General features: G+C 43.0%; 8 protein-coding genes across 13 annotated transcripts; 7 read left to right on the forward strand and 1 right to left on the reverse strand.

Moving 5' to 3' along the window:
• Positions 1-1,945: 1,945 nt before the first annotated feature.
• On the forward strand, positions 1,946-8,769 carry LOC115129009 (tumor necrosis factor receptor superfamily member 11B-like). Its single transcript, XM_029659149.2, has 4 exons — positions 1,946-2,053; positions 2,187-2,568; positions 6,205-6,387; positions 6,487-8,769. The coding sequence occupies exons 1-4, from the start codon at positions 2,048-2,050 to the stop codon at positions 6,816-6,818; spliced, it is 903 nt and encodes a 300-aa protein (XP_029515009.1). The 5' UTR covers positions 1,946-2,047; the 3' UTR covers positions 6,819-8,769.
• A 21,613-nt stretch (positions 8,770-30,382) lies between these two features.
• Positions 30,383-66,824, forward strand: LOC115128418 (F-actin-uncapping protein LRRC16A). The gene is given in 39 exon segments (XM_029658249.2): positions 30,383-30,736; positions 34,332-34,429; positions 37,964-38,014; positions 43,710-43,769; positions 43,865-43,986; positions 45,004-45,101; positions 45,210-45,280; positions 45,544-45,617; positions 45,730-45,805; positions 46,404-46,492; positions 47,281-47,375; positions 47,591-47,677; positions 47,755-47,858; positions 48,136-48,213; positions 48,623-48,699; positions 48,857-48,961; positions 50,776-50,845; positions 52,686-52,767; positions 52,860-52,959; positions 54,479-54,533; positions 54,639-54,811; positions 54,928-54,996; positions 55,105-55,198; positions 55,353-55,451; positions 56,796-56,924; positions 57,382-57,516; positions 57,895-58,070; positions 58,582-58,669; positions 58,850-59,002; positions 59,120-59,186; positions 59,334-59,524; positions 59,673-59,791; positions 63,664-64,054; positions 64,476-64,518; positions 64,817-64,963; positions 65,134-65,250; positions 65,577-65,729; positions 66,068-66,210; positions 66,212-66,824. Coding segments are annotated over 39 exon segments (4,254 nt in total). The 5' UTR covers positions 30,383-30,696; the 3' UTR covers positions 66,347-66,824.
• Positions 66,825-68,510: 1,686 nt separating this feature from the next.
• Positions 68,511-77,777, forward strand: LOC115129010 (secretagogin-like). Its single transcript, XM_029659150.2, has 11 exons — positions 68,511-68,705; positions 68,887-68,957; positions 69,242-69,334; positions 69,849-69,938; positions 70,092-70,148; positions 73,574-73,651; positions 74,658-74,713; positions 74,817-74,862; positions 75,017-75,076; positions 76,124-76,192; positions 76,685-77,777. The coding sequence occupies exons 1-11, from the start codon at positions 68,636-68,638 to the stop codon at positions 76,811-76,813; spliced, it is 819 nt and encodes a 272-aa protein (XP_029515010.1). The 5' UTR covers positions 68,511-68,635; the 3' UTR covers positions 76,814-77,777.
• Positions 77,778-95,127: 17,350 nt separating this feature from the next.
• Positions 95,128-145,013, forward strand: LOC115128420 (protein MTSS 1). Its single transcript, XM_065017750.1, has 16 exons — positions 95,128-95,606; positions 100,673-100,734; positions 103,037-103,110; positions 125,998-126,082; positions 126,341-126,432; positions 127,068-127,142; positions 127,679-127,693; positions 132,153-132,307; positions 133,090-133,197; positions 133,383-133,480; positions 134,002-134,212; positions 135,273-135,401; positions 135,769-136,020; positions 136,395-136,550; positions 137,764-137,920; positions 142,236-145,013. Exons 1-16 carry the CDS (start codon positions 95,535-95,537, stop codon positions 142,871-142,873), a joined length of 2,379 nt encoding a protein of 792 aa, XP_064873822.1. The 5' UTR covers positions 95,128-95,534; the 3' UTR covers positions 142,874-145,013.
• A 123-nt stretch (positions 145,014-145,136) lies between these two features.
• ndufb9 (NADH:ubiquinone oxidoreductase subunit B9) lies at positions 145,137-148,664 on the reverse strand. Its single transcript, XM_029658258.2, has 4 exons — positions 148,527-148,664; positions 148,003-148,195; positions 146,158-146,271; positions 145,137-145,531 (listed from the first exon to the last, which is right to left on the reverse strand). The coding sequence occupies exons 1-4, from the start codon at positions 148,613-148,615 to the stop codon at positions 145,400-145,402; spliced, it is 528 nt and encodes a 175-aa protein (XP_029514118.1). The 5' UTR covers positions 148,616-148,664; the 3' UTR covers positions 145,137-145,399.
• A 371-nt stretch (positions 148,665-149,035) lies between these two features.
• tatdn1 (TatD DNase domain containing 1) lies at positions 149,036-152,196 on the forward strand. 2 transcript variants are annotated; one of them, XM_065017748.1, is made up of 12 exons: positions 149,036-149,056; positions 149,475-149,540; positions 149,746-149,795; positions 150,070-150,133; positions 150,245-150,388; positions 150,541-150,583; positions 150,716-150,801; positions 150,893-150,933; positions 151,062-151,138; positions 151,243-151,313; positions 151,419-151,545; positions 151,768-152,196. In XM_065017748.1, exons 2-12 carry the CDS (start codon positions 149,501-149,503, stop codon positions 151,868-151,870), a joined length of 846 nt encoding a protein of 281 aa, XP_064873820.1. In that variant the 5' UTR covers positions 149,036-149,056; positions 149,475-149,500; the 3' UTR covers positions 151,871-152,196. The 2 variants fall into 2 exon arrangements, with proteins under 2 accessions (XP_064873820.1, XP_064873821.1); XM_065017749.1 differs by lacking the exon at positions 149,036-149,056 and adding an exon at positions 149,264-149,369.
• Positions 152,197-153,705: 1,509 nt separating this feature from the next.
• Positions 153,706-158,492, forward strand: rnf139 (ring finger protein 139). 3 transcript variants are annotated; one of them, XM_029658260.2, is made up of 3 exons: positions 153,706-154,121; positions 155,671-157,380; positions 157,747-158,492. In XM_029658260.2, the coding sequence occupies exons 1-3, from the start codon at positions 153,959-153,961 to the stop codon at positions 157,779-157,781; spliced, it is 1,908 nt and encodes a 635-aa protein (XP_029514120.2). In that variant the 5' UTR covers positions 153,706-153,958; the 3' UTR covers positions 157,782-158,492. The 3 variants fall into 3 exon arrangements, with proteins under 3 accessions (XP_029514120.2, XP_029514119.2, XP_029514121.1); XM_029658259.2 differs by having other exon boundaries at positions 153,709-154,121; positions 155,671-158,492; XM_029658261.2 differs by lacking the exon at positions 153,706-154,121 and adding an exon at positions 154,139-154,564 and having other exon boundaries at positions 155,671-158,492.
• A 5,393-nt stretch (positions 158,493-163,885) lies between these two features.
• On the forward strand, positions 163,886-187,267 carry tmem65 (transmembrane protein 65). Of its 3 annotated transcripts, XM_029658263.2 has the most exons (9): positions 163,886-164,597; positions 164,890-165,127; positions 173,783-173,857; positions 177,783-177,827; positions 179,715-179,782; positions 180,252-180,306; positions 182,761-182,803; positions 184,258-184,363; positions 184,593-187,267. In XM_029658263.2, exons 1-9 carry the CDS (start codon positions 164,577-164,579, stop codon positions 184,710-184,712), a joined length of 771 nt encoding a protein of 256 aa, XP_029514123.1. In that variant the 5' UTR covers positions 163,886-164,576; the 3' UTR covers positions 184,713-187,267. The 3 variants fall into 3 exon arrangements, with proteins under 3 accessions (XP_029514123.1, XP_029514122.1, XP_029514125.1); XM_029658262.2 differs by having other exon boundaries at positions 163,892-165,127; XM_029658265.2 differs by lacking the exon at positions 173,783-173,857 and having other exon boundaries at positions 163,913-165,127.
• Positions 187,268-208,157: the final 20,890 nt, after the last annotated feature.

The raw sequence follows: 208,157 nt of genomic DNA on the forward strand, positions 1-208,157 counted from the left end.
AAATCCTCTTCAGAAGTATCGGTTGACAAAATAGACAACCCGCAAAGAGGGCGACAAACAAATCATAAAGTCCTCAGATCTTTACAGGAGAGTCCCCTTCTAGCAGCAGAGGAGAATAGCAGGGTTAGCGGCCACAGACTGCTGGTCTCTCTGAGTAGGCGCGGGTTGTAGAGGACAGAGGTACCTGATCACACGTAGCATCTGATGAAGAGGCAGATTACGACAGGACGGGACAAGGGTGAAGCAAACGAGAATCTGACAAAGACAGAAGCAGAAACAGAGAGAGAAATAGAGACCTAATCAGAGGGAAAAAAGGGAACAGGTGGGAGAGAGTAAATGAGGTAGTTAGAGGAGATGAGGAACAGCTGGGGGAAGGAAAGGGAGAGAAGGTAACCTAATACGACCAGCAGGGGGAAACGAAGTGAAGAGAAAGAACAGGAACAAGACATAACATGACAATACATGACATGCTGGTTAAGTGTGCCTTGAATTATAAATAAATCAGACAGTCTCACCAGCAAAGCAACCCCACACCATCACACCTCCTCCTCCATGCTTCACGGTGGGAACCACACATGCGGAGATCATCCGTTCACCTACTCTGCGTCTCACAAAGACACAGCGGTTGGAACCAAACATCTACAATTTGGACTCATCAGACAAAAGGACAGATTTCCACCAGTCTTAATGTCCATTGCTTGTGTTTCTTGGCCCAAGCAAGTATGTTCTTCTTATTGGTGTCCTTTAGTAGTGGTTTCTTTGCAGCAATTCAACCATGGAGGCCTGATTCACGCAGTCTCCTCTGAACCGTTGATGTTGAGATGTCTGTTACTTGAACTCTGTGAAGCATTCATTTGGACTGCAATCTGAGGTGCAGTTAACACTAACGAACTTATCCTCTGCAGCAGAGGTAACTCTGGGTCTTCCTTTCCTGTGGCGGTCCTCATGAGAGCCAGTTTCATCTTTCATCTTCATTCTGTAAACCACCCCTACCTTGTCACAACACAACTGATTGGCTCAAACACATTAATAAGGAAAGAAATTCCACAAATTAAATGCATTCCAGGTGAATACCTCATGAAGCTGGTTGAGAGAATGCCAAGAGTGTGCAAAGCTAATATCAAGACAAAGGGTGCCTACTTCGAAGAATCTCAAATATAACATGTATTTTGATTTCTTTAACACTTTTTTGCTTACTACATGATTCCATATGTGCTATTTCATATTTGCATATAATGTCTTCATTATTGTTCTACAATGTAGAAAATAGTAAAAATAAAGAAACCCCCAAAATGAGTAGGTGTGTCCAAACTTTTGACTGGTACTGTATGTCTTTCAGGTTTGGTAAGTACAAAAAATTACAACAAAACTAATTTAAAAAACAAACTGTAATCAGTTACATTACCAGCTAAAATATTGCAATCAGATTAAAGATACTTTTGAAAAACTAGAGTAATCACAGGGTGTTACTGAGTCTGGGTAATCCAAAAGTTACTTTACTGATTACAGTTTTGGACAGGTAACTAGTAACTAACATATTACATGTAGAAAGTAACCTCACCAAACCCAGTTTCTAGGCTAATAGCAAATATGCATCAGGAAGCAGGAATATGTTCTTTGGAATTTCCTTTCCTATGGGTTCCTGGTATCTTATAGTGAGATTTCCTCCAATGAATAGACTAACGAGAACCAGAAACAGTCTTTCCTATCAGTGCAATTATTGCATGATTCCATGAATAGCCTACCTACCATCTCGTATGGTTCCTGCTTTAGGATACACGCTGGATGTGTCATCTCAATTGGAAATGACCTTTACATTTTTACATTTCGCTTCAGCGTTACAGATCGAACAGAACCCAAAAATAGCTTACTCATACCCACGTCAACACGTTTAATTGTTAAGTAAAATAGGCTCCGTTAAAATCAACCGCAGTGACGCCCACGCTCAATGCGCTTGAAGGCGCGCGCTTAAATAGCCGGACTCGTTTCTGGACCAAAGAAAGAAAGCATCCTTTTGAATCCAAGGAGAACTGCATTAGCCTACACAATGATGGTATGTGGAAACATATGTTTAGCCTGTATTGAAAACGGTGTTTTTAGTTCATTTCAATTATCTGAATATGAAATTGTGAACCGAATGCTTTATAAACAAACTGAATGACAACCTGCCTGTTCTTTCTTCACAGCTCATTTTTACGGTGATTCTAGTCAGTGCTGATGCCAGTATGGCACTTCACGCCCAAACTTTCAAAAAAGATGATCCGTACTCCGGTCGTTCGTTAGTGTGTGATCGCTGTCCACCTGGAACGTACCTCCGTGCGCCCTGCAGTGCCACCCGAAAGAGCGACTGTGCGAAATGTCCCAAAGGGGCATACACAGAATTTTGGAACCACATCTCCATGTGCCTGCGCTGCAGCATGTGCGCTGAGAACCAAGTCGTCAAGCAGGAGTGTTCTCCATCCAACAACTGCAAGTGCGAGTGCAAGGAGGGTTACTACTTCAACAAGAGATACGAAGCATGCATCAAACATAAAGAATGCCCCCCTGGGTATGGAGCGAATGCTACAGGTATGACTAAAATTGAGCCAGTTATACGCACGGAAAAAATAATAGGCCTACGAGAAATGACTGTTTACACTTAAATCTGTGATGATAACAAAGTGTTTTAATCATAATAGTTTACAGTCTATAGTTCCATATGCATACATTGAATGTGCATATGTCTCAGTATATGCTGACTGTGTTTGTTTGGATTGTAAAAAAGGGACAAATGTAATTTGATATCAATACCAAATTTGCAAATGAATGCGAATTTAAGGAATAGTTCAATTATTTTACAGTGCATTCGGGAAGTATTCAGACCCCTTGACTTTTTACATATTTTGTTAAGTTACAGCATTATTCTAAAATTGATTATAGTTTTTTTCTTCTTCTCATCAATCAACACACAATACCCCATAATGACAAAGCAGAAACAGGTTTAGACATTTAAAAAAAAAAATGGAAAAAAATATCACATTTACATAAGTGTTCTGACCCTTTAATCAGTACTTTGTTGAAACACCTTTGGCAGCTATTACAGCCTTGAGTCTTCTTGGGTAAGACGCTACAAGCTTGGCACACCTGTATTTGGAGTTTCTCCCATTCTTCTCTGCAGATCCTCTCAAGCTCTGTCAGGTTGGATGGGGAGCGTTGCTGCACAGCTATTTTCAGGTCTCTCCAGAGATATTTAATCAGGTTCAAGTCTTGTCCCGAAGCCACTCCTGCATTGTCTTGGCTATGTGCTTAGGGTCGTTGGAAGGTGAACCTTCGCCCCAGTCTGAGGTCCTGAGCAGGTTTTCATCAAGGATCTCTCTGTACATTGCTCCATTCAGCTTTCCCTCGATCCTGAGTAGTGACCAGGTCTCTGCTGCTGAAAAACATCACCCCAGCATGATGCTGCCACCACCATGCTTCACCGTAGGGATGGTGCCAGGTTTCCTCCAGACATGACACTTGGCATTCAGGTCAGAGTTCAATCTTGGTTTCATCAGATCAGAGAATCTGGTTTCTCATGGTCTGAGTGTCCTTTAGGTGCCTTGTGTCAAACTCCAAGCGGGCTGTCATGCGTCTTTCACTGAAGAGTGGCTTCCGTCTGGCCATTATACCATAAAGGCCTGATTGGTGGAGTGCTGCAGAGATGGTTGTCCTTATGGAAGGTTCTCCCATCTCCACAGAGGAACTCTGGAGCTCTGTCAGAGTGGCCATCGGGTTCTTGGTCACCTCCCCGACCAAGGCCCTTCTCCCCCGATTGCTCAGTTAGGCCTGTCGGCCAGCTCGAGGAAGAGTGTTGGTGGTTCCAAACTTATTCCATTTAAGAATTATGGTGGCCACTGTGTTTTTGGGGACCTTCAATGCTGCAGAAATGTTTTGGTACCCTTCCCCAGATCTGTGCCTCGACACAATCCTGTCTCTGAGCTCTACGGACAATTCCTTCGGCCCCATGGCTTGGTTTTTGCTCTGACATTCACTGTCAACTGTGGGACCTTATATAGACAGGTGTTTTCCTTTCCAAATCATGTCCAATCAATGGAATTTACCACAGGTGGATTCCAATCAAGTTGTAGAAACAGGATGCACCTGAGTTCAATTTCAAGTGTCATAGCAAAGGGTCTGAATACTTATGTAAATAAGGCATTTATTTTTTTATTTTTAATACATTTGCAAACATTTTTAAAAACCTGTTTTCGCTTTGTCATCATGGGGTAGGTATAGTGGGGCAAAAAAGTATTTAGTCAGCCACCAATTGTGCAAGTTCTCCCACTTAAAAAGATGAGAGGCCTGTAATTTTCATCATAGGTACACTTCAACTATGACAGACAAAATGAGGGGAAAAAATCCCCCAAAAATCGCATTGTAGGATTTTTTAATGAATTTATTTGCAAATTATGGTGGAAAATAAGTATTTGGTCACCTACAAACAAGCAAGATTTCTGCCCCTCACAGACCTGTAACTTCTTCTTTAAGAGGCTCCGCTGTCCTCCACTCGTTACCTGTATTAATGGATCCTGTTTGAACTTGTTATCAGTATAAAAGACACCTGTCCACAACCTCAAACAGTCACACGCCAAACTCCACTATGGCCAAGACCAAAGAGCTGTCAAAGGACACCAGAAACAAAATTGTAGACCTGCACCAGGCTGGGAAGACTGAAATCTGCAATAGGTAAGCAGCTTGGTTTGAAGAAATCAACTCTGGGAGCAATTATTAGGAAATGGACGACATACAAGACCACTGATCTCCCTCGACCTGGGGCTCCACGCAAGATCTCACCCCGTGGGGTCAAAATGATCACAAGAACGGTGAGCAAAAATCCCAGAACCACACGGGGGGACCTAGTGAATGACCTGCAGAGAGCTGGGACCAAAGTAACAAAGCCTACCATCAGTAACACACTACGCCGCCAGGGACTCAAATCCTGCAGTGCCAGACGTGTCCCCCTGCTTAAGCCAGTACATGTCCAGGCCCGTCTGAAGTTTGCTAGAGAGCATTTGGATTATCCAGAAGAAGATTGGGAGAATGTCATATGGTCAGATGAAACCGAAATATAACTTTTTGGTAAAAACTCAACTCGTCAATTTTTGGAGGACAAAGAATGCTGAGTTGCATCCAAAGAACACCATACCTACTGTGAAGCATGGGGGTGGACACATCATGCTTTGGGGCTGTTTTTCTGCAAAGGGACCAGGACGACTGATCCGTGTAAAGGAAAGAATGAATGGGGCCATGTATTGTGAGATTTTGAGTGAAAACCTCCTTCCATCAGCAAGGGCATTGATGATGAAACGTGGCTGGGTCTTTCAGCATGACAATGATCCCAAACACACTGCCCGGGCAACGAAGGAGTGGCTTCGTAATTATCCAGATCTCAACCCCATAGAAAATCTTTGGAGGGAGTTGAAAGTCCATGTTAACCAGCAACAGCCCCAAAACATCACTGCTCTAGAGGAGATCTGCATGGAGGAATGGGACAATATACCAGCAACAGTGTGTGAAAACCTTGTGAAGACTTACAGAAAACGTTTGACCTCTGTCATTGCCAACAAAGAGTATATAACAAAGTATTGAGATAAACTTTTATTATTGACCAAATACTTATTTTCCACCATAATTTGCAAATAAATTCATTAAAAATCCTACAATGTGATTTTCTGGATTTTCCAGATTTTTTCTTCTTCTGGATTTTCCAGTGTACCTATGATGAAAATTACAGGCCTCTCATCTTTTTAAGTGGGAGAACTTGCACAATTGGTGGCTGACTAAATACTTTTTTGCCCCACTGTATGTGTGTAGATTGATGAGGAAAATGTTTTATTTAATCAATTTTAGAATAAGGTTGTAACGTAACAAAATGTGGAAAAAGTCAAGGGGTCTGAATTCTTCCCAAATGCACTGTATGTACATATGTTGCATTAGCATTATAGCAGTCTATGGACAAGTAGTGAGTGCAAAACACACTTCGGGTTTATTAAACTAGCCACGGCAAACAATTAGCAAATATTAGCAATGTTTTATCAATTCTCCATGCAAATCAATCCCCCCCGTTTAGCATGTATCAAATGCCATAACCAAATCAAATCTTAAATGGATTGTGTTCCTCAATGAATTGCTTTAAAATAATGTTGAGATAAATATTGTGGCATACACATCAAAACATTTCCTCAGGTACACCCCAACAAGATACAGAATGTGTGCAGTGTCAACCCAGATTCTACTCTAACGTTTCCTCGGCAAAAGCAATCTGTGTTGCCCACTCAAACTGCGAAGCTGGTGGACTGCGCGTGGTGCTGAAGGGCAGGGGCTGGCACGATACACTGTGTGCATCATGTGAGGACCTCAAAACTCGTGGTAAAACACATTATGAATAACATTGTTTATCATGAAAGACTCATCATTTGTGGCCTCAATTGAGTTTAAGTTTCTCAACCATGTTTTTTTTTTCTTCAGATGGAGCTGAATATCTACAGGAAATCCTTCCTGCGTTCTTCATTCAACTTCACCAGAAGATGGGCATTCAGAGAATACGTCGGTTAGCGATGAGGCTGCCGCAAGAGGGAGGCAAGAAACCGCTCCGAGGAACAGTCATGAAACTTTCTAGGAGGGGTCTTAACGACTTTATGAAAAGTTGGGACCAAGGTGCAGGGAAAGACCAAGTTAGGAAACTTCCGGAGATGTTGAGGAAGACAGGGGCCCGCAATGCAGCAGACAAACTAGAGCTTAAACTGAAATATATAGACCAACAATTCAAACTCTGTGAAGGGTTAGTTGAAGTAGCCTAAAATGGGTAAAGTAGCCTCTCATCCCCATCTTCTTAATAACATATCTTGACAGCAAAAAGTAATTCAGTTCAACAGTTGTCCATTTTAGGTTCATATAGGGTACGTGGGCTATGCAGTCTAGCCCAGGGTTCCCCAATATGTGGCCGTGATTTTATTTGGCCTCCCAAGTCTTCTGAGCAAAAAAAGTAATAAATAAAAGTAAAAATACTTGAAAAATTATGATAATTATCATAAATCTATATATGTACACTACCGTTCAAAAAAGTTTGGGTTCACTTAGAAATGTCCTTGTTTTGGAAAGAAAAGCACATTTTTCGTCCATTAAAATAACATAAAATTGATCAGAAATACAGTGTAGACATTATTAATGACTATTGTAACTGGAAACGGCAGATTTTTTTATGGAATATATACATAGGCGTACAGAGGCCCATTATCAGCAACCATCACTGCTGTGTTCCAATGGCATGTGTTAGTTAATCCAAGTTTAATTTTAAAAGGCTAATTGAGCATTAGAAAACCCTTTTGAAATTTTGTTAGCACAACTGAAAACGGTTGTTCTGATTAAATAAGTAATAAAACTGGCCTTCTTTAGAGTAGTTGAGTTTCTGGAGCATCAGCAATTGTGAGTTTGATTACAGGCTCAAAATGGCCAGAAACAAATAACTTTCTTCAGAAACTCATCAGTCTATTCTTGTTCTGAGAAATTAAGGCTATTCCATGTGGGAAATTGCCATGAAACCTAAGATCTTGTGCAATGCTGTGTACTACTCCCTTCACAGAACAGCGCAAACTGGCCCTAACCAGAATAGAAAGAGGAGTGGGAGGCCCCGGTGCACAACTGAGCAAGAGGACAAGTACATTAGCGTGTCTAGTTTGAGAAACAGACGCCTCACAGATCCTCAACTGGCAGCTTCATAAAATAGTACCCGCAAAACACCAGTCTCAACGTCAACAGTGAAGAGAAGACTCTGGGATGCTGGCCTTCTAGGCAGAGTTGCAAAGAAAAAGCCATATCTCAGACTGGCCAATAAAAAGAAAAGATTAAGTTGGGCAAAAGAACATAGACACTGGACAGAGGAATTCTGCCTAGAAGGCCAGCATCCCAGAGTCGCCTCTTCACTCTTCCCAGAAGAGTGGAGACTGTTATAGCAGCAAAAGGGGGACCAACTCCATATTAATGCCCATGATTTTGGAATTAGATGTTCAACAAGCAGGTGTCGACATACACTACATGACCAAAAGTATGTTCCCAAGTATTCATATGCATAAATAGAGGCCTGTGAGATCATATCCCAATGTAAATCAAGGTTTGAAAGTATTCTGTTTTTGTCAAATACTATATCTGTTTGGGATTCTTGTGGTCAATTTGCAGTTTACAAATGATTTCTAACATTCCTTACCCCAGCATACTGGGGACTATCCGGCAGATTAACAAACAAAAAAAGGAGCACTCTGTTTCTGCGTAAATCCGATAGATTTATTGATGGAAAAAAACAGCCTTTTCGTTTAAACTGGGCTGAAGCGCATTTGGGTATACCTTTATTTCATTATTTATATCTAACTGGGGACTCCTGATCTAGACCTATTGTTCATTGATTGTTTTACTTAAAAGTAGCATGTTTCTACTGACCTCTGTGGCAGCCAATGGTTACACATTCAAACACACACATGGCGTTATGCACACGTTTGGTGCATGTTTTGTGATTTTGTTGCATTTTAAGAAAGATAAAAAAAAAAAAACTTTATAGATATAGAAAATTCAATTGTTGCAGAATGAAAATGTGTATTTAACTTCTAATATATGGATTGTTACATAATATTTAAATGAAATATACTACATTCTAATAGTATAGCATGAAGTCCTGAAATGCTTTTTGCAATAAAGGTTATTCTTGCTTAAACGTCCTTTTCATGTAATTGTTCATGTGAGACCCAAGCACTTTTGTCTACTCTTACATAAACATCTCTCTACACTTCAAAGTAGCTCATTTATTTTTATACATGACATAGATACACTTTACAGTACAAGTTTCTGATCTGCTAGTGTCATTTCTCATGGAGTCTTACTCTTGGAATGTGTAGTCAATTCAACATACTCAAATGGATTGTGAAGAGTTGAAATTATTATTTCAGCTGAAGGTTTTCAATTGAATAACTCTGGCATTGACATGAAAGCGCAGTGCTTTCTCCACTCAAATAACATAAACTCTCCATTTACACAAACAATCCGCAATCAAATAATCCAGTCAATTACCCAAACCGTTAATACAGTATTATCTAGGTTATCACTTCTTCCTCAGCTACAGACAATTACATCGAGCTATAGGCTTTTAGAGGTTAGCTTCTTCTGAATGTTCCTGTTTTAAAGAACTGCTCCTCCATGTTCTTCACCGAGTGCACAGTGACCACCTAGCAAATAAATACTCAACACAGTGTTGTAGTATTTGCTTAGTCATCACCTGTTCATCAGGTATCTTTCCGTTGTATCAGGCTTCATCACGACCACTTTTTGTGTGATAGACCACATACAGTACATACCAATCCTTTTAAGGTAGTACACCACATGTTCACCAGTCATGACCACCATCATCACTGACAGTACACAATGTTATCCATGTTACAGACTTATATTTGGCCATATCAGTGTTGCTGACTGATAGTGCTTGACAACATTCTTTTCTTATGAGCGATTAGGGAGTGTGCATCACGCAGGTACTGTATCACAACACCGGCCTTTATTTAAGGTAGTAGGCCTGCACATGCCGTCTCATGCACATGTACACACAGAACAAAACAATGAGGCCTTTTTATGGGTAGAAGGAAAAAGGAAATAGTGAAGCTCCTATTTCCTTTTTCCTTCTACCCATAAAAAGGCCTCATTGCTTTGCTCTGTGTGTACATGTGCATGAGACGGCATGTGCAGGCCTACTACCTTAAATAAAGGCCGGTGAACAGTGAAACTGGATTATCCACTGCTGAGAAGTGGCAAAGAGGCTAAAGTGTTCATTAAATATAATAAAACAAGAGCATCTGTGGACCTGGAGCAGGAACTCAAATATTATTTTAGAAGCTCCGGTCACGCACATTTCCTAGAAGTTCCGGATGGATATTGTCATTTATCGGCGTAGTAACAAACCTCCACCTCATAACCCATGCGACCCCAAACTGTTCCCAACCCTCTTGTTCGCTTGTTTTAAAGCTAATTCACTGCAATTCTACACATTTTACCATGGGGCAGAGAAAACATTGCAGTTGTATAGCTAATTTGCTGCAATTCTACACATTTTGCCATGTCTTATGTGTGTTCATATGATACTTGAGTGACCTAACAAAATCAAATGTGGGCCCCCTGGGATTGAGGACCCTGGCCATGATAACTACAAGATTTAAATAGCTGGTTAGCCTAACTAACATGGCCTAGTGATCAACTGGAAATGTCTGACCGGTTATAAATAGCTCTCTATAAATACACTGCTCAAAAAAATAAAGGGAACACTTAAACAACACAATGTAACTCCAAGTCAATCACACTTCTGTGAAATCAAACTGTCCACTTAGGAAGCAACACTGATTGACAATACATTTCACATGTTGTTTTGCAAATGGAATAGACAACAGGTGGAAATTATAGGCAATTAGCAAGACACCCCTAATAAAGGAGTGGTTCTGCAGGTGGGGACCACAGACCACTTCTCAGTTCCTATGCTTCCTGGCTGATGTTTTGGTCACTTTTGAATGCTGGCGGTGCTTTCAATCTAGTGGTAGCATGAGACGGAGTCTACAACCCACACAAGTGGCTCAGGTAGTGCAGCTCATCCAGGATGGTACATCAATGCGAGCTGTGGCAAGAAGGTTTGCTGTGTCTGTCAGCGTAGTGTCCAGAGCATGGAGGCGCTACCAGGAGACAGGCCAGTACATCAGGAGACGTGGAGGAGGCCGTAGAAGGGCAACAACCCAGCAGCAGGACCGCTACCTCCGCCTTTGTGCAAGGAGGAGCAGGAGGAGCACTGCCAGAGCCCTGCAAAATGACCTCCAGCAGGCCACAAATGTGCATGTGTCTGCTCAAACGGTCAGAAACAGACTCAATGAGGGTGGTATGAGGGCCCGACGTCCACAGGTGGGGGTTGTGCTTACAGCCCAACACCGTGCAGGACGTTTTTCATTTGCCAGAGAACACCAAGATTGGCAAATTCGCCACTGGCGCCCTGTGCTCTTCACAGATGAAAGCAGGTTCACACTGAGCACGTGACAGACGTGACAGTCTGGAGACGCCGTGGAGAACGTTCTGCTGCCTGCAACATCCTCCAGCATGACCGGTTTGGCGGTGGGTCAGTCATGGTGTGGGGTGGTATTTCTTTGGGGGGCCGCACAGCCCTCCATGTGCTCGCCAGAGGTAGCCTGACTGCCATTAGGTACCGAGATGAGATCCTCAGACCCCTTGTGAGACCATATGCTGGTGCGGTTGGCCCTGGGTTCCTCCTAATGCAAGGCAATGCTAGACCTCATGTGGCTGGAGTGTGTCAGCAGTTCCTGCAAGAGGAAAGCATTGATGCTATGGACTGGCCCGCCCGTTCCCCAGACCTCAATCCAATTGAGCACATCTGGGACATCATGTCTCGCTCCATGCATTAGTCCAGGTCTGGGAGGAGATCCCTCAGGAGACCATCCGCCACCTCATCAGGAGCATGCCCAGGCGTTGTAGGGAGGTCATACAGGCACGTGGAGGCCACACACACTACTGAGCCTCATTTTGACTTGTTTTAAGGACATTATATCAAAGTTGGATCAGCCTGTAGTGTGATTTTCCACTTTAATTTTGAGTGTGACTCCAAATCCAGACCTCCATGGGTTGATACATTTGATTTCCATTGATCGTTTTTGTGTGATTTTGTTGTCAGCACATTCAACTATGTAAAGAAAAAAGTATTTAATAAGAATATTTCATTCATTCAGATCTAGGATGTGTTATTTTAGTGTTCCCTTTATTTCTTTGAGCAGTGTATATTTCTCAAGTCTCTCCTCTTCCCAGAGGACTGAGCCCTAGGACCTTGCCTCAGGACTATCTGCCCTGATGACTCCTGGCTGTCCACTGCTGATCCAGTTTCTGCTGTTTTGCCTGTGGCTATAGAACCCTGACCTGCTACCTTGTCCAGGACCTGCTGTTCGACACTCTCTCTCCCTCTCTCTTCCTCCCTCCCCGTCTCTCTCTCTACCGCACCTGCTGTCTTCACCTCCGAATGCTCAGTTATGAAAAGTCAAGTGACATTTACTCCTGAGGTGCAGACCTGTTGCACCACTGTGATTATTATTTGACCCTGCTGGTCATCTATGAATCTTTGAACATCTTAAAAGAACGATCTGGCCTCAACAGCCATGTACTCATATAATCTCCACCTGGCAAAGCCAGAAGAGGACTGGGCTCCCCTCAGAGCCTGGTTCCTCTCTAGGTTTCTTCCTAGGTTCCCCGTTCGGAGTCCAGAGCCGTTCAATGGTCCGCCTGTTGAGTATGACTGACATGGAGATTAGAGAGGCGGATCAGTAGCCAGAAGGTTCAAGCCTGGTAATTGGAGGGCTTCTGGTCTCTGCTCCCAAATACCATTCACCTAAGTTCTTATAACGTCTCAAATACCCTCTAGGCCATTTTCATAGCTCTGGAGGGCCGATGACACTCATTCTATAGTCAATACGTCCATGAAGTCCCTTAACCAAATGTCCATGCTGAAGCACTACGGTTTACGCACTTTCCAGTATTGTCCATTTTACTGGAAGAATACTTTCCAAATGCACTGTAAGTGTAGTGTATCATGCAAAGTGTTCTATTTTGCACTTCGTTTACATTGCTATTACATAGCCTAGCGCAGTTCTGTTTTATCAGTTCTGTGCTGTTCTATTTCTGAAAACAGACACCGCATGAAGCCAACCATGCATTTGTTTAGTAAATATATGATGCAGATGCTTTTACTATACGTACAGAGACAGTACAGTACAACATGAATGCTGCTGACACAAAAGCTTTTTACCTGAATGGGGTTGTCTGGTTTCTCAACCTGATCTCATGAGACCAGGCTGGGTTTTCCCAGAGCATACCCGACAGGCCATTCAGTCTATGCAAATTACTTCGCAAAAGTGAATTTGACTAGAGGTGCATGCTGAATAGAAACCACCCTAATAAACAAAACATTTTACCAATGTACACCAGAAATGTGATCTAAATATATTAACTCACCTGCTGCCCATAAAAAGCACAAACCATACCCTTCTACACAAATAGAAGGTTTTGCCTGGCTTTGATTACTTAGAAATTATCATTCTATGAAACCATAGAAAAAACTCTGTGCTTGTATCATCTTTTCCTAATGAGTTTCTCAATTTCTTTTTTGTGTTGAAAAACCCAAAATGGTTTGAATAGGCAACTTACACACAGCTCTGACACACACTTACCCCACCAGACATGCCACCAGGGGTCTTATCACAGTCCCCAAATCCAGAACAAATTCAAGAAAGCGTACAGTATTATATTTTTTTACAACTGCGACCTGGCCAAGATAAAGCAAAGCAGTGCGACACAAACAACAACACAGAGTTACACATAGAATAGACAAACATACAGTCAATAATACAATAGAGAAAGTATATACAGTGTGTGCAAATGAGTTAGGATAAGGGGGGTGAGGCAATAAATAGGCCAGAGTGGCAAAATTATTACAGTATGGCAAATTAAACACTGGGGTGATAGATGTGCAGAAGATGAGTGTGCAAGTAGCAGTACTGGGATGCAATGGAGCAAAATAAATAATATGGTGATATGGTGATGAGGTAGTTGGATGGGCTATTTACAGATTGGCTATGTACAGGTGCAATGATCTGTGAGCTGGTGCTTAAACCTAGTGAGGGAGATATGAGTCTCCAGCTTCCGTGATTTTTGCAGTTCTTTCCAGTCATTGGCAACAAGAGAACTGAAAGGAAAGGCAGCCGAAGGAGGAATTGGCTTTGGGGGTGACCAGTGAAATATTCCTGCGGGTGGGTGCTGCTATGGTGACCAGTGAGCTGAGATAATGTGGGGCTTTACCTAGCAAAGACTTATAGATGACCTGGAGCCAGTGGGTTTGGCGATGGATATGAAGCGAGGGCCAGCAAACGAGAGCATACTGGTCGCAGTGGTGGGTAGTATATGGGGCTTTGGTGACAAAATGGATGACAATGTGATAGACTGCATCCAATTTGTTGAGTACAGTGTTGGAGGCTATTTTGTAAATGACATCGCCAAAGTCAAGGATCGGTAGGATGGTCAGTTTTACTGCATGAGAGAAGTATGTTTGGCAGCATGAGTGAAGGATGCTTTGTTGCGAAATGGGAAGCCGATTCTAGATTTAATTTTGGATTGGAGATGCTTATGTGAGTCTGGAAGGAGAGTTTACAGTCTTACCAGACACCTAGGTATTTGTAGTTGTCCACATATTCAGAACCGTCCAGAGTTGTCATGCCGGACGGGTGGGTAGGTGTGTGCATCGATCGGTTGAAGAGCATGCATTTAGTTTTGCTTGCATTTAAGGCCATGGAAGGAGAGTTGTATGGCATTGAAGCTCATCTGGAAGTTAGTTAACACAGTGTACAAAGAAGGGCCAGAGGTATACAGAATGGTGTCGTCTGCGTAGAGGTGGATCAGAGAATCACCAGCAGCAAGAGCAACATCATTGATGTATACAGAGAATTGAATCTTCGGACTGCCAGAGATCCGGACAACAGGCCCTCCGATTTGACACACTGAACTCTATCAGAGAAGTAGTTGGTGTGCCAGGCGAGGCCATCATTTGAGAAACCAAGGCTGTTGAGTCTGCCGATAAGAATGTGGTGATTGACAGAGTCGAAAGCCTTAGCCAGGTCGATGAATACGGCTGCACAGTATTGTCTCTTATCGATGGCAGTTATGACATTATTTAGGACCTTGAGCATGGCTGAGGTGCACCCATGACCAGCTCGGAAACCCGATTGCATAGTGGAGAAGATACGGTGGGATTCAAAATGGTGATCTGTTTGTTAACTTTGGAAGACCTTAGAAAGGCAGGGTAGGATAGATATAAGTCTGTAGCAATTTGGGTCTAGAGTGTCTCCCCCTTTTAAGAGGGGGATGACCGCGGCAGCTTTCCAATTGTGGGGATCTCAGACGATACGAAAGAGAGGTTGTTCAAGCTAGTAATAGGGGTTGCAACAATTTCGGCGGATCATTTTAGGAAGAGAGGGTCCAGATTGTCTGCTGATTTGCAGGGGTCCAGATTTTGCAGCTCTTTCAGAACATCAGCTATCTGGATTTGGGTGAAGGAGAAATGGGGAGGCTTGGGCATGGTGAGGAAAGCACTTTGAAAGAATAACCAGGCATCCTCTACTGACGGAATGAGGTCAATATCCTTCCAGGATACACAGGCCAGGTCGATTAGAAAGACCTGCTCGCTGAAGTGTTTTAGGGAGCGTTTGACAATGATGAGGGGTGGTCGCTTGACCGCAGACCCATTACGGACGCAGGCAATGAGGCAGTGATCGCAGAGATCCTGGTTGAAGACAGCAGAGGTGTATTTGGAGGGCAGGTTGGTTAGGATGATATCTATGGAGGTGCCTGTGTTTACGGATTTGGGGTTGTACTGGGTGGGTTCATTGATCATTTGTGTGAGATTGAGAGCATCAAGCTTAGATTGTAGGATGGCCGGGGTGTTAAGCATGTCCCAGTTTAGGTCACCTAACTGCACTGAAGCTAAAGTTCTGAAGATAGATGGGGGGAAATCAATTTGCATATGGTGTCCAGGGCACAGCTGGGGGCAGAAGGTGGTCTATATCAAGCGCAACGGTAAGACACTTGTTTCTGGAGAGGTGGATTTTTAAAAGTAGAAGCTCAAATTGTGTGGGCACAGACCTGGATAATAAGACAGAACTCTGCAGGCTATCCCAACAGTAGATTGCAACTCCGCCCCCTTTGGTAGTTCTATCTAGTCTGAAAATGTTATAGTTAGGGATGGAAATTTCAGGGGTTTTGGTGGTCTTCCTAAGCCAGGGTTCAGACACGGCTAGGACATCCGGGTTGGCAGAGTGTGCTAGGGCAGTGAATAAAACAAACGTAGGGAGGAGGCTTCTAATGTAACATGCATGAAACCAAGGCTTTTACGGTTACAGAAGTCAACAAATGAGAGCGCCTGGGGAATGGGAGTGGAGCTCGGCTTTGCAGGGCCTGGATTAACCTCCACATCACCAGAGGAACAGAGGCGGAGTAGGATAAGGGTATGGCTAAAGGCTAAAATACCTGGCCGTCTAGTACGTTCAGAACAGAGAGTAAAAGGAGCAGATATCTGGGCACGGTAGAATAGATTCAAGGCATAATGTACAGACAAAACGTATGGTAGGATGTGAATACAGTGGGGGTAAACCTGTGCATAGAGCGACGATGAAAGAGATATTGTCTCTAGAAATATAATTTAAACCAGGTGATGTGTGGAAGGTGGAACTAAAGGGTTAGCTAAGGGCTAGAGGCTCTACAGTGAAATAAGGCAATAATTACTAACCAAAACAGCAATGGACAAGGCATATTGACGTTAGGGAGAGGCATGCATAGCCGAGTGATCATAGGAGTCCAGTGAGTGGCATCAGGCAGCAAGCGGGCCGGGGCTAACAAGCTAGCAGAAGGGCCTTTGATGGACGTTGCGACGGAAGAAAGTCTGTTGTAGCCCCCTCGTGCTGTTACATCGGCAGACGGATCAGCAGGGCTCCGTGTGGTAAACCAGGCCAATTGGCAAAATAGGTATAGTGGCCAAAGAATTTGTCCTATGGGCCTCTTAAGCTAACAGTCCGATGTGCTCTAGACAGCTAGTTGGCCGTGGCTATCAGGCTAGCAGGTGGGCATTCAGGGGACGTCGCGATGGAGGAGCCAGTTGGGGGGAAAAAACCCTTGGGCGGAATTATGTCGGTAGTCCAGCCGTGATGGGTTGGCTGGGGTCCAGGCCAATTAGCAAAATAGGTATTGTAGCCCAAGGAGTGGCTGATGGGCCTAGCAGATGGGCCTAGCAATGGCTAACTGACTACTTTTGATGGGGGTTCCGGTTCTTAAGTATAAAATTAGAAGATCCGTACCACATTGGGTGAGGCGGGTTGCAGGAGAGTATTTTCAGTCCGTAGATGGAAAGTGATATTGAAATATATACGGAAAAACAATATTTACACGGGACAGGACAAGACAAAACACACGTCCGACTGCTACCCCATCTTGGTTATATAGAGCCATTATTGTATGGAACTCCATTCCATCTAATTTTGCTCAAATAAACAGCAAACCTGGTTTCAAAAAACAGATAAACATAACGCCTCTCCCCTATTTGACCAAGATAGTGTGTGTGTGTGTATGCATTGATATGTAGGCTATGTGTGCCTTTTAAAAAGAATGTATGTAGTTCTGTCCTTAAGCTGTTCTTTTCTATTAATGTTCTGTATTATGTCATGTTTCATGTTTTGTGTGGACCCCAGGAAGAGTAGCAGCTACTTTTACAACAGCTAATGGGGATCCTAATAAAATACCAAATTAGAAGCTATTGTACTGAACAGAATAATGTTGAAACAAAGTTTTATTCTGCATGCGAAGTGATTGTCACATCAACATCTGATACTGCAATCTGGTGGTCAATGACCTTTGAGAAATTCAAGACCACCTAGCAGGAAATTGAGTAACTCAGTCGTGTCTAGTACTTCAGTCTTGTGTATTGTGCCAATTTGAATAAAAAAATTATGTGGGCAAAAATTACCCCACCTGATTTGACTGTTGCGTATGCTTATGTTAATGCAATTCACCCAACCAAAGCCCTAGAGATATATGGCTCTGGATCCATAAACTATTACATCACATTACAAACATATTGTACATCAAGGAGAGGTGGACTCATATTCATACATAATAATTAACATTTTCCAGTGAAACGTTTGAACACACCTACTCATTCAAGGTTTTTTCTTTATTTTTACTATTTCCTACATTGCAGAATAATAGTGAATACTTAAACTATGAAATAACACATATGGAATCATGTAGTAATCAAACAAGTATTAAACAAATCAAAATATATTTTATATTTGAGATTCTTCAAAGTAGCCACCCTTTGACTTAATGACAGTTTTGAACACTCTTGGCATTCTCTCAACCAGCTTCATGAGGAATGCTTTTCCAACAGCCTTGATGGAGTTCCCACATATGCTGAGCACTTGTTGGTTGCTTTTCCTTCACTCTGCGGTCCAACTCATCCCAAACCATCTCAAATGGGTTGAGGTTGGGTGATTATGAAGGCCAGGTCATCTGATGCAGTACTGCATCACTCTCCTTGGTCAAATAGCCCTTACACAGCCTGAAGGTGTGTTGGGTCATTGTCCTGTTCAAAAACAAATGATAGTGGGACTAAGGGCAAACCAGATGGAATGGCGTATTGCTGCAGAATGCTGTGGTAGACATACTGGTTAAGCACCCCCCACACCATCACATGCGGATATCATCCGTTCACCTACTTGGCGTCTCACAAAGACACGGCGGTTGGAACCAAAAATATCAATATCATCAGACCAAAAGACAGATTTCCACCGGTCAAATGATCATTGCTCGTGTTTCTTGGGCCAAGCAAGTCTGTTCTTCTTATTGGTTTCCTTTAGTAGTGGTTTCTTTGCAGCAATTGAAGGCTTGTCGGTTACTTGAACTCTGTGAAGAATTTATTTGGGCTGCTATGTCTGAGGCTGGTAACTCTAATGAACTTACCCTCTGCAGCAGAGGTAACTCTGCAGCAGAAGTAACAGAGGTAACTCTGTCTTCCTTTCTTGTGGCGGTCCTCATGAGAGCCAGTTTCATCAAACTTTAAAAGTTCTTGAAATGTTCTGGATTGACTGACCTTCATGTCTTAAATTAATGATGGACTGTAGTTTCTCTTTGCTTATTTGAGCTGCTCTTGCCATAATATGGACTTGGTCTTTTAGCAAATAGGGCTATTATCTGTATACTACCCCTACCTTGTCACAACACAACTGGTTGGCTCAAATGCATTAAAAAAGGAAAGAAATTCCACAAATGAACTTCTAATGAGGCTCACCTGTTAATTAAAATGCATACCAGGTGACTACCTCATGAAGCTGGTTGAAAGAATGCCTAGTTGTGTGCAAGGCTGTCATCAAGGAAAAGGGTGGTTACTTTGAAGAATCTCAAATATATTTAGATTTGTTTAACACTTTTTTTGGTTACTACATGATTACATTGTTTTGATGTCTTCACTACGTTTCTACAATGTATGTGGCAGGGTCTACAGTCAATCACGGATTACAAAAAGAAAACCATCCCCGTCGCTGACATCGACGTCTTGCTCCCAGACAAATGTAAACAACTTCTTTGCTCGCTTTGAGGACAATGCAGTGCCACTGACACGGCCCGCTACCAAAGCCTGTGGGATCTCCTTCATCGTGTCCAAAGTGAGCAAAACATTTAAACGTGTTTACGCTTGCAAGGCTGCTGGCCCAGACGGCATCCCTAGCCGCGTCCTCAGAGGATGCGCAGAGCTGGCTGGTGTATTTAAAGACATATTCAATCAATCCCTATCTGTCTGCTGTGCCCACATGCTTCAAGATGGCCACCATTTTTCCTGTTCCCAAGAAAGCTAAGGTAACTGAACTAAATGACTATCGCCCTGTACTACTCACTTCTGCCATCATGAAGTGCTTTGAGAGACTAGTCAAGGATCATAGCACCTCCACCCTACCGGATACCCTAGACCCACTCCAATTTGCTTACCGCCCCAATAGGTCCACAGACGACACAATCACCGTCACACTGCACACTGCCCTATCCCATCTGGACAAGAGGAATACCTATGTAAGAATGCTGTTCATTGACTACAGCTCAGCATTCAACACCATAGCACCCTCCAAACTCGTTATTAAGCTTGAGACCCTGGGTGGAAAGGAAAGGTAAGTTCCTCGGCGTAGAGATCACGGACAAACTGAAATGGCCCACCCACACAGACAGTGTGGTAAAGAAGGCGCAACAGCGCCTCTTCAACCTCAGGAGGCTGAAGAAATGTGTCTTGTCACCGAAAACACACAAACTGTTACAGATGCACAATCGAGAGCATCCTATCGGGCTGTATCAAATCAAATCAAATTTATTTATATAGCCCTTCATACATCAGCTGATATCTCAAAGTGCTGTACAGAAACCCAGCCTAAAACCCCAAACAGCAAGCAATGCAGGTGTAGAAGCACGGTGGCTAGGAAAAACTCCCTAGAAAGACCAAAACCTAGGAAGAAACCTAGAGAGGAACCAGGCTATGTGGGGTGGCCAGTCCTCTTCTGGCTGTGCCGGGTGGAGATTATAACAGAACATGGCCAAGATGTTCAAATGTTCATAAATGACCAGCATGGTCGAATAATAATAAGGCAGAACAGTTGAAACTGGAGCAGCAGCACAGTCAGGTGGACTGGGGACAGCAAGGAGTCATCATGTCAGGTAGTCCTGGGGCACGGTTCTAGGGCTCAGGTCCTCCGAGAGAGAGAAAGAAAGAGAGAATTAGAGAGAGCATATGTGGGGTGGCCAGTCCTCTTCTGGCTGTGCCGGGTGGAGATTATAACAGAACATGGCCAAGATGTTCAAATGTTCATAAATGACCAGTATGGTCGAATAATAATAAGGCAGAACAGTTGAAACTGGAGCAGCAGCATGGCCAGGTGGACTGGGGACAGCAAGGATTCATCATGTCAGGTAGTCCTGGGGCATGGTCCTAGGGCTCAGGTCCTCCGAGAGAGAGAAAGAAAGAGAGAAGGAGAGAATTAGAGAACGCACACTTAGATTCACACAGGACACCGAATAGGACAGGAGAAGTACTCCAGATATAACAAACTGACCCTAGCCCCCCGACACATAAACTACTGCAGCATAAATACTGGAGGCTGAGACAGGAGGGGTCAGGAGACACTGTGGCCCCATCCGAGGACACCCCCGGACAGGGCCAAACAGGAAGGATATATCACCGCGTGGTATGGCAACTGCACAACCCACAACGGCAAGGCTCTCCAGAGGGTAGTGGGGGCATCACAGGGGGCAAACTACCTGCCCTCCAGGACACCTACACCACCCAATGCCACAGGAAGGCCAAAAAGATCATCAAGGACAACAACCCCCCGAGCCACTGCCTGTTCACCCCGCTATCATCCAGAAGGCGAGGTCAGTACAGGTGCATCAAAGCTGGGGCCGAGAGACTGAAAAACAGCCATCACTAACAGAGTGGTTGCTGCCAACATAGACTCAAATCTCTTGCCACTTTAATAAATGGATTTAATAAAAAGGTATCACTAGTCACTTTAAATAACTCCACTTTAATAATGTCTACATATCCTACATTCTCATCTGTATACACTGTACCATCTACTGCATCTTGCCTATTTTATTTTTATTTCACCTTTATTTAACCAGGTAGGCTAGTTGAGAACAAGTTCTCATTTGCAACTGCGGCCTGGCCAACACAGAATAAACAAACAAACAATCATACAGTAGAAAATAAAAAGTCTATATACAGCATGTGTGCAAATGAGGAAGGATAAGGGAGGTGAGGCAATAAATAGGCCATGGTGGCGAAGTAATTACAATATAGCAATTAAACACTGGAATGGTAGATGTGCAGAAGATGAATGTGCAAGTAGAGATACTGGGGTGCAAAAGAGCAAGATAAATAAATAAATACAGTATGGGGATGAGGTAGTTGGATGGGCTATTTACAGGTGCAGTGATCTGTGAGCTGCTCTGACAGCTGGTGCTTAAAGCTAGTGAGGAAGATGTGAGTCTCCAGCTTCAGTGATTTTTGCAGTTCGTTCCAGTCATTGGCAGCAGAGAACTGGAAGGAGAGGCGGCCAAAGGAAGAATTGGCTTTGGGGGTGACCAGTGAGATATACCTGCTGGAGCGCGTGCTACAGGTGGGTGCGTGCTACAGGTGGGTGCTGCTACAAGTCTCTGCTAGCTAAAGCTCCGCCTTGTCTCAGCTCACTGGTCACCATAGCAGCACCCACCTGTAGCACACGCTCCAGCAGGTATATCTCACTGGTCACCCCCAAAGCTAATTCTTCCTTTGGCCGCCTCTCCTTCCAGTTCTCTGCTGCCAATGACTGGAACATCTCCAATCCTGGAGCCAGTGGGTTTGGCGACGAGTATGAAGCGAGGGCCAACCAACGAGAGCGTACAGGTCGCAGTGGTGGGTAGTATATGGGGCTTTGGTGACAAAATGGATAGCACTGTGATAGACTGCATCCAATTTGTTGAGTACAGTGTTGGAGGCTATTTTGTAAATGACATCGCCAAAGTCAAGGATCGGTAGGATGGTCAGTTTTACGAGGGTATGTTTGGAAGCATGAGTGAAGGATGCTTTGTTGTGAAATAGGGAGCCGATTCTAGATTTAATTTTGGATTGGAGATGTTTAATGTGAGTCTGGAAGGAGAGTTTACAGTCTAACCAGACACCTAGGAATGTGTAGTTGTCCACGTCAGAACCATCCAGAGTAGTGATGCTGGGCGGGTGCAGGCAACAATCGGTTGAAGAGCATGCATTTAGTTTTACTTGCATTTAAGGCCATGGAAGGAGAGTTGTATGGCATTGAAGCTCGTCTGGAGGTTAGTTAACACAGTGTCCACAGAAGGGCCAGAGGTATACAGAAATATGTTGTCTGTGTAGAGGTGGATCAAAGAATCACCAGCAGCAAGAGGGACATCATTGATGTATACAGAGAAGAGTGTCAGCCCGAGAATTGAACCCTGTGGCACCCCCATAGTTGGTGAATCAGGCGAAGCAATCATTTGAGAAACCAAGGCTGTTGAGTCTGCCGATTAGAATGTTGTGATTGACAGATTCGAAAGCCTTAGCCAGTTCGATAAATACGGCTGCACAGTATTGTCTCTTATCAATGGCGGTTATGATATCGTTTAGGACCTTGAGCGTGGCTGAGGTGCACCTGACCAGCTCGGAAACCAGATTGCATAGCGGAGAAGGTACGGTGAGATTCGAAATGGTCGGTAATCTGTTTGTTAACTTGGCGTTCGAAGACCTTAGAAAGGCAGGGTAGGATAGATATAGGTCTGTAGCAGTTTGGGTCTCGAGTGTCTCTCCCTTTGAAGATGGGGATGACCGCGGCAGCTTTCTATGGGAATCTCAGACGATACGAAAGGGAAGTTAACAAGGCTAGTAATAGGGATTGCAACAATTTCGGCAGATCATTTTAGAAAGAGAGGGTCCAGATTGTCTAGCCCGGCTGATTTGTAGGGGTTCGGATTTTGCAGCTCTTTCAGAACATCAGCTATCTGGATTTGGGTGAAGGAGAACTGGGGAAGGCTTGGGCGAGTTGCTGTGGGGGGGTAGAGGGCTGTTGATCGGGGTAGGGGTATCCAGGTGGAAAGTATGGCCAGCCGTAGAAAAATGCTTATTGAAATTATCAATTATAGTGGATTTATCGGTGGTGACAGTGTTTCCTAGCCTCAGTGCAGTGGGCAGCTGGGAAGAGGTGTTCTTATTCTCCATGATCAAGGTCTGAATACTTTCCGAATGCACTGTATGTCATCATGGACCTGAGCAATGTACTTGGGTCAAGGGCTAGGCCAACTTGGTCACTTTAGTTCAACACAAACTTACCCATTGAAAAAGTTATAGAACATTGTATCTTAACCAGCAACTTATGCCAGATGAAATACCATTGTAATGACTGTTGATTTTGGTGGCCTGCAAAGCACATTTTTGGGAAAAAAGCCCTGGATACCTTCACTTCTACGCAGCTGAATCCAACCACTATCTGCTCCAGAGTTTCTCATTAAGTTCTCATTAAATCCAAAGACCAGGAAAAGTAATGAGGCCAATGATCTTAATAATATCCTGCCTGTTTGGCCCTGTCCGGGGGTATCATCGGATGGGGCCACAATGTCTCCTCACCCCTCCTGTCTCAGCCTCCAGTATTTATGCTGTAGTAGTTTATGGGTCGGGGGCTAGGCTCAGTCTGTTATATCTGGAGTATTTCTCCTGTCTTACCCGGTGTCCTGTGTGAATTTAAGCATGCTCTCTCTAATTCTCTCTTTCTTTCTTTCTCTCTCTTGGAGGACCTGAGCCCTAGGACCATGCCTCAGGACTACCTGGCATGATGACTCATTGCTGTCCCCAGTCCACCTGGCCATGCTGCTGCATCAATGTCATCCCAGACCTGCTGTTTTCAACTCTCTAGAGACAGCAGGAGCGGTAGAGATACTCTCAATGATCGGCTATGAAAAGCCAACTGACATTTACTCCTGAGGTGCTGACTTGTTGCACCCTCAACAACTACTGTGATTATTATTATTTGACCATGCTAGTCATTTATGAACATTTGAACATCTTGGCCATGTTCTGTTATAATCTCCACCCGGCACAGCCAGAAGAGGACTGGCCACCCCTCATAGCCTGGTTCCTCTCTAGGTTTCCTCCTAGGTTTTGGCCTTTCTAGGGAGTTTTTCCTAGCCACTGTGCTTCTACACCTGCATTGCTTGCGGTTTGGGGTTTTAGGCTGGGTTCCTGTACAGCACTTTGATATATCAGCTGATGTAAGAAGGGCTATATAAATACATTTGATAATAATGAAGAGACTACAAAGACAATTGCAAATTCACTGTAATTTGAACCACATAGGCTTTCTGTCATCAATTTCATCATGGGTGTAAATCATTGCACCAGAAAGTAGCCAGAATGGGACCCACTGTGTCATATCCCTAAATTACTTTAGGGGATGACCAGGAAATGGACTGCCGTGCAATTTGATTATCTTCAAACTTATAAGGATACATTGCTTTATTGTGGCGACAAAATGAACAACAACCAAATGACCTGTTTGAGTGTGTTAATGTAAGACGGTCACAACAAGGGGTGAAAATAGTCAAAAGTGGTTCAAAGGCAGGAAGAGCTTGAGTGTCCCAACAAAGGTTGGGTTTTGTTCCAGAACAATTGCTTCCTCTCTCCCTTCTGACCTTGTTCACTCTCCTTTAGTAGGTTGATGTCGAACTACAGTATGTTGAATTTCCAAGACAGAAATCGATGGAATTATTTTTATTTTATGAATAAAAGAATGACCGTGTACTAAACTATATATTGTTGGTATATCAGATTCTACTGGCAATTCTCACATAGTAACTTCATTTGAAATGCCTTTTACATTTGTATCACAAACCATTTAATATTCATTTATTTAACATAAAAAAATATTCATATTAATATCTCAAATGTACCCTTTTAGATTTGTCTTATTTTTAGACTTTGTTTGCAACAATATACTCTCCAAACACATCCCATTTCTAGAGTGGGCTCTCTGGTACTTTTAACGATGTGAGCCATTTTCAGGTATAGGTAGGTTACTTTCTAATTGTAATCCATTACAGTTACTAGTTGCCTGTTCAAAATTGTAATCAGTAACGTACCTTTTGGATGACCCAAACTCAGTAACATTATCTGATTACATTCAGTTACTTTTAGATTACTTCCCCCTTAAGAGGCATTAGAAGAAGACAAAACTGTATGTTACTAATTGAATTACATCTATTGCAGGATAAATCAATGTCAAAGTTTACATAGCTAGCCATATATGGATATTAAATGTTATTTTATTAGTTGGTTATGTAGGCTTCTTCTAAGCCATCACTTTCTACTACATTATATATTTACATTAAAAACCAGTCTATCAGAATTACAGTCAATCCAGTAAATGTTATACCCCTTGATCTTCAAGAATAGGACTTGGAAATATGGAAGTATAGACTTGGCAAATTGTTTTACCTGCTCATAACCACAAAATAAAGGACTTATTAGCCAGCCCTACTCTGTTGTTTATGATTTTGTTGTCATGTTGTCAAATGCTGCGCTCATGGAATGGCATGCTTTGAGCACTACTGAAAAGTGCTCTTTACATGTGAAAAATGAATTCCATATGCCGCATTTGCTATAGGCCTATTGTTTAAATTTTGTTGGTGACACTTTGATATTTTGAGGGCTGTTTGAAGTGCAAATCCACAGATGAAACAATAACAAAATGGTTTCCCTGCTGCTGTTTTGGTAAAAAGCTGAGGGATGGGTGGGGAGAAATGTAACCACTCTCAGATTAATAGGCATAACTATGGATCCAAGGACTGACCATCCCAAATGATTGTTTTAACCATGTTATGAGGCTATACCGAGTTTGTTTACATGTACAATGTTTACAAACATTGGACAAAAACAAGCTTATATTTTGGGTTCTCATGGAGTGTGACAGTTGAACTAAGCTCATCAGGCATTTATTTACACACACACACACACACACACACACACAGTTGAAGTCGGAAGTTTGCATACACCTTAGCCAAATACATTTAATCTCAGTTTTTCACAATCTCTGACATTTAATCCGAGTAGAAATACACTGTGTTAGGTCAGTTAGGATCACCACTTTATTTAAAGAATGTGAAATGTCAGAATAATAGTAGAGAGAATGATTTATTTCAGCTTTTATTTCTTTCAACACATTCCCAGTGGGTCAGAAGTTTACATACACTCAATTAGTATTTGGTAGCATTGCCTTTAAATGGTTTAACTTGGGTCAAACGTTTCGGGTAGCCTTCCACAACCTTCCCACAATAAGTTGGGTGAATTTTGGCCCATTCCTCTTGACAGAGATGGTGTAACTGAGTGAGGTTGTAGGCCTCCTTGCTCACACACGCTTTTTCAGTTCTGCCCACAAATTTTCGATAGGTCAGGGCTTTGTGATGGCCACTCCAATACCTTGCCTTTGTTGTCCTTAAGCCATTTTGCCACAACTTTGGAAGTATGCTTGGGGTCATTGTCCATTTGGAAGACCCATTTGCAACCAAGCTTTAACTTCCTGACTGATATCTTGAGAGGTTGCTTCAATATATCCACATCATTTTCATTCCTCATGATGCCATCTATTTTGTGAAGGGCACCAGTCACTCCTGCAGCATAGCACCCCCACAACATGATGCTGCCACCCCGTGCTTTATGGTTGGGATGGTGTTCTTCGGCTTGCAAGCCTCCCCATTTTTCCTCCAAACATAACGATGGTCATTATGGCCAAGCAGTTCTATTTTTGTTTCATCAGACCAGTGGACATTGCTCCAAAAAGTACGATCTTTGTCCCCATGTGCAGTTGCAAATCGTAGTCTGGCTTTTTTATGGCGGTTTTGGATCAGTGGCTTCTTCCTCTTCTTGGGTATGACGCCAAGCGGCCTTTCAGGTTATGTTGACATAGGACTCGTTTTACTGTGGATATAGACACTTAAGTATCCGTTTCCTCCAGCATCTTCACAGGGTCCTTTGCGGTTGTTCTGGGATTGATGACTCCAACCTATGTGTATGTAAACTTCCGACTTCAACTGTACATACATATACACATATATATAATTTATAAGCACAAAAATGGATGTAGCAACTACAGATTGCCCCATTAAGTCTATCAAAAGTGTGAGTTTGAGCATGTGTCAATTAGGCCTATGGATTAATTTATCTTATCAGCATGAATTAGATTGAGCAATAAAAGCCCCACTTTTATTAATTAAGCTCACTACGCAGCTGTTGCCAGAGCAATGATTGATAGCCATTTTAAACGTCTTGAATTCAACCATTATTGGGTTCAAATACACATTTAGATTTGTGAACAGCCATCCACAACAACCACAGTCTGTAAGGCGCAAATAGCAAAATGAGAGAGCAACAGTGTGATTCACATCAATGCGCTATGTAGATAACAATAATAAGTGATATCTGTATTGCCGTAGACTAAACCACTGCTGTCATCCTTATCTCCAAGAGTTTATTCAAGTTGGATAATATTTGGCTGCCGACAGCAGTCGCCCCATTGGAAGACATAGCTTGGACTGTAGCCTACAAAAGCCTATTCCTGCTCTTTTCCCGCGATTGATCGAACACATTTGGTGTGTCATCATAGTGGTCTCTGACTTATGGTCAGACTCGCTCAGGTGTAACAAACTTAAATGTGCACCTTTTTTCAATGCTGATTTGAATGTCATTGATAAAACATAGACGTGTCAGAGATTATTTTTCGCAAACCTACTTTCTGAATTTAAAAGTAATCAAGTTTTTCAAAAGTATCTGTAATCTGATTACAATATTTTTGCTGGTAACGTAACGGGTTACAGTTACCGGTTTTTGTTATCCCTTACATGTAACGTATTACATGTAATCCATTACTCCCCAACCCTGGTCATTGTATTCACAGCCCTCCTTTAGGATTGCACATTCAGCAAATGACCAGCAGAGGGAGTTCCCTTTGAATCCATTTTCAGATTTACTGTGTTGGTGGTGCCCATAAAACAAATCATACCTTCAGAATTAGCAGAGCCCACTCTGGAAATGTGATGTACTTGTAGAGTATATTGGTCCAAACAATATGTCTTAAAATTAACACAATCAAAAAGGGTACTTTTGAGATATTCATATATTTTGTGAATATGAAGAATGTTATTTCAGAATCAAGACATACTCCATATTTTAGAGCACACTGTGACTAGAAGGAGTAAAATTACATCAAGATGTCAGTATCACGTATGGTTAACAGATTATAGGGTTTTACAGGAAGCATGTATAGGTCTACCCCCCCCCCCCTTCAAAAAAGTGTTATTCGTCACACGCTTCGTAAACAACAGTTGTAGACTAACAGTTAAATGTTTACTTATGGGCCCTTCCCAACAATGTAGAGAGAAAAATAATATACAAAAATAACCAAGAATAAATACAGAATGAGAAACGATAACTTGGCTATATACACAGGGTACCAGAACCAAGTTGATGTGCAGGGGTATGAGGTAATTGAGGTAGATGCTGTATGTACATATACTGTAGGTAGGGGTAAAGTGACTAGGCAACAGGATAGATAATAAACAGAATCAGCAGCGTATGTGATAAGTCAAGAGTTGTGCAAAAAGGGTAATTGCAGATAGCCTGGGTAGCTAATTGGTTAACTGTTTAACTAACTATTTAGCAGTCTTATAGCTTGGGGTAGAAGCTGTTCAGTGTCCTATTGGTTCCAGACTTGGTGCATCGTTACCGCTTGCCGTGCAGTAGCAAAGAGAACAGTCTATGACTTAGGTGGCTGGAGCCTTCCTTTGACACTGCCTGGTATAGAGGTCCTGGATAGCAGGGAGCTTGGCCTCAGTGATGCACTGGGCCGTACGCACTACCCTCTGTAGGGCCTTGCGGTCAGATGCCAAGCAGTTACCATACCAAGCGCTGATGCAGCCAGTCAAGATGCTCTCAATGGTGCAGCTCTAGAACGTTGAGGATCTGAGGGCCCATGACAAATCATTTCAGCCTCCTGAGGAGAAAGACACATTGTCGTGCCTTCTTCCCGACTGCGTTGGTGTGTGTGGAGTGGACCATGTTAATACCTTAGTGATGTGGACACCGAGGAACTTGAAACTCTCGACCCGCTCCCCCTACAGCCCCGTCGATATTGTTGGGTGCGTCCTCAGCCCTCTGTTTCTTGCAGTCCACAATCAACTCCTTTGTCTTGCTGACGTTGAGGGAGTGGTTGTTGTCCTAGCACAACACTGCCAGGTCATTGACCTCCTCCCTATAGTCTGTATCATCGCTGTCTGTGATCAGGCCTACCACTGTTGTGTCGTCAGCAAACTTAATGATGGTGTTGGAGTCGTGCGCGGCCACACAGTCGTGGGTGAACAAGGAGTACAGGAGGGGACTAAGCATGCAGCCCTGAGAGGCCCCTGTGTTGAGGGTCAGCGTTCATCATGATTTCCATTTTAAGAAATTGTGATACAAATGTAAAAAGCATGTCAAACTTCCTTCCTCCAAATTAAGTTTCTATGTGAGAATTGCCAGAACAATCTGAGATTTCAAACATATTTTCCGGCTACCGTGGCATGGAATCCCCCAAGGACTTTGGAAGTGTAGTTACTAATTGTTTATGTAAAAATGCCGCTTGAATGTTTGTTGCATGGTTATATATAATATTCATAATTTTTAAAAATCTAATAAAAACAAACAAATCCATAGGTAACAATATGCTTTTGCTCATGGGTGTGGGAAGGTGTGTCACTTTCTATTCAATGTATTCTATACACTTTCTATTCCATTTCTGTCCATTTTGGACCCGTTTTGGCTCAAAAGCACTCCAAGAGGCAAACATTGTGTATAGCCTGCAACTTTAGCTTACAACTTCGAAGTTGTATTTAAATGTCGGCTGCATGTGACAGGGTGTCCTATATTGTGTTTTGAACATTATTACCGACGTAATAACTAAACGTAATACAACATTAATGGAAGTTGTTGAAGTAGTAATCCGCTGTTGTATTAATTAACCTACTGTAACAATTTAACTGTACTTGTGGTTGCCTACTCTTGAGTGGTCCTTTACCTGCACAGTAACACAGATGTTGTATAATGCCACCAGGTGTCACATGTTTCTTACTTGACTTCGTTGAGTAGCCTACCTTTTTTTGAGGGAGAGAGTGATCATTGACGAGTTGACTGAAGGTATGTGCTTCTTTCTGCAACAGACTCGCAGAGCAGGCTAGTCCTTGGCATTTAAAAACGGTGTCTTTTTTTCCTGCAACAGACTCGCAAAGTGGGCTAGTTTTAGCATTTAAAAATGGTTTATTCGTTCATTTCAGAGCTTGAGCTCCAAGACTGTTGAGATGCGTCGATAAAGGTACATTGCTCTGACGCACTCGAGGATGAATGGAGAAAGTAGAACTTGGACTAGGTTACTCGTCGCTGGGTTACATTTTAATCCATGTCTTTAGTCTTTGTTGTTGTGCCTTTTTAACTCTACACAACTCTCCTAATTCTTAAACATGACTGAAGAAAATACGGATTTTCCTAACGAGTTGCTGGGTAAGAAACGTTTTAACAGTAATGTTATTTATTTTGGCTAAAATGACTACTTTTGCATTGGAATTGTTCATTTCAAATTGATTAATGACTATTGGAAAAACGTGTCAACTGTTTCTCAAATGTGAGGTGCACCTGATAGAGTGGAGTAGTCATAATACCCATAAAACCTAGCGGTCAAACAGGGAAATGTGTTTCAGTATGATATGTTAGATAAAGGAATCGTTCCAATCGTTTATCCACTATGAATTTTTCCCACAGGGGATTTTCGAAGCACTTACAATAAGGGTTGTGTAGGCTTACCCTGGTGTGACATTTTCATAACCATGTAAATCTCTCTCAGGCAAGGTGACTTTTATCAATATATTCAGCTTGATTTACTCTGATTCGAAAATGCTAATTAGCATCAAAGTAGACATGCAAAACTACAAATAGCTGCAAGCTCCTGCAGATCTTCTCTAACTGACACCTTTGCTAACAGGTATTGTGTTAATTTAAAAGATAGTTCATAGAATTGTCCATTCAAATAAATGTAATTAATTACTACACTGAACAAAAATATAAACGCAACATGTAAATTGTTGGTTCCATGTTTCATGAGTTGAAAATTAAAGTTCCCAGAAATATTCCATATTCACAAAGCTTATTTCTCTCAAATATTGTGCACAGATTTGTTTTCGTCCCTGTTAGTGAGCATTTCTCCTTTGCCAGGATAATCTATCCACCTCAAAAGTGTGATATATATCAAGAAGCTGATTAAACAGCATGGTCATTACACAGGTGCACCTCGTGCTGGGGACAAAAGGCCACTCTAAAATGTGCAGTTTTGTCACACAACACAGATGTCTCAAGTTTTGAGGAAGTGTGCAATTGGCATATTGACTGCAGGAATGTCCACCAGAGCTCTTGCCAGAGCATTTATTGTTCAATTCTCTACCATAAGCTGCCTCCAACGTCGTTTTAGAGCATTTGGCAGTACATCCAACCGGCCTCACAACCGCAGACCACATGTGTGGCATCATGTGGGCGAACAGTTTGCCGATGTCAAAGTTTTGAACAGAGTGCGATTACAGCCTTGAGTCTTCTTGGGTATGACACTACAAGCTTGGCACATCTGTATTTGGAGAGTTTCTCTCTTTCTTCTCTGCAAATCTTTTCAAGCTCTGTTAGGTTGGATTGGGAGTGTCGCTGCACAGCTATTTTCAGGTCTCTAGAGATGTTCGATCGGGTTGAAGTCAGGGCTCTGGCTGGGCCACTCAAGGACATTCAGAGACTTGTCCCAAAGCCACTCCTGCATTGTCTTTGCTATGTGCCTAGGGTCCTTGTCTTGTTGGAAGGTGAACCTTCGCCCCAGTCTGAGGTCCTGAGCACTCTGGAGCAGGTTTTCATCATCTGTACTTTGCTCCGTTCATCCTACCCTCAATCCTGACTAGTGTCCCAGTCCCTTCCACTGAAAAACATCCCCACAGCATGATGCTGCCACCACCCTGCTTCACCGTAGGGATGGTGCCTGGTTTCCTCCAGACATGACGCTTGGCATTCAGGCCAAAGAGTTCAATCTTGGTTTCATCAGACCAGAGAATCTGGTTCTGAGTCCTTTAGGTGCATTTTGGCAAACTCCAAGCGGGCTGTCGTGCCTTTTACTGAAGAGTGGCTTCCGTCTGGCCACTCCACCATAAACACCTGATTGGTGGAGTGCTGGAGCTCTGTCAGAGTGAACATTGGGTTCTTGGTCACTTCCCTCACCAAGGCCCTTCTCCCACGATTGCTCAGTTTTGGCTGGACGGCCAGCTCCAGGAAGAGTCTTGGTGGTTCCAAACTTCTTCCATTTAAGCATGACGGAGGCCACTGTGTTCTTGGGGACCTTCAATGATGCAGAAATGTTTGGGTACCTTGTCTCTGAGCTCTATAGATAATCCCTTCAACCTCATGGCTTGGCTTTTGCTCTGACATGCACTGTGGGACCTCACAGCATATACTGTAGACAGATGTGTTCCTTTTCAAATTAAGTCCAATCTGTTGAATTTACCACAGGTGGACAATTTGCCAAAATGTATTAAAACAAATGTTTTTTACTTTGTCATTAGGGGGTATTGTGTGTCGATTGATGAGGACTTATAATTTTTTAAATCCATTTTAGAATAATGTAACAAAATGTGGGGAAAAGGAAGGCGTCTGAATACTTTCCAAATGATAAGTCACCTTGTAGAGAAATTTAAAAGGTTATCAAAACATCACACCAGGGTAAGTCTACACAAAACAAAATCCCCTATAGGAAAAACGAATGGTGGAATCACCATTGAAACCATTTCTGTGTTTGACCGCTAGGGTTTATGGGTATAATGACTCGTACTCTATACCCACATACTTCTGTACACAAAGTTTGGGAGAAGAACTGGAAGCGTGTCTTGCTGAATTCCCTCAGAATGTGATGACAACCAATGGGATGACAACCAATGCTGTGTTCAAACCAACTCGGAACTTAGAAATGTTCAACTTCTGTGTGTTAATGACAACTGGGTAAAAACGAGCTCCTACTGGGGGAAAATTGTTTTGAACGGTCATCCAATTCGGAATTCTAACTCGGGCCTCTTTCTTGAGCCCTGACTTTCCGAGCTGAAAATCACTGACGTCATGATTTGAGAGTTCCCAGTCGTCTTGAATGCACCAACTCAATGGGCCTCCTCTAGGATAGACCAGTGTGTGGATGGACCATTGTCATATTATGTAATACCCAGGACATGCAGTACAACGAGCTTAAACAGACGTGTTCATTTTTTTCATCGCAGTTCTTTCAAAATGTAGCATTTTTGTTTTGAGAATGTACACTGATAAATTTATGGAACCACCACAAAAAAGATAACTGCAACAAACTGTTTTCAGACATCATTATTTCAGAGAACTGTGGATACATAAATACATGTTGTTCAAAGCAGTCTGGGACATATTTGGAAATCTCCCGCTGTAAATGTTTTGATCAGTTGTCCAGAGAGTGGAGAGATCCAGATTGATCTCAAGAGTTCGCCCCACTCTTGCCAGGATTCCATGAAAAACAAGACTACATAAATTAGAAGTGACTCACCCAAACAGACCGGCCTCCCTCTTAATATAAATTTGACAAGTCAGGAAAACTGTAAGAGTCCGGAAGCTGACAAAAACTGTGTTTTGCATGAAATTAAGCAATAATATTACACTGACTGCTATTAGATGGGAGAAAAAGTGCACCGATGTTGAATTACAAACCACCCTGACACTGCCATATGGCCAGGGGGAAACCCACTGCCTATGGAATGTGTGGTATTTTGAATACTAATGAGGATTCTGAGTGTGGTGGTTACAAAGCTGACATTAGGTCCACACTTGATGCAACAACTGTTTGAAGAACACCCCAAAGCAGGCTAAATGTATCCCAAGTTGGGTTGTTTTCCTATCAAAATAGAATTTCAGCAAATGTTCTTATTCTGTTTTTCATTATGTCCCAGGCCAGGCATACATGGGTTATGTTTTGAATTGTAAAGGCCTCCAAGCCCTGCACATGCACTAGATGAAACGATAGCATACTCGTATCAGTGCTAATCTTCCCAATTGTTCCTCCTAGAGAGTGTAAGAGATGCCGTGGGAGGGAAGATCAAGCTCACCCTGAAGAAGAGGGTGCAACTGGAGGTCAAAGGTGACAAACTGGAGAACCGAGTCCTGGTAAGATATCAGGATTGCTTTCTTGGCACTCATATAATTGGTTTCTCATTGTGCAGTTCCCTAAATGTAGCCTTAAATGTGCAGACACAACACAACCCTTTTATTTAGGAGAAAATCAACTTGTCATTCCGAGCACCCCAGTGTTTGTCATTTTCCTCATTCTCTCAAGGTTCACATGCTTCTCAGCAAAACCTTGTTTCTGTGCCTCATTCTCATAACAGGAAGCCTGCAGTCGACTGGGTTGACAATAGAACGTTTGAAACACAGCCTCACCACTTTCTGTCTACTTGACAGACTGAAATGTATTGACTTCCTGAAACAATTTGTTGTCTGCTGAGTAATATTCGTGTTGCTTTGTATGCAGAGTAATAGATCTTGATTGTTGAATGTTATATTGTAACATTTAAAATGTGACCCTCCGCAACTGTCTTAATTTTGTTAGCAGCCTCAGATCCCCTTCAAAAGGTAGCCAAAACGTATTGGGTTTCAATTGGAATATCAGTTGCCTCCAATCAAATCTATTTTTGGAGGATCAAGGAAGACCAGAGACATTTTCCAAACAAACTTCTTTATACGGTGTTGCTTCTTCTTTAACCCTGAGCCCTGAGCTGTGTTTATTAGGCATTGAATGGAAGAGACAGACTGAAACGGGGAGGGACTAACTGGACTTGTCCAATAATAATAATAATAATAACATCTTTTGCTGTGTGCCTTTCAAGATACTCAAGGACACTTGCATAAGAAACACTCTTTTTAATTTTCCGTTGTAAAACGTTTTCCATGGCATGGCCGAATTAACACAGCCCTGTATACAGAGGCTATTCAGTCTTACCTCATACTCGGCAACTTCATCATCCTTTACCCTTTGCTCTAAGCCCTGGGCCAGCAAAGACATGAAAAGCCTCAGACCCAACTTTCAAAAGACATTTGAGCACTCAGTCTCGGTGTATTATTGTGTAAGAGGAAGAACAATGGATAAGGTTGTGTAGGAGTAGGCCTACTATTGGATATGGGCCGATCTTGTTTCATGTAACTGCATGTCTCTAAACCCCCTATGTGTGTGCGTGTGCAGCTGACTAGCTTAGGAAGATACTCTGAATTACCTACAGTATGGATTTTCTAGTTCATAAAAAGATCATTGTTGACACATAATTTAATGAAGATCTAATTGACCCGTTACTTTAAATACCTGTCCTTAACTCATGAAATGGTACACATTTTTCCACATCACATTTGAAAACATGTCATTTTCAGAAAAGTTGTCCTTCCTTAGAGTTCCGCATGAAATGGACACACTAGGTTCTGGGGCCCTATTGGACACACTGTAGATTCTGGGCCCCTGTTGGACACACTGTAGATTCTGGGCCCCTGTTGAACACACTGTAGATTCTGGGCCCCTATTGGACACACTGTAGGTTCTGAGCCCCTATTGGACACACTGTAGGTTCTGGGCCCCTATTGGACACACTGTAGGTTCTGGGCCCCTATTGGACACGCTGTGGGTTCTGGGGCCCTATTGGACACGCTGTGGGTTCTGGGGCCCTATTGGACACGCTGTGGGTTCTGGGGCCCTATTGGACACGCTGTGGGTTCTGGGGCCCTATTGGACACGCTGTGGGTTCTGGGGCCCTATTGGACACGCTGTGGGTTCTGGAGCCCTGTTGGACACGCTGTGGGCTCTGGGGCCCTGTTGGACACGCTGTGGGCTCTGGAGCCCTGTTGGACACGCTGTGGGCTCTGGGGCCCTGTTGGACATGCTGTGGGCTCTGGGGCCCCTATTGTCTTTGTAAAGTTCCACAATTTGGTGGTATTTATGTTCACTCTCTCCATTGTCTCCTTTCTTGACTTGACAGAACACTTCCCACAGGGCACTGACTGAGAGCATCAGACACTGATAAATACAGCCCACCACATTGGCACATTCCTAGGCCTATATTAATCGACCAAACTCCGTTGTCAAATTTGGTTAAGCAGTCTTTATCCGTAAGACACAATGGATAAGTGGGCTTTACCTGTAGGAACTATTGTGTGTGTGTGTGTGTGTGTGAACATACAATACCCCTTCCCCTCTTTACACCTGAAATACTATCAAATGCAGGAACAGATTCTCCAGAGCAGAGAGGGGTGGGGTCTCCTGTCTCACACCCAGCCATTGGTTGACGCTCATATTTGGCCTTGGAGTGACCTCACTCCAAAAAAAACACATACCACCAAAAAAACCATACTCACCATGGTACTTTTACATGTCTCTTTTTACATAGAAATTAGTTAGCTACTACTGTGCGATTACAATTGCGTTTGCACCTGTCTTTGAAAATAGAAAGGTTTAAAACACATAAATGAAAGCAAAGACGTTAAACAATATTCATAACACAATTTCACTGCAAACCTCTAAACCTTTGCTCCACATGTTATATATATTTTATTTAACTAGGCAAGTTAGTTAAGAACAAATGCTTATTTACAATGACTGCTTACCCCGTCCAAACCTGAACGACGCTGGGCCAATTGTGCGCCGTCCTATGGGACTCCCAGTCACGGCCGGATGTGGTACAGCCTGGATTCGAACCAGGGACTGTAGTGACGCATCTTGCACTGAGATTCAGTGCCTTGCCTTAGACCGCTGCGCCACTTGGGAGGATATTCATGTTCCTTCCATACCAATAACAGCTGCAAACCGCTGGTGGAACGGATTAGTAACTTTGTCAAGTTTGATTTGGGCCCAAACAAACCTACACTGAACAAAAATATAAACGCAACATGTAAAGTGTTGGTCCCATATTTCATGACCTGAAATAAAAGATCCCAGAAATGTTCCATATGCACAAATTTCTCAAGTGTTCTGCACAAATTTGTTTACATCCCTGTTAGTGAGCATTTCTCCTTTGCCAAGATTATCCATCAACCTGACAGGTGTGGCATATCAAGAAGTTGATTAAACAGCATGATCATTACACAGGTGCACCTTGTGCTGAGGACAATAAAAGGCCACTCTAAAATGTGCCATATTTTATCTCACAACACAATGCCACAATTTACTCAAGTTTGAAGGGAGTGTGCAACTGGCATGCCTGACTGCAGGAATGTCCAACAGAGCTGTTGCCACAACCTACCATAAGCTGCCTCCATCGTTGTTTTTGAGAATTTGGCAGTACATGCAAACGGCCTAACAACCGCAGACCACGTGTATCAGCGGCTGCCCAGGACCTCCACATCTGGCTTCTTTACCTGTGGGATCGTCTGAGGGGTGCAGAGGACTATTTCTGTCTGTAATAAAGCCCTTTTGTGGGGAAAAACACATTCTGATTGGTTGGGCCTGGCTCCCCCACGCATGGCTGCTCCCTTGCCCAGTCATGTGAAATTCATAGATTAGACCCTAATGAATTTATTTAAATTGACTGCTTTCCTTCTATGAACTGTAACTCAGTAAAATCTTTGAAAAAGTTTGTTATTGAGTTTATATTTTTGTTCAGTATACAGAGTACAGTTGTTGACTTCCGTTATGTCTCTCTGATCTGTCGCTCTCCTCTACAGGCTTTGGCATCCCATCGGGGCTTTCTGCTTACTGCGAGGGTCCCCACCAAGGTAAGAAGTGAGAGTGAGTACACGCACATGAGACACTGTTTGTGTGTGTACATGTTTGTGTGTGCTAGTGTGTATCTTGATCTTCCTATGAATCAAATGTACTACATATACAAAAGTATGTGGAAAACCTTTCAAACTAGTGGATTCGGCTATTTCAGCAACAACCGTTGCTGACAGGTGTATATAATCGAGCACACAGCCATGCAATCTCCATAGACAAACATTGACAGTAGAATGGCCTCACTGAAGAGCTCAGTGACTTTCAACGTGGCACTGTCGTAGGATGTCACCTTTCCAACAAGTCCGTTTGTCAAATGTCTGCCCTGCTAGAGCTGCCCCGGTCAACTGTAAGTGCTGTTATTGTGAGGTGGAAACGTCTAGGTGCAACAATGGCTAAGCCGCGAAGTGGTAGGCCACACAAGCTCACAGAACGTGACCGCTGAGTGCTGAAGCGCGTCGACCTTAAAAATGGTCTATCCTTAGTTGCAACACTCGCTACCAAGTTCCAAACTGCCTCTGGAAGCAACGTCAGCACAATAACTGTTTCTTCGGGAGCTTCATGAAATGAGTTTCCATGGCTGAGCAGCCGCAAACAAGCCTAAGATCACCATGCGCAATGCCAAGCATCGGCTGAATCTGGGTTTGGCGGATGCAAGGCGAAATCTACGTGCCTCAATGTATAGAGCCAACTGTAGACTTTGGTGGAAAAGGAATAGTTGTTTGCGGCTGTTTTTTTATGGTTCGGGCTAGGCCCCTTAGTTCAAGTGAAGGGAAATCTTAGCTCTACACAGTGGGGCCTCCCGAGTCGCTCAGTGGTCTAAGGCAGTGCTAGCTGTGCCACTAGAGATTCTGGGTTCGAGTCCAAGCTCTGTTGCAGCTGTCCGTAACTAGAAACCCATGGGGAGGCACACAATTGGCCCAGCGTCGTCCGGGTTAGGGGAGGGTTTGGTCGGCAGGGATGTCCTTGTCCCATCACTCACTATCAACTCCTGTGGCGGGCAGGGCGCAGTGCACGCTGACACGGTCACCAAGTGCACAGTGTTTCCTCCGACACATTGGTGCGGCTGGCTTCCGGGTTAAGTGGGTATTGTGTCAAGAAGCAGTGCGGCATGGTTGGGTTGTGTTTCGGAGGACGCATGGCTCTCGACCTTCGTCTCTCCTGAGTCCGTACAGGAGTTGCAGCAATGAGACAAGACTGTAACTACCACTTGGATACCACGAAATTGGGGAGAAAAGTAACAAAAATGTATAATAAACTCTACAGCGTACAATGACATTCTAGATTATTCTGTGCTTCCAACTTTGTGGCAACAGTTTGGGGAAGGGCCTTTCCTGTTTCAGCATGATAATGCCCCCGTGCACAAAGCAAGATCGGTGTGGAAGAACTTGACTGACCTGCACAGAATCCTGACCTCAACCCCATCAAACACCTTTGGGATGAATTGGAAAGTCAGGTCAGGTCTAATCGCCCAACATCAATACCACACCTCACAAATGCTCTTGTGGCTGAACGGAAGCAAGTCCACCCAGCAATGTTCCAACATCTAGTGGAAAGCCTTCCCAGAAGAGGGGGGATTTTGGAATGAGATTAGTTAACCAGTGTACTGCATGTTGCTACATTTGTTAATACTAATATTACTAAAGGACAATTAAGTTATTGTGAAGTTGAAATCACTGCAATCACTGTTACTCCCTTTTTATGTGCGGTCTAATAATGCAATGATGACCTACAGGGAATTCACTCCATTACAACACATAGAAAGTAGAGGTTTGAGTGAGTGGGATGACTTCTGTCTGGATGTATTGAGGAAACTTAATTAGACTGACTGTCTTCCTACTGCCCCCAGTCATCCCAGATGGTCCTCCCTGGGAATGTTTGGTTAGTCAATCTCTGGGCATGCCCCAGCTTGTTTATGAGGACCTCTTCTGGAATTCTTTCCGGTAGAGTGGCTGGCCCAAGGAGCAAGTCACAGCAGATCTTTCGCTCTCCTATTTCTGTTTTACTTTTTTGACTCTCTCACTCTCAAGGTTTAGGTTTTTCAGAAATTATTGACTGTTTTTCTTTCCTTCAGGCTGTGTGTTCACAGCTGCATTGTGGGTAGAAATATCAAATGTCATGGCACCTGCTCACTTGTTTCTGGGCGGTAATGTACTGGTAAATGAATACCAGTAACTGCAACTATTTCACTGCAGTCTTTGGACTGCGCATTTTATGAATGGGGTGATTTCAGAAAGTATTCACACCCCTTGACTTTTTCCCGCATTTTGTTGTTGTCATTGTTTTGTCTACGATCTACGCAAAATGTCAAAGTGGAAGAAAAATTTGAACATTTGTAAAACATTTAGGAAAAATAAAACACTAATAGGGCTCTCGAGTGGTGCAGTGGTCTAAGGCACTGCATCTCAGTGCAAGAGGTGTCACTACAGTCCCTGATTCGAATCCAGGCTGTATCACATCCGGCCATGATTGGGGGTCCCATAGGGTGGCGCACAATTGGCCCAGCGTCGTCCAGGTTTGGCCAGGGTAGGCTGCCATTGTAAATAAGAATTTGTTCTTAACTGACTTGCCTATTGCCTAGTTAAAAAAATAATATATATATATATATATATATATATATACGTGTGTATCTTGGGTTAGGATCACCACTTGATTTTTAGAATGCGAAATGTCAGAATAATAGTGGAGAGTGATTTATTTCAGCTGTTATTTCTTTCATCACATTCCCAGTGGGACAGAAGTTTACATACACTCAATTAGTATTTGGTCAAACGTTTCGGGTAGCCTTCCACAAGCTTCCCACAATAAGCTGGGTGAATTTTGGCCCATTCCTCCTGACAGAGCTGGTGTAACTGAGTCAGGTTTGTAGGCCTCCTTGCTCACACATGCTTTTTCAGTTCTGCCTACAAATGTTCTATAGGATTGAGGTCAGGACTTTGTGATGGCCATTCCAATACCGTCTAATTTGTTGTCCTTAAGCCATTTTACCACAACATTGGAAGTATGCTTAGGGTCATTGTCCATTTGGAAGACCCATTTGCGACCAAGCTTTAACTTCCTGACTGATGTCTTCAGATATCGCTTCAAAATATCCACAATTTTCCTGCCTCATGATGTAATCTATTTTGTGAAGTGCACCAGTCTCTCCTGCAGCATAGCACCCCCACAACATGATGGTGCCACCCCGTGCTTCACGGTTGGGATGGTGTTTTTCGGCTTGCAAGCCTCCCCCCTTTTTCCTCCAAACATAACGGTGGTCATTATGGCCAAAGAGTTCTATTTTTGTTTCATCAGCCCAAATGACATTTCTCCAAAAAGTACGATCTTTGTCCCCATGTGCAGTTGCAAACCGTAGTCTGGCTTTTTTATGGCGGTTTTGGAGCAGTGGCTTCTTCCTTTCTGAGCGGCCTTTCAGGTTATGTAGGACTCGTTTTACTGTGGATATAGATACGTTTGTACCCGTTTCCTCCAGCATCTTCACAAGGTCCTTGGTTGTTGTTCTGGGGTTGATTTGCACTTTTCGCATCAAAGTACGTTCATCTCTAGGAGACAGAACGCGTCTCCTTCCTGAGCAGTATGACGGCTACGTGGTCCCATGGTGTTTATACTTTGTACTATTGCTTGTACAGATGAACATGGTACCTTCAGGCATTTGGAAATTGCTCCCAAGGATGAACCAGACTTGTGGAGGTCTAAAAAAAGTTTTCTGAGGTCTTGGCTGATGTCTTTTGATTTTCTTATTTATTTATTTATTTATTTATGTGTGTGTGTGTAATATATATATATATATATTCAACCCCCTGAGTCAATACATGTTAGAATCACCTTTGGCAGTGATTACAGGTAAGTGTCTAATAGCTATGCATACCAGGATTGTGCAATATTTGCACATTATTCTTTAAAAAAATATTCAAGCTCTATCAAGTTGGTTGTTGATCATTGCTAGACAGCCATTTTCAAGTCTTGCCATAGATTTTCAAGCTGATTTTTAAGTCAACTGTAACTAGACCACTCAGGAACATTCAATGATATCTTGGTTAGCAGAACTGTGTTTTAGGTTATTGTCCTGTTGAAAGGTGAATTTGTCTCCCAGTGTTTGTTGGAAAACAGACTGAACCAGATTTTTCAATTGAATTTTGCCTGTGCTTAGCTCTTCGGTTAATTTTTATCATGAACTCCCTAGTTCTTGGCGATGACAAACATACTCATAACATGATGCAGCAATCACCATTCTTGAAAATACTGCCTGAAAAGTGGTACTCGGAGATGTGTTGGATTTGCCCCAAACATAACGCTTTCTATTCAGGACATAAAGTAAATTTCTTTGCCACATTTTTTGTAGTCTTACTTTAGTGCCTTTTTGCAAACAGGATGCATGTTTTGAAATCTTTTTATTCTGTACAGGCTTTTTTCTTTTTACTCAATTAGTTTAGCATTGTGGAGTAACTACAATTGACAGTGTTGTTGATCCATCCTCAGTTTTCTCCTATCACAGCCATTCAACTCTGTAACTGTTTTAAAGTCATCATTGGCCTCATGGTGAAATCCCTGACCATGCTCAAAGGGATATTCAATGCCTGCTTTTTAAAATGTTTCCCCATCTACCAATAGGTGCCCTTCTTTGCGAGGCATTGGAAAAACTCCCTGGTCTTTGTGGTTGAATCTGTGTTTGAAATTCACTGCTCGACTGATGGACCTTGCAGATAGTTATACGTGTGGGGTACAGAGATGAGGCAGTCGTACAAAAATCATGTTAAACACAGTCCATGCAACTTACGTGACTTCTTATGCAAATGTCTACTCCTGAACTTATGTAGGCTTGCCCTAACAATTCCCCTTTGACATTATGAGCTGTGTCGGCCAGAGATGACACATCGAAATGTAATATATTTTAAATTCAGGCTGTAACACAACAAAATGTGGAAAATTTAAAGGGGTGTGTGAATACTTTCTGAAGGTAGTGTACTTCTTCAATTGCTTGTCATTAAAACCCCATGCACTTAAAGAGAAGTTACAGTATTTTCAGAGCCCAAAACTATGTTATTTCCTCTTTCTGCTGGATTTTAGTGTTACACTCGTAACCTCTGGAAAGGTAAAACGCTGAGGGGATTTTTCTAACACTAAGCTACACGCTTATTTCAAGTGAAACACTTAATCATAAAGCATTCCTTCAGGCTAAAGTGTTACCATTATTGTTCCTGTATACTGTAGTCAATGTAAGAGAAAGTGTTTTTAGATTATTCTACACTCTGGTCTGTGTAAGACAGAGGCTCAGTTTTTCCTGGGAGTAAATGTTGCCCGTGGAGTTCTGGGTGCCGAGCGAAGACAATGGAGGGATTCAACAGCTGGAGGGGGAGGTTTTCTCTTTAACCTTGGGACCTTTGGCGTCGGGTTGATAGCAGCTCTGGATTAGTTTGACCTCCTTACCCTCTCTCCCTTGTCATCCTGCCAGCTGTGTATGTGTTTTTGTGTTGGGTTATTTTTGGGGGTTTGTCCATCTATTGCAGGGCTTGTTTGGGATTTTGTGTTATAGCTGTGAAAGACAAAGTGTCCATGTGTGTCTCTTTAAAAACATTTTTTTTATCAGTATGTTTTCCAACACGTTCAGATTTGTATTAGAAGATGTCCACCGTCTTATGATTCAATACCTTTTCTATTTCTGGTATCGTGCAGATATTTTTTTGTGTGTCGTTTCAGATTGAACAGACCTTCAATTACCTGGATATACAAGGTATCACTAGTAACAAGCCCACTCAGGTAAGATAGTCCTGGCTTTAAACATGAAACAACCTCTGTTCAAGCCAAACATGTTACAGAACGTGTCAGTTGTCACTGTGTTGCGCCCCCTACAGTTGTTGTTGGAGTATGACCGAGGCCAGCTGTCCCTGAAGCTTGGCTCTGTGGAGGACGTGGATGAGGTGGTGGCCCACATTGGGACCTGTCTACACAGGATCTATCCAGGCCTGTCCCCAGTGTAGGTTCCCTCTGTCCCTCTCTCTTTGTTAATGGTAGCTAGTGAACTTCCATACATTGCAGTGTTCTGTACACTTGACCTTATTTTAGCCCCCATAAAATGTAATATTTCCAGGTATTTTAAAAATGGCGGAGCGGGAAACGAAAGCTACTGAGTGATAGTGAAAGGGGAAGATATGTCGTGTGGGGAAACGGCTTTTTCACACGATTTGTCCAACTTATCACTTCTAAAATGTAAATAAAACACTATAAAGAGTTTATATAATGTCTCATTACTACATCCCTCTTTGAAGGTTTGTGCCGAATTTGAATAGGGGTTTTAGGGGGGGCGCTAAAGTTGTCTTCACAAGTAAACCGCTGCTGTCACGGCTTTTGAGAGTCCCAATGGCTCGCAATGATGGCGCGAGAAATGTAACTATTGATTGAATGAACTATTGATGAACTCCCGAGTAATTAACTTTACTCTCACCATCGATCATTTCTTGTTTTTAATCGGCGTGAGAAGCGCTACCCCTGGTGGAAAGAGGTTGTACGGCAACGATCTAACGTACCGCATCAGAGGGGTCAAGTTTTTTTTTCTTCATGTTTTCTCGAATACTATTAGTCCATTACCATGTCAATCAACGTTTGAATAGAAACGTAGTTCATGCCCCGGATTTTGATGCCAACACGGTCGCTACAGTCTCATTTAGTTTTCGTTGCAGCCTCGTTTGAATGCCTCTGTTACGCAAAATGTGTACGGAACAGTATTAGTTACCAGTACTTTATTTATTGTCAGTTCTTTAATCGTTCACTCATCCACGCACATGTATTAGTGACTGACTCGTTCACTCACTTGTGTACTCATTCACTTACTTGTGTACTCATTCACTTGTTCAGTCGGTCACTCCCTCTCACTTTGCTCATGTCCGACATGATAAAGTGACAGCGTGTGCTTTGTCCTCTGGGCTGACACGATAGTGGCCGAAGATGACCTGGTAAAGTGACAGTTTGTGGTGTGTCCCCTGCACTGTGAAAGGAAGGCGATGAAGAAGTTGACCCTGATGCCTCCTGAGAGGACGGCCGCCCTACAGTCTCTCTGGGAGGACCAGGCCACCACAGACCTAGGCCCATGTGGTGACGTTACAATAAAGAGCATATTACACACACAAAAAAAACACATAACAGAAATCCCATCGATAACATAGTTGACTTTCTGTCTTCATCTCTCTCATTCTCTCGTAGGTGGTTTCTCCCATATGTACTGGTGTCTCTGTGACCAGCTGGGTCTGCCGTTCAGAGAGGAGGTGCAGTGGGTTAGTATATACAAATGTAGTCTCCTTCCATTTCAGTTAATATTGCTAAATTGATTATAGTGTAGCAGGGGTCGTTCATAGAGCTACAGTAGCTTGAATTTCCTTTCGTGTAGACCGGAATCTTTAGCTCAGATGCCTAACATGGTCTTTCTTGAAATATGTTGACCCGGATTCACATCATGCCGGTTACTTTAGCTATATCAGCTCTACTTTTGCCATTGTTTGAATCATTCCAACCTTGGGTTCTCCATCTTTCCCAACAGGATGTGGACACAATCTATCAAACCCAGGACACCAGAGAACTGAACCTGCAGGATTTCGTACATCTTGAGAACAGGTACCTTCACTTTTCCTTTTTTCACAGTTGCCATATTTCCAAATTGTGTGAACAATCGTGTCTTTATACCCTTCTGTTTTTGATAAGCCAATGCTATTGACTTCTCCTCCAGAGATTTGGTGGCCATCATTCTGGTCCTGGAATATAACCAATGGTTCACCAAGCTCTCCACAAAGGACTACAAACTGGTACATTTCATTCTGAACCATACTGGTGACACATTTTATGTTACACTTGTGAAGGGAAGTAATATTTGTAATCTTACAGTTCAACTGAGATAAATGAATTGGAGAAGCATGCATGCCACTCGTGGAGAAAGGTGGATGAGTTAGATGAAAAGTGTAGGAACTTAAAACCTGTACTGTGGGTATAATGCCTTGAAACAATTCTTTATTAAATAACTTTCACTGTGCTCCAGGAGTGACCGAACACTCTTTGTAAAGGGCACACTGGCCGCAGCAGGAAGAGGACAGCTGTGTGTTTGTATAAAGGAGTGTGTGTTCTGGTGGTGGCAGGGAGAGCGGAGGCATGAGGATGAGATGTCAACAAGTGCTTTATTAGTCAGGGGTGATGTATTATAATAACAGGGATGGTGTGACTGCTGCTGATACTTAGTCGTGTGTGTGTGTGTGTGTGTGTGTGTGTGTGTGTGTGTGTGTACATGTGGCATGTGTCCGTGTGTGTTTATGCATTTACAGGTTTTACTTTTTTTGTACAGTAAGTTATGCATCTGTGTTTACACAAGCCTGAGCTTGCTGCTTTTCACACTAAAGTGTTTGCTTGCAGTCCACAGATGTGTGTGAACAAATTCTGCGAGTTGTGGCCCGCTCTAGTCGATTAGAGGAGATGGTTTTAGAGAATGCAGGTCTCAGAAGGTGAGCACTAAGCACTGGTAATAGGTTAGACTGGCTTTATCTTATCCACCACACACACACACAGATGAGGGTGCACACACACACACACACACACACACATACAGTTTCATAATGAATTATGCTCTCAACCGCAGCCACATTCCATACATGCTGTCCAGTGTGAAATTAAGGGGGCAAGCTCGCGTGGTAGTTAAACACATGACTCTGACTATTATCAGAAATGCACTTCCTGTTGAAAAAAATATATATACCAAAACGCGCTTCAGCTCAGCCCAATTTGAAAAAGGGTGCATCAGGTGCTCAACTGAGGGACCCCAAAACATTCCTTACCCCAGGATACTTCAACTGGTGACTATTCGGCAGAGTAAAGAAAAAGGAGTACTCTGTTGTTGCGTAAATCTGATTGATTTATTGATGGGCCTAACAAGGCTTTCAATAGGCTCTGAGGGAGGGGATTCATGCTGAAATGTAAGCCTATTTGTTTGTCCTGTCAATAAATCAACCAAATGTATTTATAAATCCCTTCTTACATCAGCTGTACAGAAACCCAGCCTAAAACCCCAAACAGCAAGCAATGCAGGTGTAGAAGCATGGTGTCTAGGAAAAACTCCCTAGAAAGGCCAGAACCTAGGAAGAAACCTAGAGAGGAAACAGGCTTATCGGATTTATGCAGCAACAAAGTGATCCTTTTTCTTTACTCTGCCGAATAGTTACCAGTTGGAGTATCCTGCGGTAAGGAATGTTTTTGGGATTATTGAGAGCTGTGTCTTTTCTTGATATTTTCACAGTGATTTCGCACAGAAGTTAGCCAACGCTCTGACTTGCAACCCTGCCTCTGTACTTCACACCCTCAACCTCACAAACAACTCCCTGGAGGACAAGGGTACAACAAACTCCCTGTTTTGAAAAATATATATTTAAAGATATTCTGTGATATTCAATGATACAGGATACTGCACTAATCTAGAATTCTAGCTTCTAGTATTCTGTCTTACATTGGCATGGATTGTATCAATGGCAAAATGTGTGTCTCAAAGCTTCAAGTTCATGGGAGGTTATAAGTTTGTTCATAAGTTTGTGATGCATTTTATTTTCTAGGTATATCTGCTCTCAGTGCACAGCTAGCCAAACTCCCAATGGGTCTCAAGCATTTGAACCTCTCAAAGACCTCCATATCACAAAAAGGTATTGTAAATTCATGACCAATTTACTTGCCATGCGTGATGTCACTTCCTCTGAACTTCCTGTGTTTGTGTGGTTAGGGGTTAACAGTCTTGCCCAGGCGCTGAGTGCCAACCCTGCTGTCCCCACTACCCTCACACACCTGGACCTCTGTGGGAACTCACTCCGAGGAGACGACCTCCCAGTATGTACCTCTTCTGGTAAAAGTTGCTAAGCACAGATCTAGGATCAGCTAACCCTCCACAAAGCTTAACCTTAATCAAGGGAGGGAGTTGCTGTATTGGCAGCAACATCAAACTCTTACACATTCTGTCCTGCCTTTCATATATGTTTCACACAGGCCACAGAAATAGTGTGAAGTAGGATTTGAAATATTAACTGAAATCCGTAGACCTAATTCCCCCTTCATTGTACTCTGTGTTTTCTGTTGTTCTCCATAATTCCGCTGACTCTTTTCACAGAATCTGTACAATTTCCTGGGTCAACCTAACAGTCTAGCAACTCTGGACCTGTCCAACAGCGACTGCTGTCTGGACCAAGTGAGTGAACCCTCATCCAATCCGAAGACAAATTCACACTGCTATCGCTAGGAATTGATTGGACTTTAACCCTCTTGATGGGCACATTATACAGCTATTCTTAGCCTTACCAATAACTAGATTAGTATAATTGTAATAATATGCAATGAAAGTGAACATGTCATGTCTGGACATCATGTGAGCACTGTTTTATGAGTTGCATACCGTCTGCTTTTGATATCACTATTATTCAATTGGGAAATAACATTTGAATTAGCTTTTTATACAGTTATATTTGTGGAGCTTGTCGTTATAGTTGTTGCTACGCAAATGGCCAGTCCCCTTTCATAAGATATTGTCTGTAGCTCTCTAGACTGAGATGTCACTTGGCTGGCCTATGTTATTCAGATGCTCAACTCCTGTCTTCAAGGTCTGCACTGCACTTCTACGAGGCTCTCTCAAGCACCTCTCAGTGCTCAACATGTCTAAGAGCGTTTTCTCTCACAGGTGATCCATACAGCGACCAAAATCACTTGCTTATGCTCAATAGTTGCTGTTGATTTCTATGTCTGTGTGTCATGTCCCGCTCAAGGTATCTGCGTGAGAACGCCTGATAACTCCAGAAGGCATAACCAAAGTGCTGGTATTCTTTTAAAACCCACAGGAGATGTAAAGATGTGCCGCATTCCTTCAAGCAGTTCTTTGGCACTGCCTTGGCTCTGAGCAGTGTCAACCTGTCTGGAACCAAGCTCCCCCTGGAGGCGCTCAAGTGAGCTTGCAGTCTACTCCATCTGTGGCATTTGTTCCAATTTAACTGTATTAAAACCTAGAATGAAAAGATGATATGGAAAACTGGAGAATATTCCTGTAGAAAATGTGCAGTGCCAATCCAAAGTTTGCACATACCGACTAGTTCCAGGGTTTGTCTTTATTTGTACTATTTTCTCAATTGTAGAATAAGAGTAAATGCATCGATACTATGAAATAAGACATATGGAATCATGTAGTAACCAAAGAAATGTAAAACAAATCAAAATATATTTTATATGAGATTCTTCAAAGTAGCCACCCTTTGCCTTGATGACAGCTTTGCACCCTCTTGGCATTCTCTCGACCGGCTTTATAAGGTAGTCACCCTGAAATGCATTTCAATTAGCAGGTGTGCCTTGTTAGGGGTGGTATACAGAAGATAACCCTATTTGGTAAAAGACCAAGTCCGTATTATGGCAAGAACAGCTCAAGTAAGCGAAGAGAAACGACAGTCCATCATTACTTTTAAGACACGAAGGTCAGTCAATACGGAACATTTCAAGAACTTTGAAAGTTTCTTCAAGTGCAGTCACAAAAACCATCAAGCGCTATGATGAAACTGGCTTTCATGAGGACTGCCACAGGAATGGATGACCCAGAGTTCTCTGCTGCAGAGGATAAGTTTATTAGAGTTACCAGCCTCAGAAATTGCAGCCCAAATTAATGCTTCACAGAGATCAAGTAACATACAAATCTCCAACAGACTGTTCAGAGGAGCAATTCGACCATAAAGGCCTGCTTCACAGAAAGAAACCACTAATAAAGGACACCAATAAGAAGAAGAGGGTCAAGAAACTTGGGCCAAGAAACACGAGCAATGGATGGTAAGCTGGTAGAAATCTGTCCTTTGGTCTGATGAGTCCAAATTTGAGGTTTTTGGTTACAACCGTCGTGTCTCTGTAAGACTCATAGTAGACGAATGGATGATCTCCGCATGTGTGGGTCCCACCGTGAAGAATGGAGGAGGCGGCGTGGGGGTGCTTTGCTGGTGACACTGATTTATTTAGAATTCAAGGCACACTTAACCAGCATGGCTACCACAGCATTCTGAAGCGATACACCATCCCATCTGGTTTTCACTTAGTGGGACTATTATTTGTTTTTCAACAGGACAATGACCCAACACACCACCAGGCTGTGTAAGGGCTATTTGACCAAGATGGAGAGTGATGGAGTGCCCCATAAGATGACCTGGCCTCCACAATCACCCAACCTCAACCCAACTGAGATGGTTTGGGATGAGTTGGACCGCAGAGTGAAGGAAAAGCAGCCAACAAGTGCTCAGCAACTCCTTCAAGACTGTTGGAAAAGCATTCCAGGTGAAGCTGGTTGAGAGAATGCCAGGAGTGTGCAAAGCTGTCATCAAGGCAAAGGGTGGCTACTTTGAAGAATCTAAAATATAAAACACATTTTGATTTGTTAAACACTTTTCTTTGGTTATTTCATTGTTTTGATGTCTTCACTATTCTACAATTGTAGAAAATAGTAAAAATAAAGAAAAACCCTTGAATGAGTAAGTGTGTCTAAACTTCACACTGGTACTGTACATATCTATAAATGGTGAAGTATATTTTAGACAGGATGTCATAGTCCAGTTTATTTGGGGCTTAATTTTAAAAATATAAATTAAGTAGTTATAGAAACATTGCTTTCTTGTTCACAGTATATTTAAGTAATCTAACCACACCAACTCTTTACTGCCTGCGTACTTCAGTCTGCTTTGTTCATTTCACTGAATAGAAAATAATCTTTAATGACTGTCTTTCGCCTCAGGGCACTTTTACTAGGTCTTGGCTGCAATCCTAATCTAAGTGAAGTTTCACTGGATCTCAGCAGCTGTGAGGTAAGAGACTGAACTACTGCCTAGATCCTGGCACACTTACCTGAATCTCTGAGGGAGAAATTTAAAGGGGAAGTCTACAGTCGTGGCCAAAGGTTTTGAGAATGACACAAATATGAATTTCCACAAAGTTTGCTGCTTCAGTGTCTAGATATTTTTGTCAGATAATACTATGGAATACTGAATTATAATTACAAGCATTTCATAAGTGTCAAAGGCTTTTTGACAATTACATGAAGTTGATGCAGAGAGTCAATATTTGCAGTGTTGATCCTTCTTTTTCAAGACCTCTGCAATCCGCCCTGGCATGCTGTCAGTTAACTTCTGGGCCACATCCTGACTGATGGCAGGCCAATCTTGCATAATCAATGCTTGGAGTTTGTCAGAATTTGTGGGTTTTTGTTTGTCCACCTGCCTCTTGAGGATTTACCACAAGTTACCAATGGGATTAAGGTCTGGGGAGTTTCCTGGCCATGGACCCAAAATATCGATGTTTTGTTCCAGAGCCACTTAGTTATCACTTTTGCCTTATGGTAAGGTGCTCCATTATGCTGGAAAGGGCATTGTTCGTCACCAAACTGTACCTGGATGGTTGGGAAAAGTTGCTCTCGGAGGATGTGTTGGTACCATTCTTTATTCATGGCTGTGTTCTTAGGCAAAATTGTGAGTGCGCCCACTCCCTTGGCTGAGAAGCAACCCCACACATGAATGGTCTCAGGATGCTTTACTGTTGGCATGACACAGGACTGATGGTAGAGCTCACCTTGTCTTCTCCGGACAAGCTTTTCTCCGGATGCCCCAAACAATTGGAAAGGGGATTCATCAGAGAAAATAACTTTATCCCAGTCCTCAGCAGTCCAATGCCTGTACCTTTTGCAGAATATCAATCTGTCCCTGATGTTTTTCCAGGAGAGAAGTGGCTTCTTTGCTGCCCTTCTTGACACCAGGCCATCCTCCAAAAATCTTCACCACACTGTACGTGCAGATGCACTCACACCTGCCTGCTGCCATTCCTGAGCAAGCTCTGTACTGGTGGTGCCCCGATACCGCAGCTGAATAAACTTTCAGAGATGGTCCTGGCGCTTGCTGGACTTTCTTGGGCGCCCTGAAGCCTTCTTCACAACAATTGAACCACTCTCCTTGAAGTTCTTGATGATCCGATAAATGGTTGATTTAGATGCAATCTTACTGGCAGCAATATCCTTGCCTGTGAAGCCCTTTTTGTGCAAAGCAATGATGACGGCACTTTTTCCTTGCGGTAACCATGGCTGACAGAGGAAGAACAATGATTCCAAGCACCACCCTCCTTTTGAAACTTCCAGTCTGTTATTCGAACTCAATCAGCATGACACAGTGATCTCCAGCCTTGTCCTCGTCAACACTCACACCTGTGTTAACGAGAGAATCACTGACATGATGTTAGCTGGTCCTTTTGTGGCAGGGCTGAAATGTTTTTTGGGGGGGATTCAGTTCATTTGCATGGCAGAGGGACTTTACAATTAATTGCAATTTATCTGATCACTCTTCATAGCATTCTGGAGTATATGCAAATTGCCATAATACAAACTGAGGCAGCAGATTTTGTGAAAATTAATATTTGTGTCATTCTCAACTTTTGGCCATGACTATACTCTGAAATAAAATTCTAAAATAAGATTTCTTGACACCCCTTTATTATTTGGGTAGATGTTCTGAATATACTTATTTGAATTACTTAGCTTTACTTATGTACCCTGAATGGCAATCAAATAAATCACAAAAATACATGTATGGATATTATCCTGGATTGCAATTGCTATCCTTTCTCTATATGTTTTGTTTTTATTTCTCTCTTTTACTTCAGCTAAGATCTGGAGGTGCTCAGATTCTGGAGGGCTGCATAGCTGAGATTCCCAACATCTCCAGCCTGGACATCTCAGACAACGGTGAGGCCCGAGTAGACACTGTTTTTACAGTGATTTTGAACATTGTATACCTTGATTTTGACTTGATGTTGTGTTTTATATTTTATGCTCAGGTTTGGATTCAGACCTGACCACTCTCTTGGTGTGGCTGGCCAAAAATCGCTCCATCCGCCACCTCTCACTGGGCAAGAACTTCAATAACATCAAGTCCAAGTACGGGACTTACTTACCGTGTGTCGTGTCTTTGGCTATGCCGGATTAAGTGATATGACATGCTATTCTGTAAAATAATTTCTCCGTAATTAATATTACCTGATTGAGATAATCATGTAAATGTAATTAACTAGAGAGTCGGGCACCACAAAATAATATTTATAGAGCTGTTATCTTCCGAATAAACTCTTAAAGACCTAGTAATATTTGACATCAATAGCAGTCAATATCAATTGTCATCTTAATTCAGTCTCATCTGAAAGTTGTAAATTCTTGGTTATCTGCACGAACCCTGGCTAACAAGTTAAATCAGCAATACAAAATTGGGTTTAATTATTTATTTACTAAATACCTAACTAATCACACAGAATTACACATCATTAAATCATAACTTGATTACAAATTACGTCATAAAGGAAAACATCCCTAGCGGGCGGAACAGATATGACAGCATGTTACACAAAAGAAAAGGGACTGGGTTTGAGTGAAAGAGCGGGAAGACTGAGGAACAAAGGCGAAGCTGTGCTATCGTAAATACAGTATCTTATGCATTCTAAATTACCGCCCATTTGGAAAAGGAAAATGCAATAAATATTTACTCTGAGCTGCGCTTCGGTAGGTTCGTGGTAGATGGAAGGCCGTGTTGCCAACCGAGTCCTTTGAAGAATGTCTCTGGTGGTCAATTGGATACGTTGTAGTAACGTCGTTGTGTGATAAACGGGATACTCTGTCTGTTCCTTCCTAACCCTCGTTTGTATCTGCTGTTGCTAACTCAACGGCTAGGAGGTATCACTTCTGTAGTGAATAAGAGTTCAAAGTTCATACCATTCGCAACCAAGCTCACACTGATGTTGGCTTGTTCTGTAGTTATCTGAACCATTCTGACATAGGACCGTCGTCCTCACATCATCGGAACAGAAAGTTATATTGTCGTCAAGGGCTTATATAGGAAGGGAGAGGAGTGTGTGTTTGAAAAGTTTTATAGCCCATGTCCCTTCACAGGGGCGGGCCACTGATTGAGCAGCCCTATCTTATGAAAACCCACATCTCACATTTTAGAAGCTAAAATCACATTTCATCCCATCACAAATAATTTCATATTCAAACATTTAAGTTGAACAACAATTCCATGTGAATCCGATAACTCTGTGTAGACTTTCCACTGTAGAGTTTGTCATCTGATCATTGATGAGAATGTCTCAGATGACAACCGAACTGACATCATATTCATTAAGTACCACCGCATATGTTCCATTGGTCGGATTACCAGAATATAGTTCATTTCCCCGAACCTTCTGATGTTCCCAGAATCTCTGTTAATCAAGGGTTTTGCAAATGTAACATCAGTAGGGTAGAGAGAGGAAAAAGGGGGAAAGAGGTATTTATGACTTTCATAAACCTACCCCCCAGGCCAACGTCATGACACTTGTAATTAGAAAAAATGTAAATGAACCATATCCTCATGTTTGTATCCTTCTCTCTGTCTGGAATGTAATGAAGTTTGCACGTCTTTCCACAGAAATTTGTCTCAAGTCTTGGACAACCTGGTGCACATGATACAGGAGGAGGAATCGGTGAGTCAGCTGTTACGGTGACACTTAGCCATAACAGCTTAGCATAAACACAATGTGTCTAAACCATTCATTACCATTTGTTCAACGAACCTGTTTTTCACGTAGCCCCTGACGTCCATCTCCCTGGCCGACTCCAAGCTCAAGGGGGATCTGTCCATCGTACTGAATGCACTGGGCAGCAACGCCAGCCTGACCCGGGTGGACATCAGCGGCAACGGCATGGGAGACATGGGGGCCAAGATGCTGGCCAAGGCCCTGCAGATCAACACCAAGCTCAGGTAAGAGGTCAAGGCTCAAGAAGAGGCCCACTAGGTTCAACTGCTCATGTTTCAATATTGTTTTAATATTGATTCTACTGTGTTCTATTGCTCTTTATTGTCATGCGTTTGTACAGGACGGTTATGTGGGACAAAAACAATGTCAGCCTACAAGGCCTCCAGGATGTGGCATCTGCTTTAGAAAAGTATGTATCTGTGTGTGTCACAATTCATTCTATTCATACTCTTCTTCACATGGATATTTTGGTTAGGATATGTGAGTAGGCATATACTTAGCCACATGTCTCTTTCAGGAACCAGACCATCCGCTTCATGCCTATCCCCATCATCGATGCTGCCCAGGCACTCAAGGCCAGCCCTGAGAAAACAGAGGATGCCCTACTAAAGGTCAAAGTTCACATTTGGCTGCATGGTAGATATTAACTGATGACAGAATTGAGATCAATTCTCACTGATAACAATGCATCGATAGCAGGGTTGAATGCAAAAAACGTCACATTTCCTGTATAAACGTTGACTTTTTTTAAATCAATCTCTACAGATGGAGCGGTATCTACTAAGGAACCACGAGACTCGAAAATACCTCCAAGAGCAAGCTTACCGTCTCCAGCAAGGCATTGTCACGACCACCACACAACAGGTGACCCGTCTGTTTAAATGTTTGACCTGTAACTTTCATTTTCATGTATCGGCACTTGTTTGGATAAATGTTAGTAGTACCTTGAGTTTCCCCTGGGGAAGTGAAAGTTACATACAGTGTCTTCGGAAAGTATTCAGACCCCTTGACTTTTTCCACATTGTGTGACGTTACTGCCTCATTCTAAAATTGATTAAATAGTTTCCCCCCCCCCCCTCATCAATGTACACACAATACCCCGTAATGACAAAGCAAAAACAGAAATATCACATTTACATAAGTATTCAGACCCTTTACTCAGTACTTTGTTGAAGCGCCTTTGGCAGTGATTACAGCATAGAGTCTTCGTAGGTATAACGCTACAAGCTTGGCACACCTGTATTTGGGGAGTTTTTCCCCATTCTTCTCTGCAGAGCTCTGTCCGGTTGGATGGGGAGGGTTGCGGCACAGCTATTTTCAGGTCTCTCCAGAGATGTTTGATCGGGTTCAAGTCCGGGCTTTGGCTGGGTCACTCAAGGATCTCTCTGTACTTTGCTCCGTTCATCTTTGCCTTGATCCAGACTAGTTTCCCAGTCCCTGCCACTGGAAAACATCCCCACAGCATTATGCTGTCACCACCATGCTTCACCATAGGGATGGTGCCAGGTTTCCTCCAGACGTGACTCTTGGCATTCAGGCCAAAGAGTTCAATCTTAGTTTCATCAAACCAAAGAATCTTGTTTCTCATGGTCTGAGAGTCTTAAGGTGCCTTTTGGCAAACTCCATGCGGGCTGTCATGTGCCTTACTGATGAGTGGCTTCCGTCTGGCAACTCTACCCAAAGGCCTGATTGGTGGAGTACAGCAGAGATGGTTGTCCTTCTGGAAGGCCATCTCCACAGAGGAATTCTGGAGCTCTGTCAGAGTGACCATCATGTTCTTGATCACCTCCCTGACCAAAGTACCCTTCCACCGATCTGATCATCTCAAGCATGATCAATGGAAACAGGATGCACATGAGCTCAATTTCGAGTCTCATAGCAAAGGGGCTGAATACTTATGTAAAGAAAGTATTTCAGTATTTTAAATACATTTGCAAAAATTCTAAACATGTTTTTGAGTTGTCATTAATAGGTATTGTGTGTAGATTTCTGACATTTTTTATTTCAATTAATCCATTTTAGAATAAGGCTGTTATGTAACAAAATGTGGAAAAAGTCAAGGGCTCTGAATATTTTCCGGAGGCACTGTACCACATCTTTTAAGTGTTGAATGACCATAAACCATTACATGACCTCTCCCATTGAATGATGAACGACCGCTCAATGTCTTCTGATGACCTCTGACCCCTCCTGCCTTCTGCTGCTCAGATGATGGACAGGATCTGTGTAAAGGTGCAGGACCACCTAAACTCCCTGCGGTATACGGAGACCGCTGTCGTCCAGGAGGACATGAAGGTGGCCAAGAACCTCATGAAGGACGCCAGGAACTCCAAAAGAGTGAGCTGAGAACCAGACATATTGTTCTCATAGAACCGCTAGAACAAATTAACATAAAGATAGATTGTGGATGTCAAACTATGTGCTAGGGAGACAAAAAGTGATCAACATTAACCTCAAATTCTACATGGGACTTCCTGGTTAAATAACATTTTGAATAACATTAATGCAGAAAGGGAGAACCTCCAACTCAAATGGTTAGGTTTTGGCCTTTCTAGGGCGTTTTTCCTAGCCACCGTGCTTCTACACCTGCATTGCTTGCTGTTTGGGGTTTTAGGCTGGGTTTCTGTACAGCACTTTGAGATATCAGCTGATGTATGAAGGGCTATATAAATAAATTAGAATTGAAGTTAAATGAGAAAAGAGCACAGTCTAATCTTTTCTCCAATTTTTTTTCCTCTTCCCTTTTTTCTCTTTCTCTGTCTGTCCACCTTCCATACCCTGCTCCTCTATCTAGCTACTGCCCAACCTGTACCACCTGAGGGGATCTCTTGGTGGCATGGGCGGCCCCCCTGACATGGGCGGCCCCATTCAGGACAAGCTGGAGTCCATGGCTGGAGAGATGGCCAGGGTCATGGATGAGCAGCTACAGGTACACAACAGTCAACACAGCAGTAAATGCATGATGTATTTACCGTATTTTAACAGTATTTTTTTTTAACCAGATATGTTTAATGTTGATGTTACTCTGTGAATTACAGTGTCTAGTGTTTCTCAACTCCAGTCCTTGAAGTTGGATGTTTTTGTTTTCATCCCGCACAGGCACACATGATTAAACTGATCATGAACTTGATGATTATTCATTGAGTAGTTGAATCCGGTGTGCTTGGCCTTGAACAAAACTGTGCAAGTTGAAAAAAAACTGCCATAGTCCTTTCAGCAACTGTAAATTTGAATAACAGCAAGACAAAATAAGAAGCTAGTGCAATGCTCTTGCCTACCCCTCTTTCTCTCGCTCTCTTTGGTCCAGACGTTGTTACAATCTATGGTTGACACCGCTGAGGGCCTCTGTCCCCACGTGATGAAGAGGAGCAACCTGCACCAGGAGCTGATGAAGGCCAGTGCAGGCAGGATGTCTGTCCCCCATAACTTCATCACCACCACACTACTGGAGCAGTCAGGAGTCGACATCATCAACAAGATCAGGTAATCACCGCATGGGCCTGGTCAAGCCTGGCTTGGTCAAGATAGCTAGCTGACGTTCTCCTCCAGAGTGACTTACAACAAGTGCATTCAACTAAGGAAAGGAAAACGACGACAAAACAAAAGTATCTCCAAAAACAAAGTTCAAAGATTCATGCTGGTCCAATGGGTGTCCTGCGGATCCCGGACTTCGCATTGCCTGCTTTGTGCCTGTCACAAGTGACCTTCAACAGTAGGGCTGGGCTGGATTGGAGGAGCACTTTTGAGACCTAATCAGTCAATTATTTCAAATACAGACGTTATCAGTTGATCATGTGAATTCAAACTGAATCGTTCATTGTGATCTGCACTGTGTATGATGTCCTAGTGAAATAATTGATTAGGATTAGGTCACATAGCAGCTGAGGCTAACTTCACTCTCAGAAAACTGCTGTAACATATATATGCAGCCCGGTCTACAGTTCAGATAGTAGAGCGGTAGTCTCTGGCTCATGTTCTCCTCTCTGTCACACAGTGAAGTGAAGCTCAGTGTGGCGTCCTTCCTCTCAGACCGTATCGTGGATGAGATCTTGGAATCTCTGTCCCGTTCCCAAAACACTCTGGTCAGTACTGTATACTACAACAGACTCTTTCACTCTGTATTTCTCTTTCACACACACAATAATGCATTTTTGCTTCAATTGCTTGTAATGCTGATTTAGAGCACTTCTGCACCACATAAAAAACAAATACTGGTGAAGGAACACTGCCACTATATGCCTTTTCCTCCCTTCCCACACCAGGCAGAACACCTGACCAGGAAAGCGCAGCCTCTTCTCCACCAGGACTCAAAAGAGACAGAGGTGCTGGATGAGACGGTCCTCCAGCCTGAGGCCCAGACCCAGGAGCAGAGGCAGCAGCCTGCTGAGAGTCTGGAGGAGATGGACACCTGTGTGGTAACTAAGACTAGTCCCTTATGCTATTAGGGTTTGGGTTTGTGATCCTGATCTGCTGTACTGAAGCATGACTCACTGGCTGACTGTTTTTCTCTTGACTGTATTTGTGACCTGCAGATGACACCCAAGTCCAAGAGGAAGAGCATTCTCTGCAGGATGCTGCGGCCTGTCTCTGTGGCGTTTGGTGAGTTGATGTTCTACATCCCGGGTACCGTAGATCTGGTCAAATAGATTTAAACTACAATACAGTAGTAATGTAGTATTTCAGCCTCTCGGAATGAGAGGGGTTTTGGTTTTACCTCGTCTATTGATCGTTGTTCTTGTCCGTCAGAAATGGAGTTTGACTTGGACAAGGCCCTGGAAGAAGTGCCTATACACGAGGAAGACTCGCCCCCTCCTCCCCTATCGGACAAGATGCCGACATACTTTGGCGAGCTGCCCACTATGGAGGCCCGGAAGCTAGAGCACCACACCAAGCTCCGCCCCAAACCAAAAAAGAGGACTAAGCCTAGCCGAGCACCAGTAAGGCCTTCCACCTGCCCTCTCTCCTATTCCCCATTTATTTCTTCCACTCTCTTTCTGCCTTCTTTCTCTATTTCTACGTCTAGCTACTATACTCTGATATTGAGTATGTCTTGACGTAGGCCTACATATTTTTTGGTGTTCTCAGCGGGATTCAATCTGCACCTCTCCACCACCAGAAGAAGTGGAGCAGAACGGCCTGCTGGGAAAAGTGGATGAGGGTGTTGATGAATTCTTTTACAAGAAAATCACCCAACTTAGTTTTAAGTGAGTCCTAATTCCTTTTATGGTGAACTCTTTCCAAAAAGTAAATGGAATTACTTGACGTTTAGAATAATTGACTCTAGTTTCCACAAGATTTAAATCACAAGCATGCAGCAGTAAGCTATGTGTAACTACCTACATGTAAATGCCAAAATAAAGGGAACACCAACATAGTGTCTTTTAATAGGGTGTTGGGCCACCACGTCCCACCAGAAGAGCTTCAGTGTGCATTGGCATAGATTCTACAAGTGTTTCAAATCAAATTTGATTTGTCACATGCACAGAATACAACAAGTGTAGACTTTACCGTGAAATGCTTACTTACATGCCCTTAACCAACAGTGCAGTTCAAGAATAAGAAAATATTTATCTAGTAGACTAAAATATAAAGTAATTATAAAAGTAACACAATAACAAGGCTATATACAGGGGGCACTGGTACCGAGTCAGTGTGCGGGGTACAGGCTAGTTGAGGTAATCTGTACATGTAGGTGGGGGCGAAGTGACTAGGCATAAGTAACAAACAGCGAGTGTACAAAATTGTCCGGTGGCGATTTTATGAATTGTTAAGTAGTCTTCTAGCTTAGGGGTAGACGCTGTTGAGGAGCCTTTTGGTCCAAGACTTGGTGCTCCGGTACCGCTTGCCGTGCGGTAGCAAAGAAAACAGCCTATAACTTGGGTGACTGGAGTCTCTGACAACTTTATGGGCTTTCCCCTGACACCGCCTATTATATAGGTCATGGATGGCAGGAAGATTGGCCCCAGTGATGTATTGGGCCGTTCGCACTACCCTGTGTAGCGCCTTACGGTAAGATGCCGAGCAGTTGCCATACCAGGCGGTGATGCAACCTGTCAGGATACTCTCGATGGTGCAGCTGTATAACCTTTTGAGGATCTGGGGACCCATGCTAAATATTTTACAGTCTCCCGAGGGGGAAAGGTTTGGTCGAGCCCTCTTCATGACTGTCTTGGTATGTTTGGACCATGATAGTTTGTTAGTGATATGGACACCAAGGAACTTAACTCTCAACCCGCTCCACTACAGCCCCGTCGATGTTAATGGGGGCCTATTCGGCCCGCCATTTCCTGTAGTCCATGATCAGCTCCTTAGTCTTGCTCACATTCGGGGAGAGGTCGTTGTCCTGGCACCACACTGCCAGTTCTCTGACCTCCTTCCTATAGGCCGTCTCATCGTTGTCGGTGATCAGGCCTACCACTGTTGTGTTTTCAGCAAACTTAATAATGGCGTTGGAGTCGTGTTTGGCCACACAGTCGTGGCTGAACAGGGAATACAGGAGGGGACTAAGTACACACCCCTGAGGGGCCCCAGTGTTAAGGATCAGCGTGGCAGACGTGTTGTTGCCTACTCTTACCACCTGGGGGCGGCCCGTCAGGAAGTCCAGGATCCAGTTGCAGAGGGAGGTGTTTAGTCCCAAAGTCCTTAGCTTAGTGATGAGCTTTGTGGGCACTATGTTGTTGAATGCTGAGCTGTAGTCAATGAACAGCATTCTCACGTATGTATTCCTTTTGTCCAGGTGAGAAAGGGCAGTGTGGAGTGTGACTGAGATTGCGTCATCTGTGGATCTGTTGGGGCGGTATGCGAATTGGAGTGGGTTTAGGGTGTCTGGGAGGATGCTGTTGAAATGAGACATGACCAGCCTTTCAAAGCACTTCATGGCTACCGACGTGAGTGCCACGGGGCGGTAATGATTTAGGCAAGTTACCTTCACTTCCTTGAGCACAGAGACTATGCTGGTCTGCTTGAAACATGTAGGTGTTACAGACTTTTTCAGGGAGCCGTTGAAAATGTCAGTGAAGATACTTGACAGTTGGTCCATGCGTGCTTTGAGTACGTGTCCTGGTAATCCGTCTAGCCCAGCGGCTTTGTGAATGTTGACCTGTTTAAAGTTTTTTTTTCACATCAGCTACCGAGAGCGTTATCACACAGTCATCCAGACCAGCTGGTGCTCTCGTGCATGCTTCGGTGTTGCTTGCCTCAAAGCAAGCATAAAAGGCATTTAGCTCGTCTGGTAGGCTCACATCACTGGGCAGCTCCCGTCTGGGTTTCCCTTTGTAGTCCGTAATAGTTTAAGCTCTGCCATATCCGACGAGCGTCAGAGCCGGTGTAGTAGGATTCAATCTTAATCCTGTATTGACGCTTTGCTTGCTTGATGGTTCATCTGAGGGCAGAGCAGGATTTCTAATAACCGTCCGGATTAGTCTCCCGCTCCTTGAAAGCGTCAGCTCTAGCCTTTAGCTCAATGCGGATGTTGCCTGTAATCCATGGCTTCTGGTTGGGATATGAATTTGTTCTTAACTGATCTTGCCTAGTAAAATAAAGGTAATTTTTTTTAATTTTTTTTTTAATTTTTTTTTAAATGTACGTACAGTCACTGTGGGGACGACGGCATGGGATATGGGGCGGCAGGGTAGCCTAGTGGTTAGAGCGTTGGACTAGTAACCGGAAGGTTGCAAGTTCAAACCCCCGAGCTGACAAGGTACAAATCTGTCGTTCTGCCCCTGAACAGGCAGTTAACCCACTGTTCCTAGGCCGTCATTAAAAATAAGAATTTGTTCTTAAACTGATCTTGCCTAGTAAAATAAAGGTAAAAAAAAATATATAAAAAAAATGTACGTACAGTCACTGTGGGGACGACGTCATCGAAGCACTTATTAATGAAGCCGATCACTGAGGTGGTGTATTCCTTAATGCCATTAGATGAATCCCAGAACATATTCTAGTCTGTGCTAGCAAAACAGTCCTGTAGTGTAGCATCCGCATCATCTGACCACTTCCGTATTGAGCGAGTCACTGGTACATCCTGCTTTAGTTTTTGCTTGTAAGCAGGAATCAGGAGGATATATAGAGAGCTTTGTATGCATCTCTGTGTGTGGAGTATGGTGTGGAGTGGTCTTTTTTCCCTGGTTGCACATGTGGCATGCAGGTAAAAATTTGGTGAAACTGGTTTAAGTTTGCTCTCATTAAAGTCCCCAGCCACTAGGAGCGCCGCTTCTGGGTGAGAATATTCTTCTTTTCTTATGGCCTTATAGAGTTGGTTGAGAGCGGTCTTAGTGACAGCTTCGCTTTGTGGTGGTAAATAGACGGCTACGAATAATACAGATGAGAACCCTCTTGGTAGATAGTGCGGTCTATATCTTATTATAAGGTACTCTACCTCAGGTGAGCAATACCTCGAGACTTCTTTAATATTAGACATTGCGCACCAGCTGTTATTGACAAAAAGACACACATCCCCACCCACCCCTCGTCTTACCAGAGGTAGCATCTCTGGTCTGCCGGTGCATGGAAAATCCTGCTAGCTCTATATTGTCCGTGTCTTCATTCAGCCACGTCTCGGTTAAACATAAGATGTCAGTTTTTAAAGTCCATTTGGTAGGATAATCTTGATCGCAGGTTTGGAACGCCACTGGAGTGAGGCGACACCATTCTTACGAGAAATTCCATAATTTGGTGTTTTGTTGGTGGTGCAAAACCCGTTCTCAGGCACCGGTCCAGAATCTCCCATAAGTGTTTAATTGGGTTGAAATCTGCTGCCGCAGACACGCACACATGCACACACCCTTTAAACCCCATATGCTCCTTTGAGGTCCCTCTTTCAAAGTCACTGAGATCTCTTCTTCTAACCATGGTAGCCAAAAATAATGGGCAATTGGGCCCTAAGCATGTTGGGATAATAATTGCTTAATTAACTAAGGAACCACACCTGTATGAAAGCATCTGCTTTCAAAATACTTTGTATCCCTAATTTAGTCAAGTGTTCCCTTTTATTTGGGCAGTTACATGTACCTTTATTTACGTATTTAGAAGTTGTGAGTGTGTACTGTACAGCAAAATCATTCTCTAACATTTCCAGACGACCCACCCTGAGGGGCTCCTCCAACATCCAGGAGGGTTCGGAGAAGAAACGGGAATCCAGGAAAAGCGGCTTCCTTAACCTCATCAAGTCTCGCACCTCCAAGTCCGAGAAGAGCCATGGAGCAGCCGCCATCACCACCCCGGCTTCTGCGACCGTCAGCACTGTAACCGAGGAGCCCCTATCCCCCAAGGCTCCGTTGCGGGACCACTCGGAAATCTCCCCTGACCGCTCAGAAAAGCCACCAACTCATGAACCCACTACGGAACAGCACTCGGAGAGTGACAGTAAGGGGGGTCCTCATGGTGGCTGGCACTTTGGGGTCCCCGTAATGGGCATGGACCTCCTGGCGGAGATGAGGAAAATGCATGAGAAAATGGCCTCCCATAAGGTGGGTAAACTGACCATTTTTTGCTGCTTTTGACAGCTAAATCTATGAGCCAGTAGAACCCCCTAGCATCACTGAACTACTGAATAATTACTTTCTTACAGGGTAACACACAACCTCCTCTGAAAAAGTTTATTTTAAAGTTGAATGTACACTGTATTTGCGGTCTTCAACCTTCGATCTGCCAATCATTTGGAAGGCTATAGATCATCGTGAGTGGATAACTGTGTGAAGGTGTTGCCCTATAGTGGCTCTGTATGGAACATCCATGTCTCTGCATGGTTCAGACTATTGAATACGGTCATGCACGAGTGCCCTCATAGAGCCATGCAGCGGAAAACACAATGGTGCCTATAAAAGCAGGTTTAGGACGAACTGAAGACATTGTCCATACTGAAAAGATGTTTGTTTGTTCTTTTGACAGTCTGACTCCTCTTCCTCTTCAGACAAGGCAGATGGTAAACAAGGTGAGTTGGCCTCTATATCCCAATCAGATAATTAGATGTTTTATTCCATTTGGTGATATTTAATCTTTATGTACTCAAAGATAGATTATTATGCCACAACGTCTGTCTCACTGTTCATCTTGCCACCTGCCATGTGGTACAATAAAATGAACAAAATGTTGAATTACATTACAGTGCTAGGTAACACTTTGTTCAGACAGTCCCTTGTAAAAGCTCTATGAACCATCCACACGTTTGCTGTGCATTCTGTTTCTAAGAAGTGTCCGATATGGGTCTTCTTTGTTATGGCTCTCTGTAGGAAAGCCAGTGAGTCAAACATCGTCGATATCGCCAAAGTCTAAGCCCACCAGTGTTACACCCAGACCCCCAGCACCCCCGGGCACCAAGCCCCACCTGGGACCACACAGTTTGGGACTTCTGAGCCCTCGCAGCAGCCACAGCCCAGGTAGGCATATGAATAAGTATACTTTACTGATAGTGATATGGAGATGAAAAATAAGGCCATCAGAATCAAAAATGGATCAAGAAGAAGAGGACTTTGTTTATTGTGATTTTTGTCTTAATTTGTCCTGTTGTCTGTAACCACTCTTTATTTGTTAATGAATTCACCCTCAGGTGACACCCCTGACTCCCCTCTTGGAAACGTATCCCCAAAAGGACCTCTGCCCGCCCCTCGCCTGAAGAGGGCGCCGTCAGACTGTGAGCGGGAGGGGGAGACTAGCCCCATTAATGGTAGGTTTATGTATCTATTACCCATGTACCCTCCACCCAGAAGAACTGTCTTAGGAACAGCTCACGACAGTCCAAAATGTTGATATTGAGAGTAGAGGAATAATCAAAGCTATTTTGCTTCACGTAAAGACAAAGGCATGCATTTCAATTAACTGAGAACATAGTATGCTATACAAATTGTCACTGTGTGAGTTTGGAAGAATTGAAGCATAAAAGCATCTTTCACCCTCAGTATGAAAATGGATCCACTGTAAGTCCCTCTGGATAAAAGTGTCTGCTAAATTACTAAAATGTGAAATGTAATGTAATCTCTCTCTGTCTGTCAGTTGAACTCACAGGAGACTCTAGCCCATTTGACTTAGACCATGAGACGGACAGGTCTGTTATTGGCGGGAGACAGTGGTCCTCCCTGAAGAGTTCCACTTCTGTGGGACAGGAAGTAGAGGGTCGAGAGCGCACCAAGTCCCTCCCTGCATCTGGTTAGACCAATTACCTTCTCTACTTCAGGTCTTAATTTTTTTTTAAAGACATGTACAGTGTTGAGGTGTAGTTTTGCATCTAGCAACAACCAATTGCAGTAATGTAAGTTTTGGCAGGTCCAATTGTGGCCGTACCTTTTGAATAACATGCAATTCTCAGTAATAGTAGTTGTATGGGTTTCTCCAGGAGCTCTTGTTGTTGGTTTTAGTACTCACACAACTGTGACGTTGTGTTTGTAGTCTCAGTAGTTATGGTTGTAGGCTACCAGTTGTAGCTTCCTCGTTGTTTAGTACCATATCAGCTAACACACCGCTGTCTTGTGTCACTGTCCTTGCAGAGAGACCTTCGTCCATGGTGGACGCTGCCCACTGCCAAAGCCCTGGAGTGTTTGATAAAGACGACAGCACGGAGGAAGACTTCCCTCCTCCCCCTGACATGGACCAAAGACAGGACCTTATGCCTGACAACATGGAGGAGGAAGAGGACACCATCAATGACATCGTCCCAGTGTAGAGAGAAAAGATACAAAGTTTCTCCATACTTTCCTCAGTGTTCCATGGGGTGTCCAAGTGCACACTTCTGGAGAATTGTGGAGAATCGTAATGCAGACACATAGCAAAGAACAAAAAAAGCTTATGGACAAAACCTTGCTAATATCTTAGTCTTAACAAAGACCGTTGATTGGCTTATTCAATCAACCAATAAGCAGTTGTGTTCCTATGTCTAATGTGCATGTAATGTATATTTGTCAATATCTATTAACACACTGAAAGAGATATATGGATGTGTTGACAAATATGTATGGGATTTACATTGTACCATGGGCAAATTGATCAAGTAAACCTTATTAATGATAGGCATAATAACTTTGATTTATCATGATTTATATGAAATACATTTGAGGGGCTTGGTGATGGTTTCCATATAGTGTTAGTTTTATTGGCTATATTGATTTATGCTAAAAATACACAAACATTGTTTTCAGTTTTTTTTTACAATTCATGCATTGTAACAAAATCCTTTACATGTAACATCAAGTTGTCAATAATCCTGTATTTGTATATTTGTAACAATAAAAAATATTTCTACTGGTATACTGCCATGTATGATCTATTTTGCCTTCATATAGACCTACTTCATAAAAGGTATGTGTTTTGCATAGGCTTACCTTTGCGTGACATTTTGTTAACCGTGCAAATCTCTCGGGTCAAAATAACATTATCAATATATTCGCCTGTAATTACCCCCCCCCCCAAAAAACGAAATTCTACCTAGCTAGCTCCCTTAGCATTTTTTTTTATACCCTCCCCTGGAATTTGTACTAGCAAACTAGCTAACCTTAAGTCTCTGTCGATCAGAAGCAAGGATGGTTTTGCGCTATGTACCGGATTGTAACTACTACTCCGATAAACATTTATAGATTTGGCCTACTACATGATACTCACATTTTCCCTATGAGGTTGCTACAACCTAGCCTATGAATGAAAGTTTACAACGTAGGTGTACACAGGTCGATAGAAATATTTGAGGTGACACATTCAATACCGCCTTGCACACTGCCTGATCTAGGGTGTAATCATTAGTCCAACAGTTGCAAACCAGAGTTTCTATTGGGCAAATTCAGGTATGTTATCCCAGTTTTGTTCCATTTACTTCCGTTTAAGAAACTTTTTCAACAGAATCGGCAGAATGAATACACCCCTGATCACACACAAACAGTTCACTTTCAAAGCCACATACAAACAGCTCGTTGTATTCCTTCTCATCTCTACACGCTCTCCTCCTCTCACCTTTCCCTTCGATTGTGGATTTAAATGCAAAACCCATCAGCTGTATGTGACCAGGTGAAAAAAACGCTCCAAACCATATAACCGCTACACACAGCCTACATCCTTGTCACCATATTAACGAAAGTATCATCATAGCTAATAGAACTAACGCGTTAGTAAACCAGCTACAATCATGCAGTACAGGGTACAGTCAGCAAGCAGTTTAGCATCTATACCGGCAGACCCGGTGGCAATAAATTAGTAAAACCAAAAGCTTACCTTGACTTGGAAGAGTTCCAGTGTTGGATAGTCATAGCCAGCTAGCTAACATATAATCCCTCTATTTGAGCCGGGTGTTTGAGTAGGCTATACTAGCTAGCTGCATTCTCTCTCTCTCTGTTGCTCCTATTTCATTTTTTAAAGAAATTAATTTGTTCAAAACTGTTCAATTATTGTCTTTCTCTTTGCATCGCCCACTCACCACATTTTATGCACTGCAGTCCTAGTGAGCTGTAGTTTATCCTTTCAGTACTAGACTAATTCTGTAATCCTTTGATTGGGTGGACAACATGTCAGTTCATGTTGCAAGAGCTCTGATAGGTTAGAGGATGTGCTCTGGAAGTTGTCATAATACCTGTGTTAAGTCTATTAAAGAATGTGAGAACCATGAACCTCTTAGATTTTGTAATGAAGTTAATGTACCTAGAGGAGGACGGAAGCTAGCTGTTCTCCGGCTACAACATGGTGCTACCCTACAGAGTGCTATTGAGGCTACTGTAGACCTTCATTACAATACAGTGTGTTTTAATAAATTATTTGGTGACGTGAATATATTTTGTATAGTTTTATCTAAAAATGATAACTTTTTAAATGTTTATCCATTTTAATTTTTTATGAAATTAACTGAGGAGGATGGTCCTCCCCTTCCTCCTCTGAGGAGCCTTCACTGTTGCACACCTACTTGAGCATCGTAGTCAAGTTGGTCTCCCTTGTTTGCGTTTGGTGGAGTTTAAACTGAACTACAGGGAAGGAAACATCATCAGTCTCTGCGAGAAATAGACTTATACATACGGATAAAACTCTCTTTTCACAACTAACATTTTGGATTCACGCTGGTGCATTGGGCACGCGTCACCATGGACAGCGCTTTTGACAACCTGGATGCTACAGGCTTCCTACACATATGGCAACATTTCGATGTTGATAGTAAGATCTTACTCTTGAATAGTTATAACTATGTTGCCTTTTGATTGCTATTCATATTAATCTGTGTTAGTTTATCAGGCAATGCTTTCATCGAAATTCAGACTGAACTTTGCACCATGTCTTGAAGATAAAACAATACGGCCATTTTTTTATTTTATGTTATGCATTTGTTTGATTATAGATAATGGTTATATTGAAGGAAAGGAGTTGGACGACTTTTTCAGACACATGATGAAAAAACTTGGGATGAGTGTAAGTAGGCTACTATTCCTTTACCCCCTCCAAAAAATACTACAGTAGGCTTAGGTAAGTAACATTCTAGAATCTTCTAATCAGACCTACTTTGCTGACCTTTGTTGACGGCATTCAACCGGTGTCAAAATTAGATAACCTCTCTGAATCCAATCATTAGTCACGTTTTGTCTTTCATTGGAATGGAATTCATTCCCGAAAGGGATTTTGCACAGGTAACACTGAATGAAATATGCAAATAAGTGTAACGAATATGTTCAAAAGTCACTGTGTTGTTCCTAAAGGATGAAATAACGGATGACAAAGTTGGAAGAATGAAAGAAAGGTTCATGTCAGCTTATGACACCACAGCTGATGGTCGCCTGCAAATCCAAGAGGTGTGTTTACTTGTATTTCCTCAAACCTCCTTTATTTGTCTATATAGTGCATTTAGTATTAAGTATACTTAGAACCCTGCAGGTGTGTTTGTGTCAGAGAGAGAGAGAGAGAGAGAGAAACTGATCAAACAACAAGTGGTAATTGGATTGTAATCAAAATGCCCTAACAACACCTGTGTGTGAAGCAACCTTGAAATTACATAATTGCTCTGTCATTTGCATCATGTTATTGCCTTGCTTCATCTAACAGCATGCAATGAATTAGAATGAGTTTATGTCGAAAATGTAATTGAATTGCATCTCATTTCATCTTTCACATTTAGTTTTCTAAATGTTATGTTGACAGAGAAGTAAATGCCCCTTGAAGCTGAATGGACATGTACCACCTTAATTCTATCAATTTGTAGGAAGAAAATACACAAGATTTAGTTTGACAAAACATTTCCCATCTGTGACCGAATAATGCCTGCCTGTGAATGTTGATAACTTATTTGATTGAACATAAATGTTCCAGTTGGCCACCATGATGCTACCGGAGGAGGAGAACTTCCTACTACTGTTCCACAGAGAGACGCCATTGGACAACAGTGTGGAGTTCATGAGGGTAAGGTCAAAGATCACATATGAAGTGTTTCGGTCCAAAAACCTTCAACGTAAATGCACTAAAAATACAACCTATTATTGGTTGGGTAGTGTGTCCTGTATTCTCTAGAACACTTTCATCAAAACTAAATCTGCCTCTCACTCCCCCCCACAGATCTGGAGAAACTATGACACTGACAGCAGTGGATACATATCAGCTATAGAACTCAAGGTACAGTTGAAGAATGCCCTTCTTCTAATTTCCATGCGTTCAGTGAGACCCTTGCCATGGCCCTCTCAGAGACATTGTCTTAGCTAGTTGTTGTCCACTTTCTAAGTAAACATCAATGAGTGGCCAGTTGTTCATGTTTACACAGTTGCTCTAGGTCTATGTTGACACGTGTTGCTTTAAGGTCTTTCAGAAGGATGCCCCCTGTCCTCTTATGTGGACAAGGCAATAGAGTCGGGCCAATATACGATTCAATCGAATATCGTGATATTTGACATTGACAATATATTGTGATGTGCAAGACTAATCTATTTGAACTTTTCTAATCAAAACAGTGCAGTTTTATCAATTAGTTTATATCAATATGTTGAAAATAAAGTCTAAATGAATGAACTTATTGTTCGCCACGCTAAGGTTATTTCATTAGAATGTGACCATAATATAGTAAATAAGCACAAATACTGCACAGTCTGGAATAATCTAGCAATTATCGACGCAAAACCATTATATTGGATACCGCGATATTTGGAGTAGCATATCGTAGAAGAGCTCTCCCCAAATATTGCACCAACCCCACAAGGCAAGGCACAAGTACTTTTCTTAGAATTTCCAAACAAACACATGGTTTATAATCCACAGTACATTTTCTGAAGAGTAAAATGGACAGGATGTACATACAGTACATGATACTATTTGTGAACACTTTGATTCAGAATAACAGACAAAAGTGTGTCTGCAGATCCGACTTCTCTGGACCCCTCTTCCCGACAGCTAAAGGTCAGAAGCTTCTACGCATTGCAGGATTCTCTACTTTACGCATAGTCTCCACTCTGCTCGTTTAATAAAGTTAGATCAAAGCTGAATCAATGTCTGCAAAATCACGTAATGATAGTCTTCTACATAACAGAACTGAATATAATAGCATAGTATAACATTACTGCAAGTTTTTTTTTTAAACACCACCTAATTTCATGAGATTTGTGTGAATCGTCACATTTTTCTCTCGTGTGGCCAAAACTCAACAGTGTACGACACTAGTCAAAACATGTGTTTTGATTTAAACTAAACACAGGTATGCTACATTTGTACGTGAAGTAGAGGTAAAGAAACACTTGAGCAGAATGTTATTCAAATCTTCAGCTCTGGGGACAAGGGTTCCAGGGGGCAGGACGGGGCGGTTACCTACGGGTTTGCAACTTCTGACTTTTTAAATTTTGTATCTATTTATCCTTTATTTGACCAGGGGACGTCAAGTTGAGAAACCACCTTTTTTCACATGAGACCAAGGCCATGTTTACCAAGCGTCTCAGACTAGTAGGACTACTTACAGTATCCATGATCGGTTTTCTTTTAGATTATAATGAATGAATCCTAGATCAGGATACTATACAGTTGAAATCGGAAGTTTACATACACCTTAGCCAAATACATTTAAACTCAGTTTTTCACAATTCCTGACATTTAATCCTAGGTCAGTTAGGATCATCTCTTTATTTTAGGAATGTGAATTGTCAGAATAATAGCAGAGAGAATCTTTTATTTCAGCTTTTATTTCATCACATTCCCAGTGGGTCAGAAGTTACACTCAATTAGTATTTGGTAGCATTGCCTTTAAATTGTTTAACTTGGGTCAAACGTTTCGGGTAGCCTTCCACAAGCTTCCCACAATAAGTTGGTGAATTTTGGCCCATTCCTCTTGACAGAGCTGGTGTAACTGAGACGGGTTTGTAGGCCTCCTTGCCTGCACACGTTTTTTCAGTTCTGCTTACAAATGTTCTATAGGATTGAGGTCAGGGCTTTGTGATGGCCACTCCAATACCTAGACTTTGTTGTGCTTAAGCCATTTTGCCACAACTTTGGAAGTATGATTGGGGTCATTGTCCATTTGGAAGAACCATTTGCGACCAAGCTTTATCTTCCTGACTGATGTCTTGAGATGTTGCTTTAATATATCCACATCATTTTCCTTCCTCATTAGCTATCTATTTTGTGAAGTGCACCAGTCCCACCTGCAGCAAAGCACCCCCAAAACATGATGCTGCCACCCCCGTGCGTCACGGTTGGGATGGTGTTCTTCGGCTTGCAAGGCTCCCCCTTTTTCCTCCAAACATAACGGTGGTCATTATGGCCAAACTGTTATATTTTTGTTTCATCAGACCAGAGGACATTTCTCCAAAAAGTACATTATTTTTCCCCATGTGCAGTTGCAAACCGTAGACTGGCTTTTATATGGCGGTTTTGAAGCAGTGGCTTCTTCCTTGCTGAGGGGCCTTTCAGGTTATGTCGATATAGGACTTGATTTACTGTGGATATTGTAACGTTTGTCATCGGAAGGAGACCAAGGTGCAGCATGGTAAGTGTTCATGATACTTTAATTACTCAAATCACCAAACAAAAAAAGAACGAATGTCACGTTCTGCAGGCTTCACAGCGCTAACAAAAAACAAGATCCCACAAACACCAAAAGGGGAATGACAAGTTATGTGTGATCCCCAATCAAAGACCATGATAAACAGCTGCCTCTGATTGGGAACCACTCGGCAAAAAACTAAGAAATAGAAAACATAGAAATAAACTATAATGCCCACCCTAGTCACACCCTGGCCTAACCAAAATAGAGAATTAAAGCCTCTATGGCCAGGGTGTGACAGATAGATATTTTTGTACCCGTTTCCTCCATCATCTTCACAAGGTCCTTTGCTGTTGTTCTGGGATTGACTTGCTATTTTGTCACCAAAGTACGTTTATCTCTAGGAGACAGAATGAGTCTCCTTCCTAAGCGGTATGATGGCTGCGTGGTCCCATGGTGTTTATACTTGCGCACTATTTTTTGTACAGACGAATTTGTACCTTCGGGCATTTGGAAATTGCTCCCAAGGACGAACCAGACTTGTGGAGGTCTACAATTATTTTTCTGAGGTCTTGACAGATTTCTTCTGATTTTCCCATGGTGTCAAGCAAAGAGGCACTGAGTTTGAAGGTAGGCCTTGAAATACATCCACAGACACACCTCCAATTGACTCAAATTATGTCAATTAGCCTATCAGAAGCTTCTAAAGCCATGACATCATTATCTGGAATTTTACAAGCTGTTTAAAGGCAGAGTCAACTTAGTGTGTGAGTAAACTTCTGACCCATTGGAAGTGATACAGGGAATTATAAGTGAAATCATTTGTAAACAATTGTTGGAAAAATTACTTGTGTCTTGCACAAAGGAGATGTCCTGACCGACTTGCCAAAACTATAGTTTGTTAACAAGAAATTTGTGGAGTAGTTGAAAAATGAGTTTTAATAACTCCAACCTAAGTGTATGTAAACTTCTGACTTCAACTGTACCTATCCTAGATCAGCACTTCTACTCCGAGACACTTGATAAATATGGGCCCAGCTCATCTCATCGGCTGTCTTCCTCTGTGTCCTCCTAACAGGGTTTCCTGCAGGACCTGTTCCTCCAGCACAAAAATACCATATCCCCCAACAAACTGGAGGAGTACACCAACACCATGGTAACAACAAGCCCCAGCTCCTTTACTCTGTGCCTCAATCTGAGGACTCTGAACTGTTGTCTCTCAAATGAGTATATGCTACCTTGTTCAATGGGCAATTAAATTTGGATGTAAAACTGATTTTGTAATTTAATTTGATCTCCTCTAAAATAATGATTGGTAGAGAGCTATACACTGAGTGTACAAAACATTAGGAACATAGACTGACCAGGTGAATGCAGCTGAAAGCAATGGTCCCTTATTGATGTCACCTGTTAAATCCACTTCAATCGGTGTAGAGAAAGGGGAGGAGACAGGTTAAAGAAGGATTTTTATGCTTTGAGACGTTGCGTATGTGTACCATTTTTAAAGGGTGAACGGGCAAGGCAAAAATATTTAAGTGCCTTTGAACAGGGTATGGTAGTAGGTAGGTATGGTAGTAGTAGCCAGGCGAACCAGTTTGTGTCAAGAACTGCAACGCTGCTGTGTTTTTCACGCTCAGCAGTTTCCTGCGTGTACCAAGAATGCTCCACCACCCAAAGGACATCTAGCCAACTTGACACAACTGTGTGAAGCAGTGGAATCAACATGGGCCAGCTTTGGACAGCCTTGTAGAGTCCATGCCCCAATGAATTGAGGCTGTTCTGAGGGCAAAAAGGGGATGCAAACTCAATATTAGGAAGGTGTTCCTAATATTTTGTACACTCGGGGTACATTGTAATGCTACTATACCATTCAGTGTAGATGAGTGCACTAAATTAGTTATTTCTCATTGAAGTATGTCATTGGCTGTAATAGTCTTGCCTATGAATTCCCTCAATAGTATTAGTAATTGGATGGTACTAGACTGTGCTGGAGGGTGATCAGCTCTTTCAGTACTGTTGTCTCCAAATAAAATAATCACCAAGTAAAATTCTGGGTGTGTAAATGTACCTGGCGAAGAAAGGTGATTCTGATTCTAATGTTTCTGTGCTTTAACAAAATGGCTAATGAATCTGATGCTTTGTTATGTTTATTTTCCCAACAGATGGAGATGTTTGACAAAAACAACGATGGCAGGCTGGATTTGAATGAACTAGCCAGGTACTAATTATCAAGCAATTGTATTCCCCACATTGCTTGGTGGCTCTTACTGTGTGTCTAATTGTTTGTGAGTCACGGAGCCAAACTGTTTTCCTTCTCCCAGAATCTTAGCTCTAAAAGAGAACTTCTTGCTGAAGTTTGACATGAATGTAAGTATAAAAATGTTTGATGAATTTCACTGATAACTTTCAGTCAGATAAGACGTTGTCAATTCACACTCCATCTTCAATTACCTACTGTCGTCCTCATTGGCTTGAATTAGAGGAACTAAATTGTGGGTGTTGTGGTACCACTCTGTTTCAGGCGTGCAGTCAAGAGGACCGGAAGAGGGACTTTGAGAAGATATTTGCTCACTATGATGTGGTAAGTCATTATACAGTACGTTTAGCCACAACATAATTGCCTTCAACTTCAATTGGAATTGTATGGTTCATTGTGATAAGCATATTTCATTCAATTACAATGCTGCTTATAATGACTTGTGATTTTACTGATGCTTCATTGGCCTTAATTATAAAATATAATATCAGTATAAATGAGAGAGAATACACAGCTGGATTGAAAGTGGATCAGTACAGTGGCATAGGCACGGGTGGACTTGGGTGCCCACCCACTCAGATTGAGCAACATTTTTTTTTTTAAATCTTATCTTTTTACCTAAACATGCAAACACCATCACATAGAATTCATAGCAAGCACTGCACTGGGTTAGTCAGAGTTGATTTAAATATAACAGAATAGATGACCTGGAATGACATTCACGCTCACGGGAGGGGTTGCCAAAAACAACTAACTGAAAGCCACACCCCCAATAACCCATGAATATTACTGAATTGAGGCATAATATGTCACTGTGCTTGTGTGGATACATGCACCATGGCACTGCCTGTTTCATTTGGTCATTTGGCAAACAAGACAGCTCATGTATTGCCTTATTCACAGTCAACACATGCTAGATTTTCTCTCAGCCTTTTGGCAAAATATGTAGAATAGCATGAGATGAGCTATAAAAGTGCACATTTTCCCCTCTGCCCCATGGAAAAATGTGTATAATTGCAGGAAATTACCTTTTAAAACAGAGCCTCATGGCAAAATGTGTAGAATAGCATGAAATTAGCTATACATTTCTGCAGGTCCACCCACCAACGAATTCCTGGCTACACCACTGGATCAGTACTAAGATGTATTCACAGTACTTAATGAAGTGGTGGTCCTGTTGCAGTGCCATGCTCCTCTGTGCTTTGTGATTGTGGATGTGTGATGTAGTACATTGTCCCATTAAAAAAAATATATTAAAAAAATCTGAATTCTAAGCAGAATTTATATGCTGTCCTCTTTATAATCTCCCAAGGCACACCAGGTGGTAGATTTCATTGCTCTTTCTGAAGTCAGCCGTTTTGTTGTTTACAGAGTAAGATGGGTGCTTTGGAGGGTCCGGAGGTGGACGGCTTTGTCAAAGACATGATGGAACTGGTGAAAGTAAAAAATGTTTTTTGCTATATAATTTTTTCTTTTTAAGGGAGGGGGGGGGGTGAGAAGGATTACTTTAGGATAGGATAAAGTAATCCTTCTCACCCCCCCCCTCCCTTAAAATATTTAGATGCACTATTGTAAAGTGGCTGTTCCACTGGATGTCTTAAGGTGAACGCACCAATTTGTAAGTCGCTCTGGATAAGAGCGTCTGCTAAATGACTTAAATGTAATGTAAATGTATATCCTATTCTACAAAAGTAGTTATATAAACGTATTATGTATTAACTAAGATATCTGATGCTGTTATATTGATTCTGCATTATTGTAAGTTAAGGTCTCCCACTTCTGACACCATGTTACTTTCTATTTATATGTGTGAAGCAACGAGAATTGAGTCAAGTTAACAGTGGGTCCAACTGTATTAGACTGTGAAGGGTTTGAACTGTGATTGATCTTGAACTAATGGTTTGAATATGCTTTCTTTTATACCCAACACAGCCTATCATTAGTGGAACAGACCTGGACAAGTTCCGCAAGCTGCTCCTGGGTCACTGTGACATGAACGGTGATGGAAAGATCCAGAAGAATGAACTGGCACTGTGCCTCGGCCTGAAATACTCCAGTTAATAGTCCTCCACGGGAAGAATGACAGACATTTTCATTGCCCTAGTTAGCACCACAGGCTAACCGCTAACTCACTGATAGCATGTCGCAATGCCATAGCTAATACCTTTTGGGCAACCCAAGAGCATTGCATGATGGCTGGTTGAAAGGAAGTTGTTGCATAGAGTAGACCCATTGGGGAATTGGTTTTGTGATCCTTCATTTTGTTTGACTGTATCTGTTTTGATGACAATTATGATTAGCTTTGAGAGTGTTGTGTGTGTGATCCATGCACGTTGCATATGCCTATAACTTGCAGACATGTAGTGGTGATGTAAGTGTTTTGGGACGGAAGTTGTATTGGGATATTTGTGGGATGTATGTTGACTTTATTACCATGATGGCTGCATTTACTTTTCAGAACTGTGCTGTTTTTGATGTGCAAGAAAATATGATGAAAATAACTGTCAATATGGTTTGACATTTCACCTCCTAGTTTAAATGGTATTGGTAGACAACATGTCATGAAATACAGTGTATGATATGAACCACAATCTCTGTGTCCCTGGGCATCTGCATGTTTCTCCATTCTGTAAGAACAGTCTGCAATCATAAGCACATACAGCTCTGTTAATGAACAAACTATTTATACAACCATAACTCAATTAGTAGTACATGTCTGGTGTATACCCATTGAATCAGAGCAGACAATGCTGTGAGCCTTGGGCACAAAGGAAATATTGACCCGCAGCCGTGATGATGGCCGGGCTTCCATTCTCCATGAACTCAGTCCTTTCGTGCAATAATGGATTTTCACAGAGTTTCATTGCTTTAATGCTTGGTAACCAGATCATTTCAAAAGCACAACACACAAAATGCTATGGAAACTGATTGAACAGCAACTCCAAGAACCCATTAAAGAGCTATACAAAGCAAACATGGTCGGTAGTAAGTAGACCAGTATGGCTTTAAAAGCTTTTCATGAGTTCATTGGGCACTGTGTTATTCTGTGAAACCATAGTACACTGTTATTTGTGTCTAGTTGTAGGCTGATGTCATTGCTAAAAGCCCCACCAGATGCCTGCCTGATTATGGCAAGTGAAGTGTCTCTAACTTAACAGCCGCTCACCAGCAGGACAATTACAGAGGACTGCGGTCAAGAAAATAATTAGTGTGCCACTTTCTGTGCCCTCTAAAATTCCCAACCACAGTATGTATTTTTTGGCTCTTAATTCAGTAGGAATACATTAGTCATGGTACTCAACAATACATGTATTTAGTCTCTTGTCTTCAATCAGTGCTTGTCCTGAGTGAAGTTGAAGCTTTCGAGGCACTTAAAAGAAAAATGCCAAAAAATAGTTATCGGTCATAGAGATACTTCCTCCTAAAATATATAAATCAAGGTACAAAGACTGCTATTTAACTAGTCAGTTACCTGGCCTTGCCATTGTTAGAGAAGAGGCCAGCAATTGAGAAAAAAAAATCCAGTTCAGATATTTGAGATGTATTCATTCATTACCTCCTGGTTAATCACATTGTGGTTATGCCCTGTTCTTAAGGTGACCCATAGCGGTTTGGCATGTACGACCAAAGATTGAAACCTGAAAGTATCATGTCACAACCCATTCCTTGGATGGATCTTCCACCACGTTGCTAGACAAGATGTTAATAGATTGGAATGGGTGGAATGTAATCAATGGAATTGAGCAAACACGTACTGTACAACCAAAAGTTGTGTTCATAATTGTTTTTCCACACTAGAAAAATTAACACACAACTTTAATTTGCATGCGCTTGATACTGTTCTATTCATTCCATTCCAGCCATTACAATGAGCCCGTCCTCCCTGTTGTGCCCTCCAGCCTCAGTCGGTCCATTCTCTCTCCCCCGTTGTGCCCTCTAGCCTCAGTCAGTCCATTCTCTCTCCCCCGTTGCGTCCTCCAGCCTCAGTCAGTCCATTCTCTCTCCCCTGTTGCGCCCTCTAGCCTCAGTCAGTCCATTCTCTCTCCCCCGTTGTGCCCTCTAGCCTCAGTCAGTCCATTCTCTCTCCCCCGTTGCGCACTCTAGCCTCAGTCAGTCCATTCTCTCTCCCCCGTTGCGCCCTCCAGCCTCAGTCAGTCCATTCTCTCTCCCCCGTTGCGCCCTCCAGCCTCAGTCAGTCCATTCTCTCTCCCCCGTTGCGCCCTCTAGCCTCAGTCAGTCCATTCTCTCTCCCCCGTTGCGCCCTCTAGCCTCAGTCAGTCCATTGTCTCTCCCCCGTGGCGCCCTCCAGCTCAGTCAGTCCATTCTCTCTCCCCAGTTGTCATTACAGGTGATTTCCCCATACAGCCACCTGATTCCTGTTATTTCCTCCAGCCCATCCGGCACTGAGGGTAATGACACTGTGTGCTCCCTCTCCCGGTCCCTCCCCTTCAGACTAAGCCATTCTCCAATGTATCGGAAGCCTGTGCCAACACAAATCAGCCATAGAGGAAATTAAGACTGCCTCCAATCAAGGTGTCTGTATCAAGGGATGATGGGAGGATTATTGGGAAAGATTTGGAGTTGAGAGGAAAGAGGGGGATGCCAAAAGAGGGTTGCTGGTTGCAGGCTCTGCAGCTGAGCCACAGAAGACACAGAGTTGGTGGGGTCTGATGGCTAAATTAAAGACTAAGGAATACTCGCTGATAGCCTATAGCCTGGAGCTAATAATGTGTCCTTAGGTTCTCTGGGGTTCATAATCAAACCCCTCCTTGACACATGATTGTGGACCTCTTGCCAGGCTCCTGTTTATATGTGAAGATACTCCAAAATGATTCAAACCTGTCCAATAAGAAGTGTTTCATGTGGCAAAACATTTTTGCTACAGTGTGGATTAATAAACAGAACCAGGTGAGTCCAGGTGAAAGCTATGACCCCTTATTGATGTCACTTGTTAGATCCACTTCAATTAGTGTAGAGGAAAGGGAGGGGGCAGGTTAAAGAAGGATTTGTAAGCCTTGAAAGAATTGAGACATGGATTGTGTGTGTGTGCCATTCAGAAGGTGAATTGGCAAGATAAAAATATTTAAGTGCCTTTGAATTGGGTATGGTAGTAGGTGCCAGGCGCACCAGTTTGTGTCAAGAACTGCAACGCTGCTGAGTGTTTCATGCTCAGCAGTTTTCCATGTGTATTAAGAATGGTCCACCGCCCATAGGATATCCAGCCACTTGACACAACTGTGGGAAGCATAAAATCAAATTGTATTGGTCACATACACGTGTTCAGCAGATGTTATTGCGAGTGTAGTGAAAGTCTTGTACATCTAATCCCGGCAGTGCAGCAATATCTAAGTAATATCTAACAATTTCACAACAAATACCTAATACACACAAATCTAAGTAAAGGAATGGAATTAAGAATATATAAATATTTGGACAAGCAATGTCAGAACGGCATAGACTAAGATACAGTAGATAGTATAGAATACAGTGTATACATATGAAATGAGTAATGCAAGATATGTAAACATTATTAAAGTGACTAGTGTTCAGTTTATTAAAGTGGCCAATGATTTCAAGTCTGTGTATGTACCATCTTGTCATACCAAGATGGCATAGCAGTCAGACGTCCTTTGTCCTCGTCTTGTTGTGTCCCGTGTATATATATATTTACATTTTTCTTCGCATATCTTTTATATATTTTCTTTTCCAAAACCTCAACTTCAAAACTCTCTCCTGCAACCCGCCTCACCAATTATTATTATTATTTTTTTTTAAGTATTATTTACCTCAAATCTGAAATCCACAATAGAAGCTAGCCAGAAGCTAACCAAAAGCTAGCCAGAAGCTAACGTTAGTATTCAGCTAACCACAGTTTGTGCTCATCAGCTATCCTTTAGCTCGAAAAGCTATCGCCAGTTTTGTACAACGTGACTCAGACCAGAACATACCGGACCTATTTTTCTCCCCATATCTCCGGATTTCAACCGCAAGCTCTGGACATTTACACCTGGATCTCGCAGCTAGCTAGCTGCTATCCGTGTGACATTTGGCTTACGTCGTTCCCGGAGCAAACATCAATTATTCCGGAGCTAGCCAGCTGAAGAGTTCCATCAGCCACTCCTGGGCTACATGATTGTAGCCCAGGAGTGGCTGATGGAACTCTTCAGCTGTTTTACTGCCGATGCGGAGCCCCACCGGGCCTTCACGACTGGACTACCGACGTAATCTGCCCGAGGGAGTTATCCAACTGGCCCCTCCGTTGTGACATTTCCTGAACGCCCATCTGCGGCCCGCTAATCGCTAGCTGTCTTATCGGCTGCTATCTGAATAGGTCTGTTGGACAATTTTTCTTGGGTCACTATAACTATATCTATTTTGCCAATTGGATTGATCCCCTCTACCACGAGGAACCCCACTAATCTACCGACGGAAACGCACGAGGTGGCTAAAAACAGACCTCCATCCTATGCTAGCTTGCTACCGATGGCCCGACTGGCTGTCTGAATCGCCGTGACCCCAACCAACCTAACTACTCACTGGACCCTTATGATCACACGACTAAGCATGCCTCTCCTTAATGGCAATATGCCTTGTCCATTGCTGTTCTGGTTAGTGTTAATTGGCTTATTTCACTGTAGAGCCTCTAGCCCTGCTCATTATACCTTATCCAACCTTTCAGTTCCACCACCCACACATGCGATGACATCACCTGGTTTCAATGATGTTTCTAGAGACAATATCTCTCTCATCATCACTCAATACCTAGGTTTACCTCCACTGTATTCACATCCTACCATACCTTTGTCTGTACATTATACCTTGAAGCTATTTTATCGCCCCCAGAAACCTCCTTTTACTCTCTGTTCCGGACGTTCTAGACGACCAATTCTCATAGCTTTTAGCCATACCCTTATCCTACTCCTCCTCTGTTCCTCTGGTGATGTAGAGATGAATACAGGCCCTGCAGTGCCTAGCTCCACCCCTATTCCCCAGGGGCTCTCTTTTGATGACTTCTGTAACCGTAATAGCCTTGGTTTCATGCATGTTTACATTAGAAGCCTCCACCCTAAGTTTGTTTTATTCACTGCTTTAGCACACTCTGCCGACCCGGATGTTCTAGCCGTGTCTGAATCCTGGCTTAGGAAAAATTCTGAAATCTTCATCCCTAACTAACTACATCATTTTCAGACAAGATAGAATGGCCAAAGGGGCGGTGTTGCAATCTACTGCAAAGATAGCCTGCAGAGTTCTGTCCTACGTTCCAGGTCTGTACCCAAACTATTTGAACTTCTACTTTTAAAAATTAAAAAATTAAAAAATCTAACGAAAACAAGTCTCTCACCGTTGCTGCATGCTATAGACCACCCTCTGCCCCCAGCTGTGCTCTGGACACCATATGTGAACTGATTTCCCCCCATCTATCTTCAGAGCTTGTGCTGCTAGGCGACCAAAACTGGAACATGCTTAACACCCCAGCCATCCTACAATCTAAGCTTGATGCCCTCAATCTCACACAAATGATCATGGTTAGAGTGTTGGACTAGTAACCGGAAGGTTGCAAGTTCAAATCCCGAGCTGAAAAGGTACAAATCTGTTGTTCTGCCCCTGAACAGGCAGTTAACCCACTGTTCCTAGGCCGTCATTGAAAATAAGAATTTGTTCTTAACTGACTTGCCAAGTTAAATAAAGGTAAAAATAAAAAAGCCGTAAACACGGGCATCCTCATAGATATCATCCTAACCAATTTGCCCTCTAAATACACCTCTGCTGTTTTCAACCAAGATCTCAGCAATCACTGCCTCATTGCCTGCATCCGTAATGGGTCAGCGGTCAAACGACCTCCACTCATCACTGTCAAACGCTCCCTGAAACATTTCAGCGAGCAGGCCTTTCTAATCGACCTGGCCGGTGTATCCTGGAAGGATATTGATCTCATCCCGTCAGTAGAGGATGCCTGGTTATTTTTTTTAAATGCCTTCATCACCATCTTAAAAAAGCATGCCCCATTCAAGAAATGTAGAACCAGGAACAGATATAGCCCTTGGTTCTCTCCAGACCTGACTGCCCTTGACCAACACAAAAACATCCTATGGCGTTCTGCATTAGCATCGAACAGCCCCCGTGATATGCAACTTTTCAGGGAAGCTAGAAACCAATATACACAGGCAGTTAGAAAAGCCAAGGCTAGCTTTTTCAAGCAGAAATTTGCTTCCTGCAACACAAACTCATAAAGGTTCTGGGACACTGTAAAGCCCATGGAGAAAATAGAACACCTCCTCCCAGCTGCCCACTGCACTGAGGCTAGGAAACACTGTCACCACCGATAAATCCATTTTAATTGAGATTTTCAATAAGCATTTTTCTACAACACTGCACCCCCCATATCAACTCGCGCAAGCCTTCCCCATTTCTCCTTCCTCCAAATCCAGTCAGCTGATGTTCTGAAAAAGCTGCAAAATCTGGACCCCTACAAATCAGCCGGGCTAGACAATCTGGACCCTTTCTTTCTCAAATTATCTGCCAAAATTGTTGCAACCCCTATTACTAGCCTGTTCAACCTCTCTTTCGTGTAGTTTCAGATTCCCAAATATTGGAAAGCAGCTGGGGTCATCCCCCTCTTCAAAGGGGGTGACATTCTTGACCCAAACTGCTACAGACATATCTATCCTACCCTGCCAAGTCAACACACAGATTACCGACCATTTCGAATCCCACCATACCTTCTCCGCTATGCAATCTGGTTTCACAGCTGGTCATGGGTGCACCTCAGCCACGCTCAAGGTACTAAACGATATCTTAACTGCCATCGATAAGAAACAATACTGTGCAGCCGTATTCATTGACCTGACCAAGGCTTTCCACTCTGTCAATCACCACATCCTCATCGGCAGACTCGATAGCCTTGGTTTCTCAAATGATTGCCTCGCCTGGTTCACCAACTACTTCTCTGATAGTGTTCAGTGTGTCAAATCGGACGGACTGTTGTCCGGGCCTCTGGCAGTCTCTATGGGGGTGCCACAGGGTTCAATTCTTGGACTGACTCTCTTCTCTGTATACATCAATGATGTCGCTCTTGCTGCTGGTGAGTCTCTGATCCACCTCTACGCAGACGACACCAGTCTGTATACTTCTGGCCCTTCTTTGGACACTGTGTTAACAACCCTCCAGACGAGCTTCAATGCCATACAACTCTCCTTCCGTGGCCTCCAATTGCTCTTAAATACAAGTAAAACTAAATGCATGCTCTTCAACCGATCGCTGACTGCACCTGCCCGCCCGTCCAACATCACTACTCTGGACGGTTCTGACTTAGAATATGTGGACAACTACAAATACCTAGGTGTCTGGTTAGACTGTAAACTCTCCTTCCAGACTCACATCAAACATCTACAATCCAAAGTTAAATCTAGAATTGGCTTCCTATTTCGCAACAAAGCATCCTTCATTCATGCTGCCAAACATACCCTCGTAAAACTGACCATCCTACCGATCTTCGACTTCGGCGATGTCATTTACAAAATATGCTCCAATACCCTACTCAATAAATTGGATGCAGTCTATCACAGTGCCATCCGTTTTGTCACCAAAGCCCCATATACTACCCACCACTGCGACCTGTACGCTCTCGTTGGCTGGCCCTCGCTTCATACTCGTTGCCAAACCCACTGGCTCCAGGTCATCTACAAGACCCTGCTAGGTAAAGTCCCCCCTTATCTCAGCTCGCTGGTCACCATAGCAGCACCCACCTGTAGCACGCGTTCCAGCAGGTATGTCTCTCTGGTCACCCCCAAAACCAATTCTTCCTTTGGCCGCCTCTCGTTCAAGTTCTCTGCTGCCAATGACTGGAACGAACTACAAAAATCTATGAAACTGGAAACACTTATCTCCCTCACTAGCTTTAAGCACCAGCTGTCAGAGCAGCTCACAGATTACTGCACCTGTACATAGCCCATCTATAATTTAGCCCAAACAACTACCTCTTCCCCTACTGTATTTATTTATTTATTTTGCTCCTTTGCACCCCATTATTTCTATTTCTACTTTGCACATTCTTCTACTGCAAATCTACCATTCCAGTGTTTTACTTGCTATATTGTATTTACTTTGCCACCATGGCCTTTTTTTGCCTTTACCTCCCTTATCTCACCTAATTTGCTCACATTGTATATAGACACATTTTTGTACTGTATTATTGATTGTATGTTTGTTTTACTCCATGTGTAACTCTGTGTTGTTGTATGTGTCGAACTGCTTTGCTTTATCTTGGCCAGGTCGCAATTGTAAATGAGAACTTGTTCTCAACTTGCCTACCTGGTTAAATAAAGGTGAAATTAAAATAAAATTAAAATGTAGGCAGTAGCCTCTCTGCTAGTAATGGCTATTTAACAGTCTGATGGCCTTAAGATAGAAGCTGTTTTTCAGTCTCTCTGTTCCAGCTTTGATGCACCTGTACTAAACTCGCCTTCTGGATGATAGTGGGGTGAACAGGCAGTGGCTCGGGTGGTAGTTGTCCTTGATGGTCTTTTTGGACTTCCTGTGACATCAGGTGCTGTAGGTGTCCTGGAGGGCAGGTAGTTTGCCCCCGGTGATGCGTTGTGCAGACCGCACCACCCTCTGGAGAGCCCTGTGGTTGTGGGTGGTGCAGTTGCCGTACCAGGTGGTGATACAGCCCGACAGGATGCTCTCAATTGTGCATCTGTAAAGATTTGTGAGGGTTTTAGGTGACAAGTCAAATTTATTCAGCCTCCTGAGGTTGAAGAGGCGCTGTTGTGCCTTCTTCTCCACACTGTCTGTGTGGGTGGACCATTTCAATTTGTGCGTGATATGTACGCCTGAGGAACTTAAAACGTTCCACCTTCTCCACTGCTGTCCCGTTGATGTGGATAGGGGGGTGCTCCCTCTGCTTTTTCCTGAAGTCCACGATTATCTCCTTCGTTTTGTTCACGTTGAGTGAGAGGTTATTTTCCTGACACCACACTCCGAGAGCCCTCACCTCCTCACTGTAGGCTGTCTCGTCATTGTTGGTAACCATGCCTACTACTGTTGTGTCATCTGCAAACTTGATGATTGAGGTGGAGGCGTACAGGACCACACAGTCATGGGTGAACAGGGAGTACAGGAGGGGGTTGAGCACACACGCTTGTGGGGCCCCATTGTTGAGGATCAGCGAAGTGGAGATGTTGTTTCCTAGTTTCACCACCTGGGGGCAGCCCGGCAGGAAGTCCAGGACCCAATTGCACAGGGCGGAGTTCAGACCCAGGTCCTCAAGCTTAATGATGAGCTTGGAAGGTACTATGGTGTTGAATGCTGAGCTATCGTCAATGAACAGCATTCCTACATAGGTATTCCTCTTGTCCAGATGGGATAGGGCAGTGTGCAATGTGATGGCGATTGCATCGTCTGGGGACGAATGTTAAATGTTATCACACCTGGCTTGATGATATGAAACATGCTACATCCAGTAAGAAATTCAACGTGTTATTTTCCAGGCACAGAACTTGACTGCAAATATCAGAATATCCATCAGGCCTTGAGGCTAAGATGCCGTAAATAGCCGACTACTAGGTAGAGATTGTGAGGTGTTCCACGAGTGTTAATTTGATTGAAAAACATATTCCTGAGGGAATTGGTTATATACTTTTCTTATTCAGTTGCATTTTCCAAATGTCTGATTTCTGATCTCTCAGCCGCAATGTGTTTTAATGGTCAATATTGCATGCCTGATTTATTGTGAGGAAAATAAAGTATCTCTTGTAGCCTATGCCATTTTTGCGGTCATGTGAGGACCTCTTGTGGTAGTCTGTAGTACAGTACAATTAGTACCTTCCCTCATTCATAACCAATTAGAACCACAATCCTAACCCTAAACTTAACCCTAGCTTCATGTCCACATCCCAGTTCAACCCTAACCCTAGCATCAACCACAACCCTACCCCTAACACTAGCTTCATGTCCACATCCCAGTTCAACCCTAACATCAACCACAACCCTACCCCTAGCTTCATGTCCACATCCCAGTTCAACCCTAACATCAACCACAACCCTACCCCTAACCCTAGCTTCATGTCCACATCCCAGTTCAACCCTAACATCAACCACAACCCTACCCCTAACCCTAGCTTCATGTCCACATCCCAGTTCAACCCTAACCCTCAACCACAACCCTAACCCTAACCTTAGCTTCATGTCCACATTCCGGTTCAACCCTAACCCTAACCTTAGCTTCATGTCCACATTCCGGTTCAACCCTAACCCTCAACCACAACCCCAACCTTAACCTTGGTTTATTCTACTTTATTTTGGTTTATCCTACTTTATTCTACATTGTATCCTACTTTTCTCTTTGGGCCTGTAAGGTGCTAAAGCTCAGCTCTACCTGGCTCTCCCTTTGGAACTTGGTGCAGGAGGTCAACTCTGGGTAGCTCTGGGTAGCTCTGGCTCAGTTACATCAGTTCAGTGAAAACCTTTCTGGGGACTTAAGCTTATTCTTATTTTGTTATGGAAACATGGCACTCTCCGCTCCTTAGCACACATGCACTCACTCAAGCACACGCATACACTCCTCCGCGCATCCACTCACACACACACACTCATCCACCCATCCAACCACCCACCCACACACACACACACACACACACACATATACATTTATGCTACACACACATCACAACTCTACCAGACTCTTAGTGTTATTGCAAAATAGAGCACAATTTAAACACTTGCCCCCCAATCCACCCTTCCCCAAAACAAGTGTCAATATTGGACAATAAATTGTGCCTTTTTGTATTGTACGTATGCTAAAATGTTTTTTAGATTCTATTGAGCCATTTACTTTATGTTCGTATTGTTGCTGCATTGTCGAGGATGATCCATTTCGTTGGACAATACATTGGTGCGTGTATAAGATGTGTACCCTCCACATACAGTACGACTAATTAAACTTGAAACTTGATGGCGATAGTGTCAGTAAAATAACCACTAGGTGGCCATAGCTGCATTGGTTACACAGTACAGTACATTTCAACATAAATAGGATAATGAAAACTTTGCCCATCTTGGCTTACCACTGTAAGGGGTAATGAGGCCTGGTTCAGCTTTGTGTCAATTTACTATGATAAAGTATTACGGCTAGAAAGGAGATGGAATTATATTTATTGACATTTCCTAAAGATTGGAAAGCTGCCGCCGTCACCCCCCTCTTCAAAGGGGGTGACACTCTAGACCCAAACTGTTACAGACTTATATCCATCCTGCCCTGCCTTTCTAAAGTCTTCAAAAGGCAAGTTAACAAACAGATCACTGACCATTTTGAATCCCACTGTACCTTCTCCGCTGTGCAATACGGTTTCCGAGCTGGTCACAGGTGCACCTCAGCCACGCTCAAGGTACTAAACAATATAATTACCGCCATTGATTAGAGACAATACTGTGCAGCCGTCTTCATCGACCTGGCCAAGGCTTTTGACTCTGTCAATCACCGTATTCCTATTGGCAGACTCAACAGCCTTGGTTTCTCGAATGACTGCCTCGCCTGGTTCACCAACTACTTCTCAGATAGAGTTCAGTGTGTCACATTGGAGGGCCTGTTGTCCGGACCTCTGGCAGTCTCCATGGGGGTGCCATAGGGTTCAATTCTCGGGCTGAATATTTTCTCTGTATATATCAATGATGTCGCTCTTGCTGCTGGTGATTCTCTGATCCACCTCTACGCAGACGACACCATTCTGTATACTTCTGGCCCTTCTTTGGACACTGTGTGAACTAACCTCCAAACGAGCTTCAATGCCATACAACACTCCTTCAATGGCCTCCAACTGCTCTTAAACGCTAGTAAAACTAAATGCATGCTCTTCAACCGATCGCTGCCCGCACCCGCACCAGCCCGCCCAACTAGCATCACTACTCTGGATGGTTTTGACTTAGAATATGTGGACATCTACAAATGCCTAGATGTCTGGCTAGACTGTAAACTCTCCTTCCAGACTCATAATAAACATCTCCAATCCAAAATTAAATCTAGAATCGGCTTCCTATTACGCAACAAAGCCTCCTTCACTCACATTGCCAAACATACACTTGTAAAGCTGACTATCCTACCGATCCTCGACTTTGGCGATATCATTTACAAAATATCCTACAACACTCTACTCAGCAAACTGGATGCAGTCTATCACAGTGCCATTTTGTCACCAAAGTCCCATATACCACCCACCACTGCGACCTGTACGCTCTCGCACATCATCATCCTCACATCTATCACTCCAGTGTTCATTTGCTAAATTGTAATTACTTCGCTACTATGGCCTATTTATTGCCTTACCTTCTTACTCCATTTGCACACACTGTATATAGATTTTTCTATTGTGTTCTTGACTGTACTTTTGTTTTTCTGTCACACTGCTTTGCTTTATCTTGGCCAGGTCACAGTTGTATTCAAGGTCGCATTCAACTCATTCAGGGCTTGATGATTAGTTGACCAGTTGAATCAGGTGTGCTTGTCCAGGGTTACAATATAAAGGTGTACTGTTGGGGTTACTCAAGGACCATGTTTGGGAAACACTGCCCTGACCTGTAGCTATCCCTTCTCAAATGTTCCTCTTGATCTGCTCATCATCTTGTACTTGTTATACTCCCTCTAAAATCTCACAAGAATAACATGCATTAATACCATTGTTTCATAGGCTTCACATTACTTAGGTTACAGTATTACAAGTATAAGTGATCACATGTAGAAAAAAAAGGAGGAAGGGAAGCGCTGCTAAGGTACAAAATAGTAGGATTTGATAGACAGAAGGTGCTCTTTGGTAAAAGGGGTAAATTGGTCATCAAAAAGAAAGGAGGACCAAGGCACTCTTCATATAATTAATTAAAATGCCTTTATTTGTATGGCATGTTCAATGGAAACAATGTTTAAACATTCCGATGGGTTTCGGCTGCATGGTCTTCGACAGGGAGTAAATAAGTGATTGCATATTTCAAATGAGCCTACTAGTTTTACAAATTAGGTTGCTGACAATGGCTAGAGGTTTATGGCTGTTTGACAGAGTTGTCGCTGGTTGAATCACAATACACATTGTTGTTGGACATGATGTAGGCCAGGGTTCCCTGGTTTCTGAGCAATTTATAGATATATATATATATAAATAAGACAGTTGGAAAAGCATTTCAGGTGAAGCTGGTTGAGAGAATGACAAGCGTGTGCAAAGCTGTCATCAAGGTAAAGGGTGGCTACTTTGAAGAATCTCAAATATATTATATTTTGTTTAACACTTTTTTGGTTACTGTCACGCCCTGACCTTAGATAACTTTAATTTCTCTATTTTGGTTAGGTCAGGGTGTGACTAGGGTAGGTAGTCTAGTTTTTTCATTTCTATGTTGGCCTGGTATGGTTCCCAATCAGAGGCAGCTGTCTATCATTGTCTCTGATTGGGGATCATATTTAGGCAGCTTTTTCCCACCTGTTGTTTGTGGGATCTTGATTATGTATTGTTGCTTTTTAGCCCTACAAAGCTGTACGTTTAGTTTGTTACTCTTTCTTGTTTTGTGCCGGTTATCATGAATAAAAATGATTAACCTACCCCACTCTGCATCTTGGTCCGACCATCCTTGCAACAACGATCATTACAGTTAATACATGATTTCATGTGTGTTATTTTATAGTTTTGAAGTCTTCACTATTATTCTACAATGTAGAAAATAGTACAAATAAAGAAAAAACCTTGAATGAGTAGGTGTGTTCAAACGTTTGACTGGTACTGTGTATATACAGTGCCTTGCAAAAGTATTCATCGAGTTTGGCGTTTTTCCTATTTTGTTGCAATACAAGCTGTAATTTAAATGGATTTTTATTTGGATGTAATGTAATGGACATACCCAAAACAGTTTAAATTGGTGAAGTGAAATGGAAAAAAATAACTTGTTTCAAACTATTCTGGAAAATAAAAAACGGAAAGTGGTGTGTGCATATATATACTATGTAGCCACTAAATAAGATCTGGTGCAACCAATTACCTTCAGAAGTCACATAATTAGTTAAATTAAGTCCACCTGTGTGCAATTTCAGTGTCACATGATCTGTCACATGATCTCAGTATATATACACCTGTTCTGAAAGACCCCAGAGTCTGCAACACCGCTAAGCAAGGGGCACAACTAAGCAAGTGGCACCATGAAGACCAAGGAGCTCTCCAAACAGGTCAGGGACAAAGTTGTGGAGAAGTACAGATGGTTGGGTTATAAAAAAAATATCAGAAACTTTGAACATCCCACGGAACACCATTAAATCCATTATGGCACCACAACAAACCTGCCAAGAGAGGGCCACCCACCAAAACTCACGGACCAGGCAATGAGGGCATTAATCAGAGAGGCCAAAGATAACCGGGAAGAAGCTGCAAAGCTCCACAGCGGAGATTGGATTATCTGTCCATAGGACCACTTTAAGCCGTACACTCCACAGAGCTGGGCTTTACGGAAGAGTGGCCAGAAAAAAAGCCATTGCTCAAATAACAAAATAAGCAAACAAGTTTGGTGTTTGCCAAAAGGCATGTGGGAGACTGCCAAGGGGCATGTGGGAGACTCCCCAAACATATGGAGGAGGTACTCTGGTTTGATGAGACTAAAATTGAGATTTTAGGCCATCAAGGAAAATGCTATTTCTGGTGCAAACTCAACACCTCTCATCACCCCGAGAACACCATCCCCACAGTGAAGCATGGTGGTGACAGCATCATGCTGTGGGGATGTTTTTCATCGGCAGGGACTGGGAAACTGGTCAGAATTGAAGGAATGATGGATGGCACTAAATACAGGGAAATTATTGAGGGAAACCTTTTTCAGTCTTCCAGAGATTTGAGACTGGGAAAGAGGTTCACCTTCCAGCAGGACAATGACCCTAAGCATACTGCTGAAGCAACACTCGAATAGTTTAAGGGTAAACATGTCTTGGAATGGCCTAGTCAAAGCCCAGACCTCAATCCAATTGAGAATCTGTGACATGACTTATAGATTGCAGAACCCCTCCAACTTGAAGGAGCTGGAGCAGTTTTGCCTTGAAGAATGGGCAAAAATCCCAGTGGATAGATGTGCCAAGCTTATAGAGATATACCCCAAGAGGCTTGTGGCTGAAATTGCTGCAAAAGGTGGCTCTACAAAGTATTGACTTTGGGGGGTGAATAGTAATGCACGCTCAAGTTCTGTTTTTTTGTCTTATTTCTTGTTTGTTACACAAAAAAAAATGTGCATCTTCAAAGTGGTAGGCATGTTGTGTAAATCAAATGATACAAACCCCCCAAAAAATTCATTTTAATTCCAGGTTGTAAAGCAACAAAATAGGAAAAATGCCAAGGGGGTTGAATACTTTCACAAGCCACTGTAAATACAGTGCATTCAGACAAGATTCAGACACACATTTTGTTACGTTACAGCCTTATTCTAAAATGGATTAAATAGATTTTTTCCCTCATAAATCTACACACAATACCCCATAATAACAAAGCAAAAACAGGTTTGGAGAAATTTTTGCAAATGTATTAAATATAATAAACTGAAATAATACATTTACATAAGTATTCAGACCCTTTACTCAACACTTTGTTGAAGTACCTTTGGCAGCAATTACAGCCTCGAGTCTTCTTGGGTATGATTCTACAAGCTTGGCACACCTGTATTTGGGGAGTTTCTCCCATTCTTCTCTGCAGATCCTCTCAAGCTCTGTCAGGTTGGATGGGGAGCGTCGCTGCACAGCTATTTTCAGGTCTTTCCAGAGATGTTCGATCGGATATAAGTCTGTGCTCTAGCTGGGTCACTCAAGGACATTCAGAGACTTGTCCCGAAGCCACTCCTGCGTTGTCTTGGCTGTGTGCTTTGGGTCGTTGTCCTGTTGGAAGGTGAACCTTCACCCCAGTCTGAGGTCCTGAGCGCTCTGGAGCAGGTTTTCATCAAGGATGTGCTTTGTTCTGTTTATCTGTCCCCTCAATCCTGACTAGTCTGCCAGTCCCTGCCTCTGAAAAACATCCCCACAGCATGATGCTGCCACCATCATGCTTCACCGTAGGGATTGTGCCAGGTTTCCTCCAGACGTGACACTTGGCTTTCAGGTCAAAGAGTTCAATCTTGGTTTCGTCAGACCAGAGAATCTTGTTTCTCATGGCCTGAGAGTCCTTTAGGTGCTTTTTAGCAAACTCCTAGTGGGCTGTCATGTGCCTTTTACTGAGAGCTGCGGAGAATGTTGTCCTTCTGGAAGGTTCTCCAATCTCCACAGAGGAATGCTTGAGCTCTGTCAGAGTGGCCATCAGGTTTTTGGTCACCTCCCTGACCAAGGCCCTTCTCCCCCGATTGCTCAGTTTTGCCGGGCAGCCAGCTCTAGGAATAGTCTTGGTGGTTCCAAACTTCTTCCATTTAAGAATGATGGAGGCCACTGTGTTCTTAGGGACCTTCAATGTAAGTAAGGGACCTTACTCTGACATGCACTGTCAACTGTGGGACCTTATATAGACAGGTGTGAGTGCCTTTCTGTCCAATCATTTCTGGCAAATCATGTCCAATCAATTGAATTTACCACAGGTGGACTCCAAGTTGTAAAAACATCTTAAGTACAATCAATGGTAACAGGATGCACCTGAGCTCAATTTCGAGTCTCATAGCAAAGGGTCTGAATACTTACACTACCATTCAAAAGTTTGGGGTCACTTAGAAATGTCCTTGTTTTTGAAAGAAAAGCTATTTTTTTGTCCATTAAAATAACATCAAATTGATCAGAAATTGAGTGTAGACATTGTTAATGTTGTAAATGACTATTGTAGCTGGAAACGGCAGATTTGTGATGGAATATCTACATAGGTGTACAGAGGCCCACTATCAGCAACCATCACTCCTGTGTTCTAATGGCACATTGTGTTAGCTAATCCAAGTTTATAATTTTAAAAGGCTAATTGATTATTAGTGTCACGTTCGTTGTAAGGATCGGACCAAGGCGAGGTGAGTAGAGTTCCACATAATTTTAATAAATTGAAACTCACTGAACAAAACAAACAAATGAATCGTGAAGCTACTGATGTGCACTAAGGCAATACATAGACAAGATCCCACAACAGAAAGTGGGAAAAAGGGCTGTCTAAGTATGATTCCCAATCAGAGACAACGATAGACAGCTGCCTCTGATTGGGAACCACACTCGGCCACAAACAAAGAAATAGACAACATAGAATGTACACAACATAGACTGTACAAAACTAGAGTAGCCACCCTAGTCACACCCTGACCTAACCAAAACATATAGAAAAACAGAGATATCTAAGGTCAGGGCGTGACAATTTGAAAACCCAATTATGTTAGCACAACTGAAAACTGTTGTGCTAATTAAAGAAGCCACAAATCTGGCCTTCTTTAGAATAGTTGTGTATCTGGAGCATAGCATTTGTGGGTTCAATACAGGCTCAAAATGACTAGAAACAAAGACTTTCTTCTGAAACTCGTCAGTCTATTCTTGTTCTGAGAAATTAAGGCTATTCCATGCGAGAAATTGCCAAGAAACTGAAGATCTCTTACAACGCTGTGTACTACTCCCTTCACAGAACAGCGCAAACTGGCCCTAACCAGAATAGAAAGAGGAGTGGGAGGCCCCAGTGCACAACTGAGCAAGAGGAGAGGCGACTCCGGGATGCTGGCCTTCTAGGCAGAGTTGCAAAGAAAAAGCCATATTTCAGACTGGCCAATAAAAAGAAAAGATTAAGATGGGCAAAAGAAAACAGGCACTGGATGGAGGACCTCTGCCTAGAAGGACAGCATCCCGGAGTCGCCTCTTCACTGTTGAGACTGGTGTTTTGCGGGTACTATTTAATGAAGCTGCCAGTTGAGGACTTGTGAGGCGTCTGTTTCTCAAACTGGACATGCTAATGTACTTGTCCTCTTGCTCAGTTGTGCACCGGGGCCTCCCACTCTTCTTTCTATTCTGGATAGAGCCAGTTTGCGCTGCTCTGTGAAGGGAGTAGTACACAGCGCTGTACAAGATCTTCAGTATCTTGGCAATTTCTCGCATGGAATAGCTTTCCCACTCATAATATAGAGAGATATGTGATAGTATACAAATGTAAGCAAGATTTGGAATTATTATGTTTTAGTCAAATAATATGTATGTTTGGGCTTCTTGTAGTCAATTTGCAGTCGATAAATGATGTGAAATCTAAATATCACATGACATCTAAGGATTAGGTCTACAGTATAAAATGTGATATAAAAAAGTTTCGTTTTTTCCAAACCCTTTGTAATGTATTATGATCCATGCACCACGATGCATAGAAGTAGGCCTACAGTATCCTTGTACTAGCCTCAAAAGGAGGGGCGACGCGGACGCGCGCTCAAGGTTTGCATGCTGGCGCGCGTGGGTAAAACACTTGCAGTTCGCATGTCAGCTGTGGCAAGAAACTTCATTAAACCTCGACTATGCCGTGATAGTACTCGAATTGTTTTCGTTTTTTGTCACACGTTTTTAAACAAGTGGTATTTCCTCTAGGATGTCCTATTTGTATTCTTCTTTCAGTATGGTCTTAAACGCAAAAACATGGAATGTATATCTGTGTGGAAACTAACGTGGGGTTTAAATCTCACGGCTGTTTTGCTTTCCATCGTTCGGGAGTGCTGCCTACAGGATACTGCAGCAAGTCTTTGAAAGGATATTTGCCCTTAAAATATACTTTACTATTGAGTTTCTTTTTTCAGTCAGTTTTGGAGGACAGAATACACATTTTTACTGCAGTTTTGGCAAGATAATACATTGCTGAAAATGGAGACTGTCATTGAAAGAGAATGCAGTGCGCTCGGAGGACTTTTTCAAACAGTGATAGGCGACATGAAGGTAACACTTCGGGGACTCATGTATTCATTGTTTATCTTAATATTTATTTAGGTTCCGTAGGTGTATTATCTTCATTTTAATTTTTTAATAGAATAATACGTTTTATTGATATGGCAGTACGTGCCCTTGTATGTTTATACCTAATCGATGTGACATTGACTGTGATAGATAAAGGGCATGCAATTATATTTGATTTTGCAGAATACGATAAAAAAATTAAGAGTGGCTGGTAGGCAAATTATTGTGTACAGCCTAGGCTACTAAATTGCGCTCACGGAGGGACTGCCTATAATCGAGATACGCACGGTGGGTGTGTTCTGATTCGTTGACAACAAACGGATGCATATAAAAGGCTAAATGATCCAGGATATGGATTACAATAGAATGTTCTAAAACCACGTCAATCAAGTATCAGTAAATGCATGTCCTGAAGGTTTCCCCTTGACTTTTGTTCTGAGGAGAGCAATAAAATGTGTCACTGTTGAGATGTGAAACTCCTTTAGGCTACGCATCTGTTTTTATTTTGCTTTTATCTTACACTCAACAGTTGGAAATGAAAGAAATGCTATTTTTGCACAATGTCATCTCCGAAGGAAGCATGACAATGTGTATTTTCTATGCTTAGCCTAACAAGCAGAGAGAGAAAATAATAGAAAATATCATTGTCGCACGCTCCAGTCTGCCCGAAAGTGTTGGCGCGCCTATTCTTACACGTTCCCACCTGTTCCTCTGACAACTGAATGCATTACCCCCCCATATTACAACCTACTATGTGTTGTGATAATTGCGTTGTTTGTCATTTCATATGCCTTGCGACCGTGATATATAGGCGTAAAGGGTCGAGACAATAAGAGGACACAGTGGAAGTATAAATTCAACCACACCTTTGTTTTATCACAAAACCAGATAACAACCTATTTCCATTGAAGTCCACAAAGCATATTGCATGTACAGTAACAGACAGTTGTTACATGACCTACAGCATGGTCAAGCAAGTTAATGTTTCCAACTTCAATATTTCAACATCATCAAATCACCTCTGCTTAGTCTAATACAGTGACAACTAAAAGATACCAAAAACAATTTAGTGCAATCAACGTAAGCTAAATATGTGGCTCGCCATGGTTCTGATTTGTGCTCGTGCAAGTAGAAAAACATGTCGACTCACCCTACTTGTAGAGAAACGCCAACGCCATCCTCCTCTCTTGACGAAACGGTCTATCACTGTCATACAGTACACATTTTTATTTTTTTGTTGTCCTAGGCTACCTAGCTAAAATGCTTACTCGCTAGCGTAGTTAACATTAGCCTTCTACATCTAGCTACTTATTGAACTTCCATCCTCTCAGGCCAGGGGCACAACAATGTATGTATGGTTGGATCAGAATCGCCTTTATAATCATTGGCCAGTACTGGAGAATTAAGTAAAACTACAAGTCCAAATCTCCAGCCATGGCTTATGTAGGAAAGGAACAATTTTAGCCACCAGAGGACAACAACACAACGAAATGCAACAATTAAAGTTTTCGGTCAAATATTCTGTCAAGGGAGGCCGATGCTTGCTGGCTTTCCTTGCCTTCAATGCTACCGGCGGCAACAAACAGACAGCGTAAGATAGAGGGCCTGCACATACCGAGGGGCTCTGTTTCGTGCTTTCTCCGGTGAAATACATTCAGCCTTTTGCAAATTGTAGGAAAATTATGAAACACAGAGAGGCGAAAGATTAAAAAAAATATATATGGTCAGTTGTTTGAGGAAGCCAGGCTTCCTTTGGCATCCATGAATACAGCCACTAGTGGTGGATAAACATTTGATGTAGGAGAATAGAGATTGAGATTCCAAACAAATGAAAACCACGATGTCCATGATCTGGTTTGAGAAACTTTTGCAAAGCCATGTGATCAACTCTGCTTAACTATAAACTATTTCAGAGAAATGGGCAACTTCTGTATATTCTGATGAAGACAAATGCTTTCCAGTGGTCTAACATTAGGCAGAAATATGTTAATTGATGATAGCCTTCTACAGCCATTTCAGACAGGTTTCACTAGACCTGTGTAATAAACCATTTTCGTAGGTGGAGGGCTTTTCCAAAGGGCACCAGGAATTACACTCTGGTCTGCTGGCGGATGTGTACATGTGTGGGTGGGGATTTTCTATGTGTGCCTATATTTGCTCGCCAATGTTTGTGCTTAAATTGAATCAGCATGCTGGATGGTGTGTGTGTGTGTGTGTTAATACATCATTCATTTAGATACTGTTCACACATCCCTTATTGTCTAAGCAGACATATTACCATTCATCTGTTTAACTGGAACCAATCCTACATGCCTTTCCTGAGCTCCAAGCGTTCTTTAAACTGCGTATAAATACTGCAGTATGAATGACAAAGATATCATGGAATTTAGTGGTAATTGAATCATTTCAGAATTGGTTCTATAGAGGTGTACTTTTAGGTTTTATTTGTGAGTTGTGCTACTTAGTGGATCTGTTTTCTGGATACATTAAGCCTAGTCCTGAAATAAAACACAGGCTACTCAATGGAGAGTCTAGGACTATTTTTAGTCTAGGCCTGATACTGTATGTGTCTGGGAAACCGGCCCATAATGCTTTATTCTCTATTACCCCTTCAAATGTATACGTGTTTGAGCACCATTACATTATTAATCTGTTGGCTCGAGGTTGAAGGTAATGCTATCGAGGGCATTGGATGTAGGCCTACTTTGGTTTATTAATAAGTATTTATATTAAATCAGAGTGGATCATCACTCTGGCTAAAATAATCCTCTCACTGGGGGGTTGGGGTGAAATTACTAGATGAACCATAGAACTGAAATGAATGGAAAAGATAACCAGATACAAAGCAGAGCTCTAGGGTTTATGACCATACATTGATGGATCCTTGCGAAGTCTTGTTGAGCATAGAGCCACGTTCTTTTGACCCATTTTCATTTCTGAGATGAGCATCATGCGTTAGAATTGCCTGAGTCAAAGCCTGATCTTTTTCTTTGCCTGATTCAATACATTTTAAATGATCTGCATTTATTCAGTCACTGCATTGAATTTAAAATGCCGTTTGCGATGCTAAAATGATGATCTCTCGGTAGGAAATCGACGCACAGAAGCCATATAAGTGAGTGGCGTGGTGAATTCAAGCAGTGCATATTTCATGTAATTCCTCGCCCAGCGACGTAAAGGATGGGTGCCAGGGAGATGGAAGTGCAGCGTCACTGCCTCGATCGTGTTGTCACGGTAACCAATGTGGAGGGCTAGTGCCGTGGATGAACAAAAGGATGCCTGAGAGAGGCACTGAGAGACGGCAGACTTCACATGTATTCCTCCTCTCAGGGGAGTGCGGCTAGGGCACTAATCAATCACTCAAGACACATCACCTTGACAACGACAAGTCTGACAGTGTGCTATCTGGTTAACCCCACCGCCCCGTAATGTGATTGTTCGGCCCCATTATCAACTCATGGCTGTGATCCATTGCTATCACAGTAAAAAGGCTTACGGTGTATATTTTCTACGGTGTTTTCTATGTTCAAAACAATGGGGTTGTGGGTGGTTATTTGAATTGAGTAGTCTATTCAGAGAGTGAATTGAAATGCACATCTTGTATCTCAAATACACCATGTTCATGTATTATTACATATTTACTCAGAGTGGAGGAAGTTGAGCTGGAATTGAATTGACCCACCTAAGTAGTTTAACCCCTGTCTGTCTTCCTGTGCAGGTCTCCTCATCAGTCGTGGATAAACTTATTCACTTTTACACACACCACACACACACACCACTAAGAAGACACTTGCGTTTGTCCACTCAGCGAGCATGTCACCCCCAGCTAGAGGCCGTTCCCTGTTGACTTCCACGGTCTCTTGCCTTCCAGCTGTGGTGAGGCCTTGTTAGCTTCACCCAGACTGCTCTGGTGACAGATGTTTACTGCATGGCCCCCAGACCATAGCTGGCTATCTACCACTCTGGCCTTTCACCACCACAGCCCTGAATTTAGACATTAGAAGCCTGGGAGGGGAGGACAAGGTGTTTCAACCAGAGGCCAACATGTCATTAGACAGGCAGGCTAACCTACAGTCACCTGCTTCTAAGACGAGTGTCAGTCCTATATGGTACATTTCAGGTCCCGTGTGGCTCAGTTGGCAAGAGCATGGCGCTTGCAATGCCAGGGTTGTGGGTTTGATTCCCACGGTGGACCAGTAAGAACATGTATGCGCTCTGGATAAGAGCGTCTGCTAAAAATGACTCAAATGTAAATACAAATATTTCGGGAGGCAGGTAGCCTAGTGGTTAAGAGCACTGGGACAATAACTGAAAGGTTGCTGGTTTGAATCCATGAACCGACTGGGTGAAAAATCTGTCAATGTGCCTTTGAGCAAGGCACTTAATCGTAACTGCTCTGGATGAGTGTCAAAAATGTACATTTGACAAAAATGTACATTTGCAATGTTCTTGCACTTCATACTGAATAAGCCTTCAAGGTCTCAGCACTAACAACAAAGGCAACACTCAATCGATGGGATTCCTATGATGTTTGAAGTCTATTTAAGCAATAAGGCCCAGGGGGTGTGTGGTATATGACCAATATACCACGGTTAAGGGCTCTTCTTAAGCACGACGCAATGCATAGTGCCTACCACAACCCCCCCGAGGTGCCTTATTACTATTATAAACTGATTACCAACCAAATTGGTATATGGTCTGATACACCACGGCTTTCAGTCAAGGGCTTGAACCACTCTGTTTATAGTCCACTTTTTAGAACTCTTCGGTTTAGTGTAGTTCAACTTCAGTCATGGTAGCCTACATTCTCAACAAGTATTTGATCCTAACTGTATCCATATTGCCTGTGGGCTATTGTTTTACATACACTGAAAGTGAGAGCAGGGTCTACAATCTCAGTATGGGTCTATGGATTTACTTTATTGATCTCTCCCATTGTTGCTCTTGTATATGTGAGATTTTTCAGACATGAGCTTGCGGACATGTTGCATTAGAAATGTTTTTGTGTGTTCTCCTCGTCCTCACATGTTTCTCTTTTATGTCCTCAGAGCAGTTACCCAGTGTGGGATGACTTCATCAGCAAGGCCGGGAAGCTACAATCACAGCTCAGGTAAACAAACAAACAAAGCAAAACAACACAACAAAGAAACATGGGACTTACTGCCCATCTCTACACACACACACACACACACACACACACACACACACACACACACACACACACACACACACACACACACACACACACACAGGCACACTGCATTTACCCAACCTCATAGAAACAAAAGCAAAAAATCCTTCTTCTTCAAATGTTCCTTGTTATCTGTCTAGAATTTCACACACACACTGCCCTAGGTCTGGTGAGCGTGTTTCTGGATCACAGTTGCACACAGTCACAGCTGAAGGTCATGAGGGAAGGAAGAAAATGAAAAAAAGGGAAAAACTTAATGAACCTTTCATCAACTGAGATTAACGATCAAATCATAAAGTCATTATCTCAGCGTGGTGGATCAGCGCAGCGCGCCAGACGCTTTTATTTCAGGCCAAGGGTTACACCGGGTTAACCCGCTGAAAAACATCTCTACTTCCTTGTCCCGCTGAGGTTTGTGGAGGAAAAGGGTTCCTTAGAAATCCTGCCACTGATGTGACGGAAGCCAGCTGGAAATGTCCTCCTAGCCTCTTGGCCTTTTTCTCATTCAACAAGTCGTCTTGCATCCATAGCTCTATAGTCTCGCCTTTTACTCTCCGCAGGGAAAGCGAAACATGCTAACATTACAAACAGCACATGCATTTTTATATTTTTATATTTTTGCAGCTCTTTCTCACTACATGGTAAATGGTGTGTCTACAATAGCATGTTGTGTGAAGCAAATTCGTTTTTTTTTTTTTTTTTGCATCTGTGTACAGCACTGTGCATGTACGTGCTTACGTGACACACACCTCTGTAATCTAGAACAGTAGCAGTGGCACGGTGCACCAACTACATGCTATAAGGAGGGAGTTCCGGAGTGCCAAAGGGCAGAGACACATAACCTCTGCAGTGCCAATTGTGTGCGACCTAGTCCGGGTGTTTTCCAAACACCATTTTAAAGGAGAATTTAGCTTTTTAAAATGGCATGTTATAGAAGGGTCCAGACCCTTCTTTTTTTTTTGCGATTTCCTCATCCTCATTGTGCAGCTCTGGAAAAAAACATGAATTAATGCTCCGAAAACAGCCAAGTAAGTCCTTTTAGAGCCCCCATACTGCACAACGAGGATGAGGAAGTGAATTGCTGGTTGGGGTAAGTGAAATTGTTATAAAAAAAAGTGTCTGGACCCTTCTACAACTAGCCATTTACATCCAAAATAAAAATGGGGTATAAAACGGCCAGATTCTCCTTTTAAATATCTCATCTGAATTTAGAGTAGACATGCCCACTCTTTAAGAAACCATGTTCTGCTTTAAATAATGAAGAATGCGTGCATCCACTTAGCCTTGTGTTTTTCTGAGCTCAAATGAATAGTCGTTACTTCATTAAGAATGAGAGAAAAGCAACCCTTTGGATTGCACATTGTACAACAGACTACCATCATGCAGCATGTGGCTCAGTTGAATTCCCTATCCTGAAATGATTTATGACATCAAATTGGTTGATGATACCTTGCCTACCTACTGACTTCAATTTCAGCTCAGTTTCTTGTCAACAAAGGTCAGTCTCTACTTTATACAATTTCAGGGAGGGCTGGAACAGACAATTTAGTAATGGATTTGTTTCTCTGGCTGCATGGTAATCTTAAAATGCAGAAATGCAAGAGCATAGAGGTAAAAAAAAAAAAAAGCCTCAACAATAATCCAGATTAAATCTACCGTGACCCCTTTATCCATAGTTTTGTACCCCCATGCAGTGTGGTTGCTTATGGTTACCACCTAAGGGGGTTTGAAATTGTGTAAATACGGGGATGGTTGAAGGTTAACATCTTCATATAGTTAGATGGTGAATACTCATGAAAGGTAATGCAAAAAAAAAATAGGAATCTAGTTGGATGCAACCCCAGTCTTTCCCCAAATCCAATTTCCATGTGGGGTGCAAAGGCCCCTAAAGCAACATCCATCACCCATCCGGGCCCTCTGGCATCAAATTGTCAATTGAAACCAATAGAAGCCTATAACATGTTTAGGGGGGGGGCGCATTAGAGCTAGATGGAGGGACCCACCCCACGTATACAATTGTAGGGTAAACACTGACCCAACCTTGACCAGACTACTAACTCTGTCCACCCCTTTCCCAAAGCATATGGTGCTACTGGAAAAGTGATTCAAACCATGGTGATTATGGGTGTTGTATGGTTGTAGGCCGATGTTGTACATACTGTATGTTCTGCTGCCAATAATAATCAGAATGGTGACCAGCTGTGTCTTTCTCATCTCCCAGGACGACAGTTGTCGCGGTAGCCGCCTTCCTGGACGCTTTTCAGAAAGTGGCTGATCTGGCAACCGGCAGCAGAGGTAAGCAGATGTACCTCATAGTCGGGGGGCTATGAAGTGTGTGTGTGTGTGTGTGTGTGTGTGTGTGTGTGTGTGTGTGGTTTGGAGGACAAATGGCAGTGGAGTATTGTGGGGCCTGGTCGTGATGCTAAGGACACATATTGACAGAGGAAATCATGTTTTCTCCTGGTTGCTGTTGTGGTCTTTCATGTTCAAATACATGGATAAGACTTGTCATAATCATGTAGAATGATTTACAAAGACCCACATTGTAATAATGTATGTGCCCCTCTTTAGCCAGCTCTCTGCTTAACCTTTCATTTGGACTTCAAAGAGCCACTAATAGTCATGCTCAGTCACCCTCCTGTTAACCTCTAACCTATAACCTGCCTTTCTGGCAGACACTTGAGCACTGAGCTGTCCACCTCATTGATGGATGCATGTACAGTATGTTCATGTCTTGGAAACTATGTTTTCCTCATACCCACTATAATACACTATGATAGTGTTTTCGTCAACATAACTGGAGCTGCCTTGTTATTTCTGAAGGCATGACACTACCTAACTGACGATGTGGGGAATATTTTTGCCATACACACTTTTATGTGGTAATAGTGAGTGTATTACATTTATGTAATGCTATATGAATGTTTTTCTGAAGGCGTAGTCTCCCTCGCCCTCAACAATCGGAACTGTCAATCTAATGCAACGTCATGCTTCCATCAGCAGGATTTGTGGTCCTAATGTTGTTGACAGAGTGGTTGTGAGATGCAAGAAGAGTGGGTTTGTGGTCAGGTCGGGGTTGGTCTGTCTTCCCACTACAGAGCGCTGTCATGGCCACTGACTGTCACGGTGACAGAGCGAGCCACGACCAGGCAGTCACTCTTCGCTTGGCTAATTTAAGGGTTAGTAGGTCAGTGGAGCTTTTTTCATTTAATGTGAGGGATGTCACATCTTAAAGAACTGTCATGTTCCATCAAACACTTTTTAAAAAGTGTTTCAAGTGTTAACATGAGAATATGGTTCAAGAACACGGTCACACCATCCTGGGCGGTTGAACCGTGGTTGTGGTCGCACCTGTGACGGTGCAGCTTTACTTTTGTCTCCAAATGAATACCACGGCAGTGGACAGAGTGAAGTGAGAATTGGTGACCTCCTTTTCCTCTCCTCTCCTTCTTTTCTCCCTCCTTTCTAATATGTAGGCTACTACCCACAATGATTTCCAAAGTTTTATGACATAACAAAGGAAGCCCATAGGGCCTTTAATTATCAATATGTAAAATGTAAGCAAAAACAATCGGCATTTAAAAAAAATCTCCCTTGGCTTTCGTTATAAAACCCCTCTGATTCTTCAGTAATATTTTTTCCATTTTTCAATACCTCAGTAATGACATATTGTAATGCCACATGTTTTTATTCAATCCAGTAATGGCTATTGAATCTGGCTGCCATAGGTTCAGTTCAATCATTACGTAAGCTACATAACCCTATTTATACATTTCCGCATATTCATATCCTCTGCTGTAAATGATTGCAGCTAGACAATCAGACGCTCACAACTCAAAGGCCACAGTGGGAGGCCTTTCAACACAAAGGATGAAAGGTCAACATTTGACAATACCTTTTCAACCGTGTAGGTGTACGGGAATATCAACCCAACACAGTGGAAATAGCCACCAGTGCTAAATAAAAGCATTTTCTTATGCTGAGCACCGCAATCCAGTTTGTCTATGTCATTTCTTTCAATACCAGTTTTTGAATAGGCTATTATATAATATGGTCGAGGACAGCGATTCTCAACTGGTAGGTCGTGAGGTTTTGAATGGGTATCTTGAGTTTTTAAAAACTACTTAAACCAGGTAGAAAGTGTGTTGACATTTCAGTGTGCTTACATTTTTTTATAATTTAATCTCTGAACACTATTTCTTCAATCCCAGTATTTTCAATGTAAAGTTTAGGGGGGCGACGCACAATTGGCCTAGCATCGTCCGGGTTAGGGAGGGGTTGGCCGGTAGGGATATCCTTGTCTCATCGCGCACCAGCGACTCCTGTGGCGGGCCGGGCGCAGTGCGCGCTAACCAAGGTTGCCAGGTGCACAGTGTTTCCTCCGACACATTGGTGCGGCTGGCTTCCTGGTTGGATGCGCGCTGTGTTAAGAAGCAGTGCGGCTTGGTTGGGTTGTGTATCGGAGGACGCATGACTTTCAACCTTCGTCTCTCCCGAGCCCGTACGGGAGTTGTAGCGATGAGACAAGATAGTAGCTTCTAAAACAATTGGATACCACAAAATTTGGGGAGAAAACGGGGGGAAATTCCAACAACAAAAAAAAGTTTTCCAGATTGTATTTTGCCGATTGTTTTTCGTAATGCTAGTATTGCGTCGCAACTGAGACAACCTGGTTCAATTTGGGTCCCGAGGCAAAACCAGTTGAGAACCACAGGCCAAGGAGAGGAGGTTGACAAATGAGATTGTCTGCCACAGTGTATGTATGTTTACAGATGTTTTTGTTGTACGATAGGACCGTCTTTTCTCCATGTCAACATACATTGTCATATAGACATGAAAACGTCATTATGGAAGGTTCCGCAGTTAGCTACACTGCACCATGATGAGCCATTGGCTGTTTTTGTGTGCTAGTCCCTAGACTGGGGAGATTGACTGAGTGTAGGGAGGCCCATTTCTCAATCTAAAGTGGAGTACACCGAAAATAGCAGTGCTTTGCCCTCTTTTCATTCTTCCCTTTCATTACTCGGTCTGACTGTCTGGGTGTGGTGTGAGGCAGCCCGTATGATGACCATGTAAGGTCAGGGCCCAGCACAACGTCCAGTCACGGTTTTGTTTATGCGACACACAAGGCCGCTAAGGTTTGTTTCTATTGTGCCCTTTGTTTGTGCCTTGTCTTTTGTTCCAATGCGTGTTGCATACAGTATTATCCACTTACGCAATCGCACAGCCTTTTGAGGAACCTCAAGGTTTCTAAAGGACAGGCCTACAATTGTCAGTGCACCTCCCAGATTGTTTGAACTAAGACAGCCACACTACTCCAGTCCGCACCCCTGTCCTTTACCGTTGATCCAGGATAAACAGTCCTTCAATAGGCTACGCTAACCCCCCCCCCACCTCATTTTCATATTTATCTGCGTCTCAAAGAGGCCTTCTCGAACGGATGGCCATAAGTGCTTGGCTCCTGTCCTGTCCTTCCACACAGCAACTAGTCACAGCCAGACCGGTGCTCATGGCAACAAGTATGGAAATCAGGAGGGCTGGTCCCGCCTCTGGAGCCATGCTGTAGGAGTCCTTAGCACCTCAACGGTGGGAGACGGAATAAACAATAGAAGGTAGACCATTGTGAAGAGCCGTGTGTGAAGACACCTGACATAGGACTTTGTTCATGTTGATGCACCCTTGTTCAGTGTGATGGGAGTTTGATTTCAATTTCCAATGGATATGAACATAGGTACAGTCTCAATGAGGTTTGCTTGCATCGGATCATGTGAGCAGCCCTTTGTGTTAATTAATGGCCATTTGGCACTCAACTCTACGGCTACATGCATCATAGAACTAGAAATTACAGAACAGTCATCACTGTAAACACATGTTTGCTACACTCACATTGAAGTCTCAGTTTGTATGCAACAAGCATTCAACAGCTAAATCCGGCCTACTTCCTCTGACACAGCACTGTTAAGGTCTTTATATGAAAACTAGGAGACGCAGTCATTCTGTCTGCTCTATTTCTACATCCAGCACCTATTTGCTATGTATTGTGTGGCTGTGGTTGCCATGGCGCCCCACTGCCAGGAAGGATTCCTTTTTTTAAGAGCTCGGGGTGTTGTGGCAGATGTCAGCAACCCTTCTGTGTTGCCTTTGAGAGAATTAGATCCTGCAGGTAAAAAGGGTAAGCCTGGTCCCAGATCTGTTTGTGCTGCCTTGCCAGCTCACTCACGTGACGATGAGTATAGGAGTTGTCAAGACAGCACAAATACAGTGGCGTAGTGGAGTTTCGCGGGGCCCCCCACAAGGTCCGAGCAAGGCCCCCCCGTGGGGCAGATAGAAAAATGTGCAGTACTATAGCTTATCTTATGCTACAGTATTTGACACGTTTTGCCATGAGGCTTGAAAGGAAGTGTTGCTGTTTTAGAGGTTAGGGATTCTTGAAGGATGGGACAATCTAAACTTTTTTCCCCCAGAAATATTTGTCTTACTATTAACCCAAAAAGGTACCTATATTTTGATAGACCAAAGTATCAGCCATCAAACCATGTAAAGGAACAACCTTCTATTGATTTATTTTTCATAAAATGTAACTAACTGGATTTTTGTCAACTTCGTCAGTCACCATGAAAGGCATTTCATTTTTACAATTATTGTCCAACAAGTGTTTAAAGGCATTTGATTATTCAAATAAAAAATACAAATCACCAAACGTCTTTTTGTTTTATTTTATAGCACTATTAAAAGCTCCAGGGCTAATTAGATTTAGAACATGAAACAAAATCTATAAAGCAAACATTATCCATTAGGTCCAGCACAGCAAATTGTTTAAGCATATGCAGATCTGTGATTATAATATTTTTTCAGAATATGAAAAAAAAATGTTTTGACTCCATCAGTGACGCAGTTGACAAGCTCTGATGTAGTTGACAACATATACTCACAACATACATTTTTGCCTCTAAAAGCTCAAGTTCAATACAAACATCTGTAAAATATGGAAAATGATTCATTTGAAAATCACCAATAAAAACACAACCATTTTATCAGATCTTTCAGCACTCTGACGGAGTTGATGTCAGACAAAAATCTGACGGAGTTGATGTTTTACAGAGTTGACAAACATTTTGTTTTTCATCAGTTGCTTTAGGACTATAAAAAATGAATTAAATGTAACATATTTGAACCAAAACTCATATTCTATCAGGCAGAAGGAGTTGACAGTTTATGGTTGTGATCGTGGTGATTCCAATATTGTTTGTTTAAATCTATCAAAATTGGAGAACTTTACAGACTATGAGTGGTCTTGTTGCACTACATGTAATGAGGACATGAATAAGGGGTCCTTATGGTATAGCTGTCCCTGCTCATTCCTGATTCATTTAGGATTTTAGACAAATCTGACGTAGTTGACCAAATCTCCAAAAACATCTTTTAGGAATGACAGTTTTGAAATACATATTCTTTAAAGTCACAAAGCACTATTGCAAGAAACTACCATAAGATAATTGAGTTAATATCCATTATTGACCCACTATATATATATATATATATATATATATAGCTTTTTTGGGAGTTTGAAAATGGGATCCTTTGCGCCAGACAAGGACATTTCCAGACATTGAGCCGACATTAATAATATTGAAAGTATTTTGAAATTTTCCATAATAAAATTCCCTTAAATGTCAATTTTCTAATGTAACAAAATCCATTATTTTCAACTAGAAAAATAATTGTCCCTGCTAGACAAGGATTGTCCCGACTTTCAAGAATCTTTGAGGTAATCTCCTGCTATTCTAGCATTGGGGGCCCCCAAAGCTCGAGGGCCCCCGTCTTGCGGGGGCTGCAAGGGTGTGTGTGCTACGCCAGTGCACAAACAGATCCAGGACCAGGGTAAGAAAGAACCTGAATGTAGGTGACAGAGGTGAAAGGGTTTGGAGAATTACTAAGATATACTGTAAGGTCAAGCGGTATGGAGAAATGACTGGTGCATCAGGACTAGCATTAACGTCACATGCAGTGGTTCAGATTGGAGGGACTGGAGGTCTACCTTCTTAGGTTTAGAGACAACCGTTAAAAATGGTCCTTGGAAAAACAAGTCTGTCTGAGAATATGTCAATTAGAAAATGTGAATATCCACATATGCTACTTGAAGATTGTAAAATGTACTACAACGTACATAAAACTTTACTTCAGATGATATGTAGTTATTAGGTAGATCAATTGGTGGCCCACGGTTTCAAAACCGGTCCACGAGCCGATTTGATGTGGCCGGCCAAGGCCTTTTTGTTTATGTGGGCAAATCACTAGAGGATGCACAGTGAGTGGTCCCCATACAGACAGAAGGACAGGCATGCCATTCAGGGGGGAAAGCCTCAGTGCCATCAACTGTACAGATGGACTCCTTTGGCAGCTTCTGCTTTTATGATCTCATCTCTGCAAAAGGGAGAAATCATATTTACTGCATTGCGCAAGACAGGGCATTTTTATCATTTCAAGGGATTTTCAGTGCTACTTTTCACACTAACGGGGTAGATTTGTGGAATTGTTTTTGTTAGGTTCTTGGATATCAGTGCAAACTAGCAAATCACATTTTGTGGATGAATTCAATTTGTGGGTTTCTTTTGCTGAATCTAGCTAGCAGTGGTGGAAAAGTATCCAATTGTCATACTTTAAACATAAGGTACCATAATAGAAAATGACTCAAGTAAAAGTGAAAGTCACCCAGTAAAATCCCACTTGAGTAAAAGTCTAAGTATTTGGTTTTAAATACACTTAAGTATCAAAAGTAAATGTAATTGCAATTATATACTTTAGTATCAAAAGTATAAATCATTTCAAATTCCTTATATTAAGCTAAACAGAAGGCACCATTTTCTTGTTTTTTTAAATTTCCTGATAGCCAGGGGCACACTCCAACACTCAGACATAATTTACAGATAGCCAGGGGCACGCTCCAACACTCAGACATAATTTACACATAGCCAGGGGCACGCTCCAACACTCAGACATAATTTACACATAGCCAGGGGCACACTCCAACACTCAGACATAATTTACAGATAGCCAGGGGCACGCTCCAACACTCAGACATAATTTACAGATAGCCAGGGGCACGCTCCAACACTCAGACATAATTTACAGATAGCCAGGGGCACACTCCAACACTCAGACATAATTTACAGATAGCCAGGGGCACGCTCCAACACTCAGACATCATTTACAAATGAAGCATGTGTTTAGTGAGTCCTCCAGATCAAAGGCCGTAGGAATGACCAGGGATGTTCTCCTGATAAGTGAATTAGACCATTGTCATTTCCTGCTAAGCATTCAAAATGTAACGAGTACTTTTGGGTGTCAAGTACATAATTTCCTTCAGGAATGTAGTGAAGTTGTAGTAAAACCCTAACCCAACAAAAACGACTTAAGTAGTATTTTCAAGTATTTTTACTTAAGTACTTCATACCACTGATAGCTGGGCCTGTTAGACAGAGACTTGCCTGGTACTTTGGCCACTGTCCAATTTTATCAACAGCCAATGCCGACGAACCAGCAGCACCCTCAAAGTAAACCTCCCCATAGTCCCTGCAGTCTCTTTTTCTAAACCCACAAACTATGCCTGAAACCTTTTTAGCTTTAATCCTAGGCGTTGCACTCGACCTACAAGTCCATTCTCCCTGCAGTTAACTGAAAAGTATTTTCATGGCGATGGTGTGGCCAGGTCTCTTCCTGTTGCGTGCCTAAACAGCCCTATAGTGTCATGGCTGGCTCGTTCCCCCCTGAACCCATGTCCAATAAGGTACTCTGGGAAATACGAGACCGCTATGTGTCTACTCTACTCTCAACTCGGTGGCTACGTTCCAACAATCTCACATATCCTCCTAACTTTGTCTCCTCGCCTTCAGCGCCGCTGTTCTGAAAGGACTTGTTCCAAACAATCTCAAATATCCTCCTTCCGTCATCTCCTCTCATTCACACCTACTGATCTGAAAGGACTTGATGGGTGAAAGCATCAAGGCAAAATCATATTCCATGCATTCACATGTCGGAGGCCACAAAGGAAAGGAGATGAGGAAGTTGTGTGTGTGTGTGTGTGTGTGTGTGGTCTGGCAGAGTTAATAGGTCACCGATCCCCACCTGTCCCTCTCCATATAGATTCTACTGGCATTAATTGATTGTGTAATAGTACAATTACAAGCGGGCTGACATGGTATGCAGCATAGCAACAGCCGGCGGAGTTCCTGACGTCACTGTGCACTTGATCCACTGTCGGTGTGTTTTTGGAGGAGAGGGAGCATGCTCTGCCTCTCTAGATGCATACATGAAAAGCCTCCCGTAGATTCAGTGCTCTGCGTACGACGTAATTTACACGGTTGGCTGGGCTAGTCGAAGGAGGGGTGGTAGTGGAGATCTGAGACATAAAGGACAAGTCTTCTCAGACTGCCTGTGATGTTAGAAGTGGCCATCGGTAGCCTATATGAAGGACCGGAGTGTTGACATAAACCCATAGCTTGTGGCACCATAATAACTGTAAGAGATGGGTATAACACTGTCTTTCTCTCTCTCTCATCCATCCATGCATTTAGTCGAATCCAGTTATCATTCAATACCCTCAATTGAGACCCCCCTCCCCCTAAACATTTTGCTATCTAATTCCCTTGCAAGCAGTGTGTGATTTTTGGTAGCTGGCGGACAACGCGCAATATGTGTAACGAAACAGCGGCTGTCATTTTGTCTTTGTAACCAAGCCGATAGTGAAAATAGCTGAACACCTCAACTATTCAACGTTGCCCTGTCTCCTGTAGCGTGTATGACCATGTTCTCCCCCAGCTGACTGTACAGCCAGAGGACATGTTTGAATTATTGACTAAGATCACCCAGCAGGTGAGTCTGTTCTTTCATGTGCTTCACAACGCCCAACCCCCACCCTTTTAATTAGTTATGAGGCCCTGCTCGTCTCCGCTCGTTAGCATGAATCAAACAGCATAATTTACCGCCCGTTCGTCTGTTGATAACTACTTTATTGAGGGTAATTGTACTTACTATGACTGTGATATGTGGTTGTCTCACCTAGCTGTCTCTAAATGACTAGAATGTAAATGCTACAATGCTAGTCTGTTATCGAGGACCAGTATGGCCCAGTACCTGTAGCCACAATGGAGTAGATGGTAGAAGCTGGTGATAGAACTGGTCCAGGGTCAGATATTATATTTAGGTTCCTAATGTTTGAGGTTAAGGTTGGGGGTAGGGGGATCTGATCCTTTATCTGTGGTTATAGCTTTTATGGGGAGCTCCGTATCATGGTAATGAAAGAGGGAAGTTCTCCCAGTGCAATAACAATACAAGCCCTCACAATCGCCATTGGCACCTGCCATGAAATATGCAGCCCACATTATGAGATACTACTACTTGTTTATACACGATTGTTCATTGTCTAAAGCATGTCGTCACACAAAGTGGCAGTCTACAGGTGGAGTCCTATCGTGACACAGCCCACAGAGAGGTGAGCTGCCAGAGGATCCTAAGGGAAAGCTTAGTGGTCACCAGGGGAGCAGCGCATTTTGTAAAGGTTGAACAGGTATTCAATAATTCACAGTCATGTCATGCTGCAAGACTGACTCACAAAGACTCGCAAAGCACAAGTGGTCTGATGTTGAATGTAAAGGTCCAAACAAAGTTGACAGTAGGTCACTGATCTCTTGATTGACTCTGTTTCACCACCTTTTTTGCTGTAACATGTTGTCATCGAACGTGAAATGGATGCACTGCTATCCAATGAACATTGTGCTTGGGTGGTGTGTAAAAGAGAGAGGCTACCCTCTTCTACCTCAGAAACCATTATGTTCTATTTATAATTATATATATATTTTATTCTTTTTTAAATATATTTTTTTTAAATGTAACCTTTATTTAACTAGACAAGTCAGTTAAGAACAAATTCTTATTTACATTGACGGCCTATAATATGTGGGATTCAAATCCCATTGGGACTGTTGACAGTAAACTCAGTACAGTGTTTGTGTTAACTCTCACGGTCTACCATTTCCTTGAAATGCACTGTTGTTGTCTCACATTAGCCGAAATGCACAATGGGCCTAGAACAATGCTTCATAGTATTTTAAAATGAGAGTACCTCAGGAAGGGACACAGTTACTGTATGGGAGGGGGGTAGGGTTGTCTGACTACCTTTTCTCAGTGCTTTGTTGCACACCACAGTACATAATAATTCAACCATTTACTGCTTTTGTGGTATTTTGGCGCACAAACAGCACATACCTCATCCGACACAATTTCCACCAACAGCACCACTCACATGTTGCTAACCTTCAGGCAGCTAGCTAGAGAGATCATGATTCTAGTGGCCAGGGACTTTAATGCAGGGAAACTCAAATCTATTTTACCTCATTTCTACCAGCATGTTAAATGTGCAACCAGAGGGAAAACAACTCTAGACCACCTTTACTCCACACACAGTGACATGTACAAAGCTCTCCTTCGCCCTCCATTTGGCAAATCTGACCATAATTGTATCCTCCTGATTCCAGCTTACAAGCAAAAACTAAAGCAGAAAGCACCAGTGACTCGGTCAATAAGAAAGTTGTCAGATGAAGCAGATGCTAAGCTACAGGACTGTTTTGCTAGCACAGAATGGAATATGTTCCGGGATTCTTTAGATGGCATTGAGGACTACACCACATCAGTCACTGGCTTCATCAATAAGTGCATTGATGACATTGTCCCCACCGTGACCGTACGTACCACAACCAGAAGCCATAGATTACAGGCAACATCCGAACTGAGCTAAAGGGTAGAGCTGCTGCTTTCAAGGAGTGGGACTCTAACCCGGAAGCTTATAAGAAATCCCGCTATTCCTTCCAACGAACCATCAAAAAAGCGAACACTAAGCACTAACCTGCCTAAATGACTACAGACCCGTAGCACTCACGTCTGTAGCCATGAAGTGCTTTCAAAGGCTGGTATTGACTCACATCAACACCATTATCTCAGAAACCCTAGACCCCGTCCAATTTGCATACCGCCCCAACAGATCCACAAATGATGCAATCTCTATTGCACTCCACACAGCCTTTTCCCACCTGGACAAAAAAAAGAATCTATGTGAGAATGCTATTCATTGACTACAGCTCAGCGTTCAACACCATAGTGCCCTCAAAGCTCATCACTAATCTAAGGATCCTGGGACTAAACACCTCCCTCTGCAACTGGATCTTGGACTTCCTGACGGGACGCCCCCCAGGTGGTAAGGGTAGGTAACAACACATCCGCCACACTGATCCTCAACACGGGGGCCCCTCAGGGGTGCGTGCTCAGTCCCCTCCTGTACTCCCTGTTCACTCATGACTGCATGGCCAGGCACAACTCCAACACCATCATTAAATTTGCCGATGACACAACAGTGGTAGGCCTGATCATCATCAACGATGAGACAGCCTATAGGGAGGAGGTCAGAGACCTAGCTGTATTGTGCCAGGACAACAACCTTTCCCTCAACGTGATCAAGACAAAGGAGATGATTGTGGACTACAGGAAAAGGAGGACCGACCACGCCCCCTTTCTCATCGACGGGGCTGCAGTGGAGCAGGTTGAGTGCTTCAAGTTCCTTGGTGTGGACATCACCAACAAACTATCATGGTCCAAACACACTAAGACAGTCGTGAAGAGGCCACGACAAAGACTATTCCCCTCAGGAGACTGAAAAGATGTGGCATCGGTCCTCAGTTCCTCAAAACGTTCTACAGCTGCACCATCGAGAGCATTCTGACTGGTTGCATCACTGCCTGGTATGGCAACTGCTCGGCCTCCGACCGCAAGGCACTACAGAGGGTAGTTTGTGTGGCCAAGCTTCCTGCCATCCAGAACCTCAATACCAGACAGTGTCAGAGGAAGGTCCTAAAAATTGGCAAAGACTCCAGCCACCCTAGTCATGGACTGTTCTCTCTGCAACCGCACGGCAAGCGAGCGGTACTGGATCGCCAAGTCTCGGTCCAAAAGGCTTCTTAACAGCTTCTAACCCCAAGCCATAAGACTCCTGAACAGCTAATCAAATGGCTACCCGGACCCCTCTTTTACGCTGCTTCTACTCTCTATTTTCTATGCATAGTCACTTTTTGATTCTATGGATACTGCAGATTGCCCTAAATCCAAGATATACTAGATAGCTATACTAGATGCTATCGGCAGATCAAAGCCATAGGTTTGGCAGTGGAGGCCCAAACAGAGAGTGAAGCGGTGCCCAAAGCCAGCTCTGTGTGGTAAACATTACGCAACGGTAATATGTATCACGGTGTAAACCTAGGCCTCCCAGACAGTTTTGCGTATGTGTGTGTGTGTGTTGTGGAAAATTCGATCCAAAGACTAAGGCAGAGATTATTGAATGATATAATAGACAAATCTTTAGTTAGAAGCAGCTACAAGGGAGATCTATCTCTGATTTCACAGGGAACAACTCAAATAATATATGGTTACATGCCTCTTTATACTGTATAGTGGGAGGTGATAGTACAATCATATTGTTTACACAACAGTTCTTTCAATACAAGCAACAGCCTCGGAACACAATGTCCTTGTGTTAGGGTGCAGACATACTAGGAGTCTATGAAAGGCATAGTCCCAACACAGAACGTATCTGTCTGGGTACTGGGAATTCAGAAAATCAGTTGAGTAACTTTTTTTTTTCTATAAATAAAATACAATTTTATTTTTCACATGCTTCGTGAACACCAGGTGTAGACTAACGAGGGGGATTCTTGTTTTCGGGCCCTCCCCAACAATGCAGAGAAATAGAAAATAAAGAATGAATAGAAAAGTAAAACGCGTAATAATAAATAAATACACAATGAGAAACGATAGCTTGGCTAATATGTGATATTCCCACCTATTCTCAATACAACACATGGAACTTTATTTTATTATTAGATTTTTTTTTAAATATAAAAAAACATACAATCTACTTGCAGTGAAGCCGCTCAACATCGACATCACATGCAGTCACCTAACAGACTCCATCCAGAGTGACCCACAGAAGTCACTTTGTGTGCATATCTTATTTGATGGGACGACACGCAGGGAAAACATGGTACAGTACAGTGCCTTCGGAAAGTATTCAGACCCCTTGACTTTTTCAACCAAAAGAATGAGGTTACAGCCTTATTCAAAAATGTATTAAATAGATGTTTTCCATCATCTACACACAATACCCCATAATGACAAAGCAAACACTTATTTTAGAAATGTTTGCTAATTTATTTTTAATTTTTTTATTTTTTATATGACATTTACATAATTATTCAGACCCTTTACTCAGTACTTTGTTGAAGAACCTTTGACAGCGATTACAGCCTCGAGTCTTCTTGGGTATGACTCAACAAGCTTGGCACACCTGTATTTGGGGAGTTTCTCCCATTCTCTGCAGATCCCCTCAGGCTCTGTCAGGTTGGATGGGAAGCGTTGCTGCACAGCTATTTTCAGGTCTCTCCAAAGATGTTCGATCGGGTTCAAGTCCGGGCTCTGGCTGGGCCACTCAAGGACATTCAGAGACTTGACCCAATGCCACTCCTGCATTGTCTTGGCTGTGTGCTTAGGGTCGTTGTCCTGTTGGAAGGTGAACCTTCGCCCCAGTCTGAGGTCCTGAGCACTCTGGAGCAGGTTTTCATCAAGGATTTCTCTGTACTTTGCTGCGTTCATCTTTGCCTCCATCCTAACTAGTCTCCCAGTCCGACCAGCTGAAAAACATCTCCACAGTATAATGCTGCCACCACCATGCTTCGCCGTAGGGATGGTGCCAGGTTTCCTCCAGATCTAACGCTTGGCATTCAAGCCAAAGAGTTCAATCTTGGTTTCTTCAGACTAGAGAATCTTGTTTCTCATGGTATGCGAGTCTTTAGGTGCCTCTTGGCAAACTCCAAGCGGGCTGTCATGTGTCTTTTACTGAGGAGTAGCTTCCATCTGGCCACTCTACCATAAAGGCCTAATTTGGTGGAGGGCTGCAGAGATGGTTGTCCTTCTGGAAGGTTCTCCCATCTCCACAGAGGAACTCTAGAGCCCTTTCAGAGTGACCATCGGGTTCTTGGTCACCTCCCTGACCAAGGCCCTTCTCCCCAGATTGCTCAGTTTGGCTGGGTGGTCAGCTCTAGGAAGAGTCTTGGTGGTTCCAATTTTCTTACATTTACGAATGATGTAGGCCACTGTGTTCTTGGGGACTTTCAATGCTGCAGAAATGTGTTCTGTCTCGGAGCTCTACGGACAATTCCTTCGACCTCATGGCTTGGTTTTTAATCTGACATGCACTGTCAATTGTGTGACCTTACATAGGTAGATGTGCCTTTCCAAATCATGTCCAATCAATTGATTTTACCACAGGTGGACTCCAGTCAAGTTGTATAAACATCTCAAGGATGATCAATGGAAACAGGATGCACCTGACCTCAATTTCAAGTCTCATAGCAATGGGTCTCATAGCAATGGGTCTCATAGCGAAGCGTTTTTTTTTCTTCAAAAAATGTCTAAACACTTATTTTTGCGTTGTCATTATGGGGTATGCGTGTATATTGGTTAGGACTTTTTTTGTTCATCCATTTTAGAATAAGGCTGTAAAGACATAACAAAATGTGGAAAAAGTCAAGGGGTCTGAATACTTTCCGAACGCACTGTATATTGCTTTAGGAATGCTGCAGTAGGGTGAATTGGCTACAGAGTAGAAGAGTTACTGAGTTCCTTTGATCCTGGGAGTAGCCGTGCCTATCAGGGTGTACATGTTGCTCTTTGCCTCCCTGTCATGCTCCCAATGTTCCTAACTTCCAAGTTTTATCTGCTAATGTTTATGAAAGCCTTACCGAGCTTGGCCTCAACAGGCTTCAACCCCACAGACCACACACACTTTGGCTGTGGCCCAATTCTCTTAATAGACATAAAAGCAGTTACCCCCCTTTCTTTCTCTCTGTCTGGTCTGATATGATGAATTTTGGGCTGGTTTGCTTAGTAGGCGTTTTGCTTTCGTGGCTAGCCAGCCATCCAGAAGCCAACCGGTCAGAAGTGTGTTCCACTCCGGAAATTGGGTCTTGTTAAATCCATGCTACCCCGAGGGCACGATCACCCCTGATGCGCCAGCCTGATATTTCCATATCAGACACACATGTGGGCATAGACACACTCATGCACATGCTTGGAAACACACATGCGGGGAGGGAGGGAGAATGTCCTACACCCCCCCCATTCTGGTTCTCTGTCCAATTTCAAAGCCCCAACAGAATTAATGAAACAGACAGGGAGATATCTGGCTGCACTAGAGGATGGAGGAGAACGAAGACAGTGGCACATTTTTCAATGGATCCTCTAATAGAGCTGTTTCTATTGGGGGATTTTCGGCGTGAAGCGATTTGGCTGGTGTCTTCATAGTGTCGGCGGCCCTTTCCATTTCTACCTCTCTGAGAATCACCTCGAGGTTTTTTCAATAAATGAAAGCTAATTAAAGGCGAGCGGCGTTCGGGAAGCGGACCCACTGGTACCGCCACCGCCTCACTCACGTTTCAAAGTGAACAAACACGCCAATTAACACCCCAAAATAAGCCCGCCACGCACCAGCCCCTCGTGCGCCTCACCAAATAACTATGCTAATCACAGCTGATGACGAAGGCTCGATACAGTACAGTGGAGTTGTCTCGGTAGTAAAAAGAACAATTTACGTTTAAATGCTCTCCCTTCCAACCTCCATTACTCCACAATCTTCCAGACTGCAGCCTCCGTCTCCTTTATTTTCTCCCTTATTTCATCACGTCTCCGTTTTCTCATTCACAGCCCATTGACTTTTATCTGGCTATAGCTGAGAGTAGGCTTATCATCATAACGGTGTCCCTTCTGGTTCAGAGATGGCCTGGTAATATGGGAAGGCCGTGAAACACTTGAGCAAAGACGGGGATTAGGGGGAAACTTATTTTAGCCTCGGAGGCCTTTCAGCCGCGGCACGGGTCGGCTCGCAACTAGGACTAAACGGTGTCACGTTGTCGCGCATTAAGTCCGGTGAATAATCACAGATCCAGATATGTGTGTCAAAGGGATGAAAAGAAGAGAACTAGGCCTCTGTGGCAGGGTCTTGGAAGACGACAAATGGAGTGGGAAACTAATGAAGAGATAGAAGTGTGTGTGTGTGTGTGTGTGTGTGTTGGATACTCTGGGGCTTATTCGTTTAGCATTCAGCTGCAATACACATACAGGAAACAGAGCCATGAATGTAATGCCAATGGGTAGTAGTGACTGAGGCTGCCAGTGGAAAAGTGTTTTCCTGTCCTCACTGGGGCTTTAGTTACAGATTACTGCCCTATTGAGGGAAATTATTTTGCTTAGAGACTAGTCACGAGAACTGGGTCATATTCAGCAGGGCATGCCTTAGCAAAACGTAATTGCTCCCTGTTTCGGTCCGTTTTCTTCTATTTGGTGCGTAATGAATACGACCGTGGATACGAGTGAAATAACATGATGGGAGGGATGAACTGGATCAATAAATGATGCTGTCTTCATTGGTTGACCCGCATTGTTATATACTGCAATTCGGAAAAGGTCAACACAATCCTGTCAACCTGAACGTTATTTTAAACCACACCCTAACTGCTGCACTTAACATACAGATGAAATATCATATTAGTCCCACGGTCTCCCAAACGGCCTGCTTTGGTTCTCACAAGCCGTGCCCTCACAGTTTTTGTCTTACGCTCACAGTTTGCGAGGCCTGTACTGTCTCCCAGACGTCTCATAGTCGTGAGCCATCCTCAAAAGCCCTTATGAGGAAATACCAAGGGGCTGGGATGTCTCTCAAACCCTGTCTGTCTGCCTGCATTCCTATAGCCGCCCTGTCTACCACCCCTACTCTCAGCTGTCAGTAGTAATCCAGTATCCATGCCCCCCCCCCCCCCCCAGCCCCAGGCAGCTATAGGACCGCCAACGTACCTAATATAGAAGGGAGAGCCTTCTTCAATCTGATACTCTGCACAGTTTCATAGATGCCAAAACCTGGTTCAAATAGCCTACCATTTGTTTTATTGGGGCGTTGGATTGAGCCTGCGGGCAGGGTTTGCAATTTTGAACTTTTGGGACTAAGTACCGTTGGTTCCCTTGCGCCAGGTGAGCTCAATCAAGCTCAGCTTAAGTATTTGATGGATTAGTTGTATTATTTGAACCCAGTCTGTCTTGTAGAGTCTGCCCCATCATACAAACACCATATGTCTATGGCATGAAGATTGACAAGGCTCTACGGGGCTATAAGCTGGGCTAATGGGGTGATAGGATGAGTGGGAGGGAAGGAGGTTAGGGGGTTCTCTGGGTCTTATTTAAGGAATCTTGGAGGAATGTGAAGACTGTGCCCCCACCCTTGAAGCTATTTGGAATGTGTAGTTCATTAGTTTCCGCCCTCACTGTTTTGAGGAGGAACACCCTGGGTAAGGAATTTGAAAAAGGAGTTAAGTTGACCTTGAGGGCTGTAAAGAACTGATGTAACACCCTGCAAAACTGTCGAAGGGATTTGATATTGACAGCTTTTAGATACTCCTGTCTCATGACTGGGCCTGTCCGTCGTCCCTCAGCCAATCAGAGCTTCCTCAGCAGTAATTGTGACATGATCACAATGGGGTGTTTTTGTTGACTTCACAGGTTGTCACGACAGCGTAGTGGTGTCATTGGCAATTTTGCAGTAGAATTTGCTAAATTGAACCCCATCTTTTTCCTCTAATGTGAACTTCTTTTGGAAAAATAGAACTTAGAGCCTGTTTTTTGTCCTCTTTTTTTTTGTCCTCAAACCTTGTGGGACTTTTCTCTATTTCAAGGAAGGCACCTGCTCATATTCCTTACTTTGTCATGCCCCAGTTAATAAAGTTAATTAAATGTCCGATTCTGAGGAGGAAGGGCTTAGTACCACAGTGCTCTATCCATTACCCTGGCTACAATAGGACTGACAATTGTAGCCAAATTGAATTGAAAAAAAAAAAGTCAAAGCCCAGACACACACAATCTAAAAGAGTTAGCTTCGTGGTGGTGCACTGAATCCAACCGTTGCCACGCTGAACCATCCTCATCATTTCCACTGTATGCATTGGGTCTTTGGCTCTGTCTGGCCCCATCTCTTAGCCTCGGCCATGTCCTCGTCCTCATCTGCTCTAATTCCCCGTCCCGGTTCTCTCCCTCCACAACAGGCCCCTGTGGCGGCATGGCTGGGATGGTGCTAGCACTAGCGTAGCGTCACACGCTAACACAGGCTAACACAGAGGGACAGGGACAGTTCTGCCTGCCTTCCCAGACTCCCGTCTCAGTAAAGGGTGATTGTAGGACACTGCTGTATCTAAGCAGATATATAGGCAGTGTTATGTTTCACTATCATAAGTAAAGCTTGGTTGATGGTAGCTGAAATGTGGTGCTCAACAAGGAGATGGATTTAGTCTTCAGCTTCAGTTTCCTTCCGATAAGAGCCTTCCCACTTTTACACCCACTGACAGCCACAACAATCCATTCAAAACAAACCACAGACAAAACAAAGTCTACACGGCTGTTTCTCATCTACAATATGCTCTTGACTCTGCATCTTCCTCCCTGAGTGGGCCTCTGACTGCCAGTAGCAGTATGGTGAGTCTTCATCCCTGCATTCTGCGCTTGTTTGTGGTGCCCTGCCCTTACCCATGCCCCCCCCCCCCCCACACACACACACACACACACTCTCTCTCCACACCACACAGCATCCCAGAGAGACGCCACACATTCCTCATGCCCTGTCACATCGTGTGAGCAGTGGGAGATGGAAAGGACAGCTCCATCTCTTCTACCTACTCAGGGGAAGGCTGATGCACTGACATACAGAGACAAGTGGCTGAATGGGCTTTCAGAGTGACCTAAAGAAATACACCGCAGATACTGTAGAACAACATTGGTAATAACTAGAAGAAGGATGTGCCTTGAAGCATCACTCCCTCTGATTGTCCCACGGACCTTGTAAGTAGTATGGAGATTAGCCTAATTATAAGTGCACTTCACCGTTTTCAACATCGTATTCATTATCTCCAGCCCCACACCAGTGTCGACATGTGAAAATGGCCATTTTCTACATTCTGTTGTCAAAAAGATAAGAAGGAACTGTCTGTTGCTTTACAGATGGCTAGATATCACGCTAAACATATTTGGTCACTGGGCAAACAACATACATGTCTAGCTACATTTTGCTGACTTGTCTAGACCAGACAGAATTATGGCGACACACGTTGGTAAACACACTGGACTGTTAGCGCTGGTCTGGACAAAGAGGTGAATCGACCAGGCTGATTGTCATTAAAATGCCATCAACTCTGCTATGGTCAATACGTGTGTGACAGCTGTAGCCTGGTTGGCCAGAGGGCGTTGGCCAGCCTGCAAAGTCAGTACAACTTGGCAACACTAAACTGCAAAATGGCACCCTATTCCCTCTATAGTGCACTACTTTCCACAGGGCTCTGGTCAAAAGTAGTGCACTATATAGGGAATTATAGGGTGCCATTTCACACAAACTCTACCAGCTTCCATTGCTCTGTATATTTCTAGCCCTCTGAGAGCCTATACTGTAGCTATGTAGGTCTCTTTCTGGTTTGTAATATATTACTTTATGTATGTCTCTTTCTGGTTTGTAATATATTACTTTATGCAGGTCTCTTTCTGGTTTGTAATATATTACTTTATGTAGGTTCCTTTCAAACGAATCTGGGCCGACTGTTCCGCAACTAGATCAGACCCTTCCTTATTTTACGACAAAGCTCATAAAAAAGCTTTGCATTTTAAGCTTGTTGTTAGTGTCTGCCTATTAAGTTTATTCGCAGTCGGTGAATCATTTGTCATCTACAAATGATACATCAGCATAAACAGTTACCCTTTGTCTTCAGTAGGAACAGGCTATGTCTACATGTTTCTATTGAAATGCTAGGTCATTCTACAAAGACCAGACTGACAGATGGAGATATCAGAGGCAGTCTTCCTCTTGCATCAAAGAGGTGGAGAGAAGAGGAGAGAAGAGGTAACTCACAGAAGGCGAGTGAAGGGGAGAGGGAAGGGGAGGGTGAGCGAGGGCGTGAGGAGAGGGTGAGAAAGAAGGGAGGTGTTGGTGCAATGCAGTGCTCACCATGCCACAGGGCCCCCATGTCACAGCTATTAATAAGGAGTGCTATTCCATACATCAGCTATTCAGGAGGGATCCTGGCAACCAGAGCCCCCGCGCCAACCAATCGGGTTATTTATAGATTTGGGGGTCAGGAGATTTTTTTTTTGAGACTGGCATTGTAGGGGCGGGACTTCACATACTAGGAGTAGGAGACAGTGTGTATGTGCGCGTGTGGTCGGGGTGTGAGGAGATTGGTATGCGTGTGTGCGCGTGCCTGTGTGTGTGTGTGTGTGTGTGTGTGTGTGTGTGTGTAGAGCAGGAAGTATGTCCGGAATTTTCCAAACCTCTTCTGGACTTCAATTAGATGTAAACACACCACCACCAAAGTATTGTAGCATATAAACACGACTCCTTATGTAAGATAGTGAGCGAAGGACGGTGTAGAGAAAGAGTTGAATTGTAACGACTGTGGCATAATATATTGGGGAGGAGCTGGAGATTTATTACAGACGGATGCCATTCAGCAGAGGGAGTCAGATGCATTTGTTCTGTATGTCGAGAGGGATGAGGAGGGAGAGCGAGTGAGAGAGAGAAAGATTGAGATTTATGTTGACTGCTGCTGTCTCCATGGCAACCCTCGAGCATCATGGGGCCCCCCCCTTCTCGTTGTTGTCACTTGCAGGAGACCTGTCACATTGACAAGGCAAACAGCTTTTCACTGCTTCTACAACAATGTAGAGATTTGAATGGCAGTGGAGCAAGTTGCCAGGCTAGGATATAACTGTATTAATCCATCGGCAGCTAACTTCTGAGTTTGCCAGCGTAAAGTGCCTATACGAGAAAAACCTTACAGTTATAGATCTGACTGTCCAGTGGGTACTTGAGAATAAAGAGCCCCGTGTTACACACAGACATGGACGACACATAATAGGAGAGGGGTGAGCAGAAATCCCCCCTAACAAATGTTGAGCTAAAGGAGCACTTTATACAGATGTAGGATCTTAATTTGAACCCGTTTTCTACAGCAGGAAAATAATCCTGCAGCAAACAGGAGAAGTGAATTATGACGTGGATTGTAAAATCAGTGGACATTTATTGTAGGGGTCGGTACATTTTCTTGGTAAGGGAAAATCAAGTTTTGACATTTCCAATTTGAAATGACAAACTTCAGAAGCCTTTTTAAGAGTTCTCCTGCAACAGGCTGATCAGATTAAGATCCTACAGCTGCACATAATACTGTCACACAATACCCCCAACCGCCTTTTAAAATAATGTAACTCCCGGGTTCATTTTCAATAGCTTTACATGGCCAATCTCTGCAGATGGAAATAACGGTTAGAAATACCGTGCAATAACGTATGGAAATATCATACCACAGCACATGATTATATATCTGTTAATGCAATAGTAGATGGATGACAGAGGGGTCATGCAAACAGAGTGATGACAGTCAGACAGCCAATACACAGAAACCTAGTGAATGATGGATGAGGATGATATGAAAAGCTGGGAGCTGGGAACTTGAGAAGGGAGAATGTGAACCGTGGCTGATGAGCTTCCAGTTCATGGTTGGATGAATTGACAAGAATGGTCTTTTTAATAATTCATCGACTTAACCCTAGCTATGGATGTTGAAATGCATCACGGTACTTCCTAGGAGATCAGTGACAAGTGCGATGACATGGATTTTGAGCACGAAATGGATCTGGTTTGAGAAACATCATCCGAGCTTGTACTGAATTGGGTAAAATACTGTAGAAAAACTCATTTGTTTTTACAGTAATGACTAAATGCACAAGCTGGTTTCTGTAATCCCCACGGTTTGAAATGATGGTCATCAGCCGTGGTTGCAAGTGCAGAAGTGCAATATGAAACCCAGATAGATTAGTTACAGTGGATCTGGCCATTCCATTGTCCACTGCACCATTGAATCACACACCCACTTGTTATAATGGGATGTTTTTGAAGAACTTCCTCCTCCATAGAGCAGCCTGGGTCTTTACTGATGAGGCTTGAAGTCCGAGGAACAATAGCCCAGGAGGGAGTCTCTGTCTGGGGGAGAGAGTGGCCATCTGTCCCCTGGTGCCTGCATAGCTATTAGCTACTGCTAGTCTGCTACTGTTGAGTGCTAGTCAGTCAGCACGGGGGGCCAGGAGGGGGTGTGGCTTTTTTACTGTCCCAGGGAAACCAGGGGGGGGCTTTGTGGAGGATTACACAACTTTTTCTTCTGGCGAGGAATTTTTCAACACTTCACACTCTCCTCGACTCCCTCCTGTTTTTCTAGAGAGGTGAGGTCAGAGGCTTTGTTTGCTTTTCACTAGAAACCCTAACGGTCACACTTAAGTGATTACGGCTCTGTGTGTGTGTGTGTGTGTGTGTGCGTGTGCGTGTGTGTGTGTGTGTGTCAGTGAGTGATGGAATGAACCGTGTGCTTACCTCTCCCCTAGCAAGCTCCTCCTGATAGTTCTAGACTTAGACAGACCAGGCCAAATGGAACGGGTGTGTTACAAGTAGTAGCATTTTGAGAAACCACCAAGTCAGCTAAGTGATGTGTGCTTGACTGTCTTTTGACCCCTGTCCAAAGGACCAATCACTGCCTCTGTTGCTTCAGCCTTCCACTGTGGAACTAACTCTCCTGTTCGTGTACATATTTGGACACTGTATGAGTCATTGACGGCGTACCGTTATGTTGGCCTCCACTGCTCAGGGATACAGCATCCAACTACTGTACGTTATGAGATACTTAGGTTTCACTTACAGTATTTTTCACAGTAGCACTCTTACTGCTTATCAGTTTGTTGACGCTGTAACACAAAGCGGTTGAAACTGGAATCGGCTGTAAATGATCATATCAGTGATTGGGCTTTAAATTCATTTTGATATTCAGGTTGAACGCGAAAGCACTTCTATGCATGCTCTGGCTGTTTGTGATTTAGCTCATGAACCCGTTCGACGATTTCGACAACCTTCCATCATTTGTACAGGGGAATTACAAATCGTCATAACATATTATGAGACGAGATCCCTCTTCAACAGACTCTGCCTGACAGCTTGTGTTGTTGGTCTGGTTTCAGGTGGCACCAGAGACATCGGTTCAGCCCTCACCAGGATGTGTATGAGGCACCGGAGCATCGAGGCCAAGCTCAGGCAGTTCTCCATGTGAGCCCCCATCTCCTCCTCTTCATTCAGCCCCTTTTCTCTCTCTCTTTTCCATCCTTCTGTCTGAACGGGCCCCATTTAGCTCGTATTGTGGAGAGGGTGAAATAGGCAGAGATGATGGAGATGAAATTGCATACAGTGTCTACACACCACACACCTAGAGGAATGCCCCCCCAAAGTAGCCTTGTAGCAATTTTTCGCTGCTACAGATCGTTATTCTCTGCTCTGTTTGACTTGAGTTGTAAATCCCCACCCAAGGGTTTTCATCGACTGCCTGATTAACCCTCTGCAAGACCAGATGGAGGAGTGGAAGAGAGTTGGCAACACGCTGGACAAGGACCACGCCAAAGGTAGGGGCCACACACACACACACACACACACACACACACACACACACACACACACACACACACACACACAGTGTACTACCTCCCACCACTACAACACACACTTTCTCAAACCTCTCCATTTACAGTCTATACTCCTTCACCCCATTATTGCCTGCAGTGCTACAGTATAATGGTTAGCTAGATATCTCCCTTTATAATCCATGTAGGTCAGAACACACCGTTTCCCCGAGCAATAAAATCACAAAGATGCTAGAGTCATTTATCACTAGAAATAGCCTCTTTGTGTTTAAAGGCATTACTTTGCTTAGTTAACACTAAAATAGTGCTTTTATGTGCTTCAGCTAACCACCTCGAACCCAATCCCCATCTCCGCTCAATAATCCCCAACCTAGGAGTTCAGTTCTCCCCCCTTAGAGAAACAGGGTGCTCCCTCGTTGCAGGGTTTGATTCCAGCCACTGCTTATCATAACGAAGTTACAGTAGGATGGAAAGCGCGTCGCTCAGAACAAAGATCAATCAGATATTATTCCTTTTTAAGAGTCGCCCACGTTTTTGGGTGTGCTGCCGCACTTCAAAGCACTGACAATGGCAACGTGCGACACGTTGTGTCCACTGTGTTTCCCTTCCTTCCGCAGAGTACAAGAAAGCCCGTCAGGAGATCAAAAAGAAATCCTCCGACACTCTCAAGCTGCAGAAGAAGGCTAAGAAAGGTAGGGTGACTCTGAGGATGCCTGGTGTCGGGTTTGGACTGCTTACAACTGGAACTAGAACTTACGACTTTGACTTTTGAAGCTAAATCCGATTTTGGGGGGTGGCGGAAGGAAACTAAAGTGTTGATACTGAATTCTACCAAGACACATCTCATACTGTCCCAGGTGACTTGCCAAAGGGTCAGAATAGTAATGGGATGAGAGGCAGCTGAGCCACATCATTTTGGGAAGTTATGTGTCTGGATTTAGGAGGGACTATATTGTGCAAATAACAGGATAGGATAGAATAGTACTCAAGTCACTAATCCTTGCTGCATCTTGGCAAATCCTTTGGATTTTATTACAGACCTTATATCTTTACGATTTTGGGCCAAAGTCTAATGTACTGGGCAAGATTATAAGGATCTGTGACAATTCTGCAACCTGTAGCCATTGAAGAACCGGTCCCCTTCTCCTGGGTCTAAACTGACTGAGATTTCTCCTCTCTGCTCCAACAACTGCCATGTTGCATCCGATCACGCCCCTGTTCTTTCCAGCTGACGTGTTCGGTAAGTCGCTGCCCCCTCTAGCTCCCTTTGTGTCACGGTTCTCTGTTGATCTCCGTTGACCTTTCCCACCTGTGTGTGGTCTCGTCCCTGTCCCCCCACCCCACGTACCCTGTCACATTGTCTACTGGTCTGTTTCATATTGTGCGGTCACATTCCTCACTCAAGGGTTAAAAATCTCCTGAATGCCCAAAATAGTTCATCTCCCTGCTTCTCTTACTCTTCCGGTCTCCCCTGAGGTCCCCTCCCCCGCCCACTACCCTCACTGTGTCATGAGTTTGGTCTGCTTCCAAATATACCTCACTGACTCCCTTGGGCTTTTGGCTGTGGCTTAATTTTGTATCATCAGGGGAGATCGGGACTGCGGCAAAGTCAGTAAATAATTGTGGAGTTCATTATTTGTCTGGCTCCAACAGGTAAATGCCAAAATAAAGGAAACCCCAACATAAAGTGTCTTAATAGGGCATTGGGCCACCACAAGCTGCCCGAACAGCTTCAATGCACCTTGGCATAGATTCTACAAATGTCTGGAACTCTATTGGAGGATGCGACACCATTCTTACACAATAAATTTCATCATTAGTTTTTTTGTAGATGGTGGTGGAAAAACTGTCTCAGGCGCTGCTCCAGAATCTCCTGTAAGTGTTCGTTTTTGTTCACACACACACACACACACACACACACACACACACAATACTCCTTTGAGACCCCTCCTTAAAAGTCACTGAGATCTCTTCTAGCCATGGTAGCCAAACATTTTGGCAACTGGGCATTTTTATACATTTTATACAACTCAGCAACCACACCCGTGTGGAAGCACCTGCTTTCAATATACGTTGTATCCCTCATTTACGCAAGTGTTTGCTTTATTTTGGCAGTTACATGTAGATCTCCTCTGAAACCCAGTCACAGCCAACAATCAGGGCCTCTTCTTTGACAGCTATGACATTATATAGATTTGTGAGAAGCTTGTCAAGAAAATCGGTTGTTGTTTAGAGTTATGTTTGGACCTGACTCCTGCACTGTCTCACCCTGACCATATTCTGCCTGTTATGAAACCAAGTACAGCTTAGTTTGTATCTTGTATTGTGATATACGTGTTTACATCATTTGTAGGCGTATATCATTCTTGTTTGTAGAGGTTTGGAATGTTGTAATATTCAATGTGAGAGAATGATTCAACATTTTGAATGATATCCCCTTTGCATACATTCACCAAACACAAATCATTTGCAATTACAACGGAAAAACTAGACATTTGCCTTTTGAACCAGTCTGTTTGTCTGTTTTAGTAGCATAAAAGGCCTATTGTGATTATAAACAAGGCCATATTATCCTGACCGTCAAAAGAGTTTGATTTCCAGCTTCAATCTCACATGTAAGACAAAACAAACAGGACCGATAACTGACCCCTGAGGAACCTCAGATGTGGTCAGAGCTCGCTGGTTCAATAGTCTCCCTAGCCTGTTATATAGCACAGGGAAACTCCCCCAGTGCATTTCTATGAGTGAAATAGAGAGCAGCAACATGCCCGAATGTGATCCTTCAGCACACAGTAAATACTGTGGGAAACCAAACGTTGCATTCTGTGTCCTGTGAAGGAATTCCTCTGCAGTGCTTTCCCTGGAAAATAAGAAGGGCCTCCATCTATCAAGCCTTAACCACATAACTAGTACTGGCTCTTCTAAGAAATGTAAAACTTTAATTGCATGTTTACGTCATTAAAGCCTACAGAGGAGATTATTGAACCTTTCTCTACAAGTTCAGACTAGAGTTTTATCATTTTAGCACACAATGTCTTGATACTTAATCTACTTAGATTGTGTTCTTAATGCCCTTTCAGTGTAAGAGCTGTTTGAAAAGGCCAACCTAAAATTTCAGCCTGTTTTGTGGGAGGGAGTTTTGGCCTGCCTGGTGTCATCACCAGGTGGTCAATTAGTTAATAGAGCAATAAGAAAGAGTTCACCTGCTACCTGCCAAATGCGGGTAGATTTTTTTCATTGGCGAGTAAGAATGTCTATTTCACCAGCCATGTTGGCGGGTGGTCACACAAAGAATTTGGGATATATTTATTTTTAAAGGCCAAATGTAGAAGTTGGTCGAATTGACAAAAAATGGTTACTAAAAGTGTGACTTTGCCCTCGTGTTTCTTGGCCAGTTACATTGTTTTGTTCACAGGCTAGGTCAGTTGCTGCAACTGTCTGATGCTAGGAAGGTGTCACAGTCAGATAGTTTTTCATCACAGACATGCAAGTGCCCAAGTTGTCACGGTAAAGGCTTGACCCTAGACATTTTTTGTCTCACCTAATGATTGTGCTTGATTGAGCATGGATCAGTCCTAAAAACTTTTAGTAATTTCTTATAATTAAAACTCTCATATGTAAATTGTTCTCCTAGATTTATTTGTGTTCTTTTACATTTCTAGTTACTGACGTAGTCCTTGTAAAAAAAACTGTCCGCATAGCCGTAGACCCCTGAACAATAATAATAATAATAATGAATAAGCCATATCAATCAGCCTTTTGTGGCAGGGTTGGCACTCTGTTGATTCTTGATGTTCGGTTTTAGAGCTGTCTATCTGTTTTTACTATTGTATCTATACTGAACACAAATATAGGTGTTGGTCCCATGTTTGATGACCTGAAATTAAAGATCCCATAAATGTTCCATATGCACAAAAGCTTATTTCTCTCAACTGTTACACACAAATTGGTTTATACAGACTATGAACACATTTTATCAATGGCAATTTGATTGCACAGAGATACCGTGACGACATCCTGAGGCCCTTTGTCGTGCCATTCATCCACCGCCAACAGATCATGTTTCAGCATGATAATGCATGGCCCCATGACGCAAGAATCTGTACACAATTCCTGTAAACTGAAAATGTCAAGGTTCTTCCATGGCCTGCATACTCACCAGACGTCACAAATTGAGCATGTTTGGGATGCTCTGGATTGATGTTGTACAACAGCGTATTGCAGTTCCCGACAATATTCAGCAACATCGAACAGCCATTGAAGAGGTGTGGGACAACCTTCCATAGGCCACAATCAACAGCCTGATCAACTCTATGCGAAGGAGATGTGTCGCGCTGCATGAGGCAAATGGTGGTCACACCAGATACTGACTGGTTTTCTGATCCATTTAACTACCTTTTTTTAAAGGTATCTGTGACCAACAGATGCAGATCTGTATTCCCAATCATGTGAAATCCATAGATTAGGGCCTAATTAATTTATTTACATTGACTGATTTCCTTATATGAACTGTAACTCTGTACAATCTTTGAAATTGTTGCATGTTGCGTTTATATTTTAGTTCATTGTAAATTATTTATTTGAACATACATTGGTTTAAAGATGCAGGTCACACAAATTAAATTAAGAAATATACCCCATTACTTCTTACTAGTAATAAATACATTGCTTTTTTGAAAAACATAAATCATGCTCATCCGTTTATATGTATATTTTTTTGGTGTAATTATGGCAACAAATAAAATTGAATTGGTAAAAAATCTGAATGGCTGGTAAGATTTTTTAAAATTGACCTGCCACTGACGGTAGCTGGTGGACAAAAAAGTTGATTTCCCACCCTGGTTCCAAACCTCTGTGCCACTAACAGCTAGTTTTCAGTTTTCCCCACCCAGACCACTCCCAGACAGTCCTAGCAAAATTCTTGCTTGAGAAATTGATCTTTGCTAAGAAGCAATTTTTGTTAGTTTTTGACCATTTTAATTGAAAACAATCACAGTAAGTTACTTAATTGTTACCCAGAAATAATTAGAGACAAAAATGGCTGCATTGGACCTTTAAATAAAAAAGTCACACTTTTTATATTAAAACACGGCTAGATTTTTGAATGTCAGTAAAACCAAAGACACTGATTTGATACGATTAAGTGGTTGAATTTGAGAGGGTAAAACAATGCTCCATTTTGTGAAGAGCGATTACATAAATGCACTCCCATCTCCTAAGGCGATGGTTCTTCAGTGTGTTCCCGAATCCTAAATCTGTCTAATATTGTGAGGGTGTGACCCCGATATAAACACCAACCGGTTCCACAACATGATTTGATTGGTGCTTGAGATAGCACTGTGAGGATTGTACTAATAGATATACATTGTCTATGATCACACAGACCATTAGTGATCAAAAGATTAAGTGTGAAGTAGTGCACGGGATTGATGGTTATATCTATATAACCATATATCTAATGGTGATGACGATGACGACTGGAAACCACAACAATTCAATTAAAACATACCTTTAAGAGACATTGGCGTCTTTTTGTGCTGTTTTCACCTCACACGGCCACAGTCCCTTTGTCTGGTTTGAGACCGAACATCGATTATGTTGCTGTGTACTCAGAAAAACCTTGTCCCTCCTAAACCCTAAGTTAGGATAAAACTAACAAAAGATGGTTGTTGTGTGTCTGTGTGTGTGTGTGCCGCAGGCCGGGGGGGACATCCAGCCCCAGCTGGACAATGCCATGCAGGACATCAGTGATAAGTACCTGCTTCTGGAGGAGACAGAGAAGCAGGCGGTCAGGAAGGCCCTGGTGGAGGAGCGGAGCCGCTTCTGCACCTTAGTCTCCATGCTGAGGCCCGTCGTGGTTAGTCCCCCACCAACAGTCTGTGTAGTCAAACACACATAATTTTGTTAGGGGGGGGGGGGGGGCTGAAGAAAGCATGTAGAAATGAAGTCGGACCCCGCGTACACAATTGCTCCAACACATTAGAACCAATCATGTTGTTCAATAAAGTGAGTTCCAACCAACAGCGTTTTTTGTTATGAACGTTAATATACAGTGCACTTTGCGCGTCCAAACAACCATCTCATCCTTTTAAAGTGAACTATTTGGCAATTTTATTTTGGTGAAGGTGTACGTGACTCAAATGTTGCATTTGTTAGTAAATGTTTATTCTGGAAGTAGACACAACCTGCGGTAGTCCCATGCTGGTCAGTTTACTTTAGTTTTTGCTTCTGCTATGCACCTGTGAACGTGATTAATGTAATCTATTCTAAGTGTTTCTATTGCCAGTGTATCTTGCTCTCCAAAGAGATTTGGAAAATCCCAGTAGAGAGGGATGACCTGCTTCAATTCACAGTCTAAAAGTAGAAGTATTGAGTTAATGGAGAACAAGATCTCATTTGAAATGGATACCACATTCATAAGCTAGCACAATCCCTTACACCAGGGCTCTCCAACCCTGTTCCTGGAGAGCTACTGTCCTGTATGTTTTCACTCCAACCCTAATCTAGCGCACCTGATTCTAATAATTAGCTGGTTGATAAACTGAACCAGGTTAGTTACAACTGGGGTTGGAGTGAAAACATACAGGAACAGGGTTGGACATCCCTGCCTTACACCAACCCGCCATTCTTGTTCATCAGGAAGAGGAGATGTCCATGTTGGGGGAGATCACTCACCTGCAGACCCTCACTGACGACCTGAAGGCTCTGACCATGGACCCCCACAAGCTGCCTCCCGCCAGCGAGCAGGTCAGTGATTTGGCCCGCACTCTCAGGACAGGGCTTAAATAGTCCTCTTTTTGCATGTTACACTCATGTCCTGGATAACGGTTAGTGTCTCTGTGTTACTGATTCACACGATTGGAGGTACAATGGTAAGGAAATCTATTTCCCTCTAGAAATAGGGCTTGTTGTTCTGATGTTCTTCCTCCAAGGTTATTCTGGACCTGAAGGGATCTGAGAGCAGCTGGTCCTACCAGACCCCTCCTTCCTCCCCCAGCACCACAGCATCCAGGAAGTCCAGCATGTGCAGGTTAGTGAGCATGCCCACAAATCACCACTACTACACCACTACACCCAAACCTCTCCGCTGGTTGAGAACATAGTATGGACTGGGAGTGACGAATCAGCCTAGCATTCAGTCCTCCTACTCCATCTTGTGGATTGGAGGTGGTACTGTAGCTTTGACATTTTTGCCATCATCTGAATGTTTACAAATGTGAGGCCGCAGAACGCCTCCATAACGAATGTGTTAACTGTCTCAATAATTTATGTGAAGTGAGAGGCGTTAGGGCCAAAGAAACCATCATATTTGTGTTCTAGGCGAGCTTGTTAGCAACCTCTGCTTGTGGCTGGCGCTGTAACTTGTTCAAACTGTAGCTGTTTGCAATGACCTAGTAACAAACAGTCTTTTAAAAACCTTAACATGTAAATATTGTTTTGAATCAATATTTATTTATCTATTTACTTAGTTTAACCAGGCATTTCAGTTGAGAACCAGTTACCAATATCCATAGTAACCAAAAGACTGTCTTCTCTCATTGTCTCTCGCAGTAGTCTGAACAGCGTCAACAGCAGCGACTCTCGCTCCAGTGGCTCTCACTGCCACTCCCCCACCTCCCACTACCGCTACCGGAGCTCCGCCCTCCCTCAGCAAGGCCCCGCCCGCCTTTCTAGTGTCTCTTCCCACGACTCCGGCTTCATCTCCCAGGATGCCTACCAGTCCAAGTCGCCCTCGCCCATGCCCCCTGACACCCACCCACAGGTACTACGGAGAGACGAGAACAGGAACTTGTGGTGTTACGACTACTTTATCAACACCCCTCAAACCCTAAACCGCTAAGAAGCAGCAACATACTCTATGAACTAAAACATATGCACACACACAGTAACGGTGACATTGTATTCCACCCGACACTTCACTCTCCCCACCTGGGCTCTGTTGCTGGTGAGAGACAATCCTCCCAGGTTGCTAGGTAACGGGGCTCATTAGAGACAGCAGAGGTTGGCGTCACTGTGAGAAACGGTGCAGATAGATCTCGATGAGTCACCCTCACATTCAAACCCACATTACATTAGACCAGTAGGGCCACAGGGGTGAGCAGCAGCCCAACCAGCCAGGAACCCTGCTCACAGACCCAACACACATCTGGGTCTGATTGATTGCGCACCCACGCATACACACACAAAGTGTGTATTTAGTCACTGCGCACGTAGATCATGTAGATTACGTATTGTATACCTGTATGACAACTACAATGTTGCTTAGATACAAGATAAGGCTTGTGGGGTCTCGGTGGCTGGAAGTATGTGCCTTTGTTGTGGCTGCTCAATTACCACTGAAATGGCTGTGCTATGTGGAAGGATTTTAGTGGCTGAGCAGCTCCTCTGTTTTTTGAGGTGTGTACATAAGCCCCACCCACCTTAGACTCAGCACCTGCTGTATGACTCTACTATTAGTAATACGGTCCATTGCAATCTCTGCGTCTGCATACTGTCAGCTGTTTAGTGTGTGACAAGTCATGCTGATTTGCATGACTTTCATGCTTCGCCGTAGTGCTTATAGCTTTTGTAGGATATGTTTCATATGTTTTTCTTCTTATCGATGTTGCGAACCCAGAATGTTTTTCTCCTGTTCTTTTTCTCTGTACTTCTGTCTGTGCGTCTTGTCTTTCTTACGTGTCTCTTTGTGGCTGCTTTGTTTTGAACTGCTTCTTTATGTGAATCTCTCTGTGTGTGTGTGTGTGTGTGTGTGTGTGTGTGAATCTTTTCATGTATATTTGTGTGTGTGTGCCTTTCTGTCCTGCTGCACGGCTTTGCTGCAGACCTCTACCTCTTCATCCTCGGCCATCTCTGAGACTTGCCAGCCTGTCAGTGAGGGCAGCTCCTCCTCGTCCTCCTCTTCCTCACCTGCCTCCTCTAAGGAGACCTGCTCCAGCACTAGGGTGGAACAGGTGAACACACGTTTAGACACTCATAGACACGTACAAAACACGAGCAGTGTTATTAGGTGCACTTTTGCTGGTTGATCAAACCTCCCTCATTCCTGTCACATAGACAACAGCGTCATGTTCAGTGGGCCTCAAATACAGGAGCATTCTTATTGGACAAGTAGTAGCCTACCTTCTCCGTTTCTCTTTTGTTTCTAAATGTACCTGCTGAACATGACACAGGTGTCTGCTACCAGGATTTGATGTTATTAGATTCCATCTGGTGTCAGTCGTGTGCATCATTTTGACCTTCCTTTTTCATCACCAGTAGCTGCCATTTTGAGTTATGATTTCTCATTGTTGTGTCACTTTGTCCTCCACTCACATTCAGCTGTCAAACGGGTATGATCATCATCATCAGGGGCCCTCCGCAGCCCCCTATCTGTCTGGCGGGGGCATGCAGGAGGTCTACCCCGACCTCCCTCCATCCTCCCCCTCCACCCCCCTCGCCTCGCCCTCCTACTCTCCCACCTCCCCCGAGTGGGCATGGTCGAGACCAGGTTCCGCCCTCCTGGTGGACAGCCCCCCCTATTGCGCCCTGGGATCGGGCATGATCCCCTCCTCCAAGGTCCTCACCTGGAAGGTGCGTCCGTTCTGTCATCGACCGCCTCCTCCTCTTCCTCCTTCCTTATTCTCCTCCTTCTCTTCCAGTCTCCTCTGTGGATGATCAGACACTGATACAATCACGTCTCACAATCACGTCTCACAGTCACTTCTCACAATCACAGGGAGATTGCAAACACTCTCCGGTTACATTATGCAAGTCTTTATATGTGAAGTCATACAGTATAAATGTCATTCATAAAGGCATGAATGCTATAAAAACCCAATCAGTTTCAGTCCTTTTTCTTCCGTTTCTTGTGTAATGAACACAACAGAGCTATCAGAGCTACACAACAGAGCTGAGCTATTTTTGGTGGGCATTGCTCAAGAGCTTTGTCTCTCTGTGTTTTGTAGGACTGGGCCAAGCCAGGGCCCTACGACCAGCCCATGGTGAACACCTTGAGGAGGACCAAGGAGAAGAGGCAGACTCCAAATCCCAGCAGCCCCCAGGCCACCACACCAGGGGATGAGCCCCAGAGAGCCAAGGGCACCAATGCAGTTATACAGCGGGTGGGTCTAATCCTGAATGCTGATTGGTTAAAACTGCATTCCAGCCGGTATCTATTCCACAAGTTACCACCGGCTAAATCTATGCAGTTAAAATGCCTATTTACTCTGTTCCATCAGCTCAGCCAATCAATTTAAACATTTGATCTCCACTATAAAAAGCATCTAGACAATTCTCACATTTCTTTTAGACTAACATTTAGTTTTCAAAGCAGAGATTTGTATAAACCTTATCTGTCTCTCTGACATTTGTTTTTAACATTGTTTCAATATTCAAATTCGATCTCCAGCTGTCCCCTAGTAATAAACGAGTAGGTGTCGGGACGAGGCAGACAGACAGACAGGCAGGCAGGCAGCGTTTCTCAGTGGGCGAAATCATGAATCAGCTACACCCATAATTACAGAAACACGAGGATGCTAATACCTATATCCTTAATGTAGAGGTGCACAGTATATGAATGTGTTTTATGACCATGTGAATGCCATGTGTGTATTTTTATTGTACTAAAGACCTGTCAAATGTTTACTGTATACTATAAGGGAAACTAAATCAAGCACAGCTCAAGTTTTTAAAAGTATTTGACATAGTATTTAACCCAGGTCTGTTGTGCGGCTGTTTAATGCAGTTGTCTGTTTGGTGTGAAATATGTGTTTTAATATGTATTTTGCTGTATGCTTGAGATAACATGGACTTAATAAAATGTGGACTTAGGTCAACATTTTTTTTTACTTAAGTCCATATTAAAGTGAAACTCACCCACTTTTCTATCTAATTTTCCCCATCACAATACCATTGTCTACATACTGTATGTGAAAACGGCGCATTTCTATATGTTGTAGAATAAAATATACCCGATGACATCAACAAAATGTTACAACATTTTATTAACGGTGATTTTCAAACACTATGAGATTTACGGTGATGTGTGGGGAGCCAGAAAATATCCTCCCTCGTTAAAAACTTGTAATCCTACTCTGTGATGTCACAGATAAGCATATTTCTTTTAGGACCTTCTTATCATCTTAACCACAGATCATAGCTCATAGACCGTGCCGTTTTCAGATCTGTAGACACTGGTATGGTGCTGGAGATAATGAAAATGAGATTGAAAAGTGGCAGGAATTGTCCTTAAAGTCAACTTATCCCAAGTCTGAATAGGGCCCGTATTGCATAGGTATGTATAAGCTATACGTCTTAATATGTGTGTGTCGGCAGGAGGAGGCGGAGGCCCATGAGGAGCTGGCCCTGGCTCTGGCCCGCGGGTTGCAGCTGGATATCCAGCGCTCCAGCAGGGACTCCCTGCAGTGCTCCAGTGGCTACAGCACCCAGAACACCACGCCCTGCTGCTCTGAGGACACCATCCCCTCACAAGGTACTGTAGTGTGTATGTGTGTCTCCTGCTGCATGTTAGGGGTAATCGCCGTCAGTCCTTAATATGTACCGTAAAAGGTTAATGTATGGATATTTGATAGGGATCCACTCACTTTGAATTATAGTGAACAATAGTACATTTACATTTAAGTCATTTAGCAGACGCTCTTATCCAGAGCGACTTACAAATTGGTCCATTCACCTTATGACATCCAGTGGAACAGTAGTGCATCTAAATCTTTTAAGGGGGGGGGGGGTGAGAGGGATTACTTTATCCTATCCTAGGTATTCCTTAAAGAGGTGGGGTTTCAGGTGTCTCCGGAAGGTGGTGATTGACTCCGCTGTCCTGGCGTCGTGAGGGAGTTTGTTCCACCATTGGGGGGCCAGAGCAGCGAACAGTTTTGACTGAGCTGAGTGGGAACTGTACTTCCTCAGTGGTAGGGAGGCGAGCAGGCCAGAGGTGGATGAACGCAGTGCCCTTGTTTGGGTGTAGGGCCTGATCAGAGCCTGGAGGTACTGAGGTCCCGTTCCCCTCACAGCTCCGTAGGCAAGCACCATGGTCTTGTAGCGGATGCGAGCTTCAACTGGAAGCCAGTGGAGAGAGCGGAGGAGCGGGGTGACGTGAGAGAACTTGGGAAGGTTGAACACCAGACGGGCTGCGGCGTTCTGGATGAGTTGTAGGGGTTTAATGGCACAGGCAGGGAGCCCAGCCAACAGCGAGTTGCAGTAATCCAGACGGGAGATGACAAGTGCCTGGATTAGGACCAGCACCGCTTCCTGTGTGAGGCAGGGTCGTACTCTGCGGATGTTGTAGAGCATGAACCTACAGGAACGGGCCACCGCCTTGATGTTAGTTGAGAACGACAGGGTGTTGTCCAGGATCACGCCAAGGTTCTTAGCGCTCTGGGAGGAGGACACAATGGAGTTGTCAACCGTGATGGCGAGATCATGGAACGGGCAGTCCTTCCCCGGGAGGAAGAGCAGCTCCGTCTTGCCGAGGTTCAGCTTGAGGTGGTGATCCGTCATCCACACTGATATGTCTGCCAGACATGCAGAGATGCGATTCGCCACCTGGTCATCAGAAGGGGGAAAGGAGAAGATGAATTGTGTGTCGTCTGCATAGCAATGATAGGAGAGACCATGTGAGGTTATGACAGAGCCAAGTGACTTGGTGTATAGCGAGAATAGGAGAGGGCCTAGAACAGAGCCCTGGGGGACACCAGTGGTGAGAGCACGTGGTGTGGAGACGGATTCTCGCCACGCCACCTGGTAGGAGCGACCTGTCAGGTAGGACGCAATCCAAGCGTGGGCCGCGCCGGAGATGCCCAACTCGGAGAGGGTGGAGAGGAGGATCTGATGGTTCACAGTATCGGAGGCAGCCGATAGGTCTAGAAGGATGAGAGCAGAGGAGAGAGAGTTAGCTTTAGCAGTGCGGAGCGCCTCCGTGATACAGAGAAGAGCAGTCTCAGTTGAATGACTAGTCTTGAAACCTGACTGATATGGATCAAGAAGGTCATTCTGAGAGAGATAGCGGGAGAGCTGGCCAAGGACGGCACGTTCAAGAGTTTTGGAGAGAAAAGAAAGAAGGGATACTGGTCTGTAGTTGTTGACATCGGAGGGATCGAGTGTAGGTTTTTTCAGAAGGGGTGCAACTCTCGCTCTCTTGAAGACGGAAGGGACGTAGCCAGCGGTCAGGGATGAGTTGATGAGCGAGGTGAGGTAAGGGAGAAGGTCTCCGGAAATGGTCTGGAGAAGAGAGGAGGGGATAGGGTCAAGCGGGCAGGTTGTTGGGCGGCCGGCCGTCACAAGACGCGAGATTTCATCTGGAGAGAGAGGGGAGAAAGAGGTCAGAGCACAGGGTAGGGCAGTGTGAGCAGAACCAGCGGTGTCGTTTGACTTAGCAAACGAGGATCGGATGTCGTCGACCTTCTTTTCAAAATGGTTGACGAAGTCATCTGCAGAGAGGGAGGAGGGGGAGGGGGAGGAGGATTCAGGAGGGAGGAGAAGGTGGCAAAGAGCTTCCTAGGGTTAGAGGCAGATGCTTGGAATTTAGAGTGGTAGAAAGTGGCAGCAGAGAGAGAAGAGGAAAATGTAGAGAGGAGGGAGTGAAAGGATGCCAGGTCCGCAGGGAGGCGAGTTTTCCTCCATTTCCGCTCGGCTGCCCGGAGCCCTGTTCTGTGAGCTCGCAATGAGTCGTCGAGCCACGGAGCAGGAGGGGAGGACCGAGCCGGCCTGGAGGATAGGGGACATAGAGAGTCAAAGGATGCAGAAAGGGAGGAGAGGAGGGTTGAGGAGGCAGAATCAGGAGATAGGTTGGAGAAGGTTTGAGCAGAGGGAAGAGATGATAGGATGGAAGAGGAGAGAGTAGCGGGGGAGAGAGAGCGAAGGTTGGGACGGCGCGATACCATCCGAGTAGGGGCAGTGTGGGAAGTGTTGGATGAGAGCGAGAGGGAAAAGGATACAAGGTAGTGGTCGGAGACTTGGAGGGGAGTTGCAATGAGGTTAGTGGAAGAACAGCATCTAGTAAAGATGAGGTCGAGCGTATTTCCTGCCTTGTGAGTAGGGGGGGAAGGTGAGAGGGTGAGGTCAAAAGAGGAGAGGAGTGGAAAGAAGGAGGCAGAGAGGAATGAGTCAAAGGTAGACGTGGGGAGGTTAAAGTCGCCCAGAACTGTGAGAGGTGAGCCGTCCTCAGGAAAGGAGCTTATCAAGGCATCAAGCTCCGAGGGAACCTCCGAGGGAACCTGGAGGGCGATAAATGATAAGGATGTTAAGCTTGAAAGGGCTGGTAACTGTGACAGCATGGAATTCAAAGGAGGCGATAGACAGATGGGTAAGGGGAGAAAGAGAGAATGACCACTTGGGAGAGATGAGGATCCCGGTGCCACCACCCCGCTGACCAGAAGCTCTCGGGGTGTGCGAGAACACGTGGGCAGACGAAGAGAGAGCAGTAGGAGTAGCAGTGTTGTCTGTGGTGATCCATGTTTCCGTCAGTGCCAAGAAGTCGAGGGACTGGAGGGAGGCATAGGCTGAGATGAACTCTGCCTTGTTGGCCGCAGATCGGCAGTTCCAGAGGCTACCGGAGACCTGGAACTCCACGTGGGTCGTGCGCGCTGGGACCACCAGATTAGGGTGGCCGCGGCCACGCGGTGTGGAGCGTTTGTATGGTCTGTGCAGAGAGGAGAGAACAGGGATAGACAGACACATAGTTGACAGGCTACACAAGAGGCTACGCTAATGCAAAGGAGATTGGAATGACAAGTGGACTACACGTCTCGAGTGTTCAGAAAGTTAAGCTTACGTAGCAAGAATCTTATTGACTAAAATGATTAAAATGATACAGTACTGCTGAAGTAGGCTAGCTGGCAGTGGCTGCGTTGTTGACACTACACTAATCAAGTCGTTCCGTTGAGTGTAATAGTTTCTACTGTGCTGCTATTCGGGGCTAGCTGGCTAGCTAGCAGTGTTGATTACGTTACGTTGCGTTAAAAGAACGACAATAGCTGGCTAGCTAACCTAGGAAATCGCTCTAGACTACACAATTATCTTTGATACAAAGACTGCTATGTAGCTAGCTATGTAGCTAGCTACGATCAAACAAATCAAGCCGTTGTACTGTAATGAAATGAAATGAAAAATGTGATACTACCTGTGGAGCGAAGCGAAATGCGACCGGGTTGTTGAGTGCGGAAGTTCTGTTCGGTAGACGTTGGCTAGCTGTTGGCTAGCTAGCAGTGTCTCCTACGTTAAGGGCGACAAATAGCTGGCTAGCTAACCTCGGTAAATTAAGATAATCACTCTAAAACTACACACTCTAAACTACACAATTATCTTGGATACGAAGACAGCAAAGACAACTATGTAGCTAGCTAACACTACACTAATCAAGTCGTTCAGTTGAGTGTAATAGTTGTGCTGCTAATCGGTAGACGGTGGACGTTAGCTAGCTGGCTAGCTGCAGGGCAGATAGCAGTTTAGACTGCGTTAGGACGACGAAATACGATAATTACACAATTATCTATGATACAAAGACGGCTATGTAGCTAGCTAAGAAGAAATTGCTAAGATTAGACAAATCAAACCGTTGTACTATGATGAAATGTAATGAAATGTAATACTACCTGCGGACCGAGTGCGGATGCGACCGCTCGCTCCAACCCGGAAGCCACTTACGGTGTTAGTCATGTTTTGAATAAGGATCTGAACCTCTGATGGCATTTTCTTATTAATATCCATACGGATGAAAAAATGTGTATTTGAAGTGTACTGTGTGTGTAGGTGACAATGATCCTCATCCACATATTATCTCTTCCCGCCAGTGTCCGACTACGACTACTTCTCCGTGGGTGGTGACCAGGAGACAGACCAGCCCGACTTCGACAAGTCCTCCACCATCCCCCGCAACAGTGACATCAGCCAGTCCTACCGCCGCATGTTCCATGCCAAGCGGCCGGCCTCCACAGCGGGCATCCCCACCACGGCCCCCTCCCCCGCTAGCATTGTCACCCCCGGGGTGGCCACCATCCGCCGCACGCCCTCCTCCAAGCCCAACCTGCGCCGGCCCTCCGGAAGCTTGGGTCTGGGCCCAATCCCTGTCAAGCCCCCCATGATCCCCGTCAAGACGCCCACTGTGCCCGAGCACCCCGGGGTGTTCTTCAGGGGAGAGAGTGAGGGAGGGGGACCACTGAGCCCCCGGAGCCCACTCTCTTCAGCGGGTGACAACGGGTTGTTGGTGTCTCCCAAGGCAACTTGGGACACTCAGGCCCCCTCCGATCCTCCCACTTCCCCACCTCAGTCTGGTAGTAGGCTGTCGGAGTGGGACCGCGAGGCCCTGCCAGAGGTTCAGGAGGAGGAGCCCGGGTGCGGCGAGGGGGAAGATGTGCTCTTGGCCATACGGCGAGGGGTCAAGCTGAAGAAGACGGCATCCAACGACCGGTCGGCGCCGCGAATAGTGTGAGATGCTTCGCTTAGTGTACAATGTCCACTGCCCCTCAATGTAGCAGATTGAATCACATACAGTATCTGTGTCTTCACCCATAGGTTTAAGAAAAGGGTGGGAGTCTAGACACGGGAAAGTTGGGGAGGAGGGAAACGGAGCGACAACTGCTTTGACTATTTTCAAATGACGGAAAATATATAATCTTTTATTTGTATGTACATATTTATATTTTGATGCGTTTGTATGTTTCGTGTTCAATGCTCCTCTTCGTACTTTCACATTTTACCCGTCCATTGTCATGAAAGGTGCCAAAAGACTTAGAGATGAATTAACTTAAATGACTTTATTTTACTGAATATGATTCATCTTCTCTGTGAATCCACAGTAACAAAACAAAAAAAAGATTGGAGGGAGAAAGATATAGAAGGTAAGACTGTGTGGAGAAGAGGGGTACATAGGGAAATAACCACAAAGGAGAGCAACATTTTACTTTCCTGTAATAGCCAGTGTTTTATCAATTTTTTTATTTTGCCATTGAAAAATAAATCCAATTGCATGTTCTACCCCAAATAAAAGCAACCCTAATAAACTAGACCGCCAAAAGATTCAGAGCAAGAATAAATACAACCCACTGTCAATAGGAAGCTTCTTGGTCAGCAAATAAGGACGCAAAGACTTGCCACACGAACAATTCTTAACAATCGAAGGAGTGGTTGTCAACGGGTGTCACATCATTTGTCAATAGTCAAATATGTTGCAAAGGGTTTCTACCTTGAATGCAACTCTGGTGTCAGTGGAGGCACTCATTGATTGGTGGCTATAGGATAGGCTTATTTACTTTCCTGTTTTTCTCTAGAATTAGAGCCCGAGAGTTTCCATTACGCTTGAGACTGATCATTTATTTCAATGCAAGTGATGCTGTGCTAAAGGGCATACAGAGGATTCATACGCAAATATAACTGGAAAACGTAACAAGTGCTTGTCCCGCTGTGAAAATACTAGTAGACTCTGTGAAAGCTAGTGGTGATCACTGGTAACTAGAAGTCATTCGAAACGCGGAAACAAACTAATAGTATTAGAATATGTAAAGAAAAAATATTAAAAAGTGAAAGGTAACATAGTGGAGTTTGTTAGCTTGTGTTAAGTACCGTGAACTGAAGACAGAATTCACTATTGCGACTACCTAAAGTATTTCACAAAATGACATGGCCTAATATGTGTAGATATTCTAAACATTGTCATATCCTCCACTATAATTTTTCATGAACGCCATACCTTAGTTTGTGGTGTTGTAGACCAGCTTCACTGTCAAACACACAGCCCGTTAAATGATATCGAGTAATGCATGTTTTTTGTTGTTATTTTTTACTCAAACGTGTTAAAGCTCATTTTTATACTGAACCTATTTATCCCAATACATCTCCCCCATTTGAGAGCAGTTTGACTTTCTGCATAGTGACTGCAGCCGGATTATTCTTCCATTCAAGGCAGGTAAGGCAGGGGAAACTAAAGTGTGGCCGATGCAACGACATGCATATGAAGCTGAAAATCCTGTATGGCTCACAACTCAATTATTCTATACAAATGGTCTGATATTGTCCATGTAAAAGTTAGCTGTAATATACTGTAGTATTTTTTTCGAAAGTACAGCCGTTGGTGTAAAGATACGTTGCTAAATCTAATGTATGCTAAATGGTTAGAAGTAATCAAAGTTAAACTCACACCTTGCAAATACGAGGTTTTGTCCCAATAGTCTGCAATTAGTTTCCTTCTCTCATTTCCTTTTCTTCATGGTCAGATTCAAGAGGACTTAGCCTACTTATATGTGACAGGTAAAAGTAATATGATGTAAACATAATGTTAATCTAATGTGTTCATCTTGAAGTTCACGGACACGAGGGAAAAGGGGCAAGGAAATGAAGGAGCATTGGGACGCAGATTGTGGTCTAGATTGACACACACTAGTACTTTAGCCTTGTGAGTCAGTTGCTGATGACCTAGAGACATGTTTTGGACAGAGTTGACCTCTTTCTGTACCACTGACGTTGTCGAAGATAATTATTGTTCAGTTCCGGAATTCTGTCTCCTATTTTCTATGTAACAGTTGTTTCAGCTAAAAATAAAGATGTAGCAGAATGTGCGTCTGTTGAAAAATGTTCTAGAAGTGTTTCTTTGATTTTCTGCTTTCTACATTTCACATCAAAAGTCTCATCTTTGTTGTAGTATGATTTCCTGACTAAATGGAGATCATAAAATTGGAATCACTTGCTCAAGAGAAACATGAATGATACTCATATTTATTTAAACAGATGTCCTTGTACAGGAAAATAAGTACATTTGAATGTCATTCAGGCAGGGTGGAATATCTTTTGACAAAACATACTGCAACCTCTTCCAAAACGACTCCATTATATAATTATCTTTACAGATGGATAGTAATTCACCAGGAGGTGAATCTGCATGCTGTTGTGTGGTAGTAGGTACCGTGGTGAGCTGCCATGTGCCACTATGGAGTTATCACCAGGTAGTGTCATCCGGGGGCTCTTAGACGGGGCGCTCCCTGGGGCGGGTGACGTACTGCCACCACAGAGGGGGGAGGTCACCGTCCTTGCGGGCCGGGGGCAGGGCCTCGGTCTTGGGCCCAATGGCAGGGGTCTCTTCCTGCAGCTGCTGAACCTGAAACGAGAGATGACACCAGCTTAAGACTCAGAACAGTTCAAATTTCAACAATTGATGTAGATTGATATGGCGGTCTGAAGTGAGTATAATCAATTGGGTTATTTAATTCATATGAACGTTTGATAAATGTCATATTTCTAATCCAACAGGAGGGAAGTAATTAAAGAACTCCAAAGAAAATATGCCAGGGCCTTGATTATGACTTGAACGAACATTGCATAAATCAAATGTTCCCAGACTTCCAACTCAGACCCTTTTTGGAGGATTTAGGTTGGAGTGTACTTGTCGGCAAATATAAAGATATAAAATAAAACATAAAAGTACCTTTTGTAAACTAACACTTGCCCTTGGCTTTCCCCCCCTACTAGCAGTGACTTTTCTGATAGCTAGGTGGGACGACCACATATCACAATCATAGTAAGTACATTTTTCTTCTAAAATAGCTATCTTAAGATGAATGCACTAAGTCGCAATGGATAAGGGCTTGTGCTAAACTACTAAATGTAAAAACAGACCCACTGGTGAACATCAAACCATGCATTCTTTAACTTTGATGCTTTGTTTAGCACAGAGAATGGACAGAATTATTCACTTCATGGAAAAGGGACTATAGCCTAACTCACCTCTCCTGCCCAGCTCTGTTCTCGCAGCTTCTTCCACTGCTCCCTCTTGGCAAAGTAGTCAGGATACATGGCCTTCTCTGACGGATGCCAGTGATCTAGACACCATTCGGGGACCTGTACAAACAGAATACAAGAAATCAGAAAACTGCTTCTCCAATAGAATTCCCAGATCAAGCTTGGAGATGTCATGGCGACTTTGGCTAGCTAAACTCATGCACAGAAAAACTTAATCGGTTCTAACGGTCATCTCGTGCCGAACTGCGCATGTGCAGGCCGTCAAATGCAGTCCTTCGATATGAAGTCGTTTTTTGAAAATGAAAATGTGTCAGCTATAATAACCTGTTCAGCAGCAGCTAGTTAAGATATTGGCTCAAATGTAGGTTGTACCTTTAGATTGAGAAAAGTAACAACTAAGAATTCCGTGTAAACTTGCAAGTTAACACGACCCCTAAGTTTATCTAAACAAGTGGCTGAATTAATAAGGTCACAAGGCATCAGTGTTCGCATCGGCCATGTTTGAGAAGTCAATGCCCTTTGGATGAGTTATCTGTACAGCTGCCACTACATGGTTTCCTTGAGTTTTTTGTCCTGTCCGTTCCCGGCCCTGTCTACTCCTGCCACCTCTTCTCTAAGCAAAGCAGGCAGGACCGTTGCACTAACCGTTGCTCTAGCGACTCCAGGCACAGTGTGTACACATGCTGCTTCAGAGCCTGTACTGTTCTTCTTTCGACAAAACTTTGTTCATTTGCACAATGTCTCTCGTTCACATTCGCTTGTAAATGTCCAAAGTCACCAAAAATTACATTCAGTAGCTCCTACCTACAGTACCAGTCAAATGTTTGGACACACCTACTCATTCCAGAGTGTCTTTATTTTGACTATTTCCTACATTGTAGTGAAGACATCAAAACTATGAGATAACACAGCCAAAAAGTGTTAAATATAATATAATTTAAATATAAAATATTTGAGATTCTTCAAAGTTGCCACCTTGACAGCTTTGCACACTATTGGTATTCTCTCAACCAGCTTCATGAGGTAGTCACTTGGAATGCATTTCAATTAACAGGTGTGCCTTGTTAAGTTAAGTTGTACAATTTTCTTTCCTTAATGCGTTTGAGCCAATCAGTTGTGTTGTGACAAGGTATACAGAAAATAGCCCTATTTGGTAAAAAACAAGTCCATATTCTGGCAAGAAGAGCTCCAATAAGCAATGAGAAATGAGAGTCCATCATTACTTTAAGACACAAAGGTCTGTCAATCCAGAACATTTCAAGAACTTTGAGTGCAGTCTCAAAAACCTCTCTTCTTGGCCCAAGAGACTTGCTGGGGCAAAGAAACACGAGCAATGGACATTAGACCAGTGGAAATCTGTCCTTTGGTCTGATGAGTCCAAATTTGAGATTTTTGGTTCCAACTGCTGTGTCTTTGTGAGACACAGAGTAGGTGAACGGATTATCTCCGCATGTGTGGTTCCCACCGTGAAGCATGGAGGAGGAAGTGTGATGGTGCTTTGCTGGTGACACTGTCTGATATATTCTTGAATGAGTAGCTGTGTCCAAACATTTGACTGGTACTGTAACTAAATGAGCTGGATTGTCTGTCTTTGTAATTAGTTTATTTTCATTTGTGCTCGTTATCATATTCAGCCTCCATGGGGATTTGCTATTACTTGTGCTAATTTTGTTTGCATTGTGGTAATAGACTCTCAATCAATGGGCTTTTATGAATCTTTTTGGTGCCCCCTTGTGTACTTAACTAGTAATACCGTAAATCCCAGGATAAAAGATGGACCCTAATCCGTAATGCACATGCAGATGTTGGACAATCTCCTAATTTATTTACCTTGTACATTTCATATCTTTCATAGGAAGTTCCTCCGGGAGAGTCAGGGAATAGGTACGGCTGGGGGTGTTGGTTAGACCAGAATTCCTCCTCTCCTGCCTTCAGCATCATAGTGGCTTTGACCATGTCCTTCTCATCCTTGGCCTCGTCGAAGCGTGCCCTCATCATACACGCGTAAAAGCGGTATTTATCCCTGTAATCCAAATTAGTACTGTTAGGTGGTGCCAACGTTGTCAATAACAATAGGCTACACTGACTGTGCGTGTATGATCGACAGCTAGCTAAACACATTAGCTATCATAGTACAGAGGCAAACACCAACTTGAATCGAGCAGATAGCTAGCTAATGTATTGTTTATCCATCAGCTAGTTACTATAGCATGTCAGAGAGCTTATCGTTACATTAGCACCGCGCAGGGGTAAACAGAGGGTGACCTAGCTAGCTAGCTAGTTGGTTCCATGCAGTCGATAAGAACATTGCACATTATTCAATACGACTCCATAACTAGAACTACTTTGCTTACCTAAAAATACACCATGATTCAAGGTGCCTCAAGGATTTTTTGTACAGCCTCAAGACTTTTTGGTGGTGAGTAAGGTACGCAGTTGCCATTTTTTCTGTCCCCTGTCACCTTCGGCGGCGATGAGGATTGTGGGACATTGGATGTCTACGATTTGCCATTACAGTTTACACCTACGTGATGCGTAATATACATTTGTACTATTTTTGCAATATTGATAATAGCAAAGGATATATGATAATGATCTAGAGTGGCTGTAATAATACACAACACATACTATTTCCTTTCGTTGTTATCATTTTTCGTCACCTGAGACAAAGGTAAATATAAAATATGCGCATCTATTTGGTTATACATGGTAATTGTGTATGAGGTTGTAGAATAATGTGAAATGCTCAAAATTGCATGTGGAGTTTCTTTCAGCAGCTTGGCAAGGATGGCACACTTAAAATTTATAGGTAAGACGTTACCATGGATCGGATTGAGCAGTGCTGCCATATACTACAAGCAACTACGTTGTCTAAATTAGAGAAGTGGGTGTTGCTGAATGTACAGTTGTACAGTACTACTGATAGCTATTTTAGTTTACAGAACCCACCACAACTGCGGAACGACAGCTAGTCTAGCCAGTTTTCTGAACTATGCCCCTTGATGGAACAATACATTATTACATTACATTAGCTGTGCATGGAAGCTTGTACAGGAATCATCTACAGAATCAGAGATGGTCTATTGTTACTGTGCCACTTGACAATAGCCTAACTTTATACACGGTTCAAAATTGCTGTTGAGCTGCCTATTTGTGGTAAAGCTGAACGTGATGTAAGGTTGTATTGTGTGAATTATGTAAGTACTAAGCTGCTTAGTACTTACTGTAGACATGGATGCCTATAAAGCAGGGGATATATATGATTTCTGAGTTATGATTATGTATGCCATTCTGCTCCACAGATATCGGTATTAACCTAACGGACACTATGTTTCGAGGAGTTTACAGAGGAAATCAAAAACACCAAGGTAGGTAGGTGTGAGTTGAACATGCATTTGGGCTACATAACACGGCCAAATGAATCATCTGATCTGATATGTGCAATATACGTTACATTTGCTAGGCTGATTGGGAATGTATTAAGCATTTCTAACATATCTGTACTTCATTGTTGCCTAGTTATATACTCATTAATTGGTCAACTTTTTTATTTAAAAAATAAATAATTTGCAGGTGACTTTGATCAGATAATTGACCGTGCTGTCAAAGTCGGAGTCCAAAAGGTAAGATTTGTGTCAGTTTAATTTCATGTCAATATCATAAATATGATATTGTGTGAATAGCCTATATCAGGGCTATCCAACCCTTTTCCTGGAGAGCTACTGTCCTGTTGGTCTTCACTCTAACCTTAATCTACGGCACCTGATCCTAATAATTAGCTGGTTGATACACCGACTTAGGTTAGTTACAACTGGGGTTGGAGTGAAAACCTACAGGAGCGTAGCTCTCCAGGAACCGGGTTGGAGAACTCTGGGTCATGTTCCTTAATGCTTACAGTTCATGATCACGGGGGGAAATCTTGAAGACAGCAAGGAGGCCCTCAAATTAGCAGAGTCCAGAGGTAATGATGATGTATCAAAATGATTATTCACTCGTGTGTTAATACATTTTGTCAGCGCTATCAGAGTTATAACAGTTTCATTATGGTCATCCAATTTGTTTCTATGCACAGAGGAATTTTACAGTACGGTTGGATGTCATCCAACACGCTGCAGCGAGTTTGAACAGAGTGGACCAGATCAGTACTTCACATCACTGAGGGAGTTGGCAACATCAAACAAGGGCAAGGTGGTGGCCATTGGAGAATGTGGATTAGGTAGGTTGGCAGCCATATATTGTCATCATCTCCAACTTATACATGTTATACATATGTTTTAGTGTTGTTTACAGTTTCAACATACTGGTACATGTACAATAAATGGGTCAAGTTATTTAGCCCACTATATGCCTCTGCTCTCAACATCACAGATTTTGACAGGTTGGAATTCTGTCCAAAAGAAACTCAAATGAAGTGAGTTACCTTTTTTCTTTTAAAATAATTTTTCTAGACTGCACCAATACAAATAATGTACTGCACTTAACGAAAGGAAAAATGTCAAAGTTAAGATTATAAGTGCATCAAACCACTTTTTCCCTGTGACAGGTATTTTGAGAAGCAGTTCGACTTGGCTGAGGAAACCAAACTGCCAATGTTCCTTCACTGCAGAAACTCGCATAAGGACTTCCTTGGTATGTTTGTTGTCTCACACATATACAACATCTGCCTCTTGATGCCATGACAATGGCTAATGTTTTATATTGTAATTTGTTTTCTTGGCAGACATCATGAAGAGAAACAGAGACCGATGTGTCGGAGGTGTGGTAAGGAAATTTCTCATTCGGATGCTATTTTGTAGTTGAGAACCATTCATGTAATGAATACATTATTTCCCCTTGACCCCTAGAAAAGTTATAAATCAGTGTCATTGAATGCTTTTCAAATCTACCAGGTCCATTCTTTTGATGGAACTAAAGAAGATGCTGCTGCCCTCACTGACCTGGATCTATATATTGGCATAAACGGCTGGTGAGATCATTTTGAGGTTGAGAAGTTATTATGGAGAATAGTGACCTGTGTAAATATAGTCTATTTCATGCCAAATCTTTGTTTTTGTTCTCTCACCATTTCAGTTCTTTGAAAACAGGAGCAAATATTGAAGCGATGAAGTCCATTCCCAGTGAAAGACTGATGATTGAGACAGGTTTGTGACTCTGCTGAGAAAAAGTGCTGATATTAATCTGTCTCATTTTGCTTCAGAACATTGGGAGAATGCTAGTTTGAGTGAATGCTCTCCTCTCATTTCTAGATGCTCCATGGTGTGGGGTGAAGAACACTCATGCGGGGGCCAAGCACATCAAAACTACATTTCCCACCAAGAAGAAATGGGAGGCAGGACACTGCTTGAAGGACAGGAACGAGCCTTGCCATATCATGTATGTCAGTTGGTCCCTAGGTTGAAAGGGATAGTACAACATCTGGGGGTCTCGTTAGCATATAGTATGTTACAGTGATGACCCAACTTGGACTTGTTCATTCATTCATGCTAATCTGAGCATTACCAGCTGAATTGATTAGCCCTGTGATCTCATTGTGTTGTTGTTCAGGATGATATCTGACTTTTTGTCATGTGAATCGCTTTTTCTCCTTTGTTCCAGACAAGTGCTTGAAATCATGGCTGCTGCAAGGAATGAGGATCCTGTGGAGATGGCAAACATCATTTACAACACCACTATGAAAGTGTTCTTTACTGGAAGCTGATTACTTTTCCAAAAATAAATTTTCCCGGACCTAATTTGAAAATGCCTTTTGTCCTTAAGGAAGAGCATTTCATGCTACTCTTCAAGAGTGGTTTATGTTTACACCATCTGCCAACTGGCTCCAACTGCTCATGTTAGCACTTGCTGGTGTCAATCAGTGAAGTCCTCAGAAATGCCTTATCACTAACTTTGCATGGAGAATTTAGATAGCATGGCCTTCAAATGCCTATTTGCTCTGTTCCATCTGACTGTGCAATCCACTATTTCATCAGCCCAGGGAGGGACGTTATAAACTTGATCTCCACAATAAAAATAATCTAGACATTATCTCACATTTATTTTACACTAACATTTCGTGTTCAACAGCGGAAAGCAAGGGATAAGAACATTGCCGGCCAATATGGCAATGGAACATTTAGAAAGAACAACTGGGTAGTACCAATAGATCGAATGACCAGCCGGCTTGGGTAGCAAACCTAGATTTGTATCGGGACTATCTTGTGGAAGTGTGAAATAGTATGAATTAATGAATCAAAATAACGTTTTTAATAAAAATGTTAATCGTTATTTTAATGTGTTGTATAAAAGGGGTAATGCCCTCGAAGCCAGCCTGAACAACACCCGTGCTAATATATCCCCCAAACACCGGATTCGAGGGCATTACCACTTAAGTATAAGTATTTTAACCTTTATTTAACTAGGCAAGTCAGTTAAGAACAAATTCTTATATACAATGACGGCCTACTGGGGAACAGTGGGTTAATTGCCTTGTTCAGGGGCGGAGCCACCGATTTTTACTTTGTCAGCTCAGGGATTCGAAAGGTTACTGGCCCAACGCTCTAACCACTAGGTTACCTGCTGCCCCTTGTGTTCCCCATGTAACTTTTGTATTGTAGCGACCCGCACAGACAGCTGTGTGTTATGTGCTAGGCTAGGAGGTGGTTGTGTTGTACTGACCAGTACCCGGTGTTCGCGGGGTCCGACATGTCAATCAACCTGCTATCTGCCAATCACGGGAATGCCTGGAATGTTCTGATGCCGGGCATCCTGGTGGTTGGCGGAGTGGCGTGGAGGGGGGTTGGGCATTGGAAGTTAAGACCAGGTTCAGCCTTTGTTCTCTCTCTCTTACGTCTGGGCTTCACAAGAGAAGGTCACGATTGGCTTGTGGGTTTATCTGTCATCTATTTGGCGTGTGCTACGGCCCAAACAGTAGCCTGTGTAAAGTTGGTTCAATAAACCGTCAATTCGCAAACTCAAGCCTCTGTCTGGACAATTGTTCATTTATGATCTAGTCAGGTCATTACAGTATTGATGTAATATTGTAATAAAGTATCCTATTTCCGACTAGCACGTGAACGCGGCAGAAAGCACCATAAAGCCACAAATAGGAGAATGCACCAGATATTTCGCCAGATGTCTAAATGTGAAGCATCCGGTTGGCGTTTCCACTCACTACCAAATATGGTGATGAGAGGAAGAAGTCCTGTGGCCGGCAGCGGGAAAGATGGAGCGAGATGGATTTTGGCCAACATTCTGCAGATTTTCTCATCAATAAAACATTTGATCTACATACAGTATTCTGTTTCCAAAAACTTGCAGACTTCACCCTTTGCCAAAGTTTCTGAAATGTGCGTTTAGAAGGAGCGCAAGAGCGAACTGAGTTATTGCACATGCGCACTTCACAGATTAGGCAAATATGCAAATAATTGCTACAACGCGCCAATAGAATCTCAGTAGCTGGTGCTTGGCTCTGCCCATCATCTCCCTGCTTGTTCTACCCACTATGATAAAATCACTCCCATTGGAAAAGACAGGCTCTGGTCTGTCTTGGGTTAGTTATACAAATCTTTGATGAAGCACGCCGATACGTCACAGACTACACCTTTTGACGTCCAAAACGTCACGAGGGTTTTAAAAAAGTAGCAACTTCCGCGTTCTTTGCATAGCAACAGGAGGGCAGCGAATATGGCGGATTGTACGGACCCCGTTAAATGACGTGTGGGAAGTTGACACCAAAAGAAGCGAGAAGCTGGAGTTTTTAACTCTTTAAACGGAGTGACCGAGTCCTCCAGGATTTACGCCCTAAGCCATGGCCTCAGCTAATGTCCGAATCGGCCAACAAGCCTTGACCGTGCTGGATGTGGCATTTCGAGTCCATTGTATCTTTATTATCGACGCCATTTTTAACTCTTACTATGATCCTGGGTCAGGATGGGCCGGAACAGCGAGCAAGATTTTAATCCGAGTAATGGGTAAGATTATTAGTAGTTTTGGACCCCTACATGCGAGCTGCTGTCACCCTCTTGACAACTAACTAGTTACTATTGCAGACGTCAGTGTGGCTGACTCGTGTCACCTGTCAACCGCGAAGGGCCTGGACCACAGCCCAATCCTCCCAAAGCCGTTTTATTTTTGTTATTTGACCTTTATTTAACTAGGCAAAGCAGTTAAGAACAAATTCTTATTGACAATAACGGCCAAACCCCCAACCTGGAAGACGCTGGGCCAATTCCTGTGCGCCGCATTATGGGACTCCCAATCACGGCCGGTTGTGATACAGCCTGGAATCGAACCAGGCTCTGTTGTAACGGCTCTAGCGCTGAGATGCAGTGCCTTTGACCGCTGCGTCTGTGCCACTCGGGAGCCAGTGATAACAACACGAAGACTATGTTCTTTGCAGTTGTTAGCCAGATAGGTAGCTAATAACCCTACACCTTACTCCTGGGCTTTCTAGTACATTTAGCTAGCCAGCGTTAGGCAGGCAAGTAACGTTAGGCAGGCATATGATCAACATATCAGACAAATTAATACCAGCCAGGTGTTGTAGGATAATTTACCTCTGGCCAAGTAGCTAGTAAGTAAGGTTATGAAGTATGGGTAAACCTGTTTTGTCAATGCAGGACAAATAACTGATGTTGTGGCCTTCATTTTGGCCTGTCAATACTGTCACAGGCAAACACACATGTCTAGATAGTTTGCTGACCTCAGTGTGTGTTTGATCAGTTATTTTTTGGCCATACTTACTGCCTTCAAGTCCAACACTATGTTTGCATGACCCTTGTCAAACAGCCTACCTACCCTGCAAGTTACCATACTACTCTCTCCCCTTGCAAACATGTCAATCGTTACACATGATTTCAGACAGTTTTAGATACCGACCCTACCTTTGCGCTTGATTACACTAAACTACACTGGGGTCGGAATACAATCATAATTACATTAAGACAGTGGAGCCGAAGTGAGATATGGGTCTGAAAACCTCCATGCAGGGAAGGGATATGCCACTGTATATCAAGTTACACTTCATCCACACTGATACATAGAGAATGTTGAAATACTGTCCGTTTTCCTGGAACACTGCCCTTTTCATCCTCATATTAGCAAACGGTAAACACAGCAGCCAATTTTGAAATGGCAGTGTCCGCCATTGTTCAACCTGACGTGCCATTTCATAATGGCTGGTAGGGCTACCTCGTATGAGGACGAAAAGGGTTTGTTTTCCAGGAGAACTAGCAGTATTTCAATATTCTCGATGCATCAGTGTGGATAAACGTACAATTTGGAGTACAGTGGCATATCCCATCCCTGCATTGAGGTAAGTTTTCCGACCCCAGTATAGTTCAGTGTAATCAAGCTCAACGGTAGGGTTGGTAGTTTGCCTAAAGTAAGATACTACCAAATTACTGATCCCTCTCCAGCTAAATGTAGTTCTAAACCTTATCATAAATCAAGACCTTTTGTACAGTAGATCGTCTGTTTCACTTGATGTCATGTTGACACTATGGTTTGAATTTTTTTCAGGTATCGTGGTCTCCAGTGTGGTCCTGGTGTTGTCCCAGAAGGCCCTATTCAAGTTCTACACGCTATTCTTCGCTGTGCTCCTGGGAGTGGTGGCCGTTCTTATCAACTACTACGCCATATCTCACATAGACTTCTACAGCGCCTACTACAAAGCAGCGCTGGGCTTTAGAATCGTACCACGAAATGGGCCCACCCTGTGGTTGGGCATGGCCGTGGTGCAACTCCTTTTCGGCATGGGCTATGTGGTGCTGCTAAACATTCAGTCTGTGTTTGCTGCTCTTGTGGTCCTGGATGTCATGATTCCGCTGTGGGGGCTCATCATTGAGCTTCCCGTGGACGTACGGCAACTGGTAGCGGTGGCCTCGGGCCTGGCTCTGGCTCTGAACACGGCTGTGTGCCTGGCCCTTAAGCTCAAGTGGTTCTACTACTCCTGCCGCTACGTCTACCTGCTGGTGCGCCACATGTACCGCATCTACGGGCTGCAGCTTCTAGTGGAGGACACCTGGAAGAGGATCCGCTTCCCGGACGTGCTGCGTGTCTTCTGGCTCACACGCATGACAGCGCAGGCCATCATCCTGGTCTACGTAGTCAAGGTGGTGCGGCACGAGAGCGGCGAACACAGCTACCTGACGTGGGACGTCTTCTGGGACCTGTTCAGCAACCTTATCATCAGCGGCTGCGACTCTACACTGACCGTGTTGGGCATGAGTGCCGTCATCTCGTCCATCGCCCACTACCTGGGCCTCAGCATCCTGGCATTCATCGGCTCCACCGAGGAAGAGGACAAGCGGCTGGGCTTCGTGGCGCCCGTTCTTTTCTTCATCCTGGCCCTGCAAACGGGCCTGAGTGGTCTGGACCCTGAGGAACGGCTGGTGCGGCTCAGCCGCAACATGTGCCTTCTGCTGACTGCCATCCTCCACTTCATCCATGGCATGACGGACCCCGTGCTCATGTCGCTGAGTGCCTCGCACGTCTCCTCCTTCCGCCGCCACTTCCCGGTCCTGCTGGTGTCGCTCTGCCTCTTCCTGCTGCCTGTTGTGCTCAGCTACACCCTGTGGCACCGCTACGCCCTCAACACCTGGCTGTTCGCCGTCACGGCCTTCTGCGTGGAGCTCTGCCTCAAGGTGGTGGTGTCGCTGACGGTCTACGCCCTTTTTATGGTGGATGGCTACTACAACGTGCTGTGGGAGAAGCTGGACGACTACGTCTACTGCGTGCGCTCCACAGGCAACGTCATCGAGTTTGTCTTTGGCGTCATCATGTTTGGAAACGGCGCCTACACCATGATGTTCGAGGCGGGCAGCAAGATCCGCGCCTGCATGATGTGTCTCCACGCCTACTTCAACATCTACCTGCAGGCCAAGAACGGCTGGAAGACCTTCATCAACCGCCGTACGGCTGTCAAGAAGATCAACTCCCTGCCGGAGGTGAAGGGTGGCCAGCTGCGCGACATCGAGGACGTCTGCGCCATATGCTACCAGGAGTTTGCCACGTCGGCACGTATCACGCCATGCCAACACTACTTCCATGCACTCTGCCTCCGTAAGTGGCTCTACATCCAGGACACGTGTCCCATGTGCCACCAGAAGGTGTACATTGAGGAGGAGGCCCGGGACAGGGTGCCCTTCAACAACAACGGCTACGTGGCGCCAGGTGGGGACCTGGGCCAGTTTGCAGAGCCCGGCGGGGCAGAGGCTGCAGCAGCCGCAGGTGGGCCTGAGCATGAGAATGAACTACTGGAGGATAATGATAGTATTGAGTATGACGAGGATGAGTGGGGGACAGAGAACGGTGAAACGCCCATAGAGGAAGACTATATTAATGATGACACAGACTCTAACGGGGACTGATCAGCCCTATAGAGATAAATATATTATATATATTTAAGTACATTTTCTCAACATCAGGGATGTCACTCATTTTCACTCTTAAGATTTGTTTCCTTTTTTGTTTGTCTTTGGGTTAGCTCCTCCAAGGGCTTGCAGAGGTGTAGCTGCTATGATGTGTGCCTAGGTGGTTGGGTGTCCCAACAGGTGCAGTTCTGTGTGAGAGACCCACATTCCTTGTGTTTTGTAGGGATGCTGTTGGTCGTGTGTTTGCTGTTTTGCTGAAAGAAAGTAAGCAGGGAGCCGAGAGGGCCTCCAAGAGCTCCGGCGCCAAGAAGAGGTTTAATTAAAACGTGAAGTTCTACTGTAATCACAGATATACCTCTTATTACTACTGGTCTCTTGTGTGACCTTGCTTAAATTGTGTACGTTATTGTACATGTAATAAAAATACACTTTCCCTTAGAAAAGAGAAGGTTGTATTCAAATGAGTGTTTTGAGAGATGCTACTTTACTCGACTTCAAGAGATGTTTGAGTCTTACCTTGGAAATGAAACCGCAACATTGCACCATGTTTTGCTCAGATCATGTGTTCATTAAGAGATCTCTGCACTTCAACTCACTTGGTTGAAATAGTTTTGTTAGTGATGCTTATCCGCACTTTTGCAGTTTTTAGTTTTTAAAAGGGCAGTTGATTTTACATTCTTTAGAAATGGCAACAGCTTCCAGAGCAACTAAAGATTACAGTGTTATCTTCAATACAATAGTAATTATTATTAATCATGGTGAATTGAAATTACTGAAAGTATCACTTGTCTTAATCAGGAATTGAGAGGCATCTTATTTAATTGAAAAGCTGTGCTTTCAGTTTGTTTCAGCAATGAAGGACTTTGATTATTGGTTTAGTTGTTTGCTTTTAATGACAGGTAAAGCTGTTAATTTAGCATTTTGTATTTAAAAAAAAGATTCATGTAAATAAAATCATCTTTAATAGTGGTTTGGTCAATAAGTGCTCAAGAATAACTTCAAACACTGTAGTACACGCTAGTGAGTTACCTTTTCATATCAGCATTACATGAGCTACATTTCCATCCAATTTTCATGCGAATATTCTGAAATCTGCATAAAATGTTGTATTTTTCATTCGGTGTTAGAATTTAACAGCGAACGTTATTTGTATGTGCACGACGTCATCACGCACAGACTTTTATCCTCAATAGTTTGATTTTTCGCATTTTCAGAAAAACTGTTGGGTTAACGTTAAATATAAATCAATTCGCAGCTACAGTGCGGGTAGGATACCTACATGAGATTATTATGGATAAAAGCGATATTTGTATTTATCAAACTGCAGGCAAAGCATCGATCACAGTGTCATCAGAATAAGAGCCTCTAACGTTACATATATTGGAAAGGAGTGTCAAACTCATCCACGTGCACTTTGACCAACCTGTGAAGTTCATTATTTAATCTGTAGCCTAATAAACTGCATGGTTTCACGAGTCGTACTGTGAGGACCACACAACATAAAATTGCGTGATGGTTATTATATAATTATTTAGGCATAAAGGCGTTTCCACCGCAATTTCTCGCATAATTAATTTTACAGACAGAAAAATCCCACCATGTTGAACGAACAAATGTCTTTCGGCAATTATAAAATTGTACCGGCATATCCTGTTTCCATCAACCGGTCGGATGTGACTTTTTTCATGCGTCAGGTAATTCATCCCCCTGAAATGGCTGGATGGACCTGGTTACTGATGATGAACATGAGTTTATTTGATAAGTACCTAGGCAGAACTACCAGGGATTAGGGAACAATATAACCCTGCTTACAACACACAAACCAAATGTAAACCTTATGAAACAAAAGCTAAATCCTCACACACAATATATACAAAAGTATGTGGACACCTTCAAATGAGTGGATTCGGCTACTTCAGCCACAACTGTTGCTGACAGGTGTATAACATCGAGCACACAGCCATGCAATCTCCATAGATACATATTGGCAGTAGAATTGCTTTAGTGAAAGAGCTAAGTTACTTTCAATGTGGCACCGTCATAGGATGCCACCTTTCCAACAAGTCAGTTTGTCTAATTTCTGCCCTGCTAGAGCTGCCCCGGTCAACTGTATGTACTGTTATTGTGAAGTGGAAACATCTAGGAGCAACAACAGCCATGAAGTGGTAGGCCACCAAGCTCACAGAATGAAACCACAGAGCGCGATACGCGGTTCCTTGGTTGGAACACTCACTACCAAGTTCCAAAGTGCCTCTGGAAGCAACATCAGCACAATAACTGTTAGTCGGGAGCTGCAAGAAATGGGTTTCCATGTCGGAACAGTCGCACACAAGCCTAAGATCACCATGCGCAATACCAAGTGTTGGCTGGAGTGGTGTGATGAATCACGGCTTCACCATACTGCAGTCCGAAAGACTAATCTTTTTTTGCGGATGCCAGGAGAACGCTACCTGACCCCATGCATAGTGCCAACTGTGAAGTTTGGTGGTGAAGGAACAATGGTCTAGGATGGTTTTTGATGGTTTGGGCTAGGCCTCTTAGTTCCAGTGAAGGGAAATCTTAACACCACAGCATAAAATGACATTCTAGACGATTCTGTGCTTGCAACTTTGTGGCAAAAGTTTTGGGTTGGCCCTTTCCTGTTTCAGCATGACAATTCCCCCGTGCACAAAGCGAGGTCCATACAGAAATGGTTTGTTGAGATCGGTATGAAAGAACTTGACTGGCCTGCACAGAGCCCTTACTTCAACCCCATGAATTAGAACACCAACTGCGTACTACCTCACTAATGCTCTTGTGGCTGAATGGAAGCAAGTCCCTGCAGCAATGTTCCAACATCTAGTGGAAAACCTTCCCAGAAGACTGGAGGCTGTTAAAGCAGCAAAGGGGGTACAACTCAATATTAATGCCCATCATTTTGGAATGAGATGCTCAACGAGCAGGTCTCCACATACTTTTGGTCATGTAGCGTAGATGCTTGACAATGCAGCAATTACTACACATTATTTTACAAAACAAAGGTACTTATTATTATCATCACACATGGATACTAATGTAATAAGAAAGATAAGTATAACTAACCCTGTATAGTTAATCTGTGTCGTTTACAGTGGGAGCAAATTAAGCACAGTGGCCAGAACAGGCAAGGGTTAGGGTTAAGGTCAAAGCCAAGCACGAGTTTGCAAGATGCTATTTCCGTTAGGGAACGCCTCCTCTGAAGTGGGCGTGTTGACAAACTAAATTCGATCTGGCACTTCTAAACAACGTAATTTAAAAAAAACTTTGGCAAATCGTCAAGTCTATAAAACGTAGTGCATTGTGTTCGTGACATATTTATTGAGATCAAGAGGTTTCATCGATGAGAAAATTAGCGGCCCAGTTTCAAATAGTTCCATCCTCGCCCACTATCCACGACTGGACTTTCTCTCACTACCATATTTGGTGGAGAGAACGTTCTGCGTTACCCCTTCTGTCTGTGCAGAGTTGCCATGTTTGTAGTTTAGGGCTACGTTGAAAACGATGTAGTGGTGAAAATCTATTGGTCGCGGGTTTTTGGGCTATTTCTAAATTGCACCGCGGCCGCCATGGCATTTCTCTTAAAAATATATATTTCACTCTGACCTGCTGCTGACGGTCAGGCAGTGATTGACGCAATTACTGAACGTGAGGAAAGAGTAGCACGCGCGCACATCGTGACTACGTTTTACCATTTGTAGGTAGGCTATTTAGATCATAATTATGGGGACACCTATTTCCAAAACTTTTTCCTGCGCATCAAGAAATAAAGGAGGCAAAGTAGTGGAAAACGACTTTGGGCGCACTACAGCTCGTTACATCAATATTCTAATGTAGACTTTGCCTTCAAGCGAAGTGTTTTATGCGTGCTCAGTTCTTGGGTCTCGGGGGCTCCCGGAGTAGAAATTATAAATGGAAGTTCGGGAACTCCCTCGCGTGGTTCTTTTATGTGGAGAATGATACATTGGACTCTGTTGTAGCCTATTAATTTGTATACCATATTAATTTGTATACCATTGTAGGCTACCATTTGATACAATAAATATGTTGAAATTATGATATCATTTAGTCATTGCAAATCAATGTGCCACTTGTGTAGCCTACATGGGGCTGGCAAACCAATTTAATAAATAGCCTATAACTGTTGTAGCATTGTGTTATTATGCAATTATTAATGGGAATGTTTAGTTAAATACATTTGAAGTTATCTAAACTCTATCGCAATTGCCGGTCAGTTGTTAGAACGCATTAGATTGACGGTAACTAGTCAGATTAGGCTACAGGTTTTATTTTTAAATATCCAAAACACTGGCTGTTGTTGACAAGCATATTATGTTCCTAATACACTAACATCAAAAGTTTTAGAACACCTACTCATTCAAGGTTTTGATGTCTTCACTATTATTCTACAATGTAGAAAATAGTCAAAAATAAAGAAAAACCCTTAAATAAGTAGGTGTTCTAAAATTTTGACCGGTAGTGTACATATTATTAATATTTAATTCAGTGATTGAAATGATGACCCCATCCTCAGTAGCCTATTCCAGCAGGCTGTTGGGAAAAACAAGCACTTCTTACCTCGAAATCGCTTCACTATTCATGTTGAATAAATTAGTCTGTTAATTTGAATAAAGCAAGCTGCTAAATTGTTCAGTTGACATTTGAACCTTCATCTTGTCTAGGCTAGTGTAGACTATATGAAACGAGATGTAGGCCTATCAGGGACCTACCTTTATCTAAGCAAACTATTGCAAAGTTGAATTGATAAACCCAGATTCTTGTCTGTAGTCTAAGCCTATTGAAATGACAAACCAATCACGCTAATGGGCCATTTATAACAGTTTGTAGTCTTAACATCTGGCACAATTGCCAGAAAATAGCCAAACATTTGTTTGTTTTTTCAAGTTTGCCTGAGTGTTTCTTGCTCAGAGATTTAGAAATCCTCTGACCAATTTAATTTTTTTACCTTTATTTAACTAGGCAAGTCAGTTAAGAACAAATTCTTATTTTCAATGATGGCCTAGGAACAGTGGGTTAACTGCCTGTTCAGGGGCAGAATGACAGATTTGTACCTTGTCAGCTCGGGGATTTGAACTTGCAACCTTCCGGTTACTAGTCTAACCACTAGGCTACCCTGCCATCACTCAAACTCTCTTGTCTGATTTATCAATATTTATGCACAAAAGGGATTTAATTACAAATATAAACCTGGTTCAAACCCTGAATGCTGCTCGGCTGAAAGCCTTGGTATATCAGGCCATATACCACCGGTATGACAGACAATTACTTTTTACTGTTCAAATTACTTAGCAATAAGGCACCCCAGGGGGTTGTGTTATATGGCCAATATACCACCACTAATGACTGTATTAGCAGTGCATTAATAAACCAATTAGGCACATTTGGGATGGAATGGAATAGTTCATTGGATCAGTCTAAAACGTTGCACATACATTGCCATCTATTGGCCAAACTCTAAATTGCTCCTAAACTGGAATAATACATTGTGGCCTTTCTCTTCCATTTCAAATATGATTAAAAATAAATAAAGAAATACACGTTTTTTCTTTGTATTATCTTTTACCAGATCTAATGTGCTATATTCTTCCACTTAATTTCACATTTCCACAAACTTCAAAGTGTTTCCTTTCAAATGGTTTCAAGAATATGCATATCCTTGCTTCGGGTCCGGAGCTACAGACAGTTAGTTACATTTGGGATTGTCATTTTAGGCGGAAAAAAAAGGATCCGATCCTTTTCCTTTATAGCAGTCAAACGAGTTAAATTAACATCCATTGATGGAAGATGATCTGGCGAGTTTAATAGTAAGGCAAATTATATTTTCTCTTGTGATATAGTCAAACGATTTTATTATTTCATGTCATAGCTAGCAACAATTATTATTTTGAGGAAAACCGAATTTTGCTTCAAATGTTGGTGCAAGTTCCTACGATATTCCTTCTTAGTTGATTCGATAACAATATGGGAAAGGTTTATTGTATAAATATGGCAACTTTTTTTTAAAAGGGCTCATTTTCAGACCTTTTGAGCAGTTTTTAAGTGGTCATTGGTCAATACATTTTAGCTGTTTAAAACCACAAGGTGGTAATATAACAGCCGTTTGAGTAACTTTGTTTGACAAAAAGACAGCACGGGATAATTCCCTAGTTGTCTGCTTGCCCTTTTAGCCGAATGTATCATTGGAATAATGTATATTTTATATTTGTAATGAATTACATGTTAATTGGATACGTTTTGTGTTGCATTTTGGTAAATGTGGTTTACTACTACTCGGGCCGAATTTCATGATCAAATTTGGAACAAGTATCTCAGGACACGTGGTAGCTAGGAGCAAAAATAATGTATCTAGATGAATATATCTAAATAATATGTCAGCTCAATATACTAAATTAAGATTGAGGAAAAACACGAGAGAAACCATAATGTCTTCGGGAGAAAAAAAAACTACATTGGTCGCATGTGGAAGTAATCGAGGAACGCTTCCAGTCGACGACAGTTTATGACGTTGAGCTCTATTTTTTGGGTCCATATCAATACTTTCTGATGAATTGCACGGACGTTTGCCATTGGAAATTACTTATTTCTCAAGCCAAAAAGAAAGAGGATCCGCTAACGCCACAATAGTAGCAGGCATGTCAGAGTCTGGTCACACGCGGTTTTGTGCAATTAACGTTAGCTAGCTACTGTGTTTTCCTTTCGTGAACTGCTCTGTCTTGTCAGACATATTTAGTAACGTTAATGTATTATTGCAGAAATGTAACAGGAGTCGACTGTAGTTGCTAGCAAACGTTACATAAAACCAGTCTTACCAAATAATAGAAGAGGAGAGAGGACTTAAACGTTACATGTTGGACACTGTGTTTTCCTTTCGTGAACTGCTCTGTCTTGTCAGACATATTTAGTAACGTTAATGTATTATTGCAGAAATGTAACAGGAGTCGACTGTAGTTGCTAGCAAACGTTACATAAAACCAGTCTTACCAAATAATAGAAGAGGAGAGAGGACTTAAACGTTACATGTTGGGCATTAGCTACAAGGTAGCGTTGCAACTTGGCAATAATACTTAACGTTACCTAGCTTAGCTTTACTTGCTAGCGTACTAGTGTGGGTTCGCTACTTTGACAGCTCTCATTGCTCTTAACACTTGCAATATTAGCTACTAATGTTACTACAGCGAACACCTTAGTTAAAGTTAGTTAGCTCGCTGAATTATCTGGTTGGCAGTGCCGTTGAGCATTCAACGGGTAACGAACCTAGCCATCTTATTTTAAGTTATTTGTACGAACATATTTGCCCTATTTTGCCACAATGTTCAAGCTTTGTCTTCAGGTAGCTCTACGACCCACCATCCCAACAAGAGCAGTGCTGGAAAGTGTCACGGTCAGAAAGGTTTTGAAGGTGTCCCACTTGCAAAGTTGTTGGATGGGAACGCTCGGACGCAACGAGCCGCGGGAACCCCTAAACTCTCCGAAAAGAGCGAAAGAATTCATCTACAGCCTTCACCCCAAAGAAAGAAAATGCTTGCTGAAAGAACTGCAGAGCTTTGAATCCATAGCTATAGCTCAAGGTAAGATAAAAACAGATCTTGCAAGTTCCTCTCCCAATTTTATAATGATTGACATTCCCTCCCTCCCTCTCTCTCTGCAGGCAGGGTGACCTTGTTTCCTATTCTTATAGTGATGTCAGGAATGTTGAAACTTCCCACCCCAAGTTAGTCGCTATCGTGGTGGGAACAGTGTCCTCCACTTATCTATTGGGATATTCTGGGCAACATTTCAGTCATACATTTGTCATCCTTATTTTTGTATTTTCAATAGTCACTATTAGGATAAAGTAATTGCTGTTGTCAAGTCAACTGACAGGCTACCATTTCATTAATTTCATTTTTCTTAACTTGTGTTTGACCAGCACAACTATGGGTGTGTTTTGTTGTTTTATCCTGAAGAAGTTCCTAATACGGTGTAAAGTGTCCCTCAGCTTTGTAGTTTAACATTTGTAGCCTTTTTGAATGGCCTTCAATAGGGAAAATGTAGTGCAATGGTCTTCAAGTGCAAAAACTTTGAAGGTGTCCCACTTGCAAAGTTGTGGCAGAAGTAATTTCATCCACAAACAAAATCCACAAAACGATATATACACACACACAAACAAGTGCGTTGACAACACTTAGAATTATTGGATTTGGCTATTTCAGCCACACCTGTTGCTTACATGTGTATAAAATCGAGCACACATCTCAATTGGCAGTAGAATGGCCTTACTGAAGAGCTCAGTTACTTTCAACGTGGCACCAACAAGTCAGTTCGTCAAATTTCTGCACTGTTAGAGCTGCCCCGGTCAACTGTAGGTGCTGTTTATGTGAAGTGAAAATGTTTAGAAGCAACAACGGCTCAGCCGTGACGTGGTAGGCCACACAAGCTCCCAGAACGGGGCTGAAGTGCGTAGTGTGTACAAATTGTCTGTCCTCAGTTGCAACACTTACTACCGAGTTCCAAATAGTCTCTGGAAGCAACATCAGCATGAGAACTGTTTGGCTGAAACTTAATGAAATGGGTTTCCATGGCCCACCAGCCACACACAAGCCTAAGATCACCATGTGCAATACCAAGCTTCGGCGTGAGTGGTGTAAAGCTCGCTGCCATTGGACTCTGGAGCAGTGGAAACACGTTCTCTGGAGTGATGAATCTGCTAGCTGGCAGTCCGACAGTTGAATCTGGCAGATGCCAGGGGAAGACTACCTGCCCCAATGTATAGTGCTAACTGTAAAGTTTGGTGGAGGAGGAATAATTGTCTGCAGCTGTTTTTCATGGTTTGGGCTAGGCCCCAGTGAAGGGAAGTCTTAACGCTACAGCATACAATGACATTCTAGATGATTCTGTGCTTGCAACTTTGTGGCAACAGTTTGGGGAAGGCCCTTTCCTGGGTTAACTGCTTGTTCAGCTCAGGGATTTGAACTTGCAACCTTTCAGTTACTAGTCCAACGCTCTAACCACTAGGCTACCCTGTCGCCACCAATGTTGAAATGAAATGCGTTTTCACTCATTTGATTATAGAATAAGAGTTTCTAAACCCAGAGGCCAAACATTGAGAGGAATGCTTGCGAAACGGTAAACGGACAAGGCCAGGGTTTGAGAAGTGAAATATTCTTCCTTATTGCTTAATTTTTGCAATCTAAAGGCACAACCTCGATTTGAGACAATGTCTTAAAGCCCCAGTGCAGTGACTATTTTCTTGTGTTTTCTATATACACTGCTCAAAAAAATAAAGGGAACACTAAAATAACACATCCTAGATCTGAATGAATGAAATATTCTTATTAAATACTTTTTTCTTTACATAGTTGAATGTGCTGACAACAAAATCACACAAAAATTATCAATGGAAATCAAATTTATCAACCCATGAGGGTCTGGATTTGGAGTCACACTCAAAATTAAAGTGAAAAACCACACTACAGGCTGATCCAACTTTGATGTAATGTCTTTAAAACAAGTCAAAATGAGGCTCAGTAGTGTGTGTGGCCTCCACGTGCCTGTATGACCTCCCTACAATGCCTGGGCATGCTCCTGATGAGGTGGCGGATGGTCTCCTGAGGGATATCCTCCCGGACCTGAACTGAAGCATCCGCCAACTCCTGGACAGTCTGTGGTGCAATGTGGCGTTGGTGGATGGAGCGAGACATGATGTGCTCAATTGGATTCAGGTCTGGGGAACGGGCGGGCCAGTCCATAGCATCAATGCCTTCCTCTTGCAGGAACTGCTGACACACTCCAGCCACATGAGGTCTAGCATTGTCTTGCATTAGGAGGAACCCAGGGCCAACCGCACCAGCATATGGTCTCAAAAGGGGTCTGAGGATCTCATCTCGGTACCTAATGGCAGTCAGGCTACCTCTGACGAGCACATGGAGGGCTGTGCGGCCCCCAAAAGAAATGCCACCCCACACCATGACTTACCCACCGCCAAACCGGTCATGCTGGAGGATGTTGCAGGCAGCAGAACGTTCTCCACGGCGTCTCCAGGCTGTCACGTCTGTCACGTGCTCAGTGTGAACCTGCTTTCATCTGTGAAGAGCACAGGGCGCCAGTGGCGAATTTGCCAATCTTGGTGTTCTCTGGCAAATGCCAAACGTCCTGCACGGTGTTGGGCTGTAAGCACAACCCCCACCTGTGGACGTCGGGCCCTCATACCACCCTCATGGAGTCTGTTTCTGACCATTTGAGCAGACACATGTACATTTGTGGCCTGCTGGAGGTCATTTTGCAGGGCTCTGGCAGTGCTCCTCCTTGCACAAAGGCGGAGGTAGCGGTCCTGCTGCTTGGTTGTTGCCCTTCTACGGCCTCCTCCACGTCTCCTGATGTACTGGCCTGTCTCCTGGTAGCGCCTCCATGCTCTGGACACTACGCTGACAGACACAGCAAACCTTCTTTCCACAGCTCGCATTGATGTGCCATCCTGGATGAGCTGCACTACCTGAGCCACATGTGTGGGTTGTAGACCTGTCTTTTGCTGGTAATGAATGGTGTGGCTGTTGAACAAGTTGAGGAGACTAAATTGCTTGGTTTTACTTAGTGATGCACCGATATTACATTTTTGGCCGATACTGATATTTTCCTTGCCAAAAAAAAACGATACTGATCTTTTTTACATTTTTAAATCAGCATTCTAGTACAGTTAAATAGTTAAAACACACACATGGACGCAGCGGTCTAAGGCACTGCATCTCAGTGCAAGAGGTGTCACTGCGTCCCTGGATTGAATCAAGGCAGCATCACATCAGGCCGTGATTGGGAGTCCCATAGGGCGGCGCACAATTGGCCGGTGGTCTGTGGTTTGGCCGGGATAGGCCGTCATTGTAAATAATAATTTGTTCTTAACTGACTTGCCTAGTTTAAATAAAGGTTACACGCACCACGCTGACCAAAAAGTTATTTTGTTGGCATTTATGTATTAGAGGTCGACCGATTATGATTTTTCAACGCCAATACCGATTATTGGAGGACCAAAAAAGCCAATACCGATATAATCGGTAATAATAATGACAATTACAACAATACTGAATTAACACTTATTTTAACTTCATATAATACATCAATAAAATCAATTTAGCCTCAAATAAATAATGAAACATGTTCAATTTAGTTTAAATAATGCAAAAACAAAGTGTTGGAGAAGAAGGTAAAAGTGCATTATGTGCTATGTAAGAAAGCTAACGTTTCAGTTCCTTGCTCAGAACATGAGAACATAGGAAAGCTGGTGGTTCCTTTTGAGTCTTCAATATTCCCAGGTAAGAAGTTTTAGGTTGTAGTAATTATTGAACTATTTCTCTCTATACCATTTGTATTTCAATAAACTTTGACTATTGGATGTTCTTATAGGCACTTTAGTATTGCCAGTGTAACAGTACAGCTTCCGTCCCTCGCCTCGCTCCTCCCTGGGCTTGAACCAGCAACACATCGACAACAGCCACCATCGAAGCAGAGTTAACCATGCAGAGCAAGGGGAACAATTACTAGAAGGCTCAGCGATTGACGTTTGAAACGCTATTAGCGCGAGCTAACTAGCTAGCCATTTCACTTCGGTTACACCAGCCTCATCTCGGGAGTTGATAGGCTTGAAGTCATAAACAGCGCAATGCTTGACGCACAACGAAGAGCTGCTGGCAAAACGCACAAAAGTGCTGTTTGAATTAATGTTTACGCGCCCGCTTCTGCCTACCACCGCTCAGTCAGATACTTGTATGCTTGTATGCTCAGTAAGATTATATACAATGCAGGACACGCTAGATATCTAGTAATATCATCAACCATGTGTAGTTAACTAGTGATTATGATTGATTGTTTTTTATAATATAAGTTTATTGCTAGCTAGCAACTTACCTTGGCTTACTGCATTCGCGTAACAGGCAGTCTCTGTGTGGAGTGCAACGAGAGAGAGGCAGGTCGTTATTGTGTTGGACAAGTTAACTGTAAGGATGCAAGATTCCCCGAGCTGAATATCTGTCGTTCTGCCCCTGAACAAGGCAGTAACCCACCGTTCCTAGGCCATCATTGAAAATAAGAATGTGTTCTTAACTGACTTGCCTAGCTAAATAAAGGTATAAAAAATAATAATACAATTTAAAAAATCGGCAAATCGGCCAAAAATAGATTTCCGATTGTTATGAAAACTTGATATTGGCCCTAATTAATCGGCCATTCCGATTAATCGGTCGACCTCTATTACGTATGTTCCCATTACCAGTAAAACATAATCAAAACCTATTTCTTTCACTTGCTGTGCTGTTTTGTTGTTCATTTCATTCAGTTTCATTCTCAACCAGGATTTCTCATACTATGGAACACCGTTTGGGTCTTGGCGTGTTAGCTAGCTAACTATATAGCTAGGTGTCATCTAAAATAACCCTAATTTATAATCAAATCAAATGTATTTATATAGCCCTTCGTACATCAGCTGATATCTCAAAGTGCTGTACAGAAACCCAGCCTAAAACCCCAAACAGCAAGCAATGCAGGTGTAGAAGCACGGTGGCTAGGAAAAACTCCCTAGAAAGGCCAAAACCTAGGAAGAAACCTAGAGAGGAACCAGGCTATGTGGGGTGGCCAGTCCTCTTCTGGCTGTGCCGGGTGGAGATTATAACAGAACATGGCCAAGATGTTAAAATGTTCATAAATGACCAGCATGGTCGAATAATAATAAGGCAGAACAGTTGAAACTGGAGCAGCAGCACGGCCAGGTGGACTGGGGACAGCAAGGAGTCATCATGTCAGGTAGTCCTGGGGCATGGTCCTAGGGCTCAGGTCCTCCGAGAGAGAGAAAGAAAGAGAGAAGGAGAGAATTAGAGAACGCACACTTAGATTCACACAGGACACCGAATAGGACAGGAGAAGTACTCCAGATATAACAAACTGACCCTAGCCCCCCGACACATAAACTACTGCAGCATAAATACTATATAAGACAGTTCTTACTTGATTAATGGTGGTCGGACCCATCTTTGTGACGCTAGCCACAATAGTTGACTTTGCGGTTAGCCTTCAAAATAAAAGTATGTCATTGACAGTGATGCAAATTAATACAAATAGTATAATTATGCCATAATTGAATAGATCATGCTAAACGTGGTTGGAATGTTCTATAAAATTAACAATTTGTTAATTTGACAATCTATTGAAATCACACTAGATGTATTATACTTTAGAATTGCTTTGGGGGCATACTTATTTCATTGTACAGCCTTACCTATGGATTGTGGATCAATGACATGGCGTATCAGTCTACTCAGTGACACCCAGAGAACATTAGCACCATAGCCCTTTTTGCTGGACTCTGAAACAACTGTGAATTGAGCCACATTTATTGTCAACCTATGTGTGTTGAACACTATTCCTAATGAAAAGCAATACTGTGTGGATGTTTTGGAGTCTAATAACTCTCGAGGAGGACTTTTGGAAAAAATATATTGCGTATTGAGTTGACTGATACCCCATTTCATTGATCCCCAATCCTTAGGGAAAGCTGTACAGTGTAATATGAATGTCAATTCACACAATAGGCTGACTGGGGAGGTGATTTCACACAGTCAGTCCCGCGATAAGAGCTACAATGCTAATATTTGCGTAAACTCTTCACAGTTGTGTTCTGTGGGTGTCACCAAGTAGACTGATATCCCATTTCATTGCTTCACATTCCAACCTTGTTTAACATGATCTAGTCTAAATATGGAATGATTCCACCAATTGTGTAACCTTCTGTATCACTTTCAAAGAGGTACTTTTATTTCGAAGGCAAACCGCAAATTCCACTATTGTGCCTAATCCTTATTGTGGCTAGCTTCATAACACATAACCCGGTCCGGTCGAGCCTCACTAGCCAGATGAAGCTATCTGGCTGCTTATAATGTTAGCTTTGGGCAACAGGGTTAAGTAGCTGGCTAGCGATTTATTTTCATGAACTGAAGTTCAATTTCATTAGGCAACCTAGCTAATACTTACTCATAAGGATTCCTAAATCGTTGCTAAGAATAATGAAAATTACTGCAGTTTCTACTGGTCATTGTTTTCAGGCTGGTTGTATTGGGGCAAGCTAGGTACCAAGCTAAAGCTAGCTAGTTACCCCAGAAGTTGCAGTCAAACAAATAATGCTTTATTACCAACGCGGTATTGTAATCACATCGTTCGTGGCCAGTGTTTGCTTGTTTGCAGATGTTTTTGTACAGCTTTGACAGTGCTACTGATTGTGCAAATTCAGAACACACAACATTCTATAATAGAACTGGGTTATTTGACGTGTGAAATTAAAAGCTTATTTAACTCGTCAAATAGTGTTATTTGACGTATCTTTTTTTGACACCCAAACGGCGTTCCATAGTATGTCGTGAAGCTAATAGCAGTGACGCCATTACTGTGGCAACATCTGAAAAATAGCGCTCTTGGTAGTGTGTACTGGTGCTCGACCAGTTGCCGAAAGTCAAAATCACCCTTGACAGAGGTTGATTGTAAAGGGCAATGAATGCCATTATCTTTGCATTAATGGATTTCGCCTTTGAGTTGTCTCGCTGAAATGTTCTTACTCTTCAAATGACTGCTCGACTTGTTGACTGCTCATTCCACACAGCAGACATTGTGGGCTAGGTTAGGAATTCTGTGTTGCACGTGTAGCGCAACATTAAAGTTGACGCCATTACGTCATGTACCTACGTTATATAGGTATGCACGTCAGCTTTGACATCGGCATTAAACTAAACATCGGGCTGATACCGATATTGTCATTGTTTGTTCACCGATGTTTTTTAAAATTTGATTTATTATTATATATTTTGAATTATTTAAAATCATATCGTGCATCCCTTGTAAACTGTCATGGTCAAAACCTATAGATTCAATGTTGTTAAGATAGGGAGAGGTTTGTCCATAATAAAGATGCTCTGCTTTTTTGACACCACACAGCACAGAGCACGTCCTGCAGGCTTTAGTTTGATCTAATCTTGATTATTGTTAAGTCATATTGTCAAGTGCTGCAAAGAAAGTCCTAGTTAAGCTGCAGCTGGCCCAGAACAGAGCGGCTCTTCATTGGCTAAGAGTTGAGGAAAGGCTGAGCAACATTGTGTTGGAAATTCCCAATTGTTTGCATAGTCAACTTACACACAACACTGACACACGCACACTTACCCCGCCACTTACCCTACCAGACATGTCTTTTCACAGTCCCCAGGTCCAGAACAAATTCAAGGAAACGTACAGTATTATACAGAGCCATGAGTGCATGGGTCTCCCATCTTAAATAGCGCAAGTGAACAGCAAACCAGTTTTTTTTTAAACAGTGACCTTCTTGTTGTGTGTGTGCGCATTTATGAGATACACACAACATGTTTATGTTTTTAAATGTATGTAAATTGTAAAGTCTTTTATCTCTAATGTATTTTTTGTAATGTCGGACCCCAGTACGACTAGCTGTCGCCATTGGCGTCGGCTAATGGGGATCCTAATAAATCAAAATCCTCGACTTTAACCCTGGGAGAAATATGTAAGCTTGAAGTACAGTGACCTTTTCCAGAGCTCATTCCTGACCCTCCCTCATGCCAGCTGGTCTCTCTTGGAGCAGGCCTCTGACAGATGGGCTCTCTCCACCATGTCCCTGTTATGCCAGCCTCTGGTAAATACCCAGGAAACCACTTGAGCACTATTAGCCCTGATGCCGCCTCGGTCATGCATTCAGAGCTTTAAATGGACAACCATCATGCAATTCAGGTTCTCCTTTTCCCAGAAGTGTTCACTCTATATATGAATGAGTGCAGTGGCTAATGAGAAGAGACTAATGTTTTGCACTGGTGCTCATTATAGTTTTATTTTTATAGTAAAATTGTAGAGGGTTCACGAGGTAGACCTAGGCGTTTATCTTCTTTAATTGTACATCCAATGTCAATGCATTATGAGGATAATTTTCTCTTGCTGTTTAAACTGAAATGATAAAAGCCACCCAGTCAGGTGAGTTACCTTTTGACATCCAGTACATAACGTACTTCATAGCTTATTATTAAATGTTTTAGGAATTGAGGAAGACCTACCCAGTCAGGTGAGTTAAACTGTAGTGTGACAATGTACTTCAGCTGTCAGTAGATGAAGCCCTTTTTCCATAAAGGTCCCAGTGAAACTACCTTTACACACACACAGTCATGCCCAACTCTTCTTTTTATGTGCCCCGTATCCCCCTTTCCCCCCTCCAGACTCTGAAGTGTCCAGCTGCACAAGCCAGTTGCATGGCCAGAGTGAGACACCTGAAGGAGAAGTGGGGTTACAGGGTACAACAATGTGTGTTTTTCTCACGGACAGACTGACAACATTTCCCTTGCCTGCTTTGTGTACCTTCAGTGTTTCCCCTAAGAACTCAGGCTGGGGTTTTCAGGAATTTTTGTTTTCATTTTATCTCCTGCTCTCAATGACATCACCAGCCAATTCTATATTAACCCCAAATGATGTTTTGCTAACGTAACGTTACTGTAACTTAGCTAACAATTATTACATACTGTACATCTATTAATAGGGTTGGTTCATGGAGATAGTTAGAGGATGCAATATGTGTCTGTGAGAGTACATTTTCTTCTACTACTATGAGTTGGAGTGTGTTGTTTGAATCGGTATAAAGCCAAGGTTGGTGATTTACTGCCACGTGCAGTTATAGAATGAGTCTAATTCATTGGCTGATCCCTCCTGATGACCAGGATGGAATTATGTGATCCTTCCTTAATCAATAAGAAGGCCCACCCAGTGACTCCTTAAAAATGGTGAAAGTCCTCAATGGCGCTGCCCATGCTAAAACAGGCTTTTGGGCAAGAGTCTTCTATCTACATTATCTCTATGGGTTGGCTACACTTGTTACCTTGGAGGTTTTTCGGACGATCTGATGAGAATCTGACAAAGATATATAAATTGTTGTAACTTGTCACTCTGATCTAAAACTCTAATCTGCAGGAATATTTTTGTTGTTCTGGCAATGATTTAGCAGCAGCAGTGTGTTTGCTGCTAAATGAATATAGGGGAAACACTGACGTTACTCAAGTTTGTCCATACTGTTGCTACTTTATCAGCTGGCATGACAATCCAATGCTGCTGCCTTGTTCCATGTTACTCTGTGTTCAACATGAAATCCCCAGGAGAGTCAGTTTAGTGATTCAGGTAACTCTTCTCTTTTTTCACATTCTTGTTTGTCACTAGTTGTGAGGCTTGTGATTACAACATCGGCCTAAACAGCGTTCAACACAGAAATTGCCCTGAATGTCAAGGGGCACTGTGGCATTTCAGTAATGGGCTATTTAATATGTTAATCCAGTGAACCAAACCTTAAGGCCCAACTCCCACTACGAGATATGAAGGAGAGTTTGAGGAGCGGAGTGGCAAAAAGGATTTCTACTTTTCAATTTACATTACATCCTTACCTTTCGTTGTGGCTGGCGATGCGACACTCTTGGTCCGCAGCTCAAATTGACCTTCAATATCACAGTAGTCAGCAAGCACAAACTATTCAACAATGACAAACTTTTCTTTAAAAACATTTTACACTATTGAATAATGCAACCAACCCATATGACAATTTACAAGCATATGTGCAGACAAAGGGTTTATTTTCTTGTCTGTAGGCCACAGTCATTTCATTTGTCTTGAAGCTAAAATGTAGAGTTGCTAGCTGCATGTCTTCATCAAGTAACGTTAGCCTATTTAAAATTAACGATTTTAAACCTCATTTGCATATAAAGTACAGTAGGCCTACTTTACAACAAACCAGGCTTCATTTTTTAAATCAATATCATGCAAATCATTACATGTGCTAAAAGCAAATTGCAACTGAAAACGTGGGTATAAGTGAATGCACTGCGACAAGCTGTTTTATATGGAAGCCCAAGCCCACTACCAAAATAGTTTTTATAAATTGCCTTATGATTTGTCAATGTGCACAATTAGTCTGTGCTTCAGTCTGATCAACAATAACAGCTGCAGGAAGCCTAAGTAAAAAATGAATGGAAGTAGTTTAGTGGCTAAAATAAGGGGTTAAATAGGTGATCTTTCTTATCGCTCAGATATGAGACACTTCACAACAAACTTTTACATTTTTTTTATATAAACGTTTATGGTCTAAATTCAACGTTTCATCCATAGATTTTTTTAGTACTTTAAGGAGTCTTAAAATTGAATAGCTAAATGATTACCATCACTATAAAGTGATGATTTTATTTTTATATTGTTATGGTCCTTAGGTTGTCTGAGCAAGATAGTAGTTAGATTCCATAGAGATTGTAAAATGAGTGCACTGCCCTAACTTCTTCACTGGGAAACAACACATATTGGCACATCTCCCTGTTCCGCTCCAATTTAATTTGGGAAATATTTACATCCACTACTTTAATTGGGGAGAATTAATTGGCCCTCAAAAGAATAGCAGACTAAAGACGAACACATCTCCTCTCCAATTCCGTCCTAGCAGCAGGTAGTCCTGCACTTCCCCTGTTAAGCCTTTCTAATGTGTTGGAGTGCCAGTTCCTCAGAACTGTGACAACGGGCAGATGGTGGTGACTATTGCCACAGACAGCAGGAGTAGACACTTCTGTAATTAGGCAGTTTCACATGCACCACTTCAGCTAAGCTCTGAGGGAAATGACTCATCAGCACTGCTGCTGCCTGCTGAGACCGTTATTATTTAGAAGGGTAATATAGCCGGAGGGGTTGGACATTGGAGTTACCGATGACAAATATGTAGCCTTATGCTATATCTCATTGAACATTGCCTGAAGTCATTGCCGGAAGTCTAGTGGCTGCAGATTGCACAGATATCAATTTTGTCATCTAGAAGTTTATTGATATTTTCCCATCAGCCAAGTGTCCTCGAGTCAACAGAAATTAAATAAACTTTTGTTGTGTAGCATTGTGTTGTGCCGCACAGTTTGTTGCATGGCCTTGTGCCGCTAGGCGTTGTTGCATGGCCTTGTGCCGCAAGGCGTTGTGTTGCATGGCCTTGTGCCGCAAGGCGTTGTGTTGCATGGCCTTGTGCCGCAAGGCGTTGTGTTGCATGGCCTTGTGCCGCAAGGCGTTGTGTTGCATGGCCTTGTGCCGCAAGGCGTTGTGTTGCATGGCCTTGTGCCGCTAGGCGTTGTGTTGCATGGCCTTGTGCCGCTAGGCGTTGTGTTGCATGGCCTTGTGCCGCTAGGCGTTGTGTTGCATGGCCTTGTGCCGCTAGGCGTTGTGTTGCATGGCCTTGTGCCGCAAGGCGTTGTGTTGCATGGCCTTGTGCCGCAAGGCGTTGTGTTGCATGGCCTTGTGCCGCAAGGCGTTGTGTTGCATGGCCTTGTGCCGCAAGGCGTTGTGTTGCATGGTCTTGTGCCGCTAGGCGTTGTGTTGCATGGCCTTGTGCCGCTAGGCGTTGTGTTGCATGGCCTTGTGCCGCTAGGCGTTGTGTTGCCTTAGGGTTACCTACAGACTTTGACCATGCCCCCTGCTCAACTCGTTTACTCGGTCACTAGCAAGCAGTTTATTATGGGTTTTATAGTGACACTCCCTCAGTGGGAGGTTCTACACTCCACACTGAAAGCCTGTTCTCTTCTATGAGCTGCTGTGCAGTCATGAGCATATTGACCCGCTGTTTTGATTAATTAGTATTCCATGACGGTCAATAGTATTTCCATTCTCATTAAAGTCACCTCGCCTTAATCTTGGATTCACTTTTCCAGAAATGGCACCCCAGCCCCTCTTGTCTCTAGGCAGGGTCCTTGACCTTTCCAAACGTCATTCATGTTAGAGGTGTGAATCTGTTTAGCACTGGGGTTTGTGGTAGTCTTTCTCAATGAATGAGAGACTACATAATTTGATAACTGTAATGGGAGACTTTCATGTCTGTCTGAATTCACTCCCACAAAACAGTTGACTGTCTAGTAGTCCTATGCCTTTTTAAACACACTAACACATTCACTTGGAACATGCCCCTTTAGTTCTCAATGAATATCCTACCAAGAATCTGTTTCTCACAAGACTATAGAATACGGAGCCTCTTGGACAGAGCTGAGTAGTCAGCATTATACAGTGAACATGTTTATATTTGTGCTGAAGAGTTTGCAGTCTACCCCTCTGTGCCAAACTTTTTGGGAGAGAAAGCATGAGGGTTGATCAGAATCTGACATTTCTACCCCAGTGCACATCATTTTTCAGATATGAATCTTTGTTTTTGATCTTGTCTTTCAGAGACTCAAGAGGCTTCACCGCTTACTCGAGCTCAGATCAAATACGGTAAGATAAAAGCGGTCTCTCAAATTATGAATGTAATTTTCTTTATACCATAGAGATTTATAGCTCAAAAGTGCTCAGTGGGATCAAAAGGGTCTATGCTTCCGTAGTCACATTATACCCCTTTGAAAGCGGTTTCTCAAAACTAATTAATTATGGCCTTATCAGCTTTTGTTTCCCAGCAGCTCTACCCGTGCTATTTTCTCTTAATGAACCCACAAAATAAACTTAGTAAAAGAAGAAACGTCATCTCACTGTCTACTGCGTTTATTTTCAGCAAACTTAATGTGTAAATATTTGTATGAACATAAGATTCAACAACTGAGACAAACTGAACAAGTTCCACAGACATGTGACTAACAGAAATGGAATAATGTGTTCCTGAACAAAGGGAGGGATCAACATCAAAAGTAACGGTCAGTATCTGGTGTGGCCACCAGCTGCAATAAGTACTGCAGTGCATCTCCTCGTGGACTGCACCAGATTTGCCAGTTATTGCTGTGAGATGTTACCCCACTCTTCCACCAAGGCACCTGCAAGTTCCCGGACATGTCTGGGTGGGGAATGGCCCTAGCCCTCACCCTCCGATCCAACAGGTCCCAGATGTGCTCAATGGGATTGAGGTCCGGGCTCTTCAGGATGAGCCTGCAGGAGGGTACCACATGGAGGATGTCTTCCCTGTAACGCACAGCGTTGAGATTGCCTGCAATAACAACAAGCTCAATCCGATGATGCTGTGACACACTGCCCCAGACCATGACGGACCCTCCAAATGAATCCCGCTCCAGAGTACAGGCCTCGGTGTAACGCTCATTCCTTCGACGATAAACCCGAATCAGACCATCACCCCTGGTGAGGCAAAAATGCGACTCGTCAGTGAAGAGCACTTTTTGCCAGTCCTGTCTGGTCCAGCGACGGTGGGTTTGTGCCCATAAGCGACATTGTTGCCGGTGAGGACCTGCCTTCCAACAGGCCTTCAAGCCCTCAGTCCAGACTCTCTCAGCCTATTGCGGACAGTCTGAGCACTGATAGAGGGATTGTGCGTTCCTGGTGTAACTCGGGCAGTTATTGTTGCCATCCTGTACCTGTCCCGCAGTTGTGCTGTTCGGATGTACCGATCCTGTGCAGGTGTTGTTACACGTGGTCTGCCACTGCGAGGACGATCAGTTTTCCATCCTGTCTCCCTGTAGCGCCGTCTTAGGCATCTCACAGTACGGATATTGCAATTTATTGCCCTAGCCACATCTATAGTCTTCATGCCCCCTTGCAGCATGCCTAAGGCACGTTCACGCAGATGAGCAGGGACCCTGGGCATCTTTCTTTTGGTGTTTTTCAGAGTCAGTAGAAAGGCCTCTTTAGTGTCCTCAGTTTTCATACCTGTGACCTTAATTGCTGACCGTCTGTAAGCTGTTTGGTTCTTAACGACCGTTCCACAGGTGCATGTTCATTAATTGTTTATGGTTCATTAAACAAGCATGGGAAACGGTGTTTAAACCCTTTACAAAGAAGATCTGTGAAGTTATTTGGATTTTTACAAATTATCTTTGAAAGACTGGGTTCTGAAAAAGGGACGTTTCTTTTTTGCTGAGTTTACATTAGAAAGTGTATAATGAGGGGGAATGTTCATGTCAGCCATTGAAAAATTACTGCATGCTGTCTGTCAGTAAATACATCTGGATTTTCCTCAATGTCAGTAGGACACTGCCCCATAAACGTACAGTACACACAGGCACAAACAAGCAGGCATGTGTGAGTCCCTTAGTGACACGTGTGTTCTGCTGCCAGTCAATGTATATTCACATGCAGAGACCTAACTCACAAGACAAGTTGATCTTAGCAGCACATGATAAGAAAATGTTTGTTTTTATTGGGGTTCTATCTTGTTTGCAGTGCTTCTACACAATGCGATCCCCTTTATTGGTTTTGGCTTTCTGGACAATGCCATCATGATTGCAGCAGTAAGTGGTATGACTTTTTCTTGTGTTTAAATGTACCTGTATTCATTGTTTAATTTGAACTAGCATTTCAAATGTATTTTGTATTTCACATTGTTTTCTTTAGATACTGGCCGTGTCTGAATACCCATACCCTTCACATACTACATAGTATGCAAAAAAATAGTGACATAGTATGTGACATTTCAAAAATAGTACACTGACTGCGTTATCTAATATGCGATTGCGTTGACTGATTTATCAGCTGTTGTCAGACATGTAAATCAGAAGAGACGAGTGAATTCTATTAGATCCAACACCAAAATGAGTATGCAGTTTAAGTATGTAGTACACTAGTATGGGTATTCGGCCACTGCCACTGTGAGGATGAAAGGGAACATTGCAAAAAAACATTGGGTGGGAAAGTCAACATGATTGCTAGCCCACCAAGAAACAAATGTCCACGTAATATTTCTGTTTTCTTGACTTTTAGGGAACCCAGATTGAGTTGTCAATAGGTGTCACCTTTGGATTATCTACCATGGCAGGTAAGACTGTTCAATTGTGATCTGAAATGTTCAAATTTGGCAGTAGCTCCCTCAATAAACATTGGTCAGAATACTTCTCAACCTTACAGGGGTCAAATATTTTTCAATGTAACAAAAGTCTAGCCAGCCTCTACCAAATGGGTTAGATGAACTGGTGTTCCGGAGATCACATCAAACGATACAGCATATTGTCCTTATTTCAGAGCTAAACCAAAAGTACATATTAGGTTACCATCCAGTCTTGAAAGTGATGCTGGTCAATTTCTTTTGTTTTTGTCACCGCCTTGTGTATTACTCCTCTTGAATCACACTGTGGCAGTAGATAGCAGTCATTTTACCCTCACTATGGGGCCTGATGGTATTTTGTAGGCTATGTTTTTGGAAGCATGTAGGCATCTGTCCCTGATTTTGTGAAGCTCTTCAACTAACATACTTTGTCTATTTGAGCCCTGCTTGTTCCATGGATGGTTACTGCAGCTATTCACATTAGACAAAGCCCCTCCCAATAATTGTGGGATGGTTTTGTTTAGGCTATATACTTTTGTTTAGAGTGGACATACAATGCCAGACGGAAGCCACTCCTCAGTAAAAGGCATGACCCGCTTGGAGTTTCCCAAAAGGCACCTTAAGACTCTCTGACCATGAGAAACAAGATTCTCTGGTCTGATGAAACCACGTTTGAACTCTTTGGCCTGAATGCTAAGTGTCACTTCTGGAGGAAAACTGGCACCATCCCTACAGTGAATCATGGTGGTGGCAGCATCCTGCTGTGGGGATGTTTTTCAGCGACAGGGACTGGGAGACTAGTCAGGATCAAGCCAAAGTACAGAGAGATCCTTGATGAAAACCTGCTCATGATCTCCGACTGGGGGCGAAGGTTCATCTTCCAACAGGACAACGACCCTAAGCACACAGCCGAGACAACGCAGGAGTGGCTTCGGGACAAGTCTCTGAATGTCCTTGAGTGGCCCAGCCACAGCCCGGACTTGAACCCGATCGAATATCTCTGGAGAGACCTGAAAATAGCTGCACAGTAACGCTCCCCATCCAACCTGACAGAGCTTGAGAGGATCTGCAGAGAAGAATGGAAGAAACTCCCCAAATACAGGTGTGCCAAGCTTGTAGCAATATACCCAAGAAGACTAGAGGCTGTAATCACTACCAAAGGTGCTTCAACAAAGTACTGAGTAAAGGGTCTGAATACTTATGTAAATGTGATATTTCAGTTTACTTTTTTTTTCTAAATTAGCAAAAATGTATAAAAACCTGTTTTTGCTTTGTCAGTATTGTCAAGAACCATACGATACGATATTATCACGATACTTAGGTGCCTATGTATTGTGATTTGACACTGTGATTGCGATTCGTTTAAAAAAAAATTGATGCAGAAGGACGAGAGCCACGAGAAAACAATACGTTTTGATGAGCCATGGAAATAAGAGCTCCCTATTTAAAGCTGCAATATTTAACTTTTTGGGCGAATTGGCCAAATTTACATAGAAATGTGAGTTATAGATCTATAATTTGCATCCAAATCAAGTCTAAGAAGAGGTATATGTTCTATGTGTGCTACTTCTACTTTTGGTTTTGCACACCAACTGAAAATACAATATTTGTTGTTATTGAAGCGAATCAAGTGGTTTAGATGGTACAATGATTCTCTACACTAAACTGAAATTATGTAAAGTACTACAATTTTAGTAACCAGGAAATGGAGGAGCGATTTCTGCATATTGCACCTTTTTTTAAAGATGGAGAACAAGCTATACTGGAATTTTGGTGCATGTACAGCAAACTAGCGTAAAAATAATATTTAAATATTTTTTATCCCCCCCATATCACTAGATGCAACACTAGTATGTGGAACAGAATCCCTGCACCATTCTAGTGCCTCAGGGATCATTTTTGTAATATCACCACTGTCGAATGAATAACAGTTTGATAATTGAAAACAAGAACATATGCTAGCCAATTCCAATCCTCATAATCAGTGCTGTCTAATGCTGGCACACATTTAATATACATCGATCTACTTGAATGAACTGTGCTTGATATTGGCTTGTCTCCATGATTTACCAAGTGCCACCATACATCCACAATGCAATTTACAGTCGCTCCTCATCCCAGTGCGATGCACAAGCAGCGTTCTCATGAGGCTTTCAGGGTTTATAGCAGTTGGATCTATGCAGTTCCTTGGGCCTGGTTCATATTGTGATTGACTGCTTATGAAATGAAGTGATAATACAATTCAGTACACTGATCCGATTTTATAAACTGTGGAGACGGTGGCTGACCTTTTTGAACATTTGAAATAGGAATCAACATGCCGCAACAGCTGTTAAGCATTGTTTACATGTTTAAACAAGCATCAGGAGCAGTTGTATTGAAAAAGTATCTGATTTCAAGAATCGTTTGGTTTAGAGACTGTGAAATCTCATTCGTCTTCTGTTACAGCTGCAGCTCTTGGGAACCTAGTGTCAGACCTGGCTGGACTTGGGTAAGAGCACCAACCACTTCTCCATTCTGTGTAATATTTAGTCAGTTATATAACTTTCAAAGCCTTGCAAGTATTTCAGGGGTGGGGATCACAAGTTACTGGGTAGACTGGTATGATTTTGACATACTTTTGGTAATGTAGTGTATGTGGACGCCTACTCGCCGAACATCTCATTTCAAAATCATGGGCATTAATATTAAGTTGGTCCCCCCTTTGCTGCTACAACAGCCTCTACTCTTCTGGGAAGGTTTTCCACTACATGTTGGAACATTGCTGCAGGGACTTGCTTCCATTCAGCCACGAGCATTAGTGAGGTCGGGCACTGATGTTGGGTGATTAGGTCTGGCTCACAGTCTGCGTTTCCAATTCATCCCAAAGGTGTTCGATGGCGTTGAGGTCAGGGCTCTGTTTGGGGAAGGCCAGTCAAGTTCTTCCACACCGATCTCGACAAACCATTTCTGTATGGACTTCACTTTGGACAGGGGCATTGTCATGCTGAAACAGGAAAGGGCCTTCCCCAAACTGTTGCCACAAAGTGGAAGCACAGAATCGTATAAAAGGTTATTGTATGCTGTAGCGTTAAGATTTCCCTTTACTGGAACTAAGGGGTCTAGCCCGAACCATGAAAAACAGCCCCAGACCATTATTCCTCCTCCACCAAACTTTACAGTTGGCTCTATGCATTCCAGCAGGTAGTGTTCTCCTGGCATCCGCCAAATCCAGATTAGTTTGTCGGACTGCCAGATGGTGAATCGTGATTCATCACTCCAGAGAACGCGTACCCACTGCTCCAGAATCCAATGGCAGCAAGCTTTACACCACTCCAGCCAATGCTTGGCATTGCGCATGGTGATCTTAGGCTTGTGTGCTGCTGCTCGGACAAGGAAACCCATTTCATGAAGCTCCAGAAGAAAAGTTATTGTGCTGACGTTGCTTCCAGAGGCAGTTTGAAACATGGTAGTAAATGTTGCAACCGAGGACAGACAATTTTTACGCGCTTCAGCACTCAGCGGACCCATTCTGTGAGCTTGTGCGGCCTACCACTTTGCAGCTGAGCCATTGTTGCTTCTAGACTTCCCACTTCACAATAACAGCACTTACATTTGACTGACTGGGGTAGCTCTAGCAGGGCAGAAATATTATGAAATTACTTGTTGGAAAGGTGGCAACCTATGACTGTGCCACGTTGAAAATCACTGAGTTCTTCAGTACGGGCCATTCTACCGCCAATGTTTTCTCTCTGGAGATTGCATGGCTGTGTGCTCGATTTTTATTTTTTAATACACCTGTCAGCAACGGGTGTGGCTGGAATAGCCCAATCCGCTAATTTGAAGGGGTGTCCACATACTGTATGATTGTGATTTTCTTCTTTTTTTTTTTTTGAAATGGAATGGTAATACAAATTTTACATGACAACCACAGCTGTGTTTCTTATATTGTCTGTCTGTGGGCAGTCTTGCCGGATACGTGGAGGTCCTAGCCTCCAGGCTAGGGATGCAGGTTCCTGACCTCACACCCAAGCAGGCGGACATGTGGCAGACCAGGGTTAGCTCCCACGTGGTGAGTGATTTAGAAATGATTACCTTTTATGGGCTGGTCTACTCCTGTACTAAAAATCTTAGTCTGGTTAGGGGAAACTGGTCCTATAAGGTTGAGATATTTAGATGGGTGGGTTACTAGCGATCCATGTTCAAAGATTTATGATAACCTTAATAGTAAGAGAAACATGCACAAAACTCAAACTGTTGAACTTCCCATTTGACATGCATTTTTCTCCCGTTGTGTGCAGGGAAAAGGCATTGGAGTCACAATCGGATGCATTCTCGGAATGTTCCCCCTGTTATTCCTAGGGGATGATGAGGATGAGAGCAAGAAAAAAGAAGCACACACCAACACCACAGACTCTTAACAGCATGTGAACCAGCTTTCTGGTCTCAGGGTCAATTGCAAGCTGCATCATCAGCATGATTTTAAATGAATCTCTAACTCTGGAAAACCTTTCTTCTCTATTTCATAATATAATACATGTAATTTATCCAAAGCGACATAGTCATGGGTACACACATTTTACTTTTGGGTGGTCCCGGTAATCGAACCCACTGTGCTGGCGTTGCAAGCGCCATGCTCTACCAACTGAGCTACCAAATAACCTTCCAAAAATGTACTATGAGCCATTAGTTTTACAAAGTAGTTGCATTTGATGGCAAGTTATTTTCATAGGATGGATTTTGTAGATGAATTTGCCTAGGAGTTGAAAATGAGTTTGAGATGACTTTAAACCAATGTTTTAAGATTGTGAAACAAAGGAACACGTGTGAACTGCTACCTCGATGGCATTTTATTTTTTGGGATTTGAAATGGCAAGAGTTGAACTAGCTTGTGCAATATATATTTTTTGTTGAGGAATTGCTGTACAGTATATTATGCATTGAACTTTATTGATTTAGTTTGTCAACAAGTAACAAGCAATTACGCTATGATTATTAGCACTACCAAACCTGTTTTTCAGACGCATAATTACAAACATACCTCTACTATACGCGCACTAAATTGAGTGGGTGTAATGCCTTGGGTTCCTAGCATGTCAGGCTTAAGCTGCCTATCTTTTCTAACTGCTGATCTATGTCTCTTAGCTTTCACATTTATTTTTAGCAAAGCCAATTTTCACAGTCCATACCATAGAAGTGCCTCACTTTATTTTCTTCACATCACTCTAACCAACTGTATTTTTATGACCTTTTTAAAAACCAGCACGTAGGAGATTTTATTTTGTGAAGTATTAAACTTCATGTTTGAAAGAACGTCATTGTTAATATGCTTGATTTTAAAGAAATTAAGGAAACGAAGTAAGCTGAACAACAGAGTAAAACTGTTCACTCACTGTTTGTTGAAATGCAATTACAGCACCTACTATTCCGTTGCCATTATGATTGAATTTTTGTAGGATAGTTACTGTTTGTTCACTGATAGACAACCATTTGCATATGGTGGCCTAATCAAACTAGTCATTTATTGTGTGAAAGGATCTTCTTTGTGTTTTCTGTCTATGAATATTGGTTTTCGTTTTTCCGTTTGCCTTTTCGTATTCCAGTAAATGCAGTACTTAAACTGGAATGCCCCTCACCATGCTGCTGTATTTCCTCATGAACTGTAGTGAATGTTCATAATGACCCTTATTATTTGAACTATTACTGCCAAATGCAGTTTTTTTTGTTGTCACCAAAGTACTTGGCTGTAAAAAAAAAAAACCTGCATATTTTGGCACAACCAGACTGATAAGAAAACAGGCACCAAGGTGCTTTGATGGGTTTTGTTTGAAAGCAATGAAAATGTTCTGTGTGACTAGTATTTCTGCAGTTTGATCATGGTCTCACTCCATCCTTTTCTTCAGCGCTAATAGAAGCCATGCACTTATTCCTCACCTCCTCTGCCCTCTGGTGGACGGAGACATTTTGTATCTGCCCCGACTCGTTCTCCCTACTGCTTATCCTCCTGGCGTCCTCTGGTCTTGCTTGTTGCACCACTGTTCTGGGCTTGCTGGAGACTCCTGGTCACATGTGCCCTTCAGCTGTTTTAGGCTCTACGGCTCCAGAGACCCTTGATCCACACGCTCTGTTCTCTTCTATTTGGTGTTTGTCTAACTCCACTCGTCTTCTCTATAGTCTCGGAAATCCCAGACATATGTTGGAACATATTAATGTGGAAGGTAAGCCATCTTGCATCTCTAGAATGTATTTGGCTCTTGCCAATTCTCCTGCAATCTCCATGGGATGACTCCATCTCATCTGTCTTTCACCTGAACACTTGTTCTCTATCCCAAACATGTACATCAAGTTTCCTTCAATCTCGTTTGGTGTTCTGTTCTCCAGTTTGATTCCTGTGGTATGGTTCTCTGTGTTTGTCTGTTTTGCCATTTTATTTTATTTATTTTACTAGGCAAGTCAGTTAAGAACAAATTCTTATTTTCAATGACTGCCTAGGAACAGTGGGTTAACTGCCTGTTCAGGGGCAGAACGACAGATTTGTACCTTGTCAGCTCGGGGATTCGAACTTGCAACCTTTCGGTTACTAGTCCAACGCTCTAACCACTAGGCTACCCTGCCGCCCCTGTGTCTGTATCTGAACCTCACTCCCTGTCATTGCTTTCCAACTCTTCTCTCCCCTCTTGGCTATTGGTCCACCATGATAGTGGTGTCCTCTCACCATGATATCAAAGCACACCTCGTCTGATTCTTTTTTCTCTTTGTCACCATATGATAGAAAGTCTGGCATGGTAATAAGAACTATTTAAACAAACATGGACTTATCTAATGCTCATCCCCACTCCCATGTAAATGACAGGCACATACAATGTATCTATGCTGCCATGTATACATACTTATGCCAACAAAAATAGAGAACATACTGTTTGATCGCTCTTGTATTTTGCAATGATTTAATAAACCGATTGGAACTATTTCACCATTTGACCTCTAGGCTTTATGGGTATTATGACTCAAACGGTGGTACTCTATACTAATCAACTGAAATTGTTAATCCCATGCTAAATTGGCCTGGGTGGGGCTACATCATTTGTGGGGGATGACATGTTTACTGTTGCCTTGTTTCTATTGTGGCATTGTGTTTCTGTGCACCAATGGAAAGTCTACAAAACTATGAGTAACCAGCCTATGTATTGAATACATGGAATTGGATTGTGATACTGATGAATGAATCCTGCACACATATATATATATATATGTATGTACATACATACAGTGGGGCAAAAAATATTTAGTCAGCCACCAATTGTGCAAGTTCTCCCAAATAAAAAGATGAGAGAGGCCTGTAATTTTCATCATGGGTACACTTCAACTATGACAGACAAAATGAGAAAAAGAAATCCAGAAAATCACATTGTAGGATTTTTAATGAATTTATTTGCAATTTATGGTGGAAAATAAGTATTTGGTCAATAAAAAAAGTGTATCTTTTGGAAACCAATGTACGTTCATCTCTAGGAGACAGATCGCGTCTCCTTCCTGAGCGATATGACAGCTGCGTGGTCCCATGGTGTTTATACTTGCGTACTATTGTTTGTACAGATGAACGTGGTACCTTCAGGCGTTTGGAAATTGCTCCCAAGGATGAACCAGACTTGTGGACGTCTACAATTCTTTTTTTCTGAAGTCTTGGCTGATTTCTTTAGATTTGACCATAATGTCAAGCAAAGAGGTTCTGTCTGAGTTTGAAGGTAGGCCTTGAAATACATCCACAGGTACACCTCCAATTGACTGAAATTATGTCAATTAGCCTATCAGAAGCTTCTAAAGCCATGACATCATTTTCTGGAATTTTCCAAGCTGTTTAAAGGCACAGTCAATTTAGTGCATGTAAACTTCTGACCCACTGGAATTGTGATACAGTGAGTTATAAGTGAAATAATCTGTAAACAATTCTTGGGAAAATGACTTGTCATTCACAAAGTAATGTCCTAACCAACTTGCCAAAACTATAGTTTGTTAACAAGAAATGTGTGGAGTGGTTGAAAAACGAGTTTTAATGACTCCAACCTAAGTCTATGTAAACTTCCAACTTCAACTGTATATTACTTTTTATAAAAAGGTTAGTTCCATGTCCCTCCTCCCTGTCCCTCTCCTTTGTGCCTGTGCAAATGCAGGCTCAGGGGACTTGACCTTATCCACCTACAGCGAATAAGAGTATTGTAGCGACCTTAATCCAACACCTTGCGACCTCAATAAGGGTCATTTGGCGTAACGGCTAAGGTGTTGGGTTGAGAGTCGCTAGACCCAGGTTTGAGTCCTGGTCGGGGCCACCCCATGAATTTGCTACAGTGTTTTGCAGGTGAGTAAGTCAATACAAATGACAGAATTAAAAATACCAATTTCTGTAACAGTCCTTTATTAATTGAACATTTCAACAAGTGAACAGGTAGCTAGACATGTGTTCCTTAAAAATATACCTTTTGCTAACCAGCTGGGCAAGTTAATTATTTTCCCTTGCATCTCGACAGGTAGCTAGACATTATAAAATATTCCCCTGAGTCACCAAGATTTCTTTCCAACTAGTATTTTGTTTTTATTACTGGTGTGAGCCAGTCGGAGGCGCACTGGTGGTGCCAAGACAAATTCAGGCGCATCTGTCAATCACACCCGCAGGGGCGTTCTATTGTGTGTAGGAAACGTTTAGAATCAAACAACTGCTAAAATCAATTCACAAAGAAAATGGCAATGGAACTGAAGTGGGAGGGATGAGACTGAACAAGTAGGTACAGAACGCTACAGTACAGGTTGGTGTTCAAAATGGTGTCTGAAGTATAAGAGACACCAGAATGGTTGTGTGCCTGGTTTTCCTCCACGAAAAAGAGGTAGACATCATACTAGATATCCTGTGTAGAAGATCTGAAGCTCTTTAAATACATTTCCAGTGGGAGCTGTGGGGAAAAGATAGTTGTATACCATACTGTACATTTTGGGCATATTCCAAGTCAAAAATTCAAACAAATACTGTACCAGTAAAATGTTGACAAATTCCTGGTGACCCCTTGAGCTTCCAGGAACTCCTTTCGCTACCAATTTGATGCACTGGCTTGTCTAGGTCCATGGGGTTGTAGAGGAGGATGGATGATTCCACCCTAATTTATCAAGCTGAATGATCTAGATAGAACCCATGGGATTAAGAAGATACTTTTGTTCATGCAGTGTATGTGGACACCTTCTTGTCGAACATCTCAATCCAAAATCATGGGCATTAATATGGAGTTGGTCCTCCCTTTTGCTGCTATAACTCCACTATTCTGGGAAGGCTTTCAAATAGATGTTGAAACATTGCTGTGGGGACTTACTAATCCTTGTGGCTGAATGGAAGCAAGGTTGGGCGCTGAGGTTTGGTGATTAGGACAGGCTCGCAGTCGGCATTCCAATTCATCCCAAAGGTGTTCGATGGGGCCTGTCAAGTTCTTCCACACCGATCTCGACAAACCATTTCTGTATTTACCTCGTTTTGTGCACAGGGGCATTATCATGCTGAAACAGGAAAGGGCCTTCCCCAAACTGCTGCCATAAAGTTGGAAGCACAGAATTGTCCAGAATATCATTGTATGCTGTGGCGTTAAGAGTTCCCTTCACTGGAACTAAGGGGCATAGCCCAAACCATTATTCCTCCACCAAACTTTACAGTTGGCACTATGCATTTGGGCAGGTAACGGAAGTTTGCAGAAGTTAATGGATATATTTCTTTAAATACATTTTTTTCTTTCTTCAAAACATGGTTTATAGAAAACGTATTATAATCCATTGCTTTTAAAGTACCTATAGACCTCCATAATACTACACTGCACGTATTATAATCCATTGCTTTTAAAGTACCTATAGACCTCCATAATACTACACTGCACATCGTACATTTTCTCACTTTTGAATGCATTGATTTCATTATTCCCATTTATTGGACTTTTTATTTTCATTGAGGTAGTCATTTGGGGAGGGCATGCTTTATGTAGTACAGTACTGTACCCCGTCCATGTGTGTGTCTCTCTCTGTGTCGCCCCCCCCACCCATTCGCTAAGTTGCTGATTTTTTCAATATATATATATATATATATATACACACACAGTACCAGTCAAAAGATTGGACACACCTACTCATTCCATTCTACTCATTATTTTTTACTATTTTATACACTGTAGAATAGTTGTGAAGACATCAAAACTATGAAATAACACATGGAATCATTTAGTAACCAAAAAGTGTTAAATCAAAATATTTTATATTTGAGGTTCTTCAAAGTAGCCCACCTTTGCCTTGACACCTTTGCACATTTGGCAAAATTCCCATAGATATGCCCGATAGAGAAGTCCAATTCCTAAAAATACACATTTGTTATCATCTTTGTGCCAAAATGATCCATTACATTTGTCCAGTAATTGTCTTAGAGGCCGTTCTTTTTTCATCACTCACAGCCGAAGATATTAACATTTTAATCTTCATACAATTTCTGTCATGATAATGTGATGCGCTGCTCATGCTTGATCCAGTGCGCGCTGAGTGCTAGTGCACAGGCGTTATTGGCTCTGTAAACCAGATGGCAGCGACCATGAAATGTGAGTAGATTACACTGAAAACTATGGCTGTCCATCTCGGAAGCAATCTCCAGTTCCTTTATACCTAGACAGAGGAAATACACCATCTTCAACACAAATAAAGTACAGTACATGTTGTGTAGAACACACAACTCACAGTGACAGCATACAGTGCCTTCGGAAAGCATTCAGACCCGTTGACTTATTCCACATGTTGTTACTTTACAGCCTTACGTGCCGACCTCACTGCTTGTGTTACAAAATAAATGTTCACGTACATCTTATTCAATGATTAAACCCACACTGCTCGCTCGCGTCAACGTTTTGATATTACAACCTGCGTGTCCTGGTCACGTCTGGTGTGGGTGGACAAAGTCAACATGTGAGCGATGGCGCACGAGCGGGCTGTCATGTGCCTTTTTACTGAGGGTTGGCTTCCGTCTGGCCCCGGGCCTGATTGGTGGAGTGCTGCAGAGATGGTCGTCCATCTAGAAGGTTCTACCCATCTCCACAGAGGAACTCTAGAGCCCTATCAGAGTGACCATCGGGTTCTTGGTCACCTCCCTGACCAAGGCCCTTCTCCCCCGAATTGCTCAGTTTGGACGGGTGGCCAGCCCAAGGAAGAGTCTTGGTGGTTCCAAACTTCTTCCATTTAAGAATTATGAAGCCCACTGTGTTTTTGGGGACATTCAATGCCACAGAAATGTTTTGGTACCTATCCCCAGATCTGTGCCTTGACACGATCCTGTCTCGGAGCTCTACGGACAATTCCTTGGACCTCATGGCTTGGTTTTTGCTCTGACACGCACTGTCAACTATGGGACCTAACATAGACAGGTGTGTGCCTTTCCAAATCATGTCCAATCAATTGAATTTACCACAGGTGGACTCCAATCAAGTTGTAGAAACATCTCAAGGATGATCTATGGAAACAGGATGCACCTGAGCTCAATTTCAAGTCTCAGCAAAGGGTCTGAATACTGATGTAAATAAGGTATTTCTGTTTTAAGCATTTTCATAGATTTGCAATCATTTATAAACCGGTTTTCACTTTGTCAATATAGAGTATTGTGTAGATTGCTGACGATTATCTTTTGAATCTATTTTAGAATAATGCTGTAATTTAAGAAAATGTGGAAAGTCAGGGGGTCTGAATACTTTCGGAAGGCACTGTTTACTACTAGTGAAACAAGGAATTCTATTGCATACTTTCCATTTGAATGTGAAAAACAAGGTTTTGGGGGCCAAACGACACCTTTCACAGGTGAGAATGCCTTCCCCTCCAAATCCTTTCATTATACAAAGTAGCCACATTCTCAAATAAATGTGATGTCCATAGCTGAGTTGCTGTTTTTAAAACTGTGGCAGGTTGGTTGTCCCTGGGGCTTCTGCGCATTTGCAGGATTCTCTACTTTTCACACATTCTCTCCTCTACTCGCAGAGAATCTTCCTTTACATTTCTCACTGTCAATCGCGAATGGTACTTCTCAAGATTGTACCGGTGAAACGTCCATGCAGCATCTGCATACCAACTGGATGGCGTTAACACACGGTACCATAGCCTACCTGTATTTAGTTTCGATCAAAGCACATATTTGTCCTCGTGGAGCGTCCCCCACATGCACAGAGGCTTTGGGACCTTAAGCAGTCGGGAGGAAAGGTCCGGAAATGTTGGATCCTGCATCCTGTATCCTGCTGTCTAGGCCTGGTACAACACCATATGTTCTTCTTTTCTTTCTCCGTCTTTCTATGAGGATGGAAAAGGAACTGAAATCATAAAAAGGCTGTGCGGCAGCAACTACACAGGAAGCCCCAGCCAGGTCCCCAGCAAGGTGCACCTGTGCAATAATCATGCAGTTTAATCAGCTCATTAACAGGGATGTAAACAAACATTTTTTGAGAAATAAGCTTTTTGTGCGTAAGGAAAAGCTCATGAAACACAGGACCAACATTTTCCATGTTGCCTTTTATATTTGTGTTCAGTATAGTTTAATCAACTGTGTTTGCTTGGGATGGGGGGGGGGATCTCTGAGCTAGTTCTGGTCTTTTTTTACCTTCAAGTTTTAAAGTGAACTGAGGTCCCAATACTGATAAAGCCTTTTGCACAGCTACAGCTCAACTGAAGTGTTGTTTTGTAACTGATTTGATAATAACTGTTTGTTTTCATAGTGTTGAAACTGACGAAGATGAAGTTCATCTGCCGAGGACCTTACATCCAGACCAACAGCATAGCCCGTCAGCAAAGGCCCATTCCCCACGTAAAAGAGTGCTGGCCTCACCCTCTTTCAAGTCCAAAGTACCACGGCTCTCAACCCCAAGAGAAACCGCTCGCTTACCACACAGAACAACCGAGTCAGATCAACCACCCCAGCCATGGAAAACCGAGGAAGAACCTGATGAGGGTCCTCAATCTATGAGATTTTGTCCAAGCAGACCTCCTAGCCCTCAAGTAGATCCCTCAGCCATGTACTCACCGTTAGACCTATTCCACATGTTTTTCACAAAAGCCACAGTCAGAACCCTCTGCGACAATACAAATAGAAAAGTGGCTAGAAACATTTGTAGAGGCAAACAGTTTAAGTGGATAACTGTTTAAGCGGATAACTGTGAATGAGTTTTACAAATTCATTGGATTGGTCCTGTTTACTGCGCTGGTTAAGACTAGAGCCATCAGTGATTACTGGAAAACAAACTCCATCTTCTCGATTCCATTTCCAGCTACTGTGATGAACAGGGATAAATACAGAATCATAGCATGGAACATTCACATGAGGGATCCTGATGAGGACGCTATCAATGACAGTAAAAAGGGCACACCTGAATATGACAGGCTATTCCGACTCAAACCATTAATGAATGACATACGTCATGCCTGCCTGTCCTGTTTCCACCCACATAGAAACCTGGCTGTACATGAACGGATGGTGGCATCAAAACTAAGAAATGGGTTGATTGAATATATCACGTCAAAGCTGACTAAATATGGCTTTAAGTGGAAGGATGCCCGGGAAGTATCGATGGGCTCCACCATTCATCAAGTGTATGGAGGGGAGACAATAAAAAGGAAACACAAGGGTAAGTCTCATGAGTCAATTCCAGTACCCACCCCGATTCTAGAATATAATAACATGGGAGGCGTTGACTTATCTGACCAACTGATTACGTACTTCTCTGCCCAACGCAAGACAATGAAGTGGTACCGCACTTTGTTCTACCATTTTGTTGACATAGCGACTACTAACAGTTACATCATTCACAAGGATCTGTGCAAAGTGAACAAGATGCAGCCCATGACCCACGAAGAATTCACGCAAGTGCTCGTGGCCCAGCTTTGCCAGGTTTCCATTGAGTCTCGGTCGAAGCCGAAGAACATGGGACACACACCTGTCCCGATCAAGCGTGTGGCAGACAAAAGCAAGAGAAGCTCTGCAGGACGAAGGCGCTGCGAATTCGGCAAGAAATCAGGTCGGAGTGACAAGGACACTCCCTGGAAGTGCAATGAGTGTCGGGTGGCGCTCTCTGTCATTCCAGACAGAAATTGCTTTCATGATTGGCACAACCTTGAGGGAATGGCCCCAGTTGAGTATCAGTCTTCTGACTCTGAGTAACGTTGCAAGGCTTGTGCAGCTACCCCTGGACTTATTCTGCAATTCAAAATGGATTCATCTAGAAACAATACCCCATATTGACAAAGTAAAAACATATTTTTGCAAATGTTTTGAAATGCAGTGTTCACACCCTTGAGTCTAAGAGCTTTGCACACCTGGATGTAAAGTGTCCATTATTCTTTTCAAAATTCTTCAAGTTCTTCCAAAGTGGTTGTTGATCATTGCTAGACAACCATTTTCAAGTCTTGCCATAGTTTGTCAAGCAGATTTAAGTCAAACTGCAACTCGGCCACTTAGGAACATTCACTGTCTTGGTAAGCAACTCCAGTGTATATTTGATTGTTGTCCAGTGTCTGGTGGAAAGTAGACTGAACCAGGTTTTCCTCTAGGATTTTACCTGTGCTTAGCTCCATTTCTTTTCTCTCTTATCCTTAACTCCACTGTCTTTATTGACCACATGACGCAGCCACAACTATGCATGAAAATATGGATAATTGGTACTCTGGATTTGTCCCAAACATAACTATATGTCCTAAATACAAAATGTTAATTGGTTTGCCACATTTTTTGCAGTGCCTTTGTTGCAAACAGAATGCATGTTTTGGAATGTTTATTCTCTACATGCTTCCTTCTTTTCACTCTGTCAATTAGGTTAATATTGTGGAGTAACTACAATGTTGTTGATTTATTCTCCAGTTTTCTCCTATCACAGCCATTAAACTCGAATTGTTTTAGTCACCATTGGTCTCAAAGTGAAATCCCTTTGTGGTTTCCTTCCTCTCCGGCAACTGTGTCCGGAAGGACGCCTGTATCTTTTTAGTTCCTGTGTGTATTGATACACCATCCAAAGTGTAATTAAGGGATATTCAATGTCTCCTTTTTTAAAAATGTACTCATCTACCAATAGGTTGCCCTTTTTTTGCGAGGCATTGTAAAACCACTCTGGTCTTTGTGGCTGAATCTGTATTTGAAATTCCCTGCTTGACTGAGGGACCTTACAGATAATTGTATGTGTGGGGTACAGAGATGAGGTAGTGTATTTATTGCACACAGAGTGAGTCCGTGCAATTTATTATGCAACTTGTTAAACACATCTTTACTCCTGAACATATTAAGGCTTGCCCTAACAAAGGGATTGATTACTTATTGACTCGGGTAATTTCAGCTTTTCATTTTTTAAAATTAATTTAGAAGAATGTCTACAAACATAATTCCACTTTGACATTAGGGGATATTGTGTGTAGGCCAGTGAGACAAAATCTCAATTTTAATTCATTTTACATTCAGGCTGTAACACAACAAAATGTGGAAGGGGTGTGAATACTTTCTGAAGGCACTGTATTGCCTATCCGTCACAGATCAGAAGTGCTGTTAGGCCTGTGCTTCATTGCAATATTTGTCTATTTCAAAGCCTTTTTGTAAGCGATTGTCAACATTATTCTCATCTTCCACTTTGACATGACGAATAATCATTGTGTTTTTCCAAGATGGTGGTATCCGAGCAGAAGTTAGTCTGTACCTCTGCAATTTGAAATTGACACGGCAGCGGGTGTAAAGTCTGAACAAGTAGGAAAAAAGTTACAGATATATGGTTTTTGGAATGTCATATTTGTAAATAACTTGTTATTAAATCATGTGCTGCTTTTCTTCAACAATGTTGTGTTCTGGTATTCTAGTATGTTGTTAAATCCTGCGTGACTGTATGCCCCCACCTTCACACTATTGCCTTCTGTTAGATCACAATTGATCTGTGTCAGATAACATAGCCTGCCCTTTTTCCCCACTGATGTAATAACTACATTTACTGGTCAATGATGTGGAGTTGAAACATACTGTTTATTGCAACCCTGTGGCTCATAAATGTGGGGACGCTACTATGACCAACAATGTATTTTCAGCTGTGTGAAAGAATCGACCTCGAAAGAACCCAGGTTCTCACTTCATTTTACTGGGTCATTCTCGAAAAAAGAAAGAGTAGTTACTACAAGAGCCAAAATGTACCTCTAAGATGAACCAACCGTTTATATTATATGTCGAGTCTCCCCCTCTCTGACTAGGGGTGCAGGTGTGAGTCACTTTCAGACAGGTAATGAGGGAGATTGATTAGGCTGAACCGGGGTGCCCGTTATGTGACCAGGTAAAATTGGGCGGCAGGGTAGCCGAGTGGTTAGAGCGTGTAATCGAGTAACCGGAAGGTTGCAAGTTCAACCCCCCGAGCTGACAAGGTACAAATCTGCCGTTCTGCCCCTGAACAAGGCAGTTAACCCACTGTTCCTAGGCCGTCATTGAAAATAAGAATTTGTTCTTAACTGACTTGCCTAGTTAAATAAAGGTAAACAAATGAAAATTAAATTAAAATAAAAAATATGTGAGGGAGGAGGAAATCAAAAAGTAATCTGACCCGCCCGGTCATATTGTCAACGAGCAGTACGGCGAATCGTTCAGGAACATACATGCCATTTCTTTGGAAAACATTTTAAGGAAACTTAAGCATGTGAAAATATATTTAGGTGAAAACTCAGAATCCTTATTCACTTAAGGGAGGCAGCCCTGTTATGAAACAAACGCCACATATTATCTAAAGCCAGAGACCCAACATCGCCAGACTTCTGGGAACACGGGCGAGGCAGACTAACTAGAGCAGACTGGGGTTTGGGGTTTAAGAAGTCTTTGGGCTTGTTCGACAGTGCATGCGACTGCTGACTGACTGATCTACAATGAACCTTGTATCATAAATAACTACTCATTATTATACTAGGGGCGGCAGGTAGCCTAGTGGTTAGAGCGTTGGACTAGTAACCGAAGGTTGCAGGATTGAATTCCAGAGCTGACAAGGTAAAAAAATATATAAATCTCTTCTGCCCCTGAACAAGGCAGTTACCGCACTGTTCCTAGGCCATCATTGCAAATAAGAATTTGTTCTAAACTGACTTGCCTAGTTAAATAAAACATAAAATACTGAACAAAAATATAAACACAACACTCAAATATTTTGTTGAGTTACAGTTCATGTAAGGAAATCAGTCAATTGAAATCAATTAAATTAGGCCCTAATCTATGGATTTCACATGACTGGGCAGTGGCGCAAACATGGGTGGGCCTGGGAGGGCAGAAGCGATGAATGAATGCGTGAATGAATTAATGAGCTTTTCCCCACAAAGGGCTTTATTACAGACAGAAATAAACCTCAGGGGCCAGTTACCCCCTAGTAATTAGATAAATTTACCACAAAATCTATTTTGTTGAAATATCTCCAAAAGTTATGACACAGAGGAAAAGTTTTGTTGAGCAAGAGCAGTGGCAGCCAGGGAAAGTGGTGGGACAATAATTTGGTGACATCTTGTGGTGTGAATGTGAATTACAGGGGGGTAGTTAGCCCCTAGTACCCGAAAAAACAAAGGCTTCATAATAAGGCAATGTTAACTGACTGATATTAGAAACAAAACGTATAAGATCTCCTAAGCCTGTGTTAACCTCAGACCTTATTTTTGGTGCCATTTATCCATAAACCTTATTTTTTCCCCATTCATTTTTGGTTATGGCTAGAAGGGATCCAGCTTTTGTCAGAATATACGTTTCGTAGCAAGTTGAGGAGAACGTATGCAGCAGGTTAAGAGAATTCATGTGGCAGGTGAGGATAATTATGTTAGGGTCAACTAAAATGCTAAACAAAAAAATCAACTTTTTATATAAATATGGCAAAAGCTGGGTCCTACCTAGACTTGACCTTCATTCTCCAATAAGAATGGCTTAAACGAGCCAGAGAGAACAAATTTCATGGTTTTCGAATACAAGCTGGCAAGCTGGAAATTACCACCTTCCCACTTGGTTATGAATGCAGCATTACACCTCCCCCCCAAACCCCCTCAAAATCCGGTTTCAAAGTGGAAAAAGGAACAAAGAAATCAAGACCATTTCTGGCAGCGTGGGAGAGAGAGGGTCAGAGGAGAACATCCGGGGTCCTGGATCGGAGACAGATGGTGGGGGATGCATTGAAGGCCCCTTTTTTTACATTGGCTGAGATGAAGAGGGCAGTAGCTAAATCAGGGGTATCATCTCCTGGGAAGGATAACGTGCGCTATATCATGATGGCTCATCTCACTGATACTGCAATGGGGAAAGTATTGGGGCTTTATACAATAAGCTGCGGCAGGAAGGGAAACTGCCTGGAAGTCGGAAGCAGCCTGTAGAGGTGCTGATGCAGACACCTAGGGAAAGACCGTACTAGTCCTTCAAACTACAGGCCGATAACTTTGACATCTCACGTATGTAAACTTATGGAAAGGATGGTAACGGAAAGGCCGACAGACTTTCTGGAGAGTAGAGGACTAATGTCACCAGATCAAAGTGGGTTCAGGAAAGGCAGGGGAACGATGGATCCTGTACGGTGCCTTGAGTCAGCCATACAGAAGGCACGGGCAAATAAGGTGGTGGTGGAAGCCACCAAAAGTCAAAGGCCCTGCCGGTGTCTTCCAAACACAAACCAAATGTACTGTTGTACCATGAAATTGCAACAAGAGAATGAACAGTGTATTCAGAAAGTATTCAAACCCCTTGACCTTTTCCACATTTTGTCATGTTACAGCCTGAATTCGAAATGGATTTAATATATTACCCAATAATGACAAAGTGAAAACACGTTTCAAAAAAAACATTTTTCCAAATGTATAAGAAATTGAATACAGTTCTCATTCACATACGTATTCACACCACTGAGTCAAAACTTTGTAGAAGCATATTTGGAAGTGATTACAGCTGTGAGTCTTACTGGGTAAGTCTTTAAAACCTTTCCACACCTGGATTGTGCTACATTTGCCCATAATTATTGTTCAAGCTCTATCAAATTGGTTATTGATCGTTGCTAGACAACCATTTTCAGATCTTGCCATAGATGTTCAAGTAGATTTAAGTTTAAACTGTAACTCGGTCTTCTTGGTAAGCAACTCCAGAGTAGATTTGGCCTTGCGTTTTAATATACTGTATATTGTCCTGCTGAAAGGTGAATTCATCTCAGTGTCTGCTTGAAAGCAGACTGAACCAGGTTTTCCACTAGGATTCCTTTATTTTCTGCTAATCCTACCACCCCTTATAACTGTTCTAATCATTGGATAGGTATTGTTACATTTTATTATGTTACTTCCTTTCACTATTCATTGATGACTAATTGTTTGGTCTTTTTTACCTGTTTAAAATGTTATTTGGGTCCCATGCAGCCACTTATGAGAGATTCCCTTGTCTATTGATTGAACATGTTCTCTTCTCTATGATTAATTAATAAATGAATCATTGAATTCAAGTTTCCTCTTTGGTCAATTTACTACACAAAAGTGTCTGCATAAAAACACTGGGCCCATGATTCAATTTGAGAACAGGTTATCGGCATTGCGATTTCTCAAAGGCAATGTTCCTGCTTTCGTGGAGTTCCCATTCACCATGAACGCTGCATATGGCGGCTCTTATCGGGAATTTCCTTTACAGTTTTTTCCAACTGCTTTACACCAGTTTTCAAAACTGTCTCCTTTTTTCAAAACTCTACACACAATTCCCAAAACTGCACACACAAAATGCAAAATGCCTCACATCTCCTTCAAAATGTAACACTGCATTCAAAATACCATAAACACATGTCAGAATGAAGCATTTGCATCAAATGGCAAACACTGCTTTCTTAATACTACATTTTTGGATATACCATGTAAACACTGTTGTTCTAAATCTAAAGCTCTTTGGTCTTTCATAGGCTTATATCTACATTTCAATACAATGTTCTACAGTGAAAGTAATCGGCTGAGAGGGGTAACAAGTACACTGTAAACACCAATGCAATGTAGAAACAGAAAATATTTATTAGGCCAAACATTACTGTTGTATGCAGTAGCATACAACAAAACCTTAAACATATGTAAACCAAAAGTATATTCTATAGAATACAGTAAAGAACAGGAAGGAACAGGAATTGGTAGGGGGGGGGGAGGCAGTCACCAGTGCTAAGCTACGCTTCATCTCTTCTCCGGCCTGAGTCTGGCCACGATACTTCGTCCACATCACAAGATAGGTTTTCTCTTGCCAAACATCGAGGGAAGAATCTCCTAGCATGGCGTATCCAACCTTGGACAGAGGCAACCTCTATGTCCCCACATAGACCATATTTATAATTGCAGTCTCCATGATGTATTTGCCTTTCCACTCTGTACAGAATTCAAACACAGTATGTGTTCAGCATAGGAACTGTAAACAATGTACAAAACAATGTAGTACAGCATGATAACCAACCTCATTCATTCAGTGCGGTGCAGTAAATGGATGGCTTAGAGTTACAAATGTTTATGCAATACTTTGAAGTCATACGTATTTTACAGTACATTACTGTAATGCTAAAATAGTCATTAGATAGTTGCATACCTGTTCTCATTTCTGAAGGTTCGAATTATGGACGCCACTGTAAATCGACTCAAATTGGGCTGGACTCTCAGTCCAGCCTCTCTCATGGTCAAACCGTGGTTCATCACATGATCAACAAATGTTGCCCTAATCTCATTATAGATGCCTCTCCTTCCTTCTCTTCTTTGCCCTCGTCCTCTTCCTCTCCCTCCTACTCCTCTTGCTCTCTGCCCATTGTTGGCATCCATTGTTCAAAACAGGTAATCTGACCTTTGACATATTTATAGGCCTATACTACAGTAAAGCAGTGATTGGTTAGTGATCAGTTAAGCTATTAGTGTTTGCACATGTGAGGAGTGTGTGTGTGACCTGGTGAATAAGTGTAGCATTTTGATTGGTTGTGTTTGGAAAAGGAAAGCAAGTCACTTCCTGTTAGATTTTTGTGTTTTAGGTTGAGAATTGTGTGTAGTATTTTGAAAAAAGTGTTTTATGCAATTGACAACTGAGTCAAAGGCTGAGAAATAGCTTATGGTTTTGGATATTTGGTGTGTAGTTTTGCACTTTGAGTGAGAGGTTTCAAAAATCGTGTGACATGAAAAGATTTTGTGTGTAAGCAGTTGGAAAAAACTGTAAAAGTTGCAATGCCTGTAACCCGCGGTGGGCTTGAATCCCGGCTCTACACTTACTCATCAATAAACGACGCAGAAGCTGCCATCTCCTTCTGCGCTGCACAGTGCGCAATAGACCCCACGAGGGTGCCAAAGATCTGAGTTTTAGATGGGCATGTGGCTGCAACCTGAACCATTTCTTCTTTTTAATCCACCCCCAAAAATATGGTTTATTCTTCTCCAAGTATATCATAAAATCACATTCTTGACCTTTTGCAAGCTGTTCTTGTTCCAATTTTATGTTACATTAAAGATAAATGACCCAGATATGCATTTGAAGTGACTTGATTAGGGTAGTGTCAACAACGCAGCTAGCCTACCCCAGCAGTACTGTATCATTTTAATCATTTTAGTCAATTAGATTCTTGCTACGTAAGCTTAACTTTCTGAACATTCGAGACGTGTAGTCCACTTGTCATTCCAATCTCCTCTGCATTAGCGTAGCCTCTTCTCTAGCCTGTCAACTATGTGTCTGTCTATCCCTGTTCTCTCCTCTCTGCACAGACCATACAAACGCTCCACACCGCATGGCCGCGGCCACCCTAATCTGGTGGTCCCAGCGCGCACGACCCACGTGGAGTTCCAGGTCTCCGGTAGCCTCTGGAACTGCCGATCTGCGGCCAACAAGGCAGAGTTCATCTCAGCCTATGCCTCCCTCCAGTCCCTCGACTTCTTGGCTCTGACGGAAACATGGATCACCACAGACAACACCGCTACTCCTACTGCTCTCTCTTCGTCCGCCCACGTGCTCTCGCACACCCGAGAGCTTCTGGTCAGCGGGGTGGTGGCACCGGGATCCTCATCTCTCCCAAGTGGTCATTCTCTCTTTCTCCCCTTACCCATCTGTCTATCGCCTCCTTTGAATTCCATGCTGTCACAGTTACCAGCCCTTTCAAGCTTAACATCCTTATCATTTATCGCCCTCCAGGTTCCCTCGGAGAGTTCATCAATGAGCTTGATGCCTTGATAAGCTCCTTTCCTGAGGACGGCTCACCTCTCACAGTTCTGGGCGACTTTAACCTCCCCACGTCTACCTTTGACTCATTCCTCTCTGCCTCCTTCTTTCCACTCCTCTCCTCTTTTGACCTCACCCTCTCACCTTCCCCCCCCCTACTCACAAGGCAGGCAATACGCTCAACCTCATCTTTACTAGATGCTGTTCCTCCACTAACCTCATTGCAACTCCCCTCCAAGTCTCCGACCACTACCTTGTATCCTTTTCCCTCTCACTCTCATCCAACACTTCCCACACTGCCCCTACTCGGATGGTCCCAACCTTCGCTCTCTCTCCCCCGCTACTCTCTCCTCTTCCATCCTATCATCTCTTCCCTCTGCTCAAACCTTCTCCAACCTATCTCCTGATTCTGCCTCCTCAACCCTCCTCTCCTCCCTTTCTGCATCCTTTGACTCTCTATGTCCCCTATCCTCCAGGCCGGCTCGGTCCTCCCCTCCCGCTCCGTGGCTCGACGACTCATTGCGAGCTCACAGAACAGGGCTCCGGGCAGCCGAGCGGAAATGGAGGAAAACTCGCCTCCCTGCGGACCTGGCATCCTTTCACTCCCTCCTCTCTACATTTTCCTCCTCTGTCTCTGCTGCTAAAGCCACTTTCTACCACTCTAAATTCCAAACATCTGCCTCTAACCCTAGGAAGCTCTTTGCCACCTTCTCCTCCCTCTTGAATCCTCCTCCCCCCTCCCCCTCCTCCCTCTCCGCAGATGACTTCGTCAACCATTTTGAAAAGAAGGTCGACGACATCCGATCCTCGTTTGCTAAGTCAAACGACACCGCTGGTTCTGCTCACACTGCCCTACCCTGTGCTCTGACCTCTTTCTCCCCTCTCTCCAGATGACATCTCGCGTCTTGTGACGGCCGGCCGCCCAACAACCTGCCCGCTTGACCCTATCCCCTCCTCTCTTCTCCAGACCATCTCCGGTGACCTTCTCCCTTACCTCACCTCGCTCATCAACTCATCCCTGACCGCTGGCTACGTCCCTCCCGTCTTCAAGAGAGCGAGAGTTGCACCCCTTCTGAAAAAACCTACACTCGATCCCTCCGATGTCAACAACTACAGACCAGTATCCCTTCTTTCTTTTCTCTCCAAAACTCTTGAACGTGCCGTCCTTGGCCAGCTCTCCCGCTATCTCTCTCAGAATGACCTTCTTGATCCAAATCAGTCAGGTTTCAAGACTAGTCATTCAACTGAGACTGCTCTTCTCTGTATCACGGAGGCGCTCCGCACTGCTAAAGCTAACTCTCTCTCCTCTGCTCTCATCCTTCTAGACCTATCGGCTGCCTTCGATACTGTGAACCATCAGATCCTCCTCTCCACCCTCTCCGAGTTGGGCATCTCCGGCGCGGCCCACGCTTGGATTGCGTCCTACCTGACAGGTCGCTCCTACCAGGTGGCGTGGCGAGAATCCGTCTCCTCACCACGTGCTCTCACCACTGGTGTCCCCAGGGCTCTGTTCTAGGCCCTCTCCTATTCTCGCTATACACCAAGTCACTTGGCTCTGTCATAACCTCACATGGTCTCTCCTATCATTGCTATGCAGACGACACACAATTAATCTTCTCCTTTCCCCTTCTGACGACCAGGTGGCGAATCGCATCTCTGCATGTCTGGCAGACATATCAGTGTGGATGACGGATCATCACCTCAAGCTGAACCTCGGCAAGACGGAGCTGCTCTTCCTCCCGGGAAGGACTGCCCGTTCCATGATCTCGCCATCACGGTTGACAACTCCATTGTGTCCTCGTCCCAGAGCGCTAAGAACCTTGGCGTGATCCTGGACAACACCCTGTCGTTCTCAAATAACATCAAGGCGGTGGCCCGTTCCTGTAGGTTCATGCTCTACAACATCCGCAGAGTACGACCCTGCCTCACACAGGAAGCGGCGCAGGTCCTAATCCAGGCACTTGTCATCTCCCGTCTGGATTACTGCAACTCGCTGTTGGCTGGGCTCCCTGCCTGTGCCATTAAACCCCAACAACTCATCCAGAACGCCGCAGCCCGTCTGGTGTTCAACCTTCCCAAGTTCTCTCACGTCACCCCGCTCCTCCGCTCTCTCCACTGGCTTCCAGTTGAAGCTCGCATCCGCTACAAGACCATGGTGCTTGCCTACGGAGCTGTGAGGGGAACGGCACCTCAGTACCTCCAGGCTCTGATCAGGCCCTACACCCAAACAAGGGCACTGCGTTCATCCACCTCTGCCCTGCTCGCCTCCCTACCACTGAGGAAGTACAGTTCCCGCTCAGCCCAGTCAAAACTGTTCGCTGCGCTGGCCCCCCAATGGTGGAACAAACTCCCTCACGACGCCAGGACAGCGGAGTCAATCACTACCTTCCGGAGACACCTGAAACCCCACTTCTTTAAGGAATACATAGGATAGGATAAAGTAATCCTTCTCCCCCCCCCTTAAAAGACCTAGATGCACTATTGTAAAGTGGCTGTTCCACTGGATGTCATAAGGTGAAAGCACCAATTTGTAAGTCGCTCTGGATAAGAGCGTCTGCTAAATGACTTAAATGTAAATGTAAATGTAATATGAATACCACATTTCTTGGCAGGAAATATCATAGGACAGACTTCACCTTTTTATTATTTGATTTTTAAAACATGTTTTAGAAACTTTACATTAACCTACTCGGAAAATCAGAATCCGACAGGCACAAGGTATGGTTATAATCTAAATTAACTATGTAAATGAGTGATTTCGATTCTTAAAATAGAAAGCAACTTAATGTCTGATCAGACCAAGTAAAAAGCGCAATTGACTGGACATGCAGAGGACATGGTCCACTTGGAGCAATGTGATTTATTCATAACCTTACTCTTCACCCAGGGGCCGATTCCGATTTAGGAAATTAGGCCTTTCTTACACATCTTTCAAACACATTCTCAGTAGTTGGTATTCAGACTTACCTTATGAAGTTGTATAACAGGCTTTGCAGGCGTGGTTCCCTTGCTCGCATTGAATAAATGTATTTCAACCGCTGAAAACCCTCCCACTTGCCGGGCAACAGATTTTCTCCTGGAGTTTTCATTCAATAGGGTTTTCAGCACGTTTATCTTAAACCATCCCTTTAAATACGGTGTGCCTTTTTTAAACATTTTTAATTTTGCTGACAGACTCAATAGAATATATTGAGAGAACGGGTTCAGAATCTAAGAAAGCCATCTAAATATATGCATATTCATATCTGTTTCAGCAGCAATTTGTAGATTTAAAAATACTCTGATCGTGTAGATTATTTAGGGCTAGGGAAGTATTTATTAATCATTAAACTGGTTTTGAGAGCCTTTGCACATGAAAGAAAAAAAGCGGTGGTTTGATGAATTCAGATAATTACCACGCGGTAATGTTGGAAGATTAGTGTACATCGACTTATAATAGGGAGAATAGTGCACAATAGTAGGCTGGCTACCTTCATGTAATTGCCTGCACTAACTATGGAACTGTGTGAAGACACAGCCAAGTATTGCGCCATGCGTCCAGTTCAAACGGTTCGGGCTTGGTCTGCGTGCCATAACGTTTTAATTATCCTACACTGCCTTCAAAAAGTATTAATAACCCTTGACTTATTCCACAATTTGTTGTTAGAGCCTGACTTCAAATGAAATAGATTTATTTTACACAAAATACCTCACAATGACAAAGTGATAACATGTTTTTAGAAATGTTTGCACACAGCAATACAGAAATGTGTTCAGTTATCTACTTTGTGTTCCCTTATCGACTTTGTAGAAGCACCTTTGGCCGCGATTACAGCTGAGTCTTTCTGGGTAACTCTCTAAGAGCTTTGTACACCTGGATTGTACAATATTTGCACATGATTCTTTTTAAAATACTTCAAAGCTCTGTCAAGTTGGTTGTTGATCATTGTTAGACAACCATTTTCAGGTCTTGCCATAGATTTAAGTCAAAACTGTAACTCGGCCACTGTATATTTGGCCTTGTGAAATGTTTTGTCCTGCTGAAAGGTGAATGTCTCCCAGTGTCTGGTGGAAAGCAGACTGAACCAGGTTTTCCTCTAGGATTTTGCCTATTCTTAGCTCCATTCCGTTTCTTTAAAAAAATCTTGGAGTCCTTAATGATTACAAGTAAATAAATATCAAATTACAGTCCCATTCTCATTTGCTTCTAACAGTACCAAAAAATAGAACAGGTCATGGTAAAAATAGTTTTAGTTACTTAGCTCCGTGGTCCTGGAATTCTCTCCTGAACATTAAAAAATGTGATGATCTAGTTTCGTTGGTGGAGTTTAAACACTTGATCGGTGTATATATCATAGAAGAGTGTAATTGTCTTTAGGAAAGCTGTTTTTTTGTCAAGACTTTTGTGTTTTTTTGTAAAATGTTTTTTGTTGTACTGTGTGTTTAATGTTGTGTTAGTGTATGTAAGTTGTTTTGTCTGAAACGTTGTTCCCCCTGCTGCTATTGGACCAGGTCTCTCTTGGAAAATATATATTATCTCAATGAGAAAAACCTGTATAAATAAAGGGAAAATAAAATAAAAAACAAGCATACCCATAACATGACACAGCTGCCACTATGCTTGAAAATATGGAGAGTGGTTCTCAATAATGTGTTCAATTGGATTTGCCACAAACATAACACTTTGTATTCAGGACACAAAGTTAATTGCTTTGCCACATTTTTTTGCATTAATACTTAGGTGCCTTGGGGCAAACAGGATGCATGTTTTGGAATATTTATATTCTGCTCAGGCTTCCTTCTTTTCACTGTCAATTAGGTTAGTATTGTGGAGTAACTACAATGTTGATCCATCCTCAGTGTTCTCCTATCACAGCCATTAAACTCTAACCGGTAACTGCTTTAAAGTCACCATTGGCCTCATGGTGAAATCCCTGAATGGTTTTCTTCCTCTCCGGCAACTGTGTTAGGAAGGATGTCTGTATCTATGTAGCGATTGGGTGAATCGATACACCACCCTAAGTGTAATAAATAACTTCACCATGTTCAAAGCAATATTCAATGTCATTTTTTACATTTTATTTTTACCCATCTAACAGTAGGTATATTTCTTTGTGAGGCATTGGAAAACCTCCCTGGTCTTTGTGGTTGAATCCGTGTTCGAAATCCACTGCTTGACTGAGGGACTTTACAGATAATTGCATGTGTGGGGTACAGAGATGTGGTAGTCATTCAAAAAGCATTTTAAACACTTATTGCACACGAGTGAATCCATGCAACTCGTGACTTGTTAAGCACATATTAGGCCTACCGATGGTCGATACTGATAGTGACTAATATTTGACATCATAAGAAACAGTCTGTAGCCCATAATTAAGACATTTGAGTGCCCATCCCTGCACCTTAAAAGGCCATACATTTTAAATTCTGCATAATGGCACAGCATTTCTGAAACTTTACTGTGGGAAAGGTGATGTTATACTTGTTAGCTGCCATATGACTGGTTTCACATGTTTTCAGTTGATAAGGAAAAATATTTAAAAACAAGTGTCATATATTTACAATTCCCTTTTCCAAAACAGATTACTCATTTACCTAGCTCTTAGCAATAGCTCGTACGAAGATGTACATTACAGTGCATGGAAAATAGTGAGAGAAAAAAATGAAGTAGATGCTTTTCCCA

The sequence above is a fragment of the Oncorhynchus nerka genome, linkage group LG4 (assembly GCF_034236695.1).
Source record: "Oncorhynchus nerka isolate Pitt River linkage group LG4, Oner_Uvic_2.0, whole genome shotgun sequence".
Taxonomy (NCBI): Eukaryota; Metazoa; Chordata; class Actinopteri; order Salmoniformes; family Salmonidae; genus Oncorhynchus; species Oncorhynchus nerka.

Bases quoted from the DNA above. Each gene is read 5' to 3' on its own strand.
- LOC115129010 (XM_029659150.2), top strand. From the start codon at position 68,636: ATGGACAGCGCTTTTGACAACCTGGATGCTACAGGCTTCCTACACATA. The intron at 74,714-74,816 runs GTACTAATTATC...TCCTTCTCCCAG, and splicing joins GATTTGAATGAACTAGCCAG to AATCTTAGCTCTAAAAGAGA. The intron at 74,863-75,016 runs GTAAGTATAAAA...ACTCTGTTTCAG, and splicing joins TGCTGAAGTTTGACATGAAT to GCGTGCAGTCAAGAGGACCG.
- tatdn1 (XM_065017748.1), top strand. From the start codon at position 149,501: ATGTTTCGAGGAGTTTACAGAGGAAATCAAAAACACCAAG. The intron at 149,541-149,745 runs GTAGGTAGGTGT...AATAATTTGCAG, and splicing joins AGGAAATCAAAAACACCAAG to GTGACTTTGATCAGATAATT. The intron at 150,134-150,244 runs GTAATGATGATG...TTCTATGCACAG, and splicing joins CAAATTAGCAGAGTCCAGAG to AGGAATTTTACAGTACGGTT.
- ndufb9 (XM_029658258.2), bottom strand. From the start codon at position 148,615: ATGGCAACTGCGTACCTTACTCACCACCAAAAAGTCTTGAGGCTGTAC. The intron at 146,272-148,002 runs GTAAATAAATTA...CTGTTTGTACAG, and splicing joins AAAGATATGAAATGTACAAG to GTCCCCGAATGGTGTCTAGA. The intron at 145,532-146,157 runs GTGAGTTAGGCT...CTCTCGTTTCAG, and splicing joins AACAGAGCTGGGCAGGAGAG to GTTCAGCAGCTGCAGGAAGA.
- LOC115129009 (XM_029659149.2), top strand. The intron at 2,569-6,204 runs GTATGACTAAAA...ACATTTCCTCAG, and splicing joins GTATGGAGCGAATGCTACAG to GTACACCCCAACAAGATACA. The intron at 6,388-6,486 runs GTAAAACACATT...TTTTTTCTTCAG, and splicing joins TGAGGACCTCAAAACTCGTG to ATGGAGCTGAATATCTACAG.
- rnf139 (XM_029658259.2), top strand. From the start codon at position 153,959: ATGGCCTCAGCTAATGTCCGAATCGGCCAACAAGCCTTGACCGTGCTG. The intron at 154,122-155,670 runs GTAAGATTATTA...AATTTTTTTCAG, and splicing joins GATTTTAATCCGAGTAATGG to GTATCGTGGTCTCCAGTGTG.
- tmem65 (XM_029658263.2), top strand. From the start codon at position 164,577: ATGTTGGGCATTAGCTACAAG. The intron at 164,598-164,889 runs GTAGCGTTGCAA...CTTTGTCTTCAG, and splicing joins TGTTGGGCATTAGCTACAAG to GTAGCTCTACGACCCACCAT. The intron at 180,307-182,760 runs GTAAGACTGTTC...CTTCTGTTACAG, and splicing joins TGGATTATCTACCATGGCAG to CTGCAGCTCTTGGGAACCTA.
- LOC115128420 (XM_065017750.1), top strand. From the start codon at position 95,535: ATGGAGACTGTCATTGAAAGAGAATGCAGTGCGCTCGGAGGACTTTTT. The intron at 100,735-103,036 runs GTAAACAAACAA...CTCATCTCCCAG, and splicing joins AAGCTACAATCACAGCTCAG to GACGACAGTTGTCGCGGTAG. The intron at 133,198-133,382 runs GTCAGTGATTTG...TCTTCCTCCAAG, and splicing joins TGCCTCCCGCCAGCGAGCAG to GTTATTCTGGACCTGAAGGG.